This window comes from Dendrobates tinctorius, unplaced genomic scaffold (genome assembly GCF_039654945.1).
Source record: "Dendrobates tinctorius isolate UK_male_01 unplaced genomic scaffold, ASM3965494v1 ptg000021l, whole genome shotgun sequence".
NCBI lineage: Eukaryota > Metazoa > Chordata > Amphibia > Anura > Dendrobatidae > Dendrobates > Dendrobates tinctorius.
The window spans coordinates 36399750-36688107 of NW_027361689.1; the positions used below are offsets into that span (position 1 = coordinate 36399750).

Here is a 288358-nt window from a genome sequence, read left to right on the forward strand (position 1 = left end):
CTATCGGTGTATATAAAGTTGATCCCATAGCTGCTATTGTGCAGGCGGCATCATCTTGCTAGTGAAAAAAATTTTTCCTCCTTGAAGATAACCTCAATCATAATAATTATAAACACAGTACACATGAGGTAATGCTGCAGCGCAGGTGCCACGGCCGACACCTACCTGCAGAAGGGTTTTTGTTTTTTTTCAGTATGTACATATAATATTCATTATGTAAACTAGGGGGCAGGTCAGTGAGGGATCAGTGAGCTGTCAGAAGCCATACAAATGAATACTTAAGCAGAGCACCACATAAATACCCCCACAGACCGCCCCCGGGCACGAGCATATCATTAAGGCCGGTTTCACATTAGCGCTTTTTAAGCGCACGCACGGCCGGGGGTAGCTCCGCCCCCGAGCCGGCTCTCTGCCCGGCGTGCCCGCCCCTTGCTTGTAGCGCCGCCTACTAGCGGACAGCGGCGCCTGCGATCGGCGCACCCTATCTTTAGCATAGGGTGCGCAGATCGTGCGCAGGCCGTGCGCTAGTTGCGCTTTGACCTGCGCTGCGCACTTTTGACGGTGCGCCGTGCGCGCCAAAATCCGAAAAGTTTGATTTTGGTGCGCACGGCGCACCGTCAAAAGTGCGCAGCGCAGGTCAAAGCGCAACTAGCGCACGGCCTGCGCACGATCTGCGCACCCTATGCTAAAGATAGGGTGCGCCGATCGCAGGCGCCGCTGTCCGCTAGTAGGCGGTGCCACAAGCAAGGGGCGGGCACGCCGGGCAGAGAGCCGGCTCGGGGGCGGAGCTACCCCCGGCCGTGCGTGCGCTTAAAAAGCGCTAATGTGAAACCGGCCTAACTCAAAACTGAAAAAAAAAGATTACACAACAACCACAAGACGGATTTCTTCACCCCAGGTATCATTTTAAGGCTGGAGTCACACTGCCGAATTTCTCATGCGATAATCGCATCGCATAGCTAGGACTGGACGGCACCTCTCCTGACCTGAGCATGACAGCGTGATGGATTAATATGCAGCTGTCAAGCTCAGGTCAGGAGAGCATACAGCCAGTGCGAGTTTTTACAAAAAAAATGCCAGTGCTAATCTGCCCTAATCAGTATAACGGCGCAGACCTGACACTGTCTGTAGGTTACTGAGCACAATCCTGCTGACAGGTTCCCTTTAAATAAAAAAAAAACTATACATGTTTGGTATCTGTGAACTTGTAATGACCTGGAGAATCATAACGGCAGGCCAGTTTTAAAATTTAGTGAACATGGTAAAAAAAACCAAAAAAACCCCACAATTGTGGAATTGCACTTTTTTTGCAATTTCTCCGCACTTGGAATTTTCTTCCCGTTTTCCAGTACACTATATGGTAAAATCAATGGTGTCGTTCAAAAGTACAACTCGTTCTACGAAAAAAAAGAGCCCTCACATAACCATATTGACAAAAAAATATAATGGTTACGGCTCTGAGAAAAAGGGGGGCAAATTTGCCAATGAAAAACAACTACGTGTATTGGCGGACTTTAGCGACCAATGCCAGGCAGCTGCTGCCAAGTCAAATGCAAACTTTTAGGAGGCATAAAAAGAGGCCTAGATGCTCATGACAAGAACATAGTTTTCCCTCGCAAAGAAATTGTGCACCAGTGTATATTAGCCAAGGTTACTATAAAATGAGTGTACTGCAGGACTAAGGTAGGTCCATCATAAAACTTGAGTTTGGAAAAAAGTCCAATAAAAATACATTACAAGTAAGGAATTTTACTGTGCTCGAGATGTGACATATTTAAAGTCGGTAGCATTACAGACATTTTTGGCTTCACCTTGAACATCACTGTTGGACTTTTGGTTAAAGGTTTTGATGGATGTCTTTTTTTAACCTCTTTAGCTATGAAACTATTGGTAAAATCAGCAGAATCTTATAAGAGGCCAACATTTCTGTGGAATTCCAGTACACCTGTTTTGATTAGCAGCTTTGCAATAGCTGGACTCATCAGGTCACAAAGTGGTTTATACACCAACAATATTCATCTTCAGTTGCTCTGATTCCAGCTCCACATCTGCTAATTACATTCTCTTCCTAATTTAATGAACTCTCGCTTTGCTTTCAGTACTGGTTGATCTGCATTTTGTGAGCCTTAGCAGAAAGGTACAAGAGAATCATATCTTGGGGCTGACAGAAAACAGAGGCGCTCGGCAAACGAAAGGCGTTTTGTCAGAGAACTTTGAGCACCCATGGTCTACCGCAATTCATCTCATCATGTGCATGTTTTGATGCGCTGCATGGCGATGTACGCAAATGGAGAACAGAAACAGTCATCAATTCATGGACTTTGCATACAATGTACTCTACCTTCGACTCAATTGTCACATTCCAAAAATACTGACCCGTTGAGCCAACTCAGAATTGAGGAACAATTTTACCTTTCTATTAGCTGACAAAATGTTAGTGCATTGGCAAAACCGCTTCTAGTCAGTGGTCCAGGGTCAGTTTATTAAAAGGGACACTTGTCATGAACATAGCATAGCTTGACTTCTCTAATTTTCATCAATTACAAGTCAGTGCTGCAGGAAGTCATTTCTGGTGAACAGTTCTCTTAAATAGAGGACATGCACATGTATAACTTGGCCTGTAAATTTTGGCTCCTAGAGAGAAGGGAGGTCTGGGGCATGGATCATAATGTGGTAGGTCAGCTCACTTACCTGCTCACCGAGGTAGACACAGGAACACATGTGGTCAAAGTCTCTGGGTGGTTTATTGCTTCATCTCTATATATAAAACTGAATGCGTGTGTATGTGTGTATCACCAACCAATCACGAAGCATCTTTCATTTCAAAAGAGCTGTTCAAAAGCAGTTGAGCTGTGATTGGTTGCTATGAGCAAGTTTTCCCACTTGACAACACCTCAGCAGACACTGACATGGCGGGAGAAATCTAGGATCCCTGGGAACATAAGCTCCCAGCCACTGTCTGCCCCAAGAAAGGAGCAGAGAGCACATGACAAAAATGAATCCCCCCCTGCCTTCCCATATCCCCATCACACATCCTCCATCCCATAGGCACATCTTCCCTCTTAAAGGGATCATTGGTATGGAAGTCAGAGCAAATCCATCAAGCGCTTTGGTTTTGACCCCAGGCCTCTCCTAAAGGGATCTCCGGTATGGAAGTTAGGACCGTTCCACTGAGCTCTGTGGTTCTGACCCCAGTTTCTCTTAAAGGGATCATTGGTATGGAATTTAGGGCAAATCCACTCTGCACTTTGGTACTGATCCCATGCCTTTCTTAAAGGGATCTCAGAGATGGAAGTCAGAACAATTGCCTTCAAATGGTCTGGTACTGACCCCAGGCTCCCTTAAAGTGATCTCCTGTAAGGAGGTTAGGGCAAATCCCTCAGTGCTCTGATTCTGACCCCAGGGTTCTATTAAAGGGATCCCCGGTATGGAAGCTAGGGCAAATCCACTCAGCGCTCTGGTTCTGACCCAAGGCCCCTCTTAAAGGGATCCCCGGTATGGAAATGAGGGCAAATCCACTCTGCGCTTTGGTACCGACCCCAGGCCTCTCTTAAAGGGATCTCCGGTATGGATATTATGGTAAATCCCTCAGCGCTCTGATTCTCACCCCAGGCTTCTATTAAAGGGATCATTGGTATGGAAGTCAGGGCAAATCCACTCAGCGCTCTGGTTCTGACGCCAAGCCTCTCTTAAAGGGATCCCTGGTATGGAAATTAGGACCGTTCCACTTAGTGCTTTGGTTCTGACCCCAGGCTGACGGGATGATGTGGGATATTAGGGGTAGTAGTCCGGTGGCTCTGGCTGACAGGATGATGTAGGATATTAGGGGTAGTAGTCCAGTGGCTCTGGCTGACGGGATGATGTGGGATATTAGAGGTAGTACTCCGGTGGCTCTGGCTGACGTTACGATGTTTGATATTAGGAGTAGTAGTCCGGTGGCTCTGGCTGATGGGACGATGTGGGATATTATAGGTAGTAGTCCGGTGGCTCTGGCTGACGGGATGATGTGGGATATTAGTGGTAGTTGTCTAGTGGCTCTGGCTGACGGGATGATGTGGGATATTAGGGGTAGTAGTCCGGTGGCTCTGGCTGACGCGACGATCTGGGATATTAGGAGTAGTAGTCCAGTGGCTCTGGCTGTCGGGGCAATGTGGGATATTAGGAGTAGTAGTCCGGTGGCTCTGGCTGATCGGATGATGTGAGATATTAGGGGTTGTTGTCCGGTAGCTCTTGCTGACGGGATGATGTGGGATATTAAAGTGAATGTGACTATGCGGAGTGGGCGGGGCTCTACACTCAGCTTTATATATATACACTCACTGGCCACTTTATTAGGTACACCTGTCCAACTGTGTGTTAAGACTTAATTTCTAATCAGCCAATCACATGGCGGCAACTCAGTGCATTTAGGCATGTAGACATGGTCAAGACAATCTCCTGCAGTTCAAACCGAGCATCAGTATGGGGAAGAAAGGTGATTTGAGTGCCTTTGAACGTGGCATGATTGTTGGTGCCAGAAGGGCTGGTCTGAGTATTTCAGAAACTGCTGATCTACTGGGATTTTCACGCACAACCATCTCTAGGGTTTACAGAGAATGGTCCGAAAAAGAAAAAAAATCCAGTGAGCGGCAGTTCTGTGGCCGGAAATGCCTTGTTGATGCCAGAGGTCAGAGGAGAATGGGCAGACTGGTTCGAGCTGATAGAAAGGCAACAGTGACTCAAATTGCCACCCGTTACAACCAAGGTAGGCAGAAGAGCATCTCTGAACGCACAGTGCGTCGAACTTTGAGGCAGATGGGCTACAGCAGCAGAAGACCACACCGGGTACCACTCCTCTCAGCTAAGAACAGGAAACTGAGGCTACAATTTGCACAAGCTCATCGAAATTGGACAGTAGAAGATTGGAAAAACGTTGCCTGGTCTGATGAGTCTCGATTTCTGCTGCGACATTCGGATGGTAGGGTCAGAATTTGGCGTAAACAACATGAAAGCATGGATCCATCCTGCCTTGTATCAACGGTTCAGGCTGGTGGTGGTGGTGTCATGGTGTGGGGAATTTTTTCTGGGCACTCTTTGGGCCCCTTGGTACCAATTGAGCATCGTTGCAACGCCACAGCCTACCTGAGTATTGTTGCTGACCATGTCCATCCCTTTATGACCACAATGTACCCAACATCTGATGGCTACTTTCAGCAGGATAATGCGCCATGTCATAAAGCTCGAATCATCTCAGATTGGTTTCTTGAACATGACAATGAGTTCACTGTACTCAAATGGCCTCCTCAGTCACCAGATCTCAATCCAATAGAGCATCTTTGGGATGTGGTGGAACGGGAGATTCGCATCAGGGATGTGCAGCCGACAAATCTGCGCCAACTGTGTGATGCCATCATGTCAATATGGTCCAAAATCTCTGAGGAATGCTTCCAGCACCTTGTTGAATCTCTGCCACGAAGAATTGAGGCAGTTCTGAAGGCAAAAGGGGGTCCAACCCGTTACTAGCATGGTGTACCTAATAAAGTGGCCAGTGAGTGTATATATATACACTCACTGGCCACTTTATTAGGTACACCATGCTAGTAACGGGTTGGACCCCCTTTTGCCTTCAGAACTGCCTCAATTCTTCGTGGCAGAGATTCAACAAGGTGCTGGAAGCATTCCTCAGAGATTTTGGACCATATTGACATGATGGCATCACACAGTTGGCGCAGATTTGTCGGCTGCACATCCCTGATGCGAATCTCCCGTTCCACCACATCCCAAAGATGCTCTATTGGATTGAGATCTGGTGACTGAGGAGGCCATTTGAGTACAGTGAACTCATTGTCATGTTCAAGAAACCAATCTGAGATGAATCGAGCTTTATGACATGGCGCATTATCCTGCTGAAAGTAGCCATCAGATGCCTGTTCTTAGCTGAGAGGAGTGGTACCCAGTGTGGTCTTCTGCTGCTGTAGCCCATCTGCCTCAAAGTTCGACGCACTGTGCGTTCAGAGATGCTCTTCTGCCTACCTTGGTTGTAATGGGTGGCAATTTGAGTCACTGTTGCCTTTCTATCAGCTCGAACCAGTATGCCCATTCTCCTCTGACCTCTGGCATCAACAAGGCATTTCCGGCCACAGAACTGCCGCTCACTGGATTTTTTTTCTTTTTCGGACCATTCTCTGTAAACCCTAGAGATGGTTGTGCGTGAAAATCCCAGTAGATCAGCAGTTTCTGAAATACTCAGACCAGCCCTTCTGGCACCAACAATCATGCCACGTTCAAAGGCACTCAAATCACCTTTCTTCCCCATACTGATGCTCGGTTTGAACTGCAGGAGATTGTCTTGACCATGTCTACATGCCTAAATGCACTGAGTTGCCGCCATGTGATTGGCTGATTAGAAATTAAGTCTTAACACACAGTTGGACAGGTGTACCTAATAAAGTGGCCAGTGAGTGTATATATATAATCATAATTTGTTATAACTAACCGTAGTTGGTTACTATGCCCGGGTAGCGCCGGGCTCTTCAGCTAGTAAACCATAAAGCCCAAACTAGTAACAGAAAAAGTCTTTCCCAGTATGGCTCCAGCCTTCTGAGACAACACATGCGGCAGCTCTTGCAGGAGCTTCAGTCTGGAGGCTTCCTTTCTTCCAAATAACACAGAGAAAAAAACTGGCTGGACATTTAACTGGACATTTAACTCCCTCCAGCCACACCCTGGAGTGTAGATATGGTGGGTAGGTGTCCCGTCCATCTCTATCTTAACCACCATGAAAGACGGACCCATATAGCGACTGGATTGCTATCAGCACATATCATGCTGGAGGAAAACTTATGGCTTTCACATAACGCAGGTTAGCAACCTTTGAGACACATATCTCCCATCACGTATGGCGCCAGTGACCCCGACACAGTACTCATAGTCTGGAGATACCCCTATAACAACTTCACCAGAAACCTGAACTTTCAGGCATTGAAGTTCACAAAAATTGCCAACTTCTTTCTAAGCCACAAGTCTGGGAGTCGAAGATTTGTGGTGCTGTTTGGTAGTACCGTCAAACCGTTGAGCTGATTCTTGGGATTGCAGAATTGACATGAATGAAACAAAATGCTAAATATAATTTGAGGGGGGGAAACGGAATACAAGTAATTGAATCCATCCATCTTCCTTCAAAGTTACAGTTAGCTAAAACTGCGTAGCATGACTTGAGTTTCATAACATCTTTCCCCAGTGTAAACGAAAATCTTGTGCAACCATCTAGATACTTTGGTTGGTTTTGTTTTGTGTTTCTTCAAGGGAAGTTCTGGCTTCGGTGATGTTCAGTTCACACTTCAATAATCCTCATGGAACTATGGAAGCCTATAGTGGCTGATATTATGGGGCACAACAAAAACTTGATAAGTAGCAAACCTTTTAGATTTCATTATGGACTATAGTCTTGCTTACTTTCTCTACAATCACTTTTCTCTCAGGTCAGTGGTCAAGAATTTCCATAGTCATTCCTCCGCAATGTATGATGGATTTGTGCGACGAGACCAGACATTCCTACCTGCTTCAAATCAATTCTAAAGAGGGCACTGAGTCATGGGTTACGTTCACATGTAAGGACAAGCTTAATTCCGGAAATGTCTGAAGTAAGCCAGACAGGAGGCTTGGTCAGGCCACCACTGTTTTGATTGACTTATAGGATATAGAGCATAATTAGACACGAGGAACTATACAGTAATGCTAAAAATGACTGTGAAACAATGTTCTCTATATGTATAATTAAACAAAGATACTCAAGAATAATATGTGCATGAGGTGAAATGCTGGAGATACAAACCATGGTTGAGCATGAAAACATTATATATCCATCCAATTTCAGGAACAACGATAGACCAATGTTAGCCATAATAATGAAACCTCCTCTCTAGTATTTTGTAGGTTTCGTTCTACCAGTCAAGGTAGCACTAATTTGTCAATCTATGGACTTTACAAAAACTCTGAAGGTATCTGGAGGTACCTGGCACCAACACAATAGCAGCAGATCATTAAAAGGGATGAGTAACCATGAGGAAGCCAGTATAAGTCGAAACGCGATGGTTTGATATTACTGGAGGAATCGCGACTGTTTCAATAAATCTTTACTTATCAACTACTTCTATTTTTTTCTTCATTAAAAGGGATGTTCCCACTAAATACCTTCAAATTGAGTTTTGGGAACATTGAAGACAAATTAATCCCATAAACTCTTAGTTATGTTCCTCACACAATTCCAGAAGGGTTTTTTGCATTGTGGTGGAGGAATTAGCCTGCAGAAAAAAGGTCCCAAAACTCCTTTATCTGTGAAATGTTTAGGTATGTGGCACTTGTCACATCCACAGGAATACCAGAACTCAAGACCTCTCAGAAGAACACTGCCCCATGATATGGCCTCCGTCGACTTGTGCATCCTAGTTACACTTACGGTATATAGGGTGAAAAAGAGAAATAGATCCATCAAGTTCAACTGTCCTCCAATGGTTATACATTCTCTGTCGCTAGAGAATATTTTTCTCAGGTAAGTGATGCTCGGTCCCGGTCGTCCACATAAATGAAAATATAATTAACCAGGTAAGTACCATTTCAGGAATTAGAACAAAAGTACCCCTTCTGTAGGATTGGATGTGATGAGAAGGTCTTCACTCACGATGTGCATCAATGACCCTTTGGACACTCACCACGCTGTTAACAGTTCACCAATTGTCTTTACTTGGCCGTACTGTACCTGTGGGCTTATTTACATCATTTACCAATTGGTCAAAAATGTGCTCGGGTTGTTATTATTATAGACTAGCTGAAAAGCCAGGCGCTGCCCGGGCATAGCAACTAACTGTGGTTAGTTATAGCAAATTATAATGATTATATCTATATATACTGTATAAAGATGAGAGTAGAGCCCCGCCCACTCCGCATAGCCACATTCAAAATAATATCCCACATCATCCCATCAGCCAAAGCCATCGGACTACTACCCCTAATATCCCACATCATCCCATCAGCCAAAGCCATCGGACTACTACCCCAAATATCCCACATCATCCCTTCAGCCAGAGCCACCAGACTACTAACATCCCACATCATCCCTTCAAAGCCACTGGACTACTAACCCTAATATCCCACATCATCCCTTCAGAGCCAGTAAAAGTAGAATAGTGAAATTGCATAGAAACATGGTTCACCAAGATCCCCGGTTTTCTACTGATCAGGCTGATATTCTCACTTATCTGCCACCATAAATATCACAGTCATGCTTTTCACCAATGGACAGGCACAAACCTTATACATTAGTACAGTAGAGAAACCTTCACACACATTTTCATGCACCGTCAACTTGTAATTTTTCCGGCTGAGTTGCTCATGGATGTACAGCATCTGTATGCAGTATAGTATCATATTTAATCGTTTGTTATGGGAAAAGCATTACGTGTTATATGGGTATATTCAGGTGAATTATGGGGAAAGTAGCACTTTAAAAAAACTCACAGCATCAGAGCACAGTACACATCAATAATGCATAAAAGTGTCTGTGAGAAAATATTAAATCCACATGACATTTAATATGTGCACTTTCCTACATTCATGTGTGTCACTTATTGATACCACACAGGAGGGGGGGGGATTCATTTCTGTCATGTACTCACTGCTCCTTTCTGGGGGACAGACGATGGCTGGAGCTTATGTTCCTGGGGATGCTAGATTTCTCCCACCATGTCAGTGTCTGCTGAGGTGTTGTCAAGTGGGAAAACATGCGCATAGCAACCAATCACTGCTCAGCTACTTTTAACCAGCTCTGGTGAAATGAGAGGTGCTTAGTGATTGGTTGCAAGGAAAACTGTTGGTCATAGCAACCAATCACAGCTCAGCTTCTTTTGAACAGCTCTGGTGAAATGAAAGATGCTTCATGATTGGTTGGTGACACACACACACACATTCATTTTTATATATAGATGATATACGAAAGATGTCCTTGTTTTTTACTGGTTTGTGCCATATTTTGCTGACGTTATATAGCAGGCTTGCATTGAGTTTTGTATACCTATGAAGCTACGTAACCTAGGACTGATGCTCATGAAAGCAAATTGAGTTCTCCAAATTGTATCCTTGTATAATTAATTACTTGTTTTCCAATGTTTATATAGAGCCAACATATTTCGTAGCGCTGTACAGTTTGTCACCACTTCAGTCACTGTCACCAATGGTGCTCACAATCTACTTTTCTGATTTAGGAAACACACACACACGATAAAGGAATGCATAGGAATCCTAAAAACCCCATAGCATTTTGGAGTGTGGAAGGAGACCAATGAATTTGAAGGAAACCTGTGCAAATGCTGAAGACTATGCTCTCTGATGTTGTCCTTGGTCAGAATGCTTTCTCTTGGCGCTAGCAACAGACAATCCTTGCAGCGTGCAATGAGATGATTGACAAGTCTGCAGTCACTCTATGTAGCTAAAGAACAAACAACCCCTTTAACAAGTAAGAACTAAGGCCTGTTTCACACTTCAGTTTTTTGTGTCAGTTAAAATCCGCCAAAAGAGAGAGATTTTTTGTTTTTTTCCAGGCGCCAGAACAGACTTTAGGGTTAAATTTCAGGCTGAGTGAAGTCTTTCGGGCATGCGCAGTGTGAAGTGCGGGTTCGGCCGCCTGAAAAAACGTTACATGCTCCGTTCGGGCATGTCGGCGGACGGCAAAATTTCGGCGGATCCTCAAAAAAACGGATCCAACAGATGGCCGTCCGTCAAGATCCGCCGGTAATGCAACGCAATGGGAAAAAACGGATCCGCCAAACAAAATAATGGATCCGTTTTTTTTGCAAAACGGCGGATCTTGACTGATGGACAAAAACTGAAGTGTGAAACAGGCTTAAGGGGTAGAGGCCGACACGAGAAACAAACTGTACAAATTGTACAGCGGGCACAATGTAGTCAGGGGGTAACGTTCTCTTGGAATCACCAAACGCAGACTCGTCCATCAGATGCCAGATAGAAAAGTGCGATCCGTCATTGCACAGAACACGTTTCCTCCAGAGTCCAGAGGTGGCGTCTTCACACCATTCCATCTGATGCTCAGTATTGTGCTTGGTGATGTAAGGCTGCATGCAGATGATCAACCATGGAAACTCGTGCCATAAAGCTCTGGCAACATAGATTTGGCAAGGAGCCAGATGTTACACAGCATAGGCGATACCACTGGATTAAAAACTTGAATTATTGATTCAGATTTGTGCCTCAATACTTTTGCCCATGTAGTGTAGATTGTAGTATGAAAAGTGATTCTCACTGACCCACACATCGGCCATTATCGCTAATTTTGGCCGAGGTGCAATAATACCGTAGTTCTGGAATGCACGGTTTGACAGTGCATTACTTTTCTATTGTCATTATAAAACATTATGAGCTATTACATTTGACCTCACATAATTATGCAACATTCCGTCCAAGATCTGCAGTTGTATTTTAGCAACACGTTTCCTTAGAGACTAATATTGACTCCTTTTCCTTTGTAACCATTTGTGTAATATTCATAGCGACACGACATGGAATAAATGACATAAGATTGTGGATGTATTAAGAGGCAGTCGCTAATGTGTGATAAGAGAGAATAATTCCATTAGAAGGAAGCACATTCTGCATATGATCACCCAAACAATAAGAATGATGAATGCAAGCAGCATGAGCCGAGAATGAAGAGCGCCGACTTTACTGCTCGCTCTCTAGTGATTTCCACATTGCCTGGATTTTCTAAATGTCTCAGGCTCAAAAACAAAATCTCTAGACCTATAACTAGACAGTTAGTTACACCATAATGGACTCATCTGTAACTACCCTAAATGAGGAAAGTATCTCAACTAAAAGGCCCAACAAGGGTAAGCAATTTAATAGGACGGGCCAAATATTTCAAATGAGGATCCAGGACAAAAATGTATTTTTTTTAATCACTTTAGATCACAATTTTATGTGTTTTTGTAAAATAAATCCAGAAAAAAAAGTCCCGGGAAGAAGCGAGGTTTTTTGGCGAAACGCATATTGGGACGATTGTCCTGACCAGTAATTTAGGGAGACAATCTGTAGACCTATAACTAGACAATTAGCAAGTTACACTAACTACATTAAATGAGAAAAGTATTTTAGGTAAAAGGCACAATAAGGGTTTGGAATTTTTTAATGGGATGGGGCAAATATTTAAAAGGAGAATCCAGGATAAAGGTTTTTTTAAAATCACTTTATATCACAATTTTATGTATTTCTGTAATATCAATCCACAAAAAAGCCTCGGGAAGAAGCCAGGTTTTCCGGCGAAACGCATATTGGGATGTTTGTCTATCCCTCAAGGGAGAGAATCTTGAGGGATAGACAATAGCCGAATAACTGATGAAAGATGGCATGTCAGCATTTACAAAAAGGTGTGCGTGCAGTCTGACAAGGCCAATGGTGTAGCCGCAAATAGATACACATGCCCCGGATATGCAGCACGTTGACCCGACACCAGAATACTTGGTGCTGAATATTAATATATACAAGTGGCTATACAGTTACAATCACATGAAGGAATATATGGAGCAATGCAACTAGGTCCAATGATATGACTGTGAATAATAATGATACAATCATCTTCCACAGTATATTAGCTGACATATAGTTAGCATTATTACGTGCTTGTTTGAGCATAACCTTGGGGATTATACAGTGACAAACTAACCCTCTTTTCCCAATGTTCGTTCTTTGGCTTAGAATGAACCACATAACATATCATGTTTTGCCAATAATGACCAGGTTTTTCATCTTGAAAAAAATAGAGACAGGCTAAAAAAAAATGGATCGTTTCATAGAACTAAATTTGGCAAGTAGTCATATATTGGGGACCCAGCACAAGTTCTAAAGGCTGAAAACATCATAATTGGTTACGAATAGGGATAATCTACAATAGTACACTACTACGTTCCTGTTAAATTTTCCCAAGATATAGCAATTTACGAAAGTGAACCGGGGGAGCAACTGTGTCCATCCATGTTTCCACGGTCAGGGCTTTATATGGGGGAAACGTGTGGTCACCTTACCCCATTGGGTCCAGCTTTAGAGAGGCCAAGGAGACCAAATGGCTGCACATTTCCTCAAACGAACGAATAATCATATGAAACACGGCTGGGACCAATTTGGCCACAGTGAGAGACGATCTCGGACAGCCCGCTATGATGGAGTCCGCATCTCAGTGAATTTACACCGCCTGATTATGGGGTTCCAGGGAGCGCGCACTTCCCGATTTTTGTGCCGTCTAAACAGAGTTGCGATCACCCGGTGAATGAGCAAAATGCTGGTTCGTTGGGAGAATTTGTCGGCAGCGCATTCTACTGAGTAAACAAAACCTGTGCTGCCGAGGACAATGGCAGCCTACGCCTATCGAATAATCAATTACTGACCGGTCGGCGTGCATTTGACCTATATAAGCAGGCTATTAACAACCACAGAGCGGCAAACAAATTGCTGGTCGTTTAACACTACACACCCCACAGTTTGAGCGGCCCCTTACTCCTGCAGCGTTGCCATTAATTACCCAAAATCTGCATTGACAAGCCCCCTATGCTGAATTCTTTCATGTATCCTATGCAGATGGAGATTATTCAGGACACTGATGATGCCACACGGTAGTGATGCTCCAGTGACGGTGGGAAGAATGGCAGGGTAAAGCCCAATGATAACTATCACTTATCTCTATTGCTGCACATTTCTCACACTTACCTGCACTAGATCCTCAGCAAATAGATCTAAAGTTTGTTCAGAAAGGTTTGTTAACATGAATCTGTCAGCAGGTTTTTGCTATGTAATCTGAGAACACCTTGAGATGTGTCACTTATTGGGCTGCGTGTTGCTGTTTCAGTGTTTTATCAGCAGGAGATTATCACTAAGGACTAGGTATCTGGTGCCTCTAGTCAACTACTCTATAACTACGCCTCTGCCACTGATTGGCAGCTTTCTGCCTATGCACAAAGAAAGCTGCCAATCAGTGGTGAGGGCAGGGTTATGCACAGCTCAGCATTCTGAGCACTACTAGATCTGAAACAGAGTAAACTGTGATTTTATCAAAATGACCACTTGTAGCAGAGCAAGTGACACATCACTGGAATCAGGGTCTCTGTCACTACACCATGCTGCTCTTGGATTATGTGGCAAAATATGCTGACGTATTTTATTTAATGAAACAGAAAAACATCTTCAATGGATCCTGGCAATTTGGATGTGCAGGGGATTTAACACAATTCAAACCACAACTCAGTTTCCAAGAGAATTCGTTTTTTTTCCCCCGCAGTGTGTCGGTGAGATTTATAAAATGTCATGCACTTCATATAAATATTCATCGCTTCACCAAACAAGTATTTGTCCCCAGGAATAATTCATTATTTTGTTTATTTTATTTCACTTACCGGCAAAAATCTTTCCTTTCTGGATATAAGTTAAACTGGTAAATGGAATATGAAAAGAAAAGTGAAAATTCATATAAAAGTAATCACTAAATACAGATATAAAGTAACTATCAAACAGCTCACTTACTACATAGGATGATCACAGACATGACTTGCAGATTTATTGTTGTGTCTCAATCTTACATGAGCATAAAAATTAAGGCCTTAATAAGAATAATGATTTTTACTGATTGCATAGAACAATTAGAGTTTCTTGGAAAACTTCAGAGCTAGGAGTTGATTAACTTGTAAAAACTAAAAAAAAAATATTATAGGAGCCATTGATTTTAGCGTGTCCATTGTTTTCAAGGGATCTGATGGCAGCATGTTGGCTCCCAGTTGTAGCTAATAGAAAGAAGGGACTCTAGTGGTAAAAATGTCTTAAAGGGGGTGTCTGATGCTGACTAATATTTTTCCTAGGCGTTGACTATCTCTAAATATCAAATAAAGGGATACTCACCTTATGTCACCCCTGTGGATCCAGCATAGGCCACCAAAAAGCCTGTGATTGGCTGTAGATGTCACATGACTAGAAGAGGCGCTCTCCTCATCACCTGACTACTGCAGCCAATCACAGACTTCCGGTGGAATGTGACCTCCAGATGGCGTAGACATCACTTCCAGAGTGGTTTACGCTTGAAAAACGGGGGCTAATAGAAGATAAGGATCCCTCCGTCTGATATTTTTGAAAAAATATATCATGAGTACATTTTTTTCAGACCCTCAGACACACCCACCACATTATGCGTTACACAATGAGCATTGAAATCAATAAACTGCCCATTAACTCCAAGGCCATCCAGAGACCTCCAGAATAAGAGACTCTCATTGGAGCCACTTTCTGCTCCAGCTATTGGAGCCTAATTAAAGGGGTTGTCTGCTTTAACAATCCTTTTTCTTAGAAAGGTCTCCCAACTATAAGCTGATCATACGGTGTCGGATTATTCAGCTGGTGAAAGCAATAGGCAGCAAGTGATCAATTTCCCTACAGCACCTACACTGGTTAATTGTGGTATTACACTGTATCCACAGAAATCAATTAGCTGCCCATGTAATGTTGGATCCTTCCGAGTGAGTGAACCCATTAATAGCCGCTCTTTACTCTGCTAGAATATGGGAATCATCATCTTCATAAGGTATTTGAAAATGGGTTCATCACTTCCAGCAAGGGCTGATGAGCAATTGTACGACAGTTCATTAACTAATCCATGATGTACTCTTGGTCTAGAGCTTATAGCAAAGATCTCCCTACCTTCCTAATCACTGGGGTGATAGGCTGCTGTTTATACAGGGTTTAAAGGACACTTCAAAAAAAAAGCAACATCAGCATCAGTCCTTCAAAACAGACTGAGTGAGTCACTGTCTGGGGCTTCATTCTCTTTAATGTACTGGAGGATGTCTGACTCGTCCATGGCCTGTACGTTGGGCTCTGAGGGCTTTATATCCATGTGTGACGGGCTGGTGGAATTCTTGGACTTCTTCAGAAATGTGGGCTTGGCAGGTATTTGTGGCTTTGGCTTATTCTTTGTCTTCATTCCGAGACTTAAAAGTTTCTCCAAATCTTCTTCAACCCTGAAGGCAAAAGTAAAGAAATACAGAACGTCATTTGTAAATTCAGGAATTAAGAGTGATAGTAATGGTATGTTATGTAACCCACATATGCATCAAATACAGAATGTTGCGTCCCTCCATTGTGTTGACTGTGTGAAGTTTGCCTCGTCCTCTGTCTGCCGAGCTTACTTGAGATGACATCATGATGGATGCATGGGTCAGTGCTGCTTCAACCCTCGTCTGTGTTCTGGCACCACTCTATGCTTCCGCAGAGACAACCCTTCCGACTCCATGGTCCACCATGCCTAAACCTCACCTTGTCCGATTTTCTGATTTGGATTCTCTTGTCCTAAAGGTGCATTCACTAATTTGTGTGTCGTGGGGCATGATGCATGGACCGACTGCGGATCTCCTGACTTGAACTTAACAGCCTTACAGGTGAAGATGAGGATGTCAAATTTGTGTCAGGAGAATGATAGGAAGTCCGTGCATCGCAGTCTATACTCAGGCTGTGACAAATAGATGTGAGAATCCTGAAAATTTGCCTTTCATTACTACATCATGACTATGCTCTTCTATTTGCTCTTTTAATCTAATCTTAGTGATGCAGCTCTATTTTTTGTAGCATACCCAGCTTTTCTGACAACGTCTTGATCACTCATGGCACTTGGCATCTTGAGCATATGTACACCATGGTGACTACTCTCGAAGCTGCAAATATGATAGACCAAACATGGCAAGTCTTTATTTTTCAGCCACCACAACCCCTTTGTATTCCAAACCAATGCCCTTACCCCATAACCTTCCTCTCCAACATCAGTGAAGGAGAGCTTACTAATCTTCTTTCCAAATCACACCTCACCACTTGTGCACTTGACCCCATCCCATCTCACCTCCTCCCCAATCTCACCACCACACTTATTCCATCCCTAACCAATCTATTTAATCTATCACTAACTTCTGGTACCTTCCCCTTTTCTTTCAAACATGCCACAATCACACCTATCATCAAAAAGCCATCCCTTGACCCAACTGCAAAGTCCAGCTACAGTGCCTACAAGTAGTATTCAACCCCCTGCAGATTTAGCAGGTTTACACATTCGGAATTAACTTGGCATTGTGACATTTGGACTGTAGATCAGCCTGGAAGTGTGAAATGCACTGCAGCAAAAAAGAATGTTATTTCTTTGTTTAATTTTTTTTTAAATTGTGAAAAGTTTATTCAGAGGGTCATTTATTATTCAACCCCTCAAACCACCAGAATTCTGTTTGGTTCCCCTAAAGTATTAAGAAGTATTTCAGGCACAAAGAACAATGAGCTTCACATGTTTGGATTAATTATCTCTTTTTCCAGCCTTTTCTGACTATTTAAGACCCTCCCCAAACTTGTGAACAGCACTCATACATGGTCAACATGGGAAAGACAAAGGAGCATTCCAAGGCCATCAGAGACAAGATCGTGGAGGGTCACAAGGCTGGCAAGGGGTACAAAACCATTTACAAGGAGTTGGGCCTACCTGTCTCCACTGTTGGGAGCATCATCCGGAAGTGGAAGGCTTATGGAACTACTGTTAGCCTTCCACGGCCTGGACAGCCTTTGAAAGTTTCCTCCCGTGCCGAGGCCAGGCTTGTCCGAAGAGTCAAGGCTAACCCAAGGACAACAAGGAAGGAGCTCCAGGAAGATCTCATGGCAGTGGGGACATTGGTTTCAGTCAATACCATAAGTAACGTACTCCACCGCAATGGTCTCCGTACCAGACGAGCCCGTAAGGTACCTTTACTTTCAAAGCATCATGTCAAGGCTCGTCTACAGTTTGCTCATGATCACTTGGAGGACTCTGAGACAGACTGGTTCAAGGTTCTCTGGTCTGATGAGACCAAGATCGAGATCTTTGGTGCCAACCACACACGTGACGTTTGGAGACTGGATGGCACTGCATACGACCCCAAGAATACCATCCCTACAGTCAAGCATGGTGGTGGCAGCATCATGCTGTGGGGCTGTTTCTCAGCCAAGGGGCCTGGCCATCTGGTCCGCATCCATGGGAAGATGGATAGCACAGCCTACCTGGAGATTTTGGCCAAGAACCTCCGCTCCTCCATCAAGGATCTTAAGATGGGTCGTCATTTCATCTTCCAACAAGACAACGACTCAAAGCACACAGCCAAGAAAGCCAAGGCCTGGTTCAAGAGGCAAAAAATCAAGGTGTTGGAGTGGCCTAGTCAGTCTCCTGACCTTAACCCAATTGAAAACTTGTGGAAGGAGCTCAAGATTAAAGTCCACATGAGACACCCAAAGAACCTAGATAACTTGGAGAAGATCTGCATGGAGGAGTGGGCCAAGATAACTCCAGAGACCTGTGCCGGCCTGATCAGGTCTTATAAAAGACGATTGTTAGCTGTAATTGCAAACAAGGGTTATTCCACAAAATATTAAACCTAGGGGTTGAATAATAATTGACCCACACTTTTATGTTTAAAATTTTTTAACATTTAACTGAGCAACATAACTTTTTGGTTTGTAAGATTTATGCATCTGTTAATAAATCCTGCTCTTGTGTGAAGTTTGAAGGCTCTAACTTATTTGCATCTTATCAAACCTGCTAAATCTGCAGGGGGTTGAATACTACTTGTAGGCACTGTATATCCCCATATCATTGCTCCCATTTGCTTCCAAACTCCTTGAACAACACGTCCATGCTCGACTTTCCTCTCACTTTGCACCTAACTCGCTCTATGACAACCCGCAATCTGGCTACCACCTTTATCATTCCACTGAAACTGCCTTGACCAAAATTACTTACGACTTCCTTACAGCCAAAGCTAACAGACAATTCTCTATACTCCTCCTTCTAGACTTGTCCTCTGCTTTCGACACAGTTGACCACTGCCTCCTACTACAGATCCTCTCTTTCTTTGGCGTCAAAGACCTTGCCCTATCCTGATCGCCTCATACCTTACCAACCACACATTTAGTGTCTCCTACTCCCACTCTACCTCCTCATCTCGTCCTCTTTCTGTTTGTGTCCCTCAAGGCTCTGTCCTAGGACCCCTACTCTTCTCCAACTATACCCTTGGCCTTCGGCAACTCATAAAGTCCTATGGTTTCCAGTACCATCTACAGGCTGAGGACACTCAGATCTACCTCTCTGGCCCACATGTCACCTCTCTGTTGTCCAGAATCCAAGAGTGACTATCAGCCACATCCTCCTTCTCCTCTCAATTCCTCAAGCTCAATGTGGACAAATCTGAACTAATTATCTTTCCTGTCCTCCATCTCGCATATCTTCTCTGCCTGATCTATCACAATAAATGACATCACACTTTCCCCTGTACCATAAATCCGCTGCCTCGGAATAACCCTTGACTCTGCCCTGTCCTTCAAACATGCCCGGCTAATTCATCTCTCTCCTCGCTACACTCCTCATTCCCCCCTTTGCAAATCCCTTCACTGGCTCCCAATTTCCCAGCATATCCAGTTCAAACTACTAACACTGACCTACAAAGCCATCCATAACCTTTCCCCTCTGAATATTTCTGAACTAATCTCCCGATGTCTTCCCTTGCGTAATTTCTGATCCTCCCAAGACCTCCATCTCTCCTCCAAACTTATTAATTCCTCACCCAATCGCCTCCAAGACTTCTCCTGAATATCCCCCATCCTCTGGAATACTGTGCCCCAACACGTCCAATTATCTACAACATTCAGATCCTTCAGACCGAACCTGAAAAAGCATCTCTTCGAGAAAGCTTAGAACCTGCAATGACCAAGCTGCCCCCTCAACACCATTGGAGCTGCTGAAATCTCCAATCTACTGTCTCTTTCCCCATCCCCGCAAGGGCAGGGTCCTCTTCCCTCTGTACCAAACTACCATTGTCTGTATTTTGATGTAACCCCTTCTCATGTACAGCACTATGGAATCAATGATACTATATAAATAAATAAATAAAAATAACCTAGAGATCCAATTAGGAAAGGTCATATCTTCAAAAGGGGTTAAGGGGGGAAGAAAGGGTAACTTCCTAAGACTCCACACCATGTCATTGCCTGTGCTGGCATAAAACAGGGCTCCCCAAACAGTGGCTCATGGCTGTCTGCTAGCGTGGTGCATTAACAGTGGATCTAGCAGAAAAACAAAAACTTTTCCTCCCAGCTGGTGACGTCATCCTCAGCAGTGTGGCTGTCTCCTCCTAGCTGGTGACATCATCCTCGGCGGTGTAGCTGTCTCCTCCTCCTAGCTGGTGACATCATCCTCAGCAGTGTGGCTGTCTCTTCCAACTAGCTGGTGACATCATCCTCGGCAGTGTGACCGTCTCCTCCTCCTAGCTGATTACGTCATCCTGAGCAGTGTGGCTGTCTCTTCCTCCTAAATGGTGACATCATTCTCTGCGATGTGGCTGTCTCCTCCTACTAGCTGGTGATGTCATCCTCAGTGATGTGGCTGTCTCCTCCTAGCTGGTGACATCATCCTCAGCAGTGTGGTTGTCTCCTCCTCCTAGCTGGTGACGTCATCCTCGGCGGTGTGACTGTCTCCTCCGCCGAGATGGTGACGTCATCCTGAGCGGAGTGGCTGTCTCCTCCTCCTAGTTGGTGACATCATTCTCTGCGGTGTGGCTGCCTCCTCCTTCTAGCTGGTGATGTCATCCTCAGTGGTGTGGCTGCCTCCTCCTAGCTGGTGACATCATTCTCTGCGGTGTGCCCGCTTCCTCCTCCTCATAGCTGGTGACATTATCCTCTGCGGTGTGGCAGCCTCTTCCTCCTAGCTGGACACATCATGCTCTGCAATGTGGTTGTAGCATCCTTATCCTGGCTGAAAATGTCATCCTCTGCACTGCACTGGGGCTCCCGCTTCCTGTTCCTAGCTGAAGAAAACATCTATGGTGCCATGGCTGCCATCATCTCCTCCTAGCTGAAGACAGCATCCGTGTTCCTAGCTGAAGACAGCACGTCTGCCACCACTTCCACTCAGCTGGAGACATCATCATATGTGCTGCAGCTCCCTCCTCCTCCTAGCTACTTTCCGTGGTGTGTCTCACTAAATGTTGGCCGCACCCAGTAAGGCAGCTCCCTGCTGAATATGAGTATAAACAGTACACCATGTAAAAGCACTTATGGCTCCCTACTGCTACACCAAACCTGCCCTTTTCCACAAGCTTAATTTACTAAGAAGACCGTGAGTCTGATGGACAAACCCAAGGCAGATACGTCCTGGACCGTTTCTCGTCGTCAGCTTCCTGCGGCGCTTCCTGTGGAGAGACGAGCGACGAGCGTGGAGCCGGGCGGGAGGACGCAGGATCGCCTAGTGTGACAGGTAAGTAGCGACCCCCGACCCCTGCGATGTCGCTGGTGAGATCTGCCTGTGTGGCAGCTCACTAGCGACCACTTAGCGATGCACCAGTGATCCTGACCGAGTCATATCGCTGGTCGGGATCGCTGGTGCATCTCTAAGTGTGACAGTACCTTTAACCAGTGAAACTGTGCAAATCAATCAAGGTGGGTAGCTACAGTATTCTACTGCTTATCCCAATATCACTCTCTTGGCTCTAGATATATATGTGTATTATGACTGCATATTGCTGACTTCATGAACACTTAACTAAATTGGCAAAATATGAGAACCATCTTAGAATAGAAAAAAAAATTATTTGGCTTGAAAAAAAACTAAACAAAAGGTGTCATCGTGAGACCACATGGTACAGCGTGACAAACGTGTACACTCATCCTGTTAAACGTATTTTTTATATGTCCTACAAAATAATTTTTGTCAACATCACATTTGCTTGTGATAAAAAGTGTTTGTTCTCACAACAATATGCAAACTCTATGGAGACAAAATGATCATTTTCATTATCATTAGCCCCCCTGCAGGGTGTTTCAGCCCACGTAAATGGGCCTCAATAGAGCACTGATCTACTTGTATATATATAGAATACACAGAGGTTCTGAAGGTATCTAGAGACACAACTGCAAAGCAGAGTTCTCAAGTTCAAAGTTATAGGAACGCTCGCTGCACTATTTGAACATGGCAGAAAGAAGAAGCTGTCACGAGCTGCCACCAGATTCCTCAGTAGGTAGGTGGTCAAAAAGCCTTAAGTGACTGCAATAGACAAGCAGCAGGAGTTGGTGATAGAAGTCATTAAGGTTTTAGTTTGCACACTAAGGCACAAACTAAACTCTGATGGACTCCATGCCCAAACTCCAAGACATCACATATACGGACCCAAAAGTAGAAGGTAGAAGAAACGTTGGCTACAATATATCCAAAATCTTTTAGGTTTCTGCTCTGTTGAAAATTGAAACAAAAAACTGAAATTTTTAGGGCCTACAGATCAACGGTATGTCTGGAGTTGGAAGAATGAAAAATACACCGAAAAGGATTCCCTGCCTACAGTGAAACATGGCGGTGGCTCGGTGATGTCTCTGCAGTGAAGCATGATGGAGGCTCTGTGGTGCCTACCATGAAGCATGTCAGTGGCTCGGTGATGTCTACAGTGAAGCATGGTGGAGGCTCAGTGATGCCTATGGTGAGGCATGGCAGTGGCATGGCGATGTCTAGAGTGAATCATGGTGGGGGCTCTTTGATGCCCACAGTGAAGCATGGCCGTGGCTTGATGATGTCCACAGTGAATCCTGTGCTGAATTAAGCAGGGGGTTGGACACGATAACCCTTGAGGTCTTTTCCAACTCTAACATTCTATGATTCTATAGTAGTGGCTCCGTAATGATCTGGAGCTGCTTTCTCAGTAATGGTCTGGAGCTGCTTTCTCCGTAATGATCTGGAGCGGCTTTGCTTCTTCTAACGCTAAAAATCTGCAAGATGGATTAAATCAAGTATCAGGAAACATCATGCCTTTTGTTAAATGAAAGCTTGGGCATAATTAAACATTCCAAGAGGACAATGATCCCAAGCGTACCTCCACCAAGGCTTGGTGTCAGAAGATGTCCTGGAATATTCTGGAGTTGCCTGACTTGAACAACCTAGAAAATCTTTGTTGGCATTTGAAGTAGGTGGTTGCAGCACTGACACCGAAGAACATTAGTGACCTAGACGCCATTGCTCATGAGGAATGGGCTGAGATTCTTGATAAAAAAAAACAAATTTGCAATGGGGTTTCAATAATTGTGACCATTAGTGGTTTTTTATGGGCAGAAATCTCCACCTACATCTATCACCAAAACGTAAGTCTCCCAAACTCTGACCTGCTAAGAAAGGCAATTAACAGCTGACATATTTGGGCAGTAAACATTGAAAGCAATGGACTGACCAGGTACTGCATGTGCATGCTGAGGACCACACTGCCACTACATAGCCAAAGTCCCATTCACTACTGGCGTTGTGGTTTTCCTGGTAATGTCTAAAGTAATCTACTGTGGAAGACACGGTGCAGAGGTTACAATATATTAGTAAAATTACTGGTATATATAAGAACATGCAATGCACGCGACTGTGACTCATCTTCACAGGGAGTAACGTCATTGTCCAGAGGGGTCCGGGACGGCATGGTCTGTTATAAAGCAATACCCTGAATACATTTCTAATAATAATTTGCTATTTTCACCAGTTTAACTGTTTACTTGACTTTTCTAAACCCAGAAACCATCCAGGACTAATGCATTTTCCCAACTACCTGGTCACCATCACATCCGTAGAAATGTCCTACATCACCCATTCCCTACAGCGTACAGGATAAACCTATGTTACCCTACCACGTGACGTCCCTACGATACAGGAAACTTCTGTCTATTTTATGCCCTTTTCCACAATTGCACTTTCACAAAAAAAAAAAAAAGTTAAAAGAAAAAAAAAACGACTTGCACTATGTCAAAACCATCACAAGTAGGTTCGAAAAGCTTCTGCAGTCCATACCTGAATAATGCATCGGTGTCCTCCGCCGTTGATGGCTTGAAGGAAGGATTATCACCGCATGCAGACGGCAGCAGCAGGGAATCTCCTACTTTTACGATCCCTCCTAGGTCTTGCTCCTCAAATATTTTGATATCTGCAAGAAAACAATAGATTTTAAAGAACTGCTCATTGGGCAACTATCTTGGCTCTTGGGTAATCCTTAGGACCCCAGGCAGATGAGCCTGCTGCTCTGTAATTACCGATCACATACAAATTTGTTGTGCAGCCTAATTTTGCTTTACACCCTTGCGCCTTACTCAGTGTCACATCAGCACGGCAGAGGCGTCTATGGTCAGAGCATTATGGGCTGCAGGAAACGCAAAAAATGTAAGTGCACAGAGGATAAACAATTGAACATACCTAAACTCTGTAAAAAAGAAACTCTTTAAGGAGTCAGGTGTACCGACAGTCTCTTAGAGAAGTTGTCCTCTACTTGGACAACTTTTCTCATACCCCTTGCTTGGCCCCGTAAAGCCTATTGCTCACCTCCCGTGCTGGCGCTGCTCCCATGGAGTAGGCACTCACTCTCCCTTGGGCTCTCACGCGGGGTTATGACACAAGACGCCGGCGTCCAATCAATGCTGGGGTGTCTGTCTACGCCTTCAGACAATTTGAGCAGGAAGAGGAAGTCAGGGATCAGCTGCAGCCTGGCTTCCTCTTCATGCTCAAAACATGCTGAAAATGGTCCAAACTTATCGCAGTGGCTTATGGTGATAGTCACTTTGGCCCAACTGTAGAATGACTATACACCACCTCTTATTTTTAGTGCCAAAATGTTGTCCTGTAATGACGCACCATAAACCATATCTCATTTACAGCTAAGCCATGCCCTCAACAAAGCTCTGCCTACCTTCCCAATAAGCCACATAATACAAGTAATTACGGTAGGTCTAAAACCAAATGCTCAACATTAAAATTTGGAACAACTCCCGTCCCAGGGTAAATCTAGGTAAAGTCAGAATAGTAAAATCCTAAATAATGTGCCTTGCAAAAGTATTCGGCCCCCTGGAACGTTTCAACCTTTTCCCACATATCATGCTTCAAACATAATGATACCAAATGTAAATTTTTGGTGAAGAAAAAGTGGACACAATTGTGAAGTTGAACGAAATTTATTGGTTATTTTAAATTTTTGTGGAAATTCAAAAACTGAAAAGTGGGGCGTGCAATATTATTCGGCCCCTTTAACTTAATACCGGGTGAGTCATAAAGGACGGATGTATTTGAAGTGGCTATAACTCACCACCAGGTGGAGGTAGAGATGTGCGGGAGGCGGGGTTATGTTTGTGAGGTGAAAGCATTGTTTTTATTTTAGTTTCAGTTTAAGCTATGGTGCCGTGGACGATAGAACATCGCGTTTTTGCGTACGACAGTTTTGTCAAGAATAATGAGTGTATCACAGCCGTTCAGCGTGAGTTTCGGCGTCATTTCAATATTCACAGAAATCAAGCTGTTCCCGCTCGTAACACTATCCTACGTTGGGTTGAAGCACTCCGTACACGAGGTACACTAATGAACAAACGACCACCGGGGGCTCCACGAACGGCACGTACCCCTGAAAATGTGGAACGCGTCAGGCAAGCCATGCTGCGTAGTCCGAGTCGATCTGCTCGGAAACATTCTTTAGAACTTGCCCTCAGTAATCGTACAGTAAGGCGTATTTTGCATTTAGACCTGCATTTCCACCCCTATAAATTGGCCATTGTGCAACAGTTGGAGCGCGGGGATTACGCAGCGCGACTGAAGTTCGCACATGAGATGGAAGCAATTATTGAGCAAAACGACAACCTTATTTTATTCATGAGTGATGAAGCTCATTTCCATGTCAATGGCATGGTTAATCAGCAGAACTGCCATTATTGGGCCTATGAAAATCCGAAAGAATTACATGAACGACCGCTGCACAGCCCTAAGGTAACGGTGTGGTGCGCTATGGGCAAATATGGCGTGATCGGTCCGTACTTTTTCGAAGGCGATAATGGCAATACTGTTACCGTGAACTCACAACGTTATATTGCCATGATAAATAACTTCTTTGTTCCTGAGTTACGACGGCAACATATCCCCATCTCTAGTGTGTGGTTTCAACAAGATGGGGCAACGGCCCACACAGCCGGAGCAACAATGAACGTTCTTCGCCCTCTCTTCCCTGGTCGCATCATTTCCAGGTTTGGCGATATTAATTGGCCTCCTAGGTCCCCAGACCTGTCCATGTGCGATTATTACTTATGGGGTCACCTCAAATCACGTGTATACAAGCTTAAGCCTCGATCATTACAAGAACTGAAGAAAGCTATTCGAGTGGAAGTTGCCCAAATCGACAGAGTTGTGTTGGAACGTGTTGATGCCAACTTCCAAGAACGCCTTTGGAAATGCATCACTGATAATGGCCACCACATGGCAGATGTTGTTTTCCACACTTGAATTTGTCAAATGCTATTAGTATACGTAACCAAATCTGTGAATACATTTATATTCAATAAATATTTAACGATTTTATGATTAGTTTAAAAACGTCCGTCCTTTATGACTCACCCGGTACTTTGTTGCGCCACCTTTGGCTGCGATTACAGCTGCAAGTCGCTTGGGGTATGTCTCTATCAGTTTTGTACATCGAGAGACTGAAATTCTTGCCCATTCTTCCTTGGCGAACAGCTCGAGCTCAGTGAGTTTTGATGGAGATCGTTTGTGAACAGCAGTTTTCAGCTCTTTCCACAGATTCTCGATTGGATTCAGGTCTGGACTTTGACTCGGCCATTCTAACATCTGGATACGTTTATTTGTGAACCATTCCAGTGTAGATTTTGCTTTGTTTGGGATCATTGTCTTGTTGGAAGACAAATCTCCATCCCAGTCTCGGGTCTTTTGCAGACTCCAACAGGTTTTCTTCAAGAATGGTCCTGTATTTGGCTCCATCCATCTTCCCATCAATTTTAACCATCTTCCCTGTCCCTGCTGAAGAAAAGCAGGCCCAAACCATGATGCTACCACCACCATGTTTGACAGTGGGGATGGTGTTTTCAGGGTGATGAGCTGTGTTGCTTTTATGCCAAACATATCGTTTGGCATTGTTGCCAGAAAGTTCGATTTTGGTTTCACCTGACCAGAGCACCTTCTTCCACATGTTTGGTGTGCCTCCCAGGTGGCATGTTTAAAACTTTAAATGACACTTTTTGTGGATATCTTTGAGAAATGGCTTTCTTCTTGCCACTCTGTTCTATGGACAGACTGTCCCACCTCAGCTGTAGATCTCTGCAGTTCATCCAGAGTGATCATGGGCCTCTTGGCTGCATCTCTGATCAGTCTTCTCCTTGTTTGAGATGAAAGTTTAGAGGGACGGTCGGGTCTTGGTAGATTTGCAGTGGTATGATACTCCTTCCATTTCAATATGATCGCTTGCACAGTGCTCCTTGGGATGTTTAAAGTTTTGGAAATCATTTTGCATCCAAATCTGGCTTTAAACTTCTCCACAACAGTATCACGGACATGCCTGTTGTGTTCCTTGGTCTTCATGATGCTCTCTGTGCATCAAACAGAACCCTGAGACTATCACAGAGCAGGTGCATTTATACAGAGACTTGATTACATACAGGTGGATTATATTTATCATCATTAGTCATTTAGGACAACATTGGATCATTCAGAGATCCACAATGAACTTCTGGAGTGAGCTGGCTGCACTGAAAGTAAAGGGGCCGAATAATATTGCACGCCCCACTTTTCAGTTTTTGAATTTCCACAAAAATTTAAAAATTACCAATAAATTTCGTTCAACTTCACAATTGTGTCCCACTTGTTGTTGATTCTTCGCCAAAAATTTACATTTGGTGTCTTTATGTTTGAAGCATGATATGTGAGAAAAGGTTGAAAAGTTCAAGGGAGCCGAATACTTTCGCAAGGCACTGTATATATACACAGGCTATCTCAACACGAGGTCCATGGCTGATCCAGTTCAGAATTGCAGGAGTGCGCCGCAGCCCGGAATACTTTTTCTTCTGTATTTTCCTAATACTTGCCCTAGAATTTGGCAGGCATGCAGCTGCTTACATAAAGCTCTAATAATACACTGGAGGGAGGTGGAGGTCTGACAGGTCTTCAACACTGAACACCACTCTTCAACTAAAGGACGGTTTAAATAGTTCACTAGTAACCTAAAAGTATTTACACACCTCGCCTCGTTCTAATAATTATTTTTTTCCTTGGTTGCCAGAAAACATCAGAGACGCGTTATAACATTGGGGCTTCCAATTACAGGCTGTGATGATTTTAGAAGAACACTGCAACTCCATAAATGGAACAGCGCGGTTTGATTTTTCTAACTGTGTTTCTGTTTACAGCATAAAATAATTAAATATTTTGTGCCAATTTTGTCTTTTTTTTATTTTGAAAAAAAATTTAATACGGAAACCCTCGTTTGAATTCCCAGTGCTATAAAATCATAAATGTCTGTTTATCGTTAGCTCCCGGCGGCATCCGGTGCATGCGCAGTAGACCTGGATTCTTTGAGCATGCGCAGGATTCCATTCCAACTGTACCATAATGACATATCCTTGCCTGTAAGACACCCATCAATTCAGGAGGAACATATTTCAGGACTAGGCCCGCGTGACGCACCACCTCCATTCTGGTAACTTGCATGGGTCGAATGCGTTGTTGATTTTTTTATGACTATGCAGCAACTAACAATAGATATAGAGACATGATAAGAAAACTAGTCGATACTAGACAATAAATTTGGGAAATCTAGCTAGTAACACCAACAAGTAAAAAAAAAACATTGCTATCTAGCTTTCCCAAATCAAGTGGGATATTGCTTCTTAGATCTAATAATATAGCAAACATTTCGAAATAGTGAAATACCACAGTAACTTCGTTTTACAACACACTAGTATCATACTCATAGAAAATATGTAGGGATAAAAAAAAGTGTATAAACATGCTTGGATGTTGTGATTGACTTGGGTTTCACCCGACTGGCTGCATCAGGGGCACATCTAAGTTAGGAACTTGAAAACAAATACCTGTCAGTATAAATGTGTGATTTTGCTCTAGAGATGTAATTTGTCCCGAGATATCTTAAATGAACAGCGCTCACACTCTGTCTCTTGCATTTCATAGATGGTTATTCATCTGAATCGCCAGCCTGCAATTTGACAATTTTAGGCTGGTTTCACATTAGCGCTTTTTAAGCGCACGCACGGCCGGGGGTAGCTCCGCCCCCGAGCCGGCTCTCTGCCCGGCGTGCCCGCCCCTTGCTTGTAGCGCCGCCACCTAGCGCACAGCGGCCTGCGATCGGCGCACCCTATCTTTAGCATAGGGTGCACAGATCGTGCGCAGGCCTTGCGCTAGTTGCGCTTTGACCTGCGCTGCGCACTTTTGACGGTGCGCCGTGCGCGCCAAAATCAAACTTTTCGGATTTTGGCACGCACGGCGCACCGTCAAAAGCTACCCCCGGCCGTGCGTGCGCTTAAAAAGCGCTAATGTGAAACCAGCCTTACTTGGTCGGCTTCAACAGTGAAAATGAGGGTATGGTTGCCTTATGCCATAGCAATATCCCGGGCTGCCATCAGGGTCCAAGACAAAAAATGTAAAAAAAGGGGCCCAGATGGCATTAGATTGAGGGTTGATCACAGTGGCACAATGCTTTGTCAACAAATGGGTAGAGATTAGATTAGCTGTGGGTGAGCAGCCCAAGAAGTGATGAGCTATGTGGGGTACTTGTAACCAGGGCTGTGGAGTCGGAATCGGAGTCGTGGAGTCGGAGCTCATTTTGGTGGAGTCGGAGTTGGAGTCGGTATAAAATGGACCGACTCCGACTCCTAAAATATATAATAAATTGGGTACAGTAATTCAATGCAGGATGTGCTGAATATTTTTTCATAGGAGTTTGGGAAAGTTATGAAATGTCCTATAAATGGCTGTTATATTCCTGATCTAAGGCTACATTCACACACAGCGTTTTTCCTGTGTTTTTTGAGGATACGTTTTTCAGCTGCAAAAGCTGATCATCTTTTTAAAAAACTGCATCACCTGAAAGGTTTTTGAGCTCATAGATAATGTTTTCAATAGCAAAAGCAGATTAGAAATCTGCTCTATCTATCCATTTATCCATATCTGTCTATCCATATCGTATCTGTACCAAAAAGAATGAAAACCGGGTAGTAAACCAATATATATTCTGTTCTATCTAAATATCTTGATTATTGGATCATAAAAATGATTAAATGTTTGAGGTTCACATTGTACTACAATAAATTTTTCACTTAAATATAAGCAATATGTGTGGGAGTCGGAGTCGTGGAGTCGGAGTCGGAGTCGGTGTAAGGGAAATTGAGGAGTCGGAGTCGGAGTCGCAGGTTTGGCTTACCGACTCCACAGCCCTGCTTGTAACAGAAAGCAGGTTAGTATTACAAATTTTTTAATTAATTGGAGGATCTGAAATAATTTAGCAAGTCTCATTCTGTCTCCTTCAGCCTCTGTTGCCACCATCCCCAGTTATGGTGGAGGTGAGTGGCAGGAGCCTAGATGCCTTGGCTGTATCGGGTTCAGAAATTCCTGATAGTTGCCCCGCAATATAGGAGGTAGCTAACTTCTTCACACAGAAATCAATATGGTATGATCAGTGCTGTCCATGTGTGGACCAATGTTCGTAAATGTGCAAGTGCAGATGAGCATTTTTCCGACACGGACCCAAGGACCATATAGAAAAAATTGACAGCATGCACCATTCTGAGCTAGTTTACGGCAGATGGCTCCTGCTCCTATCCTCAACACAACAAGGGCACACGGCTGTGAAGGTGACTGGCTTGAGAATGCAAACATTGGGCTGAACCCCGCCTTAACCTGCCAGCCTTGGCATAATGGCGTCAAAGGAACAGTAGAAGATGAATATATGTCATGTCTCTCAAAACATATGGTAAACAACTAATCAGATTCTCATTCGGTGGAGAAGTTTACGCTACTTGCCGATTAGTTAGGATGTTTTTGGTGCGGTACTATACTCCATGGTATTACGCAGTATTCACTGTTATTAAACAGACTTTCCAGTAAATTATTTCTGTTTTGATTTCACTTTGGTTGACAGTAAAAAAAATTGAGAGATCATACAGAGAACAACCTACGAGGAAACATACCCAACCCTAAATTATTTATGTAAAAAATACCAATGTGTAGAGGAGATATAACTCTTCTGATGTTTTCCCATTTGCACGGTGCGTCCCATACTAGCGGACGGCAAACCCATCGACAGGCTCAGTATATCATCTGTGTTATGACATGTGGGATTACATGTTCTACTCTACTGAGTCACGAAACGTCTAACCCCCAACCATCGTCTGGAGTAGGGTAGGAAGTTGTAAAACCAGATACAAAATGATTTCTTAAAGTTTACCACCGCACATGGAAAGGTCAGAGGGAACGAAAATGAAAGTGCATTATTAAACGAGTTCTACCCGTTATAGGGGCAGAAACATAGGAATAAGTTCCCTAGTGGTTTGGATGCCTTAACTTTTACCGATTTTCTAATTTGATTTTGGAGGTCAGACGAAGGAAAAAAAACGAGACAAGTCAGAAGTTTACATTGGTAGTAGTCAGTGGGCCAAAAAACCCAGAGGGTCCGGGTACTTTTTAAAGTATTTTCACTAGACTGTTGACAAGACTGAAATGACATTCAAAAAGACTGAAATGAGAATACAAGATCTCCAAATTAAAATCCCAAGGCTGAGCGATCAGAAAAACAGGATACCTTTGTGTAGTCTTATGTCCCCATATTATTTTTGGTAAACCAGATATTGTCTCCTATAAAGTTAATAGGTCAAATTTGATCAAAAGGAAATATCAACCATCTAATTTGGAAAGGATGGGGAGCAAATGGAAGAGGAGGGAAAGAAGGAATCATCACAGGAAAGAGCCCATTGCGCTCTGAACTTAAAGCTCCACAAGCAGATGCATCAGAGAAAAAGGTCCTTGCATTGTTACCCAATTTCTTTGGTTCATGCCTCAAGGACTAGAAAAATCAGGTTCAATTTGGAAAGGAGGATAGGGAGAAGTTAAGAAGAAGGTAAAAGGAATTGCACAGAAAAGGCCCCCGAGCTATGAACCTAAAGCTCCACAAGCTGATAAGTCTGAGAAACATTTCTTGAAAGAAGCAACGAGGAGATCAGTCAACATGACAATGAAGCATGAAACTTACCATAAATACAGATGCATAACATTTTTAAGTATATGTTTTGTTGCATCATTATCAGGTTTTTTCCTTTACTCACCTTCTGACAACTTATAGGTTTTCTTGATTTTGGCCGAATTATTTGCACTTGCTTTAAACAACTCTGAATCTGGATCGACTTCATCATCAAAAAGAGCTAGTGTAGGCTTTGGCGGTAATTTGGGATCTTCAGTTTTCTTAGCAATGAATTTCTTCTTTATTCGTTTTTCCCTGATACGTGACAGAAAATGTTGACATGAAATTTCTTTATTCCGAATAGAGTACACAGCACTGCATAGGCACATGGTATATAATACAATTGGCATTATAAATCCCAACTACAGTATAATTTTCTATTCTTTTGAATGTAAAATGCTGTTTAAATGTTAGTAGGTCTCAGGAAGGAAGCCTGGAAGTCCCATTTCCACCACTGATACAGGGATTACGGTAAATCCACTTTTTATACGCACTGATACACAAAAAAATGTCTGGTTGGGGAGTCAGGACTACCAGGCTTTCTCTACGAGTAGAGGATGGGTGGGATCAGTACTCTAAGGCTTTCCCTATAAGTGGGAGGAGGAAAAAGGACTCACAAGCTTTAAGAGTGGTAAGGGAATCAGGACCTTCAAGCTCTTTCTATAAGTGGGAGGAAGAAGAACTCTCACAAGCTTTCTCTATGAGGGGAAGGGAGAAACAGTACTCTCAGGCTTTGTTTATGAGTGGGTGTGGGAAGCAGGACACAAGCTCTTGCTCTACAATTGAGACTCTCAGGTGTTCTTGATAAAGGTGAGGAGGACCACGTTTTCAATGAGTGGGAAGGAAAAGCAGGACTCTCATGGTCTCTCTAAGTTGGAGGAGAAGGAATCAGAAGCTTTCTTTATGAGTGATGGGGTGCAGCCTGATCCTCAGACTTTCTATATAAGTGGGAAGGGAAGGACTCACAAGCTTTCTCTGGGTGGGAGCGAAAAACAGGACACTCAGGCTTTTCTATAACTGAAAGCAGGGAGGACTCACAAGTTTTCTCTTCATGGGATGGAAAGCAGGGCAGTCATGTTTTCCTTTCAAATGGTAGGGGGAAAAGGACTAATGCCCCCGTCATACTAAGCAAGATCGCTGCTGAGTCACAAGTTTTGTGACGCAACAGCGACCTCAGCAGCGATCTCGCTACGTTTGACAGGTAGCAGCGACCAGGCCCCTGCTGTGAGATCGCTGGTCGTGTCGGAATGACCTGGACATTTTTTTGATTGTTGAGGTCCCGCTGGGTAGCATGTATTGGTATGTTTGACACCTTACCAACGACCTCGATAGCGACTCTGAAGCGAGACACATAGGCGTGGATTTGCGCTGATTCGAGGTCTGAATCGTCAGAGTAGCTGCTATTTGACAGGGTCCCAACGACCGCCGACATCGTTACAAAGGTCGCTACGGGTCGCCGTATTGTTGCTGCTTCGTTGGGAAGATCTGACTGTTTGGCATCTCACCAGCAACCACATAGCGACGCAGCAACGATCACTACCAGGTCGTATCATTGTCGGAATCGCTGTAGCATCGCTTAACAGACTTTCCATATGAGTGGGTGGGACAATCAGGACTCAAGTTTTTCTCTACGAGGGAAATGAAGGGCAAGACTCGCCAGCTCTCTTTTTAGGTGACCTGGCAACAATTCAACATCTTTTCATATAAAAATGCTGAAGCAAGGTTAACAGATTCCAGAAGAGAGGATTTATGGAAGCTCTCATACTGTGCCCGTAGTCCAGATTAGTATACACATTATTATAATGCAGAGTTGTCCAAACTATAATCCAATTTTAATTTAGTTTATACTAACTTTTAGCGGAATACTTGCCTCCTGCTAATTAAGAAGATTTCAAGCAGAGCGGTTAGAGGAAGGAATATTGCATTGTAGTAAACAGCTTTAAGACCAAGTAAAAAACACATTTTATGAAATATTCAATATATTTATCCATATTCACAGGCAAAACTTTTTTTGAAAGGGTCTATTATAACAAAACAAAAAGTCATACTCACCTGCCCATCGCTCCCTCACTATTATAGTTCAGTCGTGTTCCGGTTCAAAGCCTTTAATTCATGTAGCAACTGACACAGACTAGTGACCGCCGGGGACAGTCATATATGTCTGTGACTATATCACTTGAGCAAGATGTAGACACCAACAAGGGACCTGGAGAGTCTTAGAAATGGACCATCGGTAGATTAAGGGGGCGAGCATTAATTCTTTAGTTGCTTTAGAACCCTTAAAGTTGATTTTACCATAATTTTGACTGGCCGGATAACACCTTTAAATGGTTAAAGCTTTACATTGCCATTAGTTTCCTGTTGGCAAAAGAGTGTGGACTGTCAGATATGTCATAAAAAGTGTGATGGGTGTGTTGTCTTAAGGCACCGATAGACTTCAAATAATAGTTGGTCAAACCAAATGATTTCGACACGACCGGCCTTCTTTTCGCCTGACGTTGCGCGAAAGCAGAATTGTTGGAATCTATCTCATGCGTCTTTCCAAGTTTAACTCTGAGACCTCTACGAATCTCAAAGCCTAGATAAATGCTAACTGAAAACTGTTTTTGTTAGAAAAATGGGAATTCATTTTTTTAAGTTTCTAGTTTTATTTTGTTAGAAACTAAAATTGAGAAAAACGGATGATTCCTCAGGTGAAATTCAATGAACTATCGTACACCGGCTGAACATCGGTCGAAGCAACAACCATCTTTACTGAGCCATCTAGTATGTATGGCACCTCTCTCTCTCTCTCTCTCTATATATATATATATATATATATATTTTTTTTTTTTTTAACATCCAACTTTTGCAGATTAATAAAATGTCATTTAAATAGGATTAAGGGAGGTTTAGCTTAGCTTTCGGAACTTTTGCCGAGGTCGTGCTTTTTCTTCACATATGGGAGATGTAGTGAGGACTAATTCAATATCCCCACTACTTATTGATAAGCCGCTATGTGCATGCTATGTATCTTATTTTAAGGTTTCCATATGAAATTCCAGAAAAAAAAATGTAAGTTGGCATCTTTATTATCATTGTTAGCAATGTTCAATGACCCTGAAAATATCAAATACTTGTTTGCTATGCTACACCCTTGTACGGTCAATGTGCATGTGAATTTAGAGGGTTCAGGAAATGGGACCCCAGGATGATCTACGTGAAATAATGATGATTATTTCCAAACTTGTATATTAAAAAATTGTGTCTCTGTTGTCTTGTGATCCATCGAGAGGAATTCTTATACAAATGAGCTTGCAAATACAAGAGCTTGGTCTGCACTTAGCTCTCCAGCCGCTTTCTCCTCCCGGCATCGGCCTCCTGCTAGTGACTGACAGGTCACTCGTCTCTGTGCCCTGCCCTGCTGCCCCGGCTGACATCTTGCTCAGACACAGTCAGTCTAGGAGCAGCACTAACCTAATCCTAATATTGTCACAAAAGACAAAATATCCATCTGTGCACGCCCCTTCCCAGGGAGTGATGGAGCCTGCGCGAGGTTCCCTTTAAATCCCAATGATATCTATCGATTACTGGTACAAGCTTCTTGATCTCCCCTAAACATAAAAACTGATAATATAGCCAGTACTTTACATTGCATTTTTGGAACTTTTTGTAGACATCTTGGCTGCTTTTATGACATATATTCACCATGGGAGGCCGAATTCGAATGACTCCACGAGTAGAACAGTCGCTGAGAATAGAACAGTACACAGAAGAACAGTCCGTGTTCCTATAAAAGGCCTGGTTAAACGACTTCAAGTGCTAGAACTCAGTAGTAAACTTTAGTTAAGAGCTTTTCCTGGTAAGGAACTAAATGTCCTAATGAAGTGTTTCCATATCTTAGCAACTGGGAAAAGTGCTTGTCAGATGACGAGACTGGAATCATAACACATTCCGAGAGAGCAGTGTGTTTAGACGTGTGCCTGCCCTCACCGCCTCCCCGTCAGGCGCACACACACGGGGCAGATTGGCTTGTCGGAAAGCTAGCGGCTTCTTTAGCGCAACCATTGTCATTTTTCTATCTTTTGTTTGCAACGGATGCTGAGCGTTGGCACTAAATCCAAGGTGACGTAAATGATCAAGTAAACCTACACCGTTAAATTAAAACTAACCTTTTATAAACAGTCGGTAAATCTAAAAATAAAACACGAATAAGACATACTTTCACGAGTTTTTTAAATATTCCAAATAGCTGGAAGAGAAATGAATTGCTGCGCAGCAGTCTGACAGCTTCCAGACTACACAGCCTGGCAGTAAATTAATTATTGCTGTTTTTAATTTTATTTCTGTTATTTAAATGTTCCAGGAGAAAATCAAAGCTAAAAGTGTGTCACGGACGTGGTTTGTGGAACCACTGTGCCACGGACCGTGGAGAGCCTGGAGGGGCGAAACTAAGCGAATACCTGACGGTTCAACGAGAGCCTCTGATGGTGAAGTTAGACTTGGCTCCCGATGAACGCCAGGTGCCCCTCCAGGACAGACCAACGGATGCGCAGCAGCTGGACCCAGAGGACCGACTGGAGGGAGCGGCTGGCTGGGTTTCTATTAAAATGCAGCAGACAGTTCGCATACAAGTGCAGCAGGCAGGGTCTGCAACAGATTGCAGCAAGCAGGGTCTGCATCAGAGTGCAGCAGGCAGGGTCTGCATCAGAGTGCAGCAGGCAGGGTCTGCATCAGAGTGCAGCAGGCAGGGTCTGCAGTAGAGTACAGCGGAGACTGGTATGCAACCTTACACAACTTAAACTGCGAAACAGGAAGGTTGCTCAGGCATCTCCCCAGTGGGGAGGAAGCAATATATACATAATGTCCCACAACTATTGGCTGGGGAGGAAATAGCAAGTGCCCTCTAAGGCCTGTTTCATACCTCAGTTGTTTGACATCATTTTTTTGGCGGATCCGGTTTTTTCCCCCCACAGACTTGCATTAGCGGCGGATTTTGACTGATGGTCGTCCGTTGCATCCGTTTTATGATGGATCTGTTTGAACTTTAGCATCCGCCGGGTGGAGTAGACGGACAATGTAACTTATTTTGCAGCGGCGGACCGCTATTTTAAACTGCGCATGCCCGGAAGATTTTCCCTTTCATACATTTTAACCCTAAACGGCGTCCTGGAAGTCTCTCTCTCCTGCGTTGAAATGGCGGATAGCAACGGATCCGTCGCTGTCCGCCATGTGATATAATGGACGCCTATGGGCGACAGATCTGTTGGGAACCGTTAACTGACGGAATCCGCCAACGGATTCCACTTTTTTACACTGAGCGTGCCCGGAAGAGATTCCATTCATGTCATTTAACCCCAAAACCCGTTCTCTCTCTCTCTCTAGCTCTCCTTTTTTCCAGACATCTGTTCCATTAAATTTCATACACTGGCGGATCCGTCCACAAAACCGATCCGGTGCATCCGTTTGTTACATAGCGGAAACAGATCCGTTTTTCCCACTCTAGGCGGATTTCAACAGACGTCAAACAACTGAGGTGTGAAACAGGCCTTAGAGGGCGGGAGTGCACCCGCGCGTGTCCTAAGGACATGGCTAGAGGACCGGCTGGAAGCATGCAGAGCATGGGGAAGGGAAGAACTGACCGAAACATGGGTGAGTGAAGAGACACACCGGGGACCCTGCCTGTCAGAGCAGGACTCCGGTGTGGTGCTAACAAAGTGAAATGAAGCAAACCTATAATTTAAAGGCGTTGTCCAAGTTTTAGAGGAGGGACTGCTGCCGTATCTTCCTAGTATTTAGCATGCGTGTTGATCACCTGTGTGGAGTACTGTACATGCATGTACAGTACTTACAGCCTTAAGAGCTCCTACAATGGAAGAAAAAAAACACAAGTGCAGTGTAAGGTTGATGAGGCCACCGATTGGCTGCAGTGGTCACATACTGATGCTTGTAAACAAAGACTGGGGGGCGGGCTGATCACAGCCACTGATCTCATGCTTTGCACTTGAGGAGGGGTAAACACCCCAAAACACGTCTGCAAATAGAGCATCTGGGTTTGCCATTTACCCTAAGGCTACTTTCACACTTCAGGTTTTCGGCGTCAGGCGCGATCCGGCGTCGTGCCGGAACGCCGGATCCGGCAAATGTTTAGTAAAACCGGATGTGACGGATCCGGTTTTCTGCCGGATCCGTCTTTTTCTTGACAGACAAAACCGGATCCGTCTCATCCGGTTCATCCGTTTTTCTATCCGTTTTTCGACGGATTACGCCGGATCCGGTTTTTAAAATTGACCCTTGTGGCCTTCCGAACGGGATTGGCTACTGGAAAACTATATATAGCATGTTCCTACAGCCCTTCTTTGACAGGTTGTAGAGGAGAAAGTGCAGGTTGGAGAGAAGAGCAAGTTACTGGCGAAGATGGATGTTGTCATTGGAAATATTTTGAAGAATTTGGCGGATTTTATAGCGGAGGCGAATCGTTTGAGGGTGATTGTTCTGGAGAAGGAGAGAGCGAGACAGCAGCGCATCAGGCATCGTAGACGACGTTTGTGGATCCACCCCATCACAGCCAAGAGAATGACGCGTGGGGTCTATTCTACACTCTGCATGGACCTTCGACGAAACCCGGATAAATTTTTTGGATATGTTAGGATGAAAATGGAGAATTTTGATTACTTGGTGGAGCGCATTGCACACCTCATAAGAAAAGCAGACACCTATTGCCGCTTCTCTGTTTCACCCACAGAGCGTCTGATGGTGACTTTAAGGTAAGCCACATTTATTGGATGTGATCGCATCAGAGCACACTTTCACTGCAATCTTGTTGGTGGTAGTTTGTATCTCCAAGTGTTATAGCTCAGTTTTGGTATGTAATGCTGTGATTTAAAACTAATTTATTGTTTTTTAATTCCCCACAGATTTCTTGCAACTGGAGAATCCCTTTCGTCACTGCATTTCCAGTACAGACTCGGGATTTCCACCATATCTGGAATTGTGAAGTACACATGCCGTGCACTGTGGGACTCCTTAGCTGAAGAGTTTTTACCAGAGCCCACAACAGAGAGGTGGATTGAAATTGCTGACAAGTTTCAACAGATATGTCAGTTTCCCAACTGCTTGGGCGCTGTGGACGGGAAACATATCCGCATTGTAAAGCCAGCTGGATCGGGATCGGAATATTTCAATTACAAGAAATATTTTTCAATTGTCCTCATGGCCATCGCTGACGCGGAATACAAATTTATTGCGGTTGATATTGGGGCCTATGGCCGCTCCAATGACTCTCAAGTTTTCAAACTGTCTGCCATGGGGCGTAAACTGTATGGAAACACCTTCCAGTTCCCACCACCTAGACCGCTGCCGCAAACATCTGGTCCACCTATGCCATTTGTCTGTGTAGGGGATGAAGCCTTCCAGCTGTCAGAACACCTTTTGAAACCGTACTCTAGCAGAGGATTGACAAGACCAAAACGCATTTTTAATTACCGCCTCACAAGAGCAAGAAGAATGGTTGAATGTACCTTTGGTATTCTGACAGCCAAATGGCGGGTCCTATTGACTGCGATCAACCTCAAGACAGAAACTGTGGACGAGGTGATCAAAGCGTGCGTGGTACTCCACAATTTTGTTATCTGCAAGGAACCCATTTCCATTGAGGACACCTCTGAAGAAACCACCTTGCAAGATTACCATGACATTACCACTAGAAGTTCTGTGACGGTTTCAGTAATGAAGGACAATTTTGCACTATACTTTATGTCACCTCAAGGCAGAGTACACTGGCAGGATGACAGAGTGTGAAAGATTTGTGCCCTAACCAAACTTGTGTACCTTCTGTACCAACAGTATATACCTTTGCCAACCAAAGTTGGCTATCTTGTCATGGTCTCTATTTTTAGCTTTAGGCCACAGGTGTGTACCTGGTTGTGTTTTATGCAAAGTATTTCACCTTTTAACAAAAGTTGTGTACATTGTTATGAAATCACCAACAATAAACACAACTTTTTAGGTGAAATACTTTGCTTCAAACACAACCAGGAACACAACTGTGGCAAAAAGCTAAAATTTACCCACAGTTATATACCTAGTTTTGAATACCATTTCACCTTTTAAATACCCTGTATTTAACCTTTTTCGCCGCAGAAAGAAATGACAGACAACCAGTGTAAAATAATTTAACTTTTATTGAAAAATGTTTTTTTTAGTAAACTTTTTTAAAATATTAATAAACTTGTTTAATAAAGCTTTGAAACCATAAAACTGGTCATTTTTATTTAAATACACACATTATAAATCTGTGTAGTGTGTGGTGGAAATACTGCTGGAGGGGCTGCGGGACACTTCGACACTGGGAGTGTGGAGAGAGGACTGGGATCGTGGTGGGGAAGGAACAGTTAGAGGTGAAGGTGTGGAAAAAACTACAGAATGGGTGGACATGTGGGAAGCAGAAGAGGTGGTGGGTGGTGGAGTGGAGGGTTGGGCAGGGACTGTAGGAGCAGATGATGTTGATGGCAAGTTGTATGGGGAAGGAGTTTGGTACGGGGCAGGTTGCTGGAAGTGGGGAGATGTCTGGTACGGGGCAGGTTGCTGGAAGTGGGGAGATGTCTGGTACGGGGCAGGTTGCTGGAAGTGGGGAGATGTCTGGTACAGGGCAGGTTGCTGGAAGTGGGGAGATGTCTGGTACTGGGGAGGTTGCTGGTACTGGGGAGTTTGCAGGTACTGGGGAGGTTGCTGGTACTGGGGAGGTTGCTGGTACTGGGGAGGTTGCTGGTACTGGGGAGGTTGCTGGTGCTGGGGAGGTTGCTGGTGCTGGGGAGGTTGCTGGTGCTGGGGAGGTGGATGGTGCTGGGGAGGTGGATGGTATGTAATAGGAGGGGGAGGATGGAAAGTGGCTGGAGGGGGTGTAGATGTAATAGGAGGTGGAGGATGGAAAGTGGCTGGAGGGGGTGCAGATGTAATAGGAGGGGGAGGATGGAAAGTGGCTGGAGGGGGTGCAGGTGGAGGAACTACTGTGGTGGGAGGAGGAGGTTGGGAGGTAACTTGCTGGAGAGCAGCGTGGCATGAATGCATTACATGCATCTGCTGGGCAGGAGAGAGCGTTTCCATGTGCTCCACAACAGACCTGAAAAAGGTGTGGTTTGGCGAAGATCTTGCTTCTGAATGCATGGTTTGCAGAAGTGTCTTCACCTCCAGAATGCTGGAGTTGATCTGCTGATAGCCTGCAGAGATTTGCTCTGACAAGACTTTTAGACAGTTCTGGAAAGATGCATTCAGATGCAAGAACTCTGGCGCATAAGTCTTTTCCTGACCCCTCTGCCGCTGCCGCCCAGTACCCGCAGGTGTACTAGAGGTGGCAGGGGCAGATGGGTGGGGTAAAGGGTAAGCGATCTCCTCACCAGCAGCTTCATGTAATGTAGGCGGCCACGATGCTCCTGTGCTGGTGGATGGGACAGATGGGTCGAATGTGTGGGAAGGCTGGGAAGGTGCAGATGTACCGGGGCGGTCGAAGTGTCCCTCGGTGCCGGTCTCCTCAGGGATCGCCTCAGAAGGGTCCAATCGTGCAGGCTCCCGAGTGCTGCTCACCGTGCTGTGGAATAAAGAGAAAAAAAAACAATTAAAATAGTGACATGGTATGTCCCTGGCTGAAAAAAAAAAGTTACATCTAAACATTTTTTTGTCACATGTGGTGTGTAATATTTACCTTCTGGTGAGCATTGTCTCCCGGAGGAACGACAGGGCTCGTGCGTACTTGTACTTGCTCCTGCGTCCTCCAGATCCACTCGGGGCCCGCATCTCTTTATTGAACTCCTTCTTGAAACGATCCCTCACAGACAGCCACCGCTTCACAATTCTCTCCCCTGAAACGAGAAAGGACAAAGTGGTTAGTATACAACATCAGTGTTTCCCAAACTCCAGTCCTCATGGTCCCCAGGGGTCATGTTTTCAGGATTTCCAAAGTAAATAGAAATCCTGAACACATGATCCGTGGGGACCACAAGGACTGGAGTTCGGGAAACACTGGTTTAAATCAAGTAACCGGTACTGTATATACTTACGCTCTTTAATCTGGGCCCGAGCTTCGAGGTCCTCCCAGCGGTCCACAAGGAGAGAACAGATTTCCTCCCAGAGTCGTCGGGTAACGATCAGGTCAGCGTGGCGTCGGTCAGCCATATTCCAGAGCGGCTCCCTTTCTCTGACGAGATCGATGAGGCGGTCCACATCAATCCCTCCATCCTCACCGTCAGAGTCGGGAGCACGCTGTGAAGGCTGTTAAAGAAAAAGACAAAAATAACATAATTAGCCTCCACAAAAGAAATGAAATAAAAAGTGCAAAAAAAACAAAGCAAAAATATTTATACTTACACGCTGGTGACCGCCGCGTTGCTGTCGCCGACGACCCTGGGAGGCACTGCGAGGACCTCTTGGCCGAGCACCAGATTGGGAAGACTAGAGAAGAAAACAAAAAATGTTATGTCTTTGGATGTAGGCATTTGTTTGCTGTGTGTGGTCTGCAGAACATTGTTTTCTATGTGTTGTGTGTAGTGTGATGTTGTGTTTCTGCATTTGATGCAAAAAACTTACCAATTGTGAGCCCACTCCAAGTGTCTGTTCACCCCTTCCTTCTTCTTCTGGGAGCTCCTCTTCATCTTGTGATTCCTGTTTTGAAATAAAAGGCAATGAATACACATATATTACAGAGATGATGGATTTTGGAAATAAAAACTTACCGTCAAACGCTGACGATGCGAGGGAGGGCTCCCAGAAGATGTGCTGTCTTCCTGCTGGCCAGACTCCATGGCTGTGGGTGGTGTTTCTGCTGCTGCCATTGCTGCTGCTGCTGCTGCATCTATTGGGCGGCTGTTGAATAAAGAGAAACAAAGGGCCAATGAATATCTTGATATTCCATAGCCCTAGTTTGGAGGAATGGGGGATTTGATAATTACCGTCTCTCATCTGCTGCTGGACTCCCCTCCCGTTGTTCAGCATGCTGCTCCATTTGGGGTGGTGCTGATGGTGCTGATGCTGCAGATGTCTGCTGCCTTCTCCTGCTCCTGGTTCTTGGCTTGGGTGGCATGTTGGGTGTGGCTGAGGGTCCCATTGTCTTGCTTTTATATATGTCCTGTGGGCAGAGCTACTGAGCATGCTCAGACCAAAGAAACCGGATCCGGCGCATTGCGGCGCTCATAGGCTTTCATTGTATGAAAAAGCCGGACACGCCGGATCCGGCGTGTCCGGCTTTTTCGACGGAGACAAAAAACGTTACAGTCTCCGTTTTTTCCAGACGCCGGATCGCGTCACATTGCCGGATCCGGCGAAAATCGGATGAAACGCATGGCCATCCGGCTCGATCCGGCTCTAATGCAAGTCAATGGGGGGGAAACCGGATCCGGCATTGCATTTCGACGGATCCGGTTTTAGTCAAAAGCGCCGGATCGCGCCTGAAGCCGAAAACCTGATGTGTGAAAGAGGCCAAAGTCACATAGCAAGGCTCGTTCCGGGGTCAATATAGACTTTTAGGATTACTACTTCCAGGAGGCGGCACCCTGGGGGAGGGGCATCCTCAAATCATAAGAGCCCATTTCATTTGATCAATTGTGTTTCATTTATTGCTATAAATAAGCATTTTCTAACTCTTGAATTCTTCACCACTGCACTGGACAGGTTATTGATGTTCGCTAGGTCAACACTTCAAAGTAATGACAGAGACTAAAGCCCCCGTCACATACAGCGAGATCGTTGCTGAGTCACAAGTTTTGTGACGCAACAGCGATCTCACCAGTGATATCGCCGTGTGTGACAGGTATCAGTGACCGGCCCATCCGGCCCATCCGCCGGGTATCACTGATCGTTCTGGAAAGCCCTGGACATTTTTTTTGATAGTTGGTCTCCCGCTGGCCAGCATGCATCGCTGCGTGTGGCAGGCGGGAGACCAGCGGTCAGCGAGCTGGTAACCAAAGTAAACAGTGGGTTTCTAAGCGCTGCACGGCACTTAGAAACCCGCAGTGTACCTTAGATACCAGCGCGCTGGTGCAGGGAGCTAGTAACCAAGGTAAACAGCGGGTTTCTAAGCACCGCACGGCACTTAGAAACCCGCAGTGAACCTTAGATACCAGCGCGCTGGTGCAGGGAGCTAGTAACCAAGGTAAACAGCGGGTTTCTAAGCACCGCACAGCACTTAGAAACCCGCAGTGTACCTTAGATACCAGCGCGCTGGTGCAGGGAGCTAGTAACCAAGGTAAACAGCGGGTTTCTAAGCACCGCACGGCACTTAGAAACCCGCAGTGTACCTTAGATACCAGCGCGCTGGTGCAGGGAGCTAGTAACCAAGGTAAACAGCGGGTTTCTAAGCACCGCACAGCACTTAGAAACCCGCAGTGTACCTTAGATACCAGCGCGCTGGTGCAGGGAGCTAGTAATCAAGGTAAACAGCGGGTTTCTAAGCACCGCACGGCACTTAGAAACCCGCAGTGTACCTTAGATACCAGCGCGCTGGTGCAGGGAGCTAGTAACCAAGGTAAACAGCGGGTTTCTAAGCACCGCACAGCACTTAGAAACCCGCAGTGTACCTTAGATACCAGCGCGCTGGTGCAGGGAGCTAGTAACCAAGGTAAACAGCGGGTTTCTAAGCGCCGCACTTAGAAACCCACTGTTTACCTTGGTTACCAGCTCCCTGCACCAACGCACTGATATCTAAGGTACACTGTGGGTAACTAAGCGACGCCCTCGCTTGTTACCCGTGTCGTCGCTGGTCCTCATCGCTGGTGAGATCTGCATGTTTGGCAGTTCACCAGCGATCATGTAGCGACACACCAGCGATCCTGACAAGGTCATATCGTTGTCGTGATCGCTGCTGCGTCGCTATGTGTGACGGGGGCCTAAGGGAGCATCGGTGATGGTGTGGTACGAAATTGGAAAGAGCCACTATCAGCACAGAATGACTGTTCAAACCAAGTACAGGTGCTTGGTGCAACCTAGGTGTGGCCAAACATTAAAGTTCACCTTCCCTCCTACTTGTTTCCCTCTTGCTCCATCCCTTCCACTCTTTTTGATTAACAGCTATGACTTTATAGGCTGTTCGGCAGGCAGGCCAGTAAATGGATATATCCAATCAGTCGTAATGAGCGAGTGTGCTCGAATAGGGAGTTATCCAAGCATGGTTGGGTGTTATCCGAGTATCTCGGGCGTGTTTGAGTAACATCTATGCAGATCACTAAAGGACCTATGCTAGGTGGTGGTGAGCGCGCGTGCTTGGATATAGTGTTACCTGAGCAAAAGTTCACATACCCTGGAGATTTTGGCCTGATAACATGCACAGAAGTTGACACAAATGGGTTTGACTGGCTACAAAAGGTAACATCCTCACCTGTGACGTGTGACAAACGCCAGGAAAATTGTTCCGGATGCAAAGAAAAACCCACAAATAGCATCAGCTGAAATACTGGACTCTCTGAAAACTAGCAGCGTGGCTGTTTCAAGACGCACAATAAGGAGGCACTTGAAGAAAAATGGGATATCGTATCCATCCAAACCATTCCAACAACACGGCAAAACATATGTAAACTGTTAGCGGTTGTGTAGCTAGATCTTTGAGAAGCTCTGGTGCCATTTTTTTTTATCTATTGGTACACTTCCGATATTTCGACACCTAGTTCTACAAAGCCTGTAAGACAGCTAAGTGTGGAGTGAAACTTTTCATTGAAATGTGAAATCCGCCCAAGAACTTGGCAATGACTTATAAACATCCCATGGATTGTGAAATGGAAATGTTTGCTATTTATAAAAGTGTTAGATTTCTGCCATAAATGTTTCTGGGGCTTCCAAAATTAGAGACAATAAACTGGCAAAAAGACAATAAAATAGGGAGAGAATGGTTGTCTGGTGATCTACTTTAGGGTCTCTGATGCCACTGTTGAGTTATACTACTCTTATCTAGGTGTCAGTAGAGTATGTTTGCATTTGTCAGATTTCCACATGAAATTCACACCCCAATGGGGATTACACAGCCAAATTTACACGCATTAGAAAGTGTCTGTTTAGGTAGAGACTTTTTGCTGAGTTTTCGGAGCTTTTGAGGAATTTTGACATTTGGAAGATTTGGAGACTAATCCAAAAAACTCTGAAAAACTTTGTATGTGCACAGTCAGCTTTGTTTTTTTTTTAAAGGTTCCTTCTTTGGGGTTGTTTTTGGAGGAGTTTTCCATTTCCTGAGAGTTTTTCAAGAATTTTTGAAGGGTTTTTTTTTTTGTTTTTCATCTTTTAAGCATTATTTGCAGGCGTATGATTGGACAAATTACACCAGGAGCTCCTTCAAAAAAGTGACTTGCACTTTTTTTTCTCCCACCAGAAATTTTTCAAAACCTGAAGTGGAAGAAAAACACCAAAAACATTGGACATTTGAACAGCAGAGTGGCTTTACAACAGAAATGAATAGTATGAGTATTTCAACCATTTTTTTTTGCTATTTTTGAGGTGTCCTTTGGCGAGAATTTCTTACATTTCCACTACAGAATGATTTTAGGATTGAGGATGATCTCCAAATATCTTCCATTTGGGACGATAGGTTGGATGTTTTTACAAGCCATGGTTTGCCATAACAGAAAAGCAGAGACGAGCCGCTTACCCCTGAAGATGACAAGAATCTACTTATTTATGGCGGAGTCTTGTAGGATAATGGCCAAAGAACAGTTTGGGCAACAGTCGTGTTAATATGAGAGACAACTGTTTTATTTGTTCAGGTCATGGACCCTTTACAAGCTACTACTTCCATGTCTTGGAATATGTCTTTAAGTATTAAGACATGGTAAAAAAGTAAAATTTGAAAATGGCATGTCTTCTTGGACTGGACCGCCCTGGTCTTCCAATGCTGAAAAGTGAACATTACCAACCTTCCTTCTGGCTAAAGTTTTGACTCACCGCTTTCTTGGGTGAAGTTTATATTAGGTAATATTACTCACACCCTCTAGTGAAGGTCCCATTGTGAAGCAAAAGCTAAAGAGATGCTTTGGGGGGACCTTCTTCCTGAGTTACATCTATATTGTTACAGATCAGGGTCTTCAATGGGTTTTCCATGACCATCTTTAACTGAAACTAGGACTTTGGCTGGTTTCACACTTGCGTTTTTTTGCGCTGGATTTTAGCGCTAAAAAACGCATGCGTTTTTTCCCCCTATATTTTGCATGGGATGCACTTATGTGCGCATACACATGCGTTTGTATGCGTTTTTCCGAGCATGCGTTTTTTTGTGGTGTGCGCTCGGGCGCACAAAATGCATCCTGTTGCATTTTTTGGGCGTCCCACTTGCCTCAAAAAAATGCATGCGCGCGCAATGCGTTTTTTTACAGCAAGACACCCATTATAAGTCTATGGGTGTGCATATGTGCGCATTGCCATGCTCATGTATGCGTTTTTTTGTGCATGCGTTTTTTTGTTGACCATTAGTTAGACAATGGAATTTAGGGGTTTGGGTTATAGTTAGGGTTAGTTAAGGGGGTTTAGGGTTAGAGTTAGTATGGTTTGGTTAAGGGTTAGGGTTTAGGGTTTGGTAAAGGGTTAGGGTTAGTATGGTTTGGTTCAGGGTTAGGGTATGGTTTGGTTAAGGGTTAGGGTCAGGGTTAGTAAAGTCATGGTTTGGGTTAGTGTGAGGGGCCAACTAATGTTGGAAAAAAACGCAAACGCGGTAAAAACGCACTAAAAACGCATACAAACGCATAAAAACGCTGCGTTTTTTTCATGCATGCTCATAAAAATGCTTGGAAAAAACGCAGCATTTGTACGCGTTTGTATGCGGTTTTTCCATGTGTTTTTTTGCAGGAAAAACGCGCTGCAAAAAAAGAGCAAGTGTGAAAGTAGCCTTAAACCTCTAAAATCAAGACCTTTTCTGTTATTCACTGCCACAATGTTCCATTGTTTTCCCGTTCTTCGATATTTTACTACTTCCCGAATACTCTAATCGTCCTATTCTTAGGGTGGCATGTACGTAAGAGGGGGTGCGCCACTTAAGGGCCCGTTACACACAGCAATCTCGCCAGCGAGATCGTGCTGGATCGTCCTGGCCCGTTTTTTCATCTTTGTTCTCCCGCTGGCCAGCGCGCATTGCTGCGTGTGGCAGGGGGAGCCAGTGATGAGCGATGCTGCACACTGGTTACCAACGTAAGACTGGAGTAGCAGATAGCAGAGCTACGCCGGTCTGTCTGCGCCGCTCTGCCTCCACCTCCTGCCCTGCCCCGCGGCCCTTAGAAACCCGATGTTTACGTTGGTAACCAGCGTGCTTGCTGGTCCTGATCGCTGGAGGGGCTGCCTATGTGACAGCTCACCAGCGATCAGCTAACAATGTCCCAGCGATCCCATCCACGTCGAATCGTTGGTGGGATCGTTGGGACATCGTTATGTGTAACGGTACCCTTAGACTATACATGGTTAAGGGCCATGTGCATTGCACAATTATTGTGAACGATTGTTTCCGGACGACTGAGCAGTCTAAACAGACTGCCGATCACTCGACAAATTAGCAAAACCCTCATTTGTCAGGTGAAATAATCTTCAGTGCTGCATAAAAGATAATTGTTCTCGGCAGCTCTTTGTTCTGTATAAACAGGACTTGAGCTGCCGAGAACAATGACATCCTATGAGAACTGAACGATCTTTCACAGACAGTCTGAAGATGGGTTAGCCTGTGAAAAAATGCCAGTAAGTGACCGCTGATGGGCAAACAAGCAACTGATCGGCGAACATCTAGTGCCGCAGGTCAACACGTGTTAACAGATCTTTATAAACAGGCAAACAAACGAGCCGACCATTGGACGGGCTGAGAAAAGCCGATACACGGGAAGGTAAAAAGTGTAAAAAGGCGCACCCAAGATTATGTCACTGTTTCACCCCACGGTCGTTAAAGATGGATGCTGGATCATGATGAGGACCGAAATAGGAAAAGTTTGTGAACCGCAATAGTTGAATACTTTTTATTTCAAACACTGCTAAAAAAAAAAAAAAAAAAGAAAAAAGAGCGGACGCTATAGAAACGGGTAAAAAAAAAATCATCTAATTGTTTCCAAACCTTTCCGGTAATGAAGACTGAGAGGACACTTTCATAAACAATGGTGGAGGACAATTTCTGCCATCTTTTAACTTACAGCTACTTATTTTTAGATGAACAGAACAATGATAAAATGCAAAACACCGGATACAGTGAAGAAGGGAGCAGACAGGAGTCAGGCGCCAATAATACCGAGCTGCCATCGGGCCGATATAGACAGGAAGCCGAGTTCACGGCAGAGTTCAACCTTTTATTACTCGTTTTATTGTGTGAGTGACAGATATGTTTCACCGTACACACTTTTCTGCATTGTTCTGACGACTTCACACTTTTCCAAATATTTCATTTGATTGATAGACCTAGGCCTGAAAATACAAAGCTCACTCGAGGGCTGATCCTTTGCAACTCTCAAAATGAGAACGCCTTGTGATTCAACATTTCCTGCAATTCACTAAGGTCAGCGGGTTATAGGGAAGTCCTGTACCCAACCTCAACAATACCGAAATAGTCAGCTCAGTCAAAAGATAAAAAGGTAGCAAAAAGAAAAATACATTACATCAGTAAAAGAGAACATAAAAACAAACAACAAAAATAAGAAAAATCTAATCCCTTCAGATCAACACTCAGAATCAAAATTTAAAGGATTTAGATGAAGGAATTGAGGGTAAACTGATTAAATTTGCTGATGACACAAAGCTAGGAGGGATAGCTAATACTAGAGAAGAGAGAGGGAGGATTCAAAAAGATTTAAATAAACTGGAGAAGTGGGCAGCAACTAACAGAATGGTTTTTAACAGGGGGAAATGCAAAGTACTACATCTGGGCAATAAAAATGAAAAAAGCATATACAGAATGGGAGGAATAGGGCTAAGTGACAGCACATGTGAAAAAGACTTGGGTATACTAATAGATCACAGACTGAATATGAGTCAACAGTGTGATGCAGCAGCAAAAAAGGCAAATGCAATTCTAGGATGTATTAACAGAAGCATACAGTCTAGATCATGTGAAGTCATTATTTCCCTCTACTCCTCTTTGGTCAGACCTCATCTGGAATATTGTGTCCAGTTTTGGGCACCACATTTTAAAAAAGACATCAACAAACTGGAGCAAGTTCAGACCAGAATGGTGACCGGTCTGCAAACCCTGTCTTATGAGGAAAGGTTGCAGGATTTGGGAATGTTTAGTTTGCAAAAGAGAAGACTGAGAGGAGACTTAATAGCTGTCTACAAATATCTAAAGGGCTGTCACATTGTAGAAGGATCAACTTTATTCTCATTTGCACAAGGAAAGACTAGAAGCAATGGGAACAAACTGAATGGGAGGAGACACAGATTAGATATTAGAAAAAACTTTTTGACAGTTAGAGTGATCAATGAGTGGAACAGGCTGCCACGAGAAGTGGTGAGTTCACCTTCAACGGAAGTCTTCAAACAGAGGCTGGACAGACATCTGACTGGGATGATTTAGCGAATCCTGCTTTGAGCAGGGGGTTGGACCAGATGGCCCAGGAGGTCCCTTCCAACTCTACGATTCTATGATTCTATGATTCTAGTGTGGTTCATATAATCAATACTATATTTTGAGCTTTTGAAAGGCAAAACTCGGATAACGACCACCCCCTCATCTAATGGCTGCAGTTAAGAGGTAGCTCAGCCTCAGTTTTCGACTATCTGACTACTTTAAAACAATTTCTACTATGAAATACTTTATAATTTTTACAATCAGCTAATCTGGACACCGTGGCAAGCTATTCTAAAACTGGAGTTGGGCTTTAAAGAGAACCTGTCATGTCCCAAATTGCTATTAACCTGTAGATATGAGATTAATCTGCAGATTTATAGTATTCCAAATCTGTGCGGCGGCCGCACTAGAAGCCCAGCTGCTGGGAGGAAATTAATTTTATTCCTCCATGCATCCTCCAGCTTTCAGTCAGAGGCGCGGCCTAAGCAGCTTCAGTCACTGCTCAGTACATAGTGAGAGGCGGCTGTTACCTCACCCCGACACTGACAGCCGGCTCTACAGTGCATCAGTCGTAAGACTGCTGTCAGTCAGTGGTGGGGTGTGGTTACAGACGCCACTCACTATGTTCTGGGCGGTGACTTAAGCCATGCCTCTATAACTGAAAGCCGGAGGCTATTGGGAAGAATAAAGTTAAATTTCTCCCGGTAGTCAAGCTTTCAGAGCTGTAGCCATGTAGCCACACAGCTTTACAATGCTATTACCCTGCAGATTAACCCTATATCTGCAGGTTAATAGCATTTTGGGACATGACAGGTAATAATACAGTCTCCATTTATCTGGACACTGACAGTATCAAGGCTATGCATGCAATATTTATGAGAAGATGACCATTGAGGAAGTTTTTCAAGCACTGTAACTACTATAATACCGATCCCTATATACAAACATATAACTATTATAATACTGACTACGCTTTAAATAACTGCTAACCACCTAGCTTTGGTGTGGGGATGCTGCTTGAGCCTGTGGTAAGCAACTGTATTAAAATTTCTGCCCTAATTGAACAACATTATGGCGTTATTCTACAAAAACAGTAACAATCAATATATGTCAAATACAGTCATAGCCGAAAGTGTTGGCACCCTTGAAATTGTTCCATAAAATGAAGTATTTCTCCCAGACAATTATTGCAGTTACACATATTTTGCTTTACAAGTTTATTTCCTTTTTGAGTATTGGAACAACACAAAAAAGCGAGAAAAAAAGACAAATTGGACATAATTTCACACATAACCAACAAAATGGGCCAGTCAAAATTGTTTCCACCGTTCCAAAATTGTGAGTTAACAACTTTGTTTTAATCATGTGATGCTCATTCAAACCCACCTGTGGCAAGTAACAGGTGTGGGCAATATGAAAATCACACCTAAAACAAGATAAAAAGGAGAGAAGTTGATTCAATCTTTGCATTTTCTGCCAGTGTGTGCCACAATAAGTATGGAGAACCGAAAGAGGGGAAGAGAACTGTCTGAAGACTTATCAACCAAAATTTCTGATAATATCATCAATATCAAGGTTACAAGTCCATTTCCAGAGATCTTGATGATCCTTTGTCCACAGTGCGCAAAATAATCAAGAAGTTTACAAACCGTGACACTGTAGCTAATCTCCCTGGATGTGGATGGCAGAGAAAAATTGATGAAAGGTTGCCATGCAGGATAGTCCGGATGGTGGATAAGCAGCACCAATCATGTTCCAAAGGAATTTAACCTGTCCTGCAGGCTCAGGGTGCATCAGTGTCAGTGCAAAATATCCGTCGACATTTGAATTAAATGAAACACTATGGCAAGAGACCCAGGAGGACTCCACTGCTAACACAGAGACATAAAAAGCTAGACTTCAGTTTGCCAAAATGTACATGAGTAAGCCAAAATTCTTATGGGAAAGCGTCTTGTGGACACAAGAGACCAAGATAGAGCTTTTTGGTAAAGCATGTCACTCTACTGTTTACTGAAAAAAGAATGAGGTCCACAAAGAAAAGAACACAGTATCTACAGTCAAACATGGTGGAGGTTAAAATATGCTTTGGGGTTGTTTGCTGCCTCTGGCACTGGTTGCCTTGACTGTGTGCAAGGCATAATGAAATCTTAAGATTACCAAAGGATTTTGGGTAGCAATGTAGTGCCCAATGTCAGAAAGCTGGGTTTGTGTCCTAGGTCAAGGGTCTTCCAGAAGGACAATGACCCCAAACATACTTCAAGTAGCTCCCAGAAATGGATGTAAACAAAGTGCTGGAGGGTTCTGAAGTGCCAGCAATGAGTCTGGATCTAAATCCCATCAATCACCTGTGGAGAGATCTTACAATTGCTGCTGGGAGGAGGCTTCAATTATGAGAGATCTGGAGCAGTTTGCAAAAGAAGAGTGGTCCCAAATTCCAATTGGGAGGTGCAAGAAGATTGTTGATGGTTATAAACAGTGATTTACTGCAGTTATTACAGCAACCAAATATTAAGTTGAGGGTGCCAACAGTTTTCTCTGGCCCATTTTGGGAGTTTTGTGTGAATTTATGTCCAATTTGACTTGCTCATTATTTTTATTTGTTTTGCTCCAATACTCACAAAGGAAATAAACATGTGTATAACGATACTTGTGTAATTGCAATAATTTTCTGGGAGAAATACTTAATTTTCTGGAACAATTTAAAAGGTGCCAACACTTTTGGCCACTACTGTACATAAAGATACTACTGTAATGTCATAACCACAGTAAATTACATACAATAATGTTATGTAACATCCTGATGAATTACCATCAACACTGTGCCTTCTTCACCTAGTCTTGTTATTCCAAGACCGTTCCCTTCCCATAGCGATGAGACTCACCCAGTGCACTGCTTTACATACTGGAGCGTGCAGTCTAATAATCCATCGTACAGAATAAACACTTGACATGTATCAATAACAGGGAAGGACAGGAAGTGTTGCTTATATAACATCACAAAACAATCACTGACCTCAGGGAGACCAGTCAAAGAAAACACTGCGGCAGCCGGCAAGGGCGCTTAATCAGTGAAATCCTAGGTGCATTGCTCCCTGGGAAATACAAACATGCAAGTAAAGTCCGTAGAGCCTCATTTAAGAGTCTCAAACACGGAAGTAGCCAGATCTTCCTCCAAGGGAAGGACCCAGCCAAGGAGTGGCTCCTTTCGGAAACCACCATTACCACCATATTAAGTGGCCCTTTAAGTCAATATCCAGCTCTATACGAGTTTACAGATATGACAAGGGAAATACCAAGGCCAGGTATCCATCCAAACACAGCTGTTTTGGGGTGTTGCCCATCATCAGTGTGTAGTAGGAGTCTGGCTAGGTGGGAGCAATGCCTAGTAGGCAGGACAGAACACGGCTATCGTGCAGACAAAATTAATTGCAAAATTCACATGCAAAATATCCTAAGTCTAATTTAGACTGCAGAAATTTGCCATGAACAAAAGGTCCACTGCGAGGGTTTGATCACTGATAATTCTCTCAAAGGGTCCCGGATAATAAGCTGATCACATAATGTTCCATTTCTGGGATCCCCAGCATTCAGCAGTATACCTGTCTGTTTTGCTCACCATTGATTTGCCAGCTCAGAGCGCTCCTTCGGCTTCCGCTGACGTCGCGTCGACAGAGCAGCGGCTTATCTTCCGTTCTGCTCTGTTGACAGGGCATGAATGCCGATGTCATGCTGATTGACAGCTGGCTCCCCGCTGCCTAACTGTGGGGAGCTGACTGTCAAGCAGGGAACTGATGCCTGCAGTCATGCCTTGTAAACCAGGCAGTATATGTGCCCAGTGTGAACATAATAATGATTCTGCACCAGCTACAATTGCACCCATTAACTATATGTGGACCGCCCAATGTCTTAAAACGTAAGGCTGGTCCACATATGACTCTGCAATGACATTTTAGAACATCATTGCAGAGTCAGAAGCTGCATGGAGATCATGCAGCTGTAGGAACAAGGAGCTGGCTGTCAGAGATAGGTGGACTCTAAATAGAGAAGGCACAGAAAGTTTATTGCCTAGTGCTCTGTATATAGTTTAGGAAGAACTCACAGAGTTTCTTTCTCCTGTCCACTGATCATCTAACCACTGATTGCTTGAGGTAGCGGGAGCTACTGGGGTTTTAGAAGACCCAGATCAGCTCTGCAGAGCATGTTGGAGTGATATGTTTTATTCTGAAGTGCAAGGTTTCAAAAGAAAATATTGCTTTAAAGACGAGCAGAGTGGAATGGGAAGCGTCTGTGGAGCCACTCCCTCTGGCTTCTCTGTGCCTGGCTTTATTAACTGGTCTCTCCTTTTAGGGTACAGATGTGACAAGCAGGACTAAGCAGGGAGAAACCAAAAGATGTCGACCAGCAGATTCTTGTTCCCTGGCACAACTAAGTAGCTTGAATCCGGTGACAGGTTACTGTTAAAGGAAACCTGGCACCAGAAGATTAAGAAAAGCTCTACATAAATGTCCCTGATGTAAAACAATAAACAAACAGTCGTAATTAGCGTCATTTGTGCTCTGCTTCCATGACAATACTTCATTCCTCTGTTCTGTTCACTTCAAGGTTATAACATGGACACTACATATTTCCATATGCCTTGCCACAATTCTGTCTCTGAGCTCCTTGGCCAGTTCCTTTGACCTCATGATCCTCATTTGGTCTGACATGCGCTGTGAGCTGTGAGGTCTTATATAGACAGGTGTGCGCCTTTACAAATCAAGTCCTCTCAGTTTAATTAAACACAGCTGGACTCTAATGAAGGAGTAGAACCATCTCAAGGAGGATCACAAGGAAATGGACAGCATGCGACTTAAATATGAGTGTCTGAGCAAAGGGTCTGAATACTTATGACCACGTGATATTTCAGTTTTTCTTTTTTCATAAATTTGTAAAAATTTCTACCTTTCTGTTTTTTTCCAGTCAAGATGGGGTGCAGCGTGTACATTAATGAGAAAAAAAAATGAAATTTTTTGAATTTACAAAATGGCTGCAATGAAACAAAGAGTGAAAAATTTAAAGGGGTCTGAATACTTTCCGCACCCACTGTATGAGCTTATGTGGTAGTCACCACCGCTTACAGTGGACCATGGGTAACATTGTTATCAGTTGGGATGGCTTAAATGGTGAAACCCACTAAGTAGACGTTATTCTGCCAAAAAATACAGTATATGTACATCATGGTCGTAAGAATAGAAGGAACAAAGTGATGAGGAAGACCAGCAACTTGATGGTGAAGAGGACTCTGGTGGACCTATCTAGGCTTGCACAAGATCGATTTTCCCACAGATTCATCCATCAAGTCGCCATGGTCCGAGTTAGAGCCAAAGGTCATTTAAAAAAATAGTAAATTAATTAAAAAAACATATTAGTAACATTAGTGGGTTCAAATAGCAATATGGTAAATGCAGCAGTAATGGATCTGCGGCCCAACATCCAATGACTTTGCTCACATGTGAGTTTTTTGTTATGAGTTTTAATCCCAGCAATAAGGCGAGGATGGCACTTACTGTACATGAGTCACAAGCAGACACCTTTCCAGGAATGTAAAGTGCTATGTCTACATTTATACATTTATTTAGGTCTAATGGCTTTTTAATTTTGTACGGAATAAATCTACTAAAATAAGAACTCATGTTGGAACATGAAGCATAAATTACTAGGTGGCGAGTTCTTGCGGTTACTTTATGTCATGTTCTCTTGCGTCTTCAAAATATATAATTAATGTAATATATTATGTAATGGAGCAGTAATTAAAAATAGCTGCGCTAAAATAGTACACGTAATGTGTTACTCTTCAGCTTCATTACGGTGTCAGTAGGGTACCATTTGCACCATAGTACAAAGGCATAACATTTCGGAAATAGTCCCCTCACTCTCCAGGCGCTCCTCATACAACAACTCTGATATTTCTCTAACAATCTGACAGTAATTGTAAGTCCTCCTGTAGAAACAGAGGACATATGGTGGACAGAGGAAGCCCTCAAAACCAATGCTCTGGCAAACTGGCCATGCAAAGCACCCTTTGGCACCACACAAAAAAAAAATAAGAAAGCAGTTCATTTCAAGACCGACCCTCTCTCCATTGAGGTTGAGAAGGCCGATGGTGAATTGTGAGCCCTAAAATTTGGTAGCATGTCTCCTTATATTCAATCTGTTACTTTTAATATGAGTTTTCCATGATTTTACAAAGGAGCAAATGTTACAAAAATTGTATTTTAGCAGCTGCTCTCAATCTGTATAGCTACATGAATTTGTCTGGCAGAAACCTTCCTCATTATGCCTTTATCTGCACAAACCCGTCTTCGCTCTGTGTCCACGACAAATCTCTTCACAGGACAATAATCACGCTTAAGTTTTTATGAAATATCTAATGTCTTTGCACCTTGTCCCAGGGCATTGCGCTATTTGATGCTTTTTGGCAGCAGAGAGATCATTTTTCTTTCCCATATTGCTTGAAAGCCATTGGCTGCTTAAGAATATGAAATGTCCTTCTTAAAGAAGTTGTCCTCCACATGGACAACTTCTTGTCACACCCTTTGCTTGGCCCCAATAAAATATTAAAACTTATACTCACCTCCCGTGCAGGCGCTGTTCCCAAGGTGTTGGCACTCGCTCTCCCCGAAGCTTCCGTGCTGTTGCTGTGACATGTGACAATAGCCAATCCCTGTCCCCACCTCATGTCGAATTGAACATGAAGAGGAAGTCAGATCAGCTGCACCCCGGACTTCCTCTTCATGACAGTAACGCCAACAATGATTGGGCGCCGGAGTCACGCGTCACAACACCGCACGAGAGCCCCGGGAAGAGCAAGTGCCGACACCATGGGAACGGCACCGACATGGGAGGTGAGTATAAGCTTTATTATTTAATGGGGGCCAAACATTTTGATCAAGAAGGGGTTGTCCTAGTCGTGGACAAGCCCTTTAGGTAGTTTTCCTTTAATCGGGTTCACTTGGCAAACTACCGTAATTATCACAGGTCCTTGAAATTAATTTCAGTGATTCAAAGAGCCCAGAGACACAAGGTTCATGAGTTTATTCGAAAAACAAAAAAATATATAAATTTCTAAGCACATGGGCTTAAATCGACCATTCTAGTCAGCAATTACAAAACTTTAGTTACTTACAATACACAAAAAAGTTAATTTTTCCTTTGTCGAAAGTTGACTCTTAGTACTGTACATTTACAGTATAACTAACGGGGAGCTCCACCCATCATATTTTTTTTCAGGAATGAAAAAAAAATTAAAATGTTCCAACCTCACCTCAAAGAACTTTATTGAAATTTGCTTTAACTTCAGCCGTGAGATTTGCAATTTACGGTCTCTTTTCTACAGGTAGAAAACAAAACATTTTGTTCTATCAGCTTCTGTGGGGAACATGCTGTGCGGCGTTACACAATCGCCTTCTTAAGTAACAAGGGTGAGAATCCGCCCTGTGGGTTCCACCTTATTAACTCACTTTCTCAGCAGCGTTTTCATAATGTAACACAAAAGCCAATAATAATTTCATAAGATCTAATTATGGAACAGCATAAATGGGAATTAGTTTCTGCTACTTCGCGGCTGATCAGAGTCACTCTACTGTTACTTCATAGAGGAGCGACTGTGAGAGAAAACAGCGTTTGGCGCCAGAGTGATGCCGGCGACTGCTGCTCGTCGTTCAGGCCGATAAACTCTTAGCTATACAGTATATATATTACATACAGAGTATAAGAACAAAAGTATGTGCCCCCTCAACATTACACCTACAGGAGCTTTTAGGACTTCCCATTCTACAGCCATAGACTTTAATCTGGAGATGGTCCTTTTGCAGGTATAACGGCTTCCACTCTTCTGGGAAGACTGTCTACAAGATTTTGTAGGTGTCTGTTGGAATTTTTTTCAATTCATCCAGAAGATCGTTTGTGAGGTCAGACACAGATGTTGGAGGAGAGGCCGGGATCACAATCTGCGTTCTAGTGCATCCCGAAGGTGTTGTATTGGGTCGTGTTCTTCCACACCAAGCTCACCTCTCAATGTCTTTTTCGACCTTGAGCACTGACCACAGTCATAGAGAACAGAAAAGGATCTTCTCCAAACTGATCCCACAAAAGCGGGAAGCTACAATTGTCCACAATGTCGTGTGTGGAAGAATTTTCCGTGCAATGGAACTAAAGGGCTGAGGTCACAAACTGAAAACCAAGCCCATAGTATTATCCCTCCTCCTGCAAACTGTCCACCTGGCACAATGCATTCAGGCTGGTAACGTTTTCTCGTCATTCACCAAACCCAGACTGTTCCAATAGATACCAGATAGTGAAGTGTGATCCGTCTCTGCACAGAACACGTTTCCTCCAGAGTCAAGTGGTGGTGGCTTTAAACCACTCCATCCAACGCTCAGCATTGTGCTTGGTGATGTAAGGCTGCATGCAGCGGCTCGACCATGAAGCTCCCAGGGGGGGGGGGGGGGGCACAGTATTTGTGCTGATGTTATACCAGAGGAGGTCTGGACTCTGCAGTTATGGAGACAGCAGGGCGTTGGTGACTTTTCTGCTCCTCAGCTCTCGGCCCCCCCACTCTAACGTTACAGGGTCGAGCTGCTGCAGTTCCTTCCACTTCTCTATAATATCACTCTCCGAAGATGGAGGAAGATTTAGGAGGAAGAAATATTATGAAAGGACTTGTTCCCCAGATAGCTCCTATTACAGGACCACACTGGTACCAGTGAGCTCTGCACCACCAGCCGGTCTGTCACGATAGTAGGCAGACAGCATGGTAGAGGGCAGGATGTTCTACTGAGCTCAGCATTCAGATCTCAGCAGCAAATAAAACAGGGATTTTATCAAAACTGCAGAAAGCAGCCCAGAAAGTGACATGCCACTAAAATTAGGGCCTTTGCTTCTACATCAAGCTGCTCTCAGATGGGGCAAAAACCTACTGACACATTCCCTTTAAAATACTATGCTGTGCAGCGACTATGGGTTGTAGGGGTTCTGCTACAAAACTGTAAATCATTTTTTATCCTTTATTCGCTGATAAAAAGGTTAAATTGCATAATCACCGAAATATAAATGACATGAATTATGAAATGATGGCCATTGTGCCAATCTTATATTAAATACTATCCTCTCTGTTTTCCACGGTTCGATATTTTAGTGCAGTAAATGTCACAGTAAATTATGGGACTTGGATGAAGAAACTGATTTTACGAGATCAGTCCCGGACATTATATTACTCGGTGTGTATAATTAACCTCACAGTCGGGACCCTGTAATGTCATTACCGAGTATGGCTTTTCAAGAGTTTTGTTGCCTGTTGGTTTCCCGTATTTAAAAGGGACAAAAGAGACAGGACCGGGTGCTACACCAAGACAAACCTTGGGTAGATGGCAGATGTCCCCCGAGGGGCAGGAGGGAGGAATGGCCAGGAATGGTACATTTAGCAAGTCCTGGCTGGCACGGCTGGTATAGTGACTGGCACGACAGACACACAGGCAGGCAGGTACTGAAAGGCACAGATGATAGACAGGCAGGCGGGCACGGATGATAGACAGGCAGGCAGGTGGAGGTGCCTAAAATAGTACTTGGCTGAGGACATTTTTGACGGCGAGTGTGCAGCCCCTCTAAGGAGGGAGCATGCGCCCTAAACACAGTGCCCGAGAACCTGCACCCTGTCCGCGTACCCCAGACATCAGCAGTAGAAGTGGAGCAAGGAAGTGCGGGACAACGGCGGTAGTGAATCAGCGTCTCTGCCGGGGAAGGGAGGCAGAGTGCAGAGATGCCAGCGCTACAATGCATATTATTTAAGGATCGATTTGTTGACAAGTAGTCCATGGATTTTGGAATTACCAAAATCCTTCTTAGGGTAAGCTGACCTACATGGAGATGTGCTTACTTCATAAAGTAATTGTGCCCTGCTCCACTCCAATTAAAAGGGTTTTCTCATCAAAATACATTGAAAAAAGTGCTTGCAAAAACAAGCAACTTTGCACTTTAGCTCTTACTAAAAATCTAGCTTAATTTCTACAGTATACAGCTCATTGCTTAGGTTACCGGCCAACTCAACAGGATATATCAGAGGTGGCCAATTTCCCCAAGAAGCCGGATCAGGTTCAGCTCCATTGTGCTCCTCTGATGCTGCCTCTCCTTGCCCCATGGGAGCGTGCACCAGTCGGACTAGTGGTTCAGCCTTGACGCTGGCATGAACGGTCAAATTTTCTGAATCGCACTGCTCCTGTCATGATCCATGCAGGATCAGGACAGATAAAAGCACAGGTAACCTTTTTTTTTTTCTCAAGCTGTGCTTAGAGATGTTTTTGCCCCCGGTGGCGATTAGGATTATTGCACTGCGGTGTCGTTTGTTCTAAGTTTGCCCCCGGTGGTGGTGAGCGTCATTGCACTCTTGTTTCTTTAGTTTAGAGCACATGATTATAATGCAGGTGTGGCTCTGCTATAAAAGAGTCACAGGTGTTGCAATCAGTGTTGGTGATAGTATTCATTTCAACCATCCTTGGTGGAGGAAGGAGCTGAGAGCGTTCCTTGAAGCACTGTCTTAGCCCTGGTGTGGAAGGAGTCATAAGGGATTTCCTTGTAGCTCTGACAGAGCTTGGTGGGAGCGATTCAGGAGGAGAGCTGCATTCTGGTGGTGGACTCTGCTGCCAGGAGCAAGTGCAACAGAGTAAAGCTAGGTTGTGTTTCCCCGTTTGTGTTTTTCCTTAGTGTGTATTAGTACAGCAGTGGGGCCAGTGCCTGCGCCACCCAGCTCCCTAGCAAGGGATAAGTGTAGGGTGTGTTAGGGCGACAGGTTCCTGATCGGCGCCCGGTGCGGAACCGGCATAGGGAACGTTAGGAGCTTTAAGGACACTTACTCAGGGGAGTGCAGGAGGTCCCCACGTCCCCTTTCCCTATTGCAGGGCCCACTGTTGTAACTGTTGTTCCCTTCCCCTTGTCTTGTTGTTTTAGTTACCGGCCTGTGGGCCGTGTCACACAGGACTGTATCACGTGCCGCGTCTTGTTGTTTACAGTTACCAGCCTGCGGGTCGCGTCACACAGGATGGGTCCACGTGACAGCTCCCATGGCAAACAGGAAGCTGGGAGGAACAGGAAGCTCCCAAATCTCTTTGTCAGGTTGATAGTTTTGATATACACTGGAAATAAAAAGTCTACACATCCTTGCTAAAATACCAGAAAAAAAAATCATACTTAAAAGAATCATTTTGAAACTATTTCTACCTTTTCCCCCTTCACCCTCAGCCTGTTTTCACCTTCCTGACCAGGCCCACTTTTTCAATTCTGACCATTGTTACTTTATGAGGTCATAACTCTGGAACGCTTCAACATATCTCAATGATTCTGAGATTGTTTTATTGTGATAAATTGCACTTTATATTAGTTGTAACTTTAGATCAATTTTTCTTGCATTTATTTGTGAAAATATCGGAATTTTGGCAAAAATTCTGAAAATTAATTAATTTTCAAATGTTTACTTTTCATGCTCTTAAACCAGATAATTATACCACACAAAATAGTCAATAAATAACATTTCCCACATGTCTACTTTACATCACAGACATATTTGAAGCATATTTTTTTTGTTAGGCCTGTTTCACACATCCATTTGTCACCATCAGTCAAGATTCGCCGATTTGCAAAAAAAACGGATCCGCCATTTTGTTTGGCGGATCCGTTTTTTTCCCACTGAGTTGCATTACCAGCAGATCTTGACGGATGGCCATCCGTTGGATACGTTTTTTTCGCGCATCCGCCAAAATTTTGGCATCCGCCAACATGCCTGGACGGACAATGCAACGTGTCTTTTCGGGCGGCCGGATCCGCATTTTACATTGCGCATGCCCAGAGGACTGGCCTCGGCCGCAAATTTAACTCTAAACTCTGTTCTGGCGGCTGAAAATTCTCTCTCTCTCCTCCCCGGGCTGTGGTTCCTTTAAGATTCATCCTTCGCCGGATCCGTTAAAACAACGGTCCGGTGGCAAATGTTGAGTGTCAGTACTGGAACGGATCCGCTTTCCGCCATTTTAGCGGATTTGAACTGATACAAAAAACTGATGTGTGAAACAGGCCTTAGTAAGTTAGCAGGGTTAAAAGGTGATCAGCAATTTCTCAATTTTCAAAATAAAATTTACAAAACCAATTTTTGTAGAGCCCACATCACATTGTATGTGACTTAGAGGGGTCTATATGACAGAAAATATCCAAAAGTGAGACTATTTTAAAAACTGCACCCCCAAGTGCTCAAAACTACATTCAAGAAGTTTATTAACCTTTCAGGTGCTTCAAATGAATTAAAGCAATGTGGAAGAAAAAAAAATAAAATCCTACTTTTTCCAACAAAAATGTTGCTGTAGCCCCAAATTTTGTTTTTTCACAAGGGTAATAGGAGAAAATGGACCATACAATTTGCTGTACAATTTCTGCTGAGTATGCAAATACCCCATATGTGGGGGTCATCTACTGCTTGAGTGCATGGCAGGGCTCGGAAGGGAAGGAGAAGAGTTTGACTTTTGCAACACAAAATTGGCTGGAATCGTTAGCGTTTGCAGGGCCCTTGGATGTGCCAAAACAGCAGAAACCTCCCACAAATTACCCCATTTTGAAAATGACACCCCTCAAGGCATATGTTTATAGATGTGGGGAGAACCCTGAACTCACAGGTGCTTTACAGATATTTATAACGTTGAGCCGTGAACATGAAAAAATATATTTTTATAAGCTCCTGGCATGGTCTAAGCAGGTCACTGTCGCTGGCAGAACCGGAGGTCGCGGGTTGCCATGACGACCACCAGGCCATTGCAATGACGTTGCAGTGGCGCCGATTGGATGGAAGAGGGAGCCCCTCTCTTTAGCCTCCTAAATGTTGCCATTGATATAGATAATAATAATAATACATTTTATTTTTATAGCGCCGACATATTCCGCAGCACTTTACATTTCAGAGGGGATTTGTACAGACAATAGACATTCCAGCATAACAATAATCACATACAGTAGATTATAACAAATACCAAGAGGAAAGAGGGCCCTGCTCGCAAGCTTACAGTCTATGAGATGGCAGCATTTAGGAGGTTAAACAGCTGGGGGGCGGTGCCGGCACCACTCTTGGCTGTGAGAGCCAGGGCTCGGCTATCACATAAGCGGAGCTTCCGACGGCGATTACACTGGCACAGCCTATATATATATACCTATATGTCATCGGTGGGGAACCCCTATCCAAGCATGTATAGCAACGTCAAATGTCGTGAAGGAGTTAATGTCACGCATAATCTTTACAATTGAAAAATAAACTGATTATCTTTTCAGTTGGAAAAAGACGAAGTACTAAAATATTGTGGTTGTAGAATTAAACGCGCCCTTAAACTAATACTTTGTTTTAGTATCCTTTGTATTTATGACAGACTACGGTATTACCCAAAAAGCCTGAGCGCCATCTGGAAAAGCTGGAAAAAGGTCTGAAATAATTGTTGGTGAAAAAAAAACTTTTGTAGTTCCAGCACACGATATAGGAAAATTAAAAGGGTCAATGATTATGCTATGATTAAGGGTCAAATATGATCCGAAACGCGTAAGCCTACACATGCTTTTATTACATGGTATTGTAATTTTTAATGATGGACTAAATAAAGGCTTTTTTTAATTTTCCTATATCGTGTGCTGGAACTACAAAAGTTTTTTTTTCACCAAGAATTTTCTCCCAGACGGGGATGGATTCATTCCGTGCACCGAGATCATGGAAAAGAGGACTGGGCAGGCTGGACCAGGTGAGCTGAAGATTAATTCTATATTGCCTGAAATAATTGTTAGTATGATTTTTTTAATTGACTAAAACCTGGCATTTTACAAGGGTGTGTAGACTTCTTATATCTACTGTACACACACATGCACACCCCCCTCCTCTCTGTCTTGTGTTAGGCCACAAACAACTGGCTGCAGCAAGAGCTCCCCCACTTCAAGAGACTGCTGTTGGGGGGTACTATCATACTATATGGGGGATGTGAGGGGACCATTGCACTGTATTGGGGCTGTGAGGGAGACCATTATACTATATGGGGGGGCTGTGGGGGTTATGCTATATGGAGGTCTGTGGGAAGACTATCATGCTGTGGGGGGACTATCATACTATATGGAGGGCTTTGGGTGGAGCATCATACTGTGTGGGGGTCTGTGGGGGAATCATCGTACTGTGTAGGAGACCATGGAGAACACTATGATGTTGAGGGACTATTGTTCTGTTGGAGGGGACTGGAGTGACCATCATGCTGTGTGTGGGGCATTGGTGATCATCATATTGGGTGGGAGGCTGGGTTGAGTATCATTGTATGGGTGACACCATCATGCTGTGTGTGGGCATGGGTAACTATCATGCTGTGTGGGGGACCAGGGTGACTATCAAATTGTGTGGGGCAATGGTGACCATCATACTATGTGTGGTGCAGTGGTGACCATCATACTATGTGTGGTGCAGTGGTAACCATCAAACTGTGTGTGTGGTGCAGTGGTAACCATCAAACTGTGTGTGTGGTGCAGTGGTGACCATCATACTATGTGTGGGGCAGTGGTGACCATCATACTGTGTGTGGTGCAGTGGTGACCATCATACTGTGTGTGTGGTGCAGTGGTGACCATCATACTATGTGTGTGGTGCAGTGGTGACCACCATACTGTGTGTGTGGGGCAGTGGTAACCATCATACTGTGTGTGTGGTGCAGTGGTGACCATCATACTGTGTGTGTGGTGCAGTGGTGACCATCATACTGTGTGTGTGGTGCAGTGGTGACCATCATACTGTGTGTGTGGGGCAGTGGTGACCATCATACTGTGTGTGTGGTGCAGTGGTGACCATCATACTATGTGTGTGGTGCAGTGGTGACCATCATACTGTGTGTGTGGGGCAGTGGTGACCATCATACTGTGTGTGTGGTGCAGTGGTGACCATCATACTGTGTGTGTGGTGCAGTGGTGACCATCATACTATGTGTGTGGTGCAGTGGTGACCATCATACTATGTGTGTGGTGCAGTGGTGACCATCATACTGTGTGTGTGGGGCAGTGGTGACCATCATACTGTGTGTGTGGGGCAGTGGTGACCATCATACTGTGTGTGTGGTGCAGTGGTGACCATCATACTGTGTGTGTGGTGCAGTGGTGACCATCATACTGTGTGTGTGGTGCAGTGGTGACCATCATACTATGTGTGTGGTGCAGTGGTGACCATCATACTGTGTGTGTGGTGCAGTGGTGACCATCATACTGTGTGTGTGGTGCAGTGGTGACCATCATACTATGTGTGTGGTGCAGTGGTGACCATCATACTGTGTGTGTGGTGCAGTGGTGACCATCATACTGTGTGTGTGGTGCAGTGGTGACCATCATACTGTGTGTGTGGTGCAGTGGTGACCATCATACTGTGTGTGTGGTGCAGTGGTGACCATCATACTGTGTGTGTGGTGCAGTGGTGACCATCATACTATGTGTGTGGTGCAGTGGTGACCACCATACTGTGTGTGTGGTGCAGTGGTGACCATCATACTATGTGTGGGGCAGTGGTGACCATCATACTGTGTGTGTGGTGCAGTGGTGACAATCATAGTGTATGGGGGGCTGGGGTGACCATCATACTGTATGGGGGGCTGGGGTGACCATCATACTGTATGGGGGGCTGGGGTGACCATCATACTGTGTGTGTGGTGCAGTGGTGACCATCATACTGTGTGTGTGGTGCAGTGGTGACAATCATAGTGTATGGGGGGCTGGGGTGACCATCATACTGTATGGGGGGCTGGGGTGACCATCATACTGTATGGGGGGCTGGGGTGACCATCATACTGTGTAGGGGGCTGGGGTGACCATCATACTGTGTAGGGGGCTGGGGTGACCATCATACTGTGTAGGGGGCTGGGGTGACCATCACACCTTGTGGGGAGCCTAAGTGACCATCACACCATGTAAGGGCCTGAGGTGATCATCATACTGTGTATTAATAATGAGAACCTGTACAGTATACACGCATATGCTCTGCGGAGCACTGGTGTGTGCAGACCTGATATTACCATTATATGGTCACTGTATGGTGGTACTGTCAGTCATAGCACAGTTGTTGTGATTCATGATCAGCATGGCATGGTGGTATTATCACTACTGTATATGTTGGTAATGTTTGGTTATAGTCTGGTGGTATTTGTCTGTTATATTGCAGTATTCTTTCCTTATTGTGATATTATTAATTATTATTAAATCTTATATAGCAGTATTATTAGAAATATAGGTCTTGTGCTAAATCTTAATGTCCTCCTGGCAGGGTCATATAATAAAAACCCCAATCTGGGGAAGGGGGCAGGGATAGGTTTCAATGGCCAAGTCTGAACTTCAATCCCAGTCCGTCCCTGTCTGCCAGACACCAAACAAAGATGGAATTTATCAGCAGGAGATTTCCCCGATGTTCTTTGCAGGATTTCTACCAGACTGACTTTTTCAGGCGCATACAGAAAATGCTGCAGACTAACACACAGTGAATGAGGTCTACTTCTTGTTTAATTGAATCTTTCGGTTCTGGATTCCGGGTCCCTTTAAATATATTCAATTTGTTAAATAAATTCATTTTAGGACATGCAACCATACACCGAAGCTACGTAAAGAAGGAAACCAGCCTCCAGCAATGCTATAGGTGATGATGTCAGTATCGCTCGGCATGTCTGGCCCCGCAGCATCCAGCACATTGCTGGATTACACCGGGGACTCCGGCAATGATCTTCGCAGCACTGAGGCTCCATTCACCAGGTTACAAGGGCGGCTTTATGAGCCCCACACCATCAGAAGCCTGCACGGAGCCATTTTTTCGGATCTCACTGCGCTCGTATGTAAACATGTGCACTTCCACATGGCCTTCTCGCCAGCTCAAAACTTAAAAGCAAAGCTACGCGAGTGCCTTCTAATTTGTTTGCGTAATGCGATGCGAAGGAGCAAAGCTGTAAAATGTCAATGGCGATATTTCATGCAAGAGGCTTGTTCCGTCCCCTCCATCGGGCTCCATGAGGACCACTCTGACAATACAAGGATCCATTGTTGGCTTGTTCAGAAAGCTCTCGATAAAGCCTGGGAGGTATAAAACAAACTAAAAGGAACGTCTACATAATGTCCCCTCTCCTGTGCAATGGCATTGTGCTTCAGTAATAATGTCATATTGCACCGCTCGTTAATAATTCACCTCTAGGCCCGACTGCCGGGTGTAGTCTCTCGGCGAGGTGAAACGCGTCACGTTCCGAAAAAGCTTCAGGGATCTATTTGAGTTACGCCAATGGAACATTTAGCCTTTTGCTGGAGCGAGAGCGGGCTTGGACTAGGAATTAGTGACATCACATATTGCACTCTTTGTGAAGGCTCCATACACATTAGATAAAAGTCAACTGAATGCACCAATTTTGGCAAGACGAGCCGACCATCTGATGGGTCACCCTCTCCCAACATCATCCGAGAAATTAGCGTCTTTTTCCTCCCTCCCTGTTGAAAACATATCAATGCTCATCCAGTGCTCAGGTCTATGAAGATTTTGGGAGAAACAGAATGTTGGGCCGGCGCCGGCTGCAGTCTCCGGTGTGTTGCCAGACTAAAGCAGTATTTTGGTTCTGCATTGCACCCAAGGTAATCAATGGGTCTTATTCCATATGTTTATGTGCCTTGGAAGTCAAGCAGAGGCTTAAAAAGGTCTTACACGATGACCAATATGCCAATACTAGCGTATTATGGACAAATTCAAGTCTTTTAGGCAAGAGCCACTATATGGCACTGCTGCCTCTGTAAAACCAAACCACGAGGACTCAACACGCCACCATACTAGGAAAGTGTCCATAGTATTACTGTACGCATGAGGTGTTAATGATCATTGGCATTTCAATGAAAAGAGGCTTATCTGATGGCCAATGAAATGCCTAAAATTACAAAGTATTTTATTCGCCCAAAATTACATTTCTGCCCCTCTTCCCTCCAAAAAAAGAAAGGACGTAAGAAAAGAGGTCTCCTTTCTTTTGAAACTTACTGTCCAGTGCCTGTTGTCAAGTATAATTAGTTTATAGCTGCAAAGATGCCAATGTGGATCACAGGAAGTGGGGGTGTGGTCTCTACAGGAAGTGTGGGTGGAGCCGTCTGGCTCTACAGGAAATGGGAGGGCTTTGTTTATCTCTGCTTTTGCTTGCTTGTCTGTCAAACTGCAGCATAACAGAGAGGTACGGGAAAGGCACTGGACAGTGACAAACAATGCATGCAGATGAGAAAAAAGAATTTCAAGCACCAATAGGGCTGTCAGAATGCTTATAAAGAGGAACTACACATAAAATTGTTTTTTTTTTAAATGGATGGCAAGGCAAGCTACAGAGCATGAGAATTGGAAAATTTACTCGACATTTAGTTTTGGGTGAAATAACTAGATAATAGGCAGTGGTAGCAGAAAAGCAAATCTTAACTGCCTAGGTCTATATTTTCGTATATAGGTGGCAGCATTTTAGTAGTTAGTTCTGTACAGTAAAGATACTTTTATATGAATTTTCTTCCGACTGCCGAGCAACAGCTGCTCATTTGCTTGACGAGCCAACGGTGAGCCGGAACTTTCCTTCAGCAGAAATACTTCTCAGCTTATGGCTGCCTGGGACGACAAGTGCCCGAGCAATACGTTTACCTAGTTCCTAAGATCTGCAAAGCCTTCACTAATGACTGGCATCTGTACATTGCCCTGAGATTGCTTCCCAATTTGCAAGAATTCAGTCAGCCATGACTCCGGCTTTCGCACAACTAGGACACCCCCATCATATTGGCAATGAATGTAGGTCCTTCCACTGTTCGCAACACAGCATTTACTAATGGAGGCCATTTCAGTAAAGGGACCTGAAAAATCCATACCATCTTGTGGGAATTTAGTGTAATATATATATATATATATATATATATATATATATATATATATATATATATATATATATATATATAGTCTTTAACTAATCCATTAACAAGTCATGTGGTTCATTGTCTGTTGATCACCTTAGCAGCAGAATGGGTTTGTCAAATGTTATAGCCTCATTTAGCAAAAATGAACAATTGTTACTGGTATGTCACTGCAGAATCCATACTGGGCAATCGTGCTTATAACTTGGACTAAATCACCAATAATATCACCAGAAAAGCACCCTCACACCATGACACCTCCATGCTTCACGGTAGGTGCCACACATGTAGAAACCATCTACTCATCCTTTCGATGTCTCACTAAGACATGGCGATTGGTACTAAAATCCTAAATTTTAACTCAACGGAGCACAGTTTCTCTGTTGCTTTGCCAAAACAATTCTCTTCTTGTTTGTTTGCGGTCATCAGTTGCCGCAATTTGATTTCTGGACTCTTGATGTTGAGATATGTCTGCTACTTGCTGTCTGTGTAACATCTATGAGGGCTTTTATCTGAAGTGCTGTCCATTTGCAGTTCCAGAGGCTTGTAACCGATGAACTTATCCTCTGCAGCAGAGGTCATTCTTGGTCTTTCTTTTCTGGGGCTGTCCTCATGTGAGTCAGTTTCATCGTAGCCATTGGTTGTTTTCATGACTGTGCTTGAGGATACCTTCAAGGTTCTACCAATTTTCAGGATTGACTGACCTTCATGTCTTCAAGCAGTGATGAACTATTGATTCTCATGAGTAGTTGTTGCCATATTATGGCTTCGAACAGTTGTGGAACAGGGATCATCACTGTATGGAGCCATATACCAAAACTGTCTCTGCAAAACAAACAGGATGGTCGCAAATACTTTCTATAGGCCGGTGATTCCACAAATGAACACTTGACGAGGCATACCTGCTCATTGGAAGTTACTCTAGGTGACGACCTGATGAAGTTGCTTAAGAAAATGCAAAAGTGGGGTAAAACGGGCATCAAACTGGAGTTACTTTGCGGAATCTAAGACTTAGAGGATATTTTGATTTGTTTCTTTACTTCCATGCGTTACTGTCCCTTTGCTGCCTTCAGTCTGAATCTACTATGAACATATTCCAATAAAAAAGGAAAACCATTGCATGCACAGTTGTTCAATATTTGCCTGAATGCAAAATTCATCTCACTTTGCAGATCATGGACCCCAGTTATCCTAACTGAATGTTATTTGGTTGTAAGACCCCTCTAATAATAAGCATTAATACCGTACTTGTTATATAGCCAATGAACAGTGTTTGGTAATAAACCTTCCCAATGTTATTATTTCCTACGAACCATTGTATTTTTATAATGATGCATTGGCTTCTGCTTTATTTAGGCAGGAAATCTTATAGAACATATTGTTCTGAAACCAATTTGTGATAATTTTTGTGGCTTTGTGCTTTTATTAGCCGAAGCAGAAGTTGCGAGAAAAACAGACAATATATGACAAGGAATGAGTTGTTCTAAGAGATCGGGAACTAAATCGCAAGAAAATGTTCGCTATTTTCCCTTTTGGTATGTACATCATTTTTGGAGGATTATTAGTTTAAATTTTCTGTAAATTAAGGAGCAAAAAAAAAAAAATTATTCAGCCTAAAAGCAGATTTACGCAGGCAAATTTTATAACGACTCCTAGTCAAGGCCGTTTACCAGAGCCGATGCAAATAGTATGAGGATGATCGATTGTTTGCCCCCCCCCCCCATACATTTGGCATATTTACATTGGGAGATGTCCTGCCGACATCACTAATCTTATAGTTTGCATAACAGATACGATCCGCGATCATTTGTCTGCTCATCACCGCCATGTTCCTACACCGGCTCCTTCGACTAGATTATTGCCCATTGTAAAAGGGCCTTAGATTCGGGGCAAGTGGAGAGTTTAATCAATGTCAATACCATGGATAGCAAGAAGAACAAAGCAATTTTGGAATAAATCAAGCCAGACACGTCACTTGAAGCAAGGATCGTCAAGCTACGACCTGCCCACCTGAAACATCATACCAAGAGAGCAATCACTGTAGAAGGACATCATGGTTGGAAGACTAGAAGGAACAAGGTGAAGACCAGCAACCTGATGGCTTGATACTACGAAGATAATGGCAGAGAAGACCCTGGTGGATCTTTCTAGGCTTCCACAAGATCGATCTTCCTACAAAGCGTTCATTCATCAAGCCGCCATGGCTCGAGATCAAGCTGAAGGCCGTTAATAATAACAATGTAAAGATCTTAGGTTCGGTGGAAGTGGAGAGAGTAATATTTACTTCCCTATATTTAGAGGGTTACAATGAAGCTCAAGCAGTACAGACATGCCAGCTATGGAGTCCACCAACTGGCGAGGAGACAGATTCCCAACCGGATCTAACCATTGAAAGGTCAGTTGACACCTGACATAACATAGCTGGTGGCCTGGACCTGTCGGGTGTGGAGCAGGCTCATCTCCAGGGACAATACGCACCTCCGACATCTCACGTACATTTATGGCGGGGGTTTCCATTTCATATATTTATGGCATATCCACAGGATAAACAGGATGGGACATTACACAATTGCACATTAATGTGCTGTTAATATAATGTATGGAAATATCCAGCTCTGGAAAGCGAGGCTTTGCAGACACCAACAGAGGAGGCGTCCAGGAGACCTGCATCTCTTAACTCTGAAATACCAGTAAAAAAAAATGGGTTTTTGAATTGTTTTAAAAGTGTGACATGGAAAAAAAAAAAAGGAAAACATAAAATGAAAAACCTCAATCCCCATCATGTTCATGTGTCCATTTGCACCGCATCCTTCCGGGGAATTGAATGCTCCCGGAACGAGAGAGCCAGCCACGTCCCTCACACTTCCTCTAATTCTCACCATAACAGCTGCATAACCTCTGGGGGGACCCTACACGGTGGAGATGTTCAAATCACGACCATAGAACTCTCCTCCAGGGTCCAAAATAGCAAAAGCTTCTAATAAAAGAGTCCAATCAAGAAATGACTACACATCGAGGGGCTTCCCTCCGTATGATAGAAACGGCATCCTGAGCCCTCCGGAAATAAAGCTGTGTATAGTCCTTCGCATTCCATGCCTTAATGGGTGGAATTAAAGCTCAAAAATAAAAGAAAAATACAAAGAAAAATCCCCACTGGGCACTGGCGCAGAAATGCTCCATCACATTTATTAAGACCCTGATCTTAAAACAAAAAAAAGTTTTTGCAGTAAATTGCACCAATTTTATAAAAACATTCACTTATTAATAAATTTGCTGTATTTTTGACTTTGAAAGTCAGGAAATTTAAAGGTACTCTTGCAATGAGCAGGTGTAGATTTTGGGCTAAAATTTGCACCATTTTCTCACCTTAGTGGCTTAATAATGCTGTCTAAAAAAAGACGGCACGCCCTCCTTGCAAACCAAGCACACTTTTTCAACTTTCTGAAAGCAAGACACAAAGAAAAAGAAAATGTAAAATTTTTAAGCAAATTTTTGTAACATTTTTTTCCCCTACAATCTGTGGCTTTAAAGGGTTTGGAGCATGCCGCTTCCCTGCCTCCTGGTTTCTTGTATGAGTGATGCACTTCTTAATGACTGACAGTTCGGACTGGTGGCATGGCGGAGCTGCTGGCCCAAACCCTCCGCTTTCTAGTGCTTCAAGCAGAGGCAGCTTAGTCTCCACAGTATTGGAGAAGCTTAGAGGCACTGAAGCTGGCTGGATCCAGTGATCCAGCAGATTCAGACTGAGCAGCGCTTACAAGCTCTTTATAAAAAAAAGAGCATGCGAGCGCCACACTCGGTCTAGCCAAATAGAGGGAGCGAGTGCTACTCTGTCTAGCCGAAAAGAGGGTGCGAGCGCTACACTATCTAGCCGAAAAGAGGATGCGAGCGCTACACTATCTAGCCGAAAAGAGGATGCGAGCGCTACACTGTCTAGCCGAAAAGAGCGTGCGAGCGCTACACTCTGTCTAGCCGAAAAGAGAATGCGAGCGCTACACTATCTAGCCGAAAAGAGGATGCGAGCGCTACACTGTCTAGCCGAAAAGAGCGTGAGAGCGCTACACTCTGTCTAGCCGAAAAGAGGGAGCGAGCGCTATACTGTGTCTAGCCATAAAGGACGTCTGAGAGCTACACTCTGTCTAGCCGAAAACAGCGTGCGAGCGCTACACTGTCTAGCCGAAAAGAGGGTGCGAGTGCTACTCTGTCTAGCCGAAAAGAGCGTGCGAGCGCTACACTCTGTCTAGCCGAAAAGAGGGTACGAGTGCCACACTCTGTCTAGCCGAAAAGAGGGTGCGAGCGCCACACTCTGTCTAGCCGAAAAGAGGGTGCGAGTGCTACTGTCTAGCCGAAAAGAGGGTGCGAGCGCCACACTCTGTCTAGCTGAGAAGAGCATGCGAGCGCCACACTCTGTCTAGCTGAAAAGAGCATGCGAGCGCCACACTCTGTCTAGCTGAAAAGAGCATGCGAGCGCCACACTCTGTCTAGCTGAAAAGAGCATGCGAGCGCCACACTCTGTCTAGCTGAAAAGAGCATGCGAGCGCTACACTCTGTCTAGCCGAAAAGAGGGTGCGAGCGCCACACTCTGTCTAGCTGAAAAGAGCATGCGAGCGCTCAACTCTGTCTAGCCGAAAAGAGCATGCGAGCGCTACACCCTGTCTAGTCGAAAAGAGGGTGCGAGTGCCATACTCTGTCTAGCCGAAAAGAGGGTGACAGCGCTACACTCTGTCTAGCCAATAAGAGTGCTACACTATCTAGCCGAAAAGAGGGTGCGAGTGCTACTCTGTCTAGCCGAAGAGGGTGAGAGCGCTACACTCTGTCTAGCCGAAAAGAGGGTGCGAGCGCTACACTCTGTCTAGTCAATAAGAGCGTGAGAGCGCTACACTATCTAGCCGAAAAGAGGGTGCGAGCGCTACACTACGTCTAGCCGAAAAGAGCATGCGAGCGCTACACTGTCTAACCGAAAAGAGCGTGAGTGCGCTACACTGTCTAGCTGAAAAGAGGCAGCGAGCGCTACATTGTCTAGCCGAAAAGAGGGTGCGAGTGCTACTCTGTCAAGCCGAAAAGAGCGTGCGAGCGCTACACTCTGTCTAGCCTAAAAGAGGGACCGAGCGCTACTCTGTCTAGCCGAAAAGAGCGTTAGAGCACTACACTCTGTCTAGCCAAAAAGAGCTTGCGAGCGCTATACTCTGTCTAGCCGAAAAGAGAGTGCGAGCGTTACACTGTCTAGCCGAAAAAAGGGAGCGAGCCCTATTCTATCTAGCCAAAAAGAGCGTGAGAGCACTACACTCTGTCTAGCCGAAGAGCTTGCTAGCGCTATACTCTGTCCAGCCATAAAGGACGTCTGAGCGCTACACTGTCTAGCCGAAAAGAGCTTGCGTGCGCTATACTCTGTCTAGCCAAAAAGAGCGTGCGAGCGCTACACTGTATAGCCGAAAAGAGTGTGAGAGCGCTACACTCTGTCTAGCCAAAAAGAGGGTGCGACCGCTACTGTCTAGCCGAAAAGAGCATGCGAGAGCTACACTCTGTCTAGCCGAAAAGAGGGTGCGAGCGCCACTCTGTCTAGCCGAAAAGAGGGTGCGAGTGCTACTCTGTCTAGCCGAAAAGAAGGTGCGAGCGCCACACTCTGTCTAGCTGAAAAGAGCATGCGAGCGCTACACTCTGTCTAGCCGAAAAGAGGGAAAAGAGGGTCCGAGCGCCACACTCTGTCTAGCCGAAAAGAGGGTGCGAGCGCCACACTGTCTAGCCCAAAAGAGCGTGCGAGCGCTACACTCTGTCTAGCCGAAAAGAGAATGCGAGCGCTACACTGTCTAGCCGAAAAGAAGGTGCGAGCGTTACACTCTGTCTAGCCAAAAAAAGGGTGCGAGCGCTACTCTGTCTAGCCGAAAAGAGCATGAGAGCGCTACACCCCGTCTAGCCGAAAAGAGGGTGCGAGCGCCACACTCTGTCTAGCCAAAAAGAGGGTGAGAGCGCTACACTCTGTCTAGCTGAAAAGAGGGTGAGAGCGCCACACTCTGTCTAGCCGAAAAGAGGGTGCGAGCGCCACCCTCTGTCCAGCTGAAAAGAGGGTGCGAGCGCTACACTATCTAGCCGAAAAGAGAGTGAGAGCGCTACACTCTGTCTAGCCGAAAAGAGGGTGCGAGCGCCACACTCTGCCTAGCCGAAAAGAGCATGCGAGAGCTACACTCTGTCTAGCCGAAAAGAGGGTGCGAGCGCCACACTCTGTCTAGCTGAAAAGAGGGTGAGAGCGCTACACTCTGCCTAGCCGAAAAGAGCATGCGAGAGCTACACTCTGTCTAGCCGAAAAGAGGGTGCGAGCGCCACACTCTGTCTAGCCGAAAAGAGGGTGAGAGTGCTACTCTGTCTAGCCGAAAAGAGCATGCGAGCGCTCCACTCTGTCTAGCCGAAAAGAGGGTGCGAGCACCACACTCTGTCTAGCCGAAAAGAGGGTGCGAGCGCCACACTCTGTCTAGCTGAAAAGAGCATACGAGCGCTCCACTCTGTCTAGCCGATAAGAGCATGAGAGCGCTACACCCTGTCTAGCCGAAAAGAGGGTGCGAGCGCCACACTCTGTCTAGCCGAAAAGAGGGTGCGAGTGCCATACTCTGTCTAGCCGAAAAGAGGGTGTGAGCGCCACACTCTGTCTAGCCGAAAAGAGGGTGACAGGGCTACACTCTGTCTAGCCAATAAGAGCGCTACACTATCTAGCCGAAAAGAGGGTGCGAGTGCTACTCTGTCTAGCCGAAAAGAGGGTGCGAGCGCTACACTCTGTCTAGCCAATAAGAGCGTGAGAGCGCTACACTATCTAGCCGAAAAGAGGGTGCGAGCGCTACACTATGTCTAGCCGAAAAGAGCATGCGAGCGCTACACTGTCTAACTGAAGAGCGTGAGAACGCTACACTGTCTAGCTGAAAAGAGGCTGCGAGCGCTAAATTGTCTAGCCAAAAAGAGGGTGCGAGCACTACTCTGTCTAGCCGAAAAGAGCATGAGAGCTCTACACCCTGTCTAGCCGAAAGAGGGTGCGAGCGCCACACTCTGCCTAGCCGAAAAGAGCATGAGAGAGCTACACTCTGTCTACCCGAAAAGAGGGTGCGAGCGCCACACTCTGTCTAGCCGAAAAGAGGGTGCGAGCGCTACACTCTGTCTAGCCAATAAGAGCGTGAGAGCGCTACACTATCTAGCCGAAAAGAGGGTGCGAGCGCTACACTATGTCTAGCCGAAAAGAGCATGCGAGCGCTACACTGTCTAACTGAAGAGCGTGAGAACGCTACACTGTCTAGCTGAAAAGAGGCTGCGAGCGCTAAATTGTCTAGCCAAAAAGAGGGTGCGAGCACTACTCTGTCTAGCCGAAAAGAGCATGAGAGCTCTACACCCTGTCTAGCCGAAAGAGGGTGCGAGCGCCACACTCTGCCTAGCCGAAAAGAGCATGAGAGAGCTACACTCTGTCTACCCGAAAAGAGGGTGCGAGCGCCACACTCTGTCTAGCCGAAAAGAGGGTGCGAGCGCCACACTCTGTCTAGCTGAAAAGAGGGTGAGAGCGCTACACTCTGTCTAGCTGAAAAGAGGGTGAGAGCGCTACACTCTGCCTAGCCGAAAAGAGCATGCGAGAGCTACACTCTGTCTACCCGAAAAGAGGGTGCGAGCGCCACACTCTGTCTAGCCGAAAAGAGGGTGCGAGCGCCACACTCTGTCTAGCCGAAAAGAGGGTGAGAGTGCTACTCTGTCTAGCCGAAAAGAGCATGCGAGCGCTCCACTCTGTCTAGCCGAAAAGAGGGTGCGAGCACCACACTCTGTCTAGCCGAAAAGAGGGTGCGAGCGCCACACTCTGTCTAGCTGAAAAGAGCATACGAGCGCTCCACTCTGTCTAGCCGAAAAGAGGGTGCGAGCGCCACACTCTGTCTAGCCGAAAAGAGGGTGCGAGCGCCACACTCTGTCTAGCCGAAAAGAGGGTGAGAGTGCTACTCTGTCTAGCCGAAAAGAGCATGCGAGCGCTCCACTCTGTCTAGCCGAAAAGAGGGTGCGAGCACCACACTCTGTCTAGCCGAAAAGAGGGTGCGAGCGCCACACTCTGTCTAGCTGAAAAGAGCATACGAGCGCTCCACTCTGTCTAGCCGAAAAGAGGGTGCGAGCGCCACACTCTGTCTAGCCGAAAAGAGGGTGCGAGCGCCACACTCTGTCTAGCCGAAAGGAGGGTGCGAGCGCCACACTCTGTCTAGCCGAAAAGAGCATACGAGAGCTACACTCTGTCTAGCCGAAAAGAGGGTGCGAGCGCCACACTCTGTCTAGCCGAAAAGAGGGTGCGAGCGCCACACTGTCTAGCCGAAAAGAGCATGCGAGCGCTCCACTCTGTCTAGCCGAAAAGAGGGTGCGAGCGCTACACCCTGTCTAGCCGAAAAGAGGGTGCGAGTGCCACACTCTGTCTAGCCGAAAAGAGGGTGAGAGCGCTACACTCTGTCTAGCTGAAAAGAGGGTGCGAGTGCTACTCTGTCTAGCCGAAGAGGGTGAGAGAGCTACACTCTGTCTAGCCGAAAAGAGGGTGCGAGCGCTACACTCTGTCTAGCCGAAAAGAGGGTGCGAGCGCCACACTGTCTAGCCCAAAAGAGCGTGCGAGCGCTACACTCTGTCTAGCCGAAAAGAGAATGCGAGCGCTACACTGTCTAGCCGAAAAGAAGGTGCGAGCGTTACACTCTGTCTAGCCAAAAAAAGGGTGCGAGCGCTACTCTGTCTAGCCGAAAAGAGCATGAGAGCGCTACACCCCGTCTAGCCGAAAAGAGGGTGCGAGCGCCACACTATGTCTAGCCAAAAAGAGGGTGAGAGTGCTACACTCTGTCTAGCTGAAAAGAGGGTGAGAGCGCCACACTCTGTCTAGCCGAAAAGAGGGTGCGAGCGCCACCCTCTGTCCAGCTGAAAAGAGGGTGCGAGCGCTACACTATCTAGCCGAAAAGAGAGTGAGAGCGCTACACTCTGTCTAGCAGACCAGTCACCTATGATCTCTGATGGATTGCAGAATTGTCTGGTAATCGATGCCACAAGTAGAGAAAAATCCCTTTGCTTTTGGGAACTTGAGTTTTAATAACAAGTAAATTGCAAATCGGCTTGGTTTTATAGGTACAGTATTTGGCTATTTTACGTATGTAAGAAAATGAAACCGCTCCTTTAAATAATTTTCTTTTTGCACAAATTTGCCAACATTGCCAAAAACTGATGAATAAACGTGGGCCAATATTGACTTCCTTTAAAATTCCACATGTAATTGATAACAATGGTGCTGTTCATCCTGATCCTCCTGCTCCACGGGCAGAATACGAGCGCAGCAGTAAAGACGGACACTGAAACTCGCAGAGAGGGAGAGGGATGTGAGCAAAGTGAATATATATATTTTCAGGGTCTGTGGAAAGCAGGGTTGACAACCTAAGTCCCGGAAGATCATGGTGGTCGCCGAGCGTATGATAACTTAGAAATGGCTGATTTTCCGTGCGTCGTCGACCATTGCTGCCAACAATAAGTGGTCCATTCAGAAATACTCAGAAAGTAGAGGGCAGAACTAGGAATGACTTACTTTTCTTGCAGAAAAATGAGGAAGGAAAACAGTCATTAAAAGCATAAAGGAAGTGTCATAAAAATACATCAATTACAAGATTACGTGGAGGAGTTGTTAATTAGACTTAATGCATAGGTGGTCTCCTTAAAGGGGTTATTCCACATCTTTATATATGGTAACCGTCGGATAGTGCATGTACTCATGAGCACTTTTGCAATTTACTGCTTGTTAAAATTCGCAGCCGTTCCTGAGATATTAACACTTTTCTTTTGTTTATTCATTGCCTGGGAGACCGACCACCGCTGCTGCATAGATTCTAAGCTCTGCGCTGAAGCTGGGCAGGAATTAGGAGGTAACAGCACCCTCCAGTGTTTTATGGTAGGCTTCAGAACGGCGCTTACCAGCACTTCAATAGAAGAGTTCTCGTAAGCATTGGGCACGTTCTGCTGTCTAGCAGCGGTGGTCGATTGCCAAGGCAACAAAACAAAATTAAGGAAAAAAAGTGTTAATATCTCAAGAACGGCTGATAAGTTTTAAAAACGGTAAACTGCAAAATTGCTTGTTTTTACAAGCTCTATCCGACAATACCCATTAACAAAGCTGGAATAGTTTCCTTTAAATCAATCGTTTTTGACTAACAGAGGGTAGAATGCGTAAAAGAGTGGCAATGGGCTTGTTAGGAAATCAAACAAGTCCAATATACGAGGGACTCCCGAGATACGAGAATCAGAAGGGTCAGAAATCTGTATTCCAATGCCTGATGGCGGCTTACTCCCCTCCCTTCATTAACAACACATGCACGTGCAGCTGAATTGAATGTCCATATGTATGGGGGAAATGGTCAGGATGAACAGCGATTAAAGGTATATGGGCACCCTGAGAGATAGTGAAAAAATTTGAAATGTAGGCCGGGGTCCTGCACTGATAATGAGGGGTACAGTCACTGTCCATAAGGAATATACAGAACTCAGGAAAGTCAGGGTGAATGAGAACAGCTCACACCGCCATTCATTCATATGGCCACTACCCAATCTGTCAAAGGTAACCCTGCAGAGTGATATGCAGAATAATGGCGCCCTCGTGTGGCAATAAATCATGGTGACATGAGCACTAAGACCGGCGTTTCTTACTCCAGTGTTTAAGCAAAATAAGAAGTGCACACCAATGAATGCCACTGGTGCATCTCATCAGTGGTGTGCGCTTCCGTGCACTCGACAGGCACAGACATGTTACTCTAGTTTGTGACTGGAGTAACAGTTCTGGCTTAAGGTACACCACAACCTTAAATGAATGTGTAGGACAAGAGTTACCACGCCACGTCCCGCCCCGGGCTCTTCCTTAGCTTTGCCCATTTTGACGGAGCTGCCCCAAACTGGCAAGCAAATGGCAAAAGTCACAAATCATTTGCGACCTTTGAAGGTGTTTTACACCAGAATTTTGGCGTTCACACCTTGACGGGGACAAAACCTCTAAGGAGCTTCCGGACACTTTACCTTTCACTGTGCTGATCCCAACTCCCCCTCAACCACCAGGATGGGGGGCAGAGTTTACAGAAGGCTGAATTATTTATTAACTCCTTCCCGACGGAGTGATTTTTCATTTCTTTTTTGCAAATTTAGTTTTTTCCTCCCCTTCTTCACAGATCCTTCCTTTTGCCATTCCACAATTTTTTTTTTTTTACTTACCATGTCCACTCTATGGCAAAACTCACCTGGTATTATAATTCTGCAGATCAGTACTAGTACGCAGACACCAAACATGTATAGCTTTTTTTTTTCATCCCAACCCATACTTGCCCCATGATCCCAGCAGGGGATGGGAGCGTTAACAGCTGTAGGTGGAGTTCCACTCCACCCACAGCTGTTAAAGACAGATGATGGCTGAATATCACAGCCATCAACTGCCGGGAAACATGCAGGCTCACAGCCTCCCCCAACAGAAAAACACTGCACACGAGAAAGCAGATTTTCTATTGGTTGAGGCTGATGGACAGGTCTCTTCACACGTCCCTCCACCAGTAGTCAGTGAGGAAGGATGCACTAAACAAGGGTAAGAAGAGAACAAGTGGACAGCACAAAAACTGTTGGTAGGGAAGCAGGGGCAGAAGCATTTTCTCTTGATAAATGACCTGCGAGTAGACCATAAAGGTCACAGATGGGACACTTTCTTTAATGAAGGTGCTGTTAAATGGGTCCTTGCATCCCCTTAAAAATTTCATTACGTAAAAGGGAAGACTAATAGGAATTAGGAAAATCCTGATTAATTGTTTATGGCGCTGACCCCTTAAGAGAGACTGGTGTAAGGCTCTCTTCTGACCAAGTATCTCAACAGTTGTGTGAGACTTCCTGCTTTTGAGCTGGAAGATACCATTGTGTAGGGATGTGCGCCGCTGTCTCTTACTACATGCTGAATTTTATTATAAACAGGCAAATTAAGATAGATTCCTGTGTATTATGGGGCAGCAGAAGAAGAGGTTGCAGACAGCAAAAGGGCAAATCCTGTCACAGCCTACTGAAGCTGTTGTGTGTACAGTAAATAGTGAGAGATGAACCATTTATAGGTAGCAAATTCCTTCTTTTGCAGATTAACCCTTTACTCACAGCTATGTCCCCTTCTTGCAGATTAACCGTTTAGAAGCAGCTGTACCCTCCTCCCTTACCTCAGCTGTATAATACACCAGGACATCTCACTACACTGCTAACTAAAAATATCAGTATATAGTTAAGTAAATTCAAGCATCTAGTTGAAGATTAGCTAGATTATCGATTGATTTGCGTTTTCCAGATTCACTGCCTATTGGGATTTATTTGTGAATTCACAATATTGTGATTAATTTTTGCAGAACTCATGAAAAAAACACCTCAATTCTCCCTTTATATTCTATGGACCAGCCAATCAACAAAACAGGACAGCACTTTACCTTTCGGATGCTTTATAGAATCAGTTCCCCCTTCACAGTTGGTATCTCCCAGAGAAAAGAATCTCACCAGTTTTGTGATCACACTGGTAAAATGAAAGTAAAACCTGCGTCGCCGTAAATCTGTGGGAAATCATCAGATATGCTAACTAAATGTATTTGAGAAAAGTTTTAGAATTTCATCTACTTTCAATTTTTATCATTTTCCCAAAACTGATAAATCCACTTTAAATTTTTCCCATGAGCCTTTTAGTTTTATAAGGCAGTTTTATAGAAGTTTGGTGGACGGATGTGGAAATTCACTGATTATCTGGTTATAATTGAACTCACTTCATGATGCCAAGTGGATCTAAATCGACCTCCTCCTCTTCTTCTTCCTCCTCTGGCTCTTCCTGTACTTCAGTTTTCCGGTTTTGAAGTTTGCTCGCCATCTGTAGAAGACGGTCCTCCGCTGGGGCCTCATCTTTGAAGAAATCTCCATCCTCAGAATAGTTTACATACAGCCTCACACTCTTTGATTCAATAAAATCCCCAAAGTTTGATCCTAAGATGAGATATGTAATGGAAAACATATTAATTTAGTTTTCTGGGTTTACACGTAGCAGAGTGTCGGCTGTAACACAGATGGCGTCCACTGCACCGACGCGCGTGCAGTTCCTGAACCATCATATTGCTGTATTTGTATGTATAAATGGCAGATGTCACCGAATGGTTAAAAGAGCTCTGTCCTGTGAGACTGAAGATGGGGGTCACATACTTTTAAGTGGCAAGTTTAAAGTGTGCAGTCCTGTCCGGGAGTATATTGCCTCTTGCCCCCCCGCTACCTCTGCAATGTGGTCTCGGAGTGATGACAGGCCTGATGAAGGTCCCCATCACTGCCATGACGGTACTCCTATGAAGTACAGTGATAAGAACTGTATCCCGCAACACTTAAAAGGGTATTCCCATCTCCAAGATCCTATCCCAATATGTAGTAGGAGTAATAATAATAAAACTAATTAAACTAGAACAACATGGGAAGGGAAGCAAAAGACCAGAAAAAGCCATACACCTGACAAATGCTATTGAGAACTCTGCTATTAGAAGTGGAAAGGAAGAACAAAGACAAAAGAATGTAATTAATAAAAATATTGGAGAAAGAGAAACCAATCACAAACTAAAATGTTTCTATACTAATGCACAAAGCATGGGCAACAAACAAGGAGAATTGGAACTACTAACGCAGGAAAAGAAATATGATGTCATTGGAATCACTGAAACTTGGTGGGACAATACACATTATTGGAATACAAGACTAGAAGGATACAACTTATTTGCAAGAACCAGACTTGATAAACGAGGAGGAGGTGTCGCATTGTATGTTAGAAACGCGTATATCTGCACAGAGATTGAAGCTTCAGAGACTGGGAGTTCTGTGGAAACTGTTTGGGTAAGAATACAAGGACAGAACAATGGAAAGGACACCATTGTAGGCATTTACTACAGGCCGCCTGTGCAAGCTGAAGATATGGATGAACTCTTTATGCATCAAATGGCCAAGTTCTCCAAAAAATATGACACAGTTGTCATGGGAGATTTCAACTATCCAGACATTTGTTGGGAATCCCTCCCAGGCAAAACTAACAGGTCAAGGAAATTCTTATCCTCTCTTGCTGACAACTTTATCTTCCAAAAGGTAGGGGAGAAAACAAGGGGGACTGCTACCTTGGATCTAATCCTTATAAACAGGGAGGAAATGGTTGAGGAGGTAAAAGTGGCTGGGACCCTAGGAGGTAGCGACCGTGCTATTTTAGACTTTTGGATAACTAGAGGAGGAAGACCTATGAAGACTCAGACGTCAAGGTTAGATTTCAGAAAGGCAGATTTTAAGGGATTCAGAAAGAGAACTGGAGGGATCCAATGGCTGGATATCCTTAAGGACAAAAATGTCCAGGAAGGATGGGAAATCTTGAAAAATGAAATTCTCAAAGCACAATTGTTAACAATTCCGAAAAGAGGGAAGAATAGGAAGCATTAAAGGAAACCAGGATGGATGAACACAGAACTTAAGCACATGCTAAAAAGGAAGAAAGAAATGCTTATGAAATGGAAAGAGGGAGGCATATCTAAAGAAGAATATAATGCTGTCTGCAGAACCTGCAGGGCACAAATCAGATTACTAAAGCTGACAATGAATTGAGGCTTGCAAGAGATGTCAAAAGCAATAATAAAGGATTTTGGGGATATGTCAAAAGTAAAAGAAAAGTCAAAGATGCTATAGGATTTCTACAGGATGAAAATGATGAAATGGTAAGACAGGATGTTGAGAAGGCCGAACTTTTAAATTCCTATTTTGCATCTGTTTTCTCTCAGAAAGGAAATGTAACATCAACTGTTCTTCACTGTCCTATTAAGGGAATAGAAGAATCCAGGATATCTATAAACAGAAAGATAGTGAGGAAACACTTAGCTAACCTAAATGAATTCAAGTCTCCAGGTCCAGATGAATTACACCCCAGAGTACTGAAGGAGATAGCAGAAGAAATTTTTGAACCCCTCTCCATAATCTTTGAAAATTCTTGGAGAACAGGAGAAGTCCCAGAAGACTGGAGAAGAGCAAATGTTGTTCCCATCTTCAAAAAGGGGAAGAAGGTGGACCCAGGCAACTATAGGCCGGTGAGTCTGACTTCTATACCAGGAAAGATCTTTGAACAAATTATTAAACAACATGTATGTCAGTACCTGGATAAGAATGAAGTGATTAAACAGAGTCAGCCTGGGTTTGTAACTAATAAGTCATGTCAGACTAACTTAATTTCCTTCTATGACGGAATCACTGATTGGGTGGATAAAGGAAATGCTGTTGATATAGTATATATTGACTTCAGCAAAGCATTTGACAAAGTATCTCATACAATCCTTATTGAAAAAATGACTAAGTATGGAATGGACAAGGCAACTGTTAGGTGGATTCATAACTGGCTTAGTGATCGGACCCAAAGAGTGGTCGTAAATGGCTGCACATCCAGTTGGAAGAATGTCTCAAGTGGGGTACCACAGGGCTCTGTCCTGGGCCCTGTATTGTTCAACATCTTTATCAATGATTTAGAAGAAGAAATTGAGGGTAAACTGATTAAATTTGCTGATGACACAAAGCTAGGAGGGATAGCTAATACTAGAGAAGAGAGAGAGAGGATTCAAAAAGATATAAATAAACTGGAGAAGTGGGCAGCAACTAACAGAATGGTTTTTAACAGGGAAAAATGCAAAGTACTACATCTGGGCAATAAAAATGAAAAAAGCATATACAGAATGGGAGGAATAGGGCTAAGCAACAGCACATGTGAAAAAGACTTGGGTATACTAATAGATCACACACTGAATATGAGTCAACAGTGTGATGCAGCAGCAAAAAAGGCAAATGCAATTCTAGGATGTATTAACAGAAGCATACAGTCTAGATCACGTGAAGTCATTATTTCCCTCTACTCCTCTTTGGTCAGACCTCATCTGGAATATTGTGTCCAGTTTTGGGCACCACATTTTAAAAAAGTCATCAACAAACTGGAGCAAGTTCAGAAAAGAGCAACCAGAATGGTGTCCGGTCTGCAAACCCTGTCTTATGAGGAAAGGTTGCAGGATTTGGGATTGTTTAGTTTGCAAAAGAGAAGACTGAGAGGAGACTTAATAACTGTCTACAAATATCTAAAGGGCTGTCACATTGTAGAAGGATCAACTTTATTCTCATTTGCACAAGGAAAGATTAGAAGCAATGGGATGAAACTGAATGGGATGAGACACAGATTAGATATTAGAAAAAACTTTTTGACAGTTAGAGTGATCAATGAGTGGAACAGGCTGCCACGAGAAGTGGTGAGTTCTCCTTCAATGGAAGTCTTCAAACAGAGGCTGGACAGATATCTGTCTAGGATGATTTAGCGAATCCTGCTTTGAGCAGGGGGTTGGACCAGATGGCCCAGGAGGTCCCTTCCAACTCTACAATTCTATGATTCTTAAATAATAATAATAATACAAGCAAATCTCTCCAATTAGTAATGTAGTAGAGTTCTCCTGATTCGCCATGACGTTTAACCCATATGCAGGGCATTGCAGTAGCTTAGATATCCATGGTTACAACCACTCATACAGTGACAGTTAGTTGCTAGGGACTATATCCATGGATGCCTAAGCTATTGCAATGCCCTGCACATTAGGAAAGAGACAGCAAATCAGAAGAACTATACCTTTCTAATTGGAGGTATTTTCTTATATTATTATTACACCTGCTATATATTAGGATAGGATATTGGAGATAGGAATAATACCCCATTAAGTATCAAGCGATAGCAGGTTCAAGTCCCCTAAAAAATAAAAATTAAAAATTAAAAAAAATAAACGTTTTTGAAAGTATTTAAAATAAATAATAAAACTTAAAAAAAAACATAAAAATTAGATTCACCCCCTCAATTCCCTAGTTAAAAGTAAAGAAACTTAAAATAATTTAAAAAAACAAAACACTTTTGTTATCGCCGTTGTCTTAAATGTCAGATCTATGAAAAAGATATAAAACGTTTACTCCGCAGGGGAATTTTCATAAAGGTAAAAATAATTTAAAAAAACAAAACAAAACACCAAAACGGCCATTTCAAGGACATACAGAAATGCAATGAAAAACGATCAAAAGATAGTGCGCACCCCAAAATGGTGCAAATAGAATCTAACACTCGGTGAGCAAAATACAAGACCTGAAACAGCTCCACCCACAGAAAAATAAAAAAGTTATAAGGTCTCGGAATTCATTTCAGTCACTGAAATAGTAGAAAGAATGACACTTTTGTTACTGCCGTAATCTTACTGACCTAGATAATCAGGTTCCCGCGTTATTATTACTACACATTTTGACCTCCAGCAGTTTGTTTTTTTTTGACCATTTTTCTATTATTTTTTTTTTTATGTTATGTTATTTTATTTTTTGATTGGCATTTTCCTGTCTATTCAACGCCATTAACCTCTTCGCGACCGCCCACAGTAGATAAACGTTGGTGCTTGCTGGGCTTTGTGCAGCGCCGACGTTTATCTACTGTCGGCGGTTTTGTGCCCCCCGGGACCCCCTCATACCTTATAACGCGGGGATCCCGGTGCACAATGCATGCTGGGACCCCCGACGTCATCGAGACCTGATTGGTTCAGGTCCTGATGACGTCGCGTCACAGCAGCCAATGAGAGAGCTCGCTGGGAAAGCTGCTTGTTTCCCGGCGATCTCCCTCATTATAACGCGACTTCTCCTCTGAGCTCATGCTGACAGATGAGCAGAGGTGAAGCAGCGTTACTGTGTGACTAGATCGCTGCCTGGCACAGCTGATCGCTGCCTGGCACAGCTGTGTCAGGCAGCGATCTTGTCACACAGTAACGCTGCTTCACCTCTGCTCATCTGTCAGTGTGAGATCAGAGGAGAAGTGGCGTTACTATGTGCCGGGCAGCAATCTTGTCACATAGTAACGCTGCTTCTCCTCTGATCATCTGCCAGTGTGAGATCAGAGGAGAAGTGGCGTTACTATGAGTCAAAAATACAAAAAATAAAAAACACAAAAATAAAAAAAAAGTAAAGAAAAAAAAAGCAGGTAGGCAGGCTAGGGCTAGGTCTAGGGCTAGGTCTAGGGTTAGGGCTAGGGTTAGGGCTAGGGTTAGGGTTAGGGCTGTGTTGGGGTTAGGGTTGGAATTCAAATTGGGGGTTTCCACTGTTTAGGTACATCAGGGGCTCTGTAAATGCAATATGACGCCCGCGGACCATTCCATCAAAGTCTGCATTCCAGAACGTTACTACTTCCCTTCCGAGCCCCACCGTGTGCCCAAACAGTGGTCCCCCCCCACATGTGGGGTACCAGCGTACTCAGGACAAATTGGACAACAACTCTTAGGGTCCAGTTTCTCCTGTTACCCTTGTGAAAATAAAAATTGGGAGCTAAAAGATCATTTTTGTGGAAAAAAAATGATTTTTTTATTTTCACGGCTCTACATTATAAACTTTAGTGAAACACTTGGGGGTTCAAAGTGCTCACCACACATCTAGATAAGTTCCTTGGGGGGGGTCTAGTTTCCAAAAAGGGGTCACTTGTGGAGGATTTCCACTGTTTAGGCACATCAGGGGCTCTGTAAATGCAATATGACGCCCGCAGACCATTCCATCAAAGTCTGCATTCCAGAACGTCACTACTTCCCTTCCGAGCCCCACCGTGTGCCCAAACAGTGGTCCCCCCCCACATGTGGGGTACCAGCGTACTCAGGACAAATTGGACAACAACTCTTAGGGTCCAATTTCTCCTGTTACCCTTGTGAAAATAAAAATTGGGAGCTAAAAGATCATTTTTGTGGAAAAAAAATGATTTTTTTATTTTCACGGCTCTACATTATAAACTTTAGTGAAACACTTGGGGGTTCAAAGTGCTCACCACACATCTAGATAAGTTCCTTGGGGGGGTCTAGTTTCCAAAAAGGGTCACTTGTGGAGGATTTCCACTGTTTAGGCACATCAGGGGCTCTGCAAACGCGACATGACACCCGCAGACCATTCCATCAAAGTCTGCATTCCAAAACGTCACTACTTCCCTTCCGAGCCCCCCCGTGTGCCCAAACAGTAGTTTTCTTCCACATATGGGGTACCAGTGTACTCAGGACAAATTGGAAAACAACTTTTGGGGTCCAATTTCTCCTGTTACCCTTGTGAAAATAAAAAATTGGGGGCTAAAAGATCATGTTTGTGGAACAAAAATGATTTTTTATTTTCATGGCTCTACGTTATAAACTTCTGTGAAGCACTTGGGGGTTCAAAGTGCTCACAACACATCTAGATAAGTTCTTTAAGGGGTCTAGTTTCCAAAATGGGGTCACTTGTGGGGGTTTTCACTGTTTAGGCACATTAGGGGCTCTCCAAATGCGACAAGGCGTCCTATCTCAATTCCAGCCAATTCTGCATTGAAAAAGTCAAACGGCACTCCTTCCTTTCTGAGCTCTGCCGTGTGCTCAAACAGTGGTTTAGCCCCACATACGGGGTATCGGCGTATTTGGGAGAAATTGCACAAAACATTTTGTGGTTCATTTTCTGTTTTTACACTTGTGAAAATAAAAAAAATGGTTCTGAAGTAAAATGTTTGTGAAAAAAAGTTAAATGTTTATTTTTTCCTTCCACATTCCATTCATTCATGTGAAGCACCTGAAGGGTTAATAAACTTCTTGAATGTGGTTTTGAGTACATTGAGAGGTGCAGTTTTTAGAATGGTGTCACTTTTGGGTATTTTCTGTCATACTGACCCCCCAAACTCACTTCAAATGTGAGGTGGTCCCTAAAAAAAATGGTGTTGTAAATTTTGTTGTAAAAATGAGAAATCGCTGGTCAACTTTTAACCCTTATAACTTCCTAAAAAAAAAAAATTATGTTTCCAAAATTGTGCAGATGTAAAGTAGACATGTGGGAAATGTTATTTATTAACTATTTTGTGCGATATCACTCTCTGATTTAAGGGCATAAAAATTAAAAGTTTGAAAATTGCAAAATTTTCAAAATTTTTGCCAAATTTCAATTTTTATAACATATAAGTGCAGTTCATATCTAAGAAATTTTACCACTATCCTGAAGTACAATATGTCATGAGAAAACAATGTCAGAATCAGCAGGATCTGTTGAAGCGTTCTAGAGTTATGGCCTCATAAAGTGACACTGGTCAGAATTGAAAAAATTGGCCTGGTCACGAAGGCAAAAACAGGCTCAGGCGCGAAAGGGTTAAATGCAGAAACTGGTAGTTGTTTTTTTTTAACGCAAACAAAATGACGCCTACCTGAAGCAATATAAAGATGCCCAAAAGGCTGAACGTATGAGTAATAAGTCAATTTTACATAGAAATATATAGGTTGATTTTTTTTCCCCCAGAGTTTAGCTCTTTTTCAGGGTTTTTAGAGCGGAATCCACCTGAAGAAGCCGTGGTGTGCATATAGTGCTCGATAACGGAACGGTCTACAGAAAACCTCTCGACACCAGAGAAATGGCTGACCTAGGAAATCCCGCAGTTCTGATGATGTGGCCAGCTCCTTCTCGTTGGCGATGGCCTTCACAATGTCGTTGAAGGCCGCTCTCCTTTCTCTTATGTCTGTCTCCCCCACAAATAAAACCTTCCGTGGAAAAGGCGGCAGAGAATACTTGGGGTACAGGGAGGAAAACTTGTGGTAGAATTCTTCAATCTCGCTGTATTTTCTAGAGATCTGCGGGAGAGAAAGGAAAGTGAATGAGCGGGATAACGAAGCGTGAAATTACCAAGGTATAACATACGGTAATTATCTGTACATCGCCATCAGGACAAAAACTATAATTAGCTGTCCAATATATACAGCTGCTTCTCACAAAATTAGAATATCATCACAAAGTGAATTTATTTCAGTTCTTCAATTCTAAAAGTGAAACTCATATATTATATAGAGTCATTATACACAGAGTGATCTATTTCACGTGTTTATTTCTGTTAATGTTGAGGATTATGGCTTCCAGCCAATGAAAACCCAAAAGTCATTATCTCAGTAAATTAGAATACTCTATAACACCAGCTTGAAAAATGATTTTTAAATTCGAAATGTTGGCCTACTGAAATGTATGTTCAGTAGATGCACTCAATACTTGGTCGGGGCTCCTTCTGCCTCAATTACTCCATCAATGCGGCGTGGCATAGAGGTGATCAGCCTGTGCTGCTGAGAGGTTATGGAAGCCCAGGTTGCTTTGATAGCAGCCTTCAGCTCGTCTGCATTGTTGGGTCTGGTGTCTCATCTTCCTTTTGACAATACACCATAGATTCTCTATGGGGTTAAGGTCAGGCAAGTTTGCTGCCAATCAAGCACAGTGATACTGTTGTTTGTAAACCAGGTATTGGTACTTTTGGCAGTGTGGACAGGTGCCAAGTCCTGCTGGAGAATGACATTTCCATCTCCAAAAAGCTTGTCGGCAGAGGGAAGCATGAAGTGCTCTAAAATTTCCTGGTAGATGGTTGCGCTGACTTTGGTCTTGATAAAACACAGCGGACCTACACTAGCAGATGACATGGCTCCCCAAACCATCACTCATTGTGGAAACTTCACACTAGACCTCCAGCAGCTTGGATTGTGGCCTCTCCACTCTTCCTCCAGACTCTGGGACCTTGATTTCCAAATGAAATGCAAAATTTACTTTCATCTGAAAACAACACCTTAGACCACTGAGTAACAGTCCAGCTTCTCCTTGGCCCAGGTAAGAAGCTTCTGGCGTTGTCTACTGGGCATGAGCGGCTGACACAAGGAATGCAACACTTGTAGCCCATGTCCTGGATATGTCTATGTGTGGTGGCTCTTGAAGCAATGACTCCAGCAGCAGTCCACTCCTTGTGAAGCTCCCCCAAATGTTTGAATGGCGTTTTCTTAACAATCCTTTCAAGGCTGCGGTTATCCCGGTTGCTTGTACACCTTTTTCTACCACACTTTTTCCTTCCACTCAGCTTTCCATTAATATGTTGGATACAGCACTCTGTGAACAGCCAGCATCTTTACAATGACCTTTTGTGGCTTACCCTCCTTGTGGAGTGTGTCTGTCATGATCCAAGGTGGATCTGACAAGTAAATGGACAAAGTGAACTTTTTTTCCTTTGGTTTGGTGCCAAAGTGGGTTGATTGCCCCCAGTGGCCATTAGAATTATTACACGTGGTGTCATTTGTTCTAAGTTGCCCCCGGTGGTGGTGAGTGGTATTACTCTTTACTTTTAATGTGCACGTATTACAAATCAGGTGTGAGGCTCTATAAAAGAGTTTCAGGTGTGTTTGATGATCGTTGGTGATATTGATAGTTCGTCATTTGGGAAGCAAGCCTGGGTGATGAAGGAGCTGAATGAGAGTCCTGGGCAGCCCAGCCAGAGGGGTTGAGTCAGCTATGGAGTCTGCATGGAGTGCTAGCATGGATTGGTGGAGTCCAACGATGTGGTCTGCAAGAAGGGCTGGCATGGCGTGGTGGAGTCGCAGTTTATGGTGCCAGCAGGAAGTGCTTGCATGGCTTGGTGGAGTGGTGACTATGGTGAGAGTTGCACTCAGCATGCTGGACTTATTGGCAGAAAAGTTGGACTCAAGCATGCTGGACTTTTTGGCAGAAGCTGGACTCATCTTTGGGACTCTGTTTACTGGGCAGCTGCAACTGGTGGTGGACTCTGCTCCAAGGCTGCACTATGGTGATGGATCCAGACTACTGGATATATAACGTGTATTACCTAAATTCGCCAGTTGGAGGCGGTGTATCCAGCTGCACGTTTTATTATTTAAATTCGCCCTACTGGAGGCAGTGTATCCAGGGTCACGCGTGTCATGGGTTCGCTGCGTCCAGACAAACGTGACCATGACATTATCACCAACCTTACTTTTTTTTCTGGTTTGCCTTGGCCATGTGGAGACCTCTGAGTAATTGCTGCCAGGCCTCACTGAGGTGAGTGAGGAGCGGCATGGTGTGTTGGAGCCGCTGCAGGAGTAGTTATCAGGGTCTTGGGCCTTCCCTTTGGCTTCACCAGAAAATCAAATGGCGGCTGCGGTCTGGCAAAAGCCCCTAGAGTCGCTGCTGGGGAGCGGGACTTGTTCATACTGGCGGACGCACCCAGACAGGTGGGTGGAGTTGGTGATCCCCATGGTGCTGTCTGGGGTTCCCCAAGGTGAAGGGGTACGTCCCTGTAGTGAGCAGACTGGTGTTATAGTCCGCAGGGCTGACGCCAAATCTTCTATACTACCGAAGAGACCACCCCCTACTGGTCGTTTGGAGGAAGGCGACCAGCGAGTGTATATTTCCTCCATTTTCCTGTCCCCTTCTCCTCCAGGTGTGAGCGGCAGGTGTGCTGCGGGGGAGTAGGGACAAATCTCACCCCTCGCCATTAACCAACCCTGGGAGGCGCAAAACTCATAGTGAAAGGGTTGGAGGGTGGTGTCCCATGGTGAATAGCGGGGGTGTGAATGTGGTGACACAGGGGGACGCCTCCGTTTGTCGAGTCCAGAATGAGCTCACCAAAATATGACAAACGAATGTGTGGCAATAAACGTTTAGGTCCGGACCTGTGTGTGAACGAGCATGTATGGGTGGCCACCAAAAAACATCTTGTGGAAGTGTGTTGTGGAGTCTGATCAGCTCATAGCAAACATACACATACATAAACTCGTTCCCCAGGTCGGCGCTGTGGAGATGAGTGGTGCCTCCAGAACATGTATTGCCAATACCAGCAGTGCATTGTCATAAACCTGAAGTTTCAAGTGGTGGTGGGGTGAACCCAGGATCTGGGCGTCCCCGCTGTAGGTGTTTACCTTATGAGGAGTGGTCTTGAGGGTCCAGAGGCCCCTCATTAAGGAGGGGGTACTGTCATGATCCAAGGTGGATCTGACAAGTAAATGGACAAAGTGAACTTTTTTCCTTTGGCTTGGTGCCAAAGTGGGTTGATTGCCCCCGGTGGCCATTAGAATTATTACACGTGGTGTCATTTGTTCTAAGTTGCCCCGGTGGTGGTGAGTGGTATTACACTTTAGTTTTAATGTGCACATATTACAAATCAGGTGTGAAGCTCTATAAAAGAGTTTCAGGTGTGTTTGATGATCCTTGGTGATATTGATAGTTCGTCATTTGGGAAGCAAGCCTGGGTGATGAAGGAGCTGAATGAGAGTCCTGGGGAGCCCAGCCATAGGGGTTGAGTCAGCTATGGAGTCTGCATGGAGTGCTGGCATGGATTGGTGGAGTCCAACGATGTGGTCTGCAAGAAGGGCTGGCATGGCGTGGTGGAGTCGCAGTTTATGGTGTCAGCAGGAAGCGCTTGTATGGCTTGGTGGAGTGGTGACTATGGTGAGAGTTGCACACAGCATGCTGGACTTGGTTGCTGAAAACTGGACTCAAGCATGCTGGACTTTTTGGCAGAAGCTGGACTCATCTTTGGGACTCTGTTTACTGGGCAACTGCACCTGGTGGTGGACTCTGCTCCAAGGCTGCACTAGGGTGATGGATCCAGTTATGGTGATGGATCCGGGTGGAGGAGAAGGTGTACGCAGGTGGTGGGCTCTGTTGCGGGGAGCATAAGCAACAGAGCAAAGCTAAGTGGTGTCCCCCTGTATTATCATTTTTTCCTTATGTGTGTTTAGTGCAGTGGTGGGATTAGTTTCCGCACCGACCAATTCCCTAGTGAGGGTTTAGGTGCAGGGCGAGTCAGGGTTTTGAGGTACGCGTGCGTCGCCCGATGCGGAACCGGCATAGGGAACGTTAGGAGTGCAGGGACACTGGCTCAGGGGAGTACAGGAGGTCTCCGCGTCCCTATTCCCTATCGCAGGGCCCACCATTGTTATTGTTACCTAGGTTTCCCCTTTATTATTTAAATTCGCCTTACTGGAGGCGGGGTTTCCAGACTACTGTATATATAACGTGTATTACCTAAATTCGCCAGTTGGAGGCGGTGTATCCAGCTGCACGTTTTATTATTTAAATTCGCCCTACTGGAGGCGGTGTATCCAGGGTCACGCGTGTCATGGGTTCGCCATGCGGTACTCGCTGCGTCCAGACACACGTGACCGTGACAGTGTCAATGACTGCTTTCTGTACATCTGTTAAGTCAGCAGTCTTCCCCATGATTGTGGAGCCTACTGAAACAGACTAAGGGACCTTTGTAATGGCTTAGGAGCCTTTGCAGGTGTTTTTAGTTAATTATTCTAATTTACTGAGATAATGACATTTGGGTTTTCATTGGCTGTAAGCCATAATGATCATCATTAACAGAAATAAACACAGGAAATAGATCACTCTGTAATGACTATATAATATAGGAGTTTCACTTTTTGTATTGAAGAACTGAAATCAATTAACTTTATGATGATATTCTAATTAAGTGAGAAGCAGCTGTAGGTCACTGACGCAACTAATGATAGTGGCAAAAGCAGCAATATGCAGTTGTAATATAAAGTCAGAATATAGTCGCACTACAATGCAGAGTCCCAATATAAAGCCACAATGGAAAGTCAGAATACATTCTTAATATAAACCTACAATACACAGCTGTAATATACAAATCCATATTATAAAGTCAGAATATAAAGACATATTATAAACCCGCAATATAAAGTCGCAATATATGGATCTGTAATATAAAGTCAGGATATAGTCATAATATGAAGCATAATAAATTCTCTATACTCACCCTCCCCGGGTCCAGCGCTGAGTCTCTGCCGCTGCTCCCCGTGTCTGTTACTGTCTGCAGCAGTGACATCACATCAGCAGCCAATCAGTGAGGTCAGCGGCTCTGAGCAGCTCGTGCAGTCAACTCGGGAAGAATCGCTGAGCTCACTGATTGTCTGCAGCGCTGTCGATGTCACTTTAGTGATGTAGATAATAACAGATATCAGGAGCAGCAGTGGAGAACCAGCATCAGACCTGGGGAGAGGGAGCAAGGCATGTTTTTAAAAAAAAAAAAAAATTAAACAAACTGCAGCTGAGGACAGGGGTTTTCTTTACTGGAATATCTCCTTAGGGGGTCCCAAGATTCTAATTATTACATGTGTGTGGGGGAGAAGGGTGTCTGGGACATGGCACTTATCAGTGTGCAGTCCCATGGATATTATTGGGGCTTTTTAATTGCTTTTACAAGTTCGGTCCCATTTGTTTTGTGTCGGAATCCAATTATTTCTTTAGCACAAAACGCATAAAATCTTTGAAAAAAAAATAAAATTACAATTACAAAACCACAAGGAGTTAATAATAGGAAACCCAGACACCAGCATAGAAGTATAGAAGTGTTAGGATGCCCTCTGGTGGACAATTATCAGATGACAAGCAGTGGTTGTCAAATTCTGTAGTTTCATAAAGGGATAATTATCATAATCTGATGTAAAAATAACACTTTCTATAAAGGAAATTCTGGTTGTTCATGGCTAAGGACAATTTTGGGGTATTTAGGGCTAAAAAGAATTATGCAACTGGGTTTCATTAACAACTTTGGCTTTTGCAGGCTCTTTATTTCCCTGCAAATTCAACTTTGACATGACCTGTGGTCGAAAACCAGCTGAGATAAATCTTTAAAAAAAGAAGAAGACAGATAAAACTTATAAAGTCTCTCATTAAACAAGCTCAATGATAGATTCTCAGTTAACTCAGCAATAATGCAACACAAAGGCTACAGAAGGCAAAGAGCGCACAACTGTTAATGAAACACAATTACAAGACTCATTTTTAGCTATAAATACATGCATAATTGTAAGGAAAAGAAGAAAAATGGTCCACTTAAAGATGAACACCCCCTTTACAAAAAAGAGACAGAGACCCTCTACACCAGTGGTGGTGAAACTCAAAACTAGCATCACCATCACTCTCCTCAGCCCGCTCGCCATCTCCCTTACCACTAGAGCCACAGCCACTCTCCTCTGCACGTGCACAGTCCCATAAGGCCGCACACTGTCACTTCAGGCCGCATGCATGCCGAGTAGGGCGATGGCGCGTGGGCTGAGGAGAGTGGCGGCGCTATTGCTGAGGAGATTGCGGGTGTGACCACAGGGTGGATTGTGATTTATGAAGTGATCGGATCAGCGTTGGACCGGGCAAAGATGAGTAGCAATTTTTTTTTCCATGTGGGGCCATTATACAATATGAAGCATGTGTGGGGCCATTATACTGTATGGAGCATCATGTGTGGGGCCATTATACATTATGGAGCATCATGAAGGGCCATTATAGCATCGTGTGCGGCACGGTGGCTCAGTGGTTAGCTCAGTGGTCAGTGGGGTCCTGGGTTCGAATCCCACCAAGGACAACATCTGCAAGGAGTTTGTATGTTCTCCCCGTGTTTGTGTGGGTTTCCTCCGGGCACTCCGGTTTCCTCCCACATTCTAAAGACATACTAATAGGGAATTTAGATTGTGAGCCCCATCGGGGACAGTGATGATGATGTGTGCAAAAATGTAAAGCGCTGCGGAATATGTTAGCGCTATATAAAAAAAATAAATAATAAATAATAATAATAATTATACAGTAAGGAGCAACGTGTGGGGCCATTATACAGTATGGAGCATCATGTGTGGGGCCATTATACAGTATGGAGCAACTTGTGGGGCCATTATACAGTATGGAGCAACTTGTGGGGCCATTATACAGTATGGAGCATCGTGTGTGGTCATTATACAGTATGGAGCATCGTGTGGGGCCATTATACATTATGGAGCATCATGTGGGGCCATTATACAGTAAGGAGCAACGTGTGGGGCCATTATACATTATGGAGCATCATGTGGGGCCATTATACAGTATGGAGCATCGTGTGGGGCCATTATACAGTATGGAGCATCGTGTGGGGCCATTATATAGTAAGGAGCAACGTGTGTGGTCATTATACAGTATGGAGCAACGTGTGGGGCCATTATACATTATGGAGCATCATGTTGGGCCATTGTACAGTATGCAGCATCGTGTGGGGCCATTATACAGTAAGGAGCAACGTGTGGGGCCATTATACATTATGGAGCATCATGTGGGGCCATTATACAGTATGGAGCATCGTGTGGGGCCATTATACAGTATGGAGCATCGTGTGGGGCCATTATACAGTAAGGAGCAACGTGTGGGGCCATTATACATTTTGGAGCATCATGTGTGGTCATTATACAGTATGGAGCATCGTGTAGGGCCATTATACAGTAAGGAGCAACGTGTGGGGCCATTATGGAGCATCATCTGGGGTCATTAAACAGTATGGAGCATTGTGTGGGGCCATTATACAGTAAGGAGCAACGTGTGGGGCCATTATACAGTAAGGAGCATCATGTGGGGCCATTATACAGTATGGAGCATCGTGTGGGGCCATTATACAGTAAGGAGCAACATGTGGGGCCATTATACATTATGGAGCATCATGTGGGGTCATTAAACAGTATGGAGCATCGTGTGGGGCCATTATACAGTAAGGAGCAACGTGTGGGGCCATTATACAGTACGGAGCATCATGTGTGGTCATTATACAGTATGGAGCATCGTGTGGAGCCATTATACAGTAAGGAGCAACGTGTGGGGCCATTATACAGTATGGAGCATCATGTGTGGGCCATTATACAGTCTGGAGCATCATGTGGGGCCATTATACAGTATGGAGCAACGTGTGGGGCCATTAAACAGTATGGAGCACGTGTGTGGGCCATTATACAGTCTGGAGCATCATGTGGGGCCATTATACAGTATGGAGCAACTTGTGGGGTCATTATACAGTATGGAGCATCGTATGTGGGCCATTATACAGCATCATGTGGTGCCATTATACAGTATGGAGCATCATGTGGGGCCATTATACAGTATGGAACATCGTGTGTGGCCATTATACAGCATGGAGCATCATGTGGGGTCATTATACGGTATGGAGCAACGTGTGCGGCCATTATACAGTATGAAGCATCATGTGGGGTCATTATACTGTATGGAGCATCGTGTGGGGCCATTATACAGTATGGAGCATCATGTGGGGCCATTATACAGTAAGGAGCAATGTGTGGGGCCATTATACATTATGGAGCTTCATGTGGGGCCATTATGCAGTATGCAGCATCGTGTGGGGCCATTATACAGTAAGGAGCAACGTGTGGGGCCATTATACAGTATGAAGCATCATGTGTGGTCATTATACAGTATGGAGCATTGTGTGGGGCCATTATACATTAGGGAGCATCGTGTTGGGCCATTATACAGTATGGAGCATCATGAAGGGCCATTATACAGTATGGAGCATCGTGTGGGGCCATTATACAGTAAGGAGCAACGTGTGGGGCCATTACACATTATGGAGCATCATGTGGGGCCATTATACAGCATGCAGCATCGTGTGGGGCCATTATACAGTATGCAGCATCGTGTGGGGCCATTTTACAGTATGAAGCATCATGTGTGGTCATTATACAGTATGGAGCATCGTGTGGGGCCATTATACAGTATGGAGCATCATGTGTGGGCCATTATACAGTATGGAGCAACTTGTGGGGCCATTATACAGTATGGAGCATCATGTGTGGTCATTATACAGTATGGAGCATCGTGTGGGGCCATTATATAGTAAGGAGCAACGTGTGGGGCCATTATACAGTATGGAGCATCGTGTGGGGCCAATATACAGCAAGGAGCAACGTGTGGGGCCATTATACATTATGGAGCATCATGTGGGGCCATTATACAGTATGGAGCATCGTGTGGGGCCATTATACAGTAAGGGGCAACGTGTGGGGCCATTATACATTTTGGAGCATCATGTGTGGTCATTATACAGTATGGAGCATCGTGTGGGGCCATTATACAGTAAGGAGCAACGTGTGGGGCCATTATACATTATGGAGCATCATGTGGGGTCATTAAACAGTATGGAGCATCGTGTGGGGCCATTATACAGTAAGGAGCAACGTGTGGGGCCATTATACAGTATGGAGCATCATGTGGGGCCATTATACAGTATGGAGCATCGTGTGGGGCCATTATACAGTAAGGAGCAACATGTGGGGCCATTATACATTATGGAGCATCATGTGGGGTCATTAAACAGTATGGAGCATCGTGTGGGGCTATTATACAGTAAGGAGCAACGTGTGGGGCCATTATACAGTTTGGAGCATCATGTGTGGTCATTATACAGTATGGAGCATCGTGTGGAGCCATTATACAGTAAGGAGCAAAGTGTGGGGCCATTATACAGTATGGAGCATCATGTGTGGGCCATTATACAGTCTGGAGCATCATGTGGGGCCATTATACAGTATGGAGCAACGTGTGGGGCCATTATACAGTATGGAGCACGTGTGTGGGCCATTATACAGTCTGGAGCATCATGTGGGGCCATTATACAGTATGGAGCAACTTGTGGGGCCATTATACAGTATGGAGCATCGTATGTAGGCCATTGTACAGCATCATGTGGTGCCATTATACAGTATGGAGCATCAAGTGGGGCCATTATACAGTATGGAACATCGTGTGTGGCCATTATACAGTATGGAGCATCATGTGGGGTCATTATACGGTATGGAGCAACGTGTGGGGCAATTATACAGTATGAAGCATCATGTGGGGTCATTATACTGTATGGAGCATCGTGTGGGGCCATTATACAGTATGGAGCATCATGTGGGGCCATTATACAGTAAGGAGCAATGTGTGGGGCCATTATACATTATAGAGCATCATGTGGGGCCATTATGCAGTATGCAGCATCGTGTGGGGCCATTATACAGTAAGGAACAACGTGTGGGGCCATTATACAGTATGAAGCATCATGTGTGGTCATTATACAGTATGGAGCATCGTGTGGGGCCATTATACATTATGGAGCATCATGTGGGGCCATTATACAGTATGCAGCATCGTGTGGGGCCATTATACAGTATGGAGCATCATGAAGGGCCATTATACAGTATGGAGCATCGTGTGGGGCCATTATACAGTAAGGAGCAACGTGTGGGGCCATTATACATTATGGAGCATCATGTGGGGCCATTATACAGCATGCAGCATCGTGTGGGGCCATTATACAGTATGCAGCATCGTGTGGGGCCATTTTACAGTATGAAGCATCATGTGTGGTCATTATACAGTATGGAGCATCGTGTGGGGCCATTATACAGTAAGGAGCAACGTGTGGGGCCATTATACAGTAAGGAGCAACGTGTGGGGCCATTATACAGTATGGAGCATCATGTGTGGTCATTATACAGTATGGAGCATCGTGTGGGGCCATTATACAGTATGGAGCATCATGTGGGGCCATTATACAGTATGGAGCATCATGTGTGGGCCATTATACAGTCTGGAGCATCATGTGGGGCCATTATACAGTATGGAGCATCATGTGTGGTCATTATACAGTAAGGAGCAACGTGTGGGGCCACTATACAGTATGGAGCATCATGTCTGGTCATTTTACAGTATGAAGCATCGTGTGGGGCCATTATACAGTAAGGAGCAACGTGTGGGGCCATTATACAGTATGGAGCATCATGTGTGGTCATTATACAGTATGGAGCATCGTGTGGGGCCATTATACAGTATGGAGCATCATGTGTGGGCCATTAAACAGTATGGAGCAACTTGTGGGGCCATTATACAGTATGGAGCATCATGTGTGGTCATTATATAGTATGGAGCATCGTGTGGGGCCATTATATAATAAGGAGCAACGTGTGGGGCCATTATACAGTATGGAGCATCATGTGTGGTCATTATACAGTATGGAGCATCGTGTGGGGCCATTATACAGTAAGGAGCAACGTGTGGGGCCATTATACATTATGGAGCACCATATGGGGCCATTGTACAGTATGCAGCATCGTGTGGGGCCATTATACAGTAAGGAGCAACGTGTGGGGCCATTATACATTATGGAGCATCGTGTGGGGCCATTATACAGTAAGGAGCAACGTGTGGGGCCATTATACATTTTGGAGCATCATGTGTGGTCATTATACAGTATGGAGCATCGTGTGGGGCCATTATACAGTAAGGAGCAACGTGTGGGGCCATTATACATTATGGAGCATCATGTGGGGCCATTATACAGTATGGAGCATCGTGTGCGGCCATTATACAGTAAGGAGCAACGTGTGGGGCCATTAAACATTATGGAGCATCATGTGGGGTCATTAAACAGTATGGAGCATCGTGTGGGGCCATTATACAGTAAGGAGCAACGTGTGGGGCCATTATAAAGTATGGAGCATCATGTGTGGTCATTATACAGTATGGAGCATCGTGTGGGGCCATTATACAGTAAGGAGCAACGTGTGGGGCCATTATACATTTTGGAGCATCATGTGTGGTCATTATACAGTATGGAGCATCGTGTGGGGCCATTATACAGTAAGGAGCAACGTGTGGGGCCATTATACATTATGGAGCATCATGTGGGGCCATTATACAGTATGGAGCATCGTGTGCGGCCATTATACAGTAAGGAGCAACGTTTGGGGCCATTAAACATTATGGAGCATCATGTGGGGTCATTAAACAGTATGGAGCATCGTGTGGGGCCATTATACAGTAAGGAGCAACGTGTGGGGCCATTATACAGTATGGAGCATCATGTGTGGTCATTATACAGTATGGAGCATCGTGTGGGGCCATTATACAGTAAGGAGCAACGTGTGGGGCCATTATACAGTATGGAGCATCATGTGTGGTCATTATACAGTATGGAGCATCGTTTGGGGCCATTATACAGTATGGAGCATCGTGTGGGGCCATTATACATTATGGAGCATCATGTGGGGCCATTATACAGTATGGAGCATCAAGTGTGGGCCATTATACAGTATGGAGCAACTTGTGGGGCCATTATACAGTATGGAGCATCATGTGTGGTCATTATACAGTATGGAGCATCGTGTGGGGCCATTATATAGTAAGGAGCAACGTGTGGGGCCATTATACAGTATGGAGCATCATGTGTGGTCATTATACAGTATGGAGCATCGTGTGGGGCCATTATACAGTAAGGAGCAACGTGTGGGGCCATTATACATTATGGAGCATCATGTGGGGCCATTGTACAGTATGCAGCATCGTGTGGGGCCATTATACAGTAAGGAGCAACGTGTGGGGCCATTATACATTATGGAGCATCATGTGGGGCCATTGTACAGTATGCAGCATCGTGTGGGGCCATTATACAGTAAGGAGCAACGTGTGGGGCCATTATACATTATGGAGCATCATGTGGGGCCATTATACAGTATGGAGCATCGTGTGGGGCCATTATACAGTAAGGAGCAACGTGTGGGGCCATTATACATTTTGGAGCATCATGTGTGGTCATTATACAGTATGGAGCATCGTGTGGGGCCATTATACAGTAAGGAGCAACGTGTGGGGCCATTATACATTATGGAGCATCATGTGGGGCCATTATACAGTATGGAGCATCGTGTGCGGCCATTATACAGTAAGGAGCAACGTGTGGGGCCATTAACCATTATGGAGCATCATGTGGGGTCATTAAACAGTATGGAGCATCGTGTGGGGCCATTATACAGTAAGGAGCAACGTGTGGGGCCATTGTACAGTATGGAGCATCATGTATTGTCATTATACAGTATGGAGCATCTTGTGGGGCCATTATACAGTAAGGAGCAACGTGTGGGGCCATTATACAGTATGGAGCATCATGTGTGGTCATTATACAGTATGGAGCAACTTGTGGGGCCATTATACAGTATGGAGCATCATGTGTGATCATTATACAGTATGGAGCATCGTGTGTGGCCATTATATAGTAAGGAGCAACGTGTGGGGCCATTATACAGTATGGAGCATCATGTGTGGTCATTATACAGTATGGAGCATCGTGTGGGGCCATTATACAGTATGCAGCAACGTGTGGGGCCATTATACAGTATGGAGCATCATGTGTGGGCCATTATACAATATGGAGCATCATGTGGGGCCATTATACAGTATGGAGCATCATGTGGGGCATTATACAGTATGGAGCATCATGTATGGGCCATTATACAGTATGGAACATCGTGTGTGGCCAATATACAGTATGGAGCATCGTGTGTGGGGTCATTATACAGTATGACTTCTATACCAGGAAAGATCTTTGAACAAATTATTAAACAACATGTATTTCAGTACCTGGATAAGAATGAAGTGATTAAACAGAGTCAGCATGGGTTTGTAACTAATAACTCATGTCAGACTAACTTAATTTCCTTCTATGACGGAATCACTGATTGGGTGGATCAAGGAAATGCTGTATATATAGTATATCTTGACTTCAGCAAAGCATTTGACAAAGTATCTCATACAATCCTTATTGAAAAAATGACTAAGTATGGAATGGACAAGGCAACTGTTAGGTGGATTCATAACTGGCTTAGTGATCGGACCCAAAGAGTGGTCGTAAATGGCAGCACATCCAGTTGGAAGAATGTCTCAAGTGGGGTACCACAGGGCTCTGTCCTGGGCCCTGTATTGTTCAACATCTTTATCAATGATTTAGATGAAGGAATTGAGGGTAAATTGATTAAATTTGCTGATGACACAAAGCAAGGAGGGATAGCTAATACTAGAGAAGAGAGAGAGAGGATTCAAAAAGATATAAATAAACTGGAGAAGTGGGCAGCAACTAACAGAATGGTTTTTAACAGGGAAAAATGCAAAGTACTACATCTGGGCAATAAAAATGAAAAAAGCATATACAGAATGGGAGGAATAGGGCTAAGCAACAGCACATGTGAAAAAGACTTGGGTATACTAATAGATCACAGACTGAATATGAGTCAACAGAGTGATGCAGCAGCAATCAAATGCAAATGCAATTCTAGGATGTATTAACAGAAGCATACAGTCTAGATCACGTGAAGTCATTATTTCCCTCTACTCCTCTTTGGTCAGACCTCATCTGGAATATTGTGTCCAGTTTTGGGCACCAAATTTTAAAAAAGACATCAACAAACTGGAGCAAGTTCAGAAAAGAGCGACCAGAATGGTGACCGGTCTGCAAACCCTGTCTTATGAGGAAAGGTTGCAGGATTTGGGAATGTTTAGTTTGCAAAAGAGAAGACTGAGAGGAGACTTAATAGCTGTCTACAAATATCTAAAGGGCTGTCACATTGTAGAAGGATCAACTTTATTCCCATTTGCACAAGGAAAGACTAGAAGCAATGGGATGAAACTGAATGGGAGGAGACACAGATTAGATATTAGAAAAAACTTTTTGACAGCTAGAGTGATCAATGAGTGGAACAAGCTGCCACGAGAAGTGGTGAGTTCTCCTTCAATGGAAGTCTTCAAACAGAGGCTGGACAGACATTGACTGGGATGATTTAGCGAATCCTGCTTTGAGCAGGGGGTTGGACCAGATGGCCCAGGAGGTCCCTTCCAACTCTACGATTCTATGATTATACAGTATGGAGCATTGTGTGTGGGGTCATTATACAGTATAAAGCATCGTGTGGGCCATTATACAGTATGGAGCATCTTGTGGGGCCATTATACAGTATGGAGCATCTTGTGGGGCCATTATAAAGTATGACTTACGCATCGTGTGGGGCCATTATACAGTGTGACACATCATGTGAGGTCATTATACAGCATGGAGCATCGTGTGGGGCCATTATACAGTACGCAGCATCGTGTGGGGCCATTATACAGTATGGAGCATCGTGTGGGGCCACTATAAAGTATGACTGACACATCGTGTGGGACCATTATACAGTATGAAGCATCGTGTGAGGTCATTATACAGTATGGAGCATCGTTTGGGGCCATTATACTTTTTGGAGCATCGTGTGGGGCCATGATACAGTATGGATCATTGTGTGTGGCCATTATAAAGTATGGAGCATCGTGTGGGGCCATTATACAGTATGGAGCATCGTGTGGGGCCATTATACAGTATGGAGCTTCTTGTGGGACCTTTAGAAAGTATGACGCATCGTGTGGGGCCATTATACAGTATGAAGAATCGTGTGAGGTCATTATACAGTATGGAGCATCGTGTGGGGCCATTATACTGTATGGAGTATCGTGTGGGGCCATGATACAGTATGGAGCATTGTGTGTGGCCATTATACAGTATGGATCATGTCAGGCCATTATACATTATGGAGCATCATGTGTGGGGCCATTATACAGTATGGAGCATCATGTGGGGCCATTATACAGTATGGAGCAACGTGTAGGCCATTATACAGTATGGAGCAACGTGTTTGGCCATTATACAGTATGGAGTATCATGTGTGGCCATTATACAACATGGAGCATCATGTGTGGGGCCATTATGCAGTATGGAGCATCATGTGTGGGGCCATTATACAGTATGGAACATCATGTGGTGCCATTATACAGTATGGATCATCATGTGGGGCCATTATACAGTATGAAGCATCGTGTGTGGTCATTATACAGTATGGAGCATCATGTGGGGCCATTATACAGTATGGAGCATCATGTGTGGGGCCATTATACAGTATGGAGCATCATGTGTGGGGCCATTATACAGTATGGAGCATCATGTGTGGGGCCATTATACAGTAAGGAGCAACATGTGAGGCCATTATACAGTATGGAGCATCATGTGGGGCCATTATACAGTATGGAGCATCATGTGTGGGGCCATTATACAGTATGGAGCATCATGTGTGGGGCCATTATACAGTAAGGAGCAACATGTGAGGCCATTATACAGTATGGAGCATCATGTGGGGCCATTGTACAGTATGGAGCATTATGTGGGGCGCCATTATGCAGTATGGAGCATCATGTGGGGCCATTATACAGTATGGAGCATCGTGTGGGGCCATTATACTGTATGGAGCATCATGTGTGGGACCATTATACAGTATGGAGCATCATGTGTGGGGCCATTATAAAGTTTGGAACATCATGTGGGGCCATTATACAGTATGGAACATTATGTGGGGCCATTATACAGTATGAAGCATCATGTGTGGGGCCATTATACAGTATGGAGCATCATGTGTGGGGCCATTATACAGTATGGAGCATCATGTGTGGGGCCATTATACATATGAAGCATCATGTGTGGGGCCATTATACAGTAAGGAGCATCATGTGAGGCCATTATACAGTATGGAGCATCATGTGGGGCCATTATACAGTATGGAGCATCATGTGTGAGGCCATTATACAGTATGGAGCATCATGTGGGGCCATTATACAGTATGGAGCGTCGTGTGTGGGGTCTTTATACAGTATAAAGCATCGTGGGGGCCATTATACAGTATGGAGCATTTTGTGGGGCCATTATACAGTATGGAGCATTTTGTGGGGCCATTATAAAGTAGGACGCATCGTGTGAGGTCATTACACAGTATGGAGCATGGTGTGGGGCCATTATACAGTATGGAGCATCGAGTGGGGCCATTATACAGTATGGAGCATCGAGTGGGGCCATTACACAGTATGGAGCATCGTGTGGGGCCATTATAAAGTATGACTGACGCATCGTTTGGGGCCATTATACAGTATGAAGCATCGTGTGAGGTCATTATACAGTATGGAGCATCGTTTGGGGCCATTATACTGTTTGGAGCATCGTATGGGCCCATTATACAGTATGGAGCCATTATACTGTATGGAACATCGTGTGGGGCCATTATACAGTATGGAGCATCGTGTGGGGCCATTATACAATATGGAGCATCGTGTGTGGCGCCATTATACAGTATGAAGCATCGTGTGAGGTCATTATACAGTATGGAGCATTGTGTCGGGCCATTATACTGTATGGAGCAACGTCTGGGACCATTATACAGTATGGAGCATCATGTGGGGCCATTATACAGTATGGAGTATCATGTGTGGGGCCATTATACAATATGGCGCATCATGTGTGGGGCCATTATACAGTATGGAGCATCATGTGGGGCCATTATACAGTATGGAGCATCATGTGTGGGGCCATTATATAGTATGGAGCATCGTGTGGGGCCATTATATAGTATGGAGCATCGTGTGGGGCCATTATAAAGTATGAAGCATCGTGTGAGGTCATTATACAGTATGGAGCATCGTTTGGGGCCATTATACTGTTTGGAGCATCGTGTGGGCCCATTATACTGAATGGAGCATCGTGTGGGCCCATTATACTGTATGGAGCATCGTGTGGGGTTATGATACAGTATGGAGCATCGTGTGTGGCCATTATACAGTATGGAGCATCATGTGTGGGGCCATTATACAGTATGGAGCATAATGTGGGGCCATTATACACTATGGAACATCGTGTGTGGCCATTATACAGTATGACGCATTGTGTGGGGCCATTATACAGTATGAAGCATCGTGTGAGGTCATTATACAGTATGGAGCATCTTGTGGGGCCATTATAAAGCATGACGCATCGTGTGGGGCCATTACACAGTATGAAGCATCGTGTGAGGTCATTATACAGTATGGAGCATCATGTGGGGCCATTATATAGTATGGAGCATCGTGTGGGGCCATTATACTGTATGGAGCATCATGTGGGGCCATGATACAGTATGGAGCGTCGTGTGTGGCCATTATACACTATGGAACATCATATGGGGCCATTATACAGTATGGAGCATCATGTGTGGGGCCATTATACAATATGGAGCATCATGCAGGGCCATGACAGTATGGAGCAACGTGTTTGGCCATTACACAGTATGGAGCATCATGTGGGGCCATTATACAGTTTGGATCATCGTGTGGGGCCATTATACAGTATGGAGCATCATGTGGGGCCACTATACAGTATGGAGCAACGTGTGGGGCCATTATACAGTATGGAGCAACGTGTGGGGCCATTACACAGTATGGAGCAACGTGTGGGGCCATTATACAGTATGGAGCATCGTGTGTGGGGCCATTATACTGTATGGAGCATCATGCGTGGCCATTATACAGTATGGACCATCATGTGGGGCCATTATACTGTATGGAGCATCATGTAGGGCTATTATAGAGTTTGGAGCACTGTGTGGGGCCATTAAACAGTATCCTTTATATATTTAAGTTATGCCTTTGGGCTATGTGATTTACAGCCCAAATGGCATAACTGCTGTATTGTTCCACTATAATTCCAAAAGTTGATTGTTTTATTTGATAAGGAAAAACTTCCTGATTTGTGGACACCTTTTTTTAACAAATATCAAGGTTGGCCAGTGACTTTTTGCAAGCTTTTACCTTTGTCCCTCTGTGTACTTGATTTTGATATCACTGGCTTTAAGGGTTATTTTCATCATGATAATGTGTTGCAATTGCAAAGAGGTTGAAAAAACAAACAACTTTGCAATTTTAACTTTTTAATCAAAATCCTCTCTATTCTCAAGAGCAGACCTCTGCTGCAATCGGTGGCTAGTATCTTAGGCTTGGGTGCAGCGCTTACAAGCTCTTTGCTATATACTCTATAGCGTGCTAATGTAGGAGTTGTTTTTCTAATCTAAAACCTCAGTATTCAGGTAAATTGCTGATAAATAAGTGGGTTTTGGATTGCAGTTTGGTCACTCTAAGGTTTGCAATTACTGCTCTACACCGACAAGAAGATCAGTTACAAAGAGCATCAACTTATTCTGGTGCCTCACTGATATCAAGGCAGTGTGTAATGTTTAGTTTGCTCCTGTGGTGGCGCAGCAGGGCAATTGAACACTTTCTGCTGGGCTCCACCAGAGATTACAGCTCATTTGCGTGGTATGTGCACCCCCTGCTGGTCATAAATATATAGCAAGCAATAGAAGGGTTTGTGGTTTTGTCACTAAGGTGCAAGAAAGTACAAAATAATTCAGTTTATTCACTAATCAGTGTACAATCCTTGCTAAAAAAAAAAAAAAAAAAAAAAGTGACACGGCTGTGCAGGTGTTTACCAAATTTTAAAGGGTTTGTCAGTTATACAGCAGGTATTTTGCACGTGTCCTGTGCGGCTCACCTCCCAATGCAAAAGTGTGTTGCATCAGACAAACCTTTAAAGAACACGGACACTTTACTTATTTTATTTAAATATATGTATTTTGGCCTAAAAATTATTTACAGAATGAGGCAACTGAGAATCTGTCAGCAAGCTCCCTTCTGACAGTTTGGTAACTCTTTTTTCTGTCTTCTTCTCAGCTGATTTATGATCACAGGGAAGAAGTATAGGTCTCATTTGATGTGGTGAGACATCAGCTGAGAGCAGCTCAGTAAAATACAGATTAAAAAAAGTTAGTAAATCCCTCTAAGATGGAGCTCGCTGACGGATTCTTTGTTAATCTTATTCTGCAGCCAGCAACGTGCAGGAAAGCAAAGAGGAAAAAATGGCAGAGGGCAAAACATTTTAATGGGATCCAAAAATATTTTAAACCCAAAATACAAGCAGTAAAAATAAATAAATAAATAAATAAGTGGAGACACATGTGGCAGGATGGAGACACATGGGACAGGATCATGGGGCAGGATGGAGACTCATGGGGCAGGATCATGGGGCAGGATGGAGACACATGGGGCAGGATCATGGGGCAGGATGGAGACACATGAGGCAGGATCATGGGGCAAGATGGAGACACATGAGGCAGGATCATGGGGCAGGATGGAGACACATGAGGCAGGATCATGGGGCAGGATGGAGACACATGGGGCAGGATCATGGGGCAGGATGGAGACACATGGGGCAGGATCATGGGGCAGGATGGAGACACATGAGGCAGGATCATGGGGCAGGATGGAGACACATGGGGCAGGATCATGGGGCAGGATGGAGACACATGTGGCAGGATCATGGGGCAGGATGGAGACACATGGGGCAGGATCATGGGGCAGGATGGAGACACATGGGGCAGGATCATGGGGCAGGATGGAGACACATGGGGCAGGATGGAGACACATGGGGCAGGATCATGGGGCAGGATGGAGACACATGGGGCAGGATCATGGGGCAGGATGGAGACACATGAGGCAGGATCATGGGGCAGGATGGAGACACATGGGGCAGGATCATGAGGCAGGATGGAGACACATGGGGCAGGATGGAGACACATGGGGCAGGATGGAGACACATGGGGCAGGATCATGGGGCAGAATGGAGACACATGGGGCAGGATCATGGGGCAGAATGGAGACACATGGGGCAGGATCATGGGGCAGGATGGAGACACATGGGGCAGGATCATGGGGCAGGATGGAGACACATGGGGCAGGATCATGGGGCAGGATGGACATAGATGGGGCAAGATGGAGACACATGGGGCAGGATCATATGAGGGCAGGATGGGAGAACATATGGGGCCAGGATGGGAGAACCTATGGCTGGACCAGGAATGAGACACAAGGGGGGCAGGATGAGGGGGATTTTTACCCTAGGGGCTAATTAAGAGATATTACTGCAGTGATGTATTTTATTTTTGAGGATACTGTTTTTAATGGGGGAGGGGGGCCCTGGTACTATGCAGGATGACTTCCTTGTAGATTGTAAGCTTGCGAGCAGGGATCTCACTCCTAATGTCACAATTTAAAGGGAATCTGTCACCCTTTTTTTTGGCTTGCAGCTGCCGGCATAGACATCGGGGGTTATCTACAGCATTCTGTAATACTGTAGATAAGTCTCCGATGTAACCTGAAAGAGAAGAAAAACACGTTATATTATACTCACCGAGGTGGGCGGTCCGGTCCGGTGGGTGTCGCCATCTCATCCGGCGCCTCCCTTCTTCATGCGATGAGTCCTCTTCTCCCGTCCTGAAATGGCTCCGGCACAGGCGCATTGCTCTGCCCTGTTGAGGGCAAAGCAGAATTCTGCAGTGCGCAGGCGCCAGACCTCTCCCGATGCCTGCGCACTGCAGGACTCTGCCCTCAACAGGGCAGAGCAATGCGCCTGCGCCGGAGCCATTACAGGACGGGAGAAGAGGACGTCATCGCATGAAGAAGGGAGGCTCCAGACGGGACGGCGACACCCATCGGACCGGACCGCCCACCTCGGTGAGTATAATATAAAGTGTTTTTCTTCTCTTTCAGGTTACATCAGAGGCTTATCTTCAGCATTACAGAATGCTGTAGATAAGCCCCCGATGTCTATACCGGCAGCTAATAGGGGCTAAAAAGGGTGACAGATCCCCTTTAAATTGTCTTAACTTGTATTGAATTTATTGTCTGTACATGTCCCCGCTTAATTGTAAAGTGCTGCGGAATATGTTGGCGCTATATAAATAAAAATTATTATTATTATTCCTGGTGAAATCAGTGTTCGGTGTCCATGACTGAACAGAATGTGCTTGGTACGGATGACGAACTTTACTGTTTGGATTCACCCATCTCTACTGATAACACCTCTATATACAGTAGATAACACAAGATCCACCAGTCACAATAGGTGATGTCACAGCTCACCTCCTCCTGTACAATGACTGATGACACCTCTATATACAGTAGATAACAGGATCCACCAGTCACAATAGGTGATGTCACAGCTCACCTCCTCCTTCTCCTGTACAATGACTGATGACACCTCTATATACAGTAGATAACACAGGATCCACCAGTCACAATAGGTGATGTCACAGCTCACCTCCTCCTCCTCCTGTACAATGACTGATGACACCTCTATATACAGTAGATAACACAGGATCCACCAGTCACAATAGGTGATGTCACAGCTCACCTCCTTCTCCTGTACAACCACTGATAACACCTCTATATACAGTAGCTAACACAAGATCCACCAGTCACAATAGGTGATGTCACAGCTCACCTCCTCCTGTACAATGACTGATGACACCTCTATATACAGTAGATAACAGGATCCACCATTCACAATAGGTGATCTCACAGCTCACCTCCTCCTCCTCCTGTACAACCACTGATAACACCTTGTGAGAATCATGTGGGAATAGTGGATGAGGGCAGGTATATCTCGCCCAGATTCCTTTCCTATGTGGCCTAGTCTGGTCAGTATCGCACCTGCTTGCTAATGAATAATGGGAGGTGGATATAAAAGGATGCCAGGTGGTTGTGTGAGTGTCTCAGCCTGGGAACACAGAGAGCCTGTCTGTGTGAGAGACACACGTGAGTGGAAGCAGTGCCCACTGTAACTGTGGTTTGGCTGGACGGGAGAAGCCCGCCAGTTGGTAGTTAGGTTGTCCATTGTTTAGTTAGTGCCGGACAGGCAAGGATTTGTTTTATGTTTTATTTCTTTATGCATTGCTTTCACCATTAATAAACCTGACCCAGTGTCAGTTATACACGAATCCCAGCTCTGCGCCTGAGTTTCATGCGGAACGCACGTGACCTTTGACCCCAGCAAAGGCGATCCCGGAGTGTTTTATCACATTGTGGTGGAGAACGCGGGCATCACGTTGCAAGCATGAGCATGGAGGACGTGGTGAAAGCGCTGGTACAGTCCACCGCCGTCCAGCAAGAAGCTAATCGGGTGATGATGGCCCAGCTGAAGGAGTTAGTGGACATGATAGCTACCAATCGTTCGCTTCTCCAGCAGGTGGCGCAGCGCCTGGCAAGCCTACAGGAGGTTAACCTGGAGGCCGAGTCGAGAGTGATTCACGTGAGTCGGTACTGGCAAAAGATGACGACCGAAGATGACGTCGAGGCATACCTGACCACGTTTGAACGGACGGCGGTGCGAGAAAAATGGCCGAAGGCACGGTGGGCCGGCCTGATTGCCCCGTTTCTTTCCGGTGAGGCCCAAAAGGCGTATTATGACTTGGAACCTGAAGCTGCGCAGGACTTTGACAAATTGAAAGCCGAGATCTTGGCCCGGCTGGGAGTGACGACCGCTGTCCGTGCACAGAGAGTGCATCAATGGACTTATCAGCCGGATAAACCACCGCGGTCACAGATGTTCGACCTGATCCACGTGATGAAGAAGTGGCTACAACCCGAGGTGTTGACAGCGCCAGAGATAATCCAGAGAGTCGTCATGGACAAGTACCTGAGAGCTCTACCGCCAGCCCTGAGGAAGTGGGTAAGCCATGGAAATCCTACGACGGCAGATCAACTGGTGGATCTGGTTGAACGTTACTCCGTGGCGGAAGGACTCCGAGGCGACGCTACCCCACCTCGTTCTTCATCATCTCCACGGGGAACCGGTAAGACTGTTCCAGGGAGTAGGGGAGATGGAAAAATCCCTAAGACAGTGGGGGAGGAAAACAGGACTGCCCGCAATGCGAGGCCGAGAGTAATGAACTATGGTCTAAGCAAGGGGCCCGTTAGGTGTTTCCGCTGCCAAGAGATGGGACATATTGCTGCAAACTGTCCGGTCACTACTGAACCCATGCAGTGCGACGTCACAGATGCTAAAAACCGCATGTCTATGGTTGCACGGGTAGTGAGTGTGAATGCCGGTCAAAAGGATGTGGAAAAACATTTGTGTGATTTAACTGTTGATGGCAAAAATGTGGTGGCATTGTTAGACTCGGGAAGTGTGGTGACTCTGGTGAAGGCCAGTCTGGTGTCAGCCCCGACTGGACCATCAGACAAATTTTCTGTAACGTGTGTGCATGGAGACACCTGTTCGTACCTCACCGCGGTCAAATGCATTACTACTTCCTATGGGTCTGTGCAACATAAAGTGGGACTCGTCCCGGCGTTATTGCATGATGTTATCCTGGGCCGGGATTTTCCCCACTTCTGGCAATTGTGGGAGAATCAGTTGATACCCCAGGGTAATAGTGTACATGATTCTTCTCCCAGGGCGCGTGTGGGTCCCGAACCCCTGGAAGAGGACTCCCCGGAAGACTCTGGGGAAGAGTCTGCGGGAAAAGACCTGCAGTTCCCGTTTTCAGTCATGGCGGGTGATACGGAGGAGACCGGGGAAGAGGAGGAGGCCGACAGCCGTCCACCTCCCCGTTTGCCGGATTTAGAAGTTCAGAAAGATGACTTCCAAAGCGAGCAAATAAAGGATCCTACCCTTTCTCAGGCTAGGACAAATGTAAAAGTGATAAATGGGGTACCCGTAGAACCTGGCTCTAGGCTGGCATATCCTTACATGGTTCTGGAGAATGATTTACTCTATCAGATAGAGAAAAAGGGGGAAGATACGGTGCCACTATTAGTCGTGCCAAAACCCTACCGGCGGCAGGTGCTGGACCTGGCCCACGGACATGTGATGGGAGGTCACCTGGGAGTCCAGAAAACCACCAAAAGGATATTACACTGTTTTGTTTGGCCAGGCATGCATCACGATATTCGAGTATATTGTGAGTCTTGTCCTGACTGCCAAGCCTCTGCACCTAAGCCCCGGTTCTTTAGCCCTTTGGTACCCCTACCTATTATTGAAGTCCCGTTTGAGAGGATTGGGATGGATTTAGTTGGGCCCCTTCCACGGTCTGCACGTGGACACCAACATATTCTGGTCATCTTGGATTATGCCACTCGTTACCCGGAGGCCATCCCTTTGCGTAACACGGCCACCAAGACGATTGCCAAGGAACTGGTGCATGTGTTCAGTCGGGTCGTTATACCAAAACAGATACTCACCGACCAGGGGACCCCCTTTATGTCCAGGGTAATGAAGGAGCTCTGCCGATTGTTACAAATCGAACCGTTACGCACATCCGTGTATCACCCTCAAACAGACGGGTTGGTCGAACGGTTCAATAAAACTCTGAAGCAGATGCTGAGAAAGGTGATAGACAAGGATGGGAAGAACTGGGACTATTTACTTCCGTATTTGCTTTTTGCCATCACGGAAGTACCCCAGTCTTCCACGGGATTCTCGCCTTTCGAGTTATTGTACGCCCGACGTCCTCGCGGACTATTAGACGTTGCAAAAGAAACCTGGGAGGGTCAGGTCACTCCGTTTAAAACAGTGATAGATCACGTCACACAAATGCAGGACCGTATTGCGGCTGTTATGCCTATCGTCAAAGAACACATGATACAGGCTCAAGGAGCCCAAAAAAGAATCTATGATAGGGGCGACAAGATCCGTACGTTTGCACCCGGAGATAGGGTGTTGATCCTGGTCCCCACGGTGGACAGTAAGTTCCTGGCAAAGTGGCAGGGCACCTTTGAGATTAAGGAAAGAGTTGGTGAAGTAAACTACAAAGTATACCAGGCAGGTAAACGGAAACCTGAACAGATTTATCATGTAAATCTGATAAAACCCTGGAAAGATCGGTCTGCTTTGTCAGCGGAGCTGGCCCGTCCCGTCTGCTCGCATACCGTACCGGAGGTACGGGTTGCAGAGACTCTCTCGGAGCGGCAAGACTGAGGTCAGGCAGTTTCTACTTCACACCCAAAAGTTTTTCTCAGAAAAACCCGGGCAGACTACGCTATTGAAACATGACATCATAACGGAACCTGGTGTCACAGTTCACGTAAAGCCCTACCGAATCCCGGAAGCGCGCCGTGAAGCCGTTTCCCGAGAAGTGAAGGCAATGTTAGAGTTAGGTGTCATTGAGGAATCGCACAGTGCTTGGTCCAGCCCGATTGTGCTAATTCCTAAACCGGACGGCACCATCCGGTTCTGCAATGACTTCAGGAAACTGAATGCGGTCTCAAAGTTTGATGCCTATCCTATGCCCCGGGTCGACGAGTTAATAGATCGGTTAGGAAAATCCCGGTATATTACGACCCTAGACCTAACAAAGGGGTATTGGCAGATCCCTCTGGCGGAGGCTGCCAGAGAAAAGACGGCATTTGCTACCCCAGAAGGTCTATTTCAGTATGTGTATATGCCGTTTGGACTGCACGGAGCACCGGCGACCTTCCAGAGACTGATGGATCGAGTCTTGAGGCCACATAGGCAGTACTCTTCGGCCTATTTGGACGACATTGTCATTTACAGCTTGGACTGGGAGACTCATCTCCAGAAAGTACAAGCTGTGATTGACGACCTGTGGGAGGCAGGTCTAACCGCGAACCCCAAGAAATGTCACATCGGGCTAGAAGAAGCCCGGTATCTGGGGTATGTAATTGGGAGGGGTGTTGTTAAACCCCAGGTTGATAAGATTCAGGCGGTTCAGGACTGGCCACAACCTGTCAACAAGAAGCAGGTGCAAGCCTTCCTGGGGATCGCCAGCTATTATCGCCGGTTCATACCCAATTTTGCAGCCATCGCTACCCCCCTGACGGATCTTACAAAAGGGAAAGACTCCATCATGATTAAATGGAGTTTAGCGGCTGAAGAAGCCTTCCATGGCCTAAAACAGGCACTTTGCTCTCAGCCCGTACTGGTGACTCCGGACTTCCGCAGCGAGTTTGTGGTACAAACGGATGCCTCTGATACCGGTATCGGGGCCGTACTCTCACAAGTGAGGGACGGAGTGGAACACCCAGTCCTCTATCTCAGCAGGAAGCTGAATAAACACGAGCAAAGGTATGCAGTCGTAGAAAAAGAGTGCCTCGCCATTAAGTGGGCTCTAGAGGCCCTCAAATATTACCTGGTGGGCCGAAAGTTCAGGCTGATCACTGACCATGCCCCTCTCAAGTGGATGCACTTGAACAAGGAACGGAATAGCCGGGTGACCCGGTGGTTCCTTGCCCTGCAGGCCTACACTTTTACGGTGGAGCACCGCCCAGGGGTACAGATGGGAAATGCAGATGCCCTGTCCCGAGTGCACTGTTTGGCGGGTGTCATTGCTCGACCGGAGTGGTCTGAGCAGAGGGGGGGATATGTGAGAATGATGTGGGAATAGTGGATGAGGGCAGGTATATCTCGCCCAGATTCCTTTCCTATGTGGCCTAGTCTGGTCAGTATCGCACCTGCTTGCTAATAATGGGAGGTGGATATAAAAGGATGCCAGGTGGTTGTGTGAGTGTCTCAGCCTGGGGACACAGAGAGCCTGTCTGTGTGAGAGACACACGTGAGTGAAAGCAGTGCCCACTGTAACTGTGGTTTGGCTGGACGGGAGAAGCCCGCCAGTTGGTAGTTAGGTTGTCCATTGTTTAGTTAGTGCCGGACAGGCAAGGATTTGTTTTATGTTTTATTTCTCTATGCATTGCTTTCACCATTAATAAACCTGACCCAGTGTCAGTTATACCCGAATCCCAGCTCTGCGCCTGAGTTTCATGCGGAACGCACGTGACCTTTGACCCCAGCAAAGGCGATCCCGGAGTGTTTTATCACAACCTCTATATACAGTGGATAATACAAGTGCGCTCACTCGCCAGCTCACACTGGTGCCACCTGATGGCGACATTTCAAAGGCATTTTACTAAAAAGCTGCAAGTGCGCATTTCTTCAGAGTACTCGCCCCGGCTGGCTTAGTAACTACTCATTATTTTTTGGCAACCCTAAGCTTAAAATTAAAAAAAAAATGAAAATGTAGCAGGCGCGTTCCTGTCAGGAGCAGATACTATTAATCTAATTTCGTGTGTTCCAGTATCAGGCATGGCTTCACAGCTCTCCTGATGGCGATGGAGGGTCTGGAATCAATCTGCAGTCATTTGATTCTCCATCAAAATAATGAAACCGCCAATAACGGTAATATTATCCTAATTCAAAGAGCGTGGCGGGGCTACACCATTTTTTAGTTTATCCTCAGAGTTGAAAAGTGCAACATGTTGTCATTCAAGACAATAAAAAAAAAATAAAAATCCGCGAATAAATGTGTTCTATGTTATTATTATTCTCCCCGCTGTAAAATCTACTTTCCCAAAAGTAGAAAGGAGACCTCATGCCTTCAGCATACAAAACTCAGCTATTTGTGACCTGCCAGGATTATGTCAGCCGCCATCTGGACCGTTGTCCCCAACGCGTTTCGGCTGGCATGTGTCCGATGACTTCACAGCGACGCACTTACAAACAGTAAAGCGTTACGCCATGCCAATAATATTCCCAGAATTTATATCCTCAAATACGCCGGCTCAGACTAAGCCGGATCTCTTCAGGGTCTTGATGCCCCCCAAAAACACTCCCAACAGACCAATAGTCCCACTTTTTTTTTTCTAGAGTTCATATAAAAGGAAAAAAGCTTTATGATGCAGAAAGAGGGGTTTATCTGTAGCTAAAAGAACAATATATCTATAAATGAAAGATAAAACTGAACAGGAGACAATCTAATGTGTAAACAGGGAAAAAGGGGAGAGGCTCCTGCTGCAGCTAATTGTCAAACAGGAGGAAGAGAAAGGGGGGAGGTATGTGGTTGGTCTCCTGAGACACCAAAAGAAGATTTCTTTATGTATTTATAAGTTTTAATTGTATTATGAAAAAATTGGGTCAAAGAAAGGGAGAAATTTAAGGGCGGAATCAGCAAGATTTTTTAAAGCATTTTCTATGTTTAGAACAGGTGAGTAAAATGAGACACACAAAAAAAGACCAAAACAGCGTGTCGTAAAATGGTGTAGTTGCTGGCCTTATTTTATAGAAGGATGCAAAATCCTGTATGCGCTGGTGTAATGTTAAACGCTGCAGCCAGTCCAGAGTCCGGTGTAAACGCTGCAGCCAGTCCAGAGTCCAGTGTAAACGCTGCAGCCATCCAGAGTCCAGTGTAAACGCTGCAGCCAGTCCAGAGTCCAGTGTAAACGCTGCAGCCAGTCCAGTGTAAACGCTGCAGCCAGTCCAGAGTCCAGTGTAAACGCTGCAGCCATCCCACAGTCTAGTGTAAACGCTGCAGCCAGTCCAGAGTCCAGTGTAAACGCTGCAGCCAGTCCAAAGTCCAGTGTAAACACTGCAGCCATTCCACAGTCTAGTGTAAACGCTGCAGCCAGCCCAGAGTCCAGTGTAAACGCTGCAGCTAGTCCAGTGTAAACGCTGCAGCCAGTCCAGAGTCCAGTGTAAACGCTGCAGCCATTCCAGAGTCCAGTGTAAACGCTGCAGCCAGTCCAGAGTCCAGTGTAAACGCTGCAGCCAGTCCAGAGTCCAGTGTAAACGCTGCAGCCAGTCCAGAGTCCAGTGTAAACGCTGCAGCCAGTCCAGAGTCCAGTGTAAACGCTGCAGCCAGTCCACAGTCTAGTGTAAACACTGCAGCCAGTCCAGACTCCAGTGTAAACACTGCAGCCAGTCCAGACTCCAGTATAAACACTGCAGCCAGTCCAGACTCCAGTGTAAACGCTGCAGCCATCCCAGTCTAGTGTAAACGCTGCAGCCAGTCCAGTCTAGTGTAAACGCTGCAGCCAGTCCAGTCTAGTGTAAACGCTGCAGCCAGTCCAGTCTAGTGTAAATGCTGCAGCCAGTCCAGTCTAGTGTAAATGCTGCATCCAGTCCAGAGTCCAGTGTAAATGCTGCAGCCAGTACAGTGTAAACGCTGCAGCCAGTACAGTGTAAACGCTGCAGCCAGTACAGTGTAAACGCTGCAGCCAGTACAGTGTAAACGCTGCAGCCAGTCCAGAATCCAGTGTAAATGTCACAGCCACTCCACAGTCTAGTGTAAACGCTGCAGCCAGTCAGTCCACAGTCTAGTGTAAACGCTGCAGCCAGTCAGTCCACATTTACACTACAAAAACAAAGACAAGATTAGCCATCGAATTTCACCACAAAACCGCAGATAATTTGCAGCAGAATCTGCATGCGTTACTGGCGTCTTTGCCACAGATTTCACCCTTTTTGTAGCAAAGTTGAACTCCACAATGAGATTTACACAAAAGAATTTCTAATATCAGCACCACAAGTCTATTTCCATGTTAATCGTTTTCTTATCCACTTTGCTTCTGCACGCAAATCTGTGCCGAAAATCTGCAGCAAATATGCAATGTGTGCACAAGGCCTAAATAGTATCTAAAGTAGATCGAATATACCTGACTCCACCAAACTACTCCAATGCCAATAACACATGCTTGGCGCACAGGTCCTCAGATGGGGGCATAATGGCAATGAGTACTGTGGGGATAAGAGTAGATTTGATTTACATACCCCGTCCATAAAGCTGGTTTGACTTTTGGATCCTCACCACGGAAAATGTATACCTTAATCAGAAACTCTGATTTTATGAATGGTCATGGATCAGCTCTACCTACCGCACGTAACGAGACCCTCAGCGCCGTGTACGTACCACAAACTGCACCACGTCATCAGGGCTGTGTCTGGAGGACTTGAAAGCAGGTAGGGAGGTGACCACCACAATCTGATATTCCACGTGTCCGGTCATCATCTTCCCACGGATCTCCTGGTATTCTGGGACCCACATGTCCAGAGCCGTGTGCACATTCTGAACCTGTCTGGATAAATGAGACCAGCATGTATAAAGTGCATATCAAGACTGAGGACACATGGACAACAGCGGCCTGGAGGACCGAGGGCATTGGCAGGTGGGTTGGTCGGTGAGGGTCTAATGTTCCCTCATGGGGATATTTTATATCATCTACATTCTACAGCATCATCCCAGGTGTCCTAATGACGCCCCGTTTTTCAATAATTTGATCGTCCAGTGCTGAGAAATCAAAGCTTTGAAACCATATGGAAAATCGGCCTGGAAGTGCGCTGGGGGAGGTGGCGGACTGTATGCAGAGAGGTCAACATGATATTAATGCTGCCGTCGAGAACAGACACCATGAGCAGCGGCGGAGACTTATTTCTGGACCCGGGGAGGGTGAGCAATCTATAGTTTGTTTTTTTAAACAAACTGCAGTTGGGGGACAGGGGTTTCCCAAAAACCCTTTAAGGCTGTGTGCCCACGTTGCGTTTTTGATGCGTTTTTCGGGGTCAAACCGCATCAAAAACGCTTAAAAGAAACATCCCATTCATTTTAATGCAATTTGGCATATTTGTGCCAATGGATGTGTTTTTTACCGCTAAGGAAACGCTTAGCGGTAAAAAAACGCAGCATGTTCATTAATTTCCGCTTAGGTCCGCGTTTTTAGCTATAGTGCAGAAGACGCGTGGAAAACGCATCAAAAACGTGCGTTTTTCTGCAAAAAAACATGCAAAAATCGCGTTTTCTGGGAAGGAGACCCGTTTCCTGAGCGTTTAAAAACGCTAACGTGGGCACATAGCCAAAGGGTGCTGGAGCTGTCTCAACCCGGTTTAGTTTTCCACTTCGGTCCTCATCTTCCAGCGCTGACGTGAACACATCAGGCAATACTCGCCACAGACGTAAGTTGCATCCCACTTGACCACGTGATGCCACGGACCAAAGATAAGGTCGATCTGAAGCAGGAGAGGACCAAGAGGGGATCAGCGGTAGTAGGACATGTCAGGGAGGACAGAGGAGTATACTTTTTTCTTTTTTTTTTTGCTTTTTTAATTCTTTCCCCGTTCTTATAAGAATCCAAAACCTAAAATATGGAGTCCAAATGTCATGGGGTGGGGGAATCTGTTACTAGACTCAGTACCTTCATTTTCAGTAGTAAAGTCATCCTGTTCTCATTAAATGCAACATATTGCAAATCATCCTATAAAGTGGCCGACAGCGTCCATCACACTAGCTATAGTTAAACTTGAAAGGACAAAAACAACATTCTCCATTAGAACGAATGGTCATTTGGACACGAACATGAAATTCAACCAACGCTTGGAATCCGTGTGCCAGAATTGGAGAAAATGAAATTCAGGAGGTAATTTGATTTTTAGCATTAAACAACATTATTTTGTAGGATTTGGCCACGTTTCCTCTCGTCATCAGCTACGCAGACCTCCGGGCGTTACAACGCGATGACAGAAGATGCTGTGTAGCGCCGCAACCACTGGAACGACACCAAGGAAAGCTTAGCGCAGGACATTGGATGGCTGCAAGGTAACACAACCCATGCAGAACACACTTGAGATCCGCACTAATGATTTCTCCCCTGCTGAGACCATTATTTTTGTTTCGGCCCCTGGATACAACCAAATGTGTTTCATACGAACAGTGGAGCGTCCGAATTTTTCCTTTAACCCTATGACATACTGGAACTGGTTATGCCACTGAATCAAAAAGTCATTAGCGGTGAATTATCTGGTAGCTTTTGCCGCCTGGATGTCTCAATAATAGAAATTAGATATGGAGCACACCTCTCCCCCGATACTTGGCGTTCTGCTTTGTCAGGGGTGCGGTGTGCTTCCAAAGAGTGACATTTTGGACCAACGGCATAGTTTCGTCAGTGGTCTGAACCGTTGGTAGCAGAAGGAGCTTTGTCTTTTCAGCGAGACAGAAGGGCAAGGACACTTAGGCTGGCCGGATCCAGTGATTCTGAAAGATTCGGAGCCCTGCAAGCATGCTCTAAAGAATAGCGCATGCTCGTGCTGCGTGCTCCGGCCACAGGTAATCTAGGCAACAAGTTGCACACTATAAAATTAAAAATCCCTTCATCGCTACTAGAGAATAGAGAGTATTTTTAATAAGTTGTAATGTACATGGTTACTTTTCAAAACAAACAAAATATTCTTTATTCACCCTCCCCTGGTCCGTGCAGAGTCTCCTCCGCTGCTCCCTAAGGCTGTTGAAAGCCAATTAGGGATCTCTGCCCAAGTTGATAACACAAGCCGCTGAGCTCGCTGATTGCCCGCCATGCTGCAGATAATGACTGTAGAACAGTGGCGAAGAACCAGCGCTGGACCCAAGAAGGGGGAGAAAAGCGCAGTTTGTTTTTGTAATCAATCTACAGCCAAGGGACGCAGAAAACTCCTAAACATGGCGCACTCAGTCATTGCTTTTGGTGCAAAACATTACTTAATTTGCGCCAGAATTTTAACAGACGCAAGAATCCATGTCTTTATAGACCATACCCTCTACACAGAGGACGCAAACACAGAGTAACAAAAATGGGCCCGGATGAAAGCGCCGCAACATGTTTGCATGCTGAAGGGAATAATAAATGTATGATCACTGGAATCCCAATTGATCCCAAAAATAGGGGGGGGGGGGGGTCTTATAATCCCTTCCATTGTAAATTGAGCAATAGTGTGCATGCGTGACCTCAGCGCCATTCACTTCTATGGGTTTGATGGACTGGCTTGTCTTGGTACATTAGTGAGAGCGGTGGTCATGCCTATGTATGTAAGGGCTCATATATGCGAGAAACTCGGACGAGTCTCGTGTCTCAATACCCGGCACTGCCGCCGACACTCGGATCGGAGCGCTTGTATTTCTATGCAGCTGAACGCTCCGATCCGAGTGTCGGCGGCAGTGCCGGGTATTGACGTGCGGGATTCTCGCATGTATGAGCCCTGACGTGCGCACTTTATTATATACCCAGGAGTGGTTCAGACGGGCACATATCAGGGTCCGGGCTGACCGCGGGCCTCCCAACCTGAACCTATGGCCTCATATGCGTCCGCTCCGTACACAGACTGAGATCTAAGGCCGATTTCACCCACGACATTTCCTGCAGCGCAAACCCACAGCACATCACGGTGCCGTCCGTGCGGACGAGGTGGTGAAAACTGCATCTTCGTGAGGAAGATGAAAGCCGGGGATCGGAAAATCAGACGCGTCGCGCTGTCAGATACGTCAAAGCAAACGTTACCCCTTGTTTAGGGCTGAGATTTGCGATGAATCCTCCGCACAATCCGCATGGACTGAATGCAGATTTTTTTTTTGGGGGGGGGGTATCGATACGAAAATGTGGCGAGAGGGCGACGGTGGAAAAGTGCTGAGATGTCTGGACCCCGTTTCAAACGTCCATGATTGTAAAACGTATGCAGGGTTTTCTTCATGTATTTATTTATGTATTTTCATTTTTTAAGGGGAAAACTTTTTTTTTTTTTTTTTTTACCAGGTACAGTTTAATCTCCGTCAGAACACGCTACTAAAAAAAAATCCTGGTGCAATATAAAAGTGGCGTAGTTGCCCCGGCAACCAGTGAAGTCGCTCCGTTTATTTACCAGTCTCTGATAAATGAATTGTGAAATCTAATAGGTTGCTAAGGGCAACAGCGCCACTTTTATGATACAACTGGTTCTTTTTAAAACCACAGTAAAGTAGGCAACGGTGTAATATAGGCACTGTGATAGTTGCCTATAGCAACCACAGCCCAGTTCTCAGGCCGGAAGTGGGAGCTGAGCTGTACATGCCCCTTCAGTGGCCAATCAGAATTCAGATTACATTTACCTTGCCCGTGTTAGAAAATAAAAAGGTGTAATTTGAATGATCCAATCAGAATGTAACTTTTATTTGCTCAGGACACGATAACCGATGAAAAGCGTGATGTGATTGGTTGCTATGGGCAACTCGTTTCTAGACTAGGCCTTAGTTGTGAGCTCCGTATACGGTCGCCCCTTACAAGTTGCTTGGTTACCCCCGTGTAAAAAGCGTTATAAAAAAAGTGCTTCCTGGCGGTGATAGGAGCCGTACACTGACCTGGATGTGAGCACCGGAGCGGCCATGGCGGGAAGAGGAGGAGGAGGCGGCGGCTGTGTGGCGTCCCAATCACGGGACAGGATACTGCACGGGGCAGCGCACGTCCCGCGTTAATCTCTCGCAGCTGTGGGAGCAGTGGTGTTACAATGGGGGAGTAGTCAGGTCCTGTGTCACCGGGAGGCGCCGTGCGGGGGTTACACAGGAATTATGGGTTATTATTTCAGCGATAGATAGAAAAAAAAACCCATCCGTAGTCGGCAGGATTCGAACCTGCGCGGGGAGACCCCAATGGATTTCTAGTCCATCGCCTTAACCACTCGGCCACGACTACTGTGTGATGTAAGTGCTGCTGGGCTGCGCCTAGAAACGTCACCTGCAGGCGGCGCTGCAACAGTTCTCATAGAGGTAGTTGTGAGCTGCAAGGTTTGAAGAAGGGGGAGGAGCTTATGGGGAAGGAGGCTTAAAGGGGCACCCGATCAGTCAGAATAGAACGTAGATGAATCCTATCAGTAAGCGAGAAAAAAAATACTTTTTTTGGCCGGCGAAATAAAATAATAATGGGCGATCAAAAGATCGTATCTGCACCAAAATGGTGTCACTAAAAACGTCAGCTCGGTGCTGAAAAAATAAGCCCTCACCCGGCCCCAGATCCCGAAAAATGGAGACGCTGCGGGGCTCGGAAAAAGGAGCTTTTTTTTTTTTTTTTTTTTTTTTAACATTTTGGATTTTTTTTTCACCACTCAAATAAAACAAAACCTAGAGATGTTTGGTGTCTATGAACTCGTAATGACCTGGAGAATGATAATGGAAGGTCAGTTTTAGCATGTAGTGATCCTAGCGAAAAAAGCCAAACAAAAAACAAGTGTGGGATTGCACCTTTTTTGGCAATTTCACCGCACTTGGAATTATTTTCCAGCACATGACATGGTAAAACCAATGGTGTCATTCAAAAGTACGACTCGTCCCGCAAAAAATAAACCCTCACATGGCCATATTGATGGGAAAATAAAAAAGTTATGGCTCCGGGAAGGAGGGGAGGGAAAACCAAAAAATCTGAAAATCACATGAATGGGATGAAGGGGTTAATGCTATTTTGGGAGGGTTATAATGTTTATGTTTTAAAAAAAAAAAAAAAAGCCTTTATTTTTCCCCTTCCGTTTTGGGTCTTGAGTCATCTGATCGCTTGTACTATATCGCAGGATATGGCAGGACGGCCGCTCCTTCTGTTTTCTGGAGTCGTTTTCTCCTTTATAGGGCTTTAGTGTTTGTGCCATATTTTCTAAGACCCCCCCCCCTTATTCATCATTTGCATTTTCTCTTTTGTCGTGTGGTGTTAGTTGCAGTATAGTCGTTGGCTCCAGATTCTTCAAAATGGCACGCAAGTTTTTTAAAAAAATGGTCTTTTTTTTTCTGTCTTGAACTTTTTTTCACGACTTTGACAAAAAGTGTCTGGTACAAAAGAAAAAAAACCTGGCGTCCCCAAAAACACACCAGAGAGGAGACTGGAGTAACGCCAAATATTGCTCCTCGTCACAGATCTTCCTGGAGTAATATGTCCAGCAGAAGGAGCTCCACAGATGGTTATAAATCAGGTGAGCTGTGGCGTCACGTCTCCATCACACCCCCCGTCTCACCTCAGCGCCAACCGTTTTGGCAGAGCAGGGAGAACCTGGTGTGAACACGCCAAATTTGCTAAAAGGTGCACAAAATGTTACAACTTTTCAAAGCGAAAATTACTTGAATGAATCGGTACATTCTCCCTCTGTGCTCCCTCGGATACTTTCCATATCCACGTGTCTTAGACAAATTCATCAAAAGCGACTATTGACTAATGACACTTTTTTTGGCACATCTCTCCCAGTTTCGCCCTGCAGTAAGGTTTCTGGATGAGTCTTCAATTTGGCGTATGTTTGTGACTTCTTAAAGGATTTGTGGCTTTTGGTGCTGAAAAGTCACAAACAAAATGGTTACAGTAAAAAAAAAATAAAGAGCATTTTGCGCCTAATTCATGAACCGCACATAAATTTGGCGCAAATATATTCCACAAATACCGCAAGGCAAAAAAAGGAAAAATGACTTCGATAAATCAACACCGTATGATCGCGTCATAGATAAGGGGGGATGAATACTTGGAAAAGAGCACCCCCCCCAATGTCACATTCTACTTTTCTAGGCGCTGAAAAAGGCTATGCTGCGACTTTTTGTAGCGCGAGTGATTGATTTTTAACAACTACTTAGCTACAGCTGCTATTCAGAGTTATACGCTGAGTTGTCTGCAAATGGGAGACCCTACATTCTAGCTACAGCCATGTTACATGACCAGAAGTCCAGGGAGGGCGGAGGGAGAGAGTTGGAGCTGCGCAGCTGTCAAGGTAAGACAGCTATGCACAGCTCAGAGAGAGCTGCCGGCCCACGTGTGCGCCTGGGGGAGCATATGCCTTCCTGCCACTCGGCCCAGCCCGCCCCTGGGGGGTACTGTTGTGAATTCGCTTTCTGGCCTACCTCTGGTTACTAGTGAAGGTAGTGGAGCTGGTTGTATTGACAGAGGGGTCGCGAGTTCTCTTTCCGGGCTCCCTCTGGTGGTTACTGGAGGTAATGGAGCTGATCTAATTAACAGAGGTCTGCCACCTGATAATGAGGAGGATGACTGGAGATCTGGAGTTTCTGACTGGACTTAAGAAAGCTGACTCCCTCTGTCCCTGCTGGTGATTTTTTCCTGCCTCCTGAGGTCTTAGTTTCCAGCTCAGTCCCTGCATGCTCAGCTAAGTGTTCTTTTGCTATTGTTCACATTTGATCTGGTTTTGTCTATTTCAGTTTTTTGTGTGGTCAGCCAGCTCCGGCTGCGGCTGTGCTGAATTTCCATCTTTATGTTACTGCTTGTGCCAGTTTGTTTTTTGTCCCTTGTTAGATTGGCCTCTTTTTGCTCTGCTTTCAGAATATACCAGAGTGCTGATATAGTGGGCGAAGTCTAGTGACTTCAGTATTTTTCTATCAGACGTGTTGGACATTTTTTGCGTGATTGCAGACAGTGTCTTTTCTTTCCTGTCCTGTCTAGTTAGTGTGGGCCCCATCGTTTGCTCAGTCTATTTTCCTATCTGCGTTTGTGTTTTCATCTTTTCTCACCGACAATATATGTTTGGGGGCTATCTATTCCTTTCGGTTCTGCTCTGGGGCAGTTTAGATTTCCCCTTTCTTGCTTTAGGCTTATTTAGTTCTCCGGCTGTGTCGAGGCATCTAGGATCATCATAGGTACGCTCCACGGCTACTGCTAGTTGTGTGTATAGGATCAGGGGTCTGCAATCCGCTTAGTTGCCAACCTCTCTGGTTTTCTGTGGCTTAGCCTGGTCCTGCTTTCCTCCTCGGTGACCCAATCATAACAATCGCCAGCCATACCGCAGTTTCTAGGGTACTCAAAAGCTGCTGAAGTGCGGGGAATTTCCGCCTATTTTGCTCAATCATCTGCTGTTGAACCAAGAATCCCTACTCCTGATGTGTTTTCTGGGGATCGGTCTAAATTTTTGAATTTTAAGAATAATTGTAAACTATTTCTTGCCTTGAAGCCTAACTCATCAGGGAGCTCTGGGCAGCAGGTTAAAATTGTCATCTCCTTGCTGCGCAGCGATCCCCAGGATTAGGCTTTTTCTCTGACACCTAGAGATCCTATTCTGACTAATGTGGACGCATTTTTTCAAGCTTTGGGGTTGTTGTATGATGAACCTAATGCTATTGATCAAGCTGAGAAAACCCTATTAGCATTGAACCAGGGTCAGGATTCTGCAGAGTTATATTGACAAAAATTCCAAAAGTGGGCGGTCCTTACTACATGGAATGATAGTGCATTGGCAGCTCTCTTTCGGAAGGGTTTGGCAGAAACCGTAAAAGATGTTATGGTGGGATTTCCTGTTCCCTCTGGTCTTGATGATTCTATGTCGTTAGCCATTCAAGTTGATCGGCGTTTACGTGAGCGTAAAACTACACGAGAGGCGTTGCCGCCTTTTGAACGAATGTCTGAACCCATGCAATGTGATGGGGTTTTGTCTAGGGCGCAACGTCAGTAGTTTAGAAGGCGTAATAATCTGTTTTTTTTCTGTGGAGACGCCTCTCATACTATTTCTGTCTGCCCTAAATGAGAAAAACGTTTTGCACACACATTTGCTGTGGGCAGTGTACAGCCTAAGTTCCTTTTGGCAATTACTCTGATCTGCTCCTTGTCTACATTTTCAGCTAAGGCTTTTATAGATTCAGGAGCAGCTTTGAATCTGATGGATTTAGACTTTGCTAAACGTTGTGGTTTTCCCATTATACCCCTGCGGACTTCTATCCCTTTGAGGGGTATTGCTGCTACTCCTTTAGAATAAACCCCAGTTTTGGACCCAGGTGATAATGCGGGTCGCCCCGGACCACCAAGAAAATTGTAAAATTTTGGTGTTGCACAATCTGCATGACACTATTGTTCTGGGTTTTCCCTGGTTGCAAACTCTTAATCCTGTTTTGGATTGGAAATCTGTGTCTGTGGTGAGTTGGGGTTGTCAGTGTGTTCTTAGTGATATTCCTGTTTTCTCCACCTCTCCCCAGTCTCATGATATTCCTGATTATTTGGCTGATTTTTCGGATGTATTTAGTGAAAGTAAGTCTGCGTCTTTGCCTCCTCATAGGAGTGATGACTGTGCAATTGAGTTAATGCCCGGCTGTAAATTTCCCAAGGGTCGGCTTTTTAACTTATCGGTACCTGAACATGATGCTATGCGATCTTGTATCAAGGAGTCGTTGGAGAAGGGTCATATTAGACCATCCTCTTCACCTTTAGGTGCTGGGGTTTTTTCTGTGACCAAGAAAGATGGTTCATTAAGGCCTTGTATTGTCTATTGTTCCCTTAACAAAATCACTGTTAAATATCAGTACTCGTTACCCCTGATTTCTGATTTATTTTCCAGAGTTAAAAGTGCCTGCTGGTTTACCAAGCTTGACCTCAGGGGGGCGTATAATCTTATTCGCATTAAGCACGGGGATGAATGGAAGGCGGCGTTTAATACTCCGGAGGGACATTTTGAGTACCTGGTGATGCCTTTTGGGCTCACTAATGCCCCTTCTGTCTTCCAATCTTTTATGAATGATATTTTTCGTGACTTTGTGGATACCTTTTTGATCATTTATCTGGATGATATTTTGATCTTTTCCAGTGATTGGGATTCTTATGTGGAACATGTCCGGACTGTGTTCCGGATTTTGAGGGAAAATTCCCTGTATGTTAAGGGATCGAAATGCCTCTTTGGTGTAGAGAGGATTTCATTTTTGGGATTTATTTTGTACCCGTCGGCTATTGAAATGGACCCGGCCAAGGTACAGGCCGTTTATGATTGGGTTCAGCCCACTTCTTTGAAGGCTCTCCAGAAGTTTTTGGGTTTTGCTAATTTCTATCGTAAATTTATAAATAATTTTTCTGGTATTGTCAAACCACTGACGGATCTGACCAAAAAGGGCGCTGATGTGGTGAATTGGTCTCCAGAGGCAGTCTCGGCATTTCAGGAGCTTAACGCGTTGGCTGGTCATCCAGGTATTTTTGGTACCAGAGATTTGGTGAGTCGGTCTTTTTGGTGGCCTGCCTTATCTCGTGATGTCAGGAATTTTGTGCAGTCCTGTGGGACTTGTTCTCGGTCTAAACCCTGTTTTTGTTCTAGTGGGTTGTTGATGCCCCTGCCGGTGCCCAAGAGGCCATTGACCCATATCTCAATGGATTTTATTTCTGATCTTCCTGTCTCTCAGAGAATGACTGTTATCTGGGTGATTTGTGATAGATTTTATAAGATGATCCATCTTGTACCACTCCCAAAGTTGCCATCTTCTTCAGAGTTGGTGCCCTTGTTTTTACAACAGGTGGTTCGGTTGCATGGGATTCCTGAGAACATTGTGTCGGACAGAGGAGTCCAGTTTGTTTCCAGATTTTGGAAAGCTTTTTGTTCCAAACTGGGAATTCAGTTATCTTTCTCCCCTGCATTTCATCCTCAGACCAATGGGCAGCCTGAGAGAACAAATCAGACTTTGGAGTCCTATTTGAGATGTTTCATATCTGCTGATCAGGATGACTGGGTCTCATTTTTGCCCTTGGCCGAATTCGTGCTAAACAATAGAGCTAGTTCTGCCACTTTGATGTAGCCCTTTTTCTGTAACTTTGGGTTTCATCCTCGATTTTCTTCAGGGCAAGTGGAATCTTCGACCTGCCCAAGTGTGGACACTGTGGTAGAGAGAATGCAGCAGATTTGGGACCAAGTGGTGGATAAGTTGTCCCTCTCTCAGGAAAAGGCCCAACGGTTTTCTAATCGGCATAGGACCATTGGTCCCCGGTTTAAAGTGGGTGATATGGTTTGGTTGTCTTCAAAGAATATTCCTATCAAGGTTGCGTCTCCAAAGTTCAAGCCAAGATTCATTGGACCTTATAAGATTTTGGAGATTCTTAATCCTGTTTCTTTTCTATTGGCTCTTCCAGTTACGTTTAAGATCCATAATGTGTTTCATAAATCTCTGTTGAAGAGGTTTGTGGAGCCAGTAGTTCCTATGGTGGCGCCTCCTGACCCTGTATTGGTTAAAGGCAATGTGGAATATGAGGTAGAGAAAATATTGGATTCTCGTTTGGCTAGACGGAGACTCTAGTACTTGGTCAAATGGAAGGGTTATGGCCAGGAGGATAATTCTTGGGTCTCTGCTTCTGACATTCATGCCGATAGATTTGTTCGTGCTTTTCACCGGGCCCATCCTGATCGGCCTGGTGGCGTGGATGAGGGTTTGGTGACCCCTCCTCAAGGGGGGCGGTACCAGGGACTGGCTGGCACTTTTCAGCCTGGGGGGCAATCACAAAGCAGTGGCCCTCCAGTTGCGGTGCTTTTGCCCTGCTTATCTCTGGCCGCTGCATTAAAGCAGCAGAGATAACAGGCTTTAATAACAGGCTAGTACATAGATATGGGAACAGAACGGAGCTAGCTGTGTATATATGGGAGCAGAGCCAAGTTTGCTGCCTACATAGATACTGTAACAGAAGCAAGCTGACTATATAGACACGAGACCAGAACCAAGATTTCTACGTAGACAAGGAAATTGACTGGAGCTTACTATAGAGATATGGGAGCAGAACAGAGCTTACTACAGAGATATGGGAGCAGAACCAAGCTTACTACAGAGATATGGGAACAGAACAGAGCTTACTACAGAGCTATAGAAGCAGAACAAAGCTAACTACAGAAATAAAGGAGTAGAACCGAGCTTACTACAGAGACAAGGGAGCAGAACCGAGTTTACAACAGAGATAAGGGAGCAGAACCAAGCTTGCTGCCTACATAGATACTGTAACAGAAGGAAGCTGACTACAGAGGTATGGAAGCAGAACCGAGCTTACTACAGAGCTATGGAAGCAGAACCGAGCTTACTACAGAAATATAGGAGTAGAACTGAGCTTACTACAGAGATAAGGGAGCAGAACCGAGTTTACAACAGAGATAAGGGAGCAGAATCGAGCTTTCTACAGAGATATGGGAGCAGAACAGAGCTTACTACAGAGATAAGGGAACAGAACCGAGCTTACTACAGAGATATGGGAGCAGAACCGAGCTTACTGCAGAGATATCGGAGCAAAGCTGAGCTTACTGCAGAGATATCGGAGCAAAGCTGAGCTTACTGCAGAGATAGGGGAGCAGAACCGAGCTTACTCCAGAGATATGGGATCAGAACCGAGCTTACTACAGAGATTGGAGCAGAACAGAGCTTACTCCAGAGATATGGGCGCAGAATCGAGCTTACTCCAGAGATATGGGAGCAGAACGGAGCTTACTCCAGAGATGTGGGAGCAGAATCGAGCTTACTCCAGAGATATGGGAGCAGAATGGAGCTTACTCCAGAGATATGGGAGCAGAACTAAGCTTACTCCAGAGATATGGGAGCAGAACGGAGCTTACTCCAGACATATGGGAGCAGAACAGAGCTTACTCCAGAGATATGGGAGCAGAACAGAGCTTACTCCAGAGATATGGGAGCAGAACGGAGCTTACTCCAGAGATATGGGAGCAGAACAGAGCTTACTCCAGAGATATGGGAGCAGAACGGAGCTTACTCCAGAGATATGGGAGCAGAACGGAGCTTACTCCAGAGATATGGGAGCAGAACGGAGCTTACTCCAGAGATATGGGAGCAGAATGGAGCTTACTCCAGAGATATGGGAGCAGAATGGAGCTTACTCCAGAGATATGGGAGCAGAACCGAGCTTACTAGAGAGATAAGGAAGCAGAACAGAGCTTACTACAGAGATAAGGAAGCAGAACAGAGCTTACTATGTCTACTACAAGATACAGAAACAGAACCAAGCTTATGGCATACATATTGTACCAGAATCTAGATTACTGCATCAATACAGTATCAGAGCCAAGATTACAGTTTAGATATGGTACCATAACTGAGCTTACTTACAAACATACAACTCCAGAAACACGGACATTTAAACACACAATATGGCAGGGGCATTGCGAGAGTCCTTAAAGCTCAAGGGCCCAAGCCCCAAAAAGCATGTCTCCCCATAAGACCAACCTTTAGCCATTTAAAATAGCATGTATATATAATTACAGCATACCACTGTTGCTACCCAAAAACACACAATGCAAAGACCAATATGATCAATATTACTACTATAAAAGGCCAAAACAATACGTCTGCACAATGCCCACTACCATCACCACCACACCGCGAATACATAATATAATATGACCATTACCTCTACATAACAAAACACTCTAATCAGACCAATGACACCACCATACACCTTCTACTACATAATGACCGAAACACATTAAGCTGTTACTAAATAAATAAAAAAAACAAAAGCTACTAAAAAGAGCACTAGTCCCACCTTACCGTAAACCGTATTTTGGTAGATACCAGTCCTGCAGAACACATACATGATTACAGTCAGGGCTGCCACTAGGAATTTCAGGGCCCCATACTGGTAAAATTTTCGGGACCCCTTGAGACTCCACCCAGGCACCACCCCAGTTTTGCCTCCACACCTCGAGCCTGCCACAGTCCCACTGCCCGCTCTTGGAAAAACTCATCTTCTACACCACATCCTCACCAATCTATTAACAGTTCCCAGCAAACACCAGATCTCATACATAACCAGCAGCTTTTGTTTTGGCCAAAAGAATTTTTAAGCTACCACCACAACAAGGTAGACTCTTTTGGCCGGGCCATATTCTACTCTTACTTATTAAACATTTCCTAAAATATCCAATACTCTTTTTAGTTTTATTTTTATTTATTTTTCTTTAAGTGAATGAGTCGCATACATTTTTTAGAATGACCATTAATACCACATACAAGGGACATAAACTGTCACACCATGACCAGACCATATATTACCACCACATAGCGACCGAATAATACCATATATAAGGAACAAATACCTCCATACCATGACCAGACCACATAGTGCCAAATAATATCACATACAGGGAGAAATACTGCCACACCATAACCAGATCACATACTACCACCATATACAGTCATGGCCAAAAGTATTGACACCCCTGCAATTCTGTCAGATAATACTCAGTTTCTTCCTGAAAATGATTGCAAACACAAATTCTTTGGTATTATTATCTTCATTTAATTTGTCTTAAATGAAAAAATACAAAAAGAATTGTCCTAAAGCCAAATTGGATATAATTCCACACCAAACATAACAAAGAGGGTGGACAAAAGTATTGGCACTGTTCGAAAAATCATGTGATGCTTCACTAATTTGTGTAATAAACAGCACCTGTAACTTACCTGTGGCACCTAACAGGTGTTGACAATAACTAAATCACACTTGCAGCCAGTTGACATGGATTAAAGTTGACTCAACCTCTGTCCTGTGTCCTTGTGTGTACCACATTGAGCATGGAGAAAAGAAAGAAGACCAAAGAACTGTCTGAGGACTTGAGAAACCAAATTGTGAGGAAGCATGAGCAATATCAAGGCTACAAGTCCATCTCCAAAGACCTGAATGTTCCAGTGTCTACCGTGCGCAGTGTCATCAAGAAGTTTAAAGCCCATGGCACTGTGGCTAACCTCTCTAGATGTGGCCAGAAAAGAAAAATTGACAAGAGATTTCAATGCAAGATTGTGCGGATGTTGGATAAAGAACCTCCACTAACATCCAAACAAGTTCAAGCTGCCCTGCAGTCCGAGGGTACAACGGTGTCAACCCGTACTATCCGTCGGCATCTGAATGAAAAGGGACTGTATGGTAGGAGACCCAGGAAGACTCCACTTCTTACCCCGAGACATAAAAAAGCCAGGCTGGAGTTTGCCAAAACTTACCTGAAAAAGCCTAAAACATTTTGGAAGAATGTTCTCTGGTCAGATGAGACAAAAGTAGAGCTTTTAGGGCAAAAGCATCAACATAGAGTTTACAGGATAAAAAAGAGGCATTCAAAGAAAAGTACACGGTCCCTACAGTCAAACATGGCGGAGGTTCCCTAATGTTTTGGGGTTGCTTTGCTGCCTCTGGCACTGGACTGCTTGACCGTGTGCATGGCATTATGAAGTCAGAAGACTACCAACAAATTTTGCAGCATAATGTAGGGCCCAGTGTGAGAAAGCTGGGTCTACCTCAGAGGTCATGGGTCTTCCAGCAGGACAATAACCCAAAACACACTTCAAAAAGCACTAGAAAATGGTTTGAGAGAAAGCACTGGAGACTTCTAAGGTGGCCAGCAATGAGTCCAGACCTGAATCCCATAGAACACCTGTGGAGAGATCTAAAAATGGCAGTTTGGAGAAGGCACCCTTCAAATATCAGGGACCTGGAGTAGTTTGCCAAAGAAGAATGGTCTAAAATTCCAGCAGAGCATTGTAAGAAACTCATTGATGGTTACCGGAAGCAGTTGGTCGCAGTTATTTTGGCTAAAGGTTGTGCAACCAAGTATTAGGCTGAGGGTGCCAATACTTTTGTCTGGCCCATATTTGGAGTTGTGTGAAATGATCAATGTTTTGCTTTTTGCTTCATTCTCTTTTGTGTTTTTTCATTTAAGACAAATTAAATGAAGATAATAATACCAAAGAATTTGTGTTTGCAATCATTTTCAGGAAGAAACTGAATATCTGACAGAATTGCAGGGGTGTCAATACTTTTGGCCATGACTGTAGTGACCGAATACTACAATACAGATCATTAATAAAAAAATACACAACACTAATGCCATTATACACAGGAGCTTTGTATATAGTGTACAGGTAATACAGAGCTCATCAGTGACATTATACACAGGAGCTCTGTATACAGTGTCAGTGTCCAGGTAATACAGTGATTACCTGTGACATTATACACAGAAGCTCTGTATATAGTGCACAGTGAGCAGGTTATAGTGTCAGTGTACAGGTAGCACACTGACTCACCAGTGACGTCTCCAGCAGAAGTCCCTCATCTTTGCTTTTCTTTTTTATGCAGCGCAGACCGCCATCATTTCTTTCAGCCAGGACTCGTCTCTGCATAAAATAACACAAAGTTACCATGAGCACGGCTTCCAGAGCACATTCCCCATTTTTCCCCTTTCTTCTACACTACACATCTAAATACAGACGTGCAGCCACCATTAATATATAATAATCCACCATTCCAAATATAAATTATAATTCACCACTGCGCCCCCACCAACAATAAATAGCAATTTCCCCACCTAATAAATATATACATTAATTAGCCCCTGTACTCTTCATCCAATTCATTACCAGTCACTGCATCCTCAATGTCCCCCACTATGTGCCTCCCGCTCCCCCAATTCATTATATTTATATGCCCCTTCCGCCCCAATTCATTGTCATGTCTTTCTCTCCCACCCTCTATTCATTATCAACTGCTCTACCCCACATTCAATACATCATTTACTCCCATCACCCTGAAAATTCATTATTTGCTCCCCCCAGGTCCTCATTTGTTCTCCCTATCCCCCACCTTCAATTCAATTGCTGTCTCCGTCCCTCATTTCATCATTTGCAGTCCCCCTCCTCTTCATCATTTGCAGTCCCCCTTACCCCCTCACTTCATCATTTGCAGTCCCCCATTCTCCCCCCATTTCATGTGCAGTCCACTTTCGTTCATGTACAGTCCCCTATCCCCTCCCTCACATCATCATATGCACCCTCTTTCATCATTTTCAGCACCCCCTCCATCATTTGTAGCCCCCCTTCATCATTGGCAGCCCCGCTGTCATCATTTGCACTGCAGCACCCCCTCCATCATTTGCAGCAGCCCCCCTCCATCATTTGCAGCCCCCCTCCATCACTGGCAGCCCCCTCCATCATTTGCATTGCAGCCCCCCTCCATCATTGGCAGCCCCCTCTATCATTTGTAGCCCCACTATAATTTCCAGCTCCCCTCCATCATTTGCAGCTCCCTCCATCATTTCCAGCACCTGCTCCATCATTTCCAGCACCCCTCCATCATTTCCAGCACCCCCTCCATCATTTCCAGCACCTCCTCCATCATTTGCAGCCCCCCTCCATTATTTGCAGCCCCCCTCCATCATTTCCAGCACCTCCTCCATCATTTACAGCCCCCCTCCATCATTGGCAGCCCCCTCCATCATTGGCAGCCCCCTCTATCATTGGCAGCCCCACTGTCATCATTGGCAGCACCCTCTCCATCATTTGCACTGCAGCACCCCCTCCATCATTTGCAGCACCCCTCCATCATTTGCACTGCAGCCCCCTCCATCATTTCCAGCACCCCCTCCATCATTTGCACTGCAGCCCCCCTCCATCATTGGCAGCCCCCTCTATCATTGGCAGCCCCGCTGTCATCATTGGCAGCACCCTCTCCATCATTTGCACTGCAGCACCCCCTCCATCATTTGCAGCACCCCTCCATCATTTGCACTGCAGCCCCCTCCATCATTTCCAGCACCCCCTCCATCATTTGCTGGCCTGCTCCATCATTTCCAGCACCCCCTCCATCATTTGCAGCCCCCCTCCATCATTTCCAGCACCCCTCCATCATTTGCACTGCAGCCCCCCTCTATCATTGGCAGCCCCCTCTATCATTTGCAGCCCCCTCCATCATTTCCAGCTCCCCTCCATCATTTCCAGCACCCCCTCCATCATTTGCAGCCCCCTCCATCATTTTCTGGCCTGCTCCATCATTTCCAGCACCCCCTCCATCATTTCCAGCACCTCCTCCATCATTTGCAGCCCCCCTCCATCATTTGCAGCCCCCTCCATCATTTCCAGCACCTCCTCCATCATTTGCAGCCCCTCCATCATTTGCAGCCCCCTCCATCATTTGCAGCACCCCCTCCATCATTTCCAGCACCCCCTCCATCATTTCCAGCACCTCCTCCATCATTTGCAACCCCCTCCATCATTTGCAGCCCCCCTCCATCATTTCCAGCACCTCCTCCATCATTTGCAGCCCCTTTATCATTTCCAGCACCCCCTCCATCATTTCCAGCACCCCCTCCATCATATGCAGCCCCCCTCCATCATTTGCAGGCCCCCTCCATCATTTCCAGCACCTCCTCCATCATTTGCAGCCCCCTCCATCATTTCCAGCACCCCCTCCATCATTGGCACCCCCTCTCCATTATTTGCAGCCCCCTCCATCATTTACAGCCCCCTCCATCATTTACAGCACCCCCTCCATCATTTCCAGCACCTCCTCCATCATTTGCAGCCCCCTCCATCATTTCCAGCACCTCCTCCATCATTTGCAGGCCCCCTCCATCATTTGCAGCCCCCCTCCATCATTTCCAGCACCCCCTGCATCATTTCCAGCACCCCTCCATCATTTGCAGCCCCCCTCCACCATTGGCAGCCCCCTCCATCATTTCCAGCACCTCCTCCATCATTTGCAGCCCCCTCCATCATTTCCAGCCCCCCTCCATCATTTCCAGCACCTCCTCCATCATTTGCAACCCCCTCCATCATTTGCAACCCCCTCCATCATTTCCAGCACCCCTGCATCATTTCCAGCACCCCCTCCATCATTTGCAGCCCCCCTCTACCATTGGCAGCCCCCCTTTCTTCATTTGCAGCCCCCCTCCACCATTTGCAGCCCCCCTCCATCATTTCCAGCACCTCCTCCATAATTTGCAGCCCCCTCCATCATTTCCAGCACCTCCTCCATCATTTGCAGCCCCCCTCCATCATTTGCAGCACCCCTCCATCATTTCCAGCACCCCCTCCATCATTTGCAGCCCCCTCCATCATTTCCAGCACCCCTCCATCATTTGCAGCCCCCTCCATCATTTGCAGCCCCCTCCATCATTTGCAGCCCCCTCCATCATTTCCAGCACCCCTCCATCATTTCCAGCACCCCCTCCATCATTTGCAGCCCCCTCCATCATTTCCAGCACCCCCTCCATCATTTGCAGCCCCCCCATCATTTCCAGCACCTCCTCCATTATTTGCAGCCCCTCCATCATTTCCAGCACCCCCTCCATCATTTGCAGCCCCCTCCATCATTTCCAGCACCCCCTCCATCATTTGCAGCCCCCTCCATCATTTCCAGCACCCCCTCCATCATTTGCAGCCCCCCCATCATTTCCAGCACCTCCTCCATTATTTGCACCCCCTCCATCATTTCCAGCACCCCCTCCATCATTTCCAGCCCCCCTCCATCATTTGCAGCCCCCCTCCATCATTTGCAGCCCCCTCCATCATTTCCAGCACCTCATCCTTCATTTGCAGCCCACCTTCATCATTTGCAGCCCCCTCCATCATTTCCAGCACCCCCTCCATCATTTGCTGCCCCCCTCCATCATTTCCAGCACCCCCTCCATCATTTGCTGGCCTGCTCCATCATTTCCAGCACACCCTCCATCCTTTGCAGCCCCCTCCATCATTTGCAGCCCCCTCCATCATTTGCAGCACCCCCTCCATCATTTGCAGCACCCCCTCCATCATTTCCAGCACCTCCTCCATCATTTGCAACCCCCTCCATCATTTGCAGCCCCCCTCCATCATTTGCAGCCCCCCTCCATCATTTCCAGCACCTCCTCCATCATTTGCAGCCCCTTTATCATTTCCAGCACCCCCTCCATCATTTCCAGCACCCCCTCCATCATTTGCAGCCCCCCTCCATCATTTGCAGGCCCCCTCCATCATTTCCAGCACCTCCTCCATCATTTGCAGCCCCCTCCATCATTTCCAGCACCCCCTCCATCATTGGCACCCCCTCTCCATTATTTGCAGCCCCCTCCATCATTTACAGCCCCCTCCATCATTTACAGCACCCCCTCCATCATTTCCAGCACCTCCTCCATCATTTGCAGCCCCCTCCATCATTTCCAGCACCTCCTCCATCATTTGCAGGCCCCCTCCATCATTTGCAGCCCCCGTCCATCATTTCCAGCACCCCCTGCATCATTTCCAGCACCCCTCCATCATTTGCAGCCCCCCTCCACCATTGGCAGCCCCCTCCATCATTTCCAGCACCTACTCCTTCATTTGCAGCCCCCTCCATCATTTCCAGCCCCCCTCCATCATTTCCAGCACCTCCTCCATCATTTGCAACCCCCTCCATCATTTGCAACCCCCTCCATCATTTCCAGCACCCCTGCATCATTTCCAGCACCCCCTCCATCATTTGCAGCCCCCCTCTACCATTGGCAGCCCCCCTTTCTTCATTTGCAGCCCCCCTCCACCATTTGCAGCCCCCCTCCATCATTTCCAGCACCTCCTCCATAATTTGCAGCCCCCTCCATCATTTCCAGCACCTCCTCCATCATTTGCAGCCCCCCTCCATCATTTGCAGCACCCCTCCATCATTTCCAGCACCCCCTCCATCATTTGCAGCCCCCTCCATCATTTCCAGCACCCCTCCATCATTTCCAGCACCCCTCCATCATTTGCAGCCCCCTCCATCATTTGCAGCCCCCTCCATCATTTCCAGCACCCCTCCATCATTTCCAGCACCCCCTCCATCATTTGCAGCCCCCTCCATCATTTCCAGCACCCCCTCCATCATTTGCAGCCCCCCCATCATTTCCAGCACCTCCTCCATTATTTGCAGCCCCTCCATCATTTCCAGCACCCCCTCCATCATTTGCAGCCCCCCCATCATTTCCAGCACCCCCTCCATCATTTGCAGCCCCCTCCATCATTTCCAGCACCCCCTCCATCATTTGCAGCCCCCCCATCATTTCCAGCACCTCCTCCATTATTTGCACCCCCTCCATCATTTCCAGCACCCCCTCCATCATTTCCAGCCCCCCTCCATCATTTGCAGCCCCCCTCCATCATTTGCAGCCCCCTCCATCATTTCCAGCACCTCATCCTTCATTTGCAGCCCACCTTCATCATTTGCAGCCCCCTCCATCATTTCCAGCACCCCCTCCATCATTTGCTGCCCCCCTCCATCATTTCCAGCACCCCCTCCATCATTTGCTGGCCTGCTCCATCATTTCCAGCACACCCTCCATCCTTTGCAGCCCCCTCCATCATTTGCAGCCCCCTCCATCACTTCCAGCACCTCCTCCATCATTTGCTGGACTGCTCCATCATTTCCAGCACCCCCCTCCATCCTTTGCTGCCCCCTCCATCATTTGCAGCCCCCTCCATCATTTCCAGCACCTCCTCCATCATTTGCAGCCCCCCTCCATTATTTGCAGCCCCCTGCATCATTTCCAGCACCCCCTTTCTTCATTTGCAGCCCCCTCCACCATTGGCAGCCCCCCTTCACCATTTGCAGCCCCCCTTTCATCATGTGCAGCCCCCTCACCCATTTAATTTATTTGATAAATAAAAAAAAACGCCCCAGCAGGCACAACTCCTCTTGTCATGGTAGATGCTGTACCTGGAAGGAGCCCCCATACATTGTATCATTTTCAGCAGTGAATCATCTAGACTGTATGGGCTGCTGAGAGCACCTGACTGCAGCCCATACAGCCTAGCACATTCACTACTGCAACAGCTAGAATGTATGGGCTGTAGTCAGGATCTGCAAGGAGCCCTACATGCTAGCTACAGTCACGTCACATGACCAGAAGTCCAGGGAGGGCGGAGGGAGAGAGTTGGAGCTGCGCAGCTGTCAAGGTAAGACAGCTATGCACAGCTCAGAGAGAGCTGCCGGCCCACGTGTGTGCCTGGGGGAGCGGCCCGGGGGGCATATGTCTTCCTGCCACCGGCCCAGCCCGCCCCTGGGGGGTACTGTTGTGAATTCACTTTCTGGCCTACCTCTGGTTACTAGTGATGGTATTGGAGCTGGTTGTATTGACAGAGGGGTCGCGAGTTCTCTTTCCGGGCTCCCTCTGGTGGTTACTGGAAGTAATGGAGCTGATCTAATTAACAGAGGCCTGCCACCTGATAATGAGGAGGATGACTGGAGATCTGGAGTTTCTGACTGGACTTAAGACAGCCGACTCCCTCTGTCCCTGCTGGTGATTTTTCCTGCCTCCTGAGGTCTTAGTTTCCAGCTCAGTCCCTGCATGCTCAGCTAAGTGTTCTTTTGTTTTGCTGTTGTTCACATTTGATCTGGTTTTGTCTATTTCAGTTTTGTGTGGTCAGCCAGCTCTGGCTGGGGCTGTGCTGAATTTCCATCCTTAGGTTACTGCTTGTGCCAGTTTGTTTTTGTCCCTTATTAGATTGTCCTCTTTTTGCTCTGCTTTCAGAATATACCAGAGTGCTTTTCTATCAGACATGTTGGGCATTTTTTTCAGGTTTTTTTTGTGTGATTGCAGACAGTGTCTTTCCTTTCCTGTCCTGTCTAGTTAGTGTGGGCCCCATCGTTTGCTCAGTCTATTTTCCTATCTGCGTTTGTGCTTTCATCTTGTGTCACCGACAATATATGTTTGGGGGCTATCTATTCCTTTGTGGTCTGCTCTGGGGCAGTTTAGATTTCTCCTTTCTTGCTTTAAGCTTATTTAGTTCTCCGGCTGTGTCGAGGCGTCTAGGATCATCGTAGGTACGCTCCACGGCTACTGCTAGTTGTGTGGATAGGATCAGGGGTCTGCAATCCACTTCGTTACCAACCTCTCTGGTTTTCTGTGGCTTAGCTTGGTCTTGCTTTCCTCCTCGGTAACCCAATCATAACAGGCGGCCTCAGCTACCACTTAATAGTTAAAATCAATCAGTAGCATTACGGAATGTCTCAGTGTAGCCCAGGCCTTACACAGCCATGTGTTGTGAATTCCCTGGCTCAGACTTCTGAGCCAAAGCTCCCCCTGCTCCGTCCGGTGGTTACTGGAGGTAATGGAGCTGGCCAGATTGACAGAGGTCTGCCACCTGATGATGATGACGATTGGAGATCTGGGGTTACTGATTGGAGTATTTAAGTCTGCAGACTTCCTGCAATTCCTGCTGGTGATTGCTTTTCTTTGCATTCAGAGGTCTGATGTCTCCTGCCCTGATCCTGCATTGTTCAGCTAAGTGGTTCATTTGCTAATCTTTTGCATCTGATCTGGTTTTGTCTCTCTCCGCTTGTTGTGTGAGATCAGCTTGCTCCTCTGGGGGCTGTGCTGGACCACCGCTCCATACGTTACTGCTTGTGTCAGTTTGTTCAGTCCCCTGTTATATTGGTCTCTTTTGCTTTGCTCCCAGTTCATACCGGAGTGCTGAAATAGTGGGGGCGAAGTCGTGTGACTTCAGTGTCTTTTTGTACATCAGACGTGTTGGATTTTCAGTGTGATTGCAGACAGTGTCTTTCCTTTCCTGTCCTGTCTAGTCAGTTGGGCCCCATCATTTGCTCAGTCTATTTTTCTGCCTGCGTTTGTGTTTCATCTTGTCTCACCGGCAGTATATGTTTGGGGGCTATCTATTCCTTTTGGGGTCTGCTCCGGGGCAGTTTAGATTTCACCTTTCTTGCTTTAGGCTTAGTTAGCTCTCCAGCTGTGCCGAGGCGTCTAGGGCATCGTAGCTACGCTCCATGGCTACTGCTAGTTGTGTGGACAGGATCAGGGGTCTGCAATCCGCTTAGTTACCAACCTCTCTGGTTTTCTAGTGGCTTAGCCTGTTCCTGCCATCCTCCTCTGTGACCCATTCATAACAGCCATCTCCTGCAGGGGATGGTTTGGGCTCAGCTTCTGAGCCTGCTTGAAAAATGCAGGGACCCAAAATATAGAATCATAGAATCGTAGAGTTGGAAGGGACCTCCTGGGCCATCTGGTCCAACCCCCTGCTCAAAGCAGGATTCGCTAAATCATCCCATACAGATATCTGTCCAGCCTCTGCTTGAAGACTTCTATTGAAGAAGAACTCACCACCTCTCGTCGCTGCCTGTTCCACTCATTGATCACTCTATATAAAGCAATGGTATGACATGCGTTGGGACGGGGTTCAGGTGCATCTTAGTCAGGGCCAGCTCCAGAGGGTCACCACTTTTCGCCTTGAATTTTTTCACCTTGCCTTCAAAGAGCCTTTTTGTTTTTCAATTGAGAGTTATATGAGCGCCTGGTTTTTATTGTGGTATTTGCTATAGCTTTTATTGGAACCATTTAAAGGGTTGATACAACTTACAGTACTAATCTCGTTATTACAGGACTTAAAGTGGTTTTACACATAGCGATATCGCTAGCAATATCGCTAAAGTGTCACCGATTTTGTGACGCAGCAGCGATATTGCTATCGCTATGTGTGATACTTACCTCCGACCGGCTCCCCCGCTGTCTGTCGCTGATCGCGCGAGATCGGCCGGGTCCATTTCTCGTCGGGCGCTTCCTGCTGGCGCCGACGAGCGATGTGTGGACGCGGGCGGGAGGACGTCAGCATCGCTGCGTGTGAAAGGTAAGTAACGTCCGCTGCTGAGTCGCTACATCGCTGGTGAGATCTGCCTGTTTGGCAGCTCATTAGCGACCATTTAGCGATGCACCAGCGATCCTGACCGGGTCGTATCCCTGGTGCATCGCTAAATGTAAAGGGGCCTTTAGACTTGGGTGTCAACAGTATAACACAGACGGCACCCGGTCGCATATATCCTTAATTGAAAACTAGGCAGCAGTGTGGGTCCTGGCACATGCCCAGGTTTGCAGGAAGCCAGTGTGGGCAGAGGTAGTCTAAGGGTACCGTCACATTTAGCGATGCACCAGCGATCCCGACCACGATACGACCCGGTCAGGATCGCTGGTGGATCGCTGGTGCATCGCTAAATGGTCGCTAGTGAGCTGCCACACAGGCAGATCTCACCATCGATGCAGCAGCGGTCGTTAATTACCTGTCAGACGCGGTGATGAAGACGTCCTCCCAACCGCGTCCACACGTCGCTCGTTGGCGCCAGCAGGAAGCCCAGCAGGAAGTGGCCGACGAGAAACGGCCCAGGACGTTCTCGCGCGATCAGCGATAAACAGCAGGGGAGCCGGTCGGAGGTAAGTATCACACAAAGCGATATCGCTAGCAATATCGCTGTTGCGTCCCAAAATCGGTGACGCTTAAGCGATATTGCTAGCCATCTCGCTTAGTGTGACGGGGCCTTAAGTGGCAACTGGTGTAAAGACCCCCCGAGTAAGGGGCACTCATGGCGGCATCTTTGATTGGTGCATTTTTACTTTTTCATTTTTACATTGTAGAAGAAGGGCTTGTTTTTTTTTTGTCCACGGATTGAATCGTATTTTTATATGTACCTTATAGGATACATATAAGGTATGGAAATAATTAATTTGAGGGGGAATGGGCATTGAATAAAACATCAATTCCATAATTGTTTGCATCCAGGGCCCCAATTAGGGCATTACTGCCCTGACTGGCGTATGGGGCCCGGTGGCCAGAGGGGGCCGGCATCGGGCCTCGTCTCATCTGCTCACCGGGCCCCTACCGTCAGGCTAAACCGGGCCCTTAGCAGAACTGCGGCAGCTGAACGCCATTGACATGTGGGCCCGCCGGCCCGCAAGTCAATAGTTAACAGCCGCTAGCCAATCGGAGGTTGGCAGCTGACGTCAACCACAGTGCGCACGTCGTCGGCATCTAACGTCACTGTCAGTCACCAGCGAGTGTGCGCTTCAGCTGCGTGGAGGGATGGAGCCTTGCCGCTGAAGCATGGCCAGGTAAGAAGAACTTGTTTTGTTTTTTGGGTTTTTTTATTAAAGCTGCAATCTGGGGGCAGAATGCTGGACACGATGGGGGCAGAGTGCAGGCATGGGGGCAGAGTGCAGGCATGGGGGCAGAGTGCAGGCATGGGGGCAGAGTGCAGGCATGGGGGCAGAGTGCAGGCATGATGGGGGCAGAGTGCAGGCATGATGGGGGCAGAATGCAGACATGATGGGGGCAGAATGCAGACATGAAGGTGGCAGAATGCAGGCATGGGGGCAGAATTCAGATATGTGGGCAGAATGCAGACATATGGCAGAATGCAGACATATGGCAGAATGCAGACATGGGGGCAGAGTGCAGACATGATGGGGGCAGAGTGCAGACATGATGGGGGCAGAGTGCAGACATGATGGGGGCAGAGTGCAGACATGATGGGGCAGAATGCAGACATGATGGGGGCAGAATGCAGACATGGGGGCAGAATGCAGACATGGTGAGGCAGAATTCAGACATGATGGGGGCAGAATGCTGGACATGGGGCAGAATGCAGACATGGTGGGGGCAGAATGCAGACATGGTGGGGGCAGAATGCTGGACATGGGTCAGAATGCAAACATGGTGGGGCAGAATGCAGACATGATGGGGCAGAATGCTGGACATGGGGCAGAATGCAGACATGGTGGGCAGAATGCAGATAAGGGGGTTAGAATGCAGACATGGGGGCAGAATGCTGGACATGGGTCAGAATGCAAACATGGTGAGGCAGAATGCAGACATGATGGAGGCAGAATGCTGGACATGGGGCAGAATGCAGATATGGTGGGGCAGAATGCTGGACATGGGGCAGAATGCTGGACATGGTGGGGGCAGAATGCAGACATGGTGGGGGCAGAATGCAGACATGCTGGGGACAGAATGCAGAATGCTGGACATGGGGCAGAATGCTGGACATGGGGCAGAATGCAGACATGGTGGGGGCAGAATGCAGACATGGTGGGGGCAGAATGCAGACATGGTGGGGCAGAATGCAGACATGATGGGGGCAGAATGCTGGACTTGGGGCAGAATGCAGATATGATGGGGGCTGAATGCTGGACTTGGGGACAGAATGCAGACATGGCGGGGGCAGAATGCAGACATGATGGGGCAGAATGCAGACATGGGGCAGAATGCAAGACATGATGGGGCAGAATGCAAGACATGATGGGGCAGAATGCGAGACATGATGGGGCAGAATGTGACAGTGAGACACAGGAGGGGGCAGAATGGACACGAGGCAGAATGTGACAGTGAGACACAAGAGGGGGCAGAATGCAGACATGGGGGCAGAATGCTAGACATGATGGGACAGGATGCAAGACATGATGGGGGCAGAATGTGACAGTGAGACACAGGAGGGGGCAGAATGGACACAGGCAGAATGTGACAGTGAGACATAGGAGGAAGAATATGAGACACAGGAGGGGTCAGTATGGGAGACACATGGTGCAGGATCATGGGGCAGGATGGATACGATGGAGACAGATGGGGAGATCATATGGGGCAGAATGGATACTCATGAGGGCGGGATGGGAGAACATATAGCTGAAGCCAGGAATGAGACACACGGGGGTCAGGATGGGGAATATTATTACTATAGGGGCTAATTAAGGGATATTATTACTGCAGTGATGTATTTATTTTATTTTTTGAGTATACTGTTTTAAATCGGGGGCGGTCCTGTTACTGTATAGAGTGATACTGTTATGAACTCATTTTCTGGTTTACCTCTAGCTTCTGGTGAGGGTGGTGGAGCTGGCTGTGTTGACAGAGGAGTCGTGAGTTCTCCATCCGGGCTCCCTCTAGTGGTGACAGTAGGTAATGAAGCTGATCTAAATGGCAGAGACCTGCCACCTGAGGAGGAGGACTGTGAATGGACATCAGGAGTCTCTGACTGGATTTAAGACAGCTGACTCCCTAATTTTGTGCTGGTGATTTTTTTCCTGCCCTGAGGTTCTGGTTTCCAGTTCTGTTCCTGCCTTCTCAAGCTAAGTGTGCTCTGCTATTTTTTCACATGAGATTTGGTCTGGTTTACTCAGTATTTGTGGTCAGCCAGCCCCTGCTGGGGCTGTGCTGAATTTCCATTCTTATGTCTCTGTTTATGCCAGTTTGCTTTTTGTCACTGATCAGATTGGTCTCTTTTTGCTCTGCCTTCAGAATATACCAGAGTGCTGATATAGGGAATTGAAGTCTAGCGACTTCAGGGTTTTTGTTATCAGAAAGTGTTGAACATTTTTTGGCTGGGTTTTGTGCGTGATTGCAGACAGCATCTTTCCTTTTCTGTCCTTTCTAGTTAGTGTGGGCCCCATCGTTTTCTCAGCCTATTTTTCTATCTGTGTTTGTGTTTTCATCTTGTCTCACCGACAATACATTTTTGGGGGCTGTCTATTGCTTTGGGGTCTGCTCTGGGGCAGTTTAGATTTCCCCTTTTCTTGCTTTAGGCTTATTTAGTTCTCCGGCTGTGACGAGGTGTCTAGGAACATCGTAGGTACGCTCCACGGCTACTGCTAGTTGTGTGGATAGGATCAGGGGTCTGCAATCCGCTTAGTTACCAACCTCTCTGGTTTTCTGTGGCTTAGCTTGTTTTGGTTTTTCCTCCTCGGTGACTCATTCATAACAGATACTATGTTGCCTTTTTTTCTTCATGTGATGTAATGTAGAAGTTGGGAAAAAAGTATTGTGTTCTGCAAGCAGAGCTCTAGATAACTGTGTTATTTCCTACAGAGACGAGCCCTGGCTGGAAGACGTGATGGCGATCTGTGCTGGATGAATGATGAAAAGCAAGGATGAAAAACTTCACCTAGAGACGTCACTGGTGAGTCAATGTGTTACGTATACACTGACACTATACACTGACACTATATACAGAGGTCCTGTGTATAATGTCACCAGTGATCACTGTATTACCTGTACACAGACACTGCATACTAAGTGCAGATCTCCTGTGTATAATGGCACTTATGGTGATAGTATTGTGTTTTTTTTTGTTACTGATCAGTATTGTAGTATTCAGTCACTATGTGGTGGTAATATGTGGTCTGGACATGGCGTTGCTGTATTTGTCCCTTGTATGTGCTATTATTTGGTCATTTTGTGGTGGTGGTAATATATGGTCTGGTCATGGTGCGGTGGCATTTGTTCGTTGTATGTGATATTATTCGGTCACTATGGTATTAATATGTGGTCTGGTTATGGTGTGGCGGTATTTGTTGCTTGTATGTGGTATTATAGGTCACTATGTTGTGGTAATATGTGGTCTGGACATGGTGCGGTGGTATGTGTCCTTTGTATGTGATATTATTGGTCATTTTAAAAATTGAAAAATAAATAAAAATATACCTAAATTTTATTGCATATTTTAACAAATATTTAATAGGTTACAGTAGAGTAGGGCTCGGCCAAAAGTGTCTACAGTGTTGTGATGGCGGCTTTAAAAATCTTTTGGCCAAAACAAAAGCTGCCGGCTATATGTGTGATCTGGTGATGGGACCTGTTAATGTGTGATTGGTGAGAAGTGGAGCTTTTCCAAGAGAGCGGTGGGACTGTGGACAGTTTGAGGGGTGGAGGTGGGGCTGGAGTGGAGCCTGGGCGGAGTCTCAAGGGGGCCCCAAAATTTTTGCCAGTATGGGGCCCCGAAATTCCTAGTGGCAGCCCTGTTTACATCTCTTTGGGTTTAGTGTTTTTTTGTGGCCATCGTAATAATATTCTGCAGGTCAGTACAATAGATGCGATAACATTAGGTTTTTTTATGTTCTGCACAATAAAACACTTTGTAAAACCCCCGTACACTGAGAGATATGACTTTATGTTGATTGAGCAGTATGAGGGATTGTTGTTTTTGGGATGAGGTGGGACACATGATTTGTCACCTTTTTTTTTTTTTTTTTTTCCTAAAAAAAAAACAACAATCCTGGCATTCCTGTTTTTTTTTTACTCCTTTCCCGTGTGGTTTATATAACATGATCAGTTTAGGTCAAATTCTCCTGAATGTTGAAGCTATCGGCCAATCGCTGCAGCATATTGCGGATGTGACGAGGTTCCAGTGCAGATCGGTGCTCTTGTCCTTATTTCTGACGTGCACAGTCGTGGCCTGTGATCTACGCCCTATTCTTGTCTATCAACCGGCCAGACTAACCCACTCTGAGATTTTCCCCATATTGACACTAGATCCATGTAGAAAAATGCTCATTTTCGCATTCATTTATATTAGTCAGTGTGCTATGCCTTCTCCCTTCTGAACGCTGAGTAAAATAATATTGACATACGATATGTAGAGGTGATATCAGTCATCGTACAGGAGGAGGTGAGCTGTGACATCACCTATTATGAATGGTGGATCCAGTGCTATATACTGTATATAGAGGTAATATCAGTCATCATACAGGAGGAGGTGGTGAGCTGTGATATCACCTATTGTGAATGGTGGATCCAGTGCTATATACTGTATATAGAGGGATTATCAGTCATCGTACAGGAGGAGGAGGTGAGCTGTGACATCACCTATTGTGAATGGTGGATCCTGTGTTATCTATAGTGCTGTGAAAAGTAATTGGGCAAAGCATTTTTTTAAGTAAAATTGTAAGTTGGTTACCAGTCAGTGATTCAAACCAGTTTTAACTGCTTTGAACAGGTGTGAGTGCCTGTTCAAAGCAGTTAAAACTGGTTTGAATCACTGACTGGTAACCAACTTACGGTTTTACTTAAAAAAAGCTTTGTCCCAATTAATTTGCACAGCACTGTACTGTATATAGAAGTATTATCAGTCATTGTACAGGAGGAGGTGAGCTGTGACATCACCTACTGTGAATGGTGGATCTTGTGTTATCTACTGTATATAGAGGTGTTATCAGTCATCGTACAGGAGGAGGCAGTGAGCTGTGACATCACATATTGTTGAAATTGACCCTAAGTTCCTGGACTACAACATTGTCTCACACCTGAAATACCTGTTCTCCATTCCTCGTATGATCTCTTGCCATTTGTCTTGACCTGTTTAATCCTTATCTGCATCCTGACCGTGCCTATCTACGTTCCCTTTTTCTTACTGTGTATTTGGTGCAAATCGGAGACTATTCTTGGGAGTGACTCCAGTAAGTCCTACAGGGAAAGTCCATACCTGTTTTAAGGCTGAAGAATGAAAAGATACCGAGGACCAAAATCTAGCCAACCTTTGGATCTTTAAGCCTTTTATGACAAGTTGCGGACACAGCATTGCAAATAATACAATGATTTAGATTTTATCGATCAGTGAACTCCAAAGTACATTTCCCATATATTCTTGCTCCAGCTCTTCATCCATTACTGTTCCTGCCCAGCCCCGTGCATTCCGTGTCCTACAAGATCCACCTAAACCTCCGCACTGTTCTTCACACGCTCGCTCTCTAAACAGATGGAGCGTTACCGCCAGCTCATGGATGTCTTACCATTGGTAATGCTCATACCTTGGAGGTGGATTCAGGCCTAGGAAAATCTCGACGGAAGTACGGCCAGTGATCTAGCTAGTAACAGGAAGAAATCCAACAAAGACTCAAGAATAGACGCAGAATTGCGAAACCCTAAGGCTATGTGCCCACGTTGCAGAAATGCTGCAGAATTGTCCGCAGTATTTCCGCAACTCCCCGCCGCATGTAAAACGCATGCGGAATTCGCATGCGTTTTCCCACAAAACATAAGCGTTTTGCAAGCGTCTTTAGCTTGCAGAATCCTAGCGCTTTTCCAAGCAATTTGAAGCATCGCTTGGACAAGTGATTGACAGGTTGGTCACACTTGTCAAGCATAGTGCTTGACAAGTGTGACCAACTTTTTACTATTGATGCTGTCTATGCGGGATCAATAGTAAAGGATAGAATGTTAAAAATAATTTAAAAAAAAAAAAAAAGATATACTTACACTGTGTCGGCCCCCGGAGTCGTCCCGGTCCTCGCGGCGCTGCCGGCAAGTTTCGTTCCCAGGGATGCATTGCGCGAATGACCTCTGATGACGTACGGTCTCGCATGATGCTACATCATCAGAGGTCATTGTCGCAATGCATCCCTGGGAACGGAAATTGCTGGCAGCACCGCTGAGGGCCTGAAGGACTCCAGGGGCCAACAGAGGGTAAAGTATATCCCTATTTTTTATTTTAATTCTATTTTTTACAGGAATATGGTACCCAGGGCATGGAGGAGAGTCTCCTCTCCTCCAGACCCTGGGTACCATCCGCACATGAAGCGCTCACTTTACGCATGGTGGGCATAGCTACATGCAGAAAGTGAGCGTTTCAATGCAATCTTATGGCGGCGGAATCGCCTCGATTCCGCAGAATTAATGGACATGCTGCGGATTTTACTACTATACGATTCCACAGCGGAAAAATCCGCAGCATTGGCACAGCAACTGCGGAATCCCATAGGATTGCATGGGAATGCGTTTTTTTCAGCGTTTCCGCAGCGGCAAAAACGAGGTGGAAATGCTTAAAAAACGCAACGTGGGCGCACAGCCTTAGGATTGCCTTAAGTAACTATGAAAAGGGAAAAATCAATTGATGACACTTCGTAGGCTGTAGAAAAGGTGTATGTGTGATGGCTGAAATCTCTGAGACGGAGTGCTACTAAATAAGCCCAATGTTGAGGGCATCTTCCCTTCGATCGTGGAGAGACCGGTGACATGTCAGTAGTTGAGATACCCCTTTAATATCAGGTGATTTCTCTTGTATATTTCCCTAAGCTTGCGCTGTAGTCTTAATCCATATTTATAGCGCGGCTGGCATTGGCACCTGGTCTAACCTCCAGCAGAAATGTTATTTCTTTGGCATAAGAAAAGATGAAGCCGCAAGATCAGAGCCGGAGCAACTACCGTGCAGACGTTCTGTTTAGCTTGGCTACTGTGCTCAACCTTCATGGTCTGGCAGTGCCCGGCTACACCTGCAGCCTCGCTGGCATCCTCGTATGTGTGAGAGAGTGAAAAAAGTGTCTGCCTGACTCAGACAAACCCCGTGTAAACATTCCATTTATTTTAATAAAACCCCCGACGCCTCCATGTTTATTCTGGTAAGTCTTGACTGAACAGATGCTCAGGACCAAAAACCTCTGCACCTGTGCCCACAGGATGGGAACAGTGATCGTCCACAGCAATGCGAAAAACACCCCGAAGACAAGGGCTGCCGCCCTAAATAGACTGCGATGTTTACCCTGAGTCACAGCAAGAAGACAGCGCAGCGGGTACGCTGTGGGTTAAAAAATAGACTGGGCAGACACCCACCATTAATGTAGACAGGCTTATGTTTAACCATTCATATCCAGAAAAGTCCTTACGTTTCAAGGGGCGCTTTGAATTGGAAATATCTGTTCAATAGGGTAAATGCGGAAATAAACAGCGACGTCTGCCATAACACCACGTAGGTACTAGAAAGACAAAACTCAGGGGGCCCCTGAGCAGGGCTGGCCCTATTCCCTTTTCCTTTGGGTTGTATAGAGGGTAACGTTGCCTATTCCTCCTGGGCACTTGCCCAGAGCTCCTACTCCTGCTGTGAGTCCAAAGACTTCCACACACATTAGAAGGCTGTTGGCCGAGCAACTCTGCATTCGGCAGGGACCCATCTCAGCTGACTCTGCCATACACAGGAATATGGGAGCCTTTGGTCACTTTCTTTTACTGCAGAACTTGATTAACAGGATGATCAGATGATATCAGTCACATTGCTTTACAAATACATCTTCTCTAGTACTAGCCTTATGGTTTCTTGTGGCGGTTACTTGAGACTAACATTACAGCTGCATGACACAAACTTCTTGGTCCCTTCATTCTTCCTATAACTTTCCTATTGACTATGGAACAGCTTCATTGCATAACCAAGTACCCCTGTCAAGCACAATATTTCTTCCCCCAAAACTTCCACAATCCACTCTACACTCACCTCAGTCCTACTTCTTTGCTGTCTCAGGGTCCCCACTTCAACTCACAGAGGCACCTGCCTGGACTCTTGGCTCCTTGCACAGTTGAAACTCAACTCACTTCTGTTCTGTATCACAAATTTGAGGTACCAGAGATGATTTTTCTGTATCTTGAATCAAATCGGCCACTGTCCATCCCTGTTACCTTTTTGCTAGCACTACTGCTCTCCTCCTTGCTCACACTAAGGCCTAATACACCCTCATTTTATAGCAATCAGGCCTTGTGGAGACATGGGGGTCAGCGGGTGCTCTAGTCCCCTGGCTCGAGACCACATGGACCAGGGATCATCCCACTCAACACGCGCTCTCCGTATACCATGGGCATAATACTACTCAGACAACACAGGGTGAGGGTAAAACAGTGTGGCAATACTTTATTGACCCACGAACAGACAATAACACATAGAATAGTCGCAGTAAAATACCCAAGTTGTTCCAAAATTACAGTCTTACCCTTTCGCGGACTCGCCGGGATTAAAGCAGCTGCAACTTCCTGGGCCGACAGCCCTCACCTGTGGGATGCACAGGGAGGAGGTATCGACAAGCTTAGGAAGCTCACCATGTCCGGGCACCAGCCCTGTATCAGTGATTTTATTCAGTGATGTGTACTTACCATTTAATTTTATACACCTATTAGTAAACTTTTTAGCATAAATTCCAAATATAAAAAAAAAAAATTGTGACACATTACCTTTAAGAACTATCTTCAGCATAAAAAAGAGCGAAGAGTTCTGGCAGTGATGATACAGTTCTCACAAAGTCCCTGATCTCAGCATCATCCAGTCTGTCAGGGATTACATGAAGAGGCAGAAGATCTGTGGTTCTCCAAGATGTTTGGAGAAAACTCCATGCCAAGTTCCTTCAAAAACTATGTGCAAGTGTATCTAGGAGAACTGATGCTGTTTTGCAGCATTTTTTCCACAGCTGCCGAAAACTTTTGCACAGTACTTATAAAAATAATCTTTTTCTAACAATATAATATGTCATAACTAGAAGAAATAGAAAGAGATCTTGTAAGGTCATATATATAGCATCAGTTCTCAACCCTTGGCAATAGGTACCTAGTAGCACAACATCGACACGGGGTGACAAATTGAATAGGCTACTGCATACCACAGAACATTTACACCTCGACAAGCAAGTCCAACCCCTTTGGCCTGCACAACTTGCCAAACACTCATCATCTTTTCAATGCCCTCTTGCAGTTCTAAGCAGCAGAGGTTAATCCCCACCTCATTTAAATGGACCCCTTCGACCTGCATCAAGCCACAGCCGGGCATCTTCAAGTTCCCAGCATCGAATTATGATACCCCCATTCTAAACCGTGAATAGAGACACTAACAAATTCAACCGGCCCTCCTGTCTGAGTCTGTTCACTGATCTACCATTCCCCCATAGCAGGATTATCACCAGCTCATACTATCCTAGAATGTCAGAGTTGGAAGGGACCTCCAGGGTCATCGTGTCCAAACCCCTGCTCAATGATGGATTCACTAAACCATCTCAGACAGATGTCTGTCCAGCCTCTGTTTGAAGACTTCCATTGAAGGAGAACTCACTACCTCTCGTGGCAGCCTGTTCCACTCATTGATCGCCCTCACTGTCAAAAAGTTTTTTCTAATATCTAATCTGTATCTTCTCCCTTTCAGTTTCATTCCACTGCTTCTCGTGTTTCCATGGATGATCCCCCTACACTGTGAGATCCCTTCAGATATTTGTAGACAACTATTAAGGCAAGTTTCATACTAGCATATGGCCGAGGTGCGGAGGGCTGCCGGTTTCTTCTGTGAGGCTCCGCCCCCCGCTGCGCCTCCTCCGGTCAGTGCCGCCTCTGTCGGTATGTGGCCTGGGTACCCTATCTTTAGCACTGGGTACGCAGGCCGTGCCGATGCAAGCGGATGCCTCCACATTTGTCTTTTTGACGGTGCAGCGAGCACACAAAAATGCAACATGCTTCACTTGGCGCAGGCCACCGCACCATCAAAACGACGCATGCGGAGGCATCTGCATTCATCGGCATGGCCTGCATACCTAATGCTAAAGATAGAGTACGCAGGCCGCATGCCGACAGAGGCGGGCAGAACGGAGGAGGCGTGGCCGGGGGCAGAGGTTCACAGAGGAAGCCCGCAGCCCTCCGCACCTCGGCCATACCCTAGTATGAAACATATCCTAAGTCTCCTCTTTGCCTTCTCAGAATATTCCATGATATACCATAATTATACCATCTCAGACTATACCATAATAGTACATGAGTATAAAGACCAAAGCCTCAAGATATGAAATTTTAAGTTCAAAATTAAATCACAGGAGGAACTGACCCTGAAATCATTGCATCGAAAGGATAACACGAGAACGTTAGGAGAATGATCCAGCCTGGAGTAAAAATTGAGTTCTGACAGAATATCACTCCGCAGCATACCATAAACTCCATTGGATGCTCTGCTCACTCTTGCGGAATTCTAGCTGCCTTTCATTAGGAATTGTCTCTGCTCTGATCGCAGCCCAATACACGTAAAAGGGCCCAAGGATCCGCACTAGACGCACACCAACTATGAAAACAGAAAAGAAAAAAGTGAGGGGGAGGTGTCCTTATGAGAAAAGACCTAAGAAAGACAACTACACATGACTACATCACCCCACATCTACAAACAACCCAAAAGGTATGTACACCCCCCACACACCATGGTAACAGCTGTGGGAACATGTAGAAATGGAAGAGACTACCACAGCGCAATTCTTTTAAGCAGGGAATCAGTCAATCTCTACTTCGAAGCCTCCGTCACAGCCTCAATCTTAAAGGAATGGGAACTGAACTCAGATGCATTCAGACCACAACGCAGCCTTTGTATCAAGAAGGAACCCAGTAGAGACTGATCCAAGACCCAGGAAATAACGCACATATTTAACCAAGCAAGCCATTAATCCATGAACCGAATACAAAAACATTTGCACCCTGTTTCCAACCGGATCTATCATTCAGCCAAAAATATATCATAACAACCTATACCTGACACACTTGACATTGGAAACAAGACTGTCCTCGAAAGAAACATCCTACTGACTAATTTCCTAATGTAAAAGTCACCAAATGAGGCCATCAAGAAAGCTACTGTTTTGTACTCAGCCAAACAAATATCTGATGCAACACCTAGCAATTGCGCTAAAATACAAAATGACACCTCATGTCCCTATGCACAAGTGATGGGCGAAACCCTTTAATTCTTGGTGTACTGTGAAGATCTTAGCTCAATCCTTCGTCCCACGCATTGTAAACCAAAATGACAACTTTGCTATGTTCTTATTGCCAAATTAGAAAAAGCGCTAGAAAAAGTCCAATATAAATAGCATTAGTGTTGGTTGGATGTCGCTCTACACACAATTCCTGCCCCTCTAAGCGCTAAAACATGTCCACCCTCCCCCACAATTCCACATCATATGCTATCCATGTAGATCCACACATAGTTCTTCTCTCTTCACCAATTAACACATTGCCCAAAGACCAGTTCAAATAGATGCCAAGGGCCAAGGAGTTCAACACCGATCTGCCTGTATCTTCAGCTCCTAAAATATATCTTTGTGGAACTGAAATAACGAACCATTCCACACTCCCGACACGTGTCACACACCCCCACACATTCAACCACAAACACTTCAGTATTATAAAACACAACAAGTTAACAACAGGAGAAGATGCTGCTAAGTTTCTAAAAGCCTGTTAATAAAATCCTATCCACAGAACCCTCCTATTCCCAAAACCCTCAGCCCAAACTACCACCACAGTCGCAATAGTGAAAAGTTCCAAGAGCGCCAAATTGCCCAACCAGCCTGGCTCCTTCCTTTTATTTGGCCATTTATCAGATATCTACTGCCTATGAAAATATGCTTAAAATCCAAGGGCATCAGCTGTATCCCTAAGAGCGCCACATCAGGACTATCCACCAAATCTTCCAGCCACAACAATAGATCGTAATACTGACTCAAAAGTCCAGCCCACACATGCAAATCATCCCGTGAAAAATCTAAATCCCATGAAAAATCAAAAGTGAAGAGTAGAGTTGAGCGAAACGGGTCGGTCATATTCAAAAGTCGCCGACTTTCGCTGAAGTCGGGTTTCATGAAACGAAACCCGACCATAGTGTGAGGTCGGCCACGAGGTCGGCGACCAGAGCGCCAAAGTCACGTTTCAAAAGATGCTTCCAGCGCCCTTTTTCAGCCAATGATGGAGGACGCACACTGTGGGCAACGCGATGACATAGGCATCGGTCACCACCATCTTTGAGAAGGGCATGCAAGTGATTGGCTTGCTTTGTGTGGCATCACAGGGGCTATAAAAGGGCGTGCACGCCGACCGCCATCTTACTTCTGCCAATATTAGCATAGGGAGAGGTTGCAGCTGCTGATTCTGAATAAGGGAGAGCGTTAGGCAGGGAAGAAGAACAAAAAAAACTGCTTCTGCTGTTAGCAATTTCCACTTACAACACAACACTTTGTGTGCAGTGACAGGGGAGGCTCTATTTTTGTGCATCAGCTGTGTTGGTTATTAGGCTGCCTTATAAGGCTCCGTGATAGCTGCATTGCTGTTTGCACACTGCTGTGCAAACTGCTTTTTTAAAAGCAAAAATACTTTTCTTCCTCTTTTCTGCACAGTTACCAAGGGTTCATTTTTCCACCCTTTTGTGTGTGCACTGTGCAGCAGTCCTGCTTATTAGGCTGCCTGCGTCCATACTTGGACAGAGAGCATCATTGTCAGCGTCCTCAAATCTCTAGTGAGATCCAAAATCTCACCAATCCTATAGACACCCTCCACCTTGTCATTCACCATCCAATTTCAGTCTGTTACATTGAGGAGTAATCTCTACTGGGCCTGAGACAATAGTTCTGCGTCCTCAAATCTATAGTGAGATTCAAATTCTCACCAATCCTATAGACACCCTACATCTTGTCAAACACCATCCAATTTCAGTCTGTTACATTGAGGTGTAATCTCTACTGGGCCAGAGACAATAGTTCTGCGTCCTCAAATCTATAGTGAGATCCAAATTTTCACCAATCCTATAGACACCCTCCACCTTGTCATACACCATCCAATTTCAGCCTGTTACATTGAGGTGTAATCTCCACTGGGCCAGAGACAATAGTTCTGCGTCCTCAAATCTATAGTGAGATTCAAATTCTCACCAATCCTATAGACACCCTACACCTTGTCATACACCATCCAATTTCAGCCTGTTACATTGAGGTGTAATCTCTACTGGGCCAGAGACAATAGTTCTGCGTTCTCAAATCTATAGTGAGATTCAAATTCTCACCAATCCTATAGACACCCTACACCTTGTCATACACCATCCAATTTCAGTCTGTTACATTGAGGTGTAATCTCTACTGGGCCAGAGACAATAGTTCTTCGTTCTCAAATCTATAGTGAGATCCAAATTTTCACCAATCCTATAGACACCCTCCACCTTGTCATACACCATCCAATTTCAGCCTGTTACATTGAGGTGTAATCTCTACTGGGCCAGAGACAATAGTTCTGCGTCCTCAAATCTATAGTGAGATTCAAATTCTCACCAATCCTATAGACACCCTACACCTTGTCATACACCATCCAATTTCAGTCTGTTACATTGAGGTGTAATCTCTACTGGGCCAGAGACAATAGTTCTGCATCCTCAAATCTATAGTGAGATCCAAATTCTCACCAATCCTATAGACACCCTCCACCTTGATATACACCATCCAATTTCAGCCTGTTACATTGAGGTGTAATCTCTACTGGGCCAGAGACAATAGTTCTGCGTCCTCAAATCTAAAGTGAGATTCAAATTCTCACCAATACTAGATACACCTTCTACCTTGTTTTACAGTACCAGTACCATATAGCTGGTGGTATTTTGGGCACGTTTTCACAAAAAGGAACAAATATGGTGGAAGACGCCATGGAAGTGGGCGGGGGTTGCCAGCTGGTCCCGATGGTAGTGTTGCATCTGATGGTAGTGGCAAAAGCACAATAGCACCAAAGGCAGGAGGTGTTGAGCCTGCGTCATCGTCTGGCTCCACAAGGCCTCGAAGGCTCTCTTTTCTGGGAGTAGGTAAACCACTTTTAAAGCCGGAGCTTCAGGAACAAGTTTTGGCTTACATTGCTGACACAGCCTCTAGCTCTCTCGCCTCCTCTTCTGAAGTTTCAAAAAATAATAGCACTGAGTCGTCATTGGAGGCTCCTGGTCAGGAACAACACCTTTCCTTGTGTCCTTCACCGCTACCAAAAGTGAATGATGTGGCAGGCCACACTACCGATTACTCCATGGAGCTCTTTTCACATACCATGCCTGGGTTAGCAAGTCAAATCGTGAATTCCCCAGTCCAAGATGAATCTGACATGGAGTGCACTGATGCACAGCCACTGCTAGATTTTTCTGCTGGTACATTCACTCAGAGCACTACATTGTCCTCGCAGTGTACTGAGGCAGAATCAGACCCTGATGAAACTCAGGTGCCCCTTCCCGCATACTATACCACCTTACACGGTGATACAGAGGAAGGTGCACATGAAATTGAAGAGGAGGTGATGGATGACCCAGTTGTTCACCCAGATTGGCATCCATTGGGGGAAGAGGGTGCCGCTGCCAATAGCTCAGAAGAGGAGGAGGAGGATCCGCAGCAGGCAACGACATTGCAACAGCTGTTATCTGGCATGACCGTAGCAGTCCAAAAACGGGTTACAAAAACCAAAAGAGTTGCAGGACAGCTTGGCCAGACGGTCAAATTAGCACAGTGTGCAAGGTCTCAAAATGTCTTCCATAGTAGGAAGAGTGCAGTGTGGCACTTTTTTGAACAAAATCCTAATGATCAGGCAAAAGTTATCTGTAAGAAGTGCGCAAAGACCTTTAGCCGAGGGAAAAATCTGAGAAATTTGAATACCAGTTGCATGCTTAGACATTTAACCACCATGCACTTGCAAGCGTGGACGGACTACCAAACCTCACGTACCACATGTGCACCTGCTCCGAATGAAGGTAGTCAGCAATGCTACATCGCTTCCCCCACTGTAAGCCCACCTGTTATCACACCACCAGCAGCAAATGTCGAGGTGTCGTCGCAAGGGCAAAGCAGTCATGGAATCACAATGTTATTGCTACAAAAGACTGAATCTAGGCCATCAGCAACACCACCAACACCATCACCATCACCAACCCTCTCTCAGTCCGCCTTGTCCACCGCTAGTTCCACCATATGCAGCTGTCAAGTCCAGCTCACTCTACCAGAGACTCTGAGTAGGACAAGAAAGTACTCATCCTCTCATCCGCGTACACTGGCTTTGAATGCCCACATTGCCAAACTAATCTCATTAGAGATAATGCCCTACCGGTTGGTTGAAAGCAAAGCTTTCCGCGAGCTCATGGCCTATGCAGTACCACGCTATGACCTACCCAGTCGGCACTTCTTTTCGCGAAAAGCCATCCCAGCCCTCCACGTGCATGTCAAAGACCGCATTGTCCATGCACTCAAGCAATCAGTGAGTGGAAAGGTGCACCTCACAACAGATGCATGGTCTAGTAGGCATGGCCAGGGCCGTTACGTGTCCATCACTGCGCACTGGGTTAATGTGGTGGATGCAGGGTCCACAGGGGACATCGGCAGTGGGACAGTGCTGCCTAGCCCACGGTATAGGAAACAGTTGGCTGTAGGCGTTCGACCGTCCTCCTCCTCCATACGCGAAAGCTCGTCCACAGAGTGCAGTCGCACGAGCACTCCATCCGCAGCTGCCAGTGTTGCACACACGAGGTGTCCCATTATCGAACAGCTAGTTATAAGTGTCAGTAGGCTGTGTTGAAGATGATGTGTTTGGGAGACAACAGACACACCGCGGAGGTACTGGCTGACTACTTGCAGCGACAAACTGAGTCATGGCTGGGCAGTCTACATCTTGAGGCAGGCAAGGGTAGTTAGTGATAACGGCCAGAATTTTGTGGCAGCCATAGCCCTTTCAAAACTCAGACACATACCTTGCCTAGCTCACACCTTGAACCTGGTGGTGCAGTACTTCCTCAATAATTAACACCCCTGCTCCATAAGGTGCGAAGACTGTGCTCGCACATCCGCCGGTCGCCCGTACACTCCAGTCGTATGCAGAAGCTGCAGCAATTGCTCCACCTTCCCAAGCACCTCCTAATTATCGACGTTGCAACAAGGTGGAACTCCACCCAGCACATGGTTCAGAGGCTGTGCAAACAGAGGCAGGCTGTAATTCATTTGTCGGAGGATACACGGGCAGTCAGTTTGCAGGCAGACATGTAGTTGTCTGGTGTGCAGTGGTCGAAGCTGAAAGACCTCTGTAAAGTCCTTCAGTGTTTTGAGGAATGCACACGGCTGGTAAGCGCAGACGACGCCATCATAAGCATTAGCATCCCACTTATGCATCTGCTCATGCAAACTTTGACACACATTAAGGAGCAGACGTCTGCAGCCGAGGAGGAAGAGGAGGAGGGAAGCCTTGATGACAGTCAGCCATTTTCTGGTCAGAGAAGTCTCGTGGACGAGGTGGAGGAAGAGGAGGAGGATGATGGGGATGATTATTTTGGGGAGGAGGATGCTTCTCAGGGGGAAAGAAAAAATGTTGGCGTCGCAAGGTCAGGTACAGGGTTTGTGCGTGACTGGAGGGATGTGGATTTGCCAGAAAGTGCTCCTCCACCCAGCACTCGCAGTGCATCATTGACACCTGGAACATTGGCCCACATGTCTGATTATGCCTTGCAGATCCTAAAAAGGGACCCCCGCTTTGCCAAAATGTTGAACAATGATGACTACTGGTTGGCCAGCATCCTGGATCCACGCTATAAAGGCAAATTCCAAAACATCATGCCACAGGAGAACCTAGAGCTAATATTGGCTAACAAACAAGCAACTCTGGTAAACCGTTTGTTTGAGGCATTCCCAGCACACAGCGGCGGTGATGTTTTTCCAACGAGCCGTAGGTGGCAACATGAAAGAGGTGTTCGTGGTGCACACAGCCGAAGTGGCGTTGGACACAAGGGTTTCATGACCATGTTGTGGACTGATTTTTCAAGTACCGCTCACACGACTGGTAATACTGCATCGATCGAAAGTGACAGGAGACAGCAGTTGTCAACTATGGTAACAAACTACTTCTCCTCCCATATCGATGTTCTCCCTCACCGGTCAGGCTTGATTGCAGGGTCTAATTCTCCAACGTTGGCACCATCAACAGAGGCACATGCAGTCTCTCAAGTCTCTGTCCAGGAAGAAGAAAGGGCTTCCGGGGTAAACAACAGGATGCTGGGCAGTGAGAAGGGGTCCTGCTCTCACCGTTCTTAGTCTCAAGTCTACACTCAGTACGTGTCTCCGCAGGAACGTTACCATGCTCCTTGGTCAGTTCAGCTGCTTCTCTCAGGGGCTCTGGTCTGTCACTGCGCACGCTGGGTCTGTAACTGCGCACGCTGGGTCTGCAAGCGTTAGCGTCGGTCTCAAACTTGCCAGAGTAGTCTGGTGGGCTCGCGTTCTCACATAGGGCGCTCACCGCGTGCGGTCGGTCTGTCTCAGTCCTCAGCCAGAGGGTTCTCTCTCTCTCCGGGGAAGTGGTGCAGCTTGCAGCTCTCTCTCTGCCGCCCTGTGCTTTCCCGCCCTGACTGCCTTCTTCCTGCACGCAGCCCCCTTCTAACCGGTCCCTGCCTCCCACAGTCACAGGGAACGGTCGGTCCATGTCTGATAACCTTCCCCCAGAAAACGCTGCTTCCTGGCCAGGTGGTTCCAGACACGGAGCAGGAGAGGTAACCCCACTTAGGTTCCTCCTCCTCTTCACCCCTTTACACCTTATGCCATCATTGGCCGAGAGACGCACAAGGTAGGAGAAGTGATGAATATATCTACATTTATTGGGCTCCTGATAACTAAGGGTAGGACCTGCAGATGTGGTCATGCAAAAGGAATTGAAAGGCTTTGAGTAATCCTTTCCTCCAAAGTTCTGGCTGCATCTCTATCTGGAGACCTGCTTTGATGAGATAGCACCATGTCTACTTTCACTGAAGTTGTCCCTTTTCTTTCCTACCTCCCTTATTTTTCCTTAGGAATGCTTAACACAGAGTAACTGGCTGTGATTCCCTCCACAATTGAAAGATCCGTGGTTAAAACATCAGGCACTAACAAAATGGCACTGACCCTGGTCGAGGATCTGGTACAAGTGGTTCAGATTATGGCCCCCTAACCCAGCAAAGGAGCTATGGACAGATGAGTGATGTAACCGTTGGATGCTTCCACAATGAAAGCCTAGCTGTCCTCCGCTGCCGGAACTGCTCGTCATAATGCAGCTGTAAACGGAATGTTACGTGTCATCGGTATATAGGGCATTCCGTTTACATCTGAGCATACGTACAATTTAATAACTGTACCATAATAGGATTAACCGAGCCCCCAAAAATGCCAAACTACTTCTTGAAAGTACCTGTACTGACAAGTTGCATTTGCCATTTTGGACAGTAGATGGTGATATATCACAAGAAATGGCATCAAAACTAAGGGGCTCAAGTTTTTTAAGGCCACACTGCACCATAATAAATAATCAGCTAACGCTTAATGTTTTCAATTACCATCAGGGCCGCACTAATGATGAATAGTGAACATGGTGTAGCTACAAAGTGGACCGATGGCTCTACATGGATATGTGATACTCTTTATAGAGAATATTCCTGCCCATTATAACTCTGATGGAGGTAATAAAAAACAAATGTGCGCGGCCCGGAATATGACGATGGGACCTGAAGCTATTTGGTTGGGGGTGTGGGGGCTTACATGTCTTGTATGGTAATTAATACTAAGACTGAAGCCAATAAATAGTTTGGGATTCTTCAGTAACTATTCATCAGTGTTGTGAAGGAGAAAGAAAAAAAAAATTCTTATGCTGAGTCTTATTCTGCTAGCAGGCAACATTTTGGAACGCTTAAAGGGGCCGTCTGGTTTAGGGTTTGTGTAGACGACGTCTACTTCAAGTGGTCGAATCTGTCGGGTTTTTCAAAAGGAAGACACCAGGAAAAGTCACCTTTTTTTTTTCTGAAGTGTCTTTTTTAGCAGTTTTTTGGTCATTCCCCTAGTGATTTTCCAACTTTTTTTAAGTATTGTTATGGCTTTTTTTTAACTGGTGTTTTATCTGGTGTTTTCCAGTCATTTTTACATGCAAATATTTAATTTTCCAGAGGACCTATAAGTCTTCTCACGCTGACATGCCAGGCCTGGCATGTCACTCTTCATAAGGAAAAATGTCATCCCTTAGGCCAGGTTCACATAGCATTATGGCAGTCCGTTTAACGGATTGCGTTACAAAGCGGCATTAACGCGATGTAACGCATCCGTTGGCACTCCCATAGGCTGCCATAATGCAGTGCATAGCTAACGCATGTCATAATCGGCATGCGTTAGCGATGTGCCGTCATGCTGTGATGGAACTTCGCATGCGGTCTACAGCGTTCGAGGGTCCGTCACGGCTAGCGCAGATGGAGCAGTCTGTTAAATGCATCCGTTAAATGGACTGCCATAACGCCCTGTGAACCTGGCCTTAGATACCAGTCATTCTTTCAATTTCATTCAACAATGCTAGCATTTTTTTCAAGCAAGAAAGTTTGCAGAATGCTCAGAAAGACAAATGGGCGTCTTCGGCCGCTTCCCATTGACTTCCATTAAAAGCCAAGTGAAGAATGTCACTTTTTTAACCACTTAGTGTTTTTGGAAACCTGAAGTGGTTAAAAGCCGCTCAAAAGCCTGAACATAAGAACAGTGTGTCGTTTCTCCATAGAATTGCTTGCGTTCATTCTTTAGATAATGCTTTTTAACCCTTTTACCCCCAAGGGTGGTTTGCACGTTCATCACCGGGCCAATTTTTACAATTCTGACCACTGTCCCTTTATGAGGGAATAACTCTGGAACGCTTCAACGGATCTAGGCGATTCTGAGACTGTTTTCTCGTGACATATTGTACTTCACGGTAGTGGTAAAATTTCATTGATATAACTTGCGTTTATTTGTGAAAAAAACGGAAATTTGGCTAAAATGTTGAAAATTTTGCAATTTTCCAAATTTGAATTTTTATGCCCTTAAATCACAGAGATATGTCACACAAAAAACTTAATATGTAACATTTCCCACATGTTTACTTTACATCAGCACAATTTTGGAACCAATATTTTTTTAGGAAGTTATAAGGGTTAAAAGTTGACCAGCGATTTCTCATTTTTGCAACACCATTTTATTTTTACGGACCACATCACATTTGAAGTCACTTTGAGGGGTCTATATGATAGAAAATACCCAAAAGTGACACCATTCTAAAAACTGCACCCCTGAAGGTGCTCAAAACCACATTCAAGAAGTTTATTAACCCTTCAGGCGCTTCACAGGAATTTTTTGAAAGTCTAAAAAAATTGAACATTTAACCTTTTTTCACAAAAAAATGACTTTAGGTCCAATTTTTTTTATTTTACCAAGGGTAACAGGAGAAATTGGACCGTTTGAAGAGCCCCTGATGTGCCAAAACAGTGGAAATCCCCCACAAATGACACCATTTTGGAAACTAGACCCCCCCCCAAGGAACTTATCTAGATATGTGGTAAGAACTTTGAACCTCCCAGGGCTTCACTGAAGATTATAACGTAGAGCCGTACAATTAAAAAATCATATTTCTTCCACAAAAATGATCTTTTCGCCCCCAATTTTTATTTTCCCAAGGGTAACAGGACCTCAAAAGTTATTGTGCAATTTGTCCTGAGTGCGCTGATACCCCACATGTGGGGGTAAACCACTATTTGGGCGCATGGCAGAGCTCGGAAGGGAAGCAGCGCCATTTGACTTTTATGGCTGGAATTGAGATTGGACGCCATATCGCGTTTGGAAAGCCCCTGATGTGCCTAAACAGTGGAAACCCCCCACAAATGACACCATTTTGGAAACTAGATCCCTCAAGGAACTTATCTAGATGTGTGGTGAGCACTTTGAACCCCCAAGGGCTTCACAGAAGTTTATAACGCCCTGGCGTGAAAATAAAAAAATCATTTTTTCCACAAACATGATCTTTTAGTCAACAATTTTTTTATTTTGCCAAGGGTAACAGGAGAAATTGGACCCCAATAGTTGTTGTCCAATTTTTCCTGAGTACGCTGATACCCCATATGTGGGAGAAAACTACTGTATGGACACACGTCGGGGCTTGGAAAGAAAGTAGGGACATTTTGGAATGCAGACTTTGATGGAATGGTCTGTGAGTGTCATGTTGCCTTTGGAGAGCCCCTGATGTACCTAAACTGTGGAAACCCCCCACAAGTGACCCCATTCTGGAAACTAGACCCCCCAAGGAACTTATCTAGATGTGTGGTGAGCACTTTGAACCCCCAAGTGCTTCACAAAAGTTTATAACGCCCGAGCGTGAAAATAAAAAAATCATTTTTTTTTCCACAAAAATGATATTTTTGCCCCCAATTTTTTATTTTCCTTAGGGTAGCAGGAGAAATTGGACCCCAAAAGTTGTTTTGCAATTTGTCCTGAGTATGCTGATACCCCATATGTGGGGGTAAACCACTGTTTGGGCGCATGGCAGAGCTTGGAAGGGAAGGAGCACCGTTTGACTTTATCAGCGCAGAATTGGCTGGAATTGAGATCAGACGCCATGTTGCATTTGGAGAGCCCCTGATGTGCCTAAACAGTGGAAACCCCCAATTATAACTCCAACCCTAACCCCAACACACCCCTAACCCTAATCTCAGCTCTAACCCTAGCCCTAACCCTAGCCCTAACCCTAATGGGAAAATGGAAATAAATGCATTTTTTTAATTTTATTATTTTTCCCTAACTAAGGGGGTGATAATGGGGGGTTTGATTTACTATTTTTAGCGGGTTTTTATGTTTGGCAGCTGTCAAACGCTAGAAGACGATTTTTATTGTAAAAATAGTTTTTGCATCACCACATTTTGAGAGCTATAATTTTTCCATATTTTGACCCACTGAGTCATGTGAGGTCTTATTTTTTGCGGGACGAGTTGACATTTTTATTGGTATCATGTTCGGGCACGTGACATTTTTTGATCACTTTTTATTCTGATTTTTGGGATGCAGAATGAAAAAAAAACAGCGTTTCATGAATTTCTTTTGGGGGGGCGTTTACACCGTTCCGCGTGCGGTAAAATTGATAAAGTGGTTTTATTCTTCGGGTCAGTACGATTACAGCGATACCTAATTTAGGTCTTTTTTTATGTTTTGGCGCTTTTTATGCAATAAAAACTATTTTATATAAAAAATAATAATTTTTGCATCGCTTTATTCTGCGAGCTATAACTTTATTTTTTCGCTGATGACGCTGTGTGGTGGCTCGTTTTTTGCGGGACAAGATGACGTTTTCAGTGGTACCATGGTTATTTATATCCGTCTGTTTGATCGCATGTTATTCTACTTTTTGTTCGGCGGTAGGATAATAAAGCATTGTTTTTTTGCTTTGTTTTTTATTTTTATTTTTTAAGGGGTTCGCTAAAGGGGTTAACTAATGGGACAGTTTTATAGGGCGGGTCGTTACGGACATGGTGATTTTAAATATGTGTACTTTTATTGTTTTGTTTTTTTATTTAGTGATTTTTTTATAAATTATTTTTACACTTTTTTTTTTTTACTTTATTACATTGTCCCAGGGGGGACATCACTGTCATGTGTCAGATCGCTGATCTGACACATCACACGGCGCTGTGACAGATAAGCGATCTGACAGGCGCTGCACAAGGCTTCCTCATGCCTGCGCTCGGGAGCGCAGGCACTGAGGAAGCCGCCTCCCTGCAGTCCCCCCGAAGGTCCCCGCCGCCATATTGGATCCGGGGACCTGCAGGGAAGGAGGCCCCCAGAGCAGCGCAGCACATCTCAGGGAAGCACGGAGGGAGCCCCCTCCCTGCCGATGCTTCTCTAAACCCCCGTGACCGTGACCGCCCCTGACACATAGTGCTGGGTGTCAGCTGTGATAATCAACTGACAACCGGCCGCGATCAGCGGCGCTCCCACCGTGAGCCCCACTGATCGCTATGACGTACTATCCCATCCATGGGCATTAAGTCCCAGGGCACATGGACGGGATAGTACGTCATATGTCAGAAAGGGGTTAGGGCAGTTTTCTGCCTGATAAAGCAGTCATGTGCCCATACCCTTACAAAACCCTAATTAAAATATTAGGCAGTCAATATTAGGTAAGTCAACAGAGTAGCTTTGCTTGTGATCTGTTTCTCTGGAAAACTAAGAACAAGCAGATAAACTGTAAGGCTGTGTGCCGGCATTGGGTTTTTTAAGCGTTTCCGCAGCGGCAAGGCCACCGCGGAAATGCTTAAAAAACGCTAGTTAAAAAGCATCCCATGCAATCCTATGGGATTCCGCAGTTGCTGTGCCCATGCTGCGGACTTTTCCGCTGCTGAATCGCATTGCGGAAAAATACGCAGCATGTCCATTAAATTGGCGGAATTGCGGCAATTCCACCGCCATAGGATTGCATTGAAACACTCACTTTACACATGTGGCCATGCCCACCATGCGTAAAGTGAGCATTTCATGTGTGGATGGTACCCAGGGTCTGGAGGAGAGAAGACTCTCCACCATGCCCTGGGTTCCATATTCTTGTTAAACATAGAATTAAAATAAAAAATAGGGATATACTTACCCTCTGTCGGCCCCCGGTATCCTCCCGGTCCTCAGCGGTGCATGCGGCGGCTTTGTTCCCAGGCGTGCTTCGCACCAAAATGACCTTTGTGACCGCGACGTCATCAGAGGTCATTCTCGTAATGAATCACTGGGAACGGAACTTGCCAGCAGCGCCGCTGTTCTGTCCTAACTAAATGAAGCAGAATTTATGTAGCTATACAGGCAGCTAAACCGCTATACCGGGTCCAATAAGGAGACTGTAGGTTGAGTCGGTGCTTTTATTGAACTTGATATATTGGCGCGGTGAAACTGAAAACAATACAATATACATATAAACAGTACAGGAGCATAGTAGAAATACATTCTACATAACATACATAGTACACTGTGAATGAACATTGCATGCTAATAGCTGACCAGGGCTCAGGACTGATTAAACGAGTCTAAATAAGACAGGAATTAGCTACAGAAAGCATGAGTACATACCAGCGATGCAATCACAAGGGGAGAGGAAAGATGAGATGCTTCCTGATTGCAGGCTGAAGGAAAATGAACGAACTGGAGGGAAACTACCACAATGCTTTGCAAAAGCTACCATAATGCACTGGAAAGCTACCATAATGCACTGCAAAAGGAGGGAAAGATCCAGGCATCAAAGTGATAGTAAAACAATCAGAAGGCTACGAATATGACAGTGGTCACTAGAAGGAAGCCAAAACACTGAAAACAAATACAGTGTATGTAAATTTGTCCATATTCTCTGTTAGGCATCGGGTTCCTGCCTCTGCACAGCAGGAATCTCGAGCCTTGCCGTCTGCGGTCTCCCGTTCCTCTTCGGCCGCAGAGGAGCCTGCTCAGCAAAGATGTCGTTCTCGGCGTCTTGCTCAGTCCACTACTGTTGGCTTGGTTACTGCTGCTAATCAGGGTTCAGCTATAGTAACCTGCAATAGCCAGCAGCGAGCAGCTCTTGGGACTGTCCTTCTTTCGGTCCACTGAGCATGCCTCTGGGAAGTCCTCTCATTGGAGGTCTGAGGTCATATGCTCCGGTCCTATTGCTGCTCCCATTGGACCACTAGGAAGGTCCCGGAAGGACGCTGCTATAAAAAAGCCGCATGGCCGCACGGCCATGCGCTAGTATAGACTCAAATACTTACGGAGTGTATGATGATGGATGCATGTATCTGGTGACTGACACCTACCCTTGGTTGTGTCTGTTGTTGGGGTTTAGCAGTTAGTCAGTGCTTGTCAGTGGCTAGTGTATACGCTACAGTGCAGTCTAGTCATCTGCACCCTAGCGTCCGATGGTGTCGCCAACTGCAGGGCATTATCGTACCACGGCAATTGACAGCCGTGCCTGTGCAACGCCTTGAGCAACCTGTGCGCCTATCTGGCCCAATCCTGGGCGACTAGTGGCGTCTGCCTGAGTGGCACTGTTATGAATGGGTCACTGAGGAGGAGTGCAGGCCCAGGCTAAACCACAGAAAACCAGAGAGGTTGGTAACTAATCGGATTGCAGACCCCTGATCCTATCCACACAGCTAGCAGTAGCCGTGGAGCGTACCTACGATGATCCTAGATGCCTCGGCACAGCCAGAAAGCTAACTAAGCCTAAAGCAAGAAAGAAATCTAAACTGCCCCAGAGCAGACCCCAAAGGAATAGATAGCCCCCAAACATATATTGTCAGTGAGACAAGATGAAAACACAAACGCAGGCAAGAAAATAGACTGAGCAAATGATGGGGCCCACACTGACTAGACAGGACAGGAAAGGAAAGACACTGTCTGCAATCACGCAAAAAACCCTGCAAAAAGTCCAACATGTCTGATGCAAAAAACACTGAAGTCGCACGACTTCGCCCCCACTATATCAGCACTCTGGTCTCTTTTTGCTCTGCTTTCAGAATATACCAATCTAACAGGGGACAAAACAAACTGGCACAAGCAGTAGCATATCGGCGGTGATTCAGCACAGCCCCAGCCGGAGCTGGCTGACCCGCACAAAGCAGAGATAGACAAAACCAGATCAAATGCAAACAGAATAGCAAATGAACATCTTAACTGAACATACAGGGACAGAGCTGGAGACATCAGACCTCAGGAGGCACAGGAAGAAAATCATCAGCAGGGATAGAGGGAGTCGGCTGTCTTAAATCCCAATCTGAAACCCCAGCTCTCCAATACTCATCCTCATTATCAGGTGGCAAGCCTCTGTCAATCAGATCAGCTCCACTACCTCCAGTAACCACCAGAGGGAGGCCAGAGAGAGAATTCACAACAGGCACTGTGCACACTTGCACGCGTTATCTATTATAGTGACTCTTGCTGGCACCGCAGTCGCGGCACCGAGCGCTAGCGGTCTAGACGGACTCCAGTCCTGCGGTCTAAGGGCCGAGTCCTGTGACCTTACACTATGCGCTTCCTCTGCCGAGTCCTGTGGAGTTAACAGGCTCCGGCGTTTCATTTAGTGGCTCTGTGAAGTAACAGAGTGGTTAACCCGCCGGTGTTCACTTAGTACTCCGCCATTACTAAGCTGCAGTTTTCCATCTCTGCACGGTGGACCCCGTGTTGCGATCACACTTCCATATATTTTGTATATTTTTTATTTAGTGTGATCCGCAACCCTATCATTCTCACCAGTAAATTATTGCAAATATAACAGACAGATAATCAAAGATTATCAATTAGATGTCGGAGACAGAGCAGCCGCTGAGGACTGGGAGCGCCGCTGAGGAGATCGGGGGCTGACAGGAGGTGAGTTTATCCATATTTTTTATTCTTTTTTTATTATTTTTAACATTCTATCTTTTACTATTGATGCTGCATAGGCAGCATCAATAGTAAAAAGTTGGTTACACTTGTCAAGCACTATGCTTGACATGTGTGACCAACCTGTCAATCACTTTTCCAAGCGTTGCTTCAAATCACTTGGAAAAGCACTTGAATTCCGCCAGCTAAAAATGCTTGCATAACGCTTGTGTTTTGCAGGAAAACGCATGCAAATTCTGCATGCGTTTTACCCGCGGCGGGAAATTGCGGAAATGCTGCGGACAATTCCGCAGCATTTATGCAACGTGGGCACATAGCCTTAGGGTATGTGAACACGTTGCAGATTTGCCTGCAGAATTTTCTTCACAGAATCTGCACCTCTTGGCAGAAAACGCAGGTAAAAATCCATGCGTTTTTGATGTGTTTTTCTTGCATTTTTTTCATGCGGATTGTATGTTTTTGTAACCTAAATAAAGATATGCTATTTAACACAGAAAAAAAAGATTTGTGATATTATTTCTGTTCGAACCCCCTCTTTTACATTTGTCCAACCCACAATCCTTTAGACAGACAGACAACAGACAGACAGACAGACAGACAGACAGACAGACAGACAGATAGATAGATAGATAGATAGATAGATAGATAGATAGATAGATAGATAGATAGATAGATAAATACAACCCCTGGCAGAAATTATGGCATCACTGGCCTTGGAGTATGTGTTCATTCAGTTGATTAATTTTGTAGAAAAAAAGCAGATCGCAGACATGGCACATAACTAAAGTCATTTCAAATGGCAACCTTCTGGCTTTAAGAAACACTAAAAGAAATCAAGAACAAAAAATGTGGTAGTCAGTAGTGATTACTTTTTTTTAACCAAGCATAGGGGGAACATTATGGAATCACTCAATTCTGAGGAAAAAATTATGGAACCACCGTGTAAATTTTCATTCTCAAAACTAACACCTGCATCAAATTAGATCTGCTCGTTAGTCTGCATCTAAAAAGGAGTAATCACACCTTGGAGAGCTGTTGCACCAAGTGGACTGACATGAATCATGGCTCCAACACGAGAGATGTCAATTGAAACAAAGGAGAGGATTATCAAACTCTTAAAAGAGGGTAAATCATCACGCAATGTTGCAAAAGATGTTGGTTGTTCACAGTCAGCTGTGCCTAAAATCTGGACCAGATACAAACAACATGGGAAGGTTGTTAAAAGCAAACATACGGGTAGACCAAGGAAAACATCAAAGCATCAAGACCGGAAACTTAAAGCAATATGTCTCCAAAACAGGAAATGCACAACAAAACAAATGAAGAATGAATGGGTGGAAACTGGAGTCAACGTAAACAAAATGACGTGGGGTCCCCCTATATTTTATGGCCAGAAAGGCTATGCAGACAGCTGCAAGCTGATATTTATAGCCTAGGAAGGAGCCATGGATATTGGCCTCCCCTGGCTACAAACACCAGCTCGCAGCCACCCCAGAAATGGCGCATCTGTACGATGCGCCAATTCTGGCACTTAGTCCCTTTCTTCCCACTGCCGTGTAGCGGTGGCATATGGGGTAATAAGGGGTTAATGTCCCCTTGCTATGGTAAGGTGACATTAAGCCCGGTTAATAATGGAGAGGCGTCAATAAGACACCTATCCATTATTAATTTTATAGTAATAAAGGGTTAAAAAACAAACACACACACTAAGAATAAAGTATTTTAATGAAATAAAACACGACACAGTTTTTCATAATTTTTATTGTATGCCTAAATCCATCTGAAGCCATAGATCACCTGCAAAAAAATGTAAAAAAAAACCAAACCAACAGTATACTCCCTTATCCAACGCAGTCCCTCTTTAATAACGATTGTCTATAGATCTGTCACATCAGCAGATGTGACCGTTCTATAGGCCTCCGATGACACACTGACTGGAGATAACCCTCCTGCAGTGTATCATCGGAGTTAAGCCTCTCGCTTTTTATGGCACTACAGCGTGAGAAAATTCTCACGCTGTAGTGCCGCAAAGTGACAGGTGAACTCAGGTGACCTATCAGTGGCGGAGTTATACAATGCGGAGAATTATCTCCGTCACTGTATCACCGGAGCCCCTGGAGAGCAGTCGCATCTGCTGATGTGACAGCTCTCCACTGGAGATCGTCGTGGGACAATTGTTATTATATGGACTATGTCAGACACAGGGAGTGTAGTGTTTGTTTATTTTTTACATTTTTTTTCAGGTGAGTGAGGGCTTTGGGGATTAGCTGATTATGGTAAGTATGGACTATATATGTGTGTATGTGGGTTTTTTTTCTACATTCAACACATTAGCCGGATGATGGGACTACTACTGTCCCATCATTGGCTAATGTGTCACTGTAGCAGGCATAGCCGGATGGCACTAGTAGTCCCATCGGACGATGCCTGCATACATACTGACACACACAGCCCCGCAGACCCCCGCCGACCCACACATCCAGATTCGCACAGACCCCGCCCACACACACATACACACACTTATTCTCCGCCCACACACTTCCCTGTTATGATTGAGTCACCGTAGGAGGCAAAAACAGAAATGCTAGCTAAGTCCTGAAAACCAGAGAAGTTGGCAACTATCAGATTGCAGACCCCTGAACCTATCAACACAACTAGCAGTAGCCGTGGGGGGTTCCTACGATGACCTAGACCCCTCGATCACAGCCGGAGAGATACATAGGCCTAAAGAAGGAAAGGGGAAATCTAACTGCCCCGGAGCAGACCCCAAAGCAATAGGCAGCCCCCCACATATAATGACGGTGAAATAAGATGAAAACACTTACACAGACAGAAAGACAGGCTGAGCAAAGACGGGGTCAATAACTACCTAGATAGGAACGGATAGGAAGGCTGCTGTCTGCAATCTGCCAAAACCCTATCAGAGACAAAAGCCAACAAGCTGATATAAAAATGGCCCTGAAGCAACTAAGCTTCAAAAACTAAATCAGCACTCAGGTATTTTCAGAAGACAGAGCTCACGGAACACTGCACACTCCAGCAGGGAGTGGCAGAATCCAAAAAGCAAGAAAAACAAAAACAAAACTTAAATGCAAAAGGCAAAACAGAAAACTTAGCTTTAGTAGAGCAGGAATCAGACTGGTGTCCAAGAGTCCACAGAGAAATCACCCGCAGGGCAGAAAGGGCATAGGCTGCCTTAAATCCAGTCAGAGACTCCACTCAGCCAATTGTCTTCATTAGTCCCAGGTGCCTGATAATCAGGCTCACTACCTTCCTTCACTAGAATAGGGAGTTCACCAGGCCTCAGTGACGGAGGGGAAAATGAACTCACAACAGTACCCCCCCTTGAGGAGGGGTCACCGAACCCTCAACAACGCTACCAGGGCGATCAGGGTGAGCCCGATGAAAGGCACGCACCAATCTTTTGGCATGAATATCAGAGGCAGAGACCCAGGAATTATCCTCCTGACCATAACCCTTCCACTTAACCAAATACTGGAGTCTCCGTCTAGCCAGACGGGAATCCAGAATTTTCTCTACCTCATATTCCAAGTTACCTTCAACCAATACAGGGTCCGGAGGTGACACCTCAGGCACAACTGGCTCAACAAACCTCTTCAACAAGGACTTATGGAACACATTATGGATCTTAAATGTGACAGGAAGAGCCAAACGAAAAGAGACCGGATTAATAATCTCCAAAATCTTGTAAGGTCCAATAAATCTAGGCTTAAACTTAGGAGAAGCCACCTTCATAGCAATATTCTTTGATGATAACCACACCATATCACCAATCTTAAACTGGGGACCAATGGTCCTATGTCGATTGGAAAACCGCTGGGCCTTTTCCTGGGAGAGAGATAACTTATCCACCACTTGGTCCCAGATCTGGTGCATTCTCTCCACCACAGTGTCAACACCTGGGCAGGCAGAGGGCTCCACCTGCCCTGAAGAAAATCGAGGATGAAACCCAAAGTTACAAAAAAAAAGGTGACATCAAAGTGGCAGAACTAGCTCTATTATTTAAAGAAAATTCGGCCAAGGGCAAAAATGAAACCCAATCATCCTGATCAGCGGAAATAAAACATCTCAAATACGACTCCAAGGTCTGGTTTGTTCTCTCTGTCTGCCCATTGGTCTGAGGGTGAAAAGCAGAGGAGAAGGACAACTGAATTCCCAACTTGGAACAGAACGTCCTCCAAAATTTAGACACAAATTGAACTCCTCTGTCAGATACAATGTTCTCAGGAATCCCGTGTAAGCGAACCACCTGTTGCAAAAACAGGGGCACCAACTCAGAGGAAGATGGCAACTTAGGGAGTGGTACAAGATGAACCATCTTAGAGAACCTATCACAAATCACCCAAATAACAGTCATTCTTTGAGAGACCGGTATATCAGAGATGAAATCCATTGAAATATGGGTCCATGGCCTCCTGGGGACCGGCAAAGGCATCAGCAACCCACTAGAGCGAGAACAAGATTTAGACCGGGAGCAAGTCCCACAGGACTGCACAAAATTCCTGACATCATGAGACAAGGTGGGCCACCAAAAAGAGCGACTCACCAGATCTCTAGTACCAAAAATACCCGGATGACCAGCCAATGCAGAGCAATGAACTTCAGACATCACTCTCTTCTTCCACTGGTCAGGAACATACAACTTTCCACTGGGGCAACGCTCAGGTTTGTCCTCCTGGAACTCTTGCAGAGCAAGTCTCAAATCGGGCGAGATGGCAGAAAGAACTACCCCTTCGCCTAAGATGGTGGCAGGCTTGGTCACCACAGGAGAATCAGCAAAGAAACTCCTAGAGAGGGCGTCTGCCTTGACATTCTTAGTTCCAGGAAGAAAAGAGACCACAAAATCAAAACGTGTAAAAAACAAGGCCCACCTAGCCTGTCTAGGGTTCAAGCGTTTAGCCGACTCTAGGTAAATCAAATTTTTGTGGTCAGTGAGGACCACAACTTGATGTTTGGCTCCCTCCAACCAATGTCTCCACTCCTCAAATGCCCATTTCATGGCCAACAGTTCCCGATTCCCCACATCATAGTTACGTTCAGATGATGAGAACTTTCGGGAAAAGAAAGCACAGGGATTCATTTTAGATGTTACCGGATCCTTTTGGGACAACACTGCTCCTGCACCAATCTCAGAAGCATCCACCTCTACCTGAAACGGGAGTGAGACATCAGGTTGCCGCAGAACCGGGGCGGAGGTAAATCTACGCTTCAGCTCTTGAAAGGAAGCAACCGCCTCCGGAGACCAATTCAACACATCCGCACCCTTCCTGGTCAGGTCAGTCAATGGTTTGGCAATACTAGAAAATTTTGCTATAAATTTCCGATAAAAATTAGCAAAACCCAAAAACTTCTGGAGGGCCTTCAAAGAAGTGGGCTGAACCCAATCATAAATGGCCTGTACCTTGGCCGGGTCCATTTCAATAGTTGACGGAGACAAAATAAATCCCAAAAAAGAAATCCTCTGTACTCCAAAAAGGCATTTTGATCCTTTGACATACAGAGAATTCTCTCTCAAGATCCGGAACACAGTCCGAATATGTTCCACATGAGCATCCCAATCCTTGGAGAAGATCAAAATATCGTCTAGATAGATAATCAAATATTTATTGACAAAGTCTCGGAAAATATCTTTCATGAAGCACTGGAAGACAGAAGGGGCATTAGTGAGCCCAAAAGGCATCACCAGGTACTCAAAATGTCCCTCCGGAGTATTAAACGCCGTCTTCCATTCATCCCCCTGCTTAATGCGGATAAGATTATACGCCCCCCTGAGGTCAAGCTTGGTAAACCAGCAAGCACCTCTGACTCTAGAGAATAGATCCGAAATCAGGGGTGACGGATACTGATATTTAATAGTAATTTTATTGAGGGCACGATAATCAATACACGGCCTTAAAGAACCATCCTTCTTGGCCACAAAAAAAAACCTGGCACCTAAGGGTGAAGAGGATGGTCTAATATGACCCTTCTCCAACGCCTCCTTAATATAGGACCGCATAGCCTCGTGCTCGGGTACAGATAAATTGAAGAGCCGACCCTTAGGAAATTTACACCCCGGGCTTAGTTCAATAGCACAGTCATAACTCCTATGAGGAGGCAAGGACGCAGACTCATTCTCACTAAATACATCATAGTAGTCCGCCAAATAGTCAGGAACCTCATGCGACTGAGGAGAGGTGGAAAAAACCGGAGCCTCACTAAAGGTACACCGGCAACCCCAACTCACCACAGACACAGACTTCCAATCCAAAACTGGATTATGAATCTGCAACCAGGGAAACCCCAGAACAATGGCATCATGCAGACCATGCAACACCAAAAATCTGCAATTTTCTTGGTGGTCTGGGGCGACCCGCATGACCAACTGGGTCCAAAACTGAGGTTTATTTTTAGCCAGAGGGGTGGCATCAATCCCCCTCAAAGGGATAGGTGTCTGCAGAGGTGTCAACGGAAATCCACAACGTTTAGCAAAATCCAAGTCCATTAGGTTTAGCGCTGCTCCCGAATCCACAAAAGCCTTGGCGGAAAAGGTGGACAGGGAACAGATCAGAGTAATCGCCAAAAGAAACTTAGGCTGAACCCCACCAACAGAAAACGTGTGTGCAAAGCGTTTCTCACGTTTAGGACAAACAGAAATAATATGTGAGGCATCTCCACAGAAAAAACACAGCTTATTGCGCCTTCTGAATTCCTGACGTTGCGCCTTAGACAAAACTCTATCACATTGCATAGGTTCAGACGTCTGTTCAACCGGTGGCAACACCTCTCGTGTAATCCTGCGTTCACGTAAACGCCGATCAACCTGAATGGCTAAAGACATAGAATCGTCCAGACCAGAGGGAACAGGAAATCCCACCATAGTATCTTTTACAGCTTCTGACAAACCCTTCCGAAAGAGAGCAGCCAAGGCACTATCATTCCAGGTAGTAAGGACCGCCCACTTTCGGAACTTTTGACAGTACAACTCTGCAGATTCTCGACCCTGGTTCAATGCTAACAGGGTCTTTTCAGCCTGATCAATAGCATTAGGTTCGTCGTACAGCAACCCCAAGGCTTGAAAAAATGCGTTCACATTAGTCAGAATAGGGTCATCTGGTTTCAAAGAAAACGCCCAATCCTGGGGATCGCTGTGCAGCAAAGAGATGACAATTTTAACCTGCTGCGCGGAGCTCCCTGACGAGTTAGGCTTCAAAGCAAAAAATAATTTACAATTATTTTTGAAACTCAAAAATTTAGATCGATCCCCAAAAAATACATCAGGTGTGGGGATCTTTGGTTCAACAGCATGTGAACGAGCAAGATAGGCGGAAATTCCTCGCACTTCAGCAGCGAGCTGCTCCACACGATCAGACAATTGCTTTATCTCCATTGAGAGAAAAAAAAAAAATTCCCCCTACGGCCTCAGAGATATAGAGGAAAGAATATACACACCTTTTTTTTTTTTTTTTAAACAATTCTTTCCTGCTATTGAGTACCCCAGGATCTGCGGTTTGGCGGGTGATTCTGTTATGATTGAGTCACCGTAGGAGGCAAAAATAGAAATGCTAGCTAAGTCCTGAAAACCAGAGAAGTTGGCAACTATCAGATTGCAGACCCCTGAACCTATCAACACAACTAGCAGTAGCCGTGGGGGGTTCCTACGATGACCTAGACCCCTCGATCACAGCCGGAGAGATACATAGGCCTAAAGAAGGAAAGGGGAAATCTAACTGCCCCAGAGTAGACCCCAAAGCAATAGGCAGCCCCCCACATATAATGACGGTGAAGCAAGATGAAAACACTTACACAGACAGAAAGACAGGCTGAGCAAAGATGGGGCCAATAACTACCTAGATAGGAACGGATAGGAAGGCTGCTGTCTGCAATCTGCCAAAACCCTATCAGAGACAAAAGCCAACAAGCTGATATAAAAATGGCCCTGAAGCAACTAAGCTTCAAAAACTAAATCAGCACTCAGGTATTTTCAGAAGACAGAGCTCACGGAACACTGCACACTCCAGCAGGGAGTGGCAGAATCCAAAAAGCAAGAAAACAAAAACAAATCTTAAATGCAAAAGGAAAAACAGAAAACTTAGCTTTAGGAGAGCAGGAATCAGACTGGTGTCCAAGAGTCCACAGAGAAATCACCCGCAGGGCAGAAAGGGCGTAGGCTGCCTTAAATCCAGTCAGTGACTCCACTCAGCCAATCGTCTTCATTAGTCCCAGGTGCCTGATAATCAGGCTCACTACCTTCCTTCACTAGAATAGGGAGTTCACCAGGCCTCAGTGACGGAGGGGAAAATGAACTCACAACACTTCCCTCCTCCAATCTGCAGCGTTTCTCACACCCACATCCGCAGCAAATCCACAGATCTTTTTTACACCTGGTGCAGAAACGCTGCAGATCCACACAAAGAATTGACATGCTGCGGAAAATAAAACGCTTCAAATCCGCGCGTTTTTTTTCAGCGGCATGTGCACAACAAATCTCCATTTCCCATAGATTAACATTGGCTGTGCCCTACACTGCAGATTTGATGCCAATCTGCGCGTCCAAAAACGCTGCGGATCCGCAATAAAATCCGCAACATGTGCACATAGTCTAAATTTCAGCAACCACCATGTAATGTTTCAATTCTCCTGTGGTGGCGCTGCAGGGAAATGAAGGACTTACGGCTAGGTTCCTCTGTACATTACAGATAATCGCTGAGAGGCTCAAAAGCAAAAAAGCAAAAAAAAAAAAGTTTGTAATTTTTTTTTTTAGATAACTCCAAAAACTCAACAATGGCAATGGATGTGGTAAAGCTCACCTAGAGAAAAGCATATAGAAACACATCATCACTGAATTTAAGTTTCCAGTTCAGTGCCGTTGCCTTGTTGTAATGTATAGGCCCCTCGCCCCTGGTGTATAAGTGCCCCTCTTACCTTTCGCCGTGCCGTCTGACTTCACTAACATGTGACAGAATAGCTAGTGGTACAGAACTCACTGGTCCTGTAATAGGGGCCACCGGGGTAATAAGTGCGTTCATGACATTTCTTCCTCCAAAATCTTCCCCTATCACCTGTAATTGAGATGAGCTGAAAAACGCTGCCATTATTTTACATAAAGCCGAAGACTGCAGCAGCCAGAGATGGTTCAAATAACCTTGGGTGCGGCCACCATAATTCCTTGCAGTCATCACTAGAGTTGAGAGAAACGGGTCGAAAAAATTCAAAAGTCGCCGACTTTTGGCAAAGTCGGGTTTCATGAAACGAAACCCGACCCTAGGATGAGGTCGGCCACGAGGTCGGCGACTTACGCGCCAAAGTCGCGTTTCAAAAGTTTGTTTTGCGCTCTTTTTCAGCCAATCAGGATCCACGGACACTGTGGGCAACGTGATGACATAGGCACGGGTCACCACCATCTTTCAGAAGGGCATGCAAGTGATTGGCTTGCTTTGGTGGGCGTCACAGGGGGTATAAAAGGGCGTGCACGCCGACCGCCATCTTACTTCTGCCGATCTTAGTATAGGGAGAGGTTGCTGCTGATTCTGTAGGGAGAGTGTTAGGCAGGGAAGAAGACAAAAAAACTGCTTCTGCTGCTAGCGATTTGGCCTGCACAACACACAAGTCACTGTGTGTGCAGTGCAAGGGGAAGCTATATTGTGGTGTATCAGTGGTGTTGGTTGTTGGGCTGCCTTTTAAGGCTTCCTGACACGCTGGCATTGCTGTTTACCCACTGCTCCGCAAACTGCTTTTTTAAAAGCAATCCAATCTCCCTTATCCTCTCGTCACTTTGGTCACAGGCAGCTGTGCCATCGAGCGTGTCACATAGCGCTCAGATATCAGTGGGCCTCACACCATCCACAAGTGTCCACTGTCCACAAGTGTACGCAGAGATTCAAAATCTCCATTATCCTCTCGTCACTTTGGTCACAGGCAGCTGTGCCATCGAGCGTGTCACATAGCGCTCAGATATCAGTGGGCCGCACACAATCCACAAGTGTCCAGTGTCCAAAAGTGTACGCAGAGATTCAAAATCTCCATTATCCTCTCGTCACTTTGGTCACAGGCAGCTGTGCCATCGAGCGTGTCACATAGCGCTCAGATATCAGTGGGCCGCACACAATCCACAAGTGTCCACTGTCCACAAGTGTACGCAGAGATTCAAAATCTCTATTATCCTCTCGTCACTTTGGTCACAGGCAGCTGTGCCATCGAGCGTGTCACATAGCGCTCAGATATCAGTGGGCCGCACACAATCCACAAGTGTCCAGTGTCCAAAAGTGTACGCAGAGATTCAAAATCTCCATTATCCTCTTGTCACTTTGGTCACAGGCAGCTGTGCCATCGAGCGTGTCACATAGCGCTCAGATATCAGTGGGCCGCACACAATCCACAAGTGTCCAGTGTCCACAAGTGTACGCAGAGATTCAAAATCTCCATTATCCTCTCGTCACTTTGGTCACAGGCAGCTATGCCATCGAGCGTGTCACATAGCGCTCAGATATCAGTGGGCCGCACACAATCCACAAGTGTCCAGTGTCCAAAAGTGTACGCAGAGATTCAAAATCTCCATTATCCTCTCGTCACTTTGGTCACAGGCAGCTGTGCCATCGAGCGTGTCACATAGCGCTCAGATATCAGTGGGCCGCACACAATCCACAAGTGTCCACTGTCCACAAATGTACGCAGAGATTCAAAATCTCCATTATCCTCTCGTCACTTTGGTCACAGGCAGCTGTGCCATCGAGCGTGTCACATAGCGCTCAGATATCAGTGGGCCGCACACAATCCACAAGTGTCCACTGTCCACAAGTGTACGCAGAGATTCAAAATCTCCATTATCCTCTTGTCACTTTGGTCACAGGCAGCTGTGCCATCGAGCGTGTCACATAGCGCTCAGATATCAGTGGGCCGCACACAATCCACAAGTGTCCAGTGTCCAAAAGTATACGCAGAGATTCAAAATCTCCATTATCCTCTCGTCACTTTGGTCACAGGCAGCTGTGCCATCGAGCGTGTCACATAGCGCTCAGATATCAGTGGGCCGCACACAATCCACAAGTGTCCACTGTCCACAAGTGTACGCAGAGATTCAAAATCTCCATTATCCTCTCGTCACTTTGGTCACAGGCAGCTGTGCCATCGAGCGTGTCACATAGCGCTCAGATATCAGTGGGCCGCACACAATCCACAAGTGTCCAGTGTCAAAAAGTGTACGCAGAGATTCAAAATCTCCATTATCCTCTCGTCACTTTGGTCACAGGCAGCTGTGCCATCGAGCGTGTCACATAGCGCTCAGATATCAGTGGGCCGCACACAATCCACAAGTGTCCACTGTCCACAAGTGTACGCAGAGATTCAAAATCTCCATTATCCTCTCGTCACTTTGGTCACAGGCAGCTGTGCCATCGAGCGTGTCACATAGCGCTCAGATATCAGTGGGCCGCACACAATCCACAAGTGTCCACTGTCCACAAGTGTACGCAGAGATTCAAAATCTCCATTATCCTCTCGTCACTTTGGTCACAGGCAGCTGTGCCATCGAGCGTGTCACATAGCGCTCAGATATCAGTGGGCCGCACACAATCCACAAGTGTCCAGTGTCAAAAAGTGTACGCAGAGATTCAAAATCTCCATTATCCTCTCGTCACTTTGGTCACAGGCAGCTGTGCCATCGAGCGTGTCACATAGCGCTCAGATATCAGTGGGCCGCACACAATCCACAAGTGTCCACTGTCCACAAGTGTACGCAGAGATTCAAAATCTCCATTATCCTCTCGTCACTTTGGTCACAGGCAGCTGTGCCATCGAGCGTGTCACATAGCGCTCAGATATCAGTGGGCCGCACACAATCCACAAGTGTCCACTGTCCACAAGTGTACGCAGAGATTCAAAATCTCCATTATCCTCTCGTCACTTTGGTCACAGGCAGCTGTGCCATCGAGCGTGTCACATATCGCTCAGATATCAGTGGGCCGCACACAATCCACAAGTGTCCACTGTCCACAAGTGTACGCAGAGATTCAAAATCTCCATTATCCTCTCGTCACTTTGGTCACAGGCAGCTGTGCCATCGAGCGTGTCACATAGCGCTCAGATATCAGTGGGCCGCACACAATCCACAAGTGTCCACTGTCCAAAAGTGTACGCAGAGATTCAAAATCTCCATTATCCTCTCGTCACTTTGGTCACAGGCAGCTGTGCCATCGAGCGTGTCACATAGCGCTCAGATATCAGTGGGCCGCACACAATCCACAAGTGTCCACTGTCCAAAAGTGTACGCAGAGATTCAAAATCTCCATTATCCTCTCGTCACTTTGGTCACAGGCAGCTGTGCCATCGAGCGTGTCACATAGCGCTCAGATATCAGTGGGCCGCACACAATCCACAAGTGTCCAGTGTCCAAAAGTGTACGCAGAGATTCAAAATCTCCATTATCCTCTCGTCACTTTGGTCACAGGCAGCTGTGCCATCGAGCGTGTCACATAGCGCTCAGATATCAGTGGGCCGCACACAATCCACAAGTGTCCAGTGTCCAAAAGTGTACGCAGAGATTCAAAATCTCCATTATCCTCTCGTCACTTTGGTCACAGGCAGCTGTGTCATCGAGCGTGTCACATAGCGCTCAGATATCAGTGGGCCGCACACAATCCACAAGTGTCCACTGTCCACAAGTGTACGCAGAGATTCAAAATCTCCATTATCCTCTCGTCACTTTGGTCACAGGCAGCTGTGCCATCGAGCGTGTCACATAGCGCTCAGATATCAGTGGGCCGCACACAATCCACAAGTGTCCACTGTCCACAAGTGTACGCAGAGATTCAAAATCTCCATTATCCTCTCGTCACTTTGGTCACAGGCAGCTGTGCCATCGAGCGTGTCACATAGCGCTCAGATATCAGTGGGCCGCACACAATCCACAAGTGTCCACTGTCCACAAGTGTGTGCAGAAATTCTAAAACTCCCCTGTCCTATAGACACCTTGTACCTTGTTTTACATTACTATATAGTTTGTTGGATTTTGTCTACATTTCTACCAAAAATGAGGAAGGCTGGTGGAAGAGGCCGTGGAATTGGGCGGGGGTTGGCAGCTGGTAATGATGGTGTTGGTGGTGGATCTGATGGTAGTGGCAAGAGCAAAATAGGACCGAATGCAGGAGGTGCTGACCCTGCGTCATCGTCTGGCTGCATAAGGACTCGAACGCTTAGTTTTCTAGGAGTTGGCAAACCGCTTTTAAAGGCAGAGCATCAGGAAAAAGTTTTGTCTTACATTGCTGACTCAGCCTCCAGCTCTATCGCCTCCTCTTCTTCAGTTGTAAAAAGTAAAAGCACTGAGTCGTCATTGGAGGCTCATGTTCATGAACCACACCTTTCCTTGTGTCCTTCACCCCAACCAAGATTGAAGGATGACACAGGCCATACTACTGATTACTCCATGGAGCTGTTTTCACATACCATGCCTGGATTATCAAGTCAAATGGTGAATTACCCAGGCCAAGATGAATCTGACATGGAGTGCACTGATGCACAGCCGCTGATGGATGATTCTGCTGGTACATTCACTCAGAGCACTACATTGTCCTCGCAGTGTACAGAGCCAGATTTTGACCCTGATGAGACTCAGGTGCCCCTTCCCGCACACTATACCACCATACACGGTGACACAGAGAAAGGTGCACATGACATAGAAGAGGAGGTGATGGATGACCCAGTTGTTGACCCAGATTGGCATCCATTGGGGGAAGAGGGTGCTGCTTCCAATAGCTCAGATGAGGAGCATCCACAGCAGACATCGACATCGCAACAGCTGTTATCTGGCAGGCCCGGAGCACTCCAAAGACAGGTTCCAAACATCAAAAGAGTTGCTGGACAGCTTGTCCAGAGGGTCAAAAGATCACAGCGTGCTAGGCCGCAAAATGTCTGCCAAAGTAGGAAGAGTGCAGTGTGGCACTTTTTTGAACAAAATCCTCATGATCAGGCCAAGGTTATCTGTAAGAAGTGCGCAAAGACCTTTAGCCGAGGGAAAAATCTGAAAAATTTGAATACCAGTTGCATGCTTAGACATTTAACCAGCATGCACTTGCAAGCGTGGACACAACACCAAACCTCAAGTGCCACATGTGCAACTGATCACAACGAAGGTAGTCAGCAACGCTACATTGTTTCCCCCACTGTAAGCCCACCGGTTAGCACAGCAGCAAATGTTGAGGTGTCGTTGCAAGGCCACAGCAGTCAGGGAATCCCACTGTTATATCAACGAAAGACTGATTCTAGGCCATCAGAAAGAACACCAACTCCATCACCATCATCAACCCTCTCTCAGTCCGCCCTGTCCACCGCTACTTCCACCATATGCAGCTCTCAAGTCCAGCTCACCCTCCCAGACACTATGAGTAGGTCAAGAAAGTACTCAGTCTCTCATCCGCGTACACTGGGTTTGAACGCCCACATTGCCAAACTAATCTCGTTTGAGATGATGCCCTTTCGGTTGGTGGAAAGCACAGCTTTCCGCGAACTCATGGCCTATGCAGTACCACGCTATGACCTACCCAGTCGCCACTTCTTCTCTCGCAAAGCCATCCCAGCCCTCCACCATCATGTGAAAGACCGCATTGTCCATGCACTCAAGCAGTCAGTGAGCGGAAAGGTGCACCTCACAACTGATGCATGGTCCAGTCGGCATGGCCAGGGCCGTTACGTGTCCATCACTGCGCACTGGGTTAATGTGGTGGATGCAGGGTCCACAGGGGACAGCGGTGGTGGGACAGTGCTGCCTAGCCCACGGTATAGGAAACAGTTGGCTGTAGGCGTTCGACCCTCCTCCTCCTCCTCCTCCTCCAGAAGCGACAGCTCGTCCACAGAGCGCAGTCGTACGAGCACTCCATCTGCAGCTGCCACTGTTGCACACGATGTGTCCCCCTATCGAGCAGCGAGTGGAAAGCGTCAGCAGGCTGTGTTGCAGATGATGTGTTTGGGCGACAGACACACCGCCGAGGTGCTGGCCGAGTACTTGAAGCGACAAACTGAGTCATGGCTGGGCAGTGTACATCTTGAGGCAGGCAAGGTAGTTAGTGATAACGGCCGTAATTTTGTGGCAGCCATAGCCCTTTCAAAACTCAGCCACATACCTTGCTTGGCTCACACCTTGAACCTGGTGGTGCAGTGCTTCCTCAAAAATTATCCGGAGTTAACAGCCCTGCTCCAGAAGGTGCGAAGACTGTGCGCGCACATCCGCCGGTCGCCTGTACAATCCGTTCGTATGCAGAAGCTGCAGCGATTGCTCCACCTTCCCAACCACCGCCTCATTATCGACATTGCAACAAGGTGGAACTCCACCCTGCACATGGTGGAGCGGCTGTGCGAGCAGAGGCAGGCCATAATGCATTTGTGGGAGGATACACGGCCAGGCACTTTGAGAGCAGACATGGAGTTGACAGGCATGCAGTGGTCGAAGCTGAAAGACCTTTGTAAAGTCCTTCAGTGTTTTGAGGAATGCACACGGCTGGTAAGCGCAGACGACGCCATCCTAAGCATGAGCATCCCACTTATGCGTCTGCTCATGCAAACTTTGACGCACCTTAAGGAGCAGGCGTCTGCAGCCAATGTTGATGAGGAGGAAGAGGAGGAGGGAATCCTTGATGACATTCAGCCATTGTCTGCTCAGGGACCTCTCCTGGACGAGGTGGAGGAAGAAGAGGAGGAGGAGGAGGAGGATGATTGGGGATGATTACTTAGGGGAGGAGGATGCATCTCGTGGGGCAAGTGAAAATGTTGGCGTGGCAAGGTCTGGTACAGGGTTTGTGCGTGACTGGAGGGATGTGGATTTGCCAGAAAGTGCTCCTCCACCCAGCACTCGCAGTGCATCATTGACACCGGGAACATTGGCCCACATGTCAGATTATGCCTTGCGGATCCTAAAAAGGGACCCCCGCATTGCCAAAATGATGAACGATGACGACTACTGGTTGGCCAGCATCCTGGATCCACGCTATAAAGGCAAATTACAAAACATCATGCCACAGGAGAACCTTGACCTAATATTGGCTAATAAACAAGCAACTCTGGTAAATCGGTTGCTTGAGGCATTCCCAGCACACAGCAGCGGTGATGGTTCTCACACGAGCCGTACGGGCCGGGGGCAGCTTGGCAGAGGTGTTCGTGGTGCACACAGCAGAAGTGGCGTTGGAGACAGGGGTTTCATGACAATGTTGTGGACTGATTTTTCAAATACCGCTCACACAACTGGTAATACTGCATCGATGGAAAGTGACAGGAGACAGCAGTTGTCAACTATGGTTACAAACTACTTTTCCTCCCATATCGATGTTCTCCCACACAGGTCATTCCCCTTTGACTATTGGGCCGCTAAACTGGACACCTGGCCTGAATTGGCCCAATATGCCTTACAGGAGCTCGCTTGCCCAGCTGCAAGTGTGCTATCGGAAAGAGTCTTCAGTGCAGCTGGATCAATCCTGACAGAAAAAAGGACCCGTCTGTCAACCCAAAATGTGGATGATCTAACCTTCATTAAAATGAACCACGCATGGGTTTCCAAGGATTTTGTCCCACCTTCCCCTGATGACACATAGGGTGACAGAAAAATGGCTTGCTTTGGTCCACCTCTTCCTGGGACTTCACCTATTTCGCCTTTTGCATCAGCTGAATGTCCAACATCAACATATGCCACTTTCTAAAACTCCCTAACTGTGCTGCCTCCCCCCCCATGGCCGGGGTCACCACCTAGCGCACGACACCGTGCGAGTGCCGTTGCCCTGGACAGGTGGGTAGGCCGACTCTTGGGCGCGGGCACTGGCACAGGGTCCCTCATAGTGCAATCAAGTGTCTCTGACGGTGGTGGTGCACACCCGCCGTCAGACACACCGCTGTACTATGAGGGGCCCAGTGCCAGTGCCGACGCCCACGAGTGGGCCCCCCTTGCTTGGGCAGGGCCCCAGCATTTGCAATCTTTACCTCTCCCTGCTCCTCCGCTGTGTAATCTGGGCCGTCAAATCCATACCGTGCCTGACACCGTCTGAGCCTGCCTCCTGAGACATATATTTTGAATGTGTACGCTATCCATACATGTTATCCGGGGATACGGTACCCTTTCTAACCTTTGTGCAATGACGTGCAATCCATACTGGGCCTAACACCGTCTGAGCCTGCCTCATGCTGTATAGACATATATTTTGAATGTGTACGCTATCCATACATGTTATCCGGGGATACGGTACCCCTTCTAACCTTTGTGCAATGACGTGCAATCCATACTGGGCCTAACACCGTCTGAGCCTGCCTCATGCTGTATAGACATATATTTTGAATGTGTACGCTATCCATACATGTTATCCGGGGATACGGTACCCCTTCTAACCTTTGTGCAATGACGTGCAATCCATACTGGGCCTAACACCATCTGAGCCTGCCTCATGCTGTATAGACATATATTTTGAATGTGTACGCTATCCATACATGTTATCCGGGGATACGGTACCCCTTCTAACCTTTGTGCAATGACGTGCAATCCATACTGGGCCTAACACCGTCTGAGCCTGCCTCATGCTGTATAGACATATATTTTGAATGTGTACGCTATCCATACATGTTATCCGGGGATACGGTACCCCTTCTAATCTTTGTGCAATGACGTGCAATCCATACTGGGCCTAACACCGTCTGAGCCTGCCTCATGCTGTATAGACATATATTTTGAATGTGAACGCTATCCATACATGTTATCCGGGGATACGGTACCCCTTCTAACCTTTGTGCAATGACGTGCAATCCATACTGGGCCTAACACCGTCTGAGCCTGCCTCATGCTGTATAGACATATATTTTGAATGTGTACGCTATCCATACATGTTATCCGGGGATACGGTACCCCTTCTAACCTTTGTGCAATGACGTGCAATCCATACTGGGCCTAACACCGTCTGAGCCTGCCTCATGCTGTATAGACATATATTTTGAATGTGTACGCTATCCATACATGTTATCCAGGGATACGGTACCCTTTCTAACCTTTGTGCAATGACGTGCAATCCATACTGGGCCTAACACCGTCTGAGCCTGCCTCATGCTGTATAGACATATATTTTGAATGTGTACGCTATCCATACATGTATTCGGGGATACGGTACCCCTTCTAACCTTTGTGCAATGACGTGCAATCCATACTGGGCCTAACACCGTCTGAGCCTGCCTCATGCTGTATAGACATATATTTTGAATGTGTACACTATCCATACATGTTATCCGGGGATACGGTACCCCTTCTAACCTTTGTGCAATGACGTGCAATCCATACTGGGCCTAACACCGTCTGAGCCTGCCTCATGCTGTATAGACATATATTTTGAATGTGTACGCTATCCATACATGTTATCCGGGGATACGGTACCCCTTCTAACCTTTGTGCAATGACGTGCAATCCATACTGGGCCTAACACCGTCTGAGCCTGCCTCATGCTGTATAGACATATATTTTTAATGTGTACGCTATCCATACATGTTATCCAGGGATACGGTACCCTTTCTAACCTTTGTGCAATCACGTGCAATCCATACTGGGCCTGACACCGTCTGAGCCTGCCTCCTGAGACATATATTTTGAATGTGTACGCTATCCATACATGTTATCCGGGGATACGGTACCCCTTCTAACCTTTGTGCAATGACGTGCAATCCATACTGGGCCTAACACCGTCTGAGCCTGCCTCATGCTGTATAGACATATATTTTGAATGTGTACGCTATCCATACATGTTATCCAGGGATACGGTACCCTTTCTAACCTTTGTGCAATCACGTGCAATCCATACTGGGCGTGAGAACGGCTGGCGAGCTGTTAAGCAAGCTACAGCACCTGTCCAGACAAGTACAGGGATTCCCTAGCGAGGAGACTTATTTGATTGTTTTCTATGTTGGGACAGCAATTTTTGGGGAGCACTATACTCTGGAGAATGATAGATGGGGCCCACCATACACTGGAACATTCCAAAGGTGGACATCAGACACTGGAGCAGCATTTACAGGGCCCATTATACACTAGAGCAGTAGAAATGGGGCCCATTATGTTTGGAGCATTATTTGGGCCCATAAGACAGTGGAGCTTCATCCATGGGGACCAACATATACTGTAGCATTATGTGGAGCTCATCATATACTGTTTCAAACATTATATGGGACCAATGATTTTGTATGGAGAAATAGATGGGCCTCGTCATGAGATGTAAAAAGTGAGGTATTTTTCATTGTACTATACCGCTATTTCTCTGCCGTATCGGAGCATGATGAGTTGTGGTATGTGTTAAAGGGGCGCTCTTTCGCCCAGGGCACATGAAAACCTGCAGCCAGCCCTCCCCCCCCACAAATTTAGCCAAATAACCCCCATTTTTCAGTGCGTAACTTGTATTATGAAGTTAATTAAGGTTGACAAGCTTAAGTAAGAAGAATTGATGCTTTTGGCATTCAAATGGGCACTGTAGGTGTGTTTCCTGTCCTCCTCTCACTGCCGACTTTTATTCCCCATTGACTTACATTGGGTTTCGTGTTTCGGGACGACCCCGACTTTTCCCTATAATCGGACGATCTTGCTCGACCCGACTTTTGGAAAAGTCGGGTTTCACGAAACGAAACGCGACCCTAAAAAACCAAAAGTCGCTCAACTCTAGTCATCACATGTTATAGTGTTATAGTGCAGCCAACCAGAAGGGACTATCCGAGGCTTGTGTAAAAGCAGAGGCAGGGAATGCAGCAGCCATTTAGTGTGGAACCTGTATAGTGAGAGGATGTCAAAGCTCACAGCTTTGCTATAAACATAAGGAGGAAAAGCCATAAAACACTGAATAAACATTATTTGCAATTTGCTTCAAATCAAATTTTTGCCAAAAATTTGATGACTCTCTGGCTTTATATTTCACAAAGATTCACTCAGCACTACCTGCGAGTGGTAATATTGGAAAGTGGAAACGATTAGGACCTCAGCCACAGTTTCAGGAAGGTCCTTCTCTGTCCTCCATGCCTGTGCCCAGTACACAAGGTCCGTGAACACATGGGGGGAGTTTGGTGGAAGTACATGAGCCTGGACCTCAACCCCATCCAACACCTTTGGGATACACTATAATGGAGATGGTGAGCCCGTCCTCTCCTCAACATCAGGTTCTCTTCTCACAAATGCTCTTCTGGATGAACGGGAAAAAGTTTTGGACAGCTCCAAAATCTTGTAGAAATCCTTCCCGGAAGAGTGGGAGCTGCGAAGGGAGGACAACTATGGATATAGGATGGGATGCCGTAAAAGCTTGTATAGGTGTAATATGGAGGGGGCACATACTTTTGTCCATTTATTTAGAACCTATGAGTTCCTCCCTCTTTGTACAAAAGACAAGAGTAGTAAGATATGGGCTGGGTATAGGTTAGGTGAGCCAGCGCTGTATCTTTACAGCAATCTGTGGGGTCTTATGGCACAAACCCCACCTATTAGGACATGTGTACAGGGGTCCGAGGGGAAATTTTATAGATTTATATATAATCCTAATAATAGCTCATGTATGAATTCTGTACTGTTATTAAGACATCTGCTTGCCTTCAGTGAATACAAACTTTGTAAAAGTATTTTCAGGTTTTTACTATAATATTTTTGTGGTTTATATTTTCTCCCATGTTTCGTTTTTTTTCCATTTTGGGATTTTGGAAACCTCACACTGCAATAGTAAAGCTTCCAGCGGCAGTGTCGCCGTCGTTGTATCCCGTCCAGACAATTCTCTGTGAGCGTCACGCGCTGCGTCCATCTCTCCTCCCGTAATAGTTTGTTACAATGTTTCCATTCCGGAAAATACAGTATATCAGACCGGAGTCCGTACTGTTTAGCTCACAGAGCATTGTCCTAATGGAATGGATCTTGGAGGATCTTCCCCTTTAACAACGCCTCGGGTGGCATTTTGGGCCAGATTGTCTAGATAACCGACCCCTCACAACTGATTCAGTCCGCAGTGATGTAATAGAAGACTGGAACACTGTGACGACGAGCAGCGTGCGTCGCCGCCGCTGCCGCCGCGGTCTGGTTGTGTTTAGTGTAATTGTTTCAGGCAGGGTGGTAGCCGCATGAGTCAGAATTATGGAGAATTCCTGCCCCACATCTTTAAGACGCTGTTTCATCGCCGATGTTGAGCAGTAACTCCTGACTTTACGGCACGTCGGGCCGCTCTTTACACTTCGTGTCACACAGTAAGGTCTTTACAGGGGAATCCTAAATCACCGTAAAGCCCAGCTCCGCTCATCAACTCAGGTTTCCACTGTTTGACCATCATGCAACCACGAGATGCTGAGATATGAGGTGCTGTTTGTTTGCTGAGGTTCCAACTCTTTATTTTTTTTTAACAGTCAGTGGCAATTGTGGTCAATGTCGGTTTTCTGCATGGTCGAAAATATCTACTGCTTGGCCGTGGTTTTCAGCAGTCAGAAAAGGAATGAAACCGGTGAGGAAGGAGACAGCCCAACAAACAGCACACTATATCTCAGCTTCCTGACTGTGGGTAGAAGAATATTGTAGTTATCAGCATTTCTTCAGAGCGCTATAGGGGCTACCAGGAGAAAACAATAGGATAAGTAGCTGTTCGGTGGGTGTCTGACCGCTGGGATGGCAGGACAACAGTGCAGATGGCAGACTGCCGCTCCATTCTCTATGTGATCGCAGAGCTCAGCAGCCCCATAGAGAATGAGTGGAGCGGCGGTCGAACATGTGTATTCTGACTGGGATAAATGCGCCCCGTTCTGCCGATCGGTGCAGTTCCCAGCAGTCAGACCCGCACCAATCAGCAAGTTATTCCCTATCCTATGCGTAGGTTATAACTTGTTTTAATAAGACAACCCCTTTAAACTGCTTTAAAGGGGTTTTCCAGGCTCTTGACAAATTTTTGCGGTCAGTCCACGTGGCCACAGATTGCTGACTCATGATATCATGCAACGAGCGCATTGTCACCATCCCACTGTAATCCTGACAGTAGGGAGCAGTCACGTGGCCTCAACTGAGCCACACGTCGAATAGATTCTCAAAAGAACATTAGTGCCTGCAAAATTTTGTCTACATCCTGGAAAACCAGGCCATTCATCTTTATTTATTTATTTTTTTCCTTTTTTCCTATTTTCCTCCCCTTCTTCCGAGAGCCATGGCTTTTCTATGTGTCTGCCTACACAGCCGGATGAGGACTTTGTGAGACCCCTTGTAGTTTTATCATAGAATGTAGTGAAAAATTAGGAAAAAAATCCAAGCAAAGTGAAATTGGTGGAAAAAAAATCCAAATCCACCGATGGTCTGTATTTCCATTTTTACCATCAGCGTTTTTCACTAGTGATGAGCGAACGTGCTGATAAGGCGCACCGCCTCCCGACAGATGGAGAGGAGGTGTGACGGTCGGCAGTCAGTCCTGGAGGACCATCAACGACTGCTGAAATGAATGGCCGGCCATATACTTAGATGCACTTTTTATAAAGAGGCCCTGCATGTAAAATGGACAGGTAAAGTTTTTTCAAAAACAGCGCCACCCCTGTCTACAGGTTGTGCCTGGTATTGCAGCTATGTCCTGTTGACGTAAATCATCAGAAAATGACTAGTTGTTTGCATTACATGTAGCTTTTAAAAAACAAATTGTCAGTGTTTTGTTATTTCTTTTTTTCATATCACCATCTTTATTTAAAATGAAAAATTAGTAATCTTGCAATTTGCACACTGGCCACTGGGACATTTTTAGATTCATACTTCCTGTGTTTTTAGGAAGAGTTGTTTTCATCAGGTTCCTTATCATCAGAGGCAGTCTTACAATAACAGATAAACCTCTATACACAGGATCACAATAGGAGATGTCACAGCACACCTGCACCCCATTCATTTACAAAGACCTGTGCACACGCTCATTAACCGCTTCAATGCAAAACATAGGGTCAGAGTCTGTCTATTGCTGCTAATGTACATGTGCATTCCTGACAGAATGCACATGTACATTAATTTTTAATATAGAATATATTATATATATATATATAATATCATTTGCTGCCCCCCCAAAAAATGTAACATAAAAAACAGATTTAAGTAAGAGGTAATTTTCTGCTTCTGTTTTGGGATTTTCTGTTTTTGCGTTTTCGCTTTTTACTCCCCTTCTTCCCAGAGCCATACCTTTTTTTATTTTTCTGTCAGTGTGGCCGTGTGAGGTTTTGTTTTTTGCGGGACGAGTTGTACTTTTGTATGTCACTATTGATTTTACCAGATCATGTACTGGAAAACACGAGTGCGGTGAAATTGCAAAAAAGTGCAATCCCACACTTGTTTGTTTTTCTTTTTACCATGTTCACTAAATGCTAAAACTGGCCTGCCATTATGATTCTCCAGGTCATTATGAGCTCGCAGACACCAAACTTATATAGGTTCTTTTTTATTTACAAGGTGACAAAAAAATCCAAACTTTGTAAAAGATAAAAATAACAAAATAAGTCGCCATTTTCTGAGACCCGTAGCGCCTCCTTTTTTTGTGATCTGGGGTTGGGTGATGGCTTTTTTCTTTTGTGCGCCGAGCTGACGTTTTTATTCCTACCATTTTGGGGTAGATATGATATTTTGATGACCTATTATGGCATTTTATTGCCATGTTGCGCCGACTAGAAAAGTGTAATTCTGGCGTTTCGATTTTTTTCTCGTTACGCCGTTTACTAGTCGGATGAATTTACTTTATATTTTGACCAATCGGGCGATTCTGAATGTGTGTATTATTTTTTTTAAATAGTTTTATTTTGAATGGGCAAAAGGGGGGGTGATTTGAACTTTTATATTTTTTAAATTTTTTAAACATTTTTTAAAAACTTTTTACTGGCATCAATAGTCTTCATGGGAGAGTTGAAGCTGCGATCATCCGATCACTTCTGCAGTACATAGCTGGGCTGCAGTTCTGCTACGTGTAGCAAAAATCATCATCTTCTATGAAGATCAGCCAATTCTAGCAGATCAGCAATGACAAGCATGGGTGTCTTCTGCAGACCCCCGGTTGCCATGCCAACCCATTGGCGCCCCATGATCATGTGACAGCGGCGCTGATGTGCAGGGTTTGTGACTCATTGAGATTGACATGTTAACAGCAGTGGGTGAATCGCAATTCCACCCGCGGCCGTTAGGGGCAAATCACCTGTCATGTGCTGGAAAAGATGCAGGCTCATTGCCGGAGCCTGCATCAAATGCCCGGACACTACCTACGACATATCCATGCGGCATCGGTCGTGAAGGGGTTGAAAAGAGATGAGCTGTAATACCAGACACAACCTGTGGGCAAGGGTGGCACTGTTTTTGAACCAATGCAGATATGTTTTCATGTTTTTCTAACCCTCTGCAATTCCATAAACTTGCAGTTTCCTAGTAATAATAGCCATCATTGTGTCCACCACCCCCATCACCAAGATCGAGTGGTTATGGGGGTGGACAATATAACAAGGTTATCCAGGCTAATGAGTCCATTGTTATTTCTACTCATTGGCATTGCTTTTCATGGTCCAGTTAACATAATGATCTAATTACAAATAGTATTAACCAATCAAAGCTCTGAATCTCGTTATCCAATCAGTGAGTGGATTAATCAGTGACAGGTAGATCCTATCAGCAAGTGCGACAATGGCAATAGTAGTATGGGGATAACTACAGGGGATTGTATGGAAATCTTGGAGGACTCACTCATCCCTGTATGTGGTCCTAGGCAGAGTACAAGGGTCCTATCACACAGGTGCTTTATGGTCATTGATAATCTAAAGAGTAACCGTGATTTTAATTTTATAAATCAATAGTACATATGAAAATATGCAATTTGTTAAGTATTTTTAGAGTAATCTTCTTCTTTATCCTTCTGGATTGATCTTTCACTCTGAATTTATGGACAAAATATGTATTCAGTGAAGACCGACTTTCCCATTACTGAGATAGGAGATGACAGTTGGTGCTTAGAAGATTCTATGGGGAGTGGAGGCGCTAGAGGCAGACACTGACATTCTCCTAAAACAAGTTATAGCGCTCCATAGAACTTTATGAGCACCAACTGTCATCGCGAGCTAGAGGCAGACACCGACATTCTCCTAAAACAACAGTTATAGCTCTCCATAGAACTTTATGAGCACTAACTGTCATCGCAAGCTGGAGGCAGACACTGACATTCTCCTAAATCATCAGTTGCAGTTCTCCATAGAACTTTATGAGCACTAAATGTCATTGCCTATCTCAGTAATGAGAAAATTTGTACTGATTGAAGACAGATTTTACATGTCATTTGAGAATTTGGAGGGCACCTTAACTTTGTAAATCTCCAAAATCAGGGGAAAAAAAAGGGCTTGAAGCTTCCCATGCACTTTACATATCTCTCAAAGGGCCAAAAGGTGATATTCTCCAGCTCCAAAGTAAGGTAGTTAAAATTTAGCCATTATTCATATAAGATTAAAAAAAATTGGAAGAATGTGAAGGTATAAAATAAATCTAGAATGCTTACGCGTTTCGGGTAGTAAAACAGGAGCAGGACCTGAGCACGTGACCCCCGATCTCCAATGGGAGATCACTCCACGGGCATGCTCAGTGGCCTGACATGGGGACTTAGTCCCTGGAGAATCTCGCTGCTGAGCAGCATGTATTGAGCATTAATGAGCATGCTGCGGTTTTTACTGCGAAGCGATTCCGCCGCTGTAAAAACTGCAGCATTAGCACAGCATTGCGGAATCCCATAGGGATGCATGGGATGCTTATTTTTCACGTTTTCGCGGCAAAATCGCACAGTTAAAACCGCCACGGAAACGCGAAAAAAACGTCACGTGTGAACTCAGCCTTTATCAGGAAAGGAAAGTAAAATAGAAATATTACTTTCATAACAATAATAATCCTTCCGCAGTGCTTTACACACATTATCACTGTCCCCGACGGGGCTCTCAATCTAAATTCCCCATCAGTATGTCTTTGGAATGTGGGAGGAAACCGGAGAACCCGGAGGAAACCCACGCAAACACGGGGAAAACATACAAACTCCTTGCAGATGTTGTCCTTGGTGGGATTTGAACCCAGCGCTGCAAGGTTGCTGTGCTAATCACTAAGCCACTGTGCTGCCCGTTCATCCTTCAGATGATCTAAAAGTTTTCATAAAAATCTAGAACTGGCAAGTGAAAAATGCAAAAGGTAATGGCGGTAGCCCAGGAGAACAGAAGTCAAACTCAACAGATGGTAGGTAGTGACAAACAGCCTGGAGGTGGCACATTATGAACAGGGGAATAAATAATTGGGGTTGTGAAAGTAGGTTCCAATCACAACTAGGTGGTTCTAAGAGGCCCACAGAAACCATGAACCATCCTCATAATGGGCTTATCGAGCTTCATAATCGGTGAACAGGACTCATGAGGTCTACCAAAATGCCACTATACTAGCAAACAAGATGGGGAACCAGCCAAAAGTTTGTCAACTCTCGCCACCTAAGAAGGGCGAATGTCAGAGTACACGCTCCTGGTCCTCCTCTCTCTGAGAAGTCATCCACCACTGACATGCCCTCACACCGGTCAACCCATGATTTCTCCAATGCATGACGAAGAGCATCAAAGTTGTAATGGATAGGGAGATCTTCCCTTTTTTTAACCTCTCTTTTGATTTATGAATTTTGACCTTCACTGTGTTATTCTGTCCACAACTCTTGAGGATGAGAACAGATTCCTGTTCGTCCTTTCCATGGATCAGAACATTCAAGGCTGGACCACGATTGATGTACCCTCTCACATCAATGTTATTCATGCTGCCATGAATGTTCCAATAAAGGAAGAGGAGGATCATGGTTCTATTGGATGGCAGATCTTCCGATTTTATTGACCTTTTTTTATGTTTTTTGACAGTTTGACCTTTACAGTGTTACCTCATTTCCAGAGAAAGAAAACAAGCTGCTGGTCCTCTTCACCCTGTATCATAGCAGTCATGTATTAACCATCATTGACATGTGCTCATGAATCAATAATGGTTATGCCATGACTGGTCCAATGAAGGAAGAGGAAGACCATGGTTCTAATGGGTGGGCATATTTTCCCTTTTTTTCTTTCTCTTTTTTTATTACCTATTCCTATGAATTTTGGATTTTTATCTTCTCTGGGTAATTCTATTCCCAGCCTAAAAAGAAGAGAATGAGCTCCTGGTCATCCTCTCCAAGGATCAGAACAGTTATGGCTCGGCCACCACTAACGTGCCATTACAGCGTTCAACCCATGACTTCACCAATGCATGAGGAGGAACACACTATTTCTAACAGCTAGGCAGACCTTCCAATTTGTTTTAACCTTTCTTTTGATTTTTGGATTTTGACCTTCCCTATGTTATTCTGACCACAACCTTAGAGTAAGAGAACAAGTTCCTGTTCCTCCTCTCCATCGATCAGAGCAATCATGACTGGACCACCATTGATATACCCTCACACATCAATGATGGTCATGCTGCCATGAATGATCTGATGGAGGAAGTGGAGGACCATGATTTTAATGGGTGGGCAGATCTTCCAATTTTATGGACCTTTTTATGATTTTTGACCTTTTCTGTGTTACCCCATTCCCAGAGAAGCAGAACAATGATCCTCCTCTGCCTGGATCAGAGCTGCGATGGCTGGACCACCATTGATGTACCCTCTCACATCAATAATCCTACTCAAATGAATGCTCTGTTGAAGGAAGAGGAGGACCATGGGTGGGCAGATCTTCCAATTTTATTGACCTTTTTCATGATTTTTGAATTGTGACCTTTACAGTGTTACCCCATTCCCAGAGATGGAGAACACGCTGCTGGTCCTCCTCTCCCTGGACCACAGCAGTCATGGCCTGACCACCATTGATGTTCCATCACACATCAATGATGGTCACACCAAGACTGCTCTGGTGCATCAATAGATCTTCAATTTTATTGATCTTTTTATGATTTTTGAATTTTGACCTTTACTTTGTTACCACATTCCCAGAGATGGAGATCAAGCTGCTGTTGTTTCTAGTAATCCTCTCCATGGATCAGACCAGTCATGACTTGACTACCATTGACAAGACTTGACCACCATCACATTTCAAGGATGGCCATGCAACGACTGCTCTGGTGCATCAAGAGATCTTCCATTTTATTGACCTTTTTAATATTTTTGAATTTTGACCTTTACTGTGTTACCACATTCCCAGAGATGGAGATCAAGCTGCTGTTTCTGATCGTCCTCTCCCTGGATCAGACCAGTCATGACTTGACCACCATTGACATGACTTGACCACATCACATATCAAGGACGGCCATGCAACGACTGCTCTGATGCATGAAGAGATCTACCATTTTTTGGAATTTTGATCTTCACTGAGTTACTTCAGCTCCAGCCTCGCACTTTCCCCCCCCAACAGAGTAAATGTACTTGGCTGTAGTATTATTTGATCTTATGAGTCTACAGCACTTGTGATTCGGGACCCAGGACAGAATTCCAGCCCGAATTAGCATGAAACGTACTAATAATGATTGTTTGAGAGGAATGTTTACTTTGGGTAAAAGCTGCACATTCCATGAAATAATATAAATTACTCTGGGCTTGTTTTCGCATTACTCAAGGAATCTTAACAGACAGACCCGGAGAAGGCTGAGGAACACGGAACGATATCCTTGCAAACACTGCACTTTGTTATTTTTATCGAAGCCCAAGGAAACATCTGATTTTCACTGAGGGCAAAAAGAATGGAAGATAAACATGAACATGACTGCCCTGATTTAGTCTCTCTTTGTTTTATGAGCTGTAACAAACAAAAGTCTCGGGACAGAAGGGATCTCGGACTATTGTCCTATTAAGTGTTTCCAACGTGAGATAAAACGCACAATGCACAACCTGTTAACACCGCGCTGATTTACCAAGGCTTCTTATAGACATCTTATTCATGAAGACGCCGCACCTTTGATGGGAAAGTGGACCAGTATCCACAAATCTAATGCTGATATTAGACACCTTCTAATGGATAAAGGGGCGATTCATCATTAAGTTTACGCATTTTGCAAGAGAGTGAATTTATCCTTTTTTTGCTCTTTTTTTTGGCCTACTTCATTATATTCATTTTTTGCGCTTTTTTAAATGCTCATTTGATACTTTTCTGTTCATCAAACAATCAATTCCACTAATTTGTCATTTGTAGCAAAATTTTGTGCAATTCTACTCCAGTACAATTGCACAAGATTTAGGCTACAAATGCTAAAGATTATTTTATCGCCCATTGAAAAGACTGTGCAGCTTTTACTTTTTTAAAAAAGCGGGGGGGAAAAAATAAGCATCCTTGATTTCACGCCAATTCATCAGGTGTTGTTTGCCAGTTTGTATAAATTTTGTGCAAAATCAGCGTAAAAAAAAAGGAGAGAAATTTGACTTTAAAAAATCCAATTGATAAACTCGCCCCTAATAGTGCAAAAAATTTGCTATTCTGGAAAAGCTCGGTTAGAACCATTGTCACTCATAAAACATCTTCCTTATGGATTGTCACCAATCTTTTCTAGACTCCTACATGGCGAAAATTCCTAGATATGTAGGTAAAATCCCAAAAGGAGGAGCACCAGCAATTCAATCAAGTGCAAGTGCAAAGCCGCAAGGTTCAAAATTAAAAGGTTGCACTCTCATTTAAAAAAAGTGACGACCTCTGTTTTATTCTGCCTTTTTTTGATATTGCATAGCTATGCAGATAAAAATAATGAGGCAGGTGTGTGATTATGGACACTGAGGAAAAGCTAGGTGACAGCGCATTTGGAAATTTTCAGGGCAAAAAGCAGTGCTTGTGTTCCATTTTATCCAGAAATTGATATATCTCTCCTGAGGACCTGTCATGTCCTTCATTATCCAAACAGCTCATTGGTTTAAATGAGAGCAATGTAATTCCAAATTTCCCCTGTGGTGGCACTGTAGGGAAAGTGAACACTTGCTGCCAGGTTTATGCACAGATAACGGATGATCGGTGCAGATCCCAACGATTGTCATCACAGTGGGAACCTTTTTAATAAAAGTAGCCAAAGCAGAACGTTGGAGGTTCTTGACAAGTTATGATGTGTGGCCCTTGTAAATGATTCCCTATTGCTAATTATGACCTGTATTGATGGACAGTATGCACAGTACAGGTTCGTTCATACCTTGCAGCTTCGGCCTCAGGGACTTTTTTTTTTTGCAGCAGGTACCAAAAGTCCCATAGTGCTCAATGAGATTGGGAGATATTGTATACACAATACTAAATGCCCATACAAGTCTATGGACAGGAAGGTCACAATCCACTGAAGTCTATGGAAGCTATAGACTGTTTTGTAAGCGAGCGCCATCTCCAGCCACCACTCCATTGACTTCTCTATAGATCCTGCTAGCACAGGACCCCCACCTATCTTGTATTTACGGGGTATCTAATGGGTGCTAAAGCTAGCAATAAAAGCTACTGTATATTTAAAAGAAATCTGTCAGTAGGATCAACCCTCCTAAGTCATCTATATGGGCATGTAGGTCACAGAAAGCTGAATAAAACCATGCCTTCATATCAGCAATTCATTGCCTTATTCCAGAGAAATCCACATTTTTCTTAATATGTAAATGAGCTGTTGAGATCTATGGGCTGGACATAGATCTCCCCAAGAATCTGCCGCCAGAGATTATTTGAAATTAAAGGGGGAATTACCAGTGCGAGACACGTAATGACTGACAGTCTGCTCTTTTAGTCTACATGTCTCACACTGGTAAAACCCTCTTTGATGTAAATAAATTCTGGAGGCAGAATCTTGGGGAGATCTATGTCCGGCCTAGAGATCTTAACACCTCATTTACATATTAAGAAAAATGTGGATATCTATGGAATAACACATTGTATCATAGATATCAAGGTATGGTTTTATTCAGCTTCCACTGACCAACATGCCCATATACAGTATATAGATGGAGTAGAAGAGTTGATCCCACTGACAGAATCCCTTTAAAAGGTAATTACCAAAATATTACATTTTACCCCATTTTTGTCTACAGGACTGGCAGAGAAAGTGGAGCACAGCGCTGCGCTATTTCCATCAGACCCAGTGACAAAGGTCGGGCATGCACACCTCCACTCAGTTTGACATGGGGCAAATTACAGAGCTACAATCTGGAGGGGGAAGCAGTCAGACCTCCAGCAATCAGTGGTGGGAGGAGGTCACCTTTCCAGGTAAGGTGAGGATCAAGGTAGCTCTGTAATAGAAACTGGTTGTCACCCACATCAGTCTCATAAGCATACGCAAAAATAGGGACATGTTTATTTCATATATTTAAAAACGTGAAAAATTAAAACCGTGTTAAAGGGAAGAAAAAAGAAAAAAAACACACGGGGTCTACACGTTTCGAGCTTGATGCTCTCAGTCCTGTTTATATAGATCATTTGTGAGGTCTGGGCCTGATGTTGGGGCGAGGCCGGGATCATAATCTCCTTTCTTGTTCATCCCAAATGCATTGGATGAGGCTGAGGTCTGGGCTCTGAGCGGCCGGTCATGTTCTTCCACACTAAACTCCCCCAACCATGTCTGTATGGAGCTTGTGCACTGGGCGCAATCACAGGGAACAAAAAAAAAGGCCCTTCCCCAAACACCACTCCATCCGACGCTCAGCATTGTGCTTAGTGATGTAAGGCTGCATGCTGCTGCTTGGCTATGAAGCTCTCGGCTGGGGCGCTATGTTTGCGCTGATGCTATACCAGAGGAGGTCTGGACTCTGCAGCTATGGAGTCAGCAGAGCACTGGTGACATTTCGTCCCTCTGCTCCCCAGCACTCGGTCCTCCGCTCTGTAAGGTTACGGGGTCTCCACTTTGGGGCTGAGTTCCTTCCACTTCTCGATAATATCACTCACAGGTGATGGAGGAAGATTTAGGATGAAGAAATATCATCAATGGACTTGTTCTCCCGGTGGCTCTTATTACAGGACCTCGCTGGTACCAGTGAGCTCTGCATCACCGCCCGGTCTGTCACATGCAAGTAAAGGCAGCTGGCATGATGGGGGCTGGAGGTTATACACCGGGGTGGGGGCAGATGTTATACACCAGGGGGTGAGGGACCGGATTTTATACACCGGGGGTGAGGGGTTGGATGTTATACATTGGCAGGTAATGGGACCAGATGTTATACGCCAGGGGCAATGGGGCCAGATGTTATACATCGGGGGAAATGGCACCAGATGTTATACACCAGGGGCAATGGGACCAGATGTTTTATGCCAGGGGCAATGGGACCAGATATTATACACCAGGGGCAATGGGACCAGATGTTATACACCGGGGGCAATGGGACCAGATGTTATACACCAGGGGCAATGGGACCAGATGTTATACGCCAGGGGCAATGGGACCAGATGTTATGCAGCAGGGGCAATGGGGCCAGATGTTATACACCAGGGGCAATGGGACCAGATATTATACACCAGGGGCAATGGGACCAGATGTTATACACCAGGGGCAATGGGACCAGATGTTATACACCAGGGGCAATGGGACCAGATGTTATACACCAGGGGCAATGGGACCAGATGTTATACACCGGGGGCAATGGGACCAGATGTTATACACCGGGGGCAATGGGGCCAGATGTTATACACCGGGGGCAATGGGACCAGATGTTATACACCGGGGGCAATGGGACCAGATGTTATACACCGGGGGCAATGGGACCAGATGTTATACACCGGGGGCAATGGGGCCAGATGTTATACACCGGGGGCAATGGGGCCGGATATTATACACCGGGGGCAATGGGACCAGATGTTATACGCCAGGGGCAATGGGACCAGATATTATACACCGGGGGCAATGGGACCAGATATTATACACCAGGGACAATGGGACCAGATGTTATACACCGGGGGCAATGGGACCAGATGTTTTATGCCAGGGGCAATGGGACCAGATATTATACACCAGGGGCAATGGGACCAGATGTTATACACCGGGGGCAATGGGACCAGATGTTATACACCAGGGGCAATGGGACCAGATGTTATACGCCAGGGGCAATGGGACCAGATGTTATGCAGCAGGGGCAATGGGGCCAGATGTTATACACCAGGGGCAATGGGACCAGATATTATACACCAGGGGCAATGGGACCAGATGTTATACACCAGGGGCAATGGGACCAGATGTTATACACCAGGGGCAATGGGACCAGATGTTATACACCAGGGGCAATGGGACCAGATGTTATACACCGGGGGCAATGGGACCAGATGTTATACACCGGGGGCAATGGGGCCAGATGTTATACACCGGGGGCAATGGGACCAGATGTTATACACCGGGGGCAATGGGACCAGATGTTATACACCGGGGGCAATGGGACCAGATGTTATACACCGGGGGCAATGGGGCCAGATGTTATACACCGGGGGCAATGGGGCCGGATATTATACACCGGGGGCAATGGGACCAGATGTTATACGCCAGGGGCAATGGGACCAGATATTATACACCAGGGGCAATGGGACCAGATATTATACACCAGGGACAATGGGACCAGATGTTATACACCGGGGGCAATGGGACCAGATGTTATACACCAGGGGCAATGGGACCAGATGTTATACGCCAGGGGCAATGGGACCAGATGTTATGCAGCAGGGGCAATGGGGCCAGATGTTATACGCCAGGGGCAATGGGACCAGATATTATACACCAGGGGCAATGGGACCAGATGTTATACACCAGGGGCAATGGGACCAGATGTTATACACCGGGGGCAATGGGGCTAAATGTTATACACCGGGGGCAATGGGGCCAGATGTTATACACCGGGGACAATGGGACCAGATGTTATACACCGGGGCAATGGGACCAGATGTTATACACCAGGGGCAATGGGACCAGATGTTATGCAGCAGGGGCAATGGGGCCAGATGTTATACACCAGGGGCAATGGGACCAGATGTTATACATTGGGGGAAATGGGACCAGATGTTTTATGCCAGGGGTAATGGGACCAGATATTATACACCAGGGGCAATGGGACCAGATATTATACACCAGGGGCAATGGGACCAGATGTTATACACCAGGGGCAATGGGACCAGATGTTATACACCAGGGACAATGGGGCTGGATATTATACACCGGGGGCAATGAGGCTGAATGATAATAAGACTTGTGTCCTATTACTTTACTCTATGTAAAGCACATTAGATATTGGTGTAATTCACCATAAATTCACAAATGTTATCCTACACATTTATCAGGCAGCAGGTGTAAAGATTTCCATCCAATAAGCACCCCAATATTATATTTCATCAGTCATTCTTATGTGTTACACACGGGTCTCTGACACCCCGGTCAGTAGGGGGTTACAGTAAGACCCCAGTGTCCTTCAGGAGATGGTCTCGCTCCATCCGATCATCTGCAGGTAGTAATGACAGCAGATTCCCGCTCTCGGCCACCAGAGGGCGCCCTGCTCTGTCTGATTTGACTGCTCACAGGTTATTAGCACAATCTCAGAAAAGCAACAGGGGAGTTCCCAAAGTCATCATACCCCCGCCAAGTCTCTCATTCCCGAGCAGAGTGCACTGATAATATGGATCTAAGGAAGGCTGCTGCTCTGTGTCTGGGGCTGTGGAGTGCCTGGCTCTGGGCTGGGCAGAGCCCCCAGGCTGCAGCAGTGCTCCCCTATTCTCCGCACAGAGCAGCTGCTCGGAGGGCACTGCCAGCTGGCCATGCGCTGGGCGCTGCACACAGGGGCAGCCTGGACCGTGCACTGGGCGCTGCACACAGGGGCAGCCTGGACCGTGCACTGGGCGCTGCACACAGGGGCAGCCTGGACCGTGCACTGGGCGCTGCACACAGGGGCAGCCTGGACCGTGCACTGGGCGCTGCACACAGGGGCAGCCTGGACCACGTCACCTCCAGGAAGGAGTCCGGGGCCCGGGGTGCTGTGGTGCCCCATGAGTACATGCTGGCCCTGTACAAGAGGATGGCGAGCGCTGGGCACAGAGGAGCCGCGGGCAATGGCACCAGGGAGAGGCCGGGAGCCCACACTGTCACCAGCTTTGTGGACCAGGAGCAAGGTGAGCCCCCGATACCCGAGCTGCAGACCCCCGGGTCCCTCACTCACAAGGGCACTGCTGTCACTGATGGCATTATTCCTGTGTCATCCTGCTGTATGTGTGTGGGGGGCATTCTGGGACTTGTAGTGCTTTTGTATGAAAGGAACCAAACTTCTGCATTGTGAATAGATGGGTCATCCTCAGTGTGAAGAGCATAGCCCAATATATGTGTATGTGGTGTTATAGGGGCTAGTGATGGGCAATAGTGGAGGGATGTGGGAGAGATACTGTAGATAATAGATATATTTGGGCAGATTTCACTTCTGTCCTCCCCTGTCAGCACTGATGGTACATCACCAGAGCACAGAACCTCAGCACCTGCACATTCCTGCATTCCTATCTATTGATCTACCTATCTGTCCCATCATCTATCTATCTATCTATCTACATTATCTATTTATCTATTTATTATCTATCTACATTATCTATTTATCTATCTATTATCTATCTATTGTCTATCTTATCTATTATCTATCTACATTATCTATCTATCTATCTATCTACATTATCTATCTATCTATCTATCTATCTATCTATCTATCTATCTATCTATCTATCTATCTATTTATCTAAGATCAATTTGCACCAAGGTTCCTGCCTATTATCTAAATCTATCTATCCAGTATAGATAAAGTTGCCCCTATCAGAGTTCGGGTCTCAGCCACAACGTCCGGACCACCGGATTATCCTGTACATAAAATAAATCTAAAAAAAAGTCTCATTGTCAGAGGCAAAACTTTGTGTTCATTGGCCTGGAATAAATACTAATTTTCTATCAATTTGAAATGAGAGTGCTAATTCTTCCTTCCTTTCTTTCATTCTTTCTTTCCTGCGTAATTCGTGTTTTATGGCCGTCAGTTCACCTGCAGTCCTATGTAAAACCACGGATGACACACTGTGCTATTATCATGACCGGTCACAGATGCCGTCCTCCCTTCTGGTACATCTGTACCCGGTGTGTGGGTGATTTTTTTGTTGTTCCCCCCTGGCGCCTTTTTTTCGTGTAGGCGACAGGTCCTTCTCCTCTTGCAGTCAGGAGCACAACCTGTGAGCTCGACTCCTTGTGTAAGTGGCCATAATATGTGTTAATGGAAACAATGGGGTGTAAAACGCGTGGCGGTGGGAACATTTTACCTAGGGCTACAGATGCATCATGGCCGTCCCCACAGGTCCCTTGGTCTTCCTGTGTGGTGGGATTGGGCTGACCTGATGCGCCTCCTGTTGGTTTTAAATTGCAATAGTGGAGATTTTGGGAAGATGCCTGGAAAGTCTTGTAGAGTAACCATGGAGAAATGGAGGTCTCTCCTGATTCCCACCAGCAGGCAGATAACCTGAGGGGCATGGTGCCCTTCTACCGTCCCCGCAGTGACCTCCCCCACCCCTAAGGCATGCACCTCATGTCATTTCCACCCTTCCCTTGGCTATAATAAAGCAATAATCCATTCGCCACTTACACGATCTTATTAGTTGTCACTTGTTTAACATCTCCTCATCCCTTCTGCCGGAGTCCTAAAATATATCCCCTCACCTGCCAAAGTCCTATTCTACCCACCCTTGTATCATCCAACCCAATATGTCAATTTTTTTTAAATATTTTTATTAATTACATTTTTTTTTATACATTTTTGGACTGAAAGAATAAAAATAATAGAAAGCGAATAATAAAGACGCAATGGAAAATAAACTGTAAAATAAATCAAAATTTGCAGCATTAGATACTATTTTATTTTATTTTTTATTATTCACCTTTTTTTTCATTTCAATTTAGATTTCATTTTAGGAAAAATGATACTTGCTTTTGATATATGTTGATTTATTATTATTTATTATTTATTTATTTATTTTAATTTAAATGATTTTTTTTTTTAAGCCGTTAAGTATATCAGCTATAATAATTGATCGATCCCCGGAAGGATTAAATTATTTAATAGATATATTTTTAAGCACGATGACCAATATTGATCGAATGTTTTGCGTTATTATTTATTTTATATTATTTTGTATTATTTCGATATTATTTTATTTCTACTGTTTGGAAATATTTTATCATGGTTTTATTGATCACATTTCATTATCGTTAGTCCATGGACTTATTCTTAGACTTTGAATATCCATAAATTGAATACGATAAATTGTTTTACTGTGTCGAAAATATAACCTTTTTTTTTTACCCTAATATCTAGAAATGAACGTTTCAACGTTTTAGAAAGAGTCGTCGTTTTTTCATTCAGTTTTATGAAAATAAATTGGTGGAAAAATATTGTGCTAAAATAAAAACAAGATCAAAAACGAATTTTAAATATTTAAGACATTATCGTAATTTCAACAATATAAATATATATTTTTTACTATTATTATTATTTCTAATACTCATTTGTTCCCTTTTTTAGCGCATTTATATTGATTAGTCATAGTTTTACTATTAAGGAAGATTTAGATGTTTAGACGATAAGAAGAAGAAGAAGAGAAAAGATGAAATAGGGTCAGGTAATGTGTGTAAGGGGTGTTTGTAGGGTTATGTATGAAATATAGGGATGTATATAGGAAAGCGTGCCCAGGGACAGTGAGGATACATGTGTAGGGATGAGTATATAATATGTACTCGGGGATAGGCACGTATATAAAAAATATGAACCTTCGGAGGTGTAAGAGGGATATGTATTTATGGATTAGTTTATTGGGATGTGGATATATATATAGGTATATGTATATGGGGACATATGTGTAAGGATACATAGACGGCCATGTAGGGATATGTATGTAAGAATCTGTTAGTGGAGATGTATATCAGGATAGATAGGGGTATGTACATAAGGATCTATATAGAAAGGGATAAATATGTTAGAATACATATTTGGCTTTGTATATAGGGATGAGTATATATGTCTATAATATAGAGATTTATGTGTAAGGATACCATATGGATTTAAATATATATATATATATATAGGCTTAGATATAGGGATATACATGTATAAGGATCTCTATATAGGGATTTGTATGTTGGCATATGTATATAGCGACATGTATGTAAAAATCTATAAATAGGGATACGTGTATAGGAATATGGAGGGCTACTTAGATGGGAATATATGTAAGGATACGTACATGGCTATGTAGGGATAGGTACTGTATGTAAGAATCTGTAAATAGGGAGATGTATATAGGGATACCTAGATTTGGATGTGTACATTGGGATCTAAATAAAGGGATGTGTATATTGGGATAAATATGTAAGTGTACAAACGTGGCAATGTACATAGGGATATGGACATAAGGATCTCTGTCTAGAGTTATTTATACATATATATATTTATATCAAATTAAAATATATAATTATATATTAGGATACCTATACGGATCTGTACATAGGAATTTGTATATAGGTTATATATACAAAATATTTATATATACTGTACATATACTGTATATCTATAAATAAATATATGGTATATATACATATATATTAGGACACCCATGATCTGTAGATAGGAATATGTATATAGAATGAGGATGTATGTACAGTATATACCTATATGGATGTGTTTGTAGGATCTTTCTATAGATATACGTATATTAGGATGTATGTGTGCTCATAAGGATCGCCATATAGGGATATGTATTTGGATATCTTTGTTGGGATATGTATATTTTCCCATTATTATTATATTTTGCCTCCCATGTTGCTTAAATAAATATATATTGTAAAATGAGGTGTTCTCTATCAGGAGTGTATCTGGTGGGTTTGGGAACGGGAAAGGGCAGCTGTTGGGGCACGTGCCCGAGGTGCTGCGTGTCAGGGGGCTCCACTATGCCTTGGCCAAGGTATCTAGATACAGAGATGGGGCAGATCAATGTGTCCCGGGGGGCAGGAGACTCTGCTTTGGATGGGATTTTTGTAGAGCGCTGTGTGCAGTTTCCCATGCCTGTGCCAAGTAATCACACTCTCCTGCTTCGCTCCTGCACTTTCTCCAAGCTTTTACAAGCTGATACTGATATTACACGATTTATTGGCAGAAACGAGGCAATAAATAAAGTGAATTAAAAGACACATCAGGCTAAGAGCAAATTTTTGTGGGCTGGTAATAAAAATTATAGAGGACCCCATGCTGCTCCCTTTAACCCATTCCTGTCTCCCTGGGTCTTCTGCCCATGGTTAGGCACCTCTTTAATCCAATTAGCTGGGATAGTGAGGGTTAAATCTGTGATGCTTGACCAATTGCTTAATGTAAAATGAATCCAGATGACCCCTTCAAAGAATTCCCTTATCTTCTCCAACATGCAGGAATTTCCAACCTAGAGATGACTGAAATATACCGTACATCAGAACGGCTCAGCGATTCTTTAGTTTTAAGATGTTAGTTCAGGAAGAGCAAAGATTATCGTCATTCTCGGGGGATTATCCCAGATATACAGTACAGCCATATCTACGTGTCAGGAACTGCTCTGCCGGAATGGATTGAATAATATTAGCAATATGGATATATACTGTAGAAATAGCTTATGACATTTTTGTACAGAAATCTGTCTGTCCGTCCATCCATCTTCTATTTAACTACTGTATCTACACTCCTCGACATTAAAACTGAAAAACCAAGAAGGGAAAGTCATGGAATTATTTAAGTCACAGGACGGAGACGTTACTGATCTGCAAATGATGGAAAATGGAAAAAAAAATTAAAACATCTCGATTTATTCAGTATGGAATATGAGCCACGTGCAGAAATCCTGCACTTACAGCCTCGGCTGCTACCACTGAGGTCATTAATGGTCATCTGAGGTCCGTTCTGAATTCACTTGGACAACTCATCAAGATCCTCTGCTGGCAGCTCCTGTTCAATTGCCGACCAATGACGTCCCAGATGTGTTCAATGGGAGACAAGTCCGGGCGCACTGCAGGCTGTGGGAGCACGTTTTGGTCATGCAGGCTGCTCACAGTAGCACGAGCAACATTCGGCCTGGCATTGTCATGTTGAAAAACGCGTTCTAGGACACTTTCATGTTTCCTAGTGAAGGCCCCTTCATGGAGTTGCTCACATAGTCTCATGACCAAACTCCAGTTATCATTTCATCTAAGACAAAAGTTGAAGAGGATAGATCTCCATTCCTGCCTCCATTGCCATGTTGCTCTGCACCATGATAGCCTTTCAAACTTGTGGCATGAGGTCAGTGAACTCCCATAGCTTAGCGTCTGGCTCACAGCTCATCTTCTGATGGTTTGTGTAGACATTGATTGAGGTCTTATGCTTGGAATGTGACATACAAATTCACTTGCAGTACAGAATGGACTAGATGCTGTTGTTTTAATCTGATGACACTACATGGGCAACGCCATGTAGAGGGCTTCACGAAGGAACGTCACGCAGGTCCTACTCTGGGCATTATGGTGTGGTGTAGCATAAGGTACGGTAGTTGGATCACTCTCTTCTCCATTCCAGGTACACTAACAGCTCAGAGTTATATTGATTCAGTGTGGAACTAGTGGTGCGGCCAATTCTAATCTGTGTCCCAGGAGTCGTTTTTCAGCAGGACAAGGACAGGCTGCCTGTTGCTCTTCCTAGGGGATTTGCCTGCTTGGCTTAAACGTGCTCCCATGGCCTCGTCACCAAACTTGTCTCCCAATGAGCACATCTGGGACAGGACGCCATTCGTTGGCAATTGCCCAAAGCGGATCTTGATGATTTGCCCAAGTGCATTCAGCGTGGCAGAACGTTCTTCAAACAACCATTGATGACCTCATTGATAGCAGCCGAGCTGTATGTGAGGTTTGTGCATGTGATGCTCATACTCCATACTGAATAAATCAAGATGTTTCGAAAATTTTGTTTCCATTTCTCCTCATTTCCATATAAGTAACATGTCTATCCATCCTATGATTTCGGTAATTTCACAACTTTTATTCTTGGTGTTGTAATTTCATTGTTGAGAAGTATCTCTATCTATCATCTATTATCTATCTATCCATTATCTATTAATTATCCATCTATCTATTATCTATCTACACTGCTCAAAAAATAATGTTTTGGTCACTTTTGAATGTTGGTTGTGCTTTCACACTCGTGGTAGCATGAGACAGACTCTACAACCCACACAAGTGGCTCAGGTAGTGCAGCTCATCCAGGATGGCACATCTATACGAACTGTGGCAAGAAGGTTTGCTGTGTCTGTCAGCGTAGTGTCTAGAGGCTGGAGGCGCTACCAGGAGACAGGCCAGTACACCAGGAGACGTGGAGGGGGCTGTAGGAGGGCAACAACCCAGCAGCAGGACCGCTACCTCAGCCTTTGTGCAAAGAGGAACAGGAGGAGCACTGCCAGAGCCCTGCAAAATGACCTCCAACAGGCCACAAATGTGCATGCATCTGCACAAATGGTTAGAAACTGACTCCATTAGGATGGTCTGAGTGCCCGACGTCCACAGATGGGGTTTGTGCTCACAGCCCAACACTGTGCGGCCCTCCACAGAAATGCCACCCCACACCATTACTGACCAACTGCCAAACCGGTCATGCTGAAGGATGTTGGAGGCAGCAGATCGCTCTCCACGGTGTCTCCAGACTCTGTCACATCTGTCACATGTGCTCAGTGTGAACCTGCTTTCATCTGTGAAGAGAACAGGGCGCCAGTGGCAAATTTGCCAATCCTGGTGTTCTGTGGCAAGTGCCAAGCGTCCTGCACGGTGTTGGGCTGTGAGCACAACCCCCATCTGTGGATGTCGGGCACTCAGATCATCCTCATGGAGTCGGTTTCTAACCGTTTGTGCAGACACATGCACATTTGTGGCCTGCTGGGGGTCATTTTGCAGGGCGCTGGCAGTGGTCCTCCTGTTCCTTCTTGCACAAAGGCGGAGAAAGCGGTCCTGCTGCTGGGTTTTTGCCCTCCTACGGCCCCCTTCACATCTCCTGGTGTACTGGCCTGTCTCCTGGTAGCGCCTCCAGCCTCTGGACACTACGCTGACAGACACGGCAAACCTTCTTGCCACAGTTCGTATTGATGTGCCATCCTGGATGAGCTGCACTACCTGAGCCACTTGTGTGGGTTATAGAGTCTGTCTCATGCTACCACGAATATGAAAGCACAACCAACATTCAAAAATGACCAAAACATCAACCAGAAAGCATTGGTACTGAGATGTGGTCTGTGGTCCCCACCTGCAGAACCACTCCTTTATTGAGGGTGTCTTGATAATTGCCAATAATTTCCATCTGTTGTCTATTCCATTTGCACAACAGCATGTGAAATTGATTGTCAATCAGTGTTGCTTCCTATGTGGACAGTTTGATTTCACAGAAGTTTGATTTACTTGGAGTTAGATTCTGTTGTTTAAGTGTTCCCTTTATTTTTTTGAGCAGTGTATTTATTTATTAATTATTTATCTATTATCTATCTTCAATCTATTATCTACCTATCTATCTATCTATCTATCTATTATCTAGCTATCTCATATCTATTATCTATCTTATCTCTATCTTATATCTATCGATCTATTATCTATCTTATCTCTATCTTATATCTATTATCTATCTATCTATCATCTATCTACTTGTCTATGACAAAAACAAAAACTGACCAGCAGCAATATATAACAGAATCGGACAGGTGCAAGCTGTTATGCCTGCACTATATACTGTACATACCAATGAATGCTGCAGCATTCTGCATACTATAAGACAAATGCAGACATTGAATATATGATATTTGGCTGCATTGCTGACATTTAGCCTATACTTAGAGCACAAATTGGCCAATTGATGTGTGTCCACCAACCAACCATCTTAGGGCATACCGTGGCTGCTGTACTCTTTGGTTTGCACCTGTTCACATTTGCTTTATTCTGTTAGAAGATACTGGCCACTTTTTGTTTTTCTGTAACACACTGTTGAAGGTGGTGACTGCCTCCATATCTGACCGTGCGTTCCTCCTATCAGCCTAAAGGTGTGAGCCCACGGCGGGTTTTTTCCTGAAGCGTTTACTTGGACGTCATTTGTGTTTTTTTCTTCCTATTTTATGTATCATATATGAGAGTCTTCCAAGCAGAATACATCACAAGAATGTACTGGTGACTGCTTGTAAGACCTGTTACTGTTAAAAGAAGCTCAGAAAGGCGGATCATAGTCATTTTTACATTGCCGTGCATATGTTCAATCTTTTTGCATTTTTAAAGTGCTTTTTCAGGGAGGTTCCCAGGCAGAATGCACCTGAAAAGACACTATGTGCACTTACCCTAATGATGTTTTTAATTAGTGCTTGATCAAATCTGCCCTTTAACTGTGTAGGCTTTTTTCCCGACAGAGGAATGTTTGATAATTAAGTCAGGGTGCAATCAGAGAAAGTTCGCCTTGTTGTGACTGGTGGGCTCACACAATTTGGCCAACTTTTGTACCCAAGTACCTTGGTTGCATACATCTCCCTGCTTCCAGGGTGCTGTTGTATTGTTTGGTTTGATCTATATTTTTATCTCTCCATCTATTTATATCTATGTATCGCATATCTATATATCATCTGTCTGTCTTACATGTTATACAATCGTGGCCAAAAGTTTTGAGACTGACACACATTTTGGCTTTCTCATAGTTTGCTGCATCAGTGTTTTTAGATCTTTTCGTTGGATGTTTCTATGGTTAGTGAATTACAATTCAGCATTTTTACACTTTTATTCACAAATATATCAAGTTTATGCAAAAACTCGATAAGTACAGGGATGACCCTTATTTCTCCAGACTTCTGCCCTTTGCCGGATCTCAGCTTCAGGGCCAAATCCTGACTGTTGATATCCCATTGTTAACTAATCAATGCTTGTAGTTTATCATACTTTTTGGACTTTTGTTTGTCCTCCCCGCTTTATGAGGGTTCTCAGTGGGATTGGGATATGGAGAGTTTCTTGGCCGTGGACCTAAAATGTCATGCTTTTGTTCACTGAGCCACTTTAAGTTTTCAATTCTGGTCTCCATCATGCTGTAAAAAAACATAACAGTATCGGTCCATAGAACAATATTAACACATCATTCCTACCATAACTCTGTAAAGTCAACCCGAAAAAACAATAATGTACCTTTTTCCCATTATTGTTCTGTATGTAAACTACAACTTGCTTCACAAAAAAAAAGTAACGGCTCCTAGAAGATAACGAGTAAAAATTAAAAACAAGAAGTGGAGTACTGGGACTGTGATGTCCGAGGCTGTGCGCTAACTTATTAATCGGTGCTTATTAATATGTGCTGCCAGGGCTTCTGCTCAGGCTCCATAGAGGCTTCATGTGGGTCATGTTGCTAGGCAACTCTACAAGTGCGGCCTAGCAGGCTACTACGAGCCTGCAGAAATTAGTAATTGGAAAGTCTGAAGGAAGTTGATATGGATGATTATAAGAAGCCATTATTGCTTCCTTCAGGATTTTCCTTTGTGTTATGGCTCCATGGCCTCGAGTTGCAGTGAAATTGTAGCTTTATTAGGTCACCAAATGTATTACGGTAATCACACATTGCCTCGCGGGGGATATTGTAGATCCACAGCGCCCTAGCTTAGAGGATAGGGGGAGATTAATATTCTGGACAGTGTAACTATTAGTTAAAAAATTAATGTCACAAGTAGCATTGAAGCATACTTGTACTAAGGCCTTAATGTCACAATATGGGGCCAGATTCAGGTTTATGCGTACCCCAGAGCACCAATAAGCCCCCTCTTTACTTCTATTTTTTCCTACATTTTGTTATTTTTCAGTCCACAGACTTGTATCAGGGCTGTTTTTTTGTGGTAGGAGCTGCAGCTTCTGTTGGTACAATTTTGGGACCCATACAACTTTCTGCTCTTTTTTATTCCAATATGACCAAAAACAACATCCATTTTTATTTTTTATTTTTTTATTTTGGCATTCACTGAATGAGATGTACAGTACGTTACAATATTATATCAGGTGAAACAGTTACACGTGGCGATACCAAATAAGATACTTTTTTCCCCTCTTTCTTTTTTACGATTAATTTACGTTCTGGGAAAATAATTTTTTAAAACTATTTTTTTCTACATTTTTTATTCACTTAAGGGACTTGAACTTGCCATCTTTTGTACAATACACTTGCACAATCGGAATATTGCAGTGTATTATAAAATTACCGTTCTCCTATGAAGCTCAGCCAAAGGCTGGGCTTCCTAGGTGAATAAACATGGTAGACACAGGGGCCTTCATTGTCAAAATTGTCACAATTAACAGCAGCATCTAAGGGGTAAAACTGCTGCAACCTGAGCCAGTTCCGATGGCAGCAGGTAAAGAGGTTGTCCCGGACTTTAACATTGTTGGCCTATCCTTAGTCGTCAATGTCTGTCAATGTGACACCTGGCACCGGCGCCGATCAGCTGTTGTCAGTGACGGGGGCGGTCGGAATTACTCGGTTACAGAGCTGCACAGTTCCTTTGACGTAATAATGGCCTCAGCCAGATACTGCACCCATCTCCACCAATCAGACACTGATGACCTATCCTGAAGATAGGCCATCAATGTTAAGGTCCTGGACAAACCCTTTAACCTCGGGTGCTGAATATCCTGAAAGTGCAACCACACTGTACGGTGCACACTCAGGTCCTCTGGCCATGCATTAGGCCTAACACAGAGTATGAGTATCCTCTAGTGTCCCTTTAAATAGCAATCAACTAAAATTCTGCTTTTCAATAGGATCTGGAATCAGCCAATACAGGCAACGTACACTTGTCAGATGTAATCTGCAGGTAATGTGCTACAGATCTGCCACGTTGCACATGGTACAAGCATCCACAGTGCTCCATAATAAAACTTATATCCACAGTAACCTGTAACTAATCTTCATTTAAAGGGACAAGTGACACTGTATGTGTCTGAGACCTTTCCTCCAAAAATCTGACAACACTTGGAAATGACACATGGATGTGTGAATGCAGCCCGAGAAATGGGCCCTATCTATGCCTGATACCTACTACTAAGTACTCCATTCATTCTCTTTGTCTATAGTGGCTGATGATAGTTAAAAGATAATGAACGGGCACATTTTTCAATAAACAATGGCTGCTGTTATCATTTCCCCCAAATAATAGGAGGAAATGGTTTCCTTAGAACATTGTGGATTTCCAATATTCCTGGATGACTAATGCATTACCAGCAGTGCTATGGAAAAAATAATCCCAAATCCCTTTTTGTGTGAATATGTGGGACTTTATTGTGTCTGCTGGGCACAGTGATGTGCATGATTGGGTCGTGGCCATGAGAATCCTAAGCACATGGGGTTAGCTCCTTCCCTACCTTTCATTTTTTTTAATCCCTTCTTCCAAGAGTCATAACTTTTTAATTTTGCCCTCCACATACTGTAATCATGTGAGGGCTTATTTTTTTTTTTGCGGGACCAGTTGTACTTCTAAATTATAACATTGATTTTACAACATGATGTTCTTCAAAGCAGGGAAAAAAATCCACGTGCGGTTAAATTGTGAAAATAAATGCAATTCCGACAAAGGATGAGTCATTCAAGTTTGTTTTTACATTTTTTTTATTTTACTTTATGTGTTGGTTCCATTCACTTCAGTATTGCTATGAATAGCACAAATCATGGCTTCATTTGATGCTGGCCATAGGCTGGGTTTCAATGGGGCACCATGATGGCAGGCACAAAGGTCTTCAGCAAACCGCTGGCTGTTATGACAGCTTGTTGGTGTCCCAAGATCGCGTTGCGGGGGCATCGCCCGTTGCTTATATTGACAGCCGCATTTTACCTGTTAACAGTCATACGTAGATCTCAGCTCCACCTTCTGCTGTTAGAGGCAGATCCTGGCTGCATGTCACCGCCATTATCTGCAGGGTATAGGGTGGGCTCTACTCATCTGGGAGAGCTTTATGTATGTACAGAGATGCCAGTTACCATGATGTGTCACTTACTGGGCTGCTTGCTGCAGTTTTGATAAAATCACTGTTTTATCTACTGCAGATTTACCAGTTCTCTAAATGCTGAGCTCTGTCTAACCCCGCCCACACGACTGACTGCTTTCTTTATTCACTGTGCATAGGCATAAAGCTGCCAATCAGTGGTTGGGGTGGGTTACACAGTGCTCATGAAAATGGAGGAATACTGGGCAGCAGGGTAACTTGTGCTCTAGGGATAGTCTCCTACTGATCAAACTGTGATATTAGCAAACTACAGCAAGCAGCCCTGGAATTGACACATTGCTGGTGACATGGTGACCTATCTTAGGTAGCAAAACACCTGATGACAGATTCCTTTTAACTGTTACAATGCCATTATAGATAAATTCCTAAATACATTTAATTAGCAAACCACAATTGTTTTCCCTAGTCAAGTGATAACTAGAGAATTAAAATGGCCGATGTCTTGTTGCATTGATAAAAACTTATCCTAGAATGTTATTAGGACAAGTGCCTGCAAATGTGTGAAGTAGATAACATATATAATGTATTTCACATAGACATGGTGGACAGCAGTGTGAGCTTCCTCTTCTTACCTCAGCACCACTGGTATCTACCATATTAGATCAGGTAGACAGGGTGGTCAGCAGTGTGAGCTGCCTCTTCTTACCTCAGCACTCCTTGTATCTCCAGTATTAGATCAGGCAGACATGGTGGACAGCAGTGTGAGCTGCCTCTTCTTACCTCAGCACCTCTGGTATCTCCAGTATTAGATCAGGTAGACAGGGTGGTCAGCAGTGTGAGCTGCCTCTTCTTACCTCAGCACTCCTTGTATCTCCAGTATTAGATCAGGCAGACATGGTGGACAGCAGTGTGAGCTGCCTCTTCTTACCTCAGCACCTCTGGTATCTCCAGTATTAGATCAGGTAGACATGGTGGACAGCAGTGTGAGCTGCCTCTTCTTACCTCAGCACCACTGGTATCTACCATATTAGATCAGGTAGACAGGGTGGTCAGCAGTGTGTGCAGCCTCTTCTTACCTCAGCACTCCTTGTATCTCCAGTATTAGATCAGGCAGACATGGTGGACAGCAGTGTGAGCTGCCTCTTCTTACCTCAACACCTCTGGTATCTACCATATTAGATCAGATAGACACGGTGGACAGCAGTGTGAGCTGCCTCTTCTTACCTCAGCCCCACTGGTATCTACCATATTAAATCAGATAGACTGAGTGGATAGCAGTGTGAGTGGCCTCTTCTTACCTCAGAACTCCTTGTATGTATCTCCAGTATTAGATCAGATAAACAAGGTGGACAGCAATGTGAGGAACTTCTTCTTACGTCAGCGACCTTGGTATCCCCAGTATTAGATAAGAAAGACGGGGTGGTCGACATTGTGAGCAGCCTCTTTTTAACTCAGCATTGGTTTCTCCAGTATTAGATCAGAAAGACAGGGTGGACAGCAGTGTGAGCAGCCTCTTTTCACCTCAGTTCCCCTGATATCTCCAGTGTTAGATCAGATAGACAGGTTGGACAGCAGTGGTGGTGAGCAGGCTCTTCTTACCTCAGAACCCCTGGTATCTTTAGTATTAGATCAGATAGACATGATGGACAGCTGTGTAAGCAACTTCTTCTTACCTTAACATCCCTGATATCTCCAGTATTAGATAGAGAGTGTGCACAGCAGTGTGAACAGCCTCTTCTTACCTCAGCGACCTAGGTATCCCCAGTATTAGCAGTATTAGTATTCATGTTACTGGGTCGGATTAGACTCAGCATAGCCCTTACAGTGACAATTCTCACTGAACCTATGCAGTTTTCCCTTATGTTGTGCAGCCCCAGTTAAAATGGAAATCGATAGTTTAAAAAACTAAAATACAATAATAACGTCCACCAAGTCTTTAACCGAAAATTGAAAAGAGAAAAATTTATAAAAAAATACACTAAAAAATCGCTTCCTCCACTGACTGCAGTTGTACAGCCATCCGAGATCATATTATCCAACATTGCATTTGTAATACATTAAAATTTAAGGTAGAGAATTACGAACACTAATTAAATTATTTTCAGGGTACCAGACAGAATAGATACCTAAAATTCTAAAAAAGCAGAAAAAAAAATATTGAGACATGCCACACACTGTAACATGAGGGGAAAACACAGCAATGTGTCTTTTTGAAGTTCTGCATAGGAGACTAGAACGAGTAAAGCAGCTGCTTGTCATTTTGGTCGCTGGCACTAGTTCCTACACAGAGCTCAGCAGTCGAGATGAGTTTGTCATTGAATGATGTGTGCCGGGATGACAAAACTCTCAGCATATTGAAGTGAGCTATGTTATCTAATTTGCTGCCTATGCAGTGTAAAATAAAATAGGAAAAGGATGGTGCCTAGTGTAATTAGTTCTGGCAGATTAGTATGCAAAGCAGACGCACCCAACAAGGAGGTGATCACCTTTTTTATGTGGTTGGAAAGGGTAACCTCCCGTTACAGAGTTGGAGGACCTACCTTGCGTCATGCACACTACTTATTTGCATATCCTTTCTTTTGACGCCACTCGTTGCGCTCCTGGGTGTGTTAGTGCTTGGTGGCATTTACTATATACTGCAATACTTTAGTTTATGAGTCCGTTCCGCGCACCCATTGTGGGACGTACTATTACATCCTATGTTGGGAAGAGGTTAAACATGTCAATCAGACAAATAATTATGCGCAGACAAGCCAAAAATGCACCAAAGCTATTGAGAAATTTATCACGCCTTTCTCTGGCAGGATTTTGGTCCTAGTATATGAACCGCAAGTCTTGATAAATTCTCCCTCATAGACTTTTTCGGGCAAGCTTTGCGGGTGTCTAACCTTAGCCATCCAAGAGAGGTCATCAGCTGCCAGGCGTTCCACCGATGTGCTGACACCAGAAGTGACCTCTACAAATATTAATGGTATAGCGGTATTATATTCAGCTTGTATGTTGGCACTGATTTTATTCATGGCTCTACAACTTGTATAAATATGTGTATAATGGTGGCACTGTATATCCTTGTCACTAAGGCCTGTTTCACACATCCGTTTGTGTCCATCAGTCAAAATCCGCCGTTTTGCATTTTTCTTGGCGGATCCGTTTTTTTTCCCATTGAGTTGAATTACCGGCGGATCTTGACGGATGGCCATCCGTTGGATCCGTTTTTTTGTGGATCCGCCAAAATTTTGACGTCCGCCGACATGCCCGAACGGACCATGCAACGTTTTTTCGGGCGGCAGGATCCACACTTCTCACTGCGCATGCCCAAAAGACTACACTCAGCCAGAAATTTAACCCTAAACTCTGTGCTGGTGGCAGAAAAATCTCTCTCTCTCTCTCAACGGTCCGGTGACAAACGTTGTGGTCAGTACAGGAACAGATCCGCTATCCGCCATTTTAGCGGTTTTTGACTGAACAAAAAAACTGATGTGTGAAACAGGCCTAAGACACAAACTCTATACATTATTAAATTGAACCATAGGAGAACAAAGCGGAGTAACGGATCCAATGTAGTAAAAATATATAACAATTTTATTTAATCACAATACCATATAAGCATAATAAAATAGCATGATAGCAAATAACAGAACAGACACAAGGATAGGGGAATAGAGAAGCCGTGCCTAATATCCCATATCAATATAATCAGCCACAGTATGAGTCACATAGTGTGACTGGCTGTATAGAGGGTACTGGCAAGCAAAACATAATTACCTCCTCAAAAATAAACCCAAGTGGTCAAACAGTCCTAAGAAAATGACAGGAGGCCTACCAAAGTGGATATGCATGGACACCAAAGCAGAGGGTAACCCCCGACGCGCGTTTCGCGCCCACACAGGCCGCTTTCCCAAGGGGATGATGTTTATTGCACAGCTGTGTCTTGAAGTATGATCTTTCCTTCTCCCATTTCTGATCATTGAGTGACATGCACCCCCCTTTGCCATCATCTCAGATACGCTGTGGACTCATTTAAATAAATGGTAGTTTAAATTTTTGGACCTATTTTAAATAGTTACGGAGTAGGGCACTGGCTGATTTTCCACCAATTTAAATTCATGTATAAATGGAATTAGTTTTATATACCGAACAAATGAAAAATATGTTTCTCAAAAATAGAATTCATGCTGTTGCCTCATACAGAGATATTTGTCTCTATACATACTGAAGATGAGTCAATAAACTCGAGTGAAATTGAATTCTGTTCTAATTCTACGAATATCCGCATTCGCCGAAATGCAGAATTTTTGTGATTAGCTTCCGCCCTGATTCACCAACATGGCGCTTGCCACCCATTTCGTTATTGTCACATCTTCAGATCTCCGTCAGCTGTGTTGAACTTCATGGGCCTCTCGACCAAGGCCAAGGCTTCTGGGTTTGATGTGCGCAGGAGGGTTCTGAGCACGCACCCGCACGTGGTGACGTCACGATGTTACGGCGTGTGCTGTGACCTTTGCAAATGCGTGCGCAAACCCCTACTGGGCTCATCAAACCCGTAAGCCCTGTCCTAGCGTGAGAGGCCCATAAATTTCAGCATGGCCGATGGCAATCCGAAGATGCAACAAGGCCCGGACAGGTGGTGAGAAGCAGAGGGACCAGAGAGGTGAGTGGAGGATGAGTATAAGGATTTTTTTAATTTTTTTTTACACATTATGTTTATTGTGTTCTGGGGTCCTGAGAGATCTTAAGGCATAATAAGGGAATAACTTCTCCATGTATCAAATTTGATGGGAAAAGCAACCCAAACAAGCAAATTCACATTGTGCCCGATCTGCTCATCTCCATACACCAAGTTTTGTCCATCCAGTATACAGATATGGCAGTATAATCTTCTCCTTCTTCCACGGAAAACACAACGAGACCCTCACTACATTTCCAAAAGCCAGGACAGGGATGCAGCCCTATAGTCCACACTTGCCAACATACCCAGATTTTCTGAGACTTTCCAGATCTTTCTGTAAACGGTCCCAGCAAACCTGGGATTGTACTGGACCAAGAAGTGGGATTTACACAAACCCCACCATCACATGGGCAGCCCTAGATGGGATCATGGCATTCCAAGGAGGAACTGAAGAGTCCCTAAATTGATAGCTGTATTGGAAATGATAGCAGCCACGGCAAGGGCTAAGAACAACTGGCCTCTTTATAAGTAGAGATCAGAGCAGGGTTCTTACTCTTTACAGAGAACTCTGAGGACTCTCCCCTTCCCAGTAGTCAACTGATCGACTAATACGAGCGCCCAACAGTAGAGTCCAGTGTCTCCTCCTGTGGGTAGAGATGGAAGTAGAGGCTGAAAGTGATGGCATCCAGTCCAAAACATTCAACACCACGGAGGCCACTGCCGAATGCACGACGGAAAGAGAAAAATGAAATATGTCTTAGTAATCTAAACCTGTTCTTGCTCCAGTGCCGGCCCGACACTGCGGTTTTCCATTGGACACGGGATAAATTCATGATCCATTGGATGCACTTTAAGGCCTCATTCAAAAGTCAATTTTTCAAATACAGAACACATACCCATTGTAGTCTATGGGGCTGTTTCCATGCCCTTGTATTTTTTTGAAGACCGTGTATCTGTAAAAAAGTCACAGACACATGTCCGTTTTGGATCAGAGTCATAAATCAAAATCGCCAATACAAGCATGTGGGTCGGAGAAAATCGTGGACAGTGCACGGACGGCACCAGCGTGCAATCTGTCTGCTGTCTGTTTTTTAACATTGTAATTGTTAAAAGCGATGCAGTTTTTTTATTGACATCCTAAAAAATTACTGATCCGGAAAAATGATGCATTGACCAAACACGGCACAAAACAGCATCATCATCCAATAGATCATATTGACTCAAGCCTCATGCAGATGACGAATAAAATCGGACAAGTGCTAGCCGTGGTTTTGATGGATAGTATTCGTACCCATGTTATTCTGTGGGGCCATGTTTTCCTCGGACAGAGGAAAAAAAATTGCAGCATGCACAATTTGCCTCCAAAAATCACATTCAAGTCCATGGGACCGTGAAAAATCTCAGACTGCACTCCGATGACATCCGAGTGCGGTCCGATTTTCATGGACTGACACAATGGAGAAGGTGGAGAAAGTTTTTTTTATTTTTCTCCCCACCTGCAAGGAAATTTGCTCCAAATTTGATCAAACTCTGATCAGCATAGTCGGACCATTTTTCTCAGATGGAGAGAAAATGTTCATGTGCACCTGCCCTAAGTGAGGTCTGTATGTCATTTTGATGGGAACCATAGGGCTGCATCCTAATGAAGCTTCTGACAACAGATGTGAATAAAGCCTAAAACAATTATCAATCAGAATCCATATTTTATGTTTGTTTTCATTTATAAAACTGCATTGAAACTATACCGATCGCGCACTCTTAACTGTCTCTTAAAGGGAATCCGGTATGTGCATGTAGTCCGACCTGTGGACAGCACGGTATAGAGACGGAGAAACTGAGCAGAATGATGTACAGGTTTGTTGGAAAAGATTCAGTATAACTTATATTTAATTCTTGAGATCTCTGGTATTTGTATTCATGTAAATTCAGAGGGCTTTCCTAGTAAATATGAGTCCAGTGGGCGGTCCTAGTAATATGAGTTCAGTGGGCGGTCCTGCTCAAAGATTGACAGCAATCTCTGCATCCACTTAAAAGGAAAGCTGACAGCACTCACTGAGTTAGGACGCCCGCTCTTGATTCAAGGAACCCACTTGGAAATAGCAGCAATCAAGAAAAAGTAAGAACAGCGTCCAATCCAGGTGAAGGAGTTGAAAGAAACCTTTATTCCGCCATGATATGATACAACGTTTCAACCAGCAATAGGTCTTTATTTTTATCGCTGCTGGGTGAAACGTCGTATCATATCATGGCGGAATAAAGGTTTTTTCAACTCCTTCACCTGGATTGGACGCTGTTCTTACTTTTTCTTGAGCGATCTCTGCATACACTGTCATACGGGAAAGTCTGTCAATCACTAGTAGGACCGCCCACTGGACTCATATCAATAGAACCACCAGAGATTTCAATTCATAAAGTACAAGTTATACTGAATCATTTCCAACAAACCTACATATATATAACTCTGCTCAGCTTCTTCTTTATATCTTTATTCAATATGTAAAATGCAATTTTTACTGAAACCTTTCCCACAATAATATACAGTGGCATATGCAGTGGGCACCCCTGGTCAAAATTATTATTATTGTAAATAGTTAAGCACGTTGAAGATGAAATGATCTCTAAGAGGCTTAAAGTTAAATATGACACATTTCCTTTGTATTTTAGGCCAAAAAAAATATATATAATAATAATAATCTTTATTTATATAGCGCCAACATATTCCGCAGCGCTTTACAGTTTAACAGTTTCAAAACACAAGTCATAAGTAACAACGTTAACAATACAATAATTAAAGCAAAATAAGACGAAATAAGCCACCCCTGCTCGTGAGAGCTTACAATCTACAATGAGGTGGGGGAGATACAAAGTACAGGTGTATATTTACAATGATGTATTTACAATGAAGGTCCAGCCATCTTGAGGGAGTGAGGGATGGATGGAGATAGTGAATGGGCTACTTATGCACACTTCCACATAGAATGACTTTGAATAGTGAACGTGATAGGCCGCTCTGAACAAATGTGTTTTGAGGGAGCGCCTAAAACTATGCAAATTGTGGTTAGTCCTAATTTCTTAGGGTAGAGCATTCCAGAGGATAGGAACAGCGCTGGAGAAGTCTTGGAGTCGGGAGTGGGAGGTACGGATTAGTGCAGAGGTTAGTCGAAAGTCATTTGCAGAGCGCAGCGATTGGCTAGGCTGATAGACAGAAATGAGGGAGGAAATGTAGGGGGGTGCCGCACCGTGCAGAGCTTTGTGGATGAGAACAAGTACTTTGAATTGGATCCTATAATGAATGGGCAGCCAGTGTAAAGACTGACGAAGAGCGGACACTGTTATGAATGAGTCACCGAGGAGGAATAACAAAAACAAGCTAAGCCACAGAAAACCAGAGAGGTTGGTAACTACGCGGATTGCAGACCCCTGATCCTATCCACACAACTAGAAGTAGCCGTGGAGCGTACTTACGATGATCCTAGACGCCTCTTCACAGCCGGAGAACTAAATAAGCCTAAAGCAAGAAAAGGGGAAATCTAAACTGCCCCAGAGCAGACCCCAAAGCAATAGACAGCCCCCAAACATGTATTGTCGGTGAGACAAGATGAAAACACAAACACAGATAGAAAAATAGGCTGAGCAAACAATGGGGCCCACACTAGCTAGAAAGGACAGGAAAGGAAAGATGCTGTCTGCAATCACACACAAAACCCTGCCAAAAAAGTCCAACACTTTCTGATAACAAAAACTCTGAAGTCGCTAGACTTCAATTCCCTATATCAGCACTCTGGTATATTCTGAAGACAGAGCAAAAAGAGACCAATCTGATCAGTGACAAAAAGCAAACTGGCATAAACAGAGACATAAGAATGGAAAATCTGCACAGCCCCAGCAGGGGCTGGCTGACCACAGAAACTGAGTAGACCAGACCAAATCTCATGTGAAAAAATAGCAGAGCACACTTTGCTTGAGAAAGCAGGAACAGAACTGGAAACCAGAACCTCAGGGCAGGAAAAATCACCAGCACAAAATTAGGGAGTCGGCTGACTTAAATCCAGTCAGAGACTCCTGATGTCCACTCACAGTCCTCCTCCTCAGGTGGCAGGTCTCTGCCGTTTAGATCAGTTTCATTACCTACTGTCACCACTAGAGGGATCCCGGATGGAGAACTCACGACTCCTCTGTCAACACAGCCAGCTCCACCACCCTCACCAGAAGCCAGAGGTAAACCAGAAAATGAGTTCACAACAGGACACGTCCGAGTACCGATTAGCCAAATGGACGACCCTGGCTGCTGCATTAAGTATGGACTGGAGAGGGGATAGTCGAGTGACGGGGAGGCCAATTAATAGAGCGTTGCAGAAATCCAGGCGGGAGTGGATCAATGCTACTGTGATGGTTATTGTTGTTTTCATGGTGAGAAAAGGGAGGATTCTAGAGATGTTCTTTAGGTGTAAGCGGAAAGAGCGGGCAAGAGATTGTATATGGGATGTGAAGGAGAGATTGGTGTCAAACATAACACCCAGACAGCGCGCCTGCTGCCGGGGTGTTATTGTGGTACCACCCACGGAGAGGGAAATTGTCAGACTTAGGGAGGTTAGTAGACGGCGGGAGCAGAAGTTCAGTTTTGGAGAGGTTGAGTTTCAGATAGAGAGTGGACATGATATTGGAGACTGCGGACACACAGTCACTGGCGTTCTGTAGTACAGAGGGGGTGAGGTCAGGGGAAGACGTATATAGTTGTGTGTCATCAGCATAAAGATGGTCCCGAAAGCCAAATCTGCTGATGGTCTGTCCAATTGGGGCTGTGTAGAGAGAGAAGAGAAGGGGGCCAAGGACTGAGCCCTGAGGTACCCCGACAGCAAGAGGAAGAGGAGATGAAGTGGAGCCAGAGAACAAAACACTGAAGGAGCGGTCAGAGAGAAAGGAAGAGAACCAGGAGAGAGCAGTGTCCTTAATGCCCAGTGACTGGAGCCTATAGAGTAGGAGATGGTGGTCAACAGTATCGAAAGCTGCAGATAGGTCAAGAAGAATGAGCAGAGAGTGGTCACCGTTATATTTTGCTGTCAGAAGGTCATTTGTTGTGAGTTCATTTTCCCCTTCACCATTGAGGTCTGATGAACTCCCTCTTCTGGTGAAGGAAGGTAGTGAGGCTGATTACCAAACAGCTGAGCAGAATGATGATGACTGGGTGACTGGAATTGCTGACTGGATATAAGGCAGCCGACGCCCTTCTGCCTTGCGGGTGATTTCTCTGAGGGATTCTAGGAGACCAGTCTGATTCCTGCTCCTCAAAAGCTAAGTTTTCTGCTCTGTTTTTTGCATTTGTGTTTTGGTTTTGTTTTGCCTTGTTTTTCTGGATTTCTGCCTTCCCCTGCTGGGTGAGCTGAATTCCTTTTTGCTCTGTCTTCAGAAAATACCTGAGTACTGATATAGTCTTTTTGAAGCCTAGCATCTTCAGGGCTTTTTTCCCTATCAGTCTGTTGGCTCTTGTTTTTGAGAGGGTTTTGGCGGATTGCAGACAGCAGCTTTTCTATTCTGTCCTATTTAGTTAGCTTGGGCCCCATCATTTGCTCAGCCTATCTTTCTATCTGTGTGAGTGTTTTTTCATCTTGCTTCACCGTCATTATATGTTGGGGGCTGCCTATTGCTTTGGGGTCTGCTCTGGGGCAGTTTAGATTTCCCTTTCTGTCTTTAGGCTATGTAGTTCTCCGGCTGTGATCGAGGGGTCTAGGGCACCGTAGGAACCCCCCACGGCTACTGCTAGTTGTTGTTGTTAGGTTCAGGGGTCTGCAATCCGATAGCTGCCAACTTCTCTGGTTTTCTGGACTTAGCTAGTATTTCTGTTTTTGCCTCCTACGGTGACTCATTCATAACAGAATCACCCGCTATACCGCAGATCCTAGGGTACTCAATAGCAGGAAAGAATTGTAAAAAAAAAAAAAAAGTGTGTATATTTTTTCCTCTCTATCTCTGAAGCCGTAGGGGGAATTTTTTTTTCTCTCAATGGCGATAAAGCAATTGTCTGATTGTGTGGAGCAGCTCACTGTGGAAGTGCAGGGAATTTCCACCTACCTTGCTCATTCACATGCTGCTGAACCAAAGATCCCTACTCCTGATGTGTTTTTTGGGGATCGGCCTACATTTTTGAATTTGAAAAATAATTGTAAATTATTTTTTGCCTTGAAGCCTAACTCGTCAGGGAGCTCCGCGCAGCAGGTTAAAATTGTCATCTCTTTGCTGCGTGGCGATCCCCAGGATTGGGCGTTTTCTTTGAAACCAGATGATCTTATTCTGACTAATGTGAACGCATTTTTTCAAGCCTTGGGGTTGTATGACGAACCTAATGCTATTGATCAGGCTGAAAAGACCCTGTTGGCATTGAGCCAGGGTCGAGATTCTGCAGAATTGTACTGTCAAAAATTCCGAAAGTGGGCGGTCCTTACTACCTGGAATGATAATGCCTTGGCAGCTCTCTTTCGGAAGGGTTTGTCAGAAGCCGTAAAAGATACTATGGTGGGATTTCCTGTTCCCTCTGGTCTTGATGATTCTATTTCATTAGCCATTCAGGTTGATCGGCGTTTACGTGAACGCAGGACTGCACGAGAGGTATTGCCACCTGTTGAACAATTGTCTGAACCTATGCAATGTGATAGAGTTTTGTCCAGGGAGCAACGTCAGGAGTTCAGAAGGCGTAATAAGCTGTGTTTTTTTTGTGGAGATGCCTCGCATATTATTTCTGTCTGTCCTAAAGGAGAGAAACGTTTTGCACACACACGTTTTCTGTGGGTGGTGTTCAACCTAAGTTTCTTCTGGCAATTACTCTGATCTGCTCCCTATCCACATTTTCCGCCAAGGCTTTTGTGGATTCGGGAGCAGCCCTGAACCTAATAGACTTGGATTTTGCTAAACCTTGTGGATTTCCGATGACACCTCTGCGGACGCCTATCCCTTTGAGGGGGATTGATGCTACTCCTTTGGCAAGAAATAAACCTCAGTTTTGGACCCAGGTGGTAATGTGGGTCGCCCCAGACCATCAAGAAAATTGCAGATTTTTGGTGTTGCATAATTTGCATGATACCATTGTTCTGGGGTTTCCCTGGTTGCAAATTCATAATCCAGTTTTGGATTGGAAATCTGTGTCTGTGGTGAGTTGGGGTTGTCGGTGTGCCCTTAGTGAGGCTCCGTTTTTTTCCACCTCTCCTCAGTCGCATGATGTTCCTGACTATTTGGCGGACTTTTATGATGTATTTAGTGAGAATGAGTCTACGTATTTGCCTCCTCATAGGAGTTATGACTGTGCAATTGAACTGAGCACGGGGTGTAAATTTCCCAAGGGTCGGCTCTTCGATTTATCTGTACCCGAGCACGAGGCTATGCGATCCTATATTAAGGAGGCGTTGGAGAAGGGTCATATTAGACCATCCTCTTCACCCTTAGGTGCCGTTTTTTTTTTCGTGGCCAAAAAGGATGGTTCATTAAGGCCTTGTATTGATTATCATGCCCTCGACAAAATTACTATTAAATATCAGTATCCGTTACCCCTGATTTCGGATCTATTCTCCAGAGTTAAAGGTGCTTGCTGGTTTACCAAGCTTGACCTCATGGGGGCGTATAATCTTATTCGCATTAAGCATGGGGATGAATGGAAGACGGCGTTTAATACTCCGGAGGGACATTTTGAGTACCTGGTGATGCCTTTTGGGCTCACTAATGCCCCTTCTGTCTTCCAGTGCTTCATGAACGACATTTTCTGAGACTTTGTGGATAAATTTTTGATTATCTATCTGGATGATATTTTGATCTTCTCCAAGGATTGGGATTCTCATGTGGAACATGTTCGGACTGTGTTCCGGATCTTGAGGGAGAATTCCCTGTATGTCAAAGGATCAAAATGCCTTTTTGGGGTACAGAGGATTTCATTTTTGGGATTTATTTTGTCTCCGTCAACTATTGAAATGGACCCGGCCAAGGTACAGGCCATTTATGATTGGGTTCAGCCCACTTCTTTGAAGGCCCTCCAGAAGTTATTGGGTTTTGCTAATTTTTATCGGAAATTTATAGCAAAATTTTCTAATATTGCCAAGCCATTGACTGATCTGACTAAGAAGGGTGCTGATGTGTTGAACTTGTCTCCGGAGGCTGTTTATTCCTTTCAGGAGCTGAAGCGAAGATTCACTTCTGCCCCGGTTTTGCGGCAACCTGATGTCTCACTCCCGTTCCAGGTAGAGGTGGATGCTTCTGAGATTGGTGCAGGAGCTGTTTTGTCCCAAAAGGATCCTGTAACATCTAAAATGAATCCCTGTGCTTTCTTTTCCCGAAAGTTCTCTCCATCTGAACGTAACTATGATGTGGGGAATCGTGAACTGTTAGCCATGAAATGGGCATTTGAGGAGTGGAGACATTGGTTGGAGGGAGCTAAACATCAAGTCGTGGTCCTCACTGACCACAAGAATTTGATTTACCTGGAGTCGGCCAAACGCTTGAACCCTAGACAGGCTAGGTGGGCCTTGTTTTTTACACGTTTTGATTTTGTGGTCTCTTTTCTTCCTGGCACTAAGAATGTCAAGGCAGACGCCCTCTCTAGGAGCTTCTTTGCTGATTCTCCTGTGGTGACCAAGCCTGCTACCATCTTAGGCGAAGGGGTAGTTCTTTCTGCCATCTCGCCCGATTTGAGACGTGCTCTGGAAGAGTTCCAGGAGGACAAACCTGAGCGTTGTCCCAGTGGAAAGTTGTATGTTTATGACCAGTGGAAGAAGAGAGTGATGTCTGAAGTTCATTGCTCTGCATTGGCTGGTCATCCAGGTATTTTTGGTACTAGAGATCTGGTGAGTCTGTCTTTTTGGTGGCCCGCCTTGTCTCGTGATGTCAGGAATTTTGTGCAGTCCTGTGGGACTTGCTCCCGGTCTAAACCTTGTTCTCGCTCTAGTGGGTTGTTCATGCCTTTGCCGGTCCCCAGGAGGCCATGGACCCATATTTCAATGGATTTCATCTCTGATATGCCTGTCTCTCAGAGAATGACTGTTATTTGGGTGATTTGTGATAGGTTCTCTAAGATGGTTCATCTTGTACCACTCCCTAAGTTGCCATCTTCCTCTGAGTTGGTGCCCCTGTTTTTGCAACACGTGGTTCGCTTGCACGGGATTCCTGAGAACATTGTATCTGACAGAGGAGTTCAGTTTGTGTCTAGATTTTGGAGGACTTTCTGTTCCAAGCTGGGAATTCAGTTGTCCTCCTCTGCTTTTCACCCTCAGACCAATGGGCAGACGGAGAGAACAAACCAGACCTTGGAGTCGTATTTGAGATGTTTTATTTCCGCTGATCAGGATGATTGGGTTTCATTTTTGCCCTTGGCCGAATTTGCTTTAAATAATAGAGCTAGTTCTGCCACTTTGATGTCACCTTTTTTTTTGTAACTTTGGGTTTCATACTCGATTTTCTTCAGGGCAGGTGGAGCCTTCTGCCTGCCCAGGTGTTGACACTGTGGTGGAGAGAAAGCACCAGATCTGGGACCAAATGGTGGATAAGTTATCTCTCTCCCAGGAAAAGGCCCAGCAGTTTTCCAACCGACATAGGACCATTGGTCCCCAGTTTAAGGTTGGTGATATGGTTTGGCTATCATCAAAAAATATCGCTATGAAGGTGGCTTCTCCTAAGTTTAAGCCTAGATTTATTGGACCTTACAAGATTTTGGAGATTATTAATCCGGTCTCTTTTCGTTTGGCTCTTCCTGTCACATTTAAAATCCATAATGTGTTTCATAAGTCCTTGTTGAAGAGGTTTTTTGAACCAGTTGTTCCTGGGGTGGCACCTCCGGACCCTGTATTGGTTGAAGGTAACATGGAATATGAGGTAGAGAAGATACTGGATTCCCGTCTGGCTAGACGGAGACTCCAGTATTTGGTTAAGTGGAAGTGTTATGGTCAGGAGGATAATTCCTAGGTCTCTGCCTCTGATATTCATGCCAAGATTGGTGCGTGCCTTTCATCGGGCTCACCCTGATCGCCCTGGTGGCGTGGATGAGGGTTCGGTGACCCCTCCTCAAGGGGGAGGTACTGTTGTGAGTTCATTTTCCCCTTCACCATTGAGGTCTGATGAACTCCCTCTTCTGGTGAAGGAAGGTAGTGAGGCTGATTACCAAACAGCTGAGCAGAATGATGATGACTGGGTGACTGGAATTGCTGACTGGATATAAGGCAGCTGGCGCCCTTCTGCCTTGCGGGTGATTTCTCTGAGGGATTCTAGGAGACCAGTCTGATTCCTGCTCCTCAAAAGCTAAGTTTTCTGCTCTGTTTTTTGCATTTGTGTTTTGGTTTTGTTTTGCCTTGTTTTTCTGGATTTCTGCCTTCCCCTGCTGGGTGAGCTGAATTCCTTTTTGCTCTCTCTTCAGAAAATACCTGAGTACTGATATAGTCTTTTTGAAGCCTAGCGTCTTCAGGGCTTTTTTCCCTATCAGTCTGTTGGCTCTTGTTTTTGAGAGGGTTTTGGCGGATTGCAGACAGCAGCTTTTCTATTCTGTCCTATTTAGTTAGCTTGGACCCCATCATTTGCTCAGCCTATCTTTCTATCTGTGTGAGTGTTTTTTCATCTTGCTTCACCGTCATTATATGTTGGGGGCTGCCTATTGCTTTGGGGTCTGCTCTGGGGCAGTTTAGATTTCCCTTTCTGTCTTTAGGCTATGTAGTTCTCCGGCTGTGATCGAGGGGTCTAGGGCACCGTAGGAACCCCCCACGGCTACTGCTAGTTGTTGTTAGGTTCAGGGGTCTGCAATCCGATAGCTTCCAACTTCTCTGGTTTTCTGGACTTAGCTAGTATTTCTGTTTTTGCCTCCTACGGTGACTCATTCATAACAGTAATTGGTCACTTTGGTGAGAGCAGTTTCAGTCGAATGTAGGGGGCGGAAGCCAGACTGTGAAGGGTCTAGAAGGGAGTGAGTGGAGAGGTAACCGGTAAGGCAGGAGTAAACTAGGCGCTCCAGAAGTTTAGAGATAAAGGGGAGATTGGAGACTGGTCTGTAGTTGTTTGTGCAGGATGGGTCGAGAGCGGGTTTCTTTAGTAATGGAGTAACGATGGCGTGCTTGAAGGAGGATGGGAAAATGCCCGAGGAGAGGGAGAGATTAAAGATTGTAGTTAGGTGGATTGTGACGACTGGAGAGAGAGACTGGAGGAGATGTGAGGGAATGGGGTCAGTAGTGCATGTAGTCGGACGAGAAGAGAGGAGTCTGGAGACTTCTTCTGTGATAGGATCAAATGTGGAAAGTGAGCCAGGGGAGATGCAGGAAGGGATGGGAGTCACAGCACTTGGTGGTTGGGAGCAGATTTCCTGAGGGATATTATCTATTTTTTCTGTGAAGTGGGAGACAAGGTCATCAGCACAACTGTCTGTGATAGGGGCTTGTGCTTTTGGCCGGAGGATGGAGTGAAAAGTGTCAAAAAGTTTCTTGGGGTTGTTGGCTAGTGAGGAGATCAGGGTGGTGAAGTAGGCCTGTTTGGTGAGGTGAAGGGCAACTTTATAGGTTCTTAACATAAATTTGAAGTGGATGAAGTCTTCTGGTGTGCAGGTTTTTCTCCATAGGCGTTCAGCACTCCTAGAGCATCGCTGGAGAAGTTGAGTTTGCGATGTGAGCCAGGGCTGTTTTACTCTGTACTTGTAGGTTCTGAGGGTGAGGGGAGCTACTTGGTCAAGGGTGGTTGTAAGAGTGTCATTGTAGTGATGAACAGCCAGATTAGGACAGGAAAAAGAGGAGATTGGGGACAGTGATGAGTGTAGGGAGTCTGAAAGTGTCTGAGGGTTAATGGCTTGTAGATTTCTGACTGTGAGGTAGGTAGGAGTGAGCTGTGGTGGGCGAGGATTTGTGAGCGTGAAGGAGAGAATGTTGTGGTCAGAGAGTGGAAGCAGTGAGTTATTTAGGTGGGAGATTGAACAGAGCCGGCCGAAGACCAGGTCAAGGGTGTTACCGTCCCTGTGTGTCTCAGAGGTTGAAAGCTGTGAGAGGCCTAGAGAGGTGGGTAGTGATAGAAGCTGGGATGCAGATGTGGAAGTAGGGCTGTTAATGGGGATGTTGAAGTCTCCCAGGCCCCCTTTTGCAAGTATCACAGCTTGTAAACACTTTTTGTAGCCAGACAAGAGTCTTTCAATTCTTGTTTGAGGGATTTTCATTCTTTCTTCCTTTGCCATTTTGAGGTCTAGGCATAGATTTTCAATGATGTTCAGATCAGGGGACTGTGAGGGCCATTGTAAAACCTTCAGCTTGTGCCTTTTGAGGTCGTCTATTGTGGAGTTTGATGTTTGTTTTTTAATCATTATCCATTTGTAGAAGCCATCCTCTTTTCAACTTCAGCTTTTTACAGATGGTGTTGTTTGCATCAAGAATTTGTTGAAATTTCATTGAATCCATTTCTCCCTCTACCTGAAATGTTCCGTGCCATTGGCTGCAACACAACCCCAAAGTATGATTGATCCACCCCCTTACTTAATGGTTGGCGAGATGTTCTTTTCCTGAAGTTCTGTGCAGATTTTTCTCCACACATACCTTTGATAATTGTGGCCGGAGAGATCTTGTCATGATCCAGTGTTGGATCTGGCGGGTTTAAAAGCACAGAGTGAACTTTTTTTACTTTGGTTAAGTTCAAAGGTGTTTTGACTGTCCCCGGTGGTGGTTAGTGGTATTGCACCTTAGGTTTTTGTGCACGTAATTATGTATCAGGTGTGACACCCTATAAAGGTGTGCTAGGGGGGTGCAATCACTGCCTGTGATATTGTGTGATTGTTTTCACTCTGGGGAGAGCCTGGAGGAGGGATGGAGCTGGTGAGGAGTCCTGCGCAGCTTAGCCAGGGGGGACGTGTTTCAGCTATGGTGTCTGGACGAAGGGCTGGCATGGCGTGGTGGGGTCGCAGTGATGGTGTCAGCGGGAAGTGTCTGCATGGACTGGTGGAGTGGCGACTATGGAGAGTGGCACTCACCATGTGGGACTTGGCTGCTGAGCTGGACTCAAGCATGCTTGACTTCGTGTCAGAAGCTGAACTCTTCCTTGGGACTCTGGTACTAAGCAGCTGCAACTGGTGGTGGACTCTGCTCCGAGGCTGCACTAAGGTGAAGGATCCTGTTATGGTGATGGATCCAGGTGGAGGAGAAGATGCACGCAGGTGGTGGGCTCTGTTGCTAGGAGCGTACGCAACAGAGCAAAGCTAAGTGGTGTTTCCCTTGTATTGTCTCTTTCCCTCATGTGTGTTATTAGTGCAGTGGTGGGATTAGTTTCCGCACCGACCTATTCCCTAGTGAGGGTTTAGGTTCAGGGCGAGCTAGGGCGTTGAGGTACGCGTGCGGCGCCCGGTGCGAAACCGACATAGGGAACGTTAGGAGTGCAGGGACACCTGCTCAGGGGAGCTTAGGAGGTCTCCACGTCCCCCATTCCCTATTGCAGGGCCCACCATTGTTGATGTTTCCCAGGTCCCCCTTATTATTTAAATTCGCCGTACTGGAGGCGGGGTTTCCAGATTTTATGTATAACGTGTAATTCCCAAATTCGCCAGGTGGAGGCGGCGTATCCACCTGCACGCTTTATTATTTAAATGCGACCCACTGGAGGCGGTGTTTCCAGGGTCACGTGTGTTATGGGTTCGCCTTGCGGAAACATCTGCGTCCAGACACACGTGACTATGACATTATCACAGGCCCTACAGTTTTTTTTTCTGGTGAGCCTTGGCCATGTGGAGACCTGTTAGTAATTGCTGCCGGACCTCACTGAGGTGAGTGGGGAGCGGCATGGTGTGTTAGAGCCGCTGCAGCAGCAGTTATCAGGGTCTGGGGCCTCTGCTCAGCTAACCAGAAAATAAAAAAAAAAAAAATTGGCGGCTGCGGTCTGGCTAAAAGCCCCCTAGAGTCGCTGCTGGGGAGCAGGACTGGTTCATGCATGCGGGTGCACCCAGGCAGGTGGGAGGAATGGTGCCCCACGGAGCTGCCTGGTATTCCCTGAGGTGAAGGGGTACGCCCCTGTGGTGAGCTGACTGGTGTGATAGTCCGCGGGGTTTTACGCCAAATCTTCGTACCATCGAAGAAGCCGCCCTCCTGGTCGTGTGGAGGTGACCAGCGAGTGTATATTTCCTCCATTTCCCGGTCCCCTTCTCCTCCTGGTGTATGCAGCAGGTGTGCTGCGGGGGAGTAGGGACAAATCTCACCCCTCGCCATTAACCAACCCTAGGAGGCGCAGTCCTCATGGTGAAAGGGTTGGAGGGTGGTGTCCCTTGGTGAATAGTGGGGGTGTGAGTGTGGTGACACAGGGGGATGCCTCTGTTGTCGAGTCCAGAATGAGTTCACCTAATTTATGTCAAACAAATGTGTGCAATAAACGTTCAGGTCCGGACCTGTGTGAACGAGCATGTATGGGTGCCCACTAAAAAACATCTTGTGGAAATGTATTGTGGAGTCTGATCAGCTCTGAGCAAACATATACATACATAAACTCGTTCCCCAGGTCGGCGCTGTGGAGATGAGTGGTTCCTCCAAAATGAACAGGTATTGCCTATACCAGCGGTGCGTTTGTCATAAACCTGAAGTGTCAGGTAGTGGTGGGGTGAACTCAGGATCTGGGCGTCCCCGCTGTAGGTGTTTCCTTAATGAGGGGTGGTCTTGAGGGTCCAGAGGCCCCTCATTAAGGAGGGGGTACTGTCATGATCCAGTGTTGGATCTGGCGGGTTTAAAAGCACAGAGTGAACTTTTTTTACTTTGGTTAAGTTCAAAGGTGTTTTGACTGTCCCCGGTGGTGGTTAGTGGTATTGCACCTTAGGTTTTTGTGCACGTAATTATGTATCAGGTGTGACACCCTATAAAGGTGTGCTAGGGGGGTGCAATCACTGCCTGTGATATTGTGTGATTGTTTTCACTCTGGGGAGAGCCTGGAGGAGGGATGGAGCTGGTGAGGAGTCCTGCGCAGCTTAGCCAGGGGGGACGTGTTTCAGCTATGGTGTCTGGATGAAGGGCTGGCATGGCGTGGTGGGGTCGCAGTGATGGTGTCAGCGGGAAGTGTCTGCATGGACTGGTGGAGTGGCGACTATGGAGAGTGGCACTCACCATGTGGGACTTGGCTGCTGAGCTGGACTCAAGCATGCTTGACTTCGTGTCAGAAGCTGAACTCTTCCTTGGGACTCTGGTACTAAGCAGCTGCAACTGGTGGTGGACTCTGCTCCGAGGCTGCACTAAGGTGAAGGATCCTGTTATGGTGATGGATCCAGGTGGAGGAGAAGATGCACGCAGGTGGTGGGCTCTGTTGCTAGGAGCGTACGCAACAGAGCAAAGCTAAGTGGTGTTTCCCCTGTATTGTCTCTTTCCCTTATGTGTGTTATTAGTGCAGTGGTGGGATTAGTTTCCGCACCGACCTATTCCCTAGTGAGGGTTTAGGTTCAGGGCGAGCTAGGGCGTTGAGGTACGCGTGCGGCGCCCGGTGCGAAACCGGCATAGGGAACGTTAGGAGTGCAGGGACACCTGCTCAGGGGAGCTTAGGAGGTCTCCACGTCCCCCATTCCCTATTGCAGGGCCCACCATTGTTGATGTTTCCCAGGTCCCCCTTATTATTTAAATTCGCCGTACTGGAGGCGGGGTTTCCAGATTTTATGTATAACGTGTAATTCCCAAATTCGCCAGGTGGAGGCGGCGTATCCACCTGCACGCTTTATTATTTAAATGCGACCCACTGGAGGCGGTGTTTCCAGGGTCACGTGTGTTATGGGTTCGCCTTGCGGAAACATCTGCGTCCAGACACACGTGACCATGACAGATCTATTTCAACCGCATCAGTCAACAGGACTTGTTTCTAAAATGTATCAGGCTTGGTTAGATGTTATTTGCATACCTCTGATGCTGAATTTTATGGTGTGGATGCAGGAGAGGTTTTCTTCTGATGACTCCTCCATAAAGGCCATATTTGTGCAGGTGTCTCTGAACAGTAGAACAATGTACCACAACTCCAGAGTCTGCTAAATCTTTCTGAAGGTCTTTTGCAGTCAAGCGGGGGTTCTGATTTGCCTCTCTAGCAATACCACTAGCAGCACTTACTGAAATTTTGCTTGGTCTTCCAGACCTTATCTTGACCTTCACTGTTTCTGGTAACTGCCATTTCTTAATTACATTTTGAACTGAGGAAAGTGCAACTTGAAAACGCTTTGCTATCTTCTTATAGCTTTGTGGTCCTCCACTATTTTTATTTTCAGATTGCTAGGCAGCTGCTTAGAAGAACCCATGTCTGCAGTTTTTTGGCACAAGGTTAGATGAGGCTGGGTTTTTATAAAGCTGGAAAATTTGCATCACCTGGCCTTTATTAATGATGATAAGCCCTAATTTTATTAATGATGATAAGCCCTAACCCTAACAGGCTAATTAATGTCTGAAACCTTTGTCAATGATATCTGAGCACACAAATCTCCAAGGGTGCCCAAACTTTTGCACTGGACCATATTATCCTTTTTGTAATATATAAAATGTAAAAGATGAATATATATAGACTAGCTTGGCCCGTGCGAAATTTTCGCACATTGGTCATCGGGGGCGCAGGCAATTTCAGAAAAGGCAAGCCAGTCAAATGTAAATGTATTTCATGAGCTGATGAACACAGACAGGTATTTATATATGTAGATTGGTAATACAATAAATTGGTTTGATAAGTAGAGGCCAAAAAATGTTTTTCTGGTTGAGGTGCCACCTGCAGGTCATTGTGTCTGTCTGCAGGTTTATGAAAATGAATGTTTAACCCCTTTCTGACGTACTATCCCGTCCATGGGACCCGGGCCCCTATGCCCATGGACAGGATAGTACGTCATAGCAATCAGCGGCGCTCACTTGGTGAGCGCCGCTGATCGCGGCCGGGTGTCAGCTGATTATCACAGCTGACACCCGGCACTATGTGTCAGGGGCGGTCACGGACCGCCCCCAACGCGGTAACCGCTGGCACACTGCGATCAAACACGATCGCAGTGTACCGGGGTTTAGGGAAGCATCGGGAGGGAGGGGGCTCCCTCCGTGCTTCCCTGAGACCCCCGAAGCAGCGCAATGTACTGTGCTGCTGCGGGGGCCTCCTTCCCTGCAGGTCCCCGGATCCAAAATGGCGGCGGGGAACTTCGGGGGCCTGCAGGGAAGCCTGCAGCACTGCCTGTGACAGATCGCTGATGACAGTTACGTCCCCCCTGGGACATTGTAATAAAGTAAAAAAAAAAGTAAAAATTTATAAAAAATCGCAAAATAAATAAAAAAAATATTCCCTAATAAATTCATTTTTTGGAAATAAAAACAAAACAAAACAATAAAAGTACACATATTAGGTATCGCCGCGTCCGTAACGACCCGCCCTATAAAATTGTCCCATTAGTTAACCCCTTTAGCGATCCCCTTAAAAAATAAAAAACAAAGCAAAAAATAATGCTTTATTATCATACCGCCGAACAAAAAGTGCAATAACACGCGATCAAAAGGACGGATATAAATACCCATGGTACCGCTGAAAACGTCATCTTGTCCCGCAAAAAACAAGCTGCCATACAGCATCACCAGTGAAAAAATAAAAAAGTTATAGTTCGCAGAATAAAGCGATGCAAAAATAATTATTTTTTATATAAAATGGTTTTCATTGCACAAAAGCGCCAAAACATAAAAAACAACATAAATGAGGTATCGCTGTAATCGTACTGACCCGAAGAATAAAACCGCCTTATCAATTTTACCACACGCGGAACGGTGTAAATGCACCCCCCCAAAAGAAATTCATGAAATGCTGATTTTTGTTCATTCTGCATCCCAAAAATCGGAATAAAAAGCGATCAAAAGATGTCACATGCCCGAACATGGTACCAATAAAAACATCATCTCGTCCCGCAAAAAATAAGACCTCACATGACTCGGTGGGTCAAAATATGGAAAAATTATAGCTCTCAAAATGTGCTGATGAAAAAACTATTTTTACAATAAAAAGCGTCTTTTAGTGTGCGACAGCCGCCAAACATAAAAACCGCCATAAATAGTAAATCAAATCCCCCGTTATCACCCCCTTAGTTAGGGAAAAATAATAAAATTAAAAAAATGTATATATTTCCATTTTCCCATTAGGGTTAGTGCTAGGGTTAGGGCCAGGGCTAGAGTTAGGGCTGAGATTAGGGTTAGGGGTGTGTTGGGGTTAGGGTTGGAGTTATAATTGGGGGGGTTTCCACTGTTTGGGCACATCAGGTGCTCTCCAAACGCAACATGGCGTCTGATCTCAATTCCAGCCAATTCTGCGTTGAAAAAGTCAAACGGTGCTTCTTCCCTTCCAAGCTCTGTTATGTGCCCAAACAGTGTTTTACCCCCACTTATGGGGTATCAGCCTACTTAGGACAAATTGCAAAACAACTTTTGGGGTCCAATTTCTCCTGTTGCCCTTAGGAAAATAAAAAATTGGGGGCAAAAACATCATTTTTGTGGAAATTTTTTATTTTTTATTTTCACGCCTGGGCGTTATAAACTTCTGTGAAGCACTTGGGGGTTCAAAGTGCTCATCACACATCTAGATAAGTTCCGTGGGGGGTCTAGTTTCCAAATTGGGGTCACTTCTGGGGAGTTTCAACAGTTTAGGCACATCAGGGGCTCTCCAAATGCGACATAACACCCGCAGACCATTCTATCAAAGTCTGCATTCCAAAACATCACTACTTCCTTTCCGAGCGCCGACGTGTGCCCATACAGTCGTTTTCTCCCACATATGGGGTATCAGCGTACTCAGGACAAATTGGGCAACAACTTTTGGGGTCCATTTTCTCCTGTTACCCTTGGGAAAATAAAAAAATTGGGGACTAAAAGATCATGTTTGTGGAAAAAATCTGATTTTTTTATTTTCACGTCCGGGCGTTATAAACTTCTGTGAAGCCCTTGGGGATTCAAAGTGCTCACCACACATCTAGATAAGTTCTTTGGGGGGTCTAGTTTCCAAAATGGTGTCATTTGTGGGGGGTTTCCACTGTTTAGGCACATCAGGGGCTTTCCAAACGCGGCATGGCGTCCAATCCCAATTAAAGCCAAAAAAGTCAAATGGCGATGCTTCCCTTCCGAGCTCTGCCATGCGCCCAAATAGTGGTTTACCCCCACATGTGGGATATCAGCGTACTCAGGAATTTTTTTTTAAACATTCAAAAAATTCCTGTGAAGCACCTGAAGGGTTAATAAACTTCTTGAATGTGGTTTTGAGCACCTTGAGGAGTGCAGTTTTTAGAATGGTGTCACTTTTGGGTATTTTCTTTCATATAGACCCCTCAAAGTGACTTCAAATGTGATGTGGTCCGTAAAAATAAAATGGTGTTGTAAAAATGAGAAATCGCTGGTCAACTTTTAACCCTTATAACTTCCTAACAAAAAAAATTTTGGTTCCAAAATTGTGCTGATGTAAAGTAAACATGTGGGAAATGTTACTTATTAAGTTGTTTGTGTGCTGTATCTCTGTGATTTAAGGGCATAAAAATTCAAAGTTGGAAAATTGCGAAATTTTCGCCAAATTTCCATTTTTTTCACAAATAAACGCAAGTTATATGAATGAAATTTTACTACTAACATGAAGTACAATATGTCACGAGAAAACAATGTCAGAGTCACTGGGATCCATGGAAGTGTTTCAGAGTTATTACCTGTTAAAAGGACAGTGGTCAGAATTGTAAAAATTGGCCCGGTCATGAACGAGCAAACCACCCTTGGGGACAAAGGGGTTAAACTGGATTTAGTGATAAAATCGTGGATGTGTGTTTTGTTTGGCTGTTTTCTTGCTGAAGGGAGCAAGTTTACCTTTCAAATGGTGTATCGTGTGTGTGGGGGGTGAAGTGATCCCCGAAAAAGCAGTGCATGTATACAATTGTGTTGGTAGTGTGCTTTGGGCAGAAGCGTAGCTAGCGGTTTAGCTCAGGGGGGGCGAAACATCTGAGTGGGCCCCTAACCAGGTAACCCTGATTACAACTATAGTGGCGCACCCTAATTGTCAGCATAGGGGAACTTGCTGATGACCATGGTATTACTGAAAATAAATCTCTATACAAAACACTGTTATTACCGCCATATGGTGCTAGATATCTCTACTGCAGAACATACAGGAGTTTACACTACAGGTATAAATAGTGACTTACAGGTGACGTTCTTTCTGATGTAAACATTCACTTTTCCTGTCTTTTACGTCTGGCTCAGACCATCATGACAACTTCTCGAGCCAGGTCTCAGCTGCAGAGATTAAAACAAAGACACATATGATTTCTCACTTTTCCAGCATCGTTCCCATCTATTCCCTGCCTGCACAAACTCATCATCCTACTGATACTGCCACCTTTGACAGTCACAAAACTCTGAGTGCCCCTATAGCAATGTTTCTTAAGTGCCCACTTAACATTTAATATTGTCGCGAGTCCCAAAATGTACAGCTCCCCTATACACGGTATAAGGGACTCACAGATCCACTATACACATATGCACAGTATATTTCCCCTACAGCTCCCCTAAATAAAGTATGGGTGGCCCACAGCTTCCATTTATACAGTATTATGGGCCCACATGTTCCCTATACACAATATGGTGGGTCGACAGCTCCTCTATGCACAGTATGAAGAGCCTACATCTTCCCTATACATAGCAGGGTGGGTCCACAGCTCTCCTATACACGGTGTGAGGGGCCCACAGCTGCCCTATAAACAATATGATGGGCCCTCTGCTCTCAAACACAATATAATGAACTCCACAGTAGTCATCACAGTGGATAAAGGCCCCCACAGTAACACCGCACTATATAAAGGCCTCCACACTGTCATGGCTCCCACAGTAACCCCAATATTATATATTGGCCCTCACACTTTATATTAGCCTCTACAGTCGTCTCCACACTATATGATGGCCCCTTAACTGTAAAATGGCCCCCATATTAGCTCTCACATTGTACAATGGCCCCCCAGTAGTCCCCATACTTTATATTGACTCCCACACTGTATGCGGGCCTCTCACAGTAGTTCCCATATTAGCCACCAAGCTGTATGATGGACCTCTCGTTAGCACCCAAACTGTATAATGGCCCCAACAGTAGTCCTCACACTGTATAATGGCCCCCACACCAAATGAGGGCCCCCTAAAATTGGGTTCACCTTGGACTAAATGGATTGTGAATAAGTAATTCTTGTTACATACCTCTCGAGTGCTGAGTTCTACTTATATTAACATTTAATAAAGTCCCCCGAGTCCCCCATGTACAGTAATAATGGCCCCAGTATCGGTGATGTGGGCAGGTGGTCATGTGACGGCAGGTATACAACTTGCAGTCATGTGTCACCTACACGCTTTCGGCTTCTCGCAATTCTTTTTTATTGAAAGACGCCCAACGTGTCTAGTCAGCATGTGCAAATAGCACACATGAGCTTGCATGACCACCTGATCGCACCTGATCGGACTCATGGCAGCAGGCACAATGCCCCTTGTCATATGGCAGTCTGTAGTCACATAGATTGACTGCAGCCTTTTATCCCAAGCCTGGACTACCCTTTTACATGGCGCCTGACAGGTGATACAGGCTGCTCAGACTATATGCAGCGTGTATCAGCACCAGCTGTAGTCTCTCACCAGGTAGGAATGTCTCTGTAGGGTATGTGCACACGTTGCGGATTCGTGTTTGGAATTTTCTGCGCAGAATCTGCTATTTTTGGTCGAATCCGCAGGTAAAAATCAGCGCGTTTTACCTGCAGATTCCCTGTGGATTTACTGCGGATTTCGCCTTCGTTTTTACACCTGTGGATTCCTATAATGGAATGGGTGTAAAAGCGCTGCAGAATCCGCGCAAAGAACTGACATGCCACAGAAAATAAACCGCTGTGTTTCCACGTGGATTTTTCTGCAGTATGTGCACAGGGTATTTTTTTTCCATAGGAAAACATTGTACTGTAATCTCTTGCAGAAATCCACATGTGCACATACCCAAAAGCTGCCGCGTTTCAGAGAAAACATACTAATAGCTGCTGGGGAGCGAGCGGCGCTGTGCACTGGTCCTACAGACAGGTCCCTGGCGACCTCTTCCCGCCCGCTGACAGTGACTGAAACGTGTCATCCTACGTGTGCGTATAGCAGAGACTTGTCAGTAACCATCAGCAGCCGGGGAGAAGCCGCCAGGGACCTGTCTGTAGGACCAGTGCACAGCGCCGCTCGCTCCCCAGCAGCTATTAGTATGTTTTCTCTGAAACGCGGCAGCTTTTGGGTATGTGCAGAAGTTCAGGAATTGGCAGCGCTTTCGACGTAGCACATGTCCATCTCTGCAGGTGAGCTGTGGATGTCGGTGCACGCATAGTGGACGTAGGATTTCTAGAAATCCCATCCACTATGCTGTAACATCTGGACGCTGTGGGTTGGGCGCTGTGGATGTACGCACCGTCCAAACCGCAGCGTTTACTGATCGTGGGAACATACCCGGCTGGGACAGCCGCTGCTGATAGATGCTGCACAACCCATGAGCGTCCTGTATCACTGGTCAGCAGTGCTTTAATAACTTTATTATTATAATAAATCATTTACTATAACAGTATTACATATAATGCAGCTCATGCCGCGGTTACTGTATGGGGGCTTGTTGTACTCACAGGCTGGGCGTATAAGACCCCTGGCTGTAAGAATAATAAGCCCCCTACCTCGCTTTCAGCCCCCAAACAGCACATGTGATGTGGTGTAGTGCATGTAGTGTAAAACAGTAAACACTAATAATAAGCCCCCTGCCCTGTCCTCTCTCCACCACCACCCCCTTCCCCCATCTTATCACATACACCCCACAGTGATCATTACATACCTGAAGTTACTTAGCGTAATACATTCTGGCCACCTTCAGATGAAGTTTGCAGGGGCCCTGGCAATTTCTCATCCGGTGCTGGAGGTGGAGAGCATGCGATGAGGTCAGGCCCAGGCAGTGTCAGAGGACACTCAAGGGTGAGCACTAGGACAAAGGGGAGCCCCAGCCTGAGCAGGGAGCAGAGCTGACCCCAGCCTGTCAGAAAGTTATCAGGTCAGCTCTGTGTTACCGCTGCACTGAGGACTCTGCCACGCTGCGAGCCTGTGTGCAGATTCTCAGGAAGGCAGCCTTATGACAGAAGCGATCATGGATTGGGGGGGCCCCTTCATGGGACGGGGCCCGGGGCGACTGCCCCCTCTACCCCCCCAGTAGCTATGCTACTGGCTTTGGGGTACTGTGGTGCCACCTGCAGGTCATTTTTCCTTACTGCAGGATTATGAAAATTAATGTTTAAACTGTGTTTTGTGATCAAATTGTGGATGTGTGGTTTGTTTGGCTATTTTCTTGCTGAAGGGGGCACGTTTACCTTTCAGATGGTGTATCATTTGTGTGTGTGGGTGCAGTATGAAGGGGATACAAAGGAATCACCGAAAAACAGTGTTTAGAAATAATAGAATATATATTTTTGGGTCTAAAAGGGTCATTCCATTTCAAGTGATCCAAATCTGAATATTTTTTTGACTTGACATCTTAGGATATTTATTTTCTTTGTTGTTTTTTAAAGTGCTACTTACTAAATTAAAATAATAACTTTTGAATTTTTATCTTCACTAGTTAATTTCTAAAGTTTTGAAAAACCTGATTTTCAGCTTGTATGACTTTCCATTTTTTATGACATCTCTGGCTAGAATTAACATAAAGAGATGTGAGAGGCACCATTTTATTCAGAATTCTACGGGCTTTAATTTGATTTGTCACAAGATTATGTTTATTGATATTTTGTTTTTGATGAGTTAAATTTTACATTTTAATGCCCGATTTCGGGAAACTTATATGTTATAACTTTTTCTAAAAATGCGTATGTGTTACTTGTGTTCTTGGTTACATTTGTTCAGGGATTCAAGTTTTTACATGATTTTCTAAATACAGTCTCATCCTAATCATATATGTTTAATGCTAAATTAAAAGAATCAAGAATAGTACAGTAGCTAAATCATAAGGCTATTAAAATAATAAATGCACTATGAACCAGCTGCAAATTTGGACCAACAACCACAGAAGTCAGGGAAAAGTTTCATAAAGAAGAATAATTATTCACACTATGGTTCAATATGCAATAGAAATGAATCAAGGATTCGAGGGGGGGATTGTTTGGCGTGATCAAAAATTGCAGCAATGCTCAGTATAAAAATAGTATAATCAAGGTAGAGACGTGCAGGCCTGCAGCTATGTAATCGCTAGTAGTAAAAGCTCACAACGTGGTTGGTATATACCTCTTAAACTCTTAAACCCTTTAATATAGCATGAAGAGCTTTGAGATGAGCATATAAACCCACATGTATTCGCATAAATTCCTGTTCGGTAAATCTGCTAAGAAAATGTAAAATCACCATAAAATGTGCATGGAAAGTCTCCAGGATAAACCTCCTAGTCACAGGTCACCGCGTCTCAATGCTGGAGGGCCGGTACCTTAATGAGATCTCCTTAGGTTCTCGGTATCACACTTGGCTCTTTGCGTAAAGTCAAGAAATTCAGCGAAAAAGTTGGAGCGCTCTCCTGGCCGGTGACAAACGCTCAGTGCTGTTAATTCCAGCTGTCTGCAGAGTAAAGCGTCAAGGCTAGCAGGACCTGCGTGACGTGCGCAGTCACGTGATGAAGGTTGCTATGGTGCACAAAGAGGACCAAGACTCCAACGCCTTTCAGAAATCAATCAGTTTCCTTCTTCATGGTAGGATTACCTTGATTATACTGATTTTATACTGAGCATTGCTGGCATTTTTGATCAAGCCAAACAATCCCCCCCCTTACTCCTACCCTCCTTGATTCATTATTATTGCAATAATTATTCTTATTCAATTAATAAATCTTGAAAAACTAATAACTTTTGTAAGTTACTGTAAGTCATGGTAAAATTCTCTACCGTTCACTGTACTGCAACTTAGGGTTCTGCTTATATTTTTCTGAGAATCCCAGTGCATGATAGGATACCCAAAGTAATCAGAATCTGCTGACAGAAACTGCTGTCACTCCCCTTTCTGCCCTTAAACGAAGCGTCATGGTGGGGAACGGGGATCTGGGACATCTCTAGCTTAGTACTGGCCTGAGTTATGAGGAGACACGTAAAGGCATGCAACAGAGAAATTTACATTTTTTCAAAACTTTGAAAAGTAATTTTAAAAAAACCTAAAGTATCTAGATTTTTTTCTTCACATTTTGCATTTTCTAACACACTATTACCATAGACCAGAATCTCAAAAGAATTACAAATATAGAGGAAATTTGCATTGGTTCACTTGAACTGGAATGACCCAAATGCAAAGGAAATGTGTCATCTTTAACTTTTAGATTTTTCTACCTCATTGTGTTTGGTATTGTTGGACATCTTACCATCCCATACTTTATTTATTTCAGACGATGCTTCACCATTGTCCCTGGATCAGAAGTACACATTCGACATCAGCACTTTGTCCTCCTTGGATGAAATAATAGGGGCTGAGTTAAGGATTCTACGCAAAGCCCCAGAAAACATTAGTGGGATTCTTCCAAAGTCTGGAAGTCTGGTTCATCTATATCTTTACACCTGTGCCACCACTTGGCAAGAAGCCACACTTCTAGACTCTCGTTCTGGAGACTTAATGGACACTTTCTCAAAGTGGGAGGTATTTAATGTCTTGAAGGCTATAGGTAAAAATACAAAGGGTCCTAGTGACTCATTGTGTTTTATGTTGAAGATGGTCTCTGATCTCACGTTATCCTACTTGCCACTGATCCACCTTGGGTTTCATCGCCTTGGTCTGTCAGATCCTGAAAAAGCGCTACTGGTGGTCTCCTCCTACTCTAGGAGGAGAGAGAACCTTTTTAAGGAGATCAGGGACAAAATAAAATCCATGGAAAACCCAAACATGATAGACCCAACAGATTACAGCCAAAGATCCATCATCAAAAGAAGAAGGAAACGGCAAACTCTACCAAATAGGACAACGCACAATAATAAAGGGCAAGGCAAGAGATCTAAGACGAGATGTAGTAAGAAGCCCCTTCATGTCAATTTTAAGGAACTGGGCTGGGATGACTGGATCATAGCCCCATTGGATTACGAAGCTTATCACTGCGAGGGAGTATGTGATTTCCCATTGAGGTCACATCTGGAGCCTACTAACCATGCCATTATTCAAACTTTAATGAACTCTATGGACCCCGAGTCCACCCCACCAAGCTGCTGCGTCCCTTCTAAACTCAGCCCAATCAGTATTTTATATATAGACTCTGGTAATAATGTAGTCTACAAGCAGTATGAGGACATGGTGGTAGAAAACTGTGGTTGCAGGTAGCACTCGTTGCTGCCCATAAATATATGTGTATATGCCTTCTGTTCTTGTTAACTCAAAAACAAAATCACAAGCAAAAAAGTCAAGCCAAGGTCACCTTATTTTTGGTTCTCCTGTGTATCACTCCATATTCCTCTAAATGTCTTCAGACATAATGCATACGACAGGGTGTACAAATCTCGGGAGCCAGGTGTTGAAATACTATTATGGCTCCTGTCATTTTGGGTTGTCTACAAAACTTTTTCATATCTGCTTCACGTAAAGCCTTTGTAGCCTTCTGGAGTTTGTCTATCTCGTTCCCTTCTTCTCTCAAAAAGTTAAAAACCGTCTTCAGTTAAGTCCACACTTGCCAGAGAGCGATGAAAACTGAGGAGAGCACAGATTTATCCTAATCTGTAGTTGTCAACTTTTATGGCTGGCATTAAAATGTTGTATACTGTATACCTGTCAGCTCCAGTACAAGTAGAGGTTACTGCAGGTAATGCATATTTTTTTGGAAGGAATGTAAAATGTTGGACTTGAGTGGTCTTGAATATGGCCCTTGACTCTTCAGAAGGGTCACTATGTCTATATTCCCTACTGATAACCATCACCATATTGCATCTCATATTGAAAAAGGAGAAAAAAATAATGTTCCAGCAGTAATGACCAACTAAATTTGATGGTAGTATCTAAGGATCTGTGGTGCCAACGACCTTGGTTTGTAGACAGTAGACCCAGTGGACTTCCACAAAAGTGTGGAAAAATAATTTGAGCCAGTGCTCAAAGATGGCTAGGTGATCCTATATTTTCTGGTACATCTCATTCTTATTTCTTATGTAAGATTTATCTATATGGAGAGCAAAGGTTTGGTTCTGGCATATTTGGACAAAAGGGCGTTTAGAGTAGAAATGACATGTATATTAACAAAGGGAAGGAATTTATCCGAATTTTCAACGTCCTGAGCAGAATTCTGCTTAGTCAGGTGACATCATCGTTCTGTAGCGGGGAACCAGGTCAGCATACCTTGCCAAGGAATTGCGTCAGCACAGGATATAATGTTATGCTCCATACCTCTTCAGGGAAGACAGTTCATTTTCAGAAAAACTTACATTTACTGTAGAAGTTGAAATTAATTTTATCAGTTCGGTTTAGCCACACACAGCATTATAGACGCAATTTCTCTAAAAATTCCATGGCCAGGACCATCAGTTAGGACCCGACTAGATCTACTTTTTTGCTTATGTTCAACGGATACCCTGGAAAGAACTGATATATGTAAAATGGAGGTGCTGCTTAACTCTGGCCTCAATGGCATCCATTTAACCCCTTTACGACCAGGCAATTTTGATTTTTTTTTTTAATCTATTCCTCTCAATAACTTTTCAATTTTTCCGTAGACACAGCTCTATCTTTCTAATGACATAGCTTTTTATTTCATTTTTAAGAGAAGTGGGGAAACAAAAATGGCAATTTTGGAGTTTCAATTTTCCTTTTAGTGTTTAATGTATTATTTAAATAATTTCGGGGTTTGATAGATCGGACTTTTGTGAAAGTGACAATATAAAATATATTTATTCTTTTATTTTTTAATTGGAAAAAGGAGGGTGATTTAAACTTGTATATGTTTTTAATACATTTTTTCCCTATTTTTTTTAGTCCCTTTTTATGAGACTTGAACCTGCTATTGTTGGCGGCATTGGGGGCCTTCAAGTCGCACTGGCAACTCATTGGCTCTCCGCAAATCACGTCGCGGTAGAGATGGGCACTGGCGCATGCGCACCGGAAACCGATTTATTTAAAAGCCACTGTTGGTGATTGATAGTGACATCTAAACGGTTCCACAGCAGCATTGAGTGCTAGATGCCGACTGTGCAGTACAGCCGCCACCTGCCTGTTTAATGCGTGCGTCACAACAAACTATTGAAAAGGTATACCATCAATGGATGATTGTAACAAGGGTTTCCATTCTTACTTTGTACATACTTTTATATGACAGTCAATGAATTAACGCATTTCATAATTCATCACCTATAATTAGTGATGAGCGAACGTGGTCGGACGAGGTGTTATCTGAGCATGCTTGGGTGCTGAGTGTCTTCAGTGTGCTCAAAAAATATGTCCGAGTCCCCGTGGCTGCATGTCTCATGGCTTTTCGACAGCCACAACACATGCAGGGATTACCTAACAAACAGACAATCTTTGCATGTGTTGCGGCAGCCGCGGGGACTCGAACATATTTTTCGAGCACGCCGAAATCATTTGTTAGCACCTGAACATGCTCAGATAACACCTTATCCCAGCACGTTCGCTCATCATTACCTATAATATCCCATAATTGTCAGTCTATGTTCGCCTCCGTGCAGTGTATAACAAAAATAATACATGAGATAAAAAAAAACAGGTAAACAGTGAATTATAATTCTCTCGTACACTAAATATCTGATTTTGTGTTTCTGTAGAACATTGTAAATAAAGTTAGTTGAACATATCATGGTATGTACTCCTAGCGACCAATCAATTTACTCCTTTCATTTTAGTAGCTTCAACAGGAAAATGAAACCTTAAATCTGATTGGTTGCTATGGAAGACAAGCCAGTTATTTCCTAGCTGTCACCCTAAGCGAGGCCTTTTATGTTTTGCACTTTCATAGTTTTATATCTTGGTGACCAAAAGGCAAAACATTACATATTAGTCAGTGTGTGTACTGTGTCCTAAGCAAAAGAGAAGAACTTTATACAGTCGACTGGACCAATAAATATATGTGTGTATATTTATATATATACTGTATATATACACATATACCGCTCAAAAAATATAGGGAACACTTAAACATAGGATCCTATATACAGTCATATGTAAAAGTTTATGCACCCCTATTAATGTTAACCTTTTTTCTTTATAACAATTTTGTTTTTTGCAACAGCTATTTCAGTTTCATATATCTAATAACTGATGGACTCAGTTATATTTCTGGATTCAAATGAGGTTTATTGTACTAACAGAAAATGTGCAATCTGCATTTAAACAAAATTTGACCGGTGCAAAAGTATGGGCACCCTTATCATTTTCTTGATTTGAACACTCCTAACTACTTTTTACTGACTTCCTGAAGCACTAAATTGGTTTTATAACCTCATTGAGCTTTGAACTTCATAGCCAGGTGTATCAAATCATGAGAAAAGGTATTTAAAGTGGCCACTTGCAAGTAGTTCTCCTATTTGATTCTCCTATGAAGAGTGGCATCATGGACTCCTCAAAACAACTCTCAAATGATCTGAACACAAAGATTATTCAACATAGCTTTTCAGGGGAAGGATACAAAAAGTTGTCTCAGAGATTTAACCTGTCAGTTTCCACTGTGAGGAACATAGTAAGGAAATGGAAGAACACAGGTACAGTTCTTGTTAAGCCCAGAAGTGGCAGGCCAATAATAATAATAATAATAATTTTTATTTATATAGCGCCAACATATTCCGCAGCACTTTACAATTAAGCGGGGACATGTACAGACAATAAATTCAATACAAGTTAAGACAATTCAAACAGTGACATTAGGAGTGAGGTCCCTGCTCGCAAGCTTACAATCTACAAGGAAATGGGGGGACACAGTAGGTGAGAAATGCTTGTTAATTCAGGTCTGGCAATTATAATAGGGATTTTCATATAAAGCTGCATGATCCGGTCATCAGCCCGTGTGTTTAAGTGCAATAGACAAGTATCAAATGCAGTTATCATGTGCATGAAGGGTGTGGAGACAGATGAATAGTAGGGTGCAGATTCAGAATAATATTTGGAAGGAGGGAACAGGGCAAAGTTAGCTTGCTGAGTAGTTGATGTGGTAGGCTTGTTTGAAGAGATGGGTTTTCAAAGCGCGCTTGAATAGGTCAGGGCTAGGTATCAGTCTGATCGTCTGGGGAAGTGCATTCCAGAGAGCTGGAGCAGCACGAGAGAAGTCTTGGAGACGGAGGTGCGAGGTTCGGATTACGGGGGATGTTAGTCTTAAGTCATTTGTAGAACGGAGGCCAAGAAAAATATCAGAAAGGCAGAGAAGAAGAATGGTGAGAACAGTCAAGGACAATCCACAGACCACCTCCAAAGACCTGCAGCATCATCTTGCTGCAGATGGTGTCACTGTGCATCGGTCAACAATACAGCGCATGCATAACGCCTTTTTGTATGACCAAACAACTCAATCTTTGTTTCATCAGTCCACAGGACATTCTTCCAAAATGTAACTGGCTTGTCCCAATGTGCTTTTGCAGACCTCAGGCGACTGTTTGTGGTGTGCTTGCAGAAACGGCTTCTTTCGCATCACTCTCCCATACAGCTTCTCCTTGTGCAAAGTGCGCTGTATTGTTGACCGATGCACAGTGACACCATCTGCAGCAAGATGATGCTGCAGGTCTTTGGAGGTGGTCTGTGGATTGTCCTTGACTGTTCTCACCATTCTTCTTCTCTGCCTTTCTGATATTTTTCTTGGCCTGCCACTTCTGGGCTTAACAAGATCTGTACCTGTGTTCTTCCATTTCCTTACTATGTTCCTCACAGTGGAAACTGACAGGTTAAATCTCTGAGACAACTTTTTGTATCCTTCCCCTGAAAAGCTATGTTGAATAATCTTTGTTTTCAGATCATTTGAGAGTTGTTTTGAGGAGCCCATGATGCCACTCTTCATAGGAGAATCAAATAGGAGAACTACTTGCAAGTGGCCACCTTAAATACCCTTTCTCATGATTTGATACACCTGGCTATGAAGTTCAAAGCTCAATGAGGTTACAAAACCAATTTAGTGCTTCAGGAAGTCAGTAAAAAGTAGTTAGGAGTGTTCAAATCAAGAAAATGATAAGGGTGCCCATACTTTTGCACCGGTCAAATTTTGTTTAAATGCAGATTGCACATTTTCTGTTAGTACAATAAACCTCATTTGAATCCAGAAATATAACTGAGTCCATCAGTTATTAGATATATGAAACTGAAATACCTGTTGCAAAAACCAAAATTGTTATAAAGAAAAAGGTTAACATTAATAGGGGTGCCCAAACTTTTACATATGACTGTATACATATATTTATATAAATATGTATAACAATCATAAGAAAGTTGACAGGACTGATTGAGTATAATAAAGCTGGTGTTTATGACTACAGTTCCAATATTTCCCCAACCCTGTGGAACCTACCGTGTCTGTATACAATGAACATGTCTGAGCTAATAATTCTATAAAATGTGCAGAGGATTATAAGAAGAAAAGTGAATGTGATGCCCAAGCCTCTGCTCGGCCCGTGCGTCCTTTTCCCACCTCCGGGCCTGTACAGGTGTTGACCTTTGACACTCGCGTGGTATATGTGACATCTAATTAGATCAGAACACACAAAAGCTGTTCATAGAGCAATCTGCTGCTGTTTACCCCTCCATACTGCTTTGTTCATTAGCAATCTCAATAAAGAAGGGTCTTCTTCAGGGTGTATTACCAAAAAGTGACCCCAAGCTATAGGTGAACTGTGACTTTTGCATCTCCAGCTGAAGGAGATGGCTGGAAGAGACGTGTAACGCTGTATTCAATATCAAGGGCATCTGTCACTAAATTAGGGACCCTAAAGCCCCCAAGGTAGAGGGTGGAAGCATACCCACAACACGCCCTCTCCACCTCTCATGGAGCAAATATGCTGGAATTTAGCTTAGCTTCATGTAATTAGCACTCACCAGCTCTTATTTCCAAGGGCATGTACAAAGTAGAAAGTGAAAAGCCCTATTTATTGGTTCCTGGGGCCTATTTATAGGCACTATAAACTACAGTATTTGCACGATAGATTTGCCCCTTTCTTGGGCACTGTATGGTCCATTTTTAGGGTGAAATTTATCAACTAGTTTAACTTTATACAGAAAGATTGTAAAATCTGGGAACTGCATTAATGTTGAGAATAGGGATGATTAGTCCCTGTTCCTGGGAGAAAAGTGGTCAACCACTCTTCACTCTACTTATCGTGTGTGGAGATATGTCATCTCCTATTTACTATAATGGGATCAAGCACCCAGTATCAGTAGTGGTCAGACCTCAATTAATCATATGTGAATGAATTGCATCCTTTCATCTTGTCCAAATTTCCATTTGGGTATGGTTGAAGAGTGAAGAAAATAAACACCTATGCTTTAACAGATCATAACAGACTGCTATATAAATGTTATATTCCACCTCTTACATACAGTAACCTCTGGTGTCAGATTTATATCAGAAGCAGCAGGACAGCCAGTTATGTGCAGGAGATACACAGGCTCTACGACAGAAAGATTGTAGAACATTGTTAAGGATTATGTAGAAAGTTGTCTAAGGCCTGTTTCACACATCAGTTTTTTTGGTCAGTCAAAATCCGCTAAAATGGCGGATAACGGATCCGTTCCTGTACTGACCACGTTTGGCACCGGACCGTTATTTTAACGGATCCGTCAAAGGAAGAATTTTAAAGGAACCGCTGCCTGGGGAAGGAGAGAGAACTTTTCAGCCACCAGAACAGAGTTTAGGGTTAAATTTGCGGCTGAGTGAAGTCTTTCGGGCATGCGCAGTGAGAAATACGGATCCGGTGGCCCGAAAAAAACGTTGCATAGTCCGTTCGGGCATGTCGGCGGACGTCAAAATTTTGGCGGATCCGCAAAAAAACGGACACAACGGATGGCGATCCGTCAAGATCCGCCGGTAATGCAACTCAATGGGAAAAAAAATGGATCCGCCAAGAAAAATGGCGGATCCGTTTTTTTTTGCAAAACGGCAGATTTTGACTGATGGACACAAACGGATGTGTGAAACAGGCCTAAAGGGTTTTTTCCACCTGGGAATTTTTTTGGCATATCAAGAGACCCGCATCTGTCTGAACAATGGGACCTCGATGTGTGGATGTGGCATGCACAGATCTCTTAATTTTTTTGGGAGTGTCCTGAAAATTGTCAAGCTAGTTTGCAGCCTGTACAACATGATATCGTCCACCTCTATTACTAATGTCTATGTTTAGGTTCACTACGCCTATGAGCAAGGAAAGTGGGCCCCCAGGAGCCCTTTAGCAACCTGAAAGGCTTCCTCTATGCTATATACACAAGAGTCCTACTGCTCCCTCCTTGTTTCATACCTGCTTCCCTTTTACTCACTTATAGGGTCATTCCACTTATAGTGCCTTACATTGTAAATGTTTTTTATTCTTCCATTTTCAAGTGACTCACAGGAGAAATATCTGAAACATACAGAAATCCTATTTATCAGACATGTCTAATTTATTTATCAACAAGGTATGCCATTGTGATCCGGATTGTGGGTTATTTTTGTTTTAATGAGGAATTACAGCCTTACGGAAGAATACATTTCTGTAAGTTTACTCTCCGTCCTGTGTTAATATAGGTGGATACATGTTTGGTTAATATAGTCATGTTAAACTAGTGACCTGGGATTTGAAATGTATACATTTAGATAGTGAACCAGTGGGGAAACCAGGATGTAAATGCATTGTATGTATTCCAAAAGTGTACATATTGAAATGTAAAATATCATGCTATATTTTCTCTATATACTATATAGTGGGATATATTTTGTCAATTGAATATTCTGAAATACTCTTCTTTTATAACCCATTTTAAATATTTTGTACAGATACTTTTATTAAATATTTTATGGTTAAATTCTGGATTATGAGTCTTGTTTGTACTTTTTGATCTATATATACGAGTCTTACAGACTTGAGAAAAATGATTTGGAGGATCCTGGTCAATTGGCCTCGTCGTTAGTCCATTGTAGTCGGACTACCTTCATACTGCCTCATCGTTGGTCCATTGTAGTTGGACAACCTTCCTACTACCTTGTCGTTAGTCCATTGTAGCCAAACTACCTTCCTACTGCTTCGTTGTTAGTCCATTTTAGTCGACTACATTCCTACTGCCTCGTTAGTCCATTGTAGCCGGACTACCTTCCTACTGCCTCGTTGTTACTCCATTGTAGCCGGACTACCTTCCTACTGCCTCGTCGTTAGTCCATTGTAGCCAGACTACCTTCCTACTGCCTCGTCGTTAGTCCATTGTAGGCGGACTACCTTCCTACTGCCTCGTCGTTAGTCCATTGTAGCCGGACTACCTTCCTACTGCCTCGTCGTTAGTCCATTGTAGCCGGACTACCTTCCTACTGCCTCGTTAGTTCATTGTAGCCGGACTACCTTCCTACTGCCTCGTTAGTCCATTGTAGCCGGACTACCTTCCTACTGCCTCGTTAGTCCATTGTAGCCGGACTACCTTCCTACTGCCTCGTCGTTAGTCCATTGTAGCCGGACTACCTTTCTACTGCCTCGTTAGTTCATTGTAGCCGGACTACCTTCCTACTGCCTCGTTAGTCCATTGTAGCCGGACTACCTTCCTACTGCCTCGTTGTTACTCCATTGTAGCCGGACTACCTTCCTACTGCCTCGTTAGTCCATTGTAGCCGGACTACCTTCCTACTGCCTCGTTAGTCCATTGTAGCCGGACTACCTTCCTACTGTCTTGTCGTTAGTTCATTGTAGCCAGACTACCTTCCTACTGCCTCGTTAGTCCATTCTTTCTACCTACCAGGATGCTTGGCGCCTCTCATATTTAGTAGACCCCGAAATGTCATGAGGCTGCAGCGCTATACTTGTAATGATGTCATCAGGACGTGGCAGGGGTCTAATCATAAAAGTTAACCAGAATGCCGGCAGGAAGTTCTCCCAGGGACTGTCCCACCCCATATAATGAGTTGAGCTCAGATTCATAGTCACTTCTTGACCCCCTAGCCTACTGCAAACTTATACAACTGCAACAATGAGCACTGGAGTAAGACCATCTTAGGATAAAAATATTATGAAATTGCTTCTTCAAACTAAAGTGTTATGGAAATAATAATCAGAGGGAACAGAGGTGCTAAGTAATATTTAAAAAAAAATATATGTTTAGCTTGTACATTAGGGATACTGTATGTAGGGTTCCAGTGATGTTAAAGAAGTCGTAATTGGATTTGCTCTTTAAAACAAGAGAATGCTGAAGACTTTATTCCTACAGACACTGGCTCTAGTCCACATAATGCTCATGTTCTCTTTTCTCTCACCTATAGTGCCGCTGACCAGCAGAGGTCCCCGCTGATCAGAGTACAGTACCTGTGTTCTGCAAAATGTTAAGATACTAACTCGTCTTCGTGTGGTCCCTGTATAGAAAAAACACCCCTGACTTCCAATAAGTTTGTCCTGCGTTATATTCCTATGACCCTTTGGTTACCTGTGTTGGTCTTCTAAAGGGATATTTTAATCTCAGATATTTCTAGCATATAGAAAAAAGGCATCTTTCCATTCACATCTATGGGAGTTCCAAGAATGATTGTTGATTGTCCATAGAGAAAAAATAATTTAATTATTAACAACTCCTAGAGATGAGAGGATCTTTTGAAATTTGGTTGGCCAACTTTTCCCACAAAATTTTAATTTGCGTTAAATTTGCTGTGAATCGCAATCCTGAAAAGCCACTAATTAGATGGAAAAAGAGGAGCGGGCCACAGTGGGCAAGAGGGAGAGAGTGAAAATTAGGGAGATGGGAGAATTTATAGTGGGAACATTCCTGACATCAATAACCCACTCTCAGTCTTCAGCAATGCGTGAAATGGTGTTGGGCTTTTTTTTTTTGACCGATCCTCGTGAATCGAATATGAACTCAAGGGTACAAGCGAATTTCAGGAAATTCAACTTGAAGTTGATTCTTGGTGGATCGATCCGCTCATTCCTTTTGCTCAACTGTTAAAAGAAATCCCTTAATGTTCATTTACATGGGCAGATTTCTCACTCTAGCAAGCATTCAAACTGGGGAAAGAACGACGTTTGATACGATAATTCTGCCTCTAATACAGCATACATATAGTCAGATCTCCTGTGCTGCGAACAATGATGAGTTCAAGACCAACATAAACGATTCAATCAATATTCGAGCAAGTATTTTTCTCGTCTGGCAGCTGAACGGCAGCATGTTTAAACTTACTGATGATCAACAATGAATACGCTGGAAAGAAACCGAAGTAGACTTGTAAATAACTTTGAAATCAAATGAGCTCAAACCAATAAATACAAAAATTATTCATTTCTTGCCCATAAAAAAATGCTGAATTTTTCATCTACAGTCATATGTTAAAGTTTGGGCACCCCTATTAATGTTAACCTTTTTTCTTTATAGCAATTTTGGTTTTTGCAACAGCTATTTCAATTTCATATATCTAATAACTGATGGACTCAGTTATATTTCTGGATTCAAATGCGGTTTATTGTACTAACAGAAAATGTGCAATCTGCATTTTAACAAAATTTGACCGGTGCAAAAGTATGGGCACCTCAACATAAAAGTGACATTAATATTTCGTAGATCCTCCTTTTGCAAAAATAACAGCCTATATTCTCTTCCTGTAGCTATTAATGAGTTCCTGGATCCTGGATGAAGGTATTTGTGACCATTCCTGTTTAAAAAACAATTCCAGTTCAGTTAAGTTTGATGGTCGCCGAGCATGGACAGCCCGCTTCAAATCATCCCACAGATGTTCAATGATATTCAGGTCTGGGGACTGGGATGGCCATTCCAGAACATTGTAATTGTTCCTCTGCATGAATGCCTGAGTAGATTTGGAGCGGTGTTTTGGATCATTGTCTTGCTGAAATATCCATCCCCTGCGTAACTTCAACTTCGTCACTGATTCTTGCACATTATTGTCAAGAATCTGCTGATACTGAGTTGAATCCATGCAACCCCCAACTTTAACAAGATTCCCGGTGCTGGCATTGGCCACACAGCCCCAAAGCATGATGGAACCTCCACCAAAATTTACTGTGGGTAGCAAGTGTTTTTCTTGGAATGCTGTGTTTTTTAGCCTCCATGCATAATGCCTTTTTGTATGACCAAACAACTCAATCTTTGCTTCATCAGTCCACAGGACCTTCTTCCAAAATGTAACTGGCTTGTCCAAATGTGCTTTTGCATACCTCAGGCGACTCTGTTTGTGGCGTGCTTGCAGAAACGGCTTCTTTCGCATCACTCTCCCATACAGCTTCTCCTTGTGCAAAGTGTGCTGTATTGTTGACCGATGCACAGTGACACCATCTGCAGCAAGATGAGGCTGCAGGTCTTTGGAGGTGGTCTGTGGATTGTCCTTGACTGTTCTCACCATTCTTCTTCTCTGCCTTTCTGATATTTTTCTTGGCCTGCCACTTCTGGGCTTAACAAGAACTGTACCTGTGTTCTTCCATTTCCTTACTATGTTCCTCACAGTGGAAACTGACAGGTTAAATCTCTGAGAACTTTTTGTATCCTTCCCCTGAAGAGCTATGTTGAATAATCTTTGTTTTCAGATCATTTGAGAGTTGTTTTGAGGAGCCCATGATGCCACTCTTCATAGGAGAATCAAATAGGAGAACTACTTGCAAGTGGCCACCTTAAATACCTTTTCTCATGATTTGATACACCTGGCTATGAAGTTCAAAGCTCAATGAGGTTACAAAACCAATTTAGTGCTTCAGGAAGTCAGTAAAAAGTAGTTAGGAGTGTTCAAATCAAGAAAATGATAAGGGTGCCCATACTTTTGCACCGGTCAAATTTTGTTTAAATGCAGATTGCACATTTTCTGTTAGTACAATAAACCTCATTTGAATCCAGAAATATAACTGAGTCCATCAGTTATTAGATATATGAAACTGAAATAGCTGTTGCAAAAACCAAAATTGTTATAAAGAAAAAAGGTTAACATTAATAGGGGTGCCCAAACGTTAACATATAACTGTATATATTCCGTATGTCCATTTTTTATGCCATTTGTCATTCATCTGATTTTTTAGAGATGAGCAAACACGAACCGAACTGTAAAGTCAGAGCTTCACACTGAACACCTAGTGTTCGGGTTAAAGTTTGGGGAGAGTTCTGGTATTTGAACCGAACTTTGAACACAAGTTTGCTTGAACCCGAATATCCACTGGTCTGCTCATCCCTATTTTTGACATCTACAATTAAAAAAATAATAAAATACCAAGGAGTTTCCTATGTAATCTTTGCCATGAATCTGTTTAAAATGGACGCAATATGGTTTTAGAGTCGCATACTTTTTTTTTTTTCTTAACACATCCTGAGTGCTATGAGTGTCAACCTAAAAACAGTAAAGTGCATGGTGCATTTTTTTTCACATTGTCACATGGTTTGTATGGAAAAAATGTTATCTGAACTGGCCCCATTTGCTTGTTCAAATAAGTTTTGCACATAAACCGAAATGCACTCCTTTGAACTAGGCCGCAGAAGAGTACCTCAACATTAACTATTCACAAAATGTCCCACTACTGGAATCCAACAGATGAGCAGGAATCTCTGGAGAATTGTTAATAAGTGTTTGGTTTCCCATCAGCACCACCAACGGAGACACTAGAAATCATAACGTTAGAGATGAGCGGCCAGGTCAGTATTTAGTGGTCACTGAACAGGAGCCATGCAAACTGCTTCCTACCTGCCGGCATGGCTAGGGAGCTTTGGATGCCACCAGGTAGGAGGTGGTTTCCAGGTCTACTGTCCTGCTGCACCAGAATACTGACCTGGCCGCTGGACCAGGGTCCTGAGGACTGACCTCTACAATGATTGTTTAAATCATTGCGTTGTTTGTGCAATGCAGAACAGGTATGGTCATCCAGAGTGAGACACACTTTATAACACTTGCTCTTTTTCTGTCCATGAAATGAGGATACTAAACTGGGGTATAAGAAACGATGGAGATTGTTCAACTCTGAATTTCGTTCATTAATAAAACTGCTCTTCATTCAACATCATCATTTCCATTGGATATTTTCTTGACCATCAGTGCAGTAGAAGTACCAGTATATCAATTTTGACTTTTGGATTACATTTTGGCGTACGCTTCCAGTCGACAGCGCCAATGACTGGAGGATCCTACTTTGGATTCACGGTGGTGACACCAGTTATTTAACCCCTTTATAAAATAAACTTACCGGACACAACCAATAAATGGAAAAAATCAACTGATAATCGTTCATTCCTGATTAGTAGTCTGAGTAAACTTGGCAATCATCAGTCAGAAAAAGAGCAAATGTTAGTCGACTCCTTGCAACTTTTACATGGCCTAAAAAAAATAATCACTACGGCGGCACATCGCTTTGTGAAGACGACAATATGCAAACTGTACAGAACTGAGTAATCCTAGGACAGCTCCAATATATTTTACTTTGGTGTTTAAATGCCCTTAAAATGGACGAAAATCATCACTCATATGGGACGAAATTTGCTCTTGTTATGAAGTTTTACCCCCCCAAAAAACCTAGTTTGTTTCTCAGCTTCAGATCTGTGGCGTTATCTGCATATGTTGAAGCAGGGTTGCGTGTCTTCCTACTATGGAACAGCTCCCAAGTTGAGAAGTCGTAGCTTGAAGCAACAATAGCAGAAATGCACAGTAATTACCATGAACTGTGACATAGCAGAACGAAGAGAAGCAACACAAATGGAAACGACCAAGCTCTGCATGACATACAAATGTAGGACTCTAGTAGTAAAAAAAAAAAGCATTAAGTGCAAAATCTAAAGAAAAAAATACAATAAACTGTCAAAAGGACATAGAACCAAAAGACAATAGACTGGGAGATGTTTATTGCCGAAACTTACATGACCTAATTCAATGAAAAACAATTAATGACAACTTCAAATGCGTATTCTCTTGGTTAAGAATCAGTTTAATTGTTTCGGGGACATTGCTCGAGGTCCCAGTTAAATGCCTGGCACAGAGAGTTCCTAAGAGGAAGTAATAACTTGCTCCATAAAATTGTGATTAGCCTTAAAGTTAAAACATCTGATAATCATAAGAAGGTATTCGGCAGAAAGCGCAGGGATTTACTACTCTGAAACCAGAAATAAGTAGTAATGCAATGGACTATGAAATAGAACGCAGAAAATAGCACATATTACCACTTTAGGCAACTATAGTGCGAGGGGAAGAGAAGTTTCACAAGTCAAAACTGAAATAATTAATGGGGTCATTAAGGAAATCACATTACGAGTATATACTGTAGTACAGCTGGTCACCACCGGTCCAGCTTTAGAATCTGTGGATGCACACCGGCTAATCAATGAATGATGGATTGGCGCTACTAGAGCATGAGTCGGTCTTCATGAGTGTCACCGCTATGGCAAACAAAGGGAGTCCGCCATCATATGTATTAAAATAGAATATTGAAAGGGGTTACCTTATGACTCTATAACCCCTTCACCCCCAAGCCAATTTTCACCTTCATGACCAGGCCAAATTTTACAATTCTGACCAGTGTCACTTTATGAGGTAATAACACTGAAACTCTTCAACAGATCCCACTGATTAGGAGACTGTTTTTCATGACATATTGTACTTCATGAGTAGAAAAATTTCTTCAATATGACTTGTGTTTATTTGTGAAAAAAATGGAAATTTGGTGAAAATTTTGCAAAGTTCAAGCTTTTAATTTGTATGCCCTTAAATCAGAGAGTTATAGTATGTCACACAACATAGTTAATACATAACATTTCCCACATGTCTACTTTACATCAGCACAATTTTGCAACCAATTTTTTTTGGTTAGGAAGTTATTAGGGTTAAAAGTTGACCAGTGATTTATAATTTTTACAAAACCATTTGGCTTTAAGGGGTCTATGTCACCGAAAATACCCAAAAGTTACACCATTCTAAAACTGCACCCTTCAAGGTGCTCAATCACACATTTAAGATTATTAACTCTTCGTGTGCTTCACAGGAAGTAAATGGATGTGGAATGAAAAAAATGAACATTTTACCTTTTCTTCAAAATTTTCTTTTACTCTAGACCCACTTTTTCCCCCCACAAAATTAACAGAAAAAAAGACCCCCAGATTTGTTGTGCAATATCTCCTGAGCATGCCGATAGCCCATATGTGTGGGAAAACCACTGTTTGGGTGCATGTCAGGGATCGGAAGGGAATGTAAAATTTGATGGAATAATTAGTTAACGCCATGTCGCATTTGGAGAGCCCCTGATGTACCTAAACAGTGGAAACTGTCCACAAGAGACACCATTTTGGAAACTGGACCCCTCAGGGATCTTATCTAGATGTGTGCATCTTGAACCCCTAGGTGCTTCATAGAAGTTTATAACGTAGAGCCATGAAAATAAAATTCATTTTTCCCACAAAAATGTTTTTTAGTCCTAAATTTTGTATTTTCTTAAGGGTAGCAAGAGAAATTGCTCCATACAATTTGTTGTGCAATTTCTCCTGAGTATGCCGATACCCAATATGTGGAGTAAAATTACTGTTTGGGAGCACAGCAAGGCTTGGAAAGGAAGAAGCACCATTTGACTTTTTGAATAAAAAATTTGCTGGAATAATTAGCGGATGCCATATTGCATTTGGAGAGTCCCAGATGTACCTAAATGGTGGAAACCACACAAGTGACACCATTTTGGAAACTACACCCCTCAGGGAACTTATCTAGATGTGTGGTGAGGACCTTGAACCCCCAGGTGTTTCATGGAAGTTTATAACGTTGAGCTATAAAAATAAAAATTACATTTTTCCCACAAGTGTTTTTTAGCCCCAAATTTTGCATATTCATAAGGGTTACAGGAGAAATTGCACCATACAATTTATTGTGCAATTTCTCCTGAGTATGCCGATATCCAATATCTAAACCTACAAAAGACAAAATGAAAAAAACCCTGCTATAATTAAATAAGTAAAAAGCAAAAGTGCATTTAAATCATACAGAGTTCTTAGTAATACTGTATTTGATCAAACAGCATAAAAGCCGTCCCACCATCGACAAGGTGACTCTGTGGTTGGGGCGGTCCTACACGGTCTAGTATTAATAACCTTATCATGTGTCAAAGTTGACGTCTGTGTGAATAAGGGCAGACTTTTGGCCATATGAACATGCATTTATATGCTGCATGTGTAACAACTCAAACCAAGCTCAATTTTTGTGTTTTTTCTTTGTATTTTTGCATTCTGTGGAAGCTGGGGTGTGGCCTCCCTCTCCTGAGCTGGAAATTGTATTTAAAGGCTTCCCCTGACTGGTGTCTGGTGGTTGGGACCCGGTCCTTGTCTGCCCTTATTCACACAGACGTCAACTTTGACACATGATAAGGTTATTAATACTAGACAGTGTAGGACCGCCCTGACCACAGAGTCACCTTGTCGATGGTGGGACGGCTTTTATGCTATGTTTGATCAAATACAGTATTACTAAGAACTCTCTATGATTTAAATGCACTTTTGCTTTTTACTTATTTAATTATAGCACGGTTTTTTTAATTTTGTCGTTTGTAGGTTTTGTATGCTTTTTGGCCATGTGAACATGCATTTATATGCTGCATGTGTACCAACTTAAACCAAGCTCAATTTTTGTGTTTTTTCGACATCCAATATCTGCAGTAAAACTACTGTTTGTGCACACAACAGGGCTTGGAAAGGAAAAAGGGCCATTTGACTTTTTGAATAAAAAAATTTGCTGGAATAATTAGCGGAAGCCATGTCAAGTTTGCAGAGTCTCTGATGTGTCTAAACAGTGGAAATTCCCAAGTGAAACCATTTTAGAAACTATACTCCTCAAGGAACTTATGTGTGGTGAGCACCTTGAACCCTATAGTGCTTCATGGAATTTATAACAGAACTGTGAAAAAAAAATTTTTTTTCCCACAAAAATGTTCTTTTAGCTCAATTTTTTATTTCCTAAGTGTAACAGGACAAAAAGGATCTTAAAATTTGTTGTGCAATTTCTACAAAGTGAGCAGATACCCCATATGTGGGGAAAAAACTACTGATAGGGTGCATATCAGGGCTCAGAAAGGAAGGAGTGACGTTTTAGACCACAGACTTTGATAGAATAGTCTGTGGGTGTCATGTCGTGTTTCGGGAGCCCCTGAGGTGCCTAAACACTTTCCCACTGGGAAATGGTAGTAACGTCACCAAAATTTGTCCCACAATTTGTGCTGAATATAGAAAATACCCCATATGTGGCTGTACAGTACTGCTTAGCCATATGGTGAGACTCGGCAGGGACGAAGCTCTATTTGCCTCCTGGAGAGCAGAAATTCCTAGAATAGTATGCAGACTCCATATACAGAGCCCCTAAGTGCTAAAAGAACAGAATCCCCCCTCAAGTGACCCCATTTTAGAAATTATACCCCTTTGGGAATTTATCTAAAGGTGTAGTTATGATTTTGACTCCATGGATTTTTTCCAGAAACAAGCAGCAGTGGATGTGGTGAAGTCCGTGTCAGAACTGTAGGTGTTCGGTACGGATGCTGAACTTTATTGTTCGGGTTCGCCCATCTCTAGTTAATAGGAATCACTTGTAGAAAGTTCTGTAGGCAATGTGGATAGCTTTAGCAGGATATATTAATGACCAATTGCATCAACACAAAGGCTTGACAATGGGAAACTTGGTGCTACTGAAACCATCTTCTTTATCTATTCATGTAAAGATTTTTGGCATTTTTTTCTTTGTACAATCCATATAATGGTTAGAAACATATTTGTTTTATGTTCGGTAAAGCCCATAGCTTCCACTTTGTGTTCCATTTGGGCCATTTGCATTATGTCTAAAAAGAGGTTGCATAATCAGTGGCAAGAAATTCATAGCGGGAACAATCTTAACATATGAAAACCCCCAAAAGTGAACTGGAATATAAGTTGGAATGTGTGCAACGTATAGGTGCATGTTCACACTTGTCACTAAACAGATAAAACCTAAGATAAAAACAGTGTGTAAATGCCCTGCAGTAAATAAATAGCAATAGAGCATGAAAATAACATTGGGTATTTGGTTAGCATAATTTTGATTAAAAAAAACGGAGAAGCCATCCCACCATGTCACGGTGACCCTATTCGGGACAGTTCTAACATCTAGTATAAAAACTTTACCATATATCAAATGACATAAATGTGAATAAGGTTTTTGTTTCAGGTTTTTGTGCTCTGTCCTCCCTTTCCTTTGAGCTGGACATTATGTTTATATTGCTCCCCATTGCTGGGTGTCCATTAGACGGTGTCTCAGCCCTTATTTGTATATAGTATATATTAGAGATGCAGACATTGGCCTTCAAGGTGAACACTCTTTGATGTAAGCCATTAAAAAAAGCCAACGTTGAGAACTTACTTAATGAAATTATTCTTATATACTGATATCATTATGTCTACTGTGTGATGAGTATTGGTTGTGTTCATAGATGCAAAACAACACACGGCCATACCATCCAGTGGCGTCTAGTAGGCAGTCATTAAAATCATATGGGCAGAACGGTGGCTCAGTAGTTAGCACTGTACCTTTGCAGATCTACTATTGGAGTATTGGGTTCAAAAAATCAAAAGAAACCAGCAAATATATCAGAAGATGAATTGTGGACAATTTGGTGCATCCTTGGTAGTAATTATGAAATATTTTAACATTCATCTGTTCAAATGATAATATTCTACTTAAAACACGACGGGACGATGCAGCTATCTGGGGATTGGACACGATGACCCTGGAGGTCCCCTTCCAACTCCAACACTCTATGATTCTATGTATGGTGCAAGATAACCAGTTTTGAAAAAATAAAAACAGATTCTAATATTCTATGCTTCTATGAAAAGCCAATAACCCTGTAAAGCTGATGGGAACTTGTACAAAAGTATTTACATCATCAGTAAAAAGAGTACTATATTGAAATATTCTATAAGGCAATTCATAAAGAATTGGAGCCATTGCTTGAAAATCACAGTAAGAAAAGTCTTCTAATCCGATGAAATAAATTTAGAACTGTTCAGTAAATATGAGCGGATCGCTTTGTGCAACTCTAGTCCACGGTCCAGTTCAGTTGTTATTGACTGACCTGGGTTGTAGTGGTACTGCAACCACTAGGCGCAGCATCGGCAGGTAGCGTAGTCAGGAATAGCAAGAAGTCGGTACACGGGAGCAGCAGTATAGCTGAAGGATCAGCAGGTTGCCTAGTCAGGAATCGCCAGAGGTCAGTATAGAGGAGCAGCAGCATAATCTTGGAGGAATCAGCAGGTAAAATGAGAGCTTGACTAAAGGCTGGGAGCTCAGCAATCTTACAAGTGCAATGCCAGGTTTAATTGAGTTGTTCAATCAGGAGATTACAGGGTGGAGCCAATCAGGAACTCAGGGTGGATATAATGAGAAACACAAGTACTAGTATCTGGGTTAGCAAGGAACTGTCCAGTGAGCTGAATAGCTCAGAGGGAAGAGCTGCCACCTGATGCACAAGAGCTGCTGGGTTTGAGTCCAGACATCAGTGATCTTTGGTCGTGGACAGGAACTGTACAAATTTCCTGAGCCTATGGGTTCCTCGGAATTTTTTTTTTGCTGTCCTCGCTTCATGTCATCTGTGCAACCTTCAATAGTACTGTCATTCCGGAAAATCATAAGCCAAGCTGGAGACCCCAGAGGGCAAGGAAATTTGTGCAGCTACTTGCCCCAAGCCGGAGATCCCAGAGGGCAAGAAAAGTCGCGCCGGTCCTGTCCCCGGCCAGAGAGCACTAATCTAGACCACTGACCGTTCATCATCCGCTCATCTCTAGTGTTCAGTCATAAAGAACATTGTTATGCATGGAAGAAAAAAGTAGAGGTTTGAAAGCCAGAGAACAAAATCCCAACGATAGGCGACAACATCAAAAAGGGTGACAGTATCAAGTTGTGAAGAGCTCTGAAGAAGGATGAATGGCATTAGGAGGAAGGAAAATATAAAAACCAGAAGACATTGTTTATTTGAATTGCCACACAAATAATTTTTTGCCAATGCAACGTTCAATTTTTGAAGCATAACCATAATTGTTTTTGATGAGTTGAGCAGATTTCTACAATTTAGAATACCCTAGACAAACCAATAACTTTTATTTATGCGCAACTATATACATTATTTAAGGTGCCAAAAATGTGGAATGTTTGCTTAATTTCTAGACTATTTAACCATGCAGAGTGGTATAATTTGGGAAAAATGAATTTCTGAACTAAAACAGCAGTACCTAACGGGAAAGTAAAGGTTGCTTTGGCTGGTGGAACTGTCAAAGGTGTTCTCCGACATGCGGTATCTGCAGAAACAAATCTGTAAAGCTGACTTCTCCTGTCGCACTGTAAGGCTGATTTTTTTTTTTATTACACTACTTGTACTAAAAAATGTACTGATGTTTGGAGTACATTTGTGACCCACCGTGGGAGTCAACAGCTGGAACTGTTGGCAGAAACAAAAAAGAAAAAAAATACTTATTTTTTTGGTGGACATTCTTTGTCTACACGCTATGTTTAATACAAAATGAAAAACACATAAAATGAAGCCCGATCATAACGACATGCAAGCAAAGATAAACTGGTCATTTCTTAGATAAAAAAGTTAGAGGAGGATCTACAATAAAAGATACTCAGCCCCTCATAAATAATTCAGACCACCCACCCACCGAGATTTCTGTTTTTATTGCCGAGCATCTTCATCTCCTGGAATGATCCAGATAATCGGAGCTTAATTTCTTAACGATTTACTACTTTAAACGCACAAGAATTACCAGACCGGGTCACTTGGAAAGAATTGCAGTCTTCTTGGACTGTTTATGGAATTTTCAGTTTTTCACGAAGGGACATGATGTAAGAGCGCTGAGGCTCAAGACGTTTTGGAAATTTAATATGCATATTGTATCATGGAATAAGGAAAGCAAGTTCTTTACTAAAATCAGAAGTCAATAATGGCCAAGGCAACGATCCCCAAGGAATTTCCATATATGTGAGTACAAGATGTGGTGGTGTTTTATTCTGATAGACAATGTCTTTTTACAATTGTTATTCTCAGAGATAATTAAAAGGTCTTTTATATAGTAATACTTTACTTCTTGAACTTTCTTGTAAAAGTACAGAAGAGCGAACTCCAGAAAATCTCTTTAATTGCAATTTTAATGGTGCCGACCATATACAAAAATGGGGTTTTCTGACTGATCTTCGATGGTAGATATTGTGAGTTGTAATTCAGAAAGCTTGATCTTTTCTTCTTGAGGGCGATAAGCCAGCATATTCCCCTCTTCCCACTGATGTAAACATGCATGTTTGGCTGAGCGTGCATGTTTATGGTGAAGTAGCCACAAATATCTGTCCACCAAAACCTAACCCATGTTTATGGCTAGCTTTAGGGTAGCCATCTGTCTCGGAGTGCTCTCCTGCTTCTCACTACAGTCAACTCTCCAATTTTTCATTTAAAAGGTAAGAGTAATCAGAAAATTACCCCAGACTTTTTGCAATCTTGCAGTTTTTCCATAATAGTTTCTGTTCCATAGTGATTACTTCTCAGGAGTCATTTCATTATCATCAGACAGGATTATAATTACATCTAACAGCTGTATACAGATAGCACCACTCACAATAGGTGACGGTCAGATGTCACCTCCTCCTCCTTCCTGCACCATTACCTCTGCACAGGTCACTGAGCATGCCCACAACACTCCCCCATAAAACTTAATACGTCATCTCCTGTGGTCTGGGTGACTGCTGTAAATTATATGCTGCTAACAGAAGCTCAGGTAACATGCAAAAAATTACTGGGTACATTCTTCAGATGTGTTTCATTAGCCACAGCTATAATAGAATGTAATGGATGCAAGTCTAAACTCAGCCAAATTTCAATTCACTAGCCCTAGCAAAATATTAAAAACAGAAAAAAATCCACACATTCCCTATAAAACGTCATACGGTCCAGGCTTATGCGTGGAATTTATGGGCACAGGATTTGACATTTTGCTAGCAGTCAGTAGTAAGAAGCCAGTGACATCTACCATGAAGATGACCTTCATAGATAAACGTAGATTAATCTTCAGATCCTCAATATAAGATGTGTTTTATACCTTTACAAATGGTCAAAACATATTTCTTAATTGCACAGACGCACAAATGGCAAATGTTGCGCCTATCGTATGTCCCATAAAACATATTTTTGTTCCTCGACAACTTTAGAAAATCACTGGACTATCAGGACAGGGCACAAGTAGAGGGCACTCTACATATAACTCCATTTGGGACTGCACATAAAATCACAGCTGGAAGTGCTTGGAAGAGTTAAAAGTGGACCACGTTAGTACCCGATTCTACATAAAAACAATTACGAATAACAGTCATGAACTATAAGCAGAACCTCAGATACTACAGAATTATATATGTTAGTGCCGTGTCTATCATTTCTACATTTGCATTCTCAGCCATTTGAAGCAATGGGCGATTATAATTCTAGTGTTCCTTTACTAAAATCCAGAATCTAAAATCATTCCCTGAATTTATTTCTTGATCCTGCTTATCAACAGTTCTGAGACCTCCAGAAACAATTACACATACACAAATGTGTCTGCCCTTACTTTTCCTCTTCACTCGACATTTCCACATTTTTAAAAAAAACATAGAAAAAGGAGAGCAAGTTTAGAGAAGAGCTACCAGGATGGTGAGCGGACTGCAAAGTATGTCTTCTGAGGAACGGTTAAAGGCTCTGGGAATGTTTATCTTGCAAAAAAAGGCCAAGAGGAGACTTAATATCTGTCTACAAATATCTGAAGGGCTGTCACAGTGTAGAGGGATCATCCTTTTTCTCATTTGCACATGGAAACACGAGAAGCATTGGGATGAAACTGAAAGGGAGAAGATACAGATTAGATAGTGGAAAAATAATGTTGACAGTGATGGAGATCAATGAGTGGAACAGGCTGCCACGAGAGGTGGTGAGCACTGATGAGCGAGTATACTTGTTACTCAAGTTTTCCCGAGCATGCTTGGGTGATCTCCGAGTATTTGGACGTGTTCAGAGATTTAGCTTTTGCCGCCGTAGCTGCATGATTTGCGGCTGCTAGACAGCATGAATACATGTGGGGATTGCCTGTTTGTTAGGAAATCCCCACATGTATTCAGGCTGTCTAGCAGCCACAAATCATGCAGTTACGGCGACAGAAACAAAATCTCCGAGCACATCCAAATACTCGGAGTTCACCTGAGCATGCTTGGGAAAACTTGAGTAACAAGTATACTCGCTCATCATTAGTGGGGAGTTCTCCTTCAATGCTGTATATATATATATATATATATATATATATATATATTTATTTACATATACATGTACAGTTGTGGCCAAAAGTATTGACACCCCTGAAATTGTCAGATAATACTCAGTTTCTTCCTGAAAATAATTGCAAACACAAATTCTTTGTTATTATTATCTTCATTTAATTTGTCTTAAATGAAAAAACACAAAAAGAATTGTCCTAAAGCCAAATTGGATATAATTCCACACCAAACATAAAAAAGAGGGTGGACAAAAGTATTGGCACTGTTCGAAAAATCATGTGATGCTTCTCTAATTTGTGTAATTAACAGCACCTGTAACTTACCTGTGGCACCTAACAGGTGTTGGCAATAACTAAATCACACTTGCAGCCAGCTGACATGGATTAAAGTTGACTCAACCTCTGTCCTGTGTCCTTGTGTGTACCACATTGAGCATGGAGAAAAGAAAGAAGACCAAAGAACTGTCTTAGGACTTGAGAAACCAAATTGTGAGGAAGCATGAGCAATCTCAAGGCTACAAGTTCATCTCCAAAGACCTGAATGTTCCTGTGTCTACCATGCGCAGTGTCATCAAGAAGTTTAAAGCCCAAGGTATTGTGGCTAACCTCCCTAGATGTGGCCGGAAAATAAAAATTGACAAGAGATTTCAACGCAAGATTGTGCGGATGTTGGATAAAGAACCTCGACTAACATCCACACAAGTTCAAGCTGCCCTGCAGTCCTAGGGTACAACAGTGTCAACCCGTACTATCCGTCGGCGTCTGAATGAAAAGGGACTGTATGGTAGGAGACCCAGGAAGACCCCACTTCTTCCCCCGAGACATAAAAAAGCCAGGCTGGAGTTTGCCAAAACTTACTTGAAAAAGCCTAAAACGTTTTGGAAGAATGTTCTCTGGTCAGATGAGACAAAAGTAGAGCTTTTTGGGCAAAGGCATCAACATAGAGTTTACAGGAGAAAAAAAGAGGCATTCAATAAAAGAACACGGTCCCTACAATCAAACACGGCGGAGGTTCCCTGATGTTTTGGGGTTGCTTTGCTGCCTCTGGCACTGGACTGCTTGACCATGTGCATGGCATTATGAAGTCTGAAGACTACCAACAAATTTTGCAGAATAATGTAGGGCCCAGTGTGAGAAAGCTGGGTCTCCCTCAGAGGTCATGGGTCTTCCAGCAGGACAATGACCCAAAACACACTTTAAAAAGCACTAGAAAATGGTTTGAGAGAAAGCACTGGAGACTTCTAAGGTGGCCAGCAATGAGTCCAGACCTGAATCCCATAGAACACCTGTGGAGAGATCTAAAAATGGCAGTTTGGAGAACGCACCCTTCAAATATCAGGGACCTGGAGCAGTTTGCCAAAGAAGAATGGTCTAAAATTCCAGCAGAGCATTGTAAGAAACTCATTGATGGTTAGCGGAAGCGGTTGGTTGCAGTTATCTTGACTAAAGGTTGTGCAACCAAGTATTGGGCTGAGGGTGCCAATACTTTTGTCTGGGCCATTTTTGGAGTTTTGTGTGAAATGATCAATGTTTTGCTTTTTTGCTTCATTCTCTTCTATGTTTTTTCATTTAAGACAAATTAAATGAAGATAATAATACCAAAGAATTTGTGTTTGCAATCATTTTCAGGAAGAAACTGAGTATTATCTGACAGAATTGCAGGGGTGTCAATACTTTTGGCCACAACTGTATGGACATCCAGTGGTTTTGATGAGTATTGCAAGCTGTCGAGAGGTTTGCTAACAAGTCGAGTTAATGTATTTGATTCATATTGTGAGAAATTGGAGTCCTTAAACCAAATTTAAGGAACAATAAGGCCATACACATCTATAGGAGTAGCTCAAATTGCCAACTTGTGAGTCGGCAAAGCATTTAACGCATCTCAGCCAAACAAATAGCTGTGAAAACTTTTGCCTAATCCTTTCCCTTTAAAAAGAGGTTTCCATGGAATGAGAATTTTCAAGATTTCTCCTTGGTCAAAAATTACTCTGCATTTTTCACGTTTTTACTGAAGACCCCCCAGGATACTGCTATATTTTTGAATAATGCTGGCATATTTGATTAATCAAGACAAAAAAAATCAACAATTACAATCATTAATCATCATTCAACTAAACAATCATGAATTACTGAGATTAGATCAGATTTCCCAGTAGTTTCCATTTACACGTTAAACTATTGAAGATCAGATCATTCTTCACTTTGCTCCATCAAAAACTCTAAACCCAACATACAGGTTGCAAATTTCCCTGATTGCCACTTCAGGCCAAATGTTTGTCAAGTGCATCCAAGCTAGCAATGAAAGAGCCATGATTGATCCTAAGCTACGATACCCGCCATCATTTCTTGATCTCTAAGCCGGAACCATAAAACTGAGCTACAATGGCAAATATTTTTTGGAGGAAGACATCTCAAAGGCTCGGTAGTTCATTTAGCCAGTTTATAACCAAGGAAGCTACATCTTTGCTGGAGTCCAAGACGAAGGCATGTCTGTATCCTTTATTGCACAGCCAGATATTGCCATTGGGAAAATCCTTCCTAATATCTTTATAATAATGGACAGGGCACCAGTTGTCTTCAGCGCCATAGTAGAAAATCAACTAAAAAGAGAAAAAACAAACACAATCATAAAGGACATTTATTTTATTAGAATTTCTGTTTCGCCATGACATCGTGGATCTGTTCTGCACAATATGTTTCGCTCTGGTTAAAATGAAAAACAAAGAGCAGATTTTCTGCAACTTGAATGCCAAGTGCCTGAAGATAAGAAGCTAATATTTAATAAATGCGTAAGCTGAATATTTCAAGAAAAATAATATCACCAAAGGGTAGAAATATACAAATTAATAGAAAAAAATATAAGTATTGCTGTGCTGAAAAAAACACCACAAGCAGATGTAGGAGATTACTTTTGACTTGCAGTATTGTTAAAAAAGCAATTTATTCACAATCAGACTGGCATTCAGTACTACATAAAGGGGTTGTCCAGGCTTGGGGCACAATTCTACAGTTAGTCTATGTGACTGCAGACTTGCGAATCCTCATAGAGCGCAGGGTATATGCTGTCAGGACTCTCCGGTGCCAGAAGTGGATGCATGATTGCAAGTATGCAATTTGCATACATACGGTCTCGTGATGACTAGACTTGCGTGGCACTGCTCAATACAAGTGAGCTGAGCTAGGCCGGACATGTCTAGTTGGAATGTGGCCATGCTTGTAGTCACACGACCGCCCTCTCCCAACGCTGGAAAATCCTAGTTCGCTGTCACAGAGTGTCTGTAGACTTAAGCCTGGACAAACCCTTTAAAGGGTATGTCTACATCTGAGCTCAGTTTTACAAAAACTTTCAGTTTATGGAAAGCACAATAACCAATATATTAATCTATTTGCAAGTAAACAAAAGTGAATTTTTTGCTTGTGTACAACCCTTCCTAAGGCCGATTCCACACCGTCATATATCAGCAGAAAGTCTGGGCTGTTATGACTGGGTCACCAAGGAGGATAGCAGGCCCAGGCTAAGCAACAGAAAACCAGAGAGGTTGGTAACTAAGCGGATGCAGACCCCTGATCCTGTCCACAAAACTAGCAGTAGCCGTGGAGCGTTCCTACGATGATCCTAGACACCTCGGCATAGCCGGAGAGCTAACTAAGCCTAAAGCAAGAAAGGGGAAATCTAAACTGCCCCGGAGCAGATCCCAAAGGAATAGATAGTCCCCAAACATATATTGTCGGTGAGACAAGATGAAAACACATACGCAGGCAGAAAAATAGACTAAGCAAACGATGGGGCCCACACTGACTAGACAGGACAGGAAAGGAAAGACACTGTCTGCAATCACGCAAAAAACCCTGCAAAAGTCCAACACTTCTGATGCAAAAAACACTTAAGTCACACAACTTCGCCCCCTACTATATCAGCACTCTGGTATATTCTGAAAGCAAAGCAAAAAGAGACCAATATAAAAGGGGACAAAACAAACTGGCACATGCAGTAACATATGGGCGGTGATTCAGCACAGCCCCAGCCGGAGCTAGCTGACCTGCACAAAGCAGGGATAAACAAAACCAGATCAAATGCAAACAGAATAGCAAATGAACCACTTAGCTGAACATGCAGGGAAAGAGCAGGAGACATCAGACCTCAGGTGGCACAGGAAAAAAATCACCAGCAGGGATAGAGTCAGCTGTCTTAAATCCCAATCAGAAACCCCAGATCTCCAATCGTCTTCCTCATTATCAGGTGGCAAGCCTCTATCAATCAGATCAACTCTACTACCTCCAGTAACCACCAGAGGGAGCCCAGAAAGAGAACTGTCAATGTGACCAGCTCCACTATCTTCAGTAATGACCAGAGGGAAGCCAGAGAGAGAATTCACAACACTGGGCATATCATTGACTAGTCTGTTAGGACAGTTTCACATGTCCAACTTTATTGGTTTGGGTTTGACCCTGATGTACGGACTGACCATGGGTCTCCTCACCAGATCTCAGCAGCCTCAATTATGCCAAGGTGATTGTTGAATGAGGAAACCGACTGCTGGTCTAGACATTGGGATCTGTACTTGGGATTGTGAATGTCGGACTTTTGAATGCCCAAACCTACTGTTTATACGGGACGGCATGCACCCATTTAGAGCAGCCAAAGTGAAAGGATAGCGGGAAACAAAAAGCAGGATCCACTTGGAGTAACCAGGCCATTCTACAGTTATAGTTTCTATTATGCATGTATGAGATGCATATCTTGAGGTACGTTTGGCACCTCTTTTGATATTTCAGGCACTTAGGATGGCCTAAGCAGTAGAGCAAATCTTCATGCCACCAACATTTCTACACAGTTGTGTGCCTAGGATTTTTATATCTAATGCACCCTCCAACATCTTCAATCCAAAAAGGTTTGGTATGTCCATCAAGTTGATTCTCCCATACCTTCTTGAATGAAGAAAGCACCATAAAGAAGCCATCTACCCAAAGGGCCAATCAGGCAACCTACATTCCCCAACAGGCTGCCACAGCCTGATATGAATTTTGATATGTTTGATATGAATGTAGACATGATGGTGCTTCAAAATTGCCGACCTGAAAATTGAAGTATGTCAGATTCTTTGATAAGCCATTGCCATCCTCCTTCTTTTAAAAACTATCTAAGACAGGGGTGAGAAACGTTTTTTGTGCCCCCCTCCTCTGTCAGATTCCTGAGGACCTCAGTGCTTGGGCCAGCAGCCGCGTTCCCCACTCCTGATCTAAGATATATGGCCCCATTTAGTTTTGTAAAGATTTCACAGTACAAAGCAAAGAAATAACATAAGAAAGAAACAGTAAAATGATATAAAACGTCGATGGCTCAGGAGATGTCGGCAGCTTGTTGAAACAAGCAGAATCTAGAGAAAACATATTTTCTGTAAATAATTCAGAACAGACAAAACAAAGATCGCAGCAGATGTTGAGAGAGATGTTGCCCATAATTTTTATGATACATTAGTCAGATATTAGCAGCTGCATACATGAAAAATATGATTTTTAATGCATCTATTAATCTGAATACATCTGCACTAGCAAGCTGCAGCCGGGGCATCTGTCAGAGGAAGAGTAACCCTTACCATAGAGAGCTGATGTAACCTCTATGAACATTTTTAAGAGTATCCAAATTTACTAAACATACTTTATTTTTGTTTCAAGTTAAAATTTTATACGGGAGTCTTATTTAACCAGGTATTGGTACTTTTGGCAGTGTGGACAAATGCCAACTCCTGCGGGAGAATGAAATTTCCATCTCCAAAAGCTTGTCGGCACAGGGAAGCATGAAATGCTCTAAGATTTCCTGGTAGACGGCTGCTCTGACTTTGGTCTTGATAAAACACAATGGACCTACACCAGCAGATTGTAAGGTTCCCCAAACCATCACTGATTGTGGAAACTTCACACTAGATGTCAAGCAGCTCGGATTGTGGCGTCTCCCCTTTTCCTCCAGACTCTGGGACCTTGATTTCCAAGGTCTAGTGTGAAGTTTCCACAATCAGTGATGGTTTGGGGAGCCATGTCATCTGCTGGTGTAGGTCCACTGTTTTTTATCAAGACCAAAGTCAGCGCAGCTGTCTACCAGGAAATTTTAGAGCACTTCATGCTTCCCTCTGCCGACAAGCTTTTTGGAGATGGAAATTTTATTCTCCAGCAGGACTTGGCCCCTGTCCACACTGCCAAAAGTACCAATACCTGGTTTACAAACAGTATCACTATGCTTGATTGGCAGCAAACTTGCCTGACCTTAACCCCATAGAGAATCTATGGTGTATTGTTAAGAGGAAGATGAGAGACACCAGACCCAACAATGCAGACGAGCTGAAGGCTGCTATCAAAGCATCCTGGGCTTCCATAACCCCTCAGCAGTGCCACAGGCTGATCGCCTCCATGCCACGCTGCATTGATGCAGTAACTGATGCAAACGGAGCCCCAAGTATTCAGTGCATTTACTGAACATACATTTCAGTAAGCCAACATTTCAGATTTTAAAATCATTTTTCAAGCTGGTGTTATAAAGTATTCTAATTTACTGAGATAATGACTTTTGGGTTTTCATTGACTGTAAGCCATAATCATCAACATTAACAGAAATAAACACGTGAAATAGATCACTCTGTGTGTAATGACTCTATATAATATACGAGTTTCACTTTTGTATTGAAGAACTGAAATAAATTCACTTTATGATGATATTCTAATTTAGCGAGGAGCACTTGTAGATAGATAGACAGACCGCTAGTGCCCACTGGGAGACCATCTTAAATGATTTTCAACATCAGTATTGTTTTTCAACACCAACCACATACTTGAAATAGAGCATAATACCTTCAGATTTGCCCAAAGTTTGTAAGGTATATTTCCTAAAAAATGGATGGTTGATAGCTTACTGATCGCTGGGAGTCTGACTGTTCGTGTCTCCACCAATCCGAGAATATGACTTTGTACAGTCCCATTTTAATATAGCAAAGGCTGAGCACTCCACTACTTTCTAATGGGACTGCTGTAGATAGCAGAGTATAGCGCTTAGCAATCTTTGATAGTTAAATAGACAAAAAATGATGCGGAGATGCGTATGCTCAATCTATGCTCTATTGAGGGGTCTCTGAGCTGCCCTGTGGTCGGGATGATGGTGGTGTCAAGAATCGGACTCCATGATCAGTATAAACCCAAACATGGTACAAAACTTATGGACAAGTAATGCTAGAGTTATAAGTACCATGATCTCTTTAGGGCAAAATACAGGTTTACAGACCACAGAAGCTTCACCCAACTAGGAATAGGATCTTATGGGGCGTATGTATCCCATCATCTACACACAAATCGTTGGAGGTGACAAAAAAATCTGTATGTTCAGGGCTAAATAATTCAGAAGTCAATCAACAGCAATAGAAGCCTGAGAAGTGCAGGGAGGCTGGATTGGCTCACCCAGTAATTACTACATTGATTTGTCTGTCCCTCCGGGCATATCCTATTTGTATTCCAAATGCCACGGCTCATTAGAGTAGTGTGTAGCTTAAGCTTTGACAGGTTTGGCTAAAGTCTTTTATACTTTGGAAGATTTCCTTTATGTGGAGTAGCTTATTTAAATGTATTATGAAAATAACAAAATGTGAAATGTAACACCAAAACTATTCAATTCCCACTACTAGTATTAAGTTTCCTTGTTAAATGAGTCTCAAGAGCCTCTTATCACTTCTTACTTCACATTCAGCTGGTATGAGTGACAGCTGCTAATGCTGAATGGTGAGTTCTGATTGGCTTAGCAAGAAAAAAATGTGTGATGTCATCGTTCTTCTAGAGAACTCGAGGTGGCTCTTGTTTCTTGGCACATGGAAAAGTAGATCTGCCAGGTCTGGCACGAGTGGATAAAAGTCATGGTTTTACTGACGTCCCCTCCCGCTTGGAGTGGTTTTCCTTCTTTCTAGTGTTTCTGATGACTACCAGCCTGTACAGACAGACCATGATTGAATCATCTTACGGTAATTATCCAACAGTTAGGTATGCTTTTGTAACACATTTCTTCCCATAAAGGTTAATTACTTTTTATGAAAATCACAATTATATATTTTGTGGCATTATGGGTAAGTTTCACAGTGGAGAAGAATCTTTCCATCAATGGCCTCACAGATATTTCAGTCCTTGGTTTTAGTAGCTCTTGCTCCCGTCAAGACATTTGGTTTGTCAGGTGCTACAAGAAGTATATGGAAATGACCAACATTGTAGAACACATCTGAACTGTTCTTAGATGCAATCACATGATCGAGAAGGGCATCCCAGACTTAGCCCAGGTGGGAAAGGTTCTCATAACTCACAAGAAAAGGCAATCATTGAATGAAATGTTCTTCATAGATCATATCTCTTTTCAAGATTACATAAAGTTCAAGATTACGTAAACCAAAAATAAAAATGAATTGTTCGAATTGTGTTGGTTTTTTAGCTACATGCCATGTATAAATATGACCTGAAAAAAAAAGTTGGAGCTAACATGAGAAAAAATTAAAAAAAAAACTTACATATGAAAGGTAGACTCACAAACCCTGACTAGTGCACTAGCAGGATGCAGCAGGCCTCCATTGATAAAGGCTGGGGCAGCACAGGTGCAACCCACTGATGAAGACAGCCAGTAACCAAAAGAAAAAGAGGAGCTGGCTGCCTAGCGGGAAAAATGAACACAGATAAGGCTTGCATAGGACATCAGTCACACAGTGCGGTGCAAAGTGTCTGAACAGCCTATTCATCACATCCATAGTATTAGCAGGCGGGCTGTTCTGCACTATATACATGCATCACACAGAAGATAAAAAGACATGCTGCCCTAAGCTTAGCTGCCAAAATAGTAACTAATACCCCATGTCTTTTTTATCTTTTTGCACTTTTTATCATTTTTGCAGGATGCAAGTAGGCCTCTTTATGTTGACTTGGTTTTTTCTGTGTGATACATGTATATAGTGCAGAACAGCCCGCCTGCTAATTCTATGGGTGTCATTAATAGGCTGTTCAGACACTTTGCACCGCACTGTGTGACTGATGTCCTATGCAAGCCTTATCTGTGTGCATTTTTCCCACTAGGCAGCCAGCTCCTCTTTTTCTTTTGGTTACTGGCTGTCTTCATCAGTGGGTTGCACCTGTGCTGCCCGAAGCCTTTATCAATCGAGGTCTGCTGCATCCTGCTAGTGCATCAGTCAGGGTTTGGTGAGACTACCTTTCATATGTAAGTTTATTTAGAAAAAGTTGGAGCTAAACTTTTATTTGGTTCTTCCTGCTGGCCTGCTCGTTTGGTTTGGTCCAAACCCCACTGGAAAATACAACAATTGCAGGTGGAGTGAGTGTGTCTTACAAGCTCAGCTCAAGATTACTTTCAGTATTACCGTATTCTATGTAGAGTCGTCAAGCATCATATTCGAGTAAAAGAGGAATCCCGCCCAGAAGAGCATAGTTTGTAAAGGACCCATACATGTTAGAGTAATGTCAGCTGAACCAGCTGATATAGACGGGTTCGGACAGACAGGTGTCTAAAGTGTATGGGGGCGCCGGCAACTCACACTCGGGAGAGATGTCTGGTTTTGGACTGCCAATCACATTGTTCTCCCAGAGATGAGCCGCTGGCTGACGTGTAAATCAGCATATTTCTTAAGGAGAACACAGGCGCGCTCGGCCGAAAGAGCGCCTCTGTGTATTGGAGAGCCGGCTGAGATGGCTTTCGGACAACAAATCGGCCAAAGCATCGTTCGGCCAACAGCCATCAAATGTGTATTGGCAGTTTATGGATTAGATATACGATGTCAACAAAGAGAGTACTAAATTTAAGACCGTGCTGAATAAGGATATGTACTCTGATAAAGTTATATGCTTTTTAGGAGAGGTAAGAAATTGTCTTGAATGTTTAAAGATTTAATTGTTTGTTGAATAAGAATGGGAGCTTAAGAAAAGAGCAGAAGCACAAGAGAAGTGGCAGAGAAGCAGGACAGTAATTAAAAGAGGTGGCAATGCACCGAATCAAGACCAGATAAGCTCTTTGGCCCAGACCACCCCGTATGTTAGAATAACAAAAGGAATTATTTGTGCCTTCCATTGGAATTGGGTACATTCATACATAATACTAGAATTCTGTAGAAGAGGGCTTACAGGTGCTGTTCGCACTTTATGTTGAGAAAACTTGATGACAGGTTGGCTTTTAAGGCCTTACACCATGACTATGGATATTAGACAAACCAGGTTGTTCTCTAAAACGCAGAGACTACATCGGCAGACAGCTGTTTTCGGCCTTTAATGTAGCACTTGGTGGGTTCTGTTAGGAAGCAATTAAAGTTCAGGCTCACGGGAGCCCCAGGCTTTTGGATTACTTTAGGAATACACAGCAGGCAGGCAGGCAAAGGGAACGTAACTTTTAGAAGGATACAATACTGACCCAACCCTTTGTAATACAATAGGCTGCAGGCTATAATATTTCACGGTAATCAATACAATGTATATTACAATCCTATAAATTATATGCAGACGGTAAATATCTACAGTTAATTAGGAGTATTGTCAGCGGCTGGTAAACTGCCATCAAACTAATTGGAAGATTCTGACTTTTAGACGATGTCGCAGAAGCGTCACTGAAAAATTGTATGAAGCTTTTAACAATTAAGGACTCAAGGCTAGAAATGTAGAAAGATCACATTGTATGCAATAATGGGGTCTCGACAGGACAGACTCATACGCTACAAATTAAAATCTGATCCTCCTTTGGGGTGTAAATTAATAAGGCAAATCGCACGCACCGCATATACTGCAGAACGCATGAAAATGAGATGTAACATTAGACTGACTTGACGTAGTATTCATTATTTTTATGACATACAGCGGAGCTAATGTTGTTAATAGGAATATACTTTTCATTGATTTTACAGTTTGTTATCGGGGATTGATTACCTAATTTCACTTGGCCTGAGTAGGATAACCTTGGAAAATGATACCATTTCTGAACAAGACAAAATTCCCTTTGGTTTCACCCTATAATAATAATATAATAATAATAAATTTTATTTTTATAGCGCTGACATATTCCGCAGCACTTTACATTTCAGAGGGGATTTGTACAGACAATAGACATTACAGCATAACAATAATCACATACAGTAGATTATAACACATACCAAGAGGAAAGAGGGCCCTGCTCGCAAGCTTACAGTCTATGAGGAAAGAGGGAGACACGAAAGGTGGGTGGTAACAGTTACCCTGAATTGTATGGACCAGTCATAATGTTAAGTGTGTAACAGTACAGACACAGAGGGCTAATGGAGGCATAAAGCATGTGGGAACATGATGCGGGGAACCTGGTTATGGTAAAACTTTTGGCTCTGCCACACAGGGATAGATTAGGTTAATGTGTTGGGGTGGTAGGCCAGTCTGAATAAATGCGTTTTCAGGACATGCTTAAAATTGTGGGGATTGGGGACTAATCGTATTGACCTGGGAAGTGCATTCCAAAGAATTGGTGCGGCACGTGTAAGGTCTTGGAGACGGGAGTGGGAGGTTCTGACTATTGAGGATGCTAATCTCAGGTCATCAGCAGAACGGAGGGCGCGGGTAGGGTGGTATACTGAAACAAGGGAGGAGATGTAGGGTGGTGCTGAGCCATGGAGGGCTTTGTGAGTGAGGGTAATAAGTTTATACTGAAATCTGGAGTGGATGGGTAGCCAGTGTAATGACTGGCACAAGGTAGAGGCATCAGTGTAACGATTGGTGAGGAATATGATCCTGGCTGCAGCATTCAAGACAGATTGGAGGGGGGAGAGTTTGGTAAGAGGGAGACCGATTAGAAGAGAGTTACAATAGTCAAGACGAGAATGAATAAGAGAAACAGTAAGAGTTTTTGCAGAGTCAAAGGTAAGAAAAGGTCGAATTCTAGAAATGTTTTTGAGGTGCAGATGACAAGAGCGAGCCAGTGATCGAATGTGGGGGGCAAAGGAAAGCTCGGAATCAAGTATGACCCCAAGACAGCGGGCCTGTTGCTGGGGAGTAATAGTGGAACCACACACAGAAATGGCAATGTCGGGTATAGGTACATTAGTAGAGGGAGGAAACACCAGGAGTTCAGTCTTTGACAGGTTCAGTTTCAGATATAGTGAGGACATGATATTAGACACAGCGTTTAGACAATCGCCGGTGTTTTCTAGAAAGGCTGGCGTGATGTCAGGAGAAGAAGCGTATAATTGGGTGTCATCAGCATAGAGATGGTACTGGAAACCAAATCTACTGATTGTTTGACCAATAGGGGCAGTGTACAAGGAGAAGAGGAGGGGACCTAGAACCGATCCTTGGGGGACCCCAACAGTAAGGGGAAAATGAGAGGAGGAGGAACCGGCAAAAGATACAGTAAAGGAGCGGTCGGAGAAATCCTATCCCATTATTCGTAAAGCACACCATAGGCTTCTTACCATTTAACGCCCAATCTGTATGGCCTCATGTTTGCCCTTTCTCACATCAAAATCCCTGTTGCACACAAACATATAGACCAGAGAGAACAAGTCACTGCCTCCTGAAAAAGCCATATTTTCTTCCACAGCTGCTATCATTCCCAACATCTGATCGGTTCCATAATTTTCTATGCAGACTTGTGAATCCTCACATTGCATGCACTGCGTGCTGAGAGGATTCATCAGTGTCGAAAGCGGGCGATTTGCATCCCTCCGGCCACATTTCGACTAGACGTGTCCAGCCACACTCAATACACTTGGATTAAGCGAGTTCTTGCCCATCTAGTCTGCATGTGACCACATATATGCAAATGCTCACAGACTGCAGTGTGTACGATATGAGGATTCAAAACTCCGAAGTCACACCAAGTGACTGCAGACTTGGAGCCTAAAGCCAGACAAGCCCTTTTATATTCCTCATACAGGCTGTGATGGTGTGATATGCTATGTGGATGTCATTTTTTTTTTTTTTTAACAATTCCAAGACCTTTTTTCAGGCAAAAATACAAAAAGGTCCATATTCAGTCAACCACACAAAGGATAAGATAGTCCAGAATAAGAATGCAGTCCAGTAACAGGATAAAATGTCCAGGGAAACGAGATTCCAAAACTCTAGCACCAGAGGATAAAATGGGTCCTTCTCTCTGAAATGCAGTCTTTACACGATCCTGTCCACACCGGAACTGACATGCCCAGCTCCTTCCTTGTCCAGGGAAAGTCAAACAAGTTGGGGCGGTTTCCAGGCCCCCCAGAGGAGAACAAAGGGCCTTAGGGATTAATGCACTACAGGGGGGTCATCAAGAGACAGATACAGTGAGGCTGTAGACTTACAATGTAATAAGAAAAACACAGTGAAAATAACTGAAATAGAAAAGTCTTAGTTACTCACCGGTTAACGGTATTTTTCGGAGTCCATGACAGCACCACCTGAGAGAGGGATCCGCCCTTGCTAGGAACAGGAAAACCCTACAGATACAAAAGGGCGGCACCTCTCCCACGCATCAATTGGATTACAGAGCATAAGAGGACCTCCAAGGTTAATGCATGATTATATGTACAACAATATTAATACTTAAAATTTTTATCACCCGTGAATATGTACAAAGGGAAGACGTGCACACCCAAATTGACTAAGGGAAGGGAATCTATGGGTGCTGTCATGGACTCCGAAAAATACCGTTAACCGGTGAGTAACTAAGACTTTATTCGGTCGTCCATGACAGCACCACCTGAGAGAATTACAGAGAGTAATCACTACTTTAGGGGGGGGACTACAGCCTGCAGAACCCTGATACCGAAGGAGAGGTCTGCAGAAGCACCCAAGTCTAGCCTATAATGACTATAAAAGGTGCACGGAGAGGACCAAGTGGCCGCCTTACAAATCTGGTCGATGGAGACTTCCGATCTCTCGGCCCACATGGTCGCCACGGCTCTGGTGGAATGCGCCTTCAATTTCTCCGGAGCTACTCTACCTTTTGAGGTATAAGCTAACGAGATTGCTTCTCTAATCCATCTGGCTAGTGTACTTCTGGACACCCTAAGACCTTTCCTAGGGCCTTGGTAGGAGACAAAGAGGGCATTGTCCTTCTTCCAGGGATCGGTAGCCGCTAGATACTCCAAGAGGCATCTCCTAACATCTAAAGTATGTAGCTTCTCCTCTTTCTCATTAGTTGGTTTAGGGAGGAAGGATTGAAGGACTATTTCCTGCGACCTATGAAAGCTGGAGGCTACTTTTGGTAAATACGCTGGGTCAGGTCTAAGTATTACCCTATCCTCTTTTACCTGAAGAAAAGGTGGGCGCCTAGACAGTGCCTGAATGTCGCTTACCCTACGGGCTGACGTTATGGCTATCAGGAAAGCTATCTTGAGGGACAGGCTCCTAATAGAGGCTGACGAGACGGGTTCAAATGGCACTTCTGTCATAGCTGTGAGGACTAGGTTCAAATCCCATGGCGTGAGTCTATTCTTTACTATTGGTCTGGATCTACTCGCTGCTTTGATAAACCTATTGACCCAGTAATTAGCCGCGATGTTGCAGCTAAAGAGGGCCCCTAAGGCGGATACCTGTACTTTAAGGGTACTGGTGGAGAGACCCAGGTCCAGCCCTTTTTGTAAAAATTCCAAGATCTGGCCTATAGGGACGGAATCATCAGTATTTATATTTGAGCTTTGGAGGAATCTTTTCCAAATTCTGATGTAAATCTTAGTTGTCACCACTTTCCTACTTTTTAGTAGAGTGTCAATTAGGTGTGGGGAGAAGCCTTTACTTTTTAGCAGTGACCGCTCAAATTCCACGCCGTGAGATGTAGGCCTTGGGACAGAAGGTCCGGGATGTCCGGGAGAACCCAAGGATCGTCTACCGACATGATCCTGAGGTTCGAGAACCATGCTCTTCTGGGCCAGAACGGGGCGATGACTATGACCCTTGCCCTGTCCTTCCTGATCTTCCTCAACACTAGAGGAAGTAGAGCTAGGGGAGGAAAGGCGTAGGCTAGCCTGAAGTCCCATTTTATCAGTAGCGCATCTACTGCCAGAGGAGTCTCCCTGGGATTTAGGGAACAAAACTGTCTCGTTTTCGAGTTCTCCTTGGTGGCGAATAGATCCACCTCTGGTTGACCCCATCTCTGCACGATCTGAACGAAAATGGAGGTGTTTAAGGCCCACTCTCCTTGTTTTATCAGATTGCGGCTTAGGAAATCTGCCGTGACGTTCTTTTCCTCTTATGTGAAGAGCCGTGAGAGATAAAAAATGCCGCTCTGCTAGCTGGAACAACTGTCCTGCCACATTCATCAGAGTTTTGGATCAAGTTCCGCCTTGGTGGTTGATATAGGCCACGGCCACTCGATTGTCCGAGAGAACTCGTACGTGATGGCCCTGTAGATACATAAGGAGCTCTTTAGC

At 44.6% G+C, this 288358-nt stretch overlaps 3 protein-coding genes and 1 non-coding gene across 5 annotated transcripts in view; 1 reads left to right on the forward strand and 3 right to left on the reverse strand.

The window, feature by feature from the left end:
- Positions 1 to 14568: 14568 nt before the first annotated feature.
- On the reverse strand, positions 14569 to 124896 carry HS1BP3 (HCLS1 binding protein 3). Of its 2 annotated transcripts, none has more exons than XM_073568295.1 (7): positions 124629 to 124896; positions 120405 to 120566; positions 90026 to 90233; positions 82332 to 82545; positions 32194 to 32363; positions 23891 to 24023; positions 14569 to 16043 (listed from the first exon to the last, which is right to left on the reverse strand). In XM_073568295.1, the coding sequence occupies exons 2-7, from the start codon at positions 120537 to 120539 to the stop codon at positions 15809 to 15811; spliced, it is 1095 nt and encodes a 364-aa protein (XP_073424396.1). In that variant the 5' UTR covers positions 120540 to 120566; positions 124629 to 124896; the 3' UTR covers positions 14569 to 15808. The 2 variants fall into 2 exon arrangements, with proteins under 2 accessions (XP_073424396.1, XP_073424395.1); XM_073568294.1 differs by having other exon boundaries at positions 120405 to 120570.
- On the reverse strand, positions 124878 to 124959 carry TRNAS-AGA (transfer RNA serine (anticodon AGA)). The gene has a single exon. It is a non-coding gene; the product is annotated as a tRNA-Ser (tRNA).
- Positions 124960 to 206577: 81618 nt separating this feature from the next.
- On the forward strand, positions 206578 to 249908 carry GDF7 (growth differentiation factor 7). The gene is made up of 3 exons (XM_073568112.1): positions 206578 to 206678; positions 206847 to 207067; positions 248989 to 249908. Exons 1-3 carry the CDS (start codon positions 206578 to 206580, stop codon positions 249906 to 249908), a joined length of 1242 nt encoding a protein of 413 aa, XP_073424213.1.
- A 23241-nt stretch (positions 249909 to 273149) lies between these two features.
- Positions 273150 to 288358, reverse strand: part of LDAH (lipid droplet associated hydrolase) — a 300338-nt gene continuing 285129 nt past the window's right edge. The window contains exon 7 of the mRNA XM_073568296.1: positions 273150 to 275575. Coding sequence (XP_073424397.1) covers positions 275387 to 275575 — 189 coding nt within the window. The 3' untranslated portion in view covers positions 273150 to 275386. The remainder of the gene's footprint in view (positions 275576 to 288358) is intronic.

Bases quoted from the DNA above. Each gene is read 5' to 3' on its own strand.
- GDF7 (XM_073568112.1), top strand. From the start codon at position 206,578: ATGGATCTAAGGAAGGCTGCTGCTCTGTGTCTGGGGCTGTGGAGTGCC. The intron at 206,679-206,846 runs GCACAGAGCAGC...CGCTGCACACAG, and splicing joins GCAGTGCTCCCCTATTCTCC to GGGCAGCCTGGACCGTGCAC. The intron at 207,068-248,988 runs GTGAGCCCCCGA...TATTTATTTCAG, and splicing joins CTTTGTGGACCAGGAGCAAG to ACGATGCTTCACCATTGTCC.
- HS1BP3 (XM_073568294.1), bottom strand. From the start codon at position 124,654: ATGGCCGCTCCGGTGCTCACATCCAG. The intron at 32,364-82,331 runs GTGAGTTCAATT...GTCACGTATCAG, and splicing joins GATCCACTTGGCATCATGAA to GGAAAAACGAATAAAGAAGA. The intron at 24,024-32,193 runs GTGAGTAAAGGA...GTTTTCTTGCAG, and splicing joins AACCTATAAGTTGTCAGAAG to ATATCAAAATATTTGAGGAG.